Raw genomic sequence first — 260,052 nt, 5'->3', positions numbered from 1 at the left:
GACACCATCTTCGGAGAAGACTCAGAGAAGACAGATTTGGATAGCTGGGTACCCCCCCCCCACGGCCTAGATACAACAACATGACAGCGAAAAAAGCTTTAAACTGTGAGTAACCAGTTCATTAAAAGGCTATAAAAAGAACTTCAATCAAGAGGTTGGAAGGAGGGAAAGATAGCTTTAAGATTATTTACGTTGGCTGGTAGCCACCCGGAGGGGAAAAGAGCCAACCTGGATTTAAAGAAACCCTTGCTGGAGTATTTTTTCTTTTTTGTAATAATGGTGACTGGAAGAAAAGGTGAGAGATAAGACAAGATAAATAAGGGAAGATTAAAGTTCATCCTGCTGAAATGGTATGCATGGTAAAGAAATACATAACTAACCTTTAATGGCTGAAATAACTTTTATTTTCGCTTTCCTAGCAAAAAGGCTCGATTCAGGCCTGATCATTTAAAGGCATAATAACTTAATTTGACAGTGTTATTGACCTGGATTACTGATCCACCCCTTTTGGATATTAAAAATTAAGGATTACCTTGGACAAGAAGGGATGCAAGATAATAAGACTTGGATGACTCTTTAATTGTTTGACTGATGTGACATTGTTATTGACTGGAAGTGATACCCCTTACCCCTTTGAGATATAAAAACTGGAAATTAGCCTTACAAGAAGGTGAAATAAGATAATGAGAGTTGGTTGATTTTTTTTAATTGTTTGACCATTTTATCTCTGTTTTTTTACAGCCAGAGGTATATTGGCTTGATGTGATATTGATAAGAATGGCATTCAAAAATTTAAAGGATGTTAGTAAAAGCCAGTGCTTATTAATGGATTTGTTGTGGGATTTCAGAAGTGAAATGAAGCAACAGGTCAGAAAATTATCTGAACAAATGAAGCAAATAAACTCCTCCCTGACAAGCATGCAGGAACAGATTACAAATAACAGACAAGAAAAAAGAATGGATCAAATGTCGGATGAAACTAAAGAAGTGGAGATTTTTGAAATGAGACAGGAGATGGAAAAAGCAACCGTTATTATCAGAATTAAGAATTTTAAGGAAGAAAAAAGAGGGAACTTTCAGAGAGCACATCGTTTCAAGAAGAAGAATTTTTGGATTAAATCCAAAAAGAACAGAATGAAGAAAAAGAAAAAAAGAGAGGGATCAAGAATATAAAAGAGTTAAGAAGAAAAAGGAGTGGAAGGAGCAGTGGGAGGAGCAAGAAGGAAAACACCAACAAGACAGAGAACAAAGAAAGTACTAAGACAAAAAGTGAAAATGGCTGAACAACAAGTAGAATTTTTTTTTTGTAGATATTAATGGACCGAATTCTCTTTAGAAGTGATGAGTATTCCATTAATTATATCAAATCAAAGCAGATGCAAATGAAAACAAATTTGGAACACAAATATTGCAATAATTAAAGTGATATTAAGATAAGGGTTATTTTTTAAAAGAGAAATTATATAAAATGTTTTATAGATGGTATTTAATTCCAGAGAAAATAGTAAAAATGTACCCTGGGTCATCAAACAAATGTTGGATAAGTAAAGAATTGAGGGAGCTTTATATTATATGTGGTGGATATAGGAAAAAGCAATGAAATGTTGGAAAATGATATATACTTTTACAAGAGATATTGAAGTGTGTATTACCATTCAAACTGGAAACATTCCTCTTAAATGCGACATCAGAAATTAAGAATCAGATAAATATTTTATTCTAAATATTAGTTTAGTGGCAAGAATAGTGTATAAGTAAAATTTGAGGCTAATACAGCAAAAGAAATGATAACAATCCTAACTGAAACCTATTCAAAAACAGGAATGAAAGATCAGTTCAGTTTGATTAATGATTTATGTTGCCTCAGATTGTAAGTACTGTAGCAAGATGATCCAGCTTTTCCATGATCTTGCACTCACCAGCATGATGCTTTCATAGGATCTACGTGTGGCATATCTTATTGGATGCCTCCGTTTTGGGGAATTTTAAGTGGAAGAGAGAAGGATGTATAACGACATATTAGCAGAGCTGAGGACAGAATGCAAGCCCTATAGGCAAGAAGACCTTGCTGAGAGTGGATCAAAATACAGGGGGAGAGAGCAAGCTAAACAAAGAACCTCTGAGATGCTTCCAATGTGGAAAACAAGGCCATTTAGCTTGCTATTGTTATTCAAAACATTCAGGTGTAAATGAGCACCTAGGCTTAGCCCAAGGCAGAGGAAAGATTCAGAGAGAGAATCAGAAGAAGGGGGTTGGCAAACCCACTCACAGATTCACAAGCAACAGCTCAAACCAAAGACAGAAACATGGTTGTTGCCTGAAGGAGCAAAAATTAGAGAAACAAGCATGGATTGTTGATTCAGGATGCTCCTCCCACACATGTTCAAGCCAGAGTTTTTCCCAAGAATTGGACACCAGCATAGGAGGTCAGATTACTATATTTGATGGAAAGAAAATTAAAATTCATGGAAAAGTAAAAGTAAAGCTGAATTGTGTGGCAGATGATCAGATAAATGAAGTCACAGTACATGAAGTTATATATTCTCCAGATATAAGTGGGAACATGCTTAGTGTGTCAATATTAACCAAACATGGATACACAGTTAACTTCATGCAGGACAGCTATACCATAACAAGCAACAGTGAAAGTTCTTTAATGGCTCAAGGCTTTAAGCAAGATGGACTTTATTTTCTAGATTTGTACCAGAAAAAAGAACAGCTGATGTATGCCAGACAAACTTGTACCAATGATTGTCTGAACTTGTGGCACTGCAGGCTTGGACACAGGGATACAACTGCAGTCCTAGATTTGCAAAACAAGGACCTTGCAAAGGGAATAAAGGTAAAACACTGTGAAAACCATCCAGACAGGTGTGTATGCTGCATCAAAGCCAAGGCAGTCAGTCCATCCTTTCCAAAGAGGACTGAACAGCGCAGCACCAAAGTCTTGGAAACTGTACACAGCGATTTAATTGGCGCAATGCCCAGTCCCTCACTAGGGAACTATAGATATGTACTAACATTTGAGGATGATTTTTTGAAATATACAGTGCTTTATCTACTAAGAGAGAAGAGTGAAGTTCCTGAGATGCTCAGAAGATACCTAGCTATGGTAAAGAACAGATTTGGAAGGAATTTGGAAGGAATTTGGAAGATTTGGAAGGAATCCTGGCACGTTACAGATGGACAATGGTGGTGAGTACACCTCGCAGCACACAAAGTCACTTTTAGAAAGCCAAGGAATCAAACATAAATTGACTGTCCCGTATACTCCGCAACAAAATGCCGTTGCAGAATGCAAAAACAGAAGCCTCTTGGAAATGGTTAGATGCATGCTAACTGATGCAGAGCTACCCACAAATTTTTGGAGTGAAGCAATAGTCATAGCCAACTATTTGCAAAACAGACTACCCACTAAGGGTGTTTTAGACAGCAAAACCCCTTTTGAGCTGTGGCATGGCAGAGCACCAGACATGAAGCATCTTGTCTAGCTGCAAAGCCTATACTTATGTTCCAAAGGAGAAAAGGTCCAAGCTAGACCTCAGAGCTGAAGAAGGTCTCTTCATAGGATATGCTCCAGGCACAAAAAGTTACAAAGTTATGGACATGCACACCGGAAAGGTGACCACTAGGCATGGTCTATACTTTGCTGAGAATGAGAAAGCTGACAAAGGTAAAAGGTTCATTGATGGTCTATCCCAGACAGATGGGGAACTCATGTACGTACCAGTTTACCGTAACAGCATACCAGGACCCTTATCGCCAGACTCTGAGACCAGTGCAGCAGCAGAAGGGGAGACTGATGGGGAAGAGGGGTTGTCTGAGCCAGAAGTTGCCTCAGGAGCAGACCAAGTTCCAGCAGAACCCAGACGTTCATCCCAAGAGAACAAAGGCATACCACCTTCACGATTTGGACTGACCTACTTCGCAAGGTCATCGCCAGAACGCAAACCAGAATCCTGGGAAGAAGTAGAAGTAATGTCTGCAGATGAATCAAGTAAGTGGAAGACAGCTGCACAAGAAGAGATAGATGCACTACACAAAAACAAAACATGGAAATTAACCAAGTTACCACCAAGTAAAGAGGTGATAGAATGCAAATGGGTCTTCAAGGCCAAAACAAATGCACAAGGGCAAATAGAGCACTACAAAGCAAGAATAGTAGCCAAAGGTTACTCCCAGAAATATGGAGAGGATTTTGATGAGGTTTTCGCACCCGTAGTGAAACACACTACTATAAGACTGCTCCTGAGCATAGCTGCTTCAAGGAAAATGTGTGTCCGCCATTTGGATGTTAAAACTGCATTTCTCCATGGAGAAATTAAAGAGGAGCTTTATATGAAACAACCACCAGGTTTCTCAGACAGCAAGAAAGCTCACCGTGTATGCAAGCTTCAGAAGGGGCTGTATGGCTTAAGGCAGGGGTGCACAAACCCCGGCCCTGGGGCCACTTGCGGCCCTCTAGGCCTCTGAATGTGGCCCTCAGGGAGCCCACAGTCTCCAATGAGCCTCTAGCCCTCCAGAGATTTGTTGGAGCCCACACTGGCCCGACACAACTGCTCTCAGCGTGAGTGTGACTGTTTGACCTCTCATGTGAGCTGTGGAATGAGGGCTCCTTCCACTGCTTGCTGTTTCACGTCTGCAATGCAGTAGCGGCAGTAAAGGAAAGGCCAGCCTTGCTTTGTGCAAGGCCTTTTATAGGCCTTGAGCTATTGCAAGACCTTCATGCATTCATATAAGTTCATCTTTAATATATTCATTTATGTAAACTTATGTAAATTTATTCAAATTTTAAATGTAAATCAATTATTTTTTCCCCTGGCCCCCGACACAGTGTCAGAGAGATGATGTGGCCCTCCTGCCAAAAACTTTGGACACTCCTGGCTTAAGGCAATCAGCCAAAACTTGGAATGAGAAACTGGACCAGATGTTAACACAACACTTCACACAAGGTACAGCAGACCAGTGTCTGTACACAAAACAAAAAGATGGAAAATGGACATACCTCTTGGTTTATGTAGATGACTTGTGTTTTTATGAGAGGGAACAAGACTACAGAGACATAGTAAATCACCTGAACAAAGAGGTGGAAATTAAGGAGCTAGATGTCGTCACTTATTACTTGGATATGCAAGTGGACAGAGAGGAAGATGGAAGTTTTCTTCTCAGCCAGAAAACAAAGATTTTGGACTTGTTGGAGTCACTAGGACTCAAAGATGCACACCCAACAGCTACACCAATGGAGACCAACTTTCTTAAACAAAAGGATGAAAATGAACCTGTCCCAAACAATACACAATACAGAGAAGCAATAGGCTAGTTGCTTTACCTGTCCAACACAACCAGGCCAGACATTGCTACTGCTGTAGGAATTTTGAGCAGGAAAACTAATTCTCCCACAAAATGGGACTGGCTTGGAGTTAAAAGGGTTGCAAGATACCTGAAAGGCACCCAAGACTTCAGACTGAAGTTGCCAGCCAGTGAAAAGCCTCAATTAGTAGTCTACACTGACTCAGACTGGGGAGAAGACAGAACTGAACGAAAGTCAACCAGTGGACATTTGGCTCTGTGTGTGGGTGGAGCAATAAGCTGGGCAAGCAGGAAACAAACCTCTGTTGCTCTTTCTTCCACAGAGGCCAAGTACATATCTGCATCAGAAACATGCAGAGAAGTAATGTGGCTTTGTAAATTGTTGAGTGATTTAGGCATAGATGAACAAAAGCCAATCCAAGTGTTTGAAGACAACCAGAGTTGTATCAGATTGGCACAATCAGAAAGCCAAAATGCACGCACAAAGCACATAGATATCAGAAATCACTTTGTGCATGATATGGTCAAGAAAGGACTTGTCAGGATGGACTACTATCCAACCCAAGAAATGACAGCAGACATCCTGACTAAGCCACTAGCAAGAGATAAATTAAATAAATAAAGAGTCTACGAGAAAGTATGAATCTGCTAGACTCGTGCATCCAGAGTTACATAAGAACATAAGAACAGCCCCACTGGATCAGGCCATAGGCCCATCTAGTCCAGCTTCCTGTATCTCACAGCGGCCCACCAAATGCCCCAAGAAGCACACCAGATAACAAGAGACCGGCATCCTGGTGCCCTCCCTTGCATCTGGCATTTTGAAATAACCCATTTCTAAAATCAGGAGGTTGCGCATACACATCATGGCTTGTACCCCGTAATGGATTTTTCCTCCAGAAACTTGTCCAATCCCCTTTTAAAGGCGTCCAGGCCAGTTGCCATCACCACATCCTGTGGCAAAGAGTTCCACAGACCGATCACACGCTGAGTAAATAAATATTTTCTCTTGTCTGTTCTAACTCTCCCAACACTCAATTTTAGTGGATGTCCCCTGGTTCTGGTGTTATATGAGAGTGTAAAGAGCATCTCCCTATCCACTCTGTCCATCCCCTGCATAATTTTGTATGTCTCAATCATGCCCCCCCTCAGGCGCCTCTTTTCTAGGCTGAAGAGGCCCAAACGCCATAGACTTTCCTCATAAGGAAGGTTCCCCAGCCCAGTAATCATCTTAGTCACTCTCTTTTGCACCTTTTCCATTTCCACTATGTCTTTTTTGAGATGCAGCGACCAGAACTGGACACAATACTCCAGGTGTGGCCTTACCATCGATTTGTACAACGGCATTATAATACTAGCCGTTTTGTTCTCAATACCTTTCCTAATGATTCCAAGCATAGAATTGGCCTTCTTCACTGCCACCGCACATTGGGTCGACACTTTCATCTACCTGTCCACCACCACCCCAAGATCTCTCTCCTGATCTGTCACAGACAGCTCAGAACCAATCAGCCTATATCTAAAGTTTTGATTTTTTGCCCCAATGTGCATGACTTTACACTTACTGACATTGAAGTGCATCTGCCATTTTGTTGCCCATTCTGGCAGTCTGGAGAGATCCTTCTGGAGCTCCTCACAATCACTTCTGGTCTTCGCCACTCGGAAAAGTTTGGTGTCGTCTGCAAACTTTGCAACCTCACTGCTCAACCCTGTCTCCAGGTCATTTATGAAGAGGTTGAAAAGCACCGGTCCCAGGACAGATCCTTGGGGCACACCGCTTTTCACTTCTCTCCATTGTGAAAATTGCCCATTGACACCCACTCTCTGCTTCCTGGCCTCCAACCAGTTCTCAATCCATGAGAGGACCTGTCCTCTAATTCCCTGACTGGAGTTTATTCAGTAGCCTTTGGTGAGGGACCGTGTCGAACGCCTTCTGAAAGTCCAGATATATAATATCTATGGGTTCTCCCACATCCACATGCCTGTTGACCTTTTCAAAAAATTCTATAAGGTTCATGAGGCAAGACTTACCCTTACAGAAGCTATGCTGATTCTCCCTCAGCAAGGCCTGTTCATCTATGTGTTTTGAGATCCTATCTTTGATGAGGCATTCCACCATCTTACCCGGTATAGATGTTAGGCTGATTGGCCTATAGTTTCCCGGGTCCCCCCTCTTTCCCTTTTTAAAGATAGGCGTGACATTTGCTATCCTCCAATCTTCTGGCACCATGGCCATTTTGAGGGACAAGTTGCATATCTTAGTCAAGAGATCAGCAACTTCATTCTTCAATTCCTTAATAACTCTAGGGTTGATGCCATCAGGGCCCAGTGACTGATCTTTAATTTATCAATGAGGTCTGAAACATCTTCTCTTTTAACTTCTATCTGACTTAACTCCTCGGTCAGGAGGGGCCGTTCGGGCAGCGGTATCTGCCCGAGGTCTTCTGCCATGAAGACAGATGCAAAGAACTCATTTAATTTCTCTGCCATCTCTAAGTCTCCTTTTATCTCCCCTTTCCCTCCCTCACCATTCAGAGGGCCAACCGCTTCTCTGGCGGGTTTCCTGCTTCTAACATATTTGAAGAAGCTTTTATTATTCCCCTTAATGTTGCTGGCCATGCGTTCCTCATAGTCTCGCTTGGCCTCCCATATCACCTTCTTACATTTCTTTTGCCACAGTTTATGTTCCTTTTTATTCTCCTCATTAGGGCAAGACTTCCATTTACGGAAGGAAGCTTCTGAATAGTGGTTCAGGGACAGAGTGTCCTCTCCAGTGTGCGAAGCCTGGGTAAAGTAGATATGGAGGATAGACTGTTACCCATGCAGCAAATCCCCCCCTCTCCACATCACTGAAATGGTCCAACGGAAAGGCAGAAGCCAATACGGTTGGTTCCAGTGGCGTCACAAGAGTTGCCAGAACGTGACTGTGTTCAACCATGAACTGCCTCAGGGACTCCAGCTCCGGATTTTGCCTCGAGGTTGACTCCTGAAGCCTTTTCCATAACTGGATGAAGTCACAAGGCAGTGGAGGTTTGGGATCAGAGTTTTCCCTTTTTGTTCCGATATTACCTGGTCATTGATATTCCCTTTTTGTCACACTAACCACTACACAGCACTGAATATCTTAGAGTTCCTTGCATCACAGAGCCAGGCTAGCCAACTTTCTTTCTAGAAGAGCTTGAGTGGCTTTAACTGAGGGTAGTGTCAGGAGTCAGTCAGATGAGTAACTGGCTAAAGGCAGACCTCCAAGGTCACATTATTTGTTTGTTTGTTTGTTTGTTTGTTTATACCCTGCCTTTCTACCCCACTAAGGGCACTCAAGGCAGCTTACCAATAAAAATATAAAACAATACTAAAAACAATTTGACATATATTTATTCAGGTGAGAGGACCATGCTGTGTCAAAGAATTAGAATCCATGTTGTTAAAAAGTCCAACGTTTTGTTCTGTAACTTTTTCAGAACTTCATCAGGGAAAACGCACCTAGAGAGGACACATTGCTAGAGAGCAAGCCAGAAACAGTAGTTAAAAAACCAGTACCCTCCAGGTGCTTAGAGTTCTATTTTACTGTTGTGTTCTTAAAGCAAACTCAGTCTAATTACAGTATCCCATCTCTGCTAGAAACCTCTTCCTTATAAAGCTCTTTAATGTCTGTTCTTTTTAGGACTGGAAGTCAGGTATTGCTACTATGTAGAGCCTCTTCTGTTGATGTTATGGGGATGTTTAACTATTTGGTAGCTTCTCTGTTAAGCCTTGGGAAATAAAATATATTACTGGAAAATACTATTTTCTATAATAATACTATTTTCTATTACTGGAAAATAATAAATTTTATTATCAGTAGCAGTGGTGGAGAGCCCAACCTGCCCTCTGGGGATGGGTGGGGTGAGGTGCCACTGGAGGCACAGAGCAGGGCTTTGCCCCAGGATCTCCCGCAATCTTATGCCTGTTCTGCCTTTAACACCAGCCCAGCAGACAAAATTTCAACAAAAGTTCTTCAATAACTCAATTTCAGATATGTGGCGTGACAGGTACAGGAGCCCTGTCACTTAAAAAGAAAATGGACAACCTACCTGCCTGGATCTTGTGAGGCTCTTTTGCAGTATATGCAGCATTGTGGCAATGCTGACCAGGCATCCTCTTTTTTAGCCTTGTGTGCTCGAAAAGAACTGAAATATCCTCCATTTCCGTGTGAGCTGGCCCTTGCAAGCAGCACATAACCTTCTTGTAATCAATAAATTATATGTAATAAATTATGGTATATGTAATATACAGGTGTGCATCACTTAACAACAGGGGCATATTTTGCTATCCCTGTTGTTATGTGATTAGGTTTTTAAGCAAACATTCAGCCTAATTTAGTGGCTTTGTTGTGTAAACAGGCACTGCCTGTCAGACACTAGCTGGCTGCACAGGCTACTGCAGACAGATTGCTTCTTTTTTGCCTTAAGAGCCCCTTTGTTGTGTAAACAGACACTCTGCTGCAGGCTATGAGAGTCCTGACTGCCTCCTTAAGAGCCTCTTTGTTGTGCTTTGACAACTGTTGTATATGCAGTCCATCCTTAAGCAAAAGGTTAAGTGACACCTGCTGTAGTTTTAAATTTAACAATAGATAATATAGTGGTTAACCACAGGAAATCAATATACGAGTGTTTTTAGCTTTTATTTTGCCATGACCTACATACATTTTTCTTGGATGTCCTACATTTTGGGGTGCCTTGTCCTCTTTTCTGGATATGACACCTGGTCACCCAGGCATTGCCTCAGCTCCACAGTTTTGCTAGAAAAACCTACAGGTTGTTTTGTTTGTTTTTATTAGCAAGTCTTCCATGGGTTTAATAATTGCATACCAATGACAGAACTTTCAAAAGGTGCAGCATTTCCTAACACAGAGATGCAGTGATGTGAACCTGTGGAATTTCTGCCTGCTGTGTAGGCCTTATAGGCACAGGGGCTCTAGCAAAAAAAGTGACAACCCAACTGAGACCCCAAATCTATGCATGTCTACTCAGAAGTAAGTTCCATTACAGTCAATGGGGCTTACTCCCAGGAAAGTGTGGATAGGATTGCAGTGTAAGACCCTATCTTGGGCATGTCTACTCAAAAGTAAGTCCCATTATAGTCAGTGGGGCTACTCTCAGGAAAGTGTGGCTAGGATGGCAGCCTAAGAGCCCAAGCCTATGAATGTCTACTCAGAAGTAAGTCCCATTTTAGTCAATTGGGCTTACTCCCAGGAAAATATGGATAGGATTGCAACCTGAGAGCCCATCCTATGCATGTCTACTCAGAAGTAAGCCCCATTATAGTTAATGGGGCTTACTCCCAGGTAAGTGTTGATGGGATTGTAGCCTGGGAGTCCCTGCAAGCGCTTGCCTCAACAGCTGATCTCCTGGCAACAACTGTGATGAGCAGCCTCCTCCCACCTCACCTGAAAGTTAGAGGTTCGTGACAAAACTACAACTCCCAGGATGGCTTGCGGCGGCAACACAACGTGAGCCGCCGTCACTGCACGCACGAAATTATGACCACCTCCTGGCCCGAGCGCCTCTGAGAGAAGGGAGGGGGAGCCGTGTGCGCAGGCGCAGAAGGGCGAGAGGCGAGCGAGCCAATCAGGAGCTAGGAAACAAAACTGCCGGCTTTCAAATCCTCCGCCTCCACTAGCGCCATCATCCTCGCGGGCTGTGGAGGCTGCAACGTGACAGGCTCGAAGTGGGCGCCGGCCGGCCAGGCAGCAGGTAAGCCGCTCGTCAGGGCTTCGCTGCCGGGGCTGTCCGCGCCACCCCTGCCACACGCCTCGTGAGGAGGGGCCTCGTGCGTCAGCCGTTGGGGGGGGGGGAAGACGCGTGTCGCTGCCCTCTCCGCTCTGACACGTGTCTCAGGCTGCCAAGCCCGTGCTGGGGGAGGGCTCAGGCCAGGCTCTCCCGCTGCTTCCTTGTATGACGTCAGACCTCCCTCCGCCCGGCAGCACCTTTGGGTCCCCAGCAGGAGGCCTCGTGGCCGGCCGCCTCCTACCCTTCTGCCTCGGGGGCAGGGCAGCACTCCAGCCACACTGACCTCGGAGTGGGCCCCGTTGACAGCAATGGGGCTTACTTCTGAGTAGACATGCATAAGATGGGGCTCTGAGGCTGCCATGCTGTCCACACTTTCCTAGGAGTAGGCCCTATTTACTATAATGGGGCTTACTTCTAAGTAGATATGCCTAGAATTGGGCTCTAAGGCTGCCATCCTGTCTAGTTTTCTGAGCGTAAGCCCCATTGGTTATAATAGGACTTACTTTGAAGTAGACGTGCATAGGATTGGCTCAGGGTGACCAGGTGTCAACCCCCAAAGAGGACCAGGCACCCCAAAAAGGGCATCCAAGAAAAATGTGGGACATGATCAAATAAAAGCTAAAAACATTCTTGTATGTGGATTTCATGTGGTTAATTTAAACACTATATTACTTTATTATTAGACTAAAAACTATATTACATATAATTTCCTCATTCTAAGGAAGCCATGTACTGCCCCCTCACAGGGAAAAGGAGGACATCTTAAGTTCTTTTTCAGGGACACAAGGCTAAAAATGAGGACTACCCCTGGAGAAAGGGGACATTGGTCACCCTGCTTGGGGATGTTTTGGTGCTCGCATCGCCTAGCTGGGTCTAGCATCGCATTGCCATTTCACCTAAAGCTTTTCTATTTGTTTTCTTAAAGACTGAGCTGTAGTGTGAAGGGTTGCTTGTGGAAGGGATCAGAGGTGGAACTAGCTGAATAAAGAGCAAAATTTGTATCTAGATCAACAGTTTCAGTCTTTTTCATCTCATAGCACACTGATAAGGTGCTAAAATTTTCAGGGCACACCATCAGTCTTTTGGCAATTGATAAGGCACACCATGCTGCTGGTGGGCGGGGGGGGGGAGAGGCTCACATCTCCCAATGGACTTACTAATATATGAGCTTCCCCCAAACTCCTGCAACATACCTGTGGACCATTCACAGCACACCAATGTGCCATGACACACTGGTTGAAAATCGCTGATCTAGATCATTGTTTCTCAAGCAGTGGTACGAGTACCACCGGTGGTACCTGAGGTGGTGTCTGATTGTGCACATAGGACTCCTGAACACTTACCACCCAACAGCAAGACTGGTGATGCAATACAACAAACATCAGTAGGGGATTTGACTCAGCAGGTAGAGCCTCAAAACATGTTTTCACATACTCAAAAAAAGCCCTTCCCTCTACCTTGAGCCTCTTACTGTTGTTTTGTCACATAGCATCTGGCCTCCCAATCCAGAAGAAACAGACAATGGCATGCAGTAGTCACAAGTTAGTTCCTAAGGGACTTCTAATAGGTGGATCATGACGAGCACTGAGAAACAATGGTTTTGATTGACTGAGTGGTGCCTGATGAACAGAATATGATATAAATATGAGTTGCAGTAAGAGAACCAAATCTTAAGTGGGGAAACTGAACAATAAAAATTAACTAGCTGGGGGGGGGGGTGGCCTACCTTTCATTGTTAGGGCTCCTGGACCTTTGTGTAGAGAAGGGACTTTCAGCAGGTGCAGCTTTTCTTCTGTGAGATGACAAGTTCTACCTGCTGAAATTTTCTCTTCTACACAATTATTAAAGGTCCAGTAATCCTAAAGTTGAAAGGTTGCCCACCCCTGAACTGGCATTTTGGCTTTTTGAAAATTCACTCTGAGAATGAAAAGGATGACAGTCTTTTGAAATTCTGTTGACCTGTATGACAAACTATTAGTAAATAATATTGTCACTGTTTCCAAACTGATGCGATGTTTTACATGTTGTGCTTTCACTGATGTTTGGAACAGATAAAAGTGATTATGTATCTCTACTTAAAACAGGAGCCCATGTATTCTCCTCTTTTATTTATTTACTATACTTGTATCTCACTTTTCTCCCTGAGGGGCACCCAAAGCAGCTTACAAACAAAAACCTCATTTAAAACAATGTTATATATGAACATTAAAGTAGACTTAAGCAATAGATCAACCTTAAAATCATAATAAAACACAAAACCAGCAGCATTAAGAACAGGTAGAGCCCATAAAATCTAAAATGGCAGAGAAACAAAAGACGCGGTTTTAAAAAAACAAACCATTAACTCAGAAGACTAATCTAAAAAGAAATGTTGCTAGGTTCTGCCAGAAAGCCTCTAAGGTGGGAGCAGCTTGTAAACAGCGAGGGAGTTCCATAAGGTCGCTACTGAGATGGCAGTATTTCTTGCTGTCACTCCTGCACCTCTGTAGGCGATGGTATCCATAAAATGGCCTTCTCCAAAGACTAGAGAGGATAAGCCACATTGTAGAAGAAGGCAGTTCCTCAGATACTCTGGCCCCAAGCAGTATAGTGCTTTAAAGATCAAACCCAGCACCTTGAATTGGGCCCTGAAGTGAATTGGCAGCCAGTGCAGCTGTTGGAGCAGTGTCCTGACAGAGCCAAATTGCCTACCTTCAGCAATTGCACATGTTGCTGCATTCTGCAGTAATTGTGGTTTCCAAACTGTCTTAAAAGGAAGCCCCACATATAGCTTGTTACAGTCTAATTTTGATATCACCATGGAATGGATCAGCATGACCAGGTCTGCACAATCCAGATATGGTTGTAGATGGCACACCAGCTGAAGGTGGGCAAACCACAGCCACCATCTGGGAATCTAGGAGCAGCTGCAAGTCCAGGCAAACCCCCAAGCTGTGATCCTGCTCTTTCAGAGGGAGTGCAATCCCACTCAGAGCAGGATGAGTCTAGCACCTGCATCTTGGATTTCCAAACCAGGAGGACATCTGTCTTGTCTGGATTTAATCTCTGCTTATTAGCCCTCATCAAGGTCCCAGCTGCCTCCAGGCAGCACTCCTGGGCCTCAACAGCCACCCTGGAATCTGGTGGGATGTCAAGGTAGAGCTGGGTTTCATCAGCATGGTGATGGCACTCAACTTCAAACCCTTGATGACCCCTCCCAACAATTTCATATAGGTATTAAATAGCATAGGGGACAGGATTGAACCCTAAATAGTATGGGGGTCAGCATCACCATCTGGGACCTATCTGCCAAAAAGGAGTGGAACCACTGCAGAATATAGGCTAATGGGTTCTGAGCTGTCTGAGACAGATCAGGAGAGAGACCTTGGGGTTCTTGTGGACAACCTGATGAAAGTGTCGACCCAATGTGTGGTGGAAGTGAAGAGGGCTTATTCTATGCTTGGGATCATTAGGAAAGGCATTGAGAATAAGAGAGCTAATATTGTAATGCTGCTGTACAAATCGATGGTTAGGCCACACCTGGAGTATTGTGTCCGGTTCTGGTTGCCACATCAAAAAGGATATAGTGGAGATGGAAAAGGTGCAAAAGTGAGCAACCCAAATGATTATTGGACTGGAGCATCTTCCCTATGAAGAAAGGCTACAGAGTATGGGCCTTTTCAGTCTAGAAAAGAGATGCCTGAGGGGGGACATGATTGAGACATAACAAAATCATGCAGGGGATGAACAGAGTGGATAGAGAGATGCTCTTTTCCCTCTCACATAACACCAGAACCCGGGGACATCTACGAAGCTGAGTGTTGGGAGAGTTAGGACAGACAGAAGAAAATATTTCTTTACCCAGCATGTAATTAGTTTGTGGAACTCTTTACCACAGTAGGCATCTTGCCTAGATGCCTTCAAGAGGAGATTGGACAAATTTCTGGAGAAGTTCATTATGGGTTACAAGTCATAGTAGGTATGTGCAAGCTCTTGGTTTTAGAGGCAGGCTGCCTCTGATTGCCAGATGCAGGGGAGGGCACTGGGACCCAGGTTGAGTCTGTTGTCTTGTGTGCTCCATGGGGCATTTGGTGGGCCACTGAGATACAGGAAACTGGACTAGATGGGCCTTTGGCCTTATCCAGCAGAATGCTTATGTTCTTATTTTCTTATGATGCCCCTAACCCCCAGCTCGGCCAATTGGGCCAGAAGGACACCATGATTTATGGTGTTGCGAGCCACTGAGATGTGCAGCAGGACTAACAGGGACTGTGTGCTGGCTAATACAGGGTCAGGAAATGCTTTGGGAATGGCAACAGTGGGCAAGGCAATCTACCCTAGATGTTTAACAAGAAGCCTGTAGTTCCAAGAATGAGTCATAACCTGGTTCATCCTCCTGGGAGTAGTTCCGCCTATCTTCTACTTCTGCCAGTGACAACAGCAGTGGTCAATTACATAGCAGGCTCTAGCTGAGGGGTGCCCAAACATTTTGGCAGGAGGGCTATTATCTCTGACACTGTGTTGGGGGACCAGGAAAATTGAATTAATTTATATTCAAAATTTGAATAAATTTATATAAATTTACATAAATGAATATATTAGAGATGGAACTAATATGAATGTTGTTCATAAAAGGCCTTGCACAAAGCAATGCTGGCCTTTCCTTCCCTGTTGCTGCTGCTTCACAGATGTGAAACAGCAAGCAGTGGAGGGACCCCTCAGCCCACAGCTCATGTGAGAGTTTGAACAGTCGGCTCTCTTGCTGACAGCAGTTGCGTCGGGCCAACATGGGCTCCACCAAGTGACTGGTGAACCACAGGCTCATTGGAGACTGGGATTTCCTTGTGGGTTGCAGTGAGGGTCCCTGAGGGCCACAAATGGCCCCTGGACCAGGGTTTGGGCACCCCTACTCTAGCCTAATGTACTGGTCAGTGGGGTACTGTGAGCCCACCTACATTAGAACATTGTTATGATTACCTCCCATAGCACTAACAACACTCTGTTTTCTACAAACATACTTGTAGCATTGCAAGACATATTGCTGTATCCTGGTGCTACTGACTTCTGAGATAGGCCTGATGTAAATAACATCCAGGGACCCCAAGGGAAAATGACTTGGGTGCAGATCTTGTTTCTAGCATTGTATCCACCAGTGGAAAAGGTGTGTGGGCTGACTGTCGCTTCTCCCCAGCCTTCAGTAACATTGAAGGAACCTGCTTCCCTTAGACTGCAATCCTATATGGTAATAAATCCCATTTAATTCAGTAGGGATTACTTCTGACTACACATGCACAGACTTGCGTTTTTCATCTCGTATATAAAGGAAGCTACAGGTAATTAAGTAGGAGATGAGAAATTGATTTGTAAACTGTATATTGATTTGAATTGGATATTGCTTATCTTTATCTACTGACTGAGGTAATGTAAGATTCTCTTGAGTTGAAAGTATATGCTGAAGTAATGGCTGAGTAAGGATTCGGGTTGAAACCAGGTGACTTAAAAAATGAATAGAATACAAGTGCTTGAAAATATAATTGGGCCTGTTGGGAATGCGGCACCTCCAGTCTGAAAATAGCAGTAATGATGTTTCTTCTGAAAGACAGTAAGCAACAGCAGTGCTGTACACATACATTCTGGTGCAGGTATTAAAAAAGAAATAAGTGATGTGCTTTGTTAGGTAAAATGACATTTCTGGACAAAAATCTGAAATTTTACATAAGAAGACTGAATTCTTCTTTAGTCCATCTTTGGTAGAGAAATATTATTCAGCTTATGAGGAAAACTGTAACGATGGCTATCTGATTTCGTTTACAGCACAAGAAATACATAAATACTGTATGCTATAGAACTATACTGTATCGGTTTGAAACTGATGGCAGCCTGTTTAATTTTGAAAAATGCCTGCAGAGTTGTGCATATTCTATGCATTTAGAAATCCCTCAAGTTTCCATTCAGAGAAGCGGAGTCTGCAGAATCTATAAATTCTGCAAATTTACCATGCAACCCTACTTAGATTTACTTGCAAGTTAAGTTCCAGTGGGGTTTACTCCTTAGGATTGTCATACAGTGCAATTGTATACATGCTTTTCTGGAATAATATCTACAATGGTCCTTATTTCCTTGTAAGTGTTTGGAATTGCAGCCTTAGTGACTGCTAGTCATAAGGAGACACCAGAAAGCAGCATCTGAAATCTCACCCCAACTGGGGGTGTTCTACAGCTTTCATCTGCTAAAGCTTTATGTGCAGTCCAGAATGTACTGGGGAAGAATTATCAAAGGGAAAAGGACAAACATAAACATAAAATCTTATTTTGTATAGCGCTCTGGCAAAATCTAATGACCTGGAGTAACTTACCATGATGATGAAACCTGATGAATCTGACCGTAAGATGAAAAGGCTTAGATGAAATGTACTACTATTAAGGATAATAAAGTAGAATGTGTTAATACTGGTCATTTCCTCATCCTTAAGGAAATGCCAAACAAAAACTCCAATGCAGGCTTATCTGTTCCTTTTGTCATCTTCCAACTGTAGCTTAAGTGTGGGGTCTTTTTCCTGTTGTCTTGTACAATCCGCTAGACATGATATGAATACTGCTTAGGATAATGTTTTCTGCAGCATACCTTCAGAACCCTTATGCTTCTGAGGTTCTGCAAGGTGGTGAATTTGACCCTCCATGTATTTGATGCACTTTCCCTGGTTCATCCTTAGTCTCCTGACACAAGTTCTTTCCTGAAATGTGCTGAAGCTGTGAGTGCTAAAGCTGCATTATTTATGTGGAACTTTACCAGTGCCTACAACAATGGTTCTGTTAACTGTGGCTTTTATTGCCTCTTCAATAGCTATCCATCTAATCCACTGCCTTTGGAACCAGCATGTGGTGATGTGCATTCTTTTTGTTTTGTTCTCTTCTCCCCCAATAACATCTGACATGGCCTGTTTGCTTTGACTCATTTAGGTAGATATGGGGCAGATTTTACCTTAGTGGTAGTCTGTTCTGAGCCTTCCTGTTCTCTTCTAGTGGCAGACTATAATGTAAGTAGCCAAAGGCTGTCATTGTTCTTGACTCTGTTGATTTATAGATAATTGATTTTAATCTCATTTTTCCCATCTCTCTATTTATTAAGAGTCTGTTGCCTGGAGATTGGAACGCTGCTTTCATCTTGTCTTTTTTGCTTTTGCATTGATACTGAACAATTTTTTTGTTTCAGCACCTTTCTCAACTGGTAACAGTTTGGCATAACCCAGAAAATGGCTTCAGAAGACATCACTAAACTAGCAGAGTCGCTGGCTAAGACCCAGGTGGGCGGAGGGCAGCTGAGCTTCAAAGGCAAGAGTCTTAAGCTCAATACTGCAGAAGATGGTAAGATTAATAGACTAATGTAGGTGTTATACCTTCAGGGGTTCAAAATAATTTATAAGCAGTAAATGAGAATTCTTAATAAGGTAGTGGGGTCCTGGAGAAGCCCAGTCAAAGATATAATAATAATAATTATAATAATAATAAAAAAACTTTATTTCTATCCCGCTCTTCTCCCCAAAGGGACCCAGGGCGGCTAACAACATGTAAAACAGATTAAAACATAATTTCACAAACAGATAAAAACACATTAAAAAACACATTAGCAGAACCCATAAAAACAGTAGTCAGATAAAAGTCAGAATAAAAGAGCATAAAACAGCAGTACTTAGAGGAATCAAGCCTGTAAAAAGCAACTAAAAGATGTATAAAAGATGTTAAAAAGGCCACAAAGTCAGAAGGCTTGATTAAACAACAAGGTCTTCAGGCCTCGCCGAAAAGTCTCCAGAGAGGGAGCCATTCTCAAGTCAAGGGGAAGGGAGTTCCACAACGTTGGTGCCACTACTGAGAAGGCCCTATTTCTTGCCGCCGCCCCACGTACCTCCTTAGGCAGCGGCACTTGTAAAAAGGCCTTCTCTGATGACCTGAGAGGACGAGCCGGATTGTACGGGAGTAGGCGATCTCTAAAATTGCCTGGCCCAGAGCAGTATAGGGCTTTAAAGGTCAAAACCAGCCTCTTGAATTGGGCCCGGAAACGAATGGGCAGCCAATGTAGCCCCCGGAGAAGAGGGCTGACAGAGTCAAACCGCCTATCTCCAGTGACCACACGGGCCGCCGTATTCTGCACTAATTGCAGTTTCCGAACCGTCTTCAGGGGCAGCCCCACATAAAGTGCGTTACAATAATCTAACCTCGATGTCACCGTAGCATGGATCACCGTGGCCAGGTCTGCACGATCCAAGTACGGACGCAGCTGGCGCACCAGCCGAAGTTGAGCGAAGGCCCCCCTATCCACAGCTGCCACCTGGGAATCCAGGAGCAGCTACGAGTCCAGGTGGACCCCCAAGCTGTGGACCTGCTCCTTCAGAGGGAGTGCAACCCCATTCAGAGCAAGCCGATAATCCAGCACCTGCATCGAGGATTTCCGAACCAGGAGAGCCTCTGTCTTGTCCGGATTTAAATTCAGCTTGTTAGCTCCCATCCAGATCCTCACTGCTTCCAGACAGCGCTCCAGGCCCTCAACCGCCACCCTGGAGTCTGGAGGAAAGGAGAGATAAAGCTGGGTGTCATCAGCGTATTGATGACGCCCCACTCCAAACCCCCGGATGACCTCTCCCAGCGGTTTCATGTAGCTATTAAATAGCATGGGGGACAGAATTGAACCCTGCGGCACCCCGCACTTCAAGGGCCAGGGTGTCGAACAGGCATCCCCCAGCACCACCATCTGGGACCAACCTTCCAAGTAGGAGTGGAACCACCGCAAAACAGTGCCTCCAACTCCCAGCTCGGCCAATCGGCCCAGAAGGATACCATGGTCGATGGTATCGAAAGCCGCCGAGAGGTCCAGCAGGACCAACAGGGACGCACTCCCCCTGTCCAGTCCCCGGCGTAGGTCATCCACCAAGGCGACCAAGGCAGTTTCCGTCCCAAAGCCCGGCCTGAAACCAGATTGAAAAGGATCCAGATAATCCGCTTCATCCAAGAGCCTCTGGAGTTGGGCCGCCACCACCCGCTCAATTACCTTGCCCAGAAACGGGATGTTGGAGACTGGCCGATAGTTGTTCAACACAGTGGAATCCAGGGAGGGCTCCTTCAGGAGGGGGCGAACCACCGCCCGCTTCAAAGCAGGTGGCAACGTCCCCTCCCCCAAAGAAGAGTTGACCACCCTCCCCGTCCACTCAGCCAGTCCACCCCGGGCAGCTCTTAACAACCAAGCTGGGCAAGGGTCAAACAGGCAGGCAGACGGCCTCACACTCCAAAGGAGTCTGTCCACATCCTCAGGCTGCACAAGCTGAAAAGAATCCCACAACACTGGACAAGCAGTTGCCAGGGGGACATCATCAGACATTGTCAATGTGGCATCCAAGTCGTAACGAATGCGATCGATTTTATCTGCAAAATGTTGCGCAAACACGTCACAGCGGCTGACCGTGTATTCCTCCTGGTCCACTGGCGGGGTCTGATGGAGGAGGCCCCGCACCACATGGAACAGCTCTGCCGGATGGCTATCAGTAGACGCAATGGTAGCAGAGAAGAATGATTTCTTTGCTGCTACCACCGCCACGGAGTAGGCTCTATAATGAGCTCTACTCCGTGTCCGATCGGATTCATCACGAGTTTTCTGCCACCGTCGCTCTAGATGCCTGCCCTGCCGCTTTTCATCATTTGCAGCTCCTCAGTAAACCAAGGAGCCGCTCCGAGTCTGCGACGTGGCAGAGGTCGCTCCGGAGCAATCTCATCCACTGCCCTGGACATTTCCCCGTTCCAGAGGTCAACCAGGGCCTCAGATGAGGTGCCAGTCTCGGCAGTGGGAAAATCCCCCAGAGCCCTCAGGAAACCTTCAGGATCCATTGGCCTCCGGGGGCGGACCATAGAAAACGGTCCCCCGCCTCTGCGGAGGTAGGAAGTCACAACCAGCCTAAACCTTACCAGGAAGTGATCTGTCCATGACAATGGAGTGATCTTGATCTCCTCTACATCCAGATCACTGCCCCCGTGCCCAGCTGTAAACACCAGGTCCAACACGTATATTTGGGTATATACTATAGTGATCTTTATAGTAAAGTATATTTCAAGGAGAAGTGTAGTCAAAATGCAGTCTCCAAGCACTCCATGTCCTATTGAGGACAGTGAGGTTGGAAGTAGAAGGAACATGGATTTGCATAGTCAGTAGCCGGTGCTTATTTATCAGTTTTGTACCACTAACTATACATACTGGTTACAGTCATTTAATTTTATGATAGACATCTAATCCATGTTAAACAGTGGAAACTCTGGTCAAGTACAATTTATGTTTTCACACCTTGCCACTGAACATCCTGTTCAGCATATGTAGATGTTACCACCATGTTTTCAGTTAGCAGCTAGTTGGCTGACTAACCAAGACCAACTAAAGGTGGTCTTTATTTGAGAATTAAGTGGTAACAGACACAAAACTTGAAGCACAAGGCACCTTTTAAGTTGTTGTCGTATATTTGTTGGGGGAACAACAACTTCTTCCATCTGTCCCAGTGCAGAATCATTTCTGTGGCTGTTTGCTGGTTTCTCCTCCATTTGTCTTTTTTTAAATTTGTAAGCTCATTTGGGACAGGAAATCATATTTTTTCTTTCACCTCTGTTATGTAAATTGCTTTATGAACTTTTTTGTTGAAAAATGATGTGCAAATGTGGTATATGGCATAATGCCATATAGATAGATCTCACTGCACCAGTCTCTCTTTGAAAACAAACTTTTTGAAAAAATATAAAATCTGTCATTTACCTACCTGCCCTTTGGTTCTACTTCATGAACTTGACTGCATGTGAAACATCCTGAGGGTGGGGAGGTATTGCTCTGCCTGTGGTGGTTGTATAACCGACCTTGTGCACCAAGCAGCAGTGCAGAATGGAGTGCCTGGAAGAATCCCTTTTTTATCAAACATGGGATGGCAGGGCAGTGGCCTCCACCAAGCTAGTGGGAGAATCTAGCTCTTGCTAACTCTCACAGTTCCCAGGAGAGATGCTCTCTGTCTAACTGTTTGCAGATGTACCTGTAATCTGTTAGATTGCAGGTTCACATCAAAATAACACAACCCAAGAGTGACCAGGAAATTCATTTATTACATACAGTTACAGAAGGATAAAACACATAGGCACAGCCTCTCTTAAATACCCCAAATACTGCACCCCATTACCCTCTAATTCTTCACACCTGTCCCAGATCATTCCAACTACATTCAACTATTCTGTAGACTCACCCCAGATAATTAACCCTTCATACACAACAAATCTCCAGCCCTGTATCTCTTGGAACAGGCAAGCCAGGAGCCTTACACTGTCTGCTATTTATACAATTTTTTTTCTCCTGACTGTGTACAGGGCAGGCTGTGTAAAGTTTTAGAGCTGGTTCAAATGCTCAGGTGAGGTTGGAGGAACTAGACACACGAGTAGTGTAACGTCTTCAGATCTCTCCTCTGATGGAAATCTCTGCATCCCAAATTACTTTTGAAGATTTTTGATCTCACCATGGGTGATATGTACCACCTTTCAGAAATTTAAACATTGTGGTTTGAAGACAACTTTAAATTCTGGTTCACTATGGAGTGTGCATGTTTCACAAACACTTTGTCACATGATGAATTTGAAGTGCAATAGTTTCTGTCCACTGAAGAAATGAGATGAATTGGCCATTGGGCTTGGGAATGCTATTTAAGTTGTGCTTGCTGACCTGGGCTTCTGGCCTACAAATAGCAGTATCGGTTCAAGGCTAATGGACAAGTTCTCTGGAGGCCTGATCAGGCCCCCAGACATCTCCAGTACATTGTTATTGCCGATGCCACACTCCACACGACACAATCTTTTTTTGTTTTCAGGTCCAGTAAGTCAAAGTCTTCAGTGTTTCACTTAATTGTTACACCAATAACAAACTTGGATTATTGACTTTATCATTTTGTATGTGAAATGGAGCCATGTCAAAATGAGCCCTTGGTACACAAAAAATAAATGTTTGTAAATTTAAAAGAGATGGAAAAGGACCACTCACACACAAGCCTTCTGTGAATGGAGGATGCTCTGTGGCTCCCATGAGCCATGGAATATATTGCTGTCTCAGGGGGGTGGGGACCAGCAGAATTCTGTAGAACTTTGGGTGCCCTTTGGGGAGAAAAGTGGGGGAAAATTGGGGAACTTGTACAGTTTGAAAAAAGCTTTCTTGCTTCAAGTGTTTTGGTAAAAATCTTGTTGGTAGGTAGTGAGAAAGGAAAGATTGGCAGAGGGCAGCAATGGCATGGAATCAGTGTGAGCAAGGAAGACAGGGATATGCAGAGAAGGTGCAGATACTCAGCACTGGATTCTTTAGCTGTCTTTTCTTTCTTTTCCATGGGGTGTCTCTTCATCCATGAGAGCAGGAAACTATTCTTAAAAATGACTGATTGCCGTAAAACCTAATCCATATCTGAATCTGGGCTACAGGATCCACTATGGATTCTGAACAGTAGGATGCATGTGTAGCTGTTATTCCTAAGAAAATACTTCCTGTTTGGTCCCCCAAGGGAGAACCCATAAGGCTTATGAAAAGCTTATGAGAATAATTTTGGAAGAGATTCTCCACCTTTCCTCAGTACATAGCCTAGACTGTATACAATTGTGCCTTCAAAACTTTGAAGAAAATTCATGTTTCACTGCTCTTTGAGATCCAGGATAGTGTAGTGGTTTGGAAATTGGACTTAGACCTGGAAAATCAGGTTCAAATACCCACTTGGCCATAAAGCTGGGTGAAATGGGCTATGTCAGAATGCCAGATGCAAGGGAGGGTACTAGGATGCAGGTCTCTTGTTACCTGGTGTGCCCCCTGGGGCATTTGGCACAGCTCCCTGGGGCTGTGAGATACAGGAAGCTGGACTAGATGGGCCTATGGCCTGATCCATTGGGGCTGTTCTTATGACCTTGGCCCAGTCTCTATCTCTCAGCCTTACCTACCTCTCAGGATTCTTGTGAGAACAAAAGAAGGAAAGGAACCCTGAGAAGGGCAGTATAAAATTGTGAAAAACAAATAATGATGCCTAAATTAGAGAAGAAATAAAACTCTGCTTATTGTGCACAGCTGAAGAGGTGATTAAGGAGATTGAGGAGTTTGATGGCCTGGAAGCATTGCGTCTGGAAGGCAACACTGTAGGAGTGGAGGCAGCAAAGGTCATTGCCAAAGCTTTGGAGAAGAAATCTCAACTGAAGGTGAGACTCTCAATGGAAGATGAAGGGTAGAGTAGAAAACTTTGACCTGCACAATATTATGAAAATGTACCTCAAACACATTGACTTGACTAGCAGGTAAAGCACGCTGAGGAATCTGGTTGATCCAAATGAATGGCAAGCATAAAAAAAACCTTTGACATTGTCTTAACAGTTTTGTAAGTTATAAATGGCAGTTATGGTAGTGCTTCCTCCAATTATATTGGAGAATGAATATTGGTAACAAACTGAACATAAATATAGCCTTGTTATCAAGGTGGGAGCCCAGAGTTCTTCTATGAAGCAAAAGATCCTAGCAGAAGCTAATCTTAATATGTAAATTGATCCTGCAGAGTTTTTTTGGTTTTTATTTTTTTAAAAATTGTATGGTATGCTTATGGTCTTGGGTTAGGCCTGGAGATGATGTGTGTGCCAACAGCCTACCCTAGTCCTATGCCTTTCTTTTCCTGAAAATGAGGTATCAAAGTAACAATTGTAAAACAATTGGTTTTATTGATGCAGTACAATTGGTGCAGTACAACACTATCTTGCACTGGAGCAGGCAAGCCAGGAGCCTTGCACTGTATCCAGCACAAGATAGGGCTGCAAACTGGCTCAGCCAAAGGTAAGGGCAAACTCTTCCCCTTACCCCCAGGTAAACCACTTCAGCCCTTATGGGTCTCCTTGGACTTGCGCCACCCCGAACCTTGCATCGGCTGAGCTTGGCTGACGCAAGGCTCGTGTCTCCGTGGGCTGGCGTGCCTCTGCAGGCCTACCTAACTCATGAGGAGGTACAAATGTGCCTTACGTTTCTGATCCTGAGGACCTCAGAATTGTGCCCACAATGAGTTAAGCTGGGGGGGGTGCAGTTTCATATGGAGGTTTTTGTACTATCTGGATAATTTCCCCATCTTCAAAGAGTAATTCCCCTGGAATTATTTTGGTGCCTTGGTCTTGCAAACCAAAGTTCTCATGGATGCAAACACATGTGGTGACAACAATTCCAAAAGCCATTCTGCATGTCCCTTTGAAGTTTGGTGATCTTCATGGACCTCTTAATTCTTTTGTATTATTGCTGTGCACTATTAAATAGCTCTTACATTGCACCTTGGAAATTATTGTTTCTTTATCAGCAAAACAAACTACGTATAGTTTGTCTAGTTCTGCATTTTGTTCACTAGTTATCTCACAAATGTAAATTTCTTGTAGTATATGATGAATGTACCATTCAATGTATTTTTTAGTTTTAAGCATATATCTCTTCTTCTAGAGGTGTCATTGGAGTGATATGTTCACTGGGAGACTGAGGACTGAGATTCCTCCTGCTCTGGTAAGTGCAACACTTGGCTATTAATGAAACTGATGAGGCTGTATTATGCATTAATAATGCTCTTAGCTGGGATCTTTCTGAAGTTAAAGGGCAGGAATGATTTCTGAGCACAGTGATTAACAATGGAAGGAATATATTGCTGCTTTTACAGATACTCTGCTTGTAGAAATCCCCAGTTCAGCCCTGGGCGTTATCAGTCAAAGATCTTGGATAGGAGAGCTGCAAAGATGTCTGCCTGAGAGTCTTTGCTAATCATCAGAGTAGACAGAATGTGAATAGAAGTACAATGGTCTAACTTGATATGCAGCCTCCTGAGTTCATTAGACTTGAACAGTAATTCTTAGAGGATCATTGTCCTATTTCTTTGAGCAGACAAAGCAGAGAAAGGAGGATTCTAGAATGAGTATAGATCTAGTAGTAACAAAGTCTTTGAGGACTTGCTCCTCAAAGCAATATGTCATTTGTCTAACCCTCTGGTTATCTTGCAGATTTCTCTTGGAGAGGCTCTTATTACTGCTGGCTGCCAGCTTGTAGAGCTGGATTTGAGTGACAATGCCTTTGGGCCTGATGGGGTGCGTGGGTTTGAGGTGTTGCTGAAGAGTCCTGCCTGTTTCACTCTGCAAGAACTCAAGCTAAACAACTGTGGCATGGGCATTGGTGGTGGCAAGGTAAAGGGCATTTCCTGGATCTGCGTTAAACCTTGTTGGTGGTTTTTAGTTGTCTTACGTTTTCACAAGGTGATTGGGGGCTAGATCTGTTTTTCTAATAGAAAAATCTGTCTTGTAGCAGACACTCAAAAGCAGTATCGGAGGCATCCTCCTCTAGCTATAGAGCAGTGTTTCTCAGTCAGCCTGAATGTACTGCTGGTGGTACATGAGGTGGTGTCTGTTAGTACATGCAGGACCTCCTGACAGTGAGACCAGCACTGCAATGTGACAAGCAACAGTAGGAGGCTCAGTTCAATGGGCAGAGTTCCAGTGCATGCTTTTTGCATACTCGAAAAAGCCCTCTGTGAGCCTCCTACCGATGTTTGTTACATTGCATCTGGCCTCCCAATCCGGAATAATTGGCAATGATGTCATCACCAGTTATTTCCAGTGGTACTTGGATAGGTGAACCATGTGCAGTGGTACAGCGGGGTATAAACATTGATAAAAATGATAGTGGATGCTTGGGAGTATAAAATCAAAGCCCTGATCTGTGGGGGTTGGGAAGAGCTTTATTGCAAGTGCAGGGACAGTTGCAGACAGACAATACAGTGGGTCCTTGTTGTCTGTAGGGGTTTCATTCTGGAAACATCTGCAGACATCAGATTCCATGAATGCTGGCATCCCAGTGGTGGCAGGGCCCAGGAACCACAATCACTCACCTTGATGCCACGCCGGACCCTCTGGAGGTCACATTGGCCTGCGGCCCCCTCCATGGGCCTCCCTGCCTCCTCAGGAGGCCTCCTGGATGCGATTGGAAGTTGCAGACATGGACTGGTAGTGGCTTCCAGTCACGTCCTGGAGGCTTAAGGCACAAGGGAAGTGTCTGTAGATGGTGCAATCTGCTGATGCTGAGCCCATAGATTTGGAGTGCCCACTGTACAACCACTGCATGTTACTGACCAAAATTCTCCTTGTGATGTCACAGCTGGCAATACCTTTAGTGGTGTAAGGTTTTCCTAGCGAAGAATTAGCTCTGTGTTGTGTGTGGGAAGTAGCAGCTTAAATAGCCTTGTGGAGCTGGATCTTTCAGGTTTGAATGACATTATACCAATGTAAGTACTGCTTATGTCCATTGTTTGTGCATCATTCTTATTTTAGATCTTGGCAGGAGCTCTGAAAGAATGTCACAGGAAGTCAAGTGCTCAGGCCAAACCTTTGTCTTTGAAAGTATTTGTGGCTGGCAGGAATCGCCTTGAAAATGATGGTGCAACTGCTCTTGCTGAGGCATTTAGAGTAAGTGCTAAAAACATACCTTGTGACAAAGCAATTAAGGCTGCAATCCTATACCTGGGAGTAAGTCCCATTGTCTGACTATGCGTACTTCTAGTATGCATAGGATTTTACAAAGTGATATAACGGATCTGAAATCTGTTATATGAGAGAGGAGTCTTAATTGATATAAAATTTATAAAGTACATAACAAAACCTAGATTATGCTGCTTGTCATCCATACATGTGCGTAATGCTCCTTTTCATACAACCTTGGGCTGTCTCATAGTGAACAGTTTCAGAAATGAACAAGTGGCTGCGGCATCAAACAGAACTATCTGATGCTCCTTTGGTCACAGCTGTGAATGCTGCTATTGGAGTTCTCCTTAGTATCATACATGACTCTTGCTGGAGTGTATTTTCTGTTCGCTTGCTTGTCTTCCCCATTTTCCTTCTTGAATACATAGTGGTGGCTTACCTGGAGTTTACCCAATAGCTCTCTGGTGTGTTTGGTATATTCTTATGAATCAAACTTTTTTGTAAAAAACTGTTTTCCTGATACAATGTTTCTCAAGCTGTGGGTCAGGACTCACTAGGTGGGTTGCAAGCCAATTTCAGGTGGGTCCCCATTCATTTCAATATTTCTAATAGAAGCTACTATGGTATTTGGGGAAATAGTACACATCTGTCCTAACAGGCTACTATGTATATGCTTTTAACAATGATAGTAAATTGGACTTACTCCTGGGAACTGTGGGTAGAATTGCAGCCTAGGATAGTTAAAAATTTTCCTGCTTGATGTCGCTTTCGGTCATGACATCACTTCCGATGAGTCCTGACAGATTCTCATTCTAAAAAGTGGGTTCCAGTGCTAAAGGTTTGCGCACCACTGTCCTGATAGATATGAGGAAAGAGCTTAAGCCCCTTACAGCATCTCCCAGTTTCTCCATGTCATCCTTTCAGTTGTGGAAAATATTTATTATTTATTCAACTTTATTTATATATTGCTTTTCAACAAAAAGCTCATAAAGCAGGTTATGTAGCTAAATTGAATGAAGGCCCTATCCCAAAAGGGCTTGCGTTCTAATGTAGATATAGAAAAAAATATAATCAAATAGCCACTGGAAAAAATTCTCTGCTGGGGTGAATGGGGACAATTGCTCTTCCCTTGTTAAGAGAGGAGTATTACCCCTTTAAAACTCTTATGTCCAGTTAGCAGGGATTCCTGCTGCATGTGTTAGGCATTGTCTTCTCACTGCAAGAAAGAGGAGACAAAGCATGTTGTGGCAAAATGTCTAAAACGATATGCTTTTAAAGATATTTAAACATAAAAACATTTTTATTTTGCATTGCATTCTCATTTGAGTCTTGTGCAATGAGGTCTAGAAATTAGATTTTCTGTAGGGTTGTGGCTTTTTTTTTTTTTTTAAAGGCTCTTTACACAAGGCACCCTATACATGAATCCCAACACTTGTTCACTCTGGAATATGGGGTATATGAGGGGTGGTTTGAAATGCTGAAAATCCTGTTTTCTTGAAAGACTGGTATTCAATAGGATCATGCAGGATATTCAGTGACCATAGTAGCTGATAGGAAGAATAGTATTATATCATTAACATGAGCTGCTTGTGTAATTTACTTATGGGGGGGGGGGGTTCTCCCATCTTTCACTGGGTGCCCAAGACAGCTTACAATCAGAATAAAAATACAATTAAATAATAAGTGCTCCAACTGCCATTTTAAAGAATGGACATGGGGAAATAAGTCTCTTCTCACTCACTCCCTTACCTTGTTACCAGACAGGGCAATACCAGATGTTTTTCTCTGTGGGTAGAGTGCCTTCTCCTAGCATGGGATAGTCTGTGACTCCTAGGATAATCTGTGGTTCCTGGTTTTTCCTACCAGCAATGACAACGGATGAGTTCTCTGCATGGGAAGACTGTGCTGCAAGATGTCTGCTCTACAGTCCTTAAAGCAATATAATGGCTTTCCTTGCTATGTGCTCTTTAGGTCATTGGGACTTTGGAAGAAGTCCATATGCCACAGAATGGAATCAACCATCCTGGAATCACAGCCTTGGCTCAGGCTTTTGCTGTCAATCCCTTGCTGAGGGTGATCAACTTGAATGATAATACTTTCACAGGGAAGGGGGCAGTGGCCATGGCAGAGGTGAGTTCTTAATTCTGACACCTTTTTCTGTCCATAGTTACTTGCATTAGAGGTGTGAGATGTTGTAGAAGAGGAAGCAGTTTTCTCAGAATTAAGTTGGCCTTGCATGTTCTGAGTGATTTCATGTGTTCCATTCAGGCCCTGAAGAAGCTTCGACAAGTGGAAGTCATAAACTTTGGTGACTGCCTGGTACGTTCAAAGGGTGCCGTTGCCATTGCTGATGCTGTTAAAGAAGGGCTTCATAAACTAAAGGTATTGACTACAGCATAGTATTCCCAGATATTTAGTATAGCTATTGAGAGAACTCTGATAAAATAAGAACTGCTTATTCCCCTATATTCTGAAATCCTAAATTGGGGATGGGCAGAGCACATGACCATATTGCTTTGTGCCTTTGGCAGCAGTTCATCTTGAAACCAAAAGTCCTGTCATCAAACTGTTGATGTCCTCAGCCTTATAAATAAACTTTGATAAGATGAGATATAAACGCTTAAAATAAAATCATGAACTGAAACAACAGGAAAACCACAGTGCATTAATTAATGCTGCAGCTTTGCCAAGTCACTTGACATTTATGTGTGTAAAGGTTGTGTATTCTGTCTGGTGAGAAAGTAATGTTTTGTGTCTAATTTGAAGAAAATCTAGTTTAAGGACAACATATTGAATATAAAACCACAATAAGTCAACATGAAACCTCACTAGGATTAGTTCTTGTGGGTCTGGAAACTAAAGAGTATTTACAATTTGAACAAACTCTAGTTGACTTAGGGCGCAATCCTAACCCCTTATGTCAGTGCTTTCCAGCAATGGCATAGTGGTGCCAATGGGACATATGCTGCATCCTGCAGTTGGGTGTCACTCACGGAGGCCTCCTCAAAGTAAGGGAATGTTTGTTCCCTTACCTCAGAGCTGCATTGTCCTTATGTCAGTGCTGGATTCTGGGAAGGGGTTTCCCAGTGCCCGCGGGGGAATCAGTCCCCCCGAAGGACCCTCCTCCACCGGTGGCTCCACCCTGCCAGGCCCCCCATCCCACCCCTTTGGGTATCCAGGGACCACGGCGAGCTTCGTCGCCCACTGACGTCATTAGGCAGGGATGCCTAAGTTTACCAGTCCGGCCGGCTGTCCTTTGCAGCCGGCCGCCTTATTGTCACTGTGGAGATGCGCCACTGGCGTGGTTGGTTTGGGAGGGGTGGCGGCCCGCCGGCCCGAGCAGAGGGTCGCCTGTATCCTGTCTGCCGGGCAAGCCAGGCGCAGGCTTGCCCCGTCCTACCTCTTCCTGGGTGGAGGGGCCAGCACTACAGCAGGCGGGACGGAATCTCCACCTGTCCCGGAAGGAAAGGGGGATCTGTGACCAGGGGCCGCTCCCCTCTAGAGGTAAGTCAGGGGCCCCAGGGAGGTCATCCCCTGACACCCCCTTGCCCTGGATGTTTTACTAGCTTTGTTGCATTCCTATCTTAGTACTGTGCCATGTAAATTGTAAGTTCACCTGACCTGCTGTTTAAACTGAGCTGATTAAACTTTTCTCTCCAGTAATCATAGGAAACCATACCTTCTGTCTCTTAGGAACTCAACTTGTCTTTCTGTGAAATCAAGCGAGATGCTGCTTTTATTATTGCTGAGGCTGTTGAAGACAAAAGAGATCTAGAGAAGCTGGATCTAAATGGTATGGAGAGTATGGTGTTGAGGTTGGTTGACAGCGCCATATTAGTAACTAGAAGCCTGCAGCCAAGTCATTGACTGGTTTACCTGTAAAACTTGCCCTAGTTCCCTCTTCTTTCATTTCTCTTTCTGTATATCTGTAGTAGTTCTCAGTCTGTTACCTACTCGGTATCCTTCATTCTGCCCCTCTAATCTGGGCGTCCCAAACTTCTAGGATCTCATCCCAGTTCTCAACTTGACTGAACAAAGCTATTTTAGTCCCTAGCACTTGTGTGAAGTTTTAATTCTAGCACAGCTGACTTTGACATTGGATCGCAAAGTGGCAGCTTTATTGCATGACACATAGATATACTGTACATGTGTGCATGGTGATAGTTGCATACCAGGTGAGTACTATGATCCCCATGTCGTCTTGCTTAGAGTGATGGAAAGGAAGCATCAGGTCTCGCAGGCCTTTACGGAAAAGACTAATCTTTGGTTTATCAGAGCAACAGTAATCTCCCCCCCCCCGGTCATTCACTGGCTTAGGAGAAATTCAAACCTGTAAACGAGGCCTTATCCTAGTCGCCTCAGACTACAAGTGATCACATTGGTGAGTGCAAAAGAAATGCCTTCAACCTTGACTTCCCTCACCAACTTCATTGCAAATACAATCATGAGTTTTATTTTAATTGAAGCACAGGTCACCAGAGCAATTAAGCCCTGCTGCACCCTCCTAAGGGTACAAAACAGAGAGCACCCTTCTCCAACCGGGGATGACCCATAAGTGAACAGTTCTTGATGAGCTTACCCTATAATAGCTTCTGCCTTGCTGTGTGGATATTTTGGCTGTTAAGCTGGGTCACAGGCCCCTCATGTAACCATCTGCACCTTCCCCTTTGCTCCCTGGGCCTTGTGCTGCCACCACTTGTGGACAGTTTGGGTCCTCATTGCTGCAGATACCCTGTTCCTTCCATTACCCCAAAAAATGCTGTGCCATCTGGCACCCAATATAGGTATTGGGCTTCTTTTCTCTTTCTATTCTTTCTTCCTTGTTCCATGCACCCTTCCTCAGAGCCAGATGACAGACTACAGCTCACGCATCCTCTGAGCCACCCTATAAGAAATCTTCACTTGAGTGGTTTTGTGCCATCCAAGTGAATATTGGGTTTCTTGCCTTTTTTCTTTCCCTGAAACTAGCTACGATTGCAGTCCTGTGCAGAATTAATCAAAGTTCATTTATCTGGGAAACTAATTTGGCAGTTTGAGGACAACCTACCTGTTCAGAACCAGGGAAGGGAGCTTTTGGGTATCTCCCACAAATATTCCAAGGAAAGAAAGTGTTGCAAAAACTGCATATTCCACATGCACCAGTTTCCTATTTTCTTTGAGCATAGGAAAAACATACCCATTACCACCCAGAGCACATCTGTTCTGCGTATTGGGGGTGCATATGATGGCTTGCCCCTCTCAGGACAGTGTGCCCCCCCAGGTCTGTCTCCTTTCCAAAACCTCGGGTAGTGAGTGGGTCCAGTGTTAGAATCTTTTTACTCCCTTCTCTTCACCACTGAAGTCTTTTGTACCCTGTTGATAAGTTCTGTTCTTTACTAGGGGATTCCCTCTATTTCGTGGGGCACCTTCAGGTCTGTAAAATCTGCAGTAAAAACATGGAGATGAGCTTAATGGAGGGTGGATGAAGATGTGCTTAATGGAGCGTAATAAACCCAACACATTGGCCACGCACATGAAGCCATGGCAAACTGAGCAGAGAAAGAGAACCATCCTCAAAACCTTGGGTTGGGTGGTGGGGTGAAATGGCACCCAAGAGCAACATGCCTCAACTTGTTGACTCTTAAAAATCAAACTTTCTCATGAAAACCTATGTCTGATTAGATCATCTCGGGACACTCACGTAATACCCCAACCTTCTTCCGCCTCCAGATCTGCACCTTCCCCTTCTAACATTTTCCTCTCTAGTCAGCCCAAGCATTTACATAAACCTCCAAAGATTAAGTGTGTGTGAATATTCCTTGCCATTACATCAGCCTAGCCAACATGTGGCAATGAATGACTTCTCCACAAGCAAAATATTTAAAGCTTATTGTGTGGTGTCATCAACTTGTCAAACTAGCTGCAGTTGCCCTTGTTCAGACGGGAAGACCCATGCTCAAATATTTGATTGGTAAAATCTTTCATATAAAAAGTCTTCTGAAATGATGCTTGCTTATCTCAAAGCATTGATTATATTCAACAATGTTGAGGAATTTCTAGACAAATTTCCTTCTATAAGCTGTGGAGTTTTGCCAACGCATGTTTTCCATTTTTTCCCCAGGTAATTGCTTTGGGGAAGAAGGCTGTGAACAACTCCAGGAGATTCTTGAAGGCTTGAACATGGCAGAGGTGCTTGCATCTTTGAGGTAAGATGAGGTTGAAATGATCTGCTGCTACAGTTGCTGGATTATCTTGTGAAACTACCTGCAAAAGATGCTATTTGTTCAACACCATTAAATTGAAGTATATAAGACATGGTTTGCACAAAGTTAATGCAAAATCTGATGGTCCAGTTAATACTGTCTTGCTGCAGCTTTCTGTCCCACTTGTAGTTTCTGAAGACTTTTCAAAAGCAGTTGCATTTAAAGCATGGTACAGAATCAGAGATCTTTGTCCAGGACAGTATGCAGTTGGCGTACCAGTTTAAACTGATAAGGGGTACCTGGCCATGCAACAGTACCCCAAACTGCAAACATGACCTTTTAAGGGTGTTGCAATTCTAGATAGAACAGTTCTACACCTATTCCTAAACCAGTTGACTCTTACCCTTACAGTACCTCTGGCTTGTTGAGATCAGGTTTCAGTTTGTTTACCCTCACCCAGTCCATCCTGACTACTTCCCCCAAACTCAATGGAAAAAGAGAACTAGAACTTGCATAATGTTATGCTGATGACACTGTATCCCAAATCCCTACACAACTTGACTGAGAAGCAGGATGTTGAGTAGCATGAATGTAGATAGACTCTTGTGGCTCCTCACTGGCTGGTCTCCCAAGATGCTTTCTGAAACTGAATCTTCATGAAGGAGTGGAAGTACTTCAAAACAGTGCCCCCCCCATCCTAATGTGGCAATGCAGCTGAGAAGGGCATAAGACTGCTGTTATTGAACATTGCTGACAGATCTAGGAAAATCAAATGGGTCACACTCCTTTGTCCATCTCCCAGTTCCAAAATCAAGTCAGAAAATAGACCAAGGAGGGTCTAGGTATCATCCAGGAAATTTTGGTTGTTGTGTTTATAGCTAAAACAAACTACATCATTCTGTTCCCAGTCAGTTGAATTCCTTCTCTATCAAATGTTTCTACTTAGTGATGATGAAAGAGAAAATGATGAAGATGATATTGATGAGGATGATGAAGATGATGGCGACGAGGAGGAAGAGGAAGATGATGATGACGACGACGACGAGGAGGAGGAAGAGGAAGAAGAAGAGCTACCTCGCATGCAGGAGAGGGGCCAGGGAGAACAAGAATCATTGACTCCTAAAAAGATTATAGACACTCATGTAAGTATGGCCAGGTTTCATTACTTTCAGATGATGAAGACAAGAAACTTCTGTAGATGGAGGTATTGACAATATAGTTGTTAGGCTGGCTGTTGAATCTGAAGAACAGTACAGGTGGTGTCTGATCATCCGCTGACCTGCACTGCAAGGTCCCCTGACCTGCACTGAGCCCCAACCAGGCCAGCCCTGAATTCTCCAAACGCAACTAGAGTAGAACTCCCGTTGCATCTGGAGGATGTTTTGAGGGCCAAACATTGTCACTTCCAGTATGTAGCAGCAAAATGGAAGTGACAATTCTTGACTCTCAGAGCACTTTCTAGATGTGACCAGAGTACAGCTTGGTTGGGTGCCAAGACCCATGGATTTGATTATCTGCAGGCGTTCTGGGAACCCGCATGGATGCCAAAGCACGGCTATATGTGTATCTCATAACTTTTGTTGATGTCCATAAGCCTGACAGGTTTAACTAGACTGATCAACATTAGCTTTGGGTATGAACCTTGTACCCCTCTTCTATTGTGGTGCTTCCACTTTCTCCACTTCTCATCTGCAACACTGTGGTTTTGTGTGTGTAGACAAAGAATGCATTCACTGAGGGCACTAGTATGATGTTGTAATTTTAAGGTCTATCTGTTTCCAGGCTTCGACGCCAGTGTCTTTTCCAAATCTTCCTCCTGTGGATGTTGGCATGTTTCTTGCTTTCCCATCCCCAGAGAAGCTATTGCGACTGGGTCCCAAGTGTCCAACCTTGATAGCTGAACAGGTAAGCCACTCTTGGGCTGTGTGTGTTGTAAGCAGATGCTGTAAGTACTGGGGTTGGCTGGTGCCACTGATTACTTTATCTGGTCCCTCTGCCATTCTTAAACTGTAAGCACATTTTGCATAATAAATATATAAATTAAACTTTCTTCTCTGACTATACTCTTCAGTAGAACTGCTAGCTATTCTTCTAGAAGTCAGAAAGAAAGTGTATCCACTGCAAACCAATGGAATCTACATTATATTTCAGCATCTATATTTTGCTTTAAAAATTATTGGATGGGTCCCGATCCTTAAGGGCTCATAGTCTGGAAAGGTCAGTGTGCAAATGCTGAAATAGCACTGGGAAAGTTACAAAAGGGCCAGCTAAAGTTGACTAGTTGCCAACTGTAACCCCATGCTCCATATTTTGGGTTAATCTACTTGCGCAGGGGTCTGTTTACCACATGGTTTGTAAATCAACAAGCCTGGGTAACATGGCCCAATCATTCTTTCTAGCAACAAGATATCTTGCCATAGACTTGGCATTCTTAAATTCTGAACTTGTATTTTTTCTAGACAGATACATCTGACACTGAGAAAGTTGTTACAGTTGTTCTGAAGATCTCTTCTGTGTTTAAAGATGAGATGACGGTGAAAACAGCAGTGCATGAAACAATAGGTAAGCTTGTCTTTTGGTCCCAAGATCTGGGAACCTCAATGATGGTGTAAATAAACAAAGCTATCGCACTCTGACTTAGGGCATATGCAGGCATCAGTCATGGACTGTGGCTTACCAGATTCTTAATAAGCCCTTCTGTTTGGCAGCCTGCCTTGGGACACAAACAGAGGCTTATTCAGCAGTTCTTGTGCCAAGTATATGGGTAATGTGCAGTGGACAAACTGCATCTACCCTCCCCAGCAGAAAGGGCACTTTTAAATCTGAGCAGGAATCACTCTGAGGCAGCAAATAACAATAACAGGACAAACTTTATTGAATACTGCTCTAAGCAAAGAAATTCATAAAATATTCATCAAAGCAAGAAAAAACAACTGGCCAAGATCATTATTAAAGTCCAGTTAGTGATGGCCATTTGTTATTTACAGCAAGAGGTAGCTGAGTTTCTTGGTTCATTTCCTTCTTGCAGTCACATGCCTCTTAGCCCTGGTCAGAAAATTACAGTTGAACATTGAGATGATTGTGCAACATAAGTTGGGAAAACAACAGAATGGAAACATGTTCCTTCATGTATTCAGGTTGGCCCTTGTTATCTGTGGATTTGTTACCTGCGGATTTCATAATCTGTGGGTTCCAAACCTGTGGAGAGGGCTCACCTGGAACCTCTGAAGTTAACCAGAGCTGCAGTCAGTGGCTTCCCTCGTTCTTAGAATGCCTTCCAAAGGCATATAAACATCACTTCTGGTTTTCACGAGAAACCTTTTTTTGCCTGAAATGGGCATTCTTAGGTCCGCAGAGGCCACGGGAGGCCTCTGCAAATCTCAGAACAACTTCTGGAGATGGCCGGAGCACGCACACTTGGAGGTTTTCAGGGGCCCAAAATCCACGGATTCAGTTATCCTCAGATTTCAGCATCTGCAGAAGTTCCAGGAACTGAACCCTGAAGATACTAAGGGCTGACCTGTATTTACTGAAGCTGGTTTATTGTTGCGCAAGTGGTCGAACTGCTGTCCTGGGGCAGGGGTGAACCAGCAGCTTGGCATCTCCAACAGCTTCCTTTAGTGCCTTGTCTTTTAAACTTTGGGTGGTGCCTTCCACTGTAACCGTCTCTCATCGGCTTCTCCTCTAGCATGTTCACACTGGTCTGCTGGGGAGGGGATTTGTGGATTGGTCTAAACTGTATTTCTTCTACGTTATTGCCAAGAGAAGTTATGGCTTTGTGTCTGCTAGACTTCCGAGGAGTTTTGCAACATTAGTATCTTAAAATCTGCCAATTTCCTTTTATCACTTCCCCTTTGGCTCCCCCTGTAGTCTAGAATTATCTATCTGGTGTAAGCTAATATGTGCATACCCCTGCCAACACACAGGCATCTTGCAGCACTACTCTTCTGCAAAAGTACCAAAGGCTACTTAACAGAGAAATCAACAAAAGGTTTGTTTAACTTGGAGAGTTCAGGGTTCACAAAGATGGCAGTACTTCAGTTATGAATGTCATAACACTAAATCTATAATCAATATGCACTAACGGCACAGTAGAAGCATATGCATCATTGTAAGTCATAAGCTATCAGGCACTGAACTGCAGTTCAGAAAGGAGTGTAAGGCTGACTTCTAGAAAATGGTGACATTTTGATTCTGATTGTGTGTAGCTCAAAGTTGGGAGCACAAGGCTTAACAGTTGATTGGAAGGGCAGCTTGGAAACGTTTAAAAAATGTTTTAGTATGGTAGCCATTATCATGTGGCAGAATGTGTGCGTTAGCTCACCACATGAGCCATACACATTTCACAGATGTCTTAAAATACCAGTAATTGCTATAGGCAAAGGTTCATCCTATAGCAGCCATTGTATAGAACAATCTTAGCAAGGCCAAGCACTCAAACCAGCCTTATGTGAAAAATACGTACACTAGAGTAAGAGTGGGCAATTTCCCTGTCTATGTTCCTTTTATTTTGCCCTATTTAACTAAGCACCTTAAACTGGAACCTTGCTTGCTTTCATGGCTGCAGGTTATAGTTCTTTGGCTATTGGTGTTATTTCTTGCATGTTATGAAGGGATGCATAGCAGGTGCTAGTTGCAGCTAGGCCTTTCCTTGGTGTTCCATGATATCGTCTTCACAGCATTCAAAGTGGTTGTGAACTGCTGCCTAAACCGGGCAGGATTTCATCCTAATGATGGTGAGCAAGCTATCAGCCCTGTGGTTTTAGGAGATGCTTGAAGGCACCTGCAAGGTCAAATGAATCGTCTAGCGCCATCCAAGAGTCTTGTGCTCTAAAACTGACTTTCATTTTTCTGTCTTTTTGTAGATGCATTGATGAGAGAAGCCTTTTCTTCAGCTACCTTCAATTCTGATGCTTTTATTACCAGCCTCTTGATTCACTTGGGGCTACTCAAGGTGAGAGAAAAGGCAGGAGGTTCTGTGAGGTGATGTGCATAAACAAGGTGTATCCTTCGGGTTTTTTTGTTTTAGAAACGAGATGGTTTAACAGACCAAAATCTGGGATTGTGGATGATAATATTTTCTCCACAACAACTTTAAGGCTACTATGGAAGCGTAGTAATTGGTGACAATAGAAACTTGCTGAAATGGAGGTAGTGCTCCAAATCTATTTCTGTTAGTGGAACATTTTCTAGTATAGACGCTGTTGGCTTCTACTTTTCTAACTTTAAGCGGTATTGATGAAATTGTAGGCTTATCTTCTGTCTGCATAGTATCTCTGAGGCCCTCTCTCCAATTTCTTTTCTTTTTTAAGATGTTGGGAATGATTACATTCTTATTTTGTGTTTTTTTTTCAATGTGGTAACCTTGAAGTACTGTAGATTGGGGTCTTTGCAGTTGGTCAGAACCACAGGGTGTAGTCCTGTTCTGAATATTTTTCTATATTGGCAAAACTCTTAATGTAAATGCACTCTGAATATACCTGCATAAGGTATATGAGCACATCTATTATTGAGATAGATGTGGTGGGATGAAATTGTCTAAAATCTGATTCTGAAGAGTGGCTTGTGTTATACAAGTTTAAAAAATAGAAACAGCTTCTGAGCTGTATGATGAATTACTTCCTAATATGGAAAATTAAAACTAAACTTGTTGGGTTATGGTAATGGTGGTGCTACTGTTTTGAATACTTTGTAAATTATAAAAAAATTTGCAAAATCCGGTAATTTTTGCTACTGTACAGTAGCAGCAGCAGCAGCATATACGTCTGTAAATAAAGTGGAAAGGAAGACATCCTATGGATCATTCTGGAGCTTTCTAGAATCCATGTGTGGAAGAGAGGAATTTTATTTCATTGGGAGGAATTTGAGCCTGCCCTTCACTGGTATTTGCCTTGTAGTGCTTCTTTAGCATCTAAAGGCTGAGGAGGGGAGGGAGGCAGTCCCTTGATCCCAGTGAGACAATTGCTCCCTCCTTCCTTCTATGCCTCAGTCAGGTATGGGAAAAGGGGGGGGGTCACCATACCCACTTCTTCCTCTGAAGAGATGGCTTCCTGGAGCCTCTGCCTCTTTCTCCAGAGGCTTCTGGAGAACCGTATGTTCTTCTTGGCATCATAGGCACATACTGCCTTTAAATTTCTCCTAGTTGCCATCACATGTACTTTGGACCACTCCCTCCCCCCTTCTCTGTCAATTTTCTCCAAAGATTGGTCTGTATTTACCTGCAAAAGTAATCTCCCTCTAGAACTGTTTCTTGCTTTCTTGGAGTTTGGCAACAGCTCTTGACTTCTTTAATATGAGACCTTCTGAAAAAACTTCTGAAAAAGCTTTAAATGATGGTGGTTGCTGAGTCAAGGAAAGACATTCCTGTGTAAATGTCCTATGGGTGCTCATGGAGATTCCTGTATAACTTTTTTTTCTCTAAGTCATTCATGGGCATGAATGCAACTTGCACACTTTCATTATGAATTGCACAGTATTTGTGCCCAAGCAGAAAATGAATGGAAAACTGTACAGTTGGACTGTTTCTGGAACCCCCAGAGATACTGAAACCCATGAACAATGAATTTTGTGGGTGGGGTCTAATAGGACCTCCAGAAGCACCTTCCGGTTGCATCCAGGATGTCAGGTGAAGCCTGCAGTGCAGGTTCAGAACCTACATGGAGTCAAATCTGCAGGTTCTGAATCCATGGATAAAGAGGGCCCACCTGTATCTTTCTATTTCTTCTCTCTCCCACTTTCAGGTTGCATCTTCTCCATGGCTGTTTGCCAATATGGAAGTTGTACTGCAACTGTATACTGTCTGTTTGGCTCTTTGAAGGCAGGGGAATATTGAGCAAAAACATACAGTTCTGTGCTTTCCTTCCTCTGGTAAAGAAGAGAAGAAAAACACAGCTATTCCCTTAACTTTCAAAGGGTAGAGAAGACAGCCAGGCTGGCTACAGCAATGTAAGGAAATAAATGTGGGGGAAGTGGGCATGATCAATTAAGAGGGGGGAGAAGGGTGGATATGTTGCTGCCAGGTACTCGAGTATTTGCGAAGCTGAACCACACCACCTGGGCAAATGTCTCTGGACAATATTGGGTATAGTTGCTTATTTGTACTTCACTCCTGTCTGCTTCCACCTTCCTAGAGTGAAGAGAAGATCAAAACAGTTCCAAGCCTTTATGGTCCTTTGATGACACTGAACCACATGGTCCAACAGGATTATTTCCCCAAGTCCATGGTCCCAATTCTCTTGGCCTTCGTCACTAAGTGAGTATTATGTAGAGAAGACAACTTGCCTATATTAGTAAAAACATTAATCCTGCTACCCTTACATCATATACTCCTAGCATAGCCCCTATGCATCCTGTCTCTTAAGCAAAGATAATATAGGTAACTTGACATCCCTACATCTGGTGTTTGTTTGTTGTTGTTTTTAAAGTAAAAACAACTTGTCACTTTAGAAATAGATTTGTATAAACTAGCTTTGGTATATGTAGCTGCCTTAGTGAAAGACAAAGAACTTCATCCTTAATGAAGCAAGAATCTGAAGTTGGGGAGAAGTTCAATTCTTTGAAACTGCTATGCAAAATCCTGTTCAGCTTGTTTAGTGCATAGTAAAAGAGAAATCGATACTGCAGACATTCAGGATATTGGAAGTATGATATCCAGCAAAGAAAACATTTTGAGAGTACCTGCCTTGATTGATATGCAGAATATTTGCACTCCTACAGTTCACTCTCTCAACTCCCAAAAAGTTGGAAAGAACGAGGATCATTACTGTACATGATTTAGGGGAGGGGAATAACAGTTGGAACAATCCAGTAGGCTGCACTTCCTTTAAAATAAGTTGTAGTATGTCTTCAGTTCCCAATGGAAAAAATTAACAGTATTACTTTTTTGTTCTGATGGCAAACCTTTATTTTTTGGGTGAGGTTTCCTGATGAGGCTGGTAGAATTCAAGTTGATGCAGAGAATTAAATGGCTTACTAATTTTATCTAGCTCTTTGCACAGCCTTGAGTCCTATAGTACATGCAGTGCTGCTTACTAATAGGAGGGCTTCTTACCCACCAAAGATTCTGTCCAAATTACTGTTGAACATGCAGTTCAACATACTGTTTAACAAGAGTCACCCTGTATCCATGGGGGATACGTATCCCCCCACAGATACCAAAACTGCAGATAAAAGGGGACTCTATACCTACTGTGGCACCAAACACTCATCTCCCTTCCTTTGCAGCTTTGTAGAACAGTAGAGAGGAACGCAAGACGCAGTCAGCCAGAATGCTAGAGAAGGGAGACAGCTAGAATACTAACAGGAAGCAGACTGCTTTCTGTTGGTGTTCTAGCTGTGTTCCTTGCATTCCTTTCTAGTGTTCTGTACAGCTGCAAAGGAAGAGAGATGACTGCTTGGCACCACAGTAAAGGAAGACAAGTAATTGGTGCATTGGGGGAGAACTGTGAATATAGGATCTGCAGATATGGGACGGGGATGGGGGGAATAACACCTGTATAGCTATTTAAAATATGCACTGGGCAGCCTTCCCCAGTGCAAGCCTTATTAGTGCCTTATTGGGAAAGCCATTTTCCTCCTACAGCCATAATCCTACTTCTCCCACCACTGCAGTTTTGTAATTACTATATAGTTAAACAGAGTAACTGTTACAGGCCATGGCAGCTTTTTACATACAAGAGATAAAATTGTAAATGTATAAAATGTGCCTGGATGTTGCATTGTGGGAAATGTTCAGTGTTTCTTAAGCATCTGGTCATTGCAGTTGCTTATGAGGTTCTGAGCTAGATAAACGAACTCTTCTAATTCATTGGTCTTGTTCCTTTTTGAGAATGTCCATTTAGTACAAGTTTGGAGACCATCAGGTCTTAACATTTATCCCTTCTCCATTTCATCTCTGTAGACCCAACCGCGCTTTGGATTCCTGTTCCAGTGCCCGTCACTTGCTATTGCAGACACTGCATCAGCTGTAATCTGCAAACACTTGTGCTCCTCCCCATCACAGACTGTCAACAGAGTGCTTTGTGAGGGAGAGTTGGAAAAGGCATTGGAGCTTATGGATGAAACATTCTGCCTGTCTTGTCTTCAGACTGTCTAGCTGCCTTCTGCTTTAACAAACTTCGAGGAACTCTGCCATGTGTGTGGTTTTGTTTTAATTGTTTTTTTGTGTGTATTTGTGGTTTTATTTTTTAATCTTCCTATTTCCAAAGTGAACTCGGCCTTCCCCTGTGTGTGTGTTTGTGTGTTTCTCTTGGGTCATTTCTTCTGCGTTTTGCTTTGTTTCTGAATCCAACTGTTCGGACTTGGAGCTCACTGGATATCTTGGAATTATACTGTTTTGTCAGAGGACCTTCTCTTTTGAGGTGGCAACATTATGAAGCTAACTTTATTGCTGCATTGTACTATGGGTGCAGGGCTGGGCCAGCACTGGATATAAGGCAATCTTTTTTTGTTTGCTGTTTCTTGAGTTTTGGACTGTGGACATGGCATCTCTTCCTAACTGAGGATACTTCATTACCTGGTTGGTTTTCACGAGTGATCCTGCACCACTGTTCATTGCATTTTCCCATGTACTGACTCAGGTGGCATCTGTAAGATAGCCAGTAGTAATGCTTCACACGCATACATGTGTGCCCAATTAAAATAGGTTCTGTTCAGAATAAGCATAATCAACTGTGACACTTCTTGGAATCTGTTACTCTGATTTTTTTTTTCACGAGTGGAAAATGGGCTCCTCATGCAGAACTGAAAACTAGCAGAGTCGTTCATCCAAGTACTATTGACTGTTTCTCTGTCCTTGAGAGCCCCCGTCTATCATCCTCAACTACTACTTTTCTGTTTACAATGTTAGTATTTCTGCACATGTGTTGGCTGTCTTCTGATTTTGAAGTTGCCTAAGAGATGAGAATGAATTTCTTTTTTCCACCTGCTGTAGTACTCAAAACAATGGATTGCTCTTATTCAGTTGGAAAGAGAAATAGTTAGGGATGTCTCCTGTCCAAAGGAATACATTTAGGCAACTGCCATTCATTTCAGTGGAACAGCAGCCATTCCTGTAAGTGGTTTTGAATAACCACTTGAACACGGGGACTTGGATGCAAGGAAAGGGCACTGCTTTGTAAAACTGAAGGTGGCCCAGTATTGCTGGGATAATTTGTGAGTATTGCACAAGCCAGCTCTTAAACCTTTTTGTTATTTTCATGCTTCTAATTGCTTTCATTGGAGAAATGGTTTGGATGTTGTCTTTTTAAAACATTTCTGAATGAAAATTTTCAATTGCATTCTTTTATTACTAACTGAATTATTCAATTGCTTAACTTCAATTCACTTTTTATTGAAGTAATGCATCTGATTGTTTCCCTTCCCCCTCTTCAAGAAAGTGTGGCAGTATACAGCCAATGACTGATAAAAAAAAATATGTGACAGCTTGGTCATTCCCAAACAAGTTATCTTTGAAGTTATCTATAATCATTGGCTCTAAACAGTCCCATTTTCTATCTTGTGTCAAATATACTGTGGAGAAAGAATTATGATTGAAATAGACCATACTCGTGCCACTTTTATCTCTGATCCTGCCACTTTTATCTCTTTTGTAGTCTTTGAGCCTGAACATAGTAGGATAAAAGAAATAAGTGTGTGTACAATAGGCAGTGAGGCCTTTATGGTTTCACCTTCAACTTCCCCCAAAATGTTTGCTCATCTACAACTTTAGACAAAGAACCAAACTCTGTTGGTTACCCGAAAGGGGGTGTGGGTGGATGTCAGTGTGTGTGTGTTTACAAAAACATCAACAGGCTGCAAATTTAATTGCAGTAGTGATGCTTACTCTTGTCCCTGTGGGTCCTTCCTGCAATCTGTTTCCTATACACAGGGGAGAAAATATTGTGTATTCATCTCACTTTTGGGGGTGGGGGAGGGAAAAGGTGGTAAGCAGCAGAGGGGCAGTTTTAGTCACAAAATTTGAGCCAGGAAGAAAGAGGTCAGATCTCATACCCCAGCACCACTACTTTGATTAAAAACTGCAGCCTTCTCAGGATGCATTTCACTTTTTTAAAAAGAGGTGACTGACCGTGGCTCTCTTCCATAATTTGGCCCTGCACCTGAAATGATGTTCCATCATTGTTGTGATTTGGCAGTTTGCCTTGTGGGCCTGATGCCTAACGTGTATAACAGCTATCATCAATGTTCTTTCTCAATAGAACATTGTAATTTTAGACTGAATGCAAACTTTCTGCATTCCTTCAGAAATACTGTTTGCTGGAAAATACATGGTCGGCTAGTTCTTAACATGGTGGTTTGAGAGGAGTAAATCCCATATGATTTGGTTGCAGCTTTGGCCTCTGCTTGCACAAAAAAACCACCTTGGTCGCAAAAGTGGGGTGGATCCACCCCCAGGATCAACAAATGCAGTCTCTATTTGATGCTACCTTGAGAAAGTTCTTCTGTTATAAAACTAAACAGTAGACTTTAAGTATAATTTCATTCAGAAGTGGACAGGCTTGAGAAAAGGCTTCCATCTGTTTTAGCTTTCCATTATAGCCCATTTTATTTATTTAAAATATTTATATGCTGCTTTTTGGTACCTTGACAGGGAGCAAAAGCAAATGAAAAATTCATAGAATAGTATAGATCAACTATCAAAAATTGTGAACTAAGGCACAAAATGCTAAACCAGTGACGATAATTCAACCAAAGTCCTGATAAAGCAGGAATGCTTTATATTGATCATTTTAAAAAAATGGGTGCTGGGGTCAGCTAGGCCTCCTGGGGGTAGGGAATTCCACAACAAGGCGGCTGCTGCTGCAAAGACCATATTCTGTGCCCCCGTCAACTGAACCTCAGTCTATAGATGAGTAACTTTCGAAGGATTTGATGATGATCATAATGCCCAACATTTGCTGTTTGGGGTTTCTTGTTTGCGTTTAGATATCAGAGAGTCACATAGGTTGGTGTGGGTGAAAATGCGGATTGGGCAATGGGAGTGTAGTCTATCTCTGCTTCCAGCCACTGGTTGGCAGTTGTCATGTAAGCATGCTGGTCATTCTCTTCAAGACTCTCATAGACTGATTCTGTGGTCCACTTGGACTGAGCAATGACTTGGGGCTGAGAAGATCGGCTGTCTTCATCATGGTAGTGCTGAAATTGGATTGGTCGGGTCCGCCACCTATAAAAACCAAAGGAGGCCAGGCCTATCAAAGCTAGAAGTGTGATGCTGATGCCAATTCCTAGGTCTGAGTTTCTGTGCTGAGGTACCGTATGAGTTTCAGTATGTCCTAAAGTGCATTGCTGGGCTTTAGGGGCCACACACTCAAAAAGGTTTTTGTTCTGGGGAATAATACAAACATGGTAATCAGTCCCTGGCTGGAGATTGTGAAGTTCAATTTCTGTTAGTTCTCCAAATACTCGGAGTATGTGCTGATCCTTGGAAGACTTGCAGCGCACTTCAAATTGGTCATGCTCCCCAGAGAAAGACCATGTAACCAACAGGACAGCTGCCCTTTGTCCTGGTGCTGATTGTCCTAATGTGGTCAGAGAGGCAAGGATCATATTCCTCCAGTATATGATGATGATTGTGACTATTTGGTCCTATGGAGGATGTGGTCCTGCTGGTACTAAAAGTAGTGAAAACTGTGGAAGCAGCCTGTGGTGGAGGCTCTTCACTGAGTCGAGTAGCTATCCTGATTATGGATTCTGCAGAGGAGCCGATGGTGGAGGCATCAGTTTGAAAAGGTGGGCAAGTAAGTTTCTGCAACTGGGAAAAAGAAAGACGCATTAGAAAATTAAACCTCTTCATGTGTGTACCATTTTGATGTAGGTGGTTTCACTTAACCTAGCTTAATTTTTACAAGAAAGTCATGTACTGGAACAAGATATTAACATATCTTCATGGGAAAACCTCAGGATTTCAGTTTCTTTGTTGCTACTTCACTAATTGTTTTCAAGCACCCTAGCTTGAAAGTAAAGCTCATAGTTCTCAAGATTTGAACATGGTGTGAGGGATATCACTGCCTATGTGAATCACTGCTGTGAATCCTACTGCCGCTTCTCCCTGGCTAGCCTTGCAATGTGTATGCTGCCTTATACTGTACTGTCATTTCTGGTAAGCAGGTTATTTGTGCCTATAATAAAGGAGTCAGCTGATTGTTTCACTACTGGGAAAACTGGAATGTTGGCTAATATTATAAAAAATCAACCTATACAGTAAGCAAGTAGCAATCTGAGAGGCAAAGTGTACATTTTAGACAAACCTGGCCAACTGAATGAGTAAAAGGGATGAACTGAAATTCAGTTCTCTGACCCCCCCCTGCCCCATCTTTCAGAGCATGAGGCTTTGGCACAGGTTTGGGGGCAACGTTGGTTTTTCCTGCATACTGAATTTATAGGATCAGCAAAGTGACACCTGATACAGGGCTCAATTTGTATCAGGGCTGGGGCCCAAAATCTGTTCTAAGTAATGGGACATAGCCCTGGTATTATAAAGAATGCTTCTAAATATGAACAGAATGATCTCCAACAATGGCAACAACCAGTCCCTGTGCTTTGGAAAGTAACAGGAAAAGACCAAACAGAGTGTTCTCTGTACTAAGGAACATCCCATCAAAAGAGGCCTTAAGACTAGTCCTGCTGTGCTGACTTTTTAAGAAGAGGATGCAAGATGGCTCTTTGGGGATGGGGGAAGGCTGCTGCAGTTTAAAATAATGTGATCATAATGGCAGGTTAACTGTCAAGTTTTTATCCTGGCTTTGAAATGTTTGGCTTCGGATATATTTTAATTTTGCCTTTTATTATTTTAAACCCCTTGGAGCAAGTGTTTAATAAAGTGGTATTTCAGTAAATAAAACTCAACCACCCCTTAAAGAGTTAGCCCCAACTGTTTGGCTACATGCAATGACTTTATTAATATGCTTTTGAGAACTGTTGTGGGCTCCTGTCCCTGTCACTTACCTGATGCTGACAAAATGAGAGCAAGGAAAAGAAGGGCCAGACATAACTGGAAAGGGAGCAGATATGCTACAGAAACCAAGGCAGGATGATTGACTGGGTTTTCTGCTAGCACTAGCTCTGAGCGTACAGAATAAGGTGCAATAATAAAACATACGTACCCCCCCCCCACACTAACCTTGGGAACTTTGTTTTAGAATGGTGTCTCCTCTGTGATTCCCATCTTGCAAAAATCAGACTGTCAACTCAGCTGCATACAGGGGAGGTTTGATATCCTCACCACAGGAACTGCAAGGTTCCTGAAGTTTAAGAGGCATTGCACCTTTGCTTCCAGACTTTCAAAAAGACCCTTATACTGAGGGTTTTATAATAGTGTAAAAAATAAAACCAGACCACTAACCAACTAGTTAAAAAACCGATAGTACTCTTTGTAAGGTGTTTTTGGGCCCTGTCAGCATGATCCAGACAGGTTGTTACCTCAGTATTCACCAAGAGTTGACCTTGAAGGGCCTCGGGAAAGCTGCACTCCACGGGGCTACGATCCTTCCGGTTCACTCTCTTCTGCCAGGTACAAAGCCAGATCAAGTTGCAGTCACAGCACCACTTGTTCCCTGTCAGATACAGAGTGGAGAGATATTTCAGTGAGGTTAGAGAGGAGAGTGACTCCAAACTTGTTCCTCAGGCTTAAGAGCTCAAGTCTGCGTAGCCGTTTGAAGGCTGAGCCAGTGATGTTCTCCAGAGGCAAGTTATCCAAGAAGAGTTGTCTCAGGGAGCTGAGTTTCTTCCCAAAAGAGAGCTGTGAGCTCCCCAATCGGGTTGCCGCTAAGATGTAGGTTGGAGAGTGCCACAGAGGTGCGGATGGCCGCGGGCACAGTTTTTAGCTGGTTCTGATCCAGGTAGAGGGTGCACAAACTGCTTGGGAGAGCTCTGGCTGACAGGTTGGCAATAAGGTTAGCACTGAGGTAAAGGTGGCGTAGCTGCTGGAAACCTCTGAAGGTCTGGTCTGAAAGTTCAGTCAGCAGGTTGTAGCTCAAGTCCAGGACGCTCAGTTGCTCCAAAGAGGCAAATGCACCTAAAAAAGAAAGCGAGTGACAGCTGGGCCTCCTACTTATTTTCATGGGTATAAGTATTTAATAAATCTGGTTTGCTTCTGGACCTTGTAGTAGGCTACCTCAGAATGCCAGATGCAGGGGACTGGCAACAGGATGCAGGTATCGTCTTGTGCGCTCCCTGAAGCATCTGGTGGGCCACTGTGAAATACAGAAAGCTGGACTAGATGGGCCTTTGGCCTGATTCAGCAGGGCTCCTCCTGGAGCAAATTTCTCCATCTTTTAACTATTGGTTTTCCTTCAGCATTGTGACAGCATTTCCTGTCTTAGTAGGCTACTCCTAGTAACTTAGTATTCTTTTAGATTTGTGTTTTTAGCTTCTGGAAAAATGCATAACTTTCCACCTGCAATTTAGCAACACTGTTTCTACAAGTGGGCTGCTGTGTTACTATATAATGCTATAGACTTGCTAAAGCAGTGGTTCCCAACCTTTAGGAGCTCAGGGACCACTAAGGCAAAATTTTGAGACAGTGGGGACCACATGCAACCCCCCCCTCGCACACAAAAAACAATTAAATTTGTAATAAGAGGATTATTTAATAATGTGATGGTTGTGCTTGCATGTGCTTCACTAGCTGTGAAAGTCTTGTATTTACACGGAATACATGGAATACATAATAATTCCCCCCCAACTCAGAGGTTTTCACACCCACCCAATTCAATCCAGTCTCTTTTCCCCCACACCAGACCACATTATGCACAGCCCTTGTCTCTTTTAAGTGTGGAAAAATACCTAAAAAAGGGAGAAGGTAAGCACAAGGGGATTATAGACAAGTCATGCAAGGTAGTTAAATGAGCCAACAAAAAGCACACACATCCCTCCACAGTTCCTTTTGTTACACAGCCCTGGCCCTGCTCTTCCCCCCCCCCCCTTGTGAGGTCAGAGTCCTTAGGAAAGTGTTCAACACAATTTAGGCAGGTGCGTCCTGAAGGAGAAGAGACATGTGAAGGAAGCACCAGCTCAGAGAGACATCTCACAATGGCTGCTGCATGTCTCAGGAAGAAAAGTCCTTTTGATGTGCACTGCAAGGCCTTTAGGGGGGAAAAAGCCTCTCTTCACTTCCTGTTCTAATTACTGTCATGCTCTAGCTGTGGACTACTTTGGTTGGAGCTAAGTGTGTGAGCAAGCCTATAGGTAGGCTGCAGCCACAAAACAACAGCTGCCTACTCTGCCATTAGTCTGTGGAACTCCTTGCCCCAGGATGTGATGATGGTGTCGAGACTAGATGCCTTTAAAAAGGGATTGGAGAAATTTCTGGAGACGTACATCACAGCCACAGTGTGACTAAGAGCCCCATTCTAGGCATGTCTACTCAGAAGTAAGTCCCATTATAGTAACAGGGACTTACTCCAAGGTAAGCATGCATAGGATTGAAGTCTGAGGAGATGGGGGAACTGGCCAAGTGTGGGGTGGGGGAGGGCTCCCCATGGACAAAGCTGCTGCTGCTCTCTGAGGAGGAAGAAGAGTCAGGGGTTACACCTGCTGTACTTGGCTACAGTGGTGCCTGTTCTGCAACTTCTGGGATTGCTTCTCCCCAGGTGGGCAATTTGCAATAAGGCAGCAGAGATGCTGCCTGTTTCCCTCTCCAAAAGGGGTGCCAAAACCTGGTTGCCTGGATCCATTGCTCCACCCCTGGGTGTTAGAAGAGCACATCCAGGGGGCCCAATCCTGCCAACTGGGGAGAGGGTACCAGGGCTGGGGGTTGAGCATACTGTTTCTCCCCACTCCTGCTGCCACACTGCCTCCAACTCCCTTCCTCTGTGTTCCCTGGCCAGCTGGAGTCCGGACTACCAGGGAAATCGCATCCAGAGAAACCCACTCCCATGGAAACCCCGCCAGCCAGCGATACCTTTGGGAGCCTGTTCCTCCTCCTTATTACTCCCATTCCTCCCCTCCTGAGGCCCCCTCCTCCTCTTCAGGTGGCGGCCTGCCTGCCCACCTGCCCAAGAGACTTCCCAGGCTGGCTGCAGTCCTAATTTGACTGCTGAAAAACCAGGCTGCGAGGGCTCACCTCAAGGCACAGGGTCAAGGAATGGAGGCAGCAGGCTGGAGGCAGCAGTGGCAGGGCACCTCTCCTCTGCATGCAGCTGAGCCAGGAGGCTGCACAAACGTGCGCACCTTACAAGGCGCCTGCGCTTCACTTTTTCTCGTGTCTGGGCACTCACAGACAAGGAGGGAAGGGAGGTGGAGGGGGAGGCAGGAGACGGAGAAAGGCTATGCTCTGATTGGCTCTGAGCTGCTCTGATTGGATGCTGGTGCTGCAGAGGCTTTTTTCTTCCTGGAAGGGCATTTTTTTCTTTTTTCACCAGAGAGGTCACGGACCACCTGGGAGGGCACTGCGGACCACCAGTGGTCTGCGGACCACGGGTTGGGAACCCTAGTGCTAAAGGAACCTCAGCTGTTCTTGTCCCAGAAGCCTAGAGGAAAGTAGAAAATCACACGGATAACTGTACTATACTTCCTTTAGTGTCAAAGAGAATGCAAGAAGCAATGAGAGGCACAATAAGGGAGAGCACAAGAAAAGGCAATTCCACCATTTATTTATACACTGTGTTTTGCTCAAACTGCTCTATGGGGGCTTACAATAACAGAAAACAACCCAGGAGTCACTGAGCCCTCTGGCCATGACTTCACTCGCTTCTCTAGTCCCCATGGCAGCTGCCGCAGATTCCTTTTCAGGCAGGGAGAAAGAGGCAAACTCCCTATAGCTGCTCCATTTTGTGGTCACTGGTCCTGGCTAGACTGATCTCCCCCCCCCCTTCCCATGGTGTCCTTTGGGGGGGGGGAGATTACAACTTCCCAGGGGCCCTTAATCTAACCTATTAAGTTAATCATAGCAAAAAATTCACAAATGGGAATATCATGGCTATCACCATACTTAACTGCTGTCAAGAGGAAATTTCCTTCCAGTGAAACACTTTGAGCCATTCTCATGTAAGCTCATAGTGGGTCTGAACTAGATAGTTCCTGTGTATTAACAGTTGGTACTTTTCTGAGTCTTATGTGTCCTGCTGCTCTATCCTTTTCCCCATGTCCCTTGCTAAATGCATCCTCCTCCTAAGACTTCAGGGACATTTCTTTTTCTGACACAGCCTTGTTTTGGTGTTCCCCCAGTTAAGGAATACCTGGAGAAAGGTAAGCAATCCGGTTGTGCTCTAGATGGAGGAAGGCTAGATTGGTCAGGTTTCCAAATACCCCTTCTGAGATCCCTGTGAGGAGACAGCTGTCCAGATGGAGGTGGTACAAATTCTTCACACCCTGGAAGGCTCCTGGCGCAATCTGATGTATGCAGCTCTTTCCCAGGTACAGAGTGCTGAGCTCAGGCAACTCTGGGGAAAAAGGCTGGTAGGAGCCTATCAAACTGATTGAACTGCAGGTTGAGTTCCACAGTGGCTGGAGGGATGCCAGGGGGAAGAGAAGAGAGGCTGGTATTGAGGCAGTGGACAAACCTTTCAGAGAAAGAGCAGGTGCAGTTGAGGGGGCACTGGGAGCCCTGCAGGAGTTCAAGAGTAGCAAAGAGCGGAGTCAGCAGCAGCAACAGTAGAGTGTAGACCATGGTCTCGTGTTGCCCCAGAAGGCCCTGCTCAGCAATTGAAAGCAGAAAGATTAATACATGATGAAATTTACCGGAAAGGGAACTTTTCAGCAGCACTGGTCTGCGTGATTTTCTGGTCAGGGGCACAAGACCATCATGCACATGCAACACTTGTCACCTCTCATCTAAAGTGCTTTGACAAAGACATATGGTAGTACCTGAAGAACTATCTGAGGACTAAATATTCATTGCAGAGAGCCACTCATTGCATGTCCACTCAATAGGCCTTCAAAAGGTGTTAAACCCGTTCAAGCTTTTTATTCACTTGTGCTCTAGCTATTATCTCTGTTGCGCTACACTGCCAGTTCTTCCCTGTTCCTGTTATCCAGTCTTGAAAAGGGCTGCACTGAGCCTGAGTTCGGTGTTTACCAGTCTCCAAGCCTTGGAGTTTTTGGAAGTTCAGCCACACAGTGCTTAATTGATACATCTGGAAGTTTTGCAGAAGGTGAAGCTCTACTTACTTTACTGGCTGTTAATAGATGCCTTTGCATACCGATGCCCATGTGATATGTGCATATCTTAGCCCATGTGATATGACCTCTGTGACTGGATAGACATCAGCTAAGACTTCAACCTACAAGCGCTTGATTTTTTTCAGTAGTATGATTGCAGCACTGCCATAGACTGTTCTCATCCCTCTCCTTTCCTGTGTAACCAAAATCTCTAATTTTCCTCTTGCCATCATCATCCCACCCGTTTTCTCTTCTATGCTGGTTTGCTTTCTTCCATGAAGTCTATCCTGAGGTTCTGTTTAGTTTTGAGCAGAGTGAACACACATAGTTGGGAGGGGGTTGAGGGGGGGAGCTCAGGGCTTCCTCCTTTTGTTCTGTCTTTGGCAAATGGTTCAGCAATCTGGACAGCCGGAACAACTGGCATGGGACCTTCTTGCCCTTGGTTTATTTGTGTCTGATGGGGTCTGAACAGGCTCTGTTTTAAAATTAGCTTTGCTAGACTATGACAGCCTGAGAATAGCCCTCTATTCTCTGTGTATACATAAGCTGAGGTCCAAAGTCTTTATGAATATGAAAGACAGGAAACTGTGAAAAGGTCCTCTTTATTTTCTTTGTCCTTCCTGAGTGAGTGTAGTCATTTAGTTTAAACCATTTCTGCTCAACGCTGCAAATATGCAACAGGGACCAAATGTGTACACCTGTGGGCCGGGCAAAAATTTAAGAGAGCCATACAGTTGGTATTTGGTCCTGACCTGGCCTGCTGTTGAGCCAGTTCGGGGCCTGACTCCCTTCACTCCTGAGCAACAGCAGAGACCATCCACCTGCCTGCCTGATGCCTGACCAACATGGCTTATCAAGCTTCGAGGGACAAAGGCTGGCAGAGTGGACAGGGAGGGTTGTTAATATATCTGATGGAGGGGGTGTGGCCTGGCTTTAAAACAGGCTGTGATACTGAAGAAAACCCTTCCTGGATTCCACTGTGTAGTTCACCAAGTGATACAAAGTAAATCAATATGTCTCTGTGGTGTAGCAGTGTCAATTGTATTCCCATGTAATTAGTAGCCCCTCCCCCCCTTCAGTACTACTATGCAGGAGTCAGGAAAGCATTGTATTCAACTCATGATCTTTTCAAAGGGGGAGGAAAAGGTGGCTTTCTCTCTTGCTCAGTGGTAAGGCACTTCACCAGATGAAGTTCTTCCTCTTGTGTCAGGCTGGTTTTGATTTTCTTTTAGGAAGACAGCAAAGGCTATTTCATCCTCCTGAACAAACTACAAGTGGCAAATTGACAAATACAGTAGTCATGCACTGGTGATGAATGGAAGTTGGCTTGGGGGCTGCTGCACACAGGCTGTTTTATATGGTGTTGAGGCTTTCTTTCAGAGGGTTGTTTCTGTAATGTTAGCTTGTTTTAGTGTTAGTGCTTGTATGATTTGAGATTGTAATTAAAGCTCTTTGGAACTGCAGGGTGGGGTAGGGGACTCTAAAATAAACTTCAGCACAAGTATTTCCTTAGAGTTCTGAGCCTTTATACAAAAACAACAAACAGTACATATAAGGTCCTAAAATAGCTAAGTGTGTGAATAGGACAGTTGTAGCATGTCGTTGGCAATATAATGTGCATTAATAGATGCCAGTGCTAATTGCACAACCCCAGAACACATGTTTGCAAGGATGGTCCTTGCACACAGTCTAAGCATTAGATGATTTAAATGAAATAAAATGCCATGCACTTGCTGGGAAAAAAGTTGCCTAGTAGTTTCTCTGTGATGCCACATTCTTTCAGGTTAAAGATTTTAGGTTGCAATCCTATCCATGCTTACCTGGGAGTAAGCCCCCTTGACTATAATGGGACTTACTTCTCAGTAAACATGCATAGGATGGGGCTGTGGGGGAGAAAGAAAGGCACACACAGAGTCTGGAAGAGCCCTTGCATTGTATATCTACTTGCACATATATTAGTCCCATTAATAAGTATCCCCCCAGCCACTGGCGTAGCAATAAATTTTGAAGTATGTGTCATGGCCATCCCCCAGCCACACCCCATTAAGATTTTAACAAAAAAAAAACTTTAATGAAAAAATGTAAAGTGTTTTTCTTCTGGTAGGACTTATTTCTACTTTGAAACTTACTGCATTTCATTTAAAGTTCTAACTCATTTTATCTTCAACACTTGGAGTGGTTGCAACAGTTTTGAAACAATATCTAAAAAAAATTTTTTTAATGGGATTACAAAAATATCCCAAATCAGTATAAAAGGCATTACAATGTGTGGCATGAATTATGCGTGTTTACTCAAAAACAAGCCACACTGTGTTCAACAGGATTTAATCACAAGTAAATTGGCATAGGATTGTAGCTTTGATATCACTACATATTGCTTCTCAGGTAGTCCTTGGAAAAGACAGTGACCTAGGGCACCAATAATCTATATCCCCAGGTACATTTCTCAGTTTGCCTCCTGAACCTGAAGTGTCTTCCAAGGTCCTTTTGAAAAAAAGTTTTAAAGGCAACACCTGAATGCTCCTGCTGAAGACATCACTACTCTCACTGTAGGAAAATCCTAAAATTGTCGTGCTCCATTGCTCTCAGCATATCCACTGCCATTTGTTTGCCAAGCAGTCATGAAGGCTCTGAACTGCTTGGATGATCCAGTCTGTGCTTTAAGAAATCCTGTGCTAAATTACACACAGAAAAGACACATGCACCCCACATCACTTCAGCCTCAGTGCTATTTTTTACTCTCTAAGGTGCCCCTCTCTTGCATCTTTTGCTGGTTTTGCAAATCTGTTATGGTCATTTATTTTGACTAGTGAATCTCCCTTACCTGGTGTGTTGCTTCTTGTTAACCCTGGGCTGGAGCCTGCCTCACTGTGCAGCACTGATTCAACCACTCCCTCCACTCTCTCCTATGTTCCCTTGAGCCCCACCTGCTGAAGGAAACTGCATAGAGGCACAAGTGTTTCCTTCTATTGTTTTTGGTGAAGATGGTGACAGAATTGACCTGGGGGAAAGCAGGAGCCAATGCAAATAAGTGGGGCCCAGCATTTTAAAGCATCTAGTGCTATTTTTGGCAAATACTGTCAGCAACATGCATAGGTTGTATTTTAAACAAGCAAAGGATGCTTATATGAGTATTTCTCCTTTTCTTTTCTGAAAGCATTGGTAAATTTATTTATATTCTGCATTTCCACCCAGCTTAGGGGCCCTCAAGGCAGCTTACAAAATATTTCAATATAATAGATAAAACAATGCTAAAACATTAATAAAAACAATTAAGACCATAAAACAGTAAGACACAGTTGGATCATTAAAAGATGTTTCATAAAAAGCACCAGCTTTTTATCAGTGTCAGTGTTTAAAAGCTTCCTTAAATAAAAAAGTCTTGAGACCCCCCTGAAAGAGGGGTCTCTAAAGAGGAAGCTGTTCTCAATTCCAAGGGGAGAGAATTCCATAAATGGGGCACCACCCCTGAGAAGGGCCTGTTTCTTGCAGCCATTCCTTCACCTCTACTGCTGGCAGCACAGTTGGAAGTGACCCCTCTGAAGATCTGAGAGTAGGATTATATGGAAGGAGGCAGTCCCTCAAATACCCTGGGCCCAAGCCCTGAAAGGCTGCTAATATTTTATACTTGTGTTACCTTTAGAATGTAAACCTTTGTAGATTGAAATATCTCTTAGTGTTTGCCAACTATAATAAAAAAAACCCTTGGCAGAAAAAGTAGGAGACTAACAGCCCAATCCTATCCAATTTTCCAGTGCTGGTGCTGCTGTGCCTATGGGATATGCACTGCTTCCTGTGTTGGGGGTGCAGTCACAGAGGCCTCCTTAAGGTTTGGGAACATTTGTTCCCTTACCCGGGCACTGCATTGTGGTTGTATTGGTGTTGGAAAGTGGATAGGATTGGGCTGTTAGGTTGCAATCCTAACCACACTTTCCTGAGAGTAAGCCCCATTGAACAAAATAGGACTTACTTCTGAGTACACCTCGTTAGGATTGTGCCCTAATTAATGCTAGGCTGTACATGTGCTACAAAATAGAATGGCGACTGTTTGCTATTCTGCAATTCAGAACCCACACCAATTATAATTAATCATGGTCAATTTCCTATTCTGTTCACTATGTCCAAACAATTCCACATAAATTCCCATTAAATTCAGTTTCACATCTTACCGTAAATATCATTATGATTCAAATTTATACCCCACAAAAATCTGGGCCCAAAGCAACTTACACAAATGCAATTAAACAAAACAATTTTGGGGGTGGGGTGGGGTTGGCCCACTCACTGATTCTTTTCTCATGATGGGCTGTGGGAGGGCAGCAGCGGGCAGTGCTTTCTGTCAGTGATCCCACCAGGTGGAACAATGGGCGGCGGGGGGGGGGGGGGGGGAGGACAAGGGGATGGCTTTGGCTAGGTGCCCACCAAACCCTTTCTCTGACACAATCCTGTAAATCAGGCCAGCATATGGCAAATTAAAGGAGCCTAAGAGATGGTGGGTTGTTTAAGTTCATCTAGTAAGTTTGTGGCTATGGTGAGATCTCTGGCGCTCAGCTGCCTCTCCCAACTTTTTCACTGGATTTGTTCACCTGTCTGTAACAGTAACATAACAGCAGAAGGTTTTTCCAGTGAGTTTTTTCTCCATTCCAGGATGAGTTTCACCTGTTAATATGTGGTGGGTGGGTCGGTGCCAAAAGCACAGATGAAGGGCTGAAGAGAGAGGAGACTTGCTCTTAACCTCTTTGCAACATCAGCTTTCATGACAAATATAATTTGTTAGTAGGTTCCAGACAGCACAGTTAATGCATCGCATTAAACACATTGCTTTTATTAATAAAAATATTTATAATTTGGTGCTCTTCTCACACAGCAGCTATAAGGCCATGGTATGGCTATTTACACACTCCGCACTCAAAAGCAACGTGATGTACGCTTTTCAGCCGCACTAGACGCTGTTCCAGAAGCTTTCAGAGCGCGATACCATAGCCTTTCGGGACTGAAGGTTGCCAACAACACAAACCCATTTACACCCCTTTTATGAGACGTAACAAGAGAGTAGCAGGTCAGAAATACGGGTGAAACAACAAAGCTGCAGGCAATCACTTTCATTCTATTCTTAAACTTCATAAGGTAGCTCTGCCGAAGCAGAGCCTCAAAAAATTAGTTACAAACTCATAAATGTTCCTCTCCACGGAAATCTTTAGTAAAAGGCGAAAGATTTATACGATCTGAAGAGAAACCAGAGTATAACCTATAGACCACGAGCGCCGCTATCAGGATCGCAGCGACAGCCTTGCAGGTAAGGGTGACCAAACAACTGCCCGCTACTTCCCACATTTCCTCGATGGTATGGCAGGGTTCTAAGTCTCAGGTCAAATTTCAGCCTCAAAATCAGAACTCCACGTTTTTAAAACGCTTCAGACTCCTCCAAGGAACCACTTTTTCGCGCAAGACATGATGGGCATGCAAATGAGAAATCACGCCCCTTTTTATGCTGCGTTGACTTCGTTGCTGCTCGGCTTCTCTCGCGAAGGTTGTCGGGCGACGAGAGTCATTGCGCATGCGCAGAGCTGCGGCTGAGAGGAAGGTGGAACTACGATGGGTTTCAGTACAGTGGAGTTGATTGATGGAAGCGCAGGCCCTCAAACACCCTTCCCTCCTGGAACTGCAGAAAAGGCTGTGCATTGCCTGGAACAGAGAGTTGTTTGTAACTAACACTGGCATTAAATTTGCATATGTTCGTTGCTCTACTAACTGCAACTAGCATTTGATGCACCAGTGAAAGTGCTATTTGTGGAAGGGGGGCATGAATCTCATTCTCCAAACTGTTTGCCTTACAAGATGCCCCTTGTAAACTGTTGTTAAATGAACGCCTTCAAGCCATGAAAGGGCTGTCTGGCAGGGTGGCTGTAAAGTCCCACAGTGTTCAGCAGGCTTACTCCCAGGAAGACAATTGCAAATTTATATTGAGTAGATCAGTGGTTCCCAAACTGTGGGGCGGGACCCACTGGTGCATCACAACCTGATTTTGGGTAGGTGATGGAAAGATCAGATAACTAATTGCCCCAAGCCCTAAGGGGGCTCAAAAATCAGATACTGTAGCTGCTAATCACCCTGCAAAGAGCTGAACTCCTGCAGTTTGCAAGATAGTTGCCAACTGCCCTGCAAGGAGCTATGCTCCTGCAGTCTGTAAGCATGTGGAGTCTGTATACACTGGGAGCAAGTATAGTGTGTCCCTGGTCTGTCTCCCTGGCTATGGGCCGTCCTTCTTTGCCTCTTTGCCTCAGTCTGTTGGCAAAGTGTCTCTTCAAACCGGGAAAGGCCATGCTGCACAGCCTGCCTCCAAGCAGAACGCTCAGAGGCCAAGGTTTCCCATCTGTTGAGGTTCTTTCCTAAGGCTTTCAGATCCCTCTTGCAGATATCCTTGTAGCGCAGCTGTGGTCTACCTGTAGGGTGCTTTCCCTGCACTAGTTCTCCATAGAGGAGATCCTTTGGGATCCGACCATCGCCCATTCTCACGACATGACCAAGTCAACGCAGGTGTCTCTGTTTCAGCAGTGTATATACACTGGGGATTCCAGCTTGTTCCAGGACTGTGTTGTTTGGAACTTTGTCCAGCCAGGTGATACCGAGGATGCGTCGGAGGCAACGCATGTGGAAAGTGTTCAGCTTCTTCTCCTGTTGTGAGCGAAAAGTTCATGACTCACTGCAGTACAGAAGTGTACTCAAGACGCAAGCTCTGTAGACCTGGATCTTGGTATGTTCCATCAGCTTCTTGTTGGACTAGACTCTCTTTGTGAGTCTGGAAAATGTGGTAGCTGCTTTACCAAAGCATTTGTTTGGCTCGGTATCCAGAGAAAGAGTGTTGGAGATCGTTGAGCCAAGGTACACAAAGTCATGGATAACCTCCAGCTCATGCGCAGAGCTTGCAATGCAGGGAGGTGAGTCCACATCCTGAACCTGTGTTTTCTTCAGGCTGATTGTCAGTCCAAAGTCTTGGCAGGCCTTGCTAAAACAGTTCATGAGCTGCTGGAGGTCTTTGGCAGAGTGGGTGGTGACAGCTGCATCGTCGGCAAAGAGGAAGTCACGCAGACATTTCAGCTGGACTTTGGACTTTGCTCTCAGTCTGGAGAGGTTGAAGAGCTTTCCGTCGGATCTGGTCCAGAGATAGATGCCTTCTGTTGCAGTTCCAAAGGCCTGCTTCCCAAACAAGGTTGGCGCGAGCCCTGTTTCACTCCGCTTTGGATGTCAAAGGGGTCTGATGTGGAGCCATCAAAGACTACAGTGCCCTTCATGTCCTTGTGGAGAGACCTGATGATGCTGAGGAGCCTGGGTGGACATCCGATCTTGGGGAGAATCTTGAAGAGGCCATCCCTGCTGATCAGGTCGAAAGCCTTTGTGAGATCTATGAAGGCTACAAGGAGTGGCGGTTGTTATCTGCATTTCTCCTGCAGCTGTCTAAGGGAGAATACCATATTGGTGGTGGACCTGTTGGCTCGGAATCCGCACTGCGATTCTGGATAGACACTCTCTGCAAGTACCAGGAGCCTCTTCAGTGCAACTCTGGCAAACAGCTGTCCTACAACGCTAAGGAGAGAGATGCCACGGTAGTTATTGCAGTCACCGCTGTTGCCTTTGTTCTTGTACAGCATGAAGATGTTTGCATCCCTCATGTCCTGTGGCACTCCACCTTCTCTCCAGCAGAGGCAGAGGATTTCATGCAGCTCAGTGGTGATGATCTCTTTACAGCACTTTAGGACTTCAGCAGGGATGCTGTCTTTCCCAGGTGCCTTGCCAGAGTCGAGGGAGTCCAGGGCCACGTGAAGTTCTGCTAGGGTTGGTTCACTGTCAAGCTCCTCCAACACAGGCAGGCACTTGATGTTGTTCAGTGCTTCCTCGGTTATTGCATTTTCTCAGGAATATAGCTCAGAGTAGTGCTGCACCCAGCGTCCTATCTGCTGTGCCCGGTCCTGGATGACCTCGCCTGTGGCAGACTTCAGAGGGGCAGTTTTCTTCTGTGTTGGAGCTAGGGCCAGCTTGATACCGTCATACATCCCCTTGATGTTGCCCGTGTCAGCTGCTATCTGTATCTGGGAACAGAGTTGGAGCCAGTAGTCATTAGCACATCTCCTGGCAGTCTACTGGACTTTGCTGCGAGCAGCTCGGTAGACCTGCAGGTTGCGCTCACTGGGACAGGCTTTGTATGCTGCTAGAGCTCTCCTCTTTTCCTCAATGACCGGTGTCAACTCCTCAGGGTGGGCTTCAAACCAGTCTGCCATCTTGTTGATCTTCTTGCTGAATATGGACAAGGTGGTGTTGTAAATGGCGTTTTTGAAATGTTCCCATCTGTTGGATGCATCTGCATTGGCCGGGCCTGGAAGAGATTCCTCAAGCACTCATGCAAATTCCTCCATTTTTCCCTGGTCCCGGGTCTTGCTGGTGTCAAAGCGAGGTCTTCTTTCCTTTTTTGTGTGATACAGTTGCTTAGTTAGCAGTTTCACTCTGCTCACACCAAGGAGTGGTCAGTGTCGCAGGCAGCACCCTGATAACTGCTTGTGATCTTGATGCTGGGAAGGCTGGACTGTCTGGTGAGAATCAGGTCGAGCTTTGATCTTGGGTGTCTCCAAAAGACTCTATGTTGGGGCTTCATGTTGAAGAAGGTGTTGCTGATGCAGAGACCGTGATGACAGCAAAGCTCTAGCAGGCATTGGCCATTTTCTTTCATCCTCCCAGTGCTGAACTGGCCTAAGCAAGTGGGCCACGAACTGTGTTCAGCACCAACTCTAGCATTGAAATCGCCAAGGATTTCAACCTGTAGCAACCATCAATACAGTGTAACGGAGACAAGGAAAGCATGAACTTAGGGGAAAACTCTGTTAAATTAACAGCTCTGCTAAATTATCAGCTCAGCTAAAATGTCAAGGTAGTCCTATTAGTTGGCAATGTTTCTTGGCAGACTAACAAAGCATCTAGCTAGCTAACCACAGACACCTGCAAGAGATGAACTTTAGAAGACAGCACACATTTTAATTAGAAAAGCAAGCATCCTTGAACAAGTCAAAATGAGACAAGGCTACTCCCTCTTTGAAAGTAAGGAGGGGACGAGAAGATGAGAGGGACGGTGGAAAGTACCAGGGAAACTTCTGCCTTTGAAGGCTCTTTGTTTGAATTGCAACTGAAGTTGAAAAAGGGTACATATAGACAAAAGCTAAGACAAGATAGTCTTGCCCCAAATTGTAACCCACATTGGAGATATAGTAATTAGAAGCAGGCCATAAGGAACTATAAGGAACCAAAGTTGCTTGATTTTAGAAAAGTCTTAATAAAAGACAGGAAGCCTTAGTCTTGCAGAGAAGCTCACAGGTGTTCAAGTGTTTGGATTAACACAAGGGAAAGGTATGCAGAGATAAGATAACGGTACCAGGCCATCCTAATGAGGGATGAGTAAGTTCTGCCAAGAAAATATCTTATGAAGTCGGCCTTCACACCTGTCTTTGTGTTATACTGCTCTCTTTTAATGAGGTTAGTAAGATGACATGTCAAATTGCTCTTAATTGGAATGATGGATATGAATAAGGCTCAACACTGGGTAAAAGGAATTGTAGCACCCCCTACTGGTTTTTGAAAACTTTGTAATTCTGATTAGGGTGACCAGATCCAATGGAGGACAGAGTGTCTATATACCTTTAACCACTGTTTAGAAGAGGGCATTTTGGCAGGTGTAGCTCAACATGGAAAGGTTTAAAAAGCTACACTTGCCAAAATCCCCTCCTTTGTACACCAGTTAAAAGTATGAGCACTCTGTCCTCCATTGTATCTGATCTCCCTGATCTTGATAGAGTGTTATTTTAAAAAGTGGGTCCTGGTGCTCCAACGTTTGGGAACCATTAGAGTAGATAGTATGTTGCACTATGTAAGTAATTAAATCAGTGTGAATGTATGAATATTTCTATATTCATATACATGTGTACTGGACTGTCAAGGAAATATAAGTCTAAAGCAGCAATTTTCAACCAGTGTTTCATGACATGTTGGTGTGCTGTGATTGGTCCACAAGTGAGCTGCAGGAGTTTGGGGGAATGTCATTTATTAACAGGAGTATTGTGGGATGTGATTTCCTCCCCCCCTGCCCCCGCCAGCAGCATGGTTGTAAAAAAAAAACTTAATGGTGGGCCTTTATAATTTTAGCAGCTTGTCAGTATGCTGTGAGATGAAGAAGGTTGGCAGTCACTAGAAGTCTAAAGTCCGGTCTACCTCCTGCATCTCTCAACAAGTAATCTTGTCCCCTGCATCCTAGGAATATTTATCATTGAGTAGTCTTACTGCATTCAGCATTGGGTCATAGTCTTCAAAGTGGTGAGGCAGTTGTACACTAATCTTCTGGACTGTAGTTTATCTTTTCTACTTATGGTGATAGTGTTTCCCTATCAGTCTAGACTGGATATAATCTTGTGCCAATAAATCTCAAGTTCTCTTTATTTTATTTTCTAATTTGTTTTACTGGCGTTTGTACATAAACCCCAGAGAAAAAGAACATGTATGTTATGTACCACAAAGTAATTTACAAACAAAAAAACATAAAAAAAGAAACTGCCCAAATCCTAGGAAGTCCCATTATGGCTTCATACCTCTGTTCATGATTTACATACATGTACCCAATTTATAAATTATCTCATTATCTCCCCCTAAACACCCAGAAAAAAAATTACCTAAGGTTTTTACTAAGCATTTAATATTTTAAGTGACACCTAAAGCATGGAACAATTGCTCTGATTTTGACTGGGCTTGTGATAAAACTTCCCAGAAAGCAGACCAGTTAATCCAGGTTAACATTTTCCCAAACTAATTCATCCAGAATAGGCTGACTTTGTAGGGACTTTGTGGCCCTAGCTATTGAATTACATATACAGCTTTATCTGCATAGGGCCCAGAAACACTTTTTGTGATGTGTGGAGTGCAAATATATATCTCAGCCAATTCAGGTTCTTACATTCATGTTGAGAGTTGATTTAAGTCTCATGATGTCTATAGAGGAGCCATCAAGTGTTGCTATTAGCTTTTACTGAAATGTGCTCATGAAATTTGGAGTATCTAGTGGCAAAGCCAACCAGTAAATGAAAATCTGACACTTCATACCATTGTTTTTCAGGAATGTGCTGGAAGTGATCCCTGCACAGCAGGGATGATGACTAATGACAATTTAAAAAAAAAAACAATTCTTAAGATTCAACAAGTTTTGCATTGCAGTTGAGAAGGCGAAATGCACTTGAACAGGAAGTGGGGAAAATTATCCAGCTCTAGAAGAATCTTTTGAGACTCAAATTTTTATTTTCTTTAGTGTGTGTTTTTGCAAATAAATTACTTGCAAGCAAGAACTCCTGTGTCTTCATAAATGAAAGACTGTGTATGTTTGGTGAGTTTGACAGCTCGAAAGGAGGATTCTAGTATATGAGCTTCCTGGTTGTTTCTTTCCATTGGAAAGCAGGAATTTGCTCAGGCCCACAAACTATTACAAAGAATCCTGTGTGAGAATGAGCAGTTCTTGCCATCGGCTGCAATGACAGGCAGCAGGAGGGATTTGGAAAAGTAATGACTTGTGTGTGAGAACCCTCTCTCCTCCAGTTTTTGACTGCAATTTCAAACACAAAGGATATTTTGGTGCTGTGGTTTGTGTTGCATGGAGTGCTCTAGAGACAGTTCTGAAAAAAGGGACATCCATTATTATTATTATTATTATTATTATTATTATTATTATTATTATATTATAATAATTATTATATTATATTTATATATATATTTATAATATATATATATATTTATATATATATTTATTTATATATATTATATATATATAATTTATATTATATTATATAATATAATATTATAATTATATTATAATTATATTATAATATAATAATAATAATAATAATAATAATAATAATAATAATAATAATAATAAAAAAATTAATTAAAGCAACGCTTTAATTAGAGGCAGAATCATTGTTTCTGTGTGCCCTAGAGGAACATGTTCAAGTCCACCTTGTGTTCTGTGTCTTCCATCCCAAAAACAGTATCGGTCCCTGACTCCCCATGAAACATGAGCTCAATAAAATATACTGCTCCTAGGTTTGCAGTTTGCGCTTGCCTGCTGTAGGGATTCCTGCAGGTTAGACCTGGGCTCCCATTCTGTCTCTTCCACATGAGTAGACCTAGGCTCCCAGTTGTGCTTGGCCTGCTCCCCATCCCAGTGGGTGCCCTTCCCCACTGGAATGACAGTTTGGGTGGGCCACACACCCATGGGCCCCCATGGATTTGCCCCTGCACCCATCATACTATTAAAAACATGGGAAAGTACCAAGTCCTGGTAGATTTTCTACAGACTGGCTAAAGAGTGTAGGCAAATGCTTATTCTATACCTTCGCTCAACATGGGCCTAACCCCTACAGTGTCAGCTTTTAGTGTTTCACTGATTCATTTCACTGATTCTCAAACTGGGAAAACTCTTGAGCAATGGTGCTAGTTACATGCCAATTTCTCTTATTAACACTGATTTGAAAATCGTGACTGCATTTTGGTGGAATTTTGGTGGAAAAGATGGAAAAAGTCACACTGATCCATAAGGACCAAATGGGTTTCATAGGTTATAAGCACAGATCTAATAATATCAGGCTACTGACTGATCTCAACTTCCTGGCATAACCTAACCTAAAGTGGGCCCTTGGTATCCACTGATTTGACTCACCGCTGATACCAGGGTCCACATTTAAATGCCTTGTAACAAGGAAGAAAAGCAACAAAATCCAATTTCCTACCTTTGTGCTGTTAAGTAATTATTTCATTCAATTAGATTCCTTATTCATCCCATCTAGTGGCTAAATGTGGTATAGCATCTATACAAATGACAAAAGTGGAGCAAGAAACCTTGAAGTGGGTCTTTAAAGCTATTTTTCCACTGATTTGGAATCCACTTTTTTTTTTTTTAATCCAATGGGGGTTCTGAAATGGAACCCCAGTGGATAACGAGGCACGACCTATAGTTACAGCCTTAGAAGCTGAGAAGGATCACTCCATTTCCTGAAGTTTGGTAGTGAGTCAAGGGAGGGCACCATAAGTACAGAACTCCCTCCTCTTTGAGTTGAGACTGGCCCCTACATCTGGATTCCAGTGGGAGACTCTTGTTTCATTTTGCCTTTTCTGTTTTGTTGCAGTACTTATGCTGGATGTGTCTTGCTCCCTTTCCACTGCAGTTGATCTAGTTTGGAGTTTTGATTATTTTCTATAGTTATATTGGTTATTGTATTTTAAACATATTTTTAAATATTGTAAACTACCTTGGGCTCTTGTTTTTTAGAGGGGAAAGATGGGGTAGAAATATTTGAAAACAGAAATACATAAAATGTGGATGTCCTTTGAAATAGCCCTACTTACTTATTTTCAATATCCTCGCTGTGTCCAAAACGTTGGTATGTGTTCACGTCAATTTTTCTGTTAGCACTGAGTTTCTAAGCAGCAGCTGAGAGATTGTCATCACAAGCCTATACATGCCTACTCAGAAGCAAGTCCCACTGTACTCACTGAGACTTACTTCCAAGAAAGTATGTATAGGATTGCAGCCTAAAGTTACTTTCAGTGCTTCCCTTTTGCAGCTATTTTCCCTGCTCCTTCCTGTCTGTCTGGGTCTCTCAGTGTGTATGTGAGAGTGAACGCTGCTGGGAAGTCAAAACAACAGTTCATTCAGCTCTCTTCGCATACCAGGAAAACTCACAAGCTTCTTCTAGTTCTTAGGTGAAAGCTTTTCAGGCCAGTTTTTTTCTTTGCTGTTTTCAGTTTTACTTCACTTTCTTTAACCTTATCCTACCGGGAGAAACGAAGCAGGCAAGTTGTTGGATACCTTGGGAAAGGGTAAGTCCTACAGACTGGTTCAGCAGAGGATTCCTATAAAGCTTTTGTGTTGCTTAGGGGCAGTCTGAATGCCTCACTCAGAGCAGGGAGTGGGTCCACATTACAGAAGCAGAAATTAGGGAGCTGTAGGCCTTAAATTGCGAAATCAGTTTCCAAGCCTCTGGCCAACCTGGAGGACTTAATCAGCATCTTGCTGGTGGCTTTATTCTTGGCCGCTGTCGGCTTTGATGCAGATTTGGAAAGCTCAAGGATCTCTTGGTGTCCAGGCAGCTGCGCTGCAGACAGACAGACAAACCAGGCGCAGCAAACATGCAACTCTGGAGATGCTGGTGCTGAGACTTTTTGCCAGCTTCTCAGGCTTGAGAATAATAAATTCCAGCTCAAATTACACCCTTAAGGCTTGGGATGGGGGGTGGAGGGTGATGCTCCTACCACTGTGCTTAGAAAGCAACCGAATCCTTTGTGAATAGTGAATTCCAGTAGCAGGAGAGTCAGGTGGGAGCCAGGAGGGAGCCAGGTGGGTTGCCTGGAACTGGAACAGGCCAAAACTGGAGCTTGCAATATTTGTACTTTGTTTGAGAAAACAAAAGCAACCTCACCTGCTTCCCAAAGCCCTTTAGAGGAGGCCATGTGTCAGAGGCATGTGGGGAGAGCCAGTGAAGGGCCAAAGACTGCAATAAGGTAGTTCCACTCTTTTGTCAGTGCATCTCCTGCTCCTGCATACTGCCTGAGGAGGTGCTATGGCAGTATGTTCCTGCCATACTGCTGGAAAGCCCCATACATGGTTTGCAATAATGGACTACCCTGACCTGCCCAAGGGATGGGGAAGCAACAAGTGCTGGATTAGGAGGCAAGACCTCAGCATCCCTCCAGGTCTTTCCATGGGTGTCCATCTCTCAGACAGGGAAGAGTCTCTTGGGTTGTAGCCGCCACTCCAAGCCCAGGACCTCAATTCTCCCTCAGCCATTTTCTGCTGCCGGGATTTAACATTATGGGGTTTAAAGGTCCCACCCTAAATGGCCCCTTCTACAGAACAGTCATAACCTCCAGGCTTAGCGGAAAGCTTATACAATACTGAAATACATTTGTTAATTTTAAGGTGCTATAAGAATCTTTGTCGCTTTCCATATAGGATGTACACTGAAACCACACACACACACACCTTTATAACACCACTCCCTCCCTGTTACACATTATCACTTTCGTACAGACTCTTGTCTCAAAAATGGGTGTCATTCATATCATAATACTCATCAGGATACATTTTAATAGCAATAATGTGTTTTATATGCAAGGAGAGTATTTTTATTGGCATAGTGTGAAATATTTTTACATTGAGCAAGTTGTCTTAAAAAACCAAAGTATGATTGCTTTATTTTAGGTGTGATACCCTATTTTTAATTTTAATAAACAATCCCCAAGGCAACCATTATTCATTATTCTCAGTGTGACCATTGTGGTATTGTGAGGAAGTTGTTAAGTTCTGTATGAATAAATGTTATTACATTATACAGAGACAGAGAAGCTCCAGGGTGAGGTAAAACACATGGTGCCTCGGGCCCCAGCTATGGGATCAAGGTTATTTTTGGATTCCAAAGAAGAAAATATGTTCAGTCCTTTAAAAAAAATTGTTTGTCTTTAAAGCTAAAAGTGAAGCGTACAGAGCAAAACTTACAAGGTATTATCAGGCAGGCTAGCAGACCAGCATGTACACAGCCAGATCTGGACAACGAGCTCGGTTAATTACGTGATTGTATAGGCCAGTGGTTCCCAAGCTGTGAGCCTTGGCTCCCCAGAAAACTGCAGAAACCAGCCAGGGGAGCTGTAGCATCCTTGCGAAAATCCCACTGCCCTATACAATGTATAAGATAGTAATCCTAATGGGGAGCCATGACTAATGGCCCAGTAGATTATGGGAGTCACCAGTTTAAAAACTTTGGGAACCACTGATATAGGCTAATTCAGTGGTTCCCAAACATTTTAGAGGCTCTAGAGCAGGGCTGTCAAACTCATTTTATACAGAGGGCTGAATAGCATTCATGATGCCTGCTGAGGACTGAAAATGATGTAATTAAACAGATCATAGCCAAAAATAAACACTATTTCTCCCTTAGGAACTCATTAGCTGCAAATGACAGAAGAGAAAATACACAAATCTTTATCATATTTCAAGATATGGGAGAGCCCAATTTTCACGTGGGCTGCCTTTTCAGCAGTAACACCTCAGCACTGCTCAGCAGCTGAAAGCCTGAGGGCTGGATGAAAAACCGCTGCAAGCCACATTTGGCCCCTTATGTTTGACACCTTATGTTGACACCCTTGCCCTAGAGGCTGCTGCCTGATTTATATATGCCATTGGGTATGGCTATAATGGTGATTGGACAGGAGAGCTTCCCCCCCCCCCCAAAGTAGCAGCTTGTTTAACCCTTGATGCATATAGCCTAATCTGCCCTGTCAGTTTGTGATGCAACCCACAGGTGGGTCCCGGACCCAGAGTTTAAGAACTGCTGGGTAATTGTTTATTTCTTTGGAGAATCATCAAAATTAACTAGAACAGGCTAGTTGACAGCAAAGTTATATATGTTCCTGAAAATAGAAACCATGCATAATTACTTTCCAGGTTCTCATCACTTGGGAACATCTTATCAAACAGGTGCAACCAAGTATTTGCTGAGGCTGGGAAAAGCAAAAGATAACTACAAACCTTAAATTTCTGGAGAAAGTGCTATGTCATGTGCCTTGGAATGGCCAACTGCAGTTGAGGTCATTGTTTTTGGGACCCAACTTCTCACAGGAATATTCAGTGAGGAAACAGAAAGCTTAGAGAAAATGGAAGGCGCACAGAAAAGATGGTTGACAGGCCATACATGTGGGAACTGCAGAATGGGGGGAGATGAGTAGAACAGGACTCACGGGGGGGGGGGAGCCCAGTGGGAAAAAGGACAAGTGAAGGGAAAGCAAGAAAATGAACCTCTTAACTTAAAGTTATGGCACACTAAAAAAAGATGCTTCATTATTTTAATGTCTTATGTACCAATTACGTTTGATGTTCTTATGTACAATGCCTTGAACACCAATTGAGGGGGAAGAGGGTAGATGGAGGGGATGCTGTATATACTTTATATTGCTCTACAGATGCTACTCTCTTTTCTCCTGTTCCTGATGTCTTCAGCGATGTTTTCCTCCATTTTTATTTTCTGTAAATTCTGTCCCCCACCATCTCTCTCTCTCTCTCTCTCTCTCTCTCTCTCTCTCTCTAACAAGGCTCTGCTGCTGTTCTTGCTTTGGTCACTGAGAGCCAGTCTGAGGTATGCCAGAGTCCCTTCCAAGAACCAGAGCCCTGAAATCTTTCTTAACAAAATAAAAGTTATTTTAAAATACACCAAAAAAGTGCAGAAAAGTAAGTTATAAGCAGGAAGAGCAACTCTAAAAGCAGCATAACAGCTTAAAGTTGCATTCTTTACAATCTGATGATTTCAGTCCAGGCTTCATTCATTAAAAGGAAGACTAACTTCCATGGGCACACTCATGCTGTGACTTTTGTGCGTGTGGGGAGGGAGGGAGGTTTCGGTGGGGAGATTTAGGGTAACATTCAAAGGTTTGCTGTTGGATACATTCCAGTATATATTGCGACAACAGAAACCGTGTATTTGACGTTTGTGGTTAAGCCTCCTTTTTATACCTCATAATTGCAATAACAAGCTCATCCATGATTGTTTTTTCCCCAAGCAAAGTTGTTTTTGTGCCTTCAACATGTGCGCAAGTCCCTTTGTTTAACGGCTGCTAAATAGGTACAGTGGGCTGTTCCGTGTGTGTGTGTGTGTGTGTGTGTGTGTGTGTGTGTGTTTTGTAACACAAATACTTAATTGCCTGACTTATTCACTGCTGTCTCACCCAGGGTGCATTCATGATGACTCACATGAACAAAGAAGATTGGATCTTGCAGGCATTATTATCACTTAGTCATAAACCACCTACATTGTTTCACAAGACCTTCTTGGGTCTCTTTTGTGCTGTTCTGGAGCTACATGTTACCCTGGCAAGCATGCGTTCCTAAGCCTGTGTTTGCTGAGGTAACATGTGGTGGGGGTGGTTGTAGAGCAGTAGGGGATACTCAGCAGGCCAAAAGGTTGCTGAATGCTGCCCTCCCCCACTTATTTTCCTTCTCCCTCCTTCCAAAAGGCCCTTCTCTTCTGCTAACCTCATAAGTGTTAGGTCCTGACTAAGGGAAAAACCGGGGGAAATGGCTGGAGCAAAGAATGGGCAGGTTAGGAGAAAATTAAGCATCACTGATTGGCTCTTACAGGTGTCTTCCCTTCGTGATGGAAAATACAAGTTTAGGGAAGGCGTTTTATCCTAATAGCTCAGGGCATGGTCTGTGAGCACTTCATGCTGTTAAAACTAAGGAGATCTAGACTCCTTGAGCTACATGAATGTTGCCTTGAGGTACATGGGGGAAGAAAGTAGAAATATTAAAAAAAATAATAATACATTTCAATATATACCTGGCTGCAAGGATAGAATCGAAGAGAGACTTGTGCCTCCATAAAGATGGCCACCACACTCTTGGGGTGTCTGTTTAAATAATAAAAATTGTATATTTATAATTTATATATCATGGGCTCCATCAGCACTTTTGTAGCAAGGATGCAATTAAGATGACATGCATAGCAATCCTCTGCAGGACTACTAAGCCTGCAGTCCGATGCTACTTACCTGGGAGTAAGCCCCACTGAGCTCAGCTGAGAATTATTTCTGAGTTATTTGACGTATTATTGTCCTGCTAAATTACCTGTGGCAAATACCTGTGGCATTAATCTTTTCAAAACATCTGCTTCTTCATTGATTCCTGTTGTTTGAGGTGGTAAATGTTGCAGTGCTTGTCTGAGCTACATTTTGTACATGACACAATAGCTTACAGTTAAATCAGAATACTAACAAACTGCTTCTTTCCACACTGGCCCTTTGGTTTATGACTCTGTCTCCTAAAATAATCATGAAATAAAGTCATAACATAATTGCATAGATCAGTGCATAGATCAACCAGTGATACCCATATGTCTGGTGGTGCTTGAGGTGGCCCCTGGTGGTACTTGCACCTGGAAGTGAGATCAGCAACACAATGCAACAAGCTGGTAAGAGGCTTGGCTTGGTAGGCAGAGCTCAAGGTTGCGGTTTTTTGTGTGCTCAAAAAGCCCTCCCATCCATTCTGAGCTTTTTGGTGGTGCATTGTGTTGTGCCTCCAAAACTGGAAGTAACCGGTGATGACATCCAATGGTACTTCCAGTAGGTGGACCATGCAAAGTGGTATATTGGGGACAGATGTTGAGAAACGCTGGCATAGATCTCTCCAGTATTGTTCTGTGTCCAGTTCAAATCACACAGCCCTTGGAGTATGGATCAAAACTTTATGTATTCTGAAGTGTTCCTGGTTTGTTTTTATTATAAGATTAAATCAGTGGTTCTCATACATTTAGCCCTGGGACCCACTTTTTAGAATGCAAATCTGTCAGGACCCACTGGAAGTGATGTCGTGACTGGAAGTGACATCATTAAGTAGGAAAATTTTTAACAATCCTAGGCTGTAATCCTACCCACACTTACCCAGGAATAAATCCCATTTACTATGGTTAAAAGAATATACATAGTAGCTTGATAAAAGTACAGGTCTGTAACATTTCCCCCAATGCAGTCACATACCATGGTAGCATCAAGTTTAATATAGTCAAAATAAAATATTGAAATGGATGTGGAAGAACCTGAAATTGCCTCATGACCCACCTAGTGGGTCCAGACCCAAAATTTGAGAAACACTGATTTATCTGATAAATCATTCAATGCAATCATTCCAGTGTACCTTTTCTGAGATAAGTGGTTGAGCCCTACATCACAGAGGTGCAAAACTTTTATTTTCTCCTAGGCTTGCCCTTCTTAGTTACTGTTTGGTTTTTGTGCTTGTTGTTTTAGGGAATGTACTGATCTTTTTGCTGCTGCAGCAATGTTTGATAATTATTTGATAAATATCCTGTAATTGTTTTTGTTTCTTATAACACTTTAAAAAAATTATTGTACTTTATAGTCTGTTTTCTAACATATTTTACTATATTTTTGCTGTGTGGTATGCTGCCCTGAGTGCTCCAGTTATTCAGAAGGAAAGACAGGACATAAATCACTTGAATAAATAACATAAAATTGATCTTATGCTGTTTTTCCTCAGCTGTGAGGTGCTTTGCAGTGGAGAGCATTGGTAAGAGACTTTGATAGTCCTGGGGGAGGGGGGCTTTCTGAAGGAGGCTGACCTCATTCAGTGTCTTCTGTTCCAGGCAGATAGAGTACAGTCCACAGCCACCCTTTGACATAATTTTTTTGCTTACAATGCTTATTGTAATGTAATGCCATCTATAGCATTTTGTGGATTTTATACAGTGAATTTTAGTTATTCTTGTTATTTTAAAATGCTCTGAGTTTACCATTGGCCTGACCTATGTGGTCACCTCTTGGTTGAATTACTGTAACACACTCTACAAGGCAGTGCCCATGAAAAGCATTTGGAAACTTCAGTTGGTACAAAGTGCAGCAGCCAGGTTGTTACCCAGGACTGCTCACTGGGATCACATCACCCCAATTATTTGTGAATTGCATTTGTTGCCAATTTATTTCCAGGTTCTTCAAAGTGCAGTGCTGTTATGATATTTAAAGCCCTAAAGTTACCATTTGAGACCTAAATACCTTAAGGATCATGTGCTGCCATATTGTCTGATTGTCAACTCAGGCCTTGTCCTCAGAGGCGTAACAAGAGCAGGGACTTTTTGGTGGGGGCACTGATCCTGTGGAATGACCTCCCCACTGAGGTTTGGTTGGCTACAATGTTACACTCCTTAGGAAATTGATTTGCTCTGTTCTGTTCTGTTCTGATTTGTTTGCCTTTGCTCTGTTTTTTGTGGAAGATGAGGGTTGAGGGGGTGGTTGGGTTGCTGAGATGGTCTTCAAAATGGATTTCCTTTTTTCAGTGAAATAAGATCATCTTCTTTATAAGCCATGGTGGGATTCCCTGTAGCATGAAAAATTGGCTTAAAATGTTTCAAAATTAAGACATTAAAGAGGTGTGTGCTTAACAATAATGTACTGGGGACAGAGGGGGTGGGAGAACCCTTCATAGTGGCCTTCAAAGTCCCAGTTGATTTTCTGGGAGCTATACCATTTTGCAATCTGTTGGCCTTTAATTCTCCTTGTTGCTTTCATTTGTGTTCTTCTTGCTGTAAGATCAAAAACAATGGGAACTGGAGGTATAAATCATTCTCAATTAATTTTAGTCAGTGCTTTTTTGTATAAAAAAAGGTGCAGGAACTCACAACTTGTTAATCTTTTATTTATTTATTTATTTATTTATTTATAAACCATTTTTTATTGGAGAAATAAAATATTTTTTATGTGCTTCCCCCCTAAAGATGAACTTACTTCTGAGTAGACATGCATAGCATTGGGCTGTCAATCTCCACATCCCCTGCCCCCTAGCTACTTTTTCTACACATGGGGAAAAATACTGTACAGGTGCACTTGTAGCGGGTAGTATGTAGTGTGGCACTACTTCGAGGAGAGGAAGCAGTGAATGGATTCCAAAAAATGGCTTACATGAGTTCCATGTAGTAAAATTACTCTAAGCAACTGTGGGAGTAAGAACAAAAAAGGAATTCTTACATGAGAGGGGTCCTTAGGTGCACATAGAAACAGCTACATTTGCAAACAAGCGATTGAATATGGTTTAATTCAGGTATCAGAATATTCTGTGTCTTTGGGAAGGCACTTGGCATGCAATTGTATGTTCTCTGCTGCCCTGAGCAGCTGCTGTGCATTACTGGAGAGGAGCTGCAAACGCTGGCTGGCAGAGGGCATGCTTGTGAGGGAAGGATGAGGAAGATCTCTGGCAAGGCTGGACAGCATGTTGTACACACGCAGAATCCCTTTTCACCTGCCCTTAGCATGTGAAAACGGGTGCAGATATATATCTCTGCCAGGATTAAGAGCCCAATCCTTGGTATGTCTACTCTGAAGTAAGTCTCGTTCTAGTCAATGGAGCTTACTCCCAGGAAGGTGCCTAGGATTGCAGCCTAAGAGCCCAATCCTATTCATGTCTACTCAGAAGTCCACTTTAGTGAATGGGGCTTACTGTGGATAGGATGGCAGCCTCAGAGCCCCTCCTCTGCCTGTCTCCTCAGAAGTCAGTCCCAGTAGAGGCAGTGAGTCTTCCTCCCAGGAATGTGTGGAGAGGACTGCAGCCTCAGAGCCCTTCCTCGGCCTGTCTACTCAGGCTGCAAGGCTAGGACCCTTTCCCAGGAGCAAGTCCCATTGAGCACAATGAGACTTACTTCTGAGTAGACATGCCTAGGCTTGTGCTGCAGATTGGCATGGGGGCTGCACCAGCCAGCTTCCTTCCGCTCCTCCTCCGCCAAGCCAGTACCTGGGCGTTCCATGGGTGCCGCAGCCCGTCTCCCTGGCTGACTGGCTGTCCATCCTCCTCCTCGGCGTCGCGTGTGTCCCCTGCGACCTCCACCGGCTTGGAAGCTGCACGGGGAAGCAGAGCGCAGGGGGAGGGGAGGCAGGCTGGGCTCAGGTGAGAGCTTGGAGATGGGGCAGGAGGGGGTCGTTGTGCGGTCAGGCAGGGGCCAGGCACCCGCCCACCCTGCACCCCCCAGCACCCACCCAGCGAATACCTCTGTTTTGCTCCCCCCCTCCTGGAATACCTCCGAAGGGGGGAGCCCTGCAAAAATGTGCCGGAACTCCGTCCCCCCACGTTCCATTAGAAAAAAAGCCCTGATTTTAGTAGCTGAGGCTGTGACTGTGTGAGGAGTCTCAATAAAATGGCTAAAGCAGGTGGCCTCTGGTGGCCTGGACAGTTGCCGCTCAGAGCCATGCTTGTTACCTAATCTCTGCCTCCTACACTTTCCCTTTTCACATTGAATCCTAAATTGCTGCTCAGTATTGTTGAGAACATTTAAAAAGCTACGGTGATGAAAACCTGCTGTGTTCCTTCCCTGCTTGCCCCCCCACAAGGAACAGTAGCAATATGAACGATGTCTCATGATCTGCTTGCTTTACCTTTCATTTCCCCCACTCAGCTGCTTCACAAGATGTGGGTCTCTGCAAGACTTCTCCTGATATTAGCACTGTTGTTCACGGGGAGGCTGGATGCCGAACGCTGTCCACGGATCTGCATCTGCGATAGCATCAAGTATCAAGTGATGTGCTTGAGCAAGAACCTCACTGAGGTGCCCTCAAATCATATCCCTCAGGTCAGTCCATGGGAAGCAAAGAAGCAAGTGCAACATAAGGGTAGCAGGTGTCATGTTTTAGGATGCGAAGGGACTTCCTCTCTTTCCAATTTGAAACACTTCTGCAGAGTTGGTTGTTCTGGGCTGTCGCCAAGGTGGGCCCATTGCCTCACTGAAAGCACTGCTATGCCCTACCTACAATTTTTGGGGAAAGCTGTCTTTTTAATTTGTCTATTACAGCCTCTATTTAAAGAACATCACGAACTGTTGTAGCTAAAAAAAATCTGTGGCAGCTACTGCTTCACCCTGAAGTGCCTTAATGATCCCAGCTTCAAGCACCTGACTTGCACCCCTCTTCTCATTCCAGAGGCTGCATTTTTCACCCTGGTACTTACTAAAATTATCTTGGAAAAACAAGAGCATGCTGTGTTAGTCATTACAATAGTGAGTTGAGCAGTGTGCTTTCAAGGGTAAAAGGTCACTGACCATGCTTGTGAAAAATATCTGTTACCCATTGTTGAAGAAAACAAACTATGCTGTACTTGGAGTTATGGTAGTTAAAAGTTTGTTTTTGCAGGAGCACCCAAGGATGAGAATACCTAGGTACATGTGAGGGACAGCCCCCAAATATACACATAAGCAATACATGCCCACACAGCAATTAATAATAATAAATAATTGCTCTGCCCTGCATAAATATAGACACCTTCTCTAACATAAGCATACATACTCATAGTGCCAGATAGACCTCCCCTGCCCCAAATGATCACCCATTGTAGGCAAATATAGCTGGTGACAGCAGCTCCGTCCCAGAACACCAGGAAAGAAACAGCAACATTAGGTGTACTCCCATCAGCCGGGCACCCAGAGTTCATTCAGTTCAGAAGCCTGGAGCTGCACACTCAACTTGTACGTAGCCTGCTCATGTTGGTTCTGAGGAAGTCTCTGATTTTCAGAGATCAACTAATGACTAATGAATGTGGTGAAGTGGCTGCCTCAGTTGGCCAAGGTTATGGATTGGAAGGACAGTACTCTGCCTCCACCCTCCTCAGTCTGCCACCTCACTACACCTCTGTCTCAATGCACCTCCCCTTGTGGCACACCTGCTGCTGCTGCTCTCAGTCTCTGAGTTTTCAGAAGGGCAGAGAAGAACTGTCAGAGTGGATGGAAGCATGGAATGGAGCTGAACAGTAGGCTATAGCAGGGAGAGTACAGTGGAGCAGTGAGCTGTGATAGTGAGCAGCTGAAGAAGGTGGCAACTTCTAGACAGGCACAAGCCCAACTTGTGGGCTTGAGGGCGACTGGCTGACCTCTTGCATGAGCTGTGGGATGAGGGGCTCCCTCCACTGCTTGCTGTTTCACATCTGTGATGCAATAGCGGCAGCAAAAGGAAGACCAGCCTTGCTTTGTGCAAGGCCTTTTATAGGCCTTGAGCTATTTCAAGACCTTCATTCATTATAAGTTTATCTTTAATATATTCATTTATGTAAACTTATGTAAATTTATTCAAATTTTAAATGTAAATTAATTATTTTTTTCCCCGGCCCCCGACACAGTGTCAGAGAGACGATGTGGCCCTCCTGCCAAAAACTTTGGACACCCCTGGTATAGAGAATAAAACCCTGTGGAGAAGGGAACTTTGTTGCCTCCTTGGTTGGATGGGATTTGGAGTAGTAGTAGCTGGGGACTGTGAGTTAAACTATTTTTGACTGCATTAGGTTTTTAATCTTTTTCTTTGCAGCTTTTCTTGGCAAGTTCATAAAAGGGTTTTGCCTGAGAGGGAGTCCTGCAGGTTCAGGAGCCTCCTTTATTTTGTAGTGCTTTTGTTATCTGGATATTGAATGTATATTAACGTTTTAAATTGTTAATTGGATCCTAATAAATCCTGTGTTTCATGTTCCCTTTTGTTTGGATGTTAATGAGAACCTTGAGAGTATATTACTCCCCTTCCTTTAGAGCAGGGGTGTCCAAACATTTTGGCAGGAGGGCCACATCATCTCTCTGACACTGTGTCAGGGGCCGGGAAAGAAAGAATTAATTTACAATTTAATATTTGAATAAATTTACATAAATGAATATATTAGAGATGGCACTTATATGAATGAATAAATGTCTTGGCATAGCTCAGGGCCTATAAAAGGTCTTGCACAAAGCAAGGCCAGCCTTTCCTTCACTACCACTGCTGCATCACAGATATGAATCAGCAAGTAGTGGAGGGAGCCCTTGTCCGACAGCTCAGGTGAGAGGTTGAACAGTTGTCCTCATGCTGAGAGCAGTTGCTTTGGGCCAGCATGGGCTCCAGCAAGTCTCTGGAGGGCCAGAGGCTCATTGGAGACTGGGGGGTCCCTGAGGGCCTGATTGAAGGCCTCTGAGGGCCGCAAGTGGCCCCTGGGCCGGGGTTTGGGCACCCCTGCTTTAGAGGAACCAATGTGAACCCTGACACTTCTTCTGGACCACAATGACATTTCTTTCCATGAATCCTCCTCCAGTATCTGAATTTACACCTGGGCTTTTTATGGAGGTCATCAAATATTTCTGACCACATTTCCTGAAAGTCTTGTCAAATCAAGGGTTTGAGTTAAGTGGGTGACAACACATTTCCTCTCCAGCTTGTTGACTGGAGTTGTTATTCTAACAACTAAAGTGACTTCATGTTCATTGATAAGCGGAAGTCATGATATCTCTGCCTTTCATCATACTTTTCAGCAAAGCCAAAGTTAGAATTGCGAAACATTGCTATTTGGAGACCTCTAAAATGATTGAAATATATCCCAGAAGCAACAAATATACCAGATATTAACGTCTATTTACTCTCACCTATATAACAGCATTGCTTTCTGTCACTGCGGAGTACACAATGTTATGTCCTCATAATTGATTTTTTCTTTTAAGTTATTTATATGAATACATCTCTTGACTAAAGTACTGGCATATATTCTGACACCTCAGTCATCTTCAGTTACTCATTAAAATAACAATCTAGCAATTTCAGTGGGTCTCACATATTGTTGTACCTGGGTACGCACTTATCATTAGTGTCTATTATGTATTCATATATAAAATCTACATGTTCTGCAATCCTCATCTTCTGGAATTGAAGAAATGTTACAGACTTGTACTTTTAACAAGCTACTATGTATATTCTTTTACAGTGATAGTAAATGGGACTTACTCCTGGGTAAGTATGGGTAGGATTGCAGCCTAGGATTGTTAAAAATTTTCCTGCTTGATGATGTCACTTCCAGTCATGACATCACTTCCAGTGGGTCCTGACAGATTCTCATTCTAAAAAGTGGATCCCAGTGCTAAATATGTGAGAACCACTGCCCTAGAGAATACTTTAGCCAAAAGTGTTTCAACACTGTTTCAATGAAGAGTGAGCTGTGTAATTCATTGGGGATAAAATTAATGTGTGTGTGTGTGTGTGTAATTTACAGGCTACCCAGAAACTGGACCTCCGAGGCAATGAAATAAAAGTCATCCCCCTGGGAACATTCCTCCCAATTCCCTACCTCACCCATTTGAACCTTCAGAAGTGCAAAGTGGAAAGCCTTGAGGAAGGGGCTTTCAGGGGATTAGGACGGCTGGTTTACCTCAACCTGGCTCACAACAACATAGCCTTCCTCTATCAAGAATCCCTGGATGGTTTGTCCTCTCTCCAGCAACTGATCCTAGAAAATAATCGCATTGAAGAAATAAAGCCAGGAGCTTTTGGACAACTGGGCTTCCTCCGCTTTCTTAACCTGGCCAAGAACTCTTTGGTTTATCTGCCGGATATGGTTTTCCAGGGACTGCAGTTGATCAAGTGGATAAATATGTCCCATAATTCACTACACGTGATGTCCAGTGAGGCCTTTGGTGGGTTACCATCTCTCAGGAGGCTGAGCTTAGACCACAATGAACTTCAGTTCCTTCCCACTGAGGCACTGTCCAGATTGTCAGGCACAAACCGCCTGGATGTGGGACACAATCCCATGACCTATATTGGTGAGGAGGCCATTGAGATGTCTTCTCTGAAGCAGCTCTTCTTGGACAACATGGCCCTCCAGGAGGTCTCCCACAGAGCTTTTGTCAAGAGCCCTCTCCTCAGTATGGTTGATCTCCACAACAACCAGCTTTATGTGCTTCAGCCCCTGACAGAAATGGGCCACCTCAAAAAAATCAACCTTACTGGCAATCCTGTGCTTTGCACTTGTTCCATGCGGCCTTTCAAAGAGTGGGCTACTAAAGCAAGGATTCACCTTGACGTGACGTGTGCTGGCCCTGCAGCCTTCAAGGGAGAGCAGTTGGAATCCCTGCGGGCTATAGATATGAAGTGTGGAGGCTATGCCTCAGAAGAAAAGTTGCTCCCCAGCTTAGCCACATTCACCAAGGATCCAGAAGAAGATGCTGTAACTTGCCCCAAAGGATGCAGCTGCTCAACTGATTTTCAGCATGGAAACTGTGAGAACAAAGGCCTCCAAACTATTCCCAAAGGCTTTCCTTGCCACACCCAACTCCTGGACCTGCGCCACAATGAGTTCCGCTCCATCCCAAAAGGCTCCTTTCCTGGCTTGAAAAACCTGACATCTCTCCACCTTCAGAACTGCAAGATTGCTTCATTGCATCCTGGTGCTTTCCAGAACCTTAAAAGCCTAGTATATCTCTACCTGTCTAATAATGACATCTCTTCCATAGATGCTGATGTTTTTGAAGGAACCCCCCAACTTGCTTATCTTTACCTGGACCATAATGCATTCATCCAAATCCCCAAGGGCGCCTTCAACCTGTTGCCCAACCTCTTTTCCCTCCACCTGCAACACAACTCCATCAGTCAGCTGTTAGATCATGATTTGGTTGGCATGAGAAAGCTACGTTGGCTCTACCTAACAGGAAACCACATCAGTCATGTGTCCCCCAAGGCTCTGAGTCATGCCAAGATGCTGGAGAAGCTGCACCTAGATGAGAACTCTTTGCAGGAAGTGCCCACCAAGTCCCTCCGAGGGTTGCCCAGCCTTAGTGAACTGAAGTTGTCCAAGAACCCCATAAAGTACATTGGGAACCGAACCTTCCTTCCAGTGGCAAGATCTCTGCAGCATCTCTACCTAGACAACATGGGGTTAGAACAGGTTTGTTGGGGATGGGGTGGGGGGAAGCGTCCTTCCTTCTCCTGCTCTATTCTATTCAAGAAGTAAAATCCTGTATATCCTGGGATGCATATATCTGATACTTATACACAAATCCTGATGATGTATCCCAAACAAATTATTCAAATTACAGATATTTGTTTAATTAGGTTCATTTTCCTCCCCCCCCCCCCCCAAATAATTTGGTTTCCTTCCAAGATTCAGGTTTGCAGTCAGTGTGGAATTGCTTGGCAAAGGACGCAGTGGCACCAAGCAAGGAATTAGAAAAGGGGAAGGAAATCCATGTTCAGCAGGGCAAGAGGCAGGTCATTGTCACACCTGGCTGTGAAAAATCAAGCATTGGTTTCTAAAATGAAACAAGCTGAACACCCAAACAAAATTAAGTGCAGGAATTGGGATTGGGAATTTTTAAAAAAAACCCTCCTGTTGCCATCATGTTCCAAGAAGGTATCTTGGAAATGACTTGCTTAACACAATAGGAATTCTCAGGCAACCTACAGGGATTACACAAATGTTCTATGGGTCCCTCAATTCCTATTTTACCATGTTCCCCCAACAAGACTTGCAGCCAGTGTAAAACTACAGGGGCTGTATTTACTCAAAGCCAGGTTCCCTGGCCCTCTGGTTTGATAACTGGTCCTGTACCTTTAAAACCTATGCAACAGGAGATGCTTGGCAGGTGTGGTCTTTCCAAACACATTGCTGAAGGGGAAAACTTTCTTTACTAAAACCCTTTCTGCTGTGTTTCATTCTAATACAGCAGATGTGCATGGATTGTGGCTTTAAATTGGATGTGGCTTGTTGCTTCTGTTGGGGTCGGATTGGTTTAATGTGTCTTTTGTGAACTGCTTTAGGGCTCAAGAAGTCCTTTAAACATTAAATAAAGTCACTGATGTTACCATTCAGCTCAGCACGGCCATGAGGCCAAGTGAGGACATCACTGCAGGCAGGACGTACTGACCTCCCTCTGCCCACTTGCCTTTACTGCTCCTTCCCTTCTTTATGGCCCCTGGAGTGGAAACCATGCAGAAAAGGGAGTGTAGAAGACAGTGGTAGGCTAGCACATAGGAAATGCCCCTTATTCTCCTCTCCCTCTGCCACTCAGACCACCCCTCCTCCTTTTCCATTCGAGGGAGTGGGAGAAGCCAGGCTGGCTCATCCCCAACTAAATCGGGGGTACCTTTGACATGGCACCTGATGATTCAGGTGCCAGGAGGTCTTGGCTGGCCCTGTTTCAGCTCCACCCCACCCAACTTTTTTTGTTTTGTTTTGTTGCAGATTTCCTCAGGTGCCTTCACCAGCTTGGGTCCAAAGATCAAAAGTCTGTACCTTGAGAAAAACAAAATGCAGCATTTGCCTGACTTGCGCAACTTCACAGCTCTGCAGGTCATCAACCTGAGTGATATTCCTTTCTACTGCGATTGTCAGCTTCTCCCACTACGCAAGTGAGCCCCGATTTCCAACATATCAGGCACAGCATTGTAGAGTAGCAGTGTGTGGAACACTATCCTGTTCAGCTTTGGCAGAAGCTAGAACATCTTGTAATGTTTGCTCCCTGGCACCCTTACCACCCAGCAAAGGGAGAAGCATTCAGGCAACTGTCGCCTAGAGCCACTGCACAATTATCCAGCTTAGTAGCAAGCTTCTTTTTAGATGGCACTATCAACATTCAAGGCATTTTACAGCACAAGCACCAAAGACAGATTCCTGTTCTGAGGAACTTGCAGTCTTAGTTTTATGCTTATAGCTTCCTGTGATCTGAGAGCTGTGCTCCAGCATCTTTACAGGCATTGGACAGGATGCTGAACTCTAAGCTGACATGCAGTGGGACATTGATTTAGGCAAGAACGCTGTTAGAGGTGAGGGGGGCAGAATAAGCTACCCCACAGACTTCAGTGGATGGCTAAAAAGCGTAGCTAAATTCACACAAGCATCCTGCCGAGACAGATTTCCTACTTCTGTTTCACACAGTGGCGTCACTAGGATTCCCATCACCTGGTGCAGGAGGCCTGCACGTCACCCCATGCAGTGGGCGGGGCAACGCACCAGGTGGTGGTTTTTTGGCTGTACCTTTTGTTAGAACAGATATTTCAATGTGGTTTGTTTCATTGCATTCTGTATGAAATTACACATTGATTGATATATAATATGATGGGATTATTCCTCCAAATTCTGATTTTAGTGATTTTGAAAACTTGTAGAGTCACACAAACACACCCGTGTCCACTTACTAACACCTTATTGTAGCAGTTCTCAAACTTTTAGCACTAGGACCCACTTTTTAGAATGACAATCTGTCCAGGACCCATTGGAAGTGATGTCATAGCCAGAAGTGACATCATCAAGCAAATTAAAATAATTATAAATAAATTAAAATAAAAGAAATAATTAAATAAGGGGGAGCCAGTCCTGTTCCACCAACTGAATCTACTCTGAAGTAAGTCCCATAGTGGTCAATGGGGCTTTTTCTCAGGAAAGTGTGGGTAGGATTGCAGCCTGTGAGCCCAAGCTTATGCATGTCTACTCTGAAGTAAGTCCCATAGTGGTCAATGGAGCTTACTCTGTAGTCTGCCTGCAATAACAGCCCCCTAAAAAGAATCAGTGATTTTTCCAGCCCTCCCCAGTGCCCAGTTTAAAGTTCTTCTATTTCAAGCAGATCAGGATAAAGCCCCTCCAGGCTTTGCAAGTACAAAATAGAAAACTACCCCTGACCAGTTGAAGCCTCTTTTTGGTCCTTTTTAAGGGGGGGGAAGGCTGCCTACTGGAACATATGTTGAGCTTCAGTTCCATCGGATCGGGACCATTCTGGTGTCCTCACATTCCCCTTTGTCACATCTGGGAGGGATACAGGGACCTCCTCGTGTTTTTGGGGGCTGCATTCATTGGAGCAGGACCATTCAGGTGTCCTTGGATTCCTCTCAGTCTGCCCTTTCCAATGGACTATGGCAAGTGCACCTACTCACGAGTAAACATGCGATACGGCTCACTTTCCATAGGGATCCATTCATTTTTTCTTTCTGGTTTTTTGGCCATAACTTTTGAAGGAAAGGAGCTATTTCAGTTCGGTTTTCTCCACTGCACTCCACTGGACATTCCGCATCCAAAGGTGTATGGCATGACGGGGTAGCTCCTAAAGCCGCAATGTTAGAGCATCACCCCCCCACATGTCAGCCAGTGCGGCCAGCAACCTCCGAGCGACGCCACTGGTTTCACACCAACCAAGGATACTCAGGTGCAAAATGTGAGAACTTGAATGAAAATGTACTTTTGCTGGGTGACTATATATGGCTGCAAGTTCAGTAGTCAGATGGCTAATAATTACTCTGTTTTTTAGGTGGCTTGACAAACTGAACCTGAAAGTAGGTGCTACCTGTGGCTCCCCAGCAGATGTACGGGGCCAGAAGGTGAAGCTCACAGCCACATTCCAAAGCTGCCCAGGCTGGAGCACCAAAAAGGCCAAAAGAACCAGCTCAGCTAAGGCTGCGGCTGGAAGGAGCTCCATGAAGAGACAGAGGACGGGAAACAGACAAGTCAGAGGAAACAAGAAAAGCAAAGCATGAAAAAGGAGGAAGGCAGGCAGGTTGTTGCTGGAAATTGGCATAAATCTTCTTAGCTATTAGAAAAATGGGTGTGAGTGTGTAGGGGGTGGTGGCTATAAGCCACACTACTACAATCGATGCAAGGGAGAAAACCTGTAGGTGTTTGGGACTTGGATGGAGGTAGACAAAGCAGTGAGCAGGAGTGAGTGAGAGTAACTGAGAATAGCTGAAATCTGAGAGATGTGCTAATTAGCAAATGAGCACATATATACTTTGTGCACAATTTTTTTCTGCTAGTTAAGGGGCAGGGGAGTGAATGACAAAGAACTGACCCCCCTATTAGATTTTGACCCCATTAGATTAGATGTTTAGATTTTGACAAGTATTTCCCACACACTTTCAAGGTGGGCTTTGTATGCATCAGGGCATTTAGATAAAAGAAATTACCAGTAAATTTTGCTTTAAAAATAATAATAAAAAACAGTCATTTTCAAGTTGTTGGATTTAGTGGTTTTTCCCCACACTTTTGCTGAATTGTAGAATGTAGCCTTGACACTTACAGAAGGAATTTTTCTGTGAGAGAATAGTGCCATTCTGTGTGGCACTAACTCAGCGATTTTCAACCTTTTTCATCTCAAGGCACACCAAACAAGTGCTAAAATTGTCAAGGCACACCATCGGTTTTTTGACAATTGATAAGGCACTCCGCACTGCTAGCTGGGGGCTCACATTTTCCAGTGGCCCTACTAATATGTGACCATCCCCTAAACCTGCGTGGCACACCTGCAGACCATTTGTTAGAACAGCTTCCAGGTGGCTTAGGAGACTTATCCGTAGTAGGGAACATATCTTCCTACACCCCCCCCCCAAAGATGGTTAAACTCAAGCTATACCTCAAGATGGTTAAACTCAAGCTATAGAAGTTCCTTCAGACAAGCAGGTCCCCATGCAATGTAGCATCTGCAGAGCTTTTATTCTTGAGCAAAAGCACAGTGACACCGTAACAGATCTTAAAGTGCCACCTCTGCATCTGCTTATCATATAGAGCTGATGAAAAATAAAGTATAGGAACTCAGCCACAGTGAAATCAAAGCAGCAGATGGTTTCAGTCCATTTTGTTTACAGCTCAGAGTGCCTGTGATGGTGTAAAAATTTTACTCTTTTGTCTAGTTAAAAAAAAGTCTCACTTTTTATAAAAGTGTCAAACAAGAATTGCACATGCAGCTATAACAAATGCTGATTTACTTCATTCACATATACTTGGTTGGGAAATTAACTATGGAATATTTAAAAAAAAATTGCCAAGGGAGGCAGGGGAAACCAGATGCTGAGATTGTACAAAAACACGAATTCAGGTTCAGCTTCTCCCTGTGCCACTGTAAACATTTGTTCCTGGGCAAGATGAACAACAGCAGCCATAAGATCAGTTCCAGGCCCAAACAGCTGTATACGTGGGCAGAGATAGTGTACAGTTTGGGGCTGTTGCAAAATTCTTACTTTAGAATGTGCAAAAGAAATCCATTTCAAAGAATGAGTACACACGTGTATGTTGGGCACCTAGGAAAGGCCACTATCAATCTTCTCTCTTTATCAAAAGCTGCTGTAATCAGTTCAGAGAAAGAACATGAAACAAATATGCACATTAATTCAAATTTCAGTCTCCTTCTTCCCAACTATTTCCAGTCAGAGGCCATCATCCACTCTTTCAGGGGAGGCAAATGCTCCAAGTGTACATAGGTACTGTCCATCACATGTGGTGAAGGCTTTCTTCTCAGAAGAGAATGGGAACGTGGGGGGTGGGGTGGCGGTGCTCACATGCCACTTGATTCCCTTCAAGATGCAAGGAACAAGAGGCAACACAGCAGAGAGGAAGACAAAAAATCAGAGGCGAGGAGGTTGGGATAGTGTAGAAGGGTTACTTGCTCAACACAGTACACACAGCAGCCGCAGCTCTGCAGTTATGGTTCTTCGCCACATACAGGCTCAATGGTTACAAGGCAGAGGCACAGAAGTTCATTCTCAACTCTTACAGTGTGGCTTCGAAAGGTACCTTTGGGGTTTTCTTTCTACGGCGGATGGAATCTCTTTTCCCCCAGTTGCGTGTCTGGGGGGAAGGCAAACCATTTGAAGCTATACTTCTATAACATTTGACCCACACCGCTGCCCCCCCCCCCCAACAAGACAAGCAAATCTCTCCTGGTTTCCTCCAGGACTGCTGCGCAGGTCCACTCAGTCTCTGCTTCTTGAAGGTTTAGTCTACATCCTCATCCTTTAAGCAGCTGAGCAGCACAGGGCTTGAGGGAGCATCAGGCTCCACATCCTCATCCTTGAAGCAGCTGAGCAGCACAGAGCCTGCTGGGGCTTCTGCTTCCATGCCTTTGTCCTTAAAGCAGCCGACTGGCACAGGACCTGTTGGAGATTCCAGTTCTACATCCTCATCCTTTAAGCCACTAATTGATACTGGAAGCTGTGGGGATGGGAGGACTTCAGATTCCATCACTGGGTCATCCAGGATTTCTTCTTTCACCTGCACAGCAACAACTACTAGAAAACAGAGAAGAATTCCTAGCAAAGGACACAGACATGGACACAAATTGGTGGGAAGACACACTAGTAATATGCCACTGACAAACCACATCCACATATGGTTTCCAAGGTGAAGGCACTGAGGAACTATATGGCTGGTTGGCAATCTTCAGTCTCAAAAAACTATGGTATAAGCCTACAGCACCCGGTATTCCCAAGTGGTCTCCCATCCAAGTACTAACCAGGCCCAACCCTGCTTAGCTTCTCAGATGAGACAAGATTGGGCATGCGCAGGGTAACAGTTGCTGCAGGGTAACTATATGGCTACTGCTCATATAAACTGCAATGTTTGGCAGTTATGCATCTGATGTGGAACTATCCTTCACATTATGCATGGTACCTCCACTATTTGAGGATCAGTGGTGGCAGTAGTTCACCCTACCATGCATAATTCCTCTATTTGAAAGAGGTACATGAACTGCACTGTAGTTCTTCCTGCAGCAGCACTGACAGTGTCCTGGGTGAAAGTACAATGCAGGTGAGGGTCACAGGCCCTTCTGCTTTACCTTCCAATATTCAGAGCTCCAGCCAGTCAAAGCAAGTTTGAAGGGCTTGGGGCAGGTATGATCTGGAGGCTGAGCTGTTGCCTTGCCTGAAAAAGCTAAGCAGGATCAGTAGCCTTAGATGGAAGAACAACAGGAGACCCAGAGCCAAAGACAGAACATGCTAACAAATTTCTTTGCAGAGGAGTGTGAAGGAATGTGGTGGAGTCAGCTGGCAAGACCTGAGGTCTAATTTGCAGCTGCCTACAAAAGCCAGAATGACAAGTACACTATGAAGGGAAACATCTAGAAAATAAAGGGTTCTATCAGTCTCTCCCATGGAACTTGTAAAAACCCCACTGAAAAATGAGGTTTATGATTAGCCTGCCTATGTAAACCACCTTGAATCGATAAGAAAGGCAGTATATAAATACTGGGGTAATAAATAAATTACCCCCAAAAGCCTGTATCATCCAAAACATGCCAAACCACCTCCAAGCACAGGCTGGACAACCAAACCACAGTATGCGGCTCAATTTATAGGTCAGCGTGATGGCAGAATTCATTAGTAGGATTTACTGAAAGTTTGTACAAAAATGGATAATAAAATGCTAGAGTTGTGTGAGCATCTTTGTGGGGGCTCAGGAGCAAAGAAGAAAGGATGCTTCATTCACCAGTTCCTCTTCTCTGCAGGACCTGAGATTTGGGGGAACAGAGTCCCTTATTTCTAGCACATTCAAGTTTGGGCCAAATAACAGAAAACCCCCATCACCCTTAGAACTATTTGCGCATCATTTTCCCAGCCTTTATGAAACGTCTGGGGGGGAACCACTGGCTCTTTTCCTGGTAACATCCACTCTGCGGGGGGTGGGGGTGGGTGGGGAAGAGACTCTCGTATCAGCCCTTACTTTCATCAGGAGCCCGTTTCAGCGAGGCTTCCTTTGTAGCTCTTTTTGGCTCCTTGGTTTTAGGGGTAGTCGGTTTCTTGGTTGCTTGCTTGAGGGAACGGGCTTTTGCAGTCAGCTTTTTTCCTTTGTGAAAAAGGGAAAAGTGTCATAAGTCAATCCTCCTTTCTAACTTCAATGCTTACACTTTCTTTTCACAGCCTGCTCATCCTCTGAGAAGCTTAGACTGCCAACAGTGGCCTAGATCTCACCAAGGTAGTACACTCGTGTCTGGGCTTGTACCACATCAGTGGCAAGGAGGCTCACATGACTGAATGCACCTCCATACATGGTCCTAGGGAGAAGGACTCCATGTGTTCGATTTGTATTGCATGGGCTCTGAATGGCTTACAGCAGTGCTTTCCAAACTCCTACAAGGATGTTGGAAATACTGTAAGCTGTAGCAGGGAAGGCAGCAATGTGATCCTCAGGATCGCGCTGCTGCCAGGAACAGGAGGGGATTTTCTATTTACTTGCAGCCAGCACTGCAGTCCTGGATGGTCTGAGGGCCCTCTGCAGGGCCCCCCTGCCTGGTTTTAGCAAAGAAACCAGAAGTGCCGATTTTTTAAAAAACAGTTTTGCAGGCATGGGGAGCCCTCCACATCCAACTCCACTGCAGTTCTGGCTGCAAGCAAGTAGAAAACCCCCCTTCCGTTCCTGGCAGCAGCGCAATCCTGGGGATCATGTTGTTACCTTGCCCCCTCCCTGCCCTTTAAAGGAGCACTGGCCAGTGCTTCCCAGGCTGGTGGGTTGCAACTCATCAGTTTGGGAACCACTGGCATACAGCATTTTTTCTATAGGTTAATAGCCCTGTCACCAAAAGGGCTCACAACCTAGCCCAGCCTCTTTCCTGACCTACTTATATTCTGCGTGTTGGGAACTTTTTATATGGCAAACCTGCAACAGTAGCTGAAGTGGTACAGCACACACAGAGGAGGATTACCTCACAGAAAACTAGACACCATGAGGTAAATTATGCTTTGCATGTTGCTAACCCAGACCCAGTTGGATCCCCTGAACCAAACTTTAGCTTCTTGCAAAGTGTCATGGAAGGTATGGTCTGTGTTAGCAAAAAAGTACACCATTCTCTGCACTTCAAAAGCCAAGGGAGTTGAGTGTCCTTGTGAAAACTGGCCCTATGCGCTCTGGGAACGTCACTCCCACTGCCCTTCAGCAGCTATACCTCCTTCAGCCAAAAACAACCAGGTGTCAATTATGAGTTCTGTCTCACCTAACCTTGTTATGATTAGATAGCTGGGCCAGCTGGAGTATAATTGAGCATTTCCACCCCATGTCAGAGGGAGATCATCCCTTGAAGTTTCAGAACAGTTAGAAATATTTGAGGTGCCACTCTCTTTCAAGTGACAGTTCCCTTCCCCAAGTATGTTCTATGCTGCACTCCTGATGTTCCTTGGATTAGAGATAGTGGTAAGTCAAAGAACAGTTTTTTCCCCCTCACTTGTGAAATGCTAGAAGGGATGACCCAGAATAATCTCACATCCTCCCACCTGGTGAATCCAGCTGCAGCTGATTCCCAATTAACTAAGCACACACTCTGGCCTTGAAAGGCCAAACAACCATGATAACTCAGGTGTTTCTCATGAGAACGATTCCAATTAATAGCCTTCTTTCCCAGCACTGGAAAACACAGGCCTCTCACATGGTGGAATAGAACATCTAGGTTCTTCATATCCTTGGATGTGCATGTTTTGGAACACATGTACATGGGTTTCCAGAGCATGCTTGTTAACATCACAGAAAAATGACTTCTGGACAGACAGTACTGGTTGGAAGGACCATATGCTGAGCCTAAAGCCAACTTCATAGGTTCCAGGGTCCCTTTCCCCAGCACACTGGTACCACTGTACTCTCACAGGGGAGAGAATGGGCATGCCTAAACCAGAAAACAAAAATGACCCAAGCCAAGTGAATGACTGTGTTTAAATTTAAACACAACTGAGATCCTCCATCTGCGTGGACAAACTAGGGGTAACTCATTTCTGCCCGGCCCATAGGTGTACACATTTGGTTCCTGCTACATATATGCAGCACTGGGCAGAAATGGGATACATGGCCCTGTGCAGATATAAAGATATAATGCTGTTAGGTGATCAGGAGGACCCTAACAGTGTCTGGTGCACTTTAAACTGTCTCTTTGTGCATGCATTACATCCCCTCTCCGCTCCTTGCTGCTAACTATGGTCTCACATCAGCATCAACATTTTTGTGAGCCAACATTGCTGTCGAAAGGTCTGAAGTCATGGGTTGGACAATGGCTTTCAAACTGATTTGGGCAACCTAGGGTCAGTTATAGAAAACACCAGGCAATGGTGTAATGCTAATCATAGTTTGCATTCAGACCATAAGGAAAGGGAGAGAGGCACAGGGAGGAGCTTAAGCAGCGTGCAAGCCTGTGGAGCACTCCCAGTCATTTACATTTGGCAACTGGGCAGTATTACATCTGCCCTGAGCCTCTCTTTGAATGCGATAAGACTTCTTCAAATGTTGCCATGCTGCTAAGAAAGGGAGGCATAAAAGGAGAAAAAAGTTGGTCACGTTGTCACTTACTTTTCTTTCCATACGGCTTTCGCTTTTTCTTTGGCACATCCTTGGCTAACACAGGCGATGAGGGCTCTGCGATCAAGAAAAGAGGACATCCATAATCAGAAGATTATGATTAATAATCTTTGATTATTGAATCATTGATGATTGAATAATGATTATGATTAATCAGAAAATATCAGAAGATTATGGATTACCAGACCCAGAGTCACAAAGGGGCCATTGAGTAGGTAGACTTTGCTAGGGCCACCCATCCAGGAAAATGGAGTTCCCAACTAGACAGGCTTAGAACAGCTCATGTTGGAATGTTCATTATTTCTATCTCCCCCTCCCTGCCCCATAAACCCACAGTTTATTTTGTACACTGTCTTCTGTGACCTCATATAGCTGGTGCAGTTTCCAAAGAAAAGAGAGTACATAGGGAGAGGAACACAACCAAAGACCACCATTGTCTGAACTTAGGGAACTGGGTCAAAGTGCAGAGCTGATGAGGGAAGGGTCTTTGCCGGCAACAACCAATTCAACAAACATGATCATTTTGGCTCACTGTAGTTCCTATCAGGAAGCAGAAGCTCCATTTCCAACCATAGGAGCTGGGTGGTGGTGGTTTAGTGGTAAAAGCCATCTGCATTTTTCAAATGGCTATTTTCACAAGTGTGATAGCTAACATATTTTTACAATTAAGAAGCCCGAGGCACCTAAGACATCCAGGAAACCAACTGCTGCACCAGCAACCAGATTTCATGCAACAGGTCACTGTGGACCATGAATAGTCTTGGGAAGGCACTGTCCAGGCAGAAAGCTTACAAAGTCAAAAAGGAAATCAAAATCCAGCAGCACTGAGTCCTGTGGATTGGAGGGGAGAGTAACATCTGAAGTGATGCTGTAATTTATCTTCTTTCAAATGATGAAGGATGTAATGGGGAAGACTGGTAAACACAGGCTAAATTTGTATCTATTGGAGAGAACCCATAAGGAACTCATGTTGCATCACATTTCGACTGCCACTACTTCACAGGTACTACATTATCCCCTCCTCTGGTTCCTAGCCTTCTATTGCATAGAAAACACTGTCAAGTTAAGATGAAGTGGGTGGGTGGGATGAGGACTTTCTTTTCTTGTGAGAAAGAGTAGAGCTACAGGTCAGCCTGCCATCTAAATACACCTTGAATTAAAATGGTGGTGCTGGGGCAAAACTGCATTTGCTTACCTGGAACCACTGGTGGTTGCAGCTGGTAGCCTATCAGTTCACACCAACCCACAGGATAGATATCTGGGGATTCGCAGTCCACCCACTGGTCATATTCACTGTCCCAGCCATCAAAGTGGATTCGGAGGAGCCGGTGGACTACCCGCTTCACTGTGGCCACACAGATCAGTCTGGGCTCCATCAAGTCTACTGCTTCTAGCTTAGCGCTCACCTTAAAGCCATGGTTTGGGCAATCCTGGAAAGAAGAGAAACATACCAACCCAACCTCAAGCTGCAATACGCATCTATGAGGGCTAGAAACGTGCTTGTTCTAACAGCTTATAGTAAGTTTCCCAAAGGTGGGTGGGACGCATACCATGTAGTAAAACAAACCTTCTCCCCCCACCCCACCCCCTGCACTCTGCAGGGGTACTTCAGGAGATAAGAAAGGAGAAACTTTCCCACTCCTAGGAACTAATCACTACTATACAGCAATAACTAGGGGATGGCCTCAAGGGAACAGAAAAAAAAGTGTCTTTCTTGCAGAGAGCACTACAAGGCTCCTGTCTGAGACTGACTGGAGCCCTGAGCAGAAACACTCCTCTTAGGGGCTGAGGTCTCACTTATAATTTTATAATCTTCATTATGTTCTCCCCCCCCCCCGAAAAAGTTGTGATTTTCTCCTAAATTAAGTGTCTCAAACACATAAGATTTTGCGCTTAGAGAAGGTGCTCCAGTTTATTTATCCTATTTGTGGCTGTTTTCCTTCACCTTCTTCCAGTCTGCAATTAGGAGGAACAAACTGGTCATGCTACTCTAACAAATATAAGAGTGCCTGCACAATTGTTTAAGTCATTTCTGCCCAATGTTGCATATACACAACAGGGATCAAATGTGTACACCTGTGGGCCAGGCAGAAATGGGTTAATATCACTGTATTGCCCACAGGGCTACCTGCCTTTCAGCAATACCCAATCCTAACCAGCTTTCCAGCATTGATGCAACTGCAATGTAGCCCCAAGGTAAGGGAACAAATGTTCCCTTGCTTTGAGAAGGCACCTATGACTGCCCCCACCACCACAGGATGCAGCGCACACCCCATTTGTATTGCTGCTTCAGTGCTAAAAAGCTGGATAGGACTGAGCCCATAATCACTGGTTTGGGGTCAAGATGATGCCTTTATGATCTTCATACCCTCCACATGGCACTCACCAAATTGAAAAGACGTGCTGGCGCAGCCTTGGACTTGGTTTTTTCAAGGTAAGTTGCCCAGCTGAAGCTCTTGGCATCATAACCTGAAGGAAGGGAGTTGGGGCATTATTGGCATGAGACAGCAGGGATACACATACTAAAATGAAGGGCTGCAGGAAGAACAGTGGCAACATGCCAGACTGAAGGGCTTTCTCCCTGAACATGTCTGTTCAAAAAGAAGCACTTATGGTGCACAGCACAGCAAAATGGCTTCCTTTCTGGAGGGGAGAGCAGACAGAACACTGTGCAATAGTACTATGAGATATCAAATAACTGTTCTGGAAAACCAAGCAAATTCAAACATCCAGGGAGGTGAAAAGGCAGAAAGGAACAAGAGTATAACACACTTTTGTCTACTCTCAAATGCTAAGAGCCATGATGTAAGCAGCATAAAAATATTCAGGATCAGACGTGTCCTTTTCAGTATAAACGCAGCTAGAAGCAAGAGACAAAACAGATTCTAATCCTATTTCATCTTTATTTCCAGACAGAACTCTTTCACGTTCTTTCTCATTGCGAGGTCAGAACTAAGGGACTGTATCTTGCCCTTTAATAACTGACAGAAAACAGGAAAAATAAGTTTGCGTTTTTCACAACAGCATTGTTAACACAAGCAGCAGTGCCCTCATGCACTGTCTTCACAGAAGAGAGCATAGTCTGCTTGCTTTTAACGCAAAGTGGGAAACGAGAAGGACAATTCTGGGCAGGGGGAGACAAAAGATGGTCTCACCTTTTGGAGGGGTCAGCTCAATGCTGTTGTTCTTGCAGAAAGAGGCAGGGAAAATGGAGTGCAAGGAAGCATGGTAACAGAACCAGTTGGATCCATCCTCTGAAGCTGTACCATCAATGCCAATCATGAGATAGCCATCCAGAAGGACCTGAAGGCAGGTCAAGGTTGAGAAGAGAAGAGAAAGAGGACAAAGCTGAGACCGCTCAACAACCTCCAGCCTTGCCCAGCCAGATCTTGGTAATACAAGCCAGACTGGCCTGCTCATCCAAGATCAAGTTCTGAAATGCAAGATTTTATTATTGATCCATCTGGTATTCAGCATCAACACCTTCAACCCACAGTGGCTATCATCAGACCTACCAAGGATCCTTTGGCTGGGAAAAGGATTAGAAGGAGGGCTAGCCGCTACTTTGCGAACCCTATTTCCCCATAATGGCTCATATAGTAGAGGGGTGAAGGTATTGCTTCACTTGTGATGACCTCCTCCCCATCCCTCCTACTTGGCCTTGAGAAAGACAGACCTTTCCCTAACGCCAAACACGGCTTAGTCCCTTGCTGCCCCCCCTGTCGTATACTTGGTCTCACTCCCAGGGTTTTGGGGTGCTCAGAGTTGTTGGTTCTGAACCCTAGAGCTCTCAAAGATCCCTGTTCGGTAGTACTGCCACCACCCTGTAAGAGCCAGTGCCTCAGTCCAGGGAACCGAGACCCTCTAGGCTTAACTATATCCAGTGCTTTTTTTGTGAAAAAAAAGGTGCAGGAACTCACAACTTGTTAATCTTTTATTTATTTATTTATTTATAAACCATTTTTATTGGAGAAATAAAATATGTTTATGTGCTTCTCCCTTAAAGATCAACTTACTTCTGAGTAGACATGCATAGGATTGGGCTGTCAATCTCCACATCCCCTTCCCCCTAGCTACTTTTTCTACACATGGGGAAAAATACTGTACAGGTGCACTTGTAGCAGGTAGTATGTAGTGTGGCACTACTTCGAGGAGAGGAAGCAGTGAATGGATTCCAAAAAATGGCTTACATGAGCTCCATGTAGTAAAATTACTCTAAGCAACTGTGGGAGTAAGAACAAAAAAGGAATTCTTACATGAGAGGGATCCTTAGGTGCACACAGAAACAGCTACTTTTGCAAACAAGCGATTAAATATGGTTTAATTCAGGTATCAGAATATTCTGTGTCTTTGGGAAGGCGCTTGGCATGCAATTGTATGTTCTCTGCTGCCCTGAGCAGCTGCTGTGCATTGCTGGAGAGGAGCTGCAAACGCTGGCTGGCAGAGGGCATGCTTGTGAGGGAAGGATGAGGAAGATCTCTGGCAAGGCTGGACAGCATGTTGTACACATGCAGAATCCCTTTTCACCTGCCCTTAGCATGTGAAAACGGGTGCAGATATATATATCTGCCAGGATTAAGAGCCCAATCCTTGGTATGTCTACTCTGAAGTAAGTCTCGTTCTAGTCAATGGAGCTTACTCCCAGGAAAGTGCCTAGGATTGCAGCCTAAGAGCCCAATCCTATGCATGTCTACTCAGAAGTCCACTTTAGTGAATGGGGCTTACTGTGGATAGGATGGCAGCCTTAGAGTCCAATCCTGTGCCTGTCTATTCTGCCTCTGTTTTGCTCCCCGCCCTCCTGAAATGCCTCCGAAGGGGAGGGGCCCCTGCAAAAAGGTGCCGGAACTCCGTCCCCCCACGTTCCATTAGAAAAAAAGCCCTGACTATATCCCTTGTAGGCACTGAGCACTTTCTTTACTTAAAGTCTCAGTCCTCAAGTTTCTAGTCCACAATGAGGATTTTTGGTAGCTTGCTGAACGGCTAGGCAGGATTCTGAACCTTTGTCCGCAACAGACAATGAACCAACATGGTAAAAAGATTTTTACTTTATTAAGTACATAGGGTTACAAAAAGTTACAAAAGGCAGCACATGCTAGAGGCATAAAAACTTCTAGGAAACATATCAGCATAAAATAATAAAGCTAACTGGCTATCTCTATTATTCCCTAACGCTCACCTGGGTCAGCCTCTTTTGTAAATCCTCAGCTCCCAGTTTACCTGTGAGGCCACATGGTCCTGGCCGGGGCAGGATGTGCACCCTCGCCAAAAGACAAAGACCAAGACGAAGACAAAGGGCAAAGGCACCCCTTTGGGCTTTGTTCTTATACTTCTCATGCCAAGAGGATTGTGTGACTCTCTACTCATTTCAAACTGCCCAATCAGAACTCTTGGGGACAGAATCTTCTCGAAGTGGGGCTGGATGCTAGTCCTCCTAGTTCTCCCCCTCCCCACTGGAGACTCATGGCGCCTCTCTGTCTGCTGAGGTGCTACACCATCACCTTCCATGGAGTCGTAAATTCCTTTCAGCTAGGATTGCAAGCCCCTTGCAAGCCCCTTCTGTGTTACTGGGTTACTTTGGTTCAGGCTTTGCAATGCTACTAGGCCTGAACTGCACATATTCATGACATCCCCCAACTTGTTTTTGTTAATATTTATAAAGCAGGGGCAGATGATATTTTCATAGGTGCTTTGTTTCCACTTATGTTTTTACTATTGTTTTTAGTGAAACTGAATTTGTATTGTTTTAAACTGAAATGCTGTTTTTTTGGTAAGCCAGCTTGAACACTTCCATGTTTGAACGGTGGAACAAAAATGCCTTTAAAAAACAAACACACCTTTCACAAGCAAAATCAAGGCAGTTAACAAAAGTCACACACATCCCACCAATTTAAATATTCCATGGAAGTATGATAAAATACAAAATCTGAAATGTCTATCAAAGCAAAAACCTGTTCACACTCCCAAAACATCGCAGCATGAAGCTCTGGCTTGCCTCTATAGTGCTGAAGCTGAACAACCTCAGTGCTCTGCCCTGTGCCATAAAACTCCCATGATTCCTCACGTCAGTGAATGGAATCTGAACCAGACAATGCTCTCTAAGTGACACCACTTCTTCCATTGCACTTTTTGCTATACAGGTCATGCCTCAATATCCACTCATTTGGCATCCACTGATCTGACTCACCCCTGATATCAGGGACCACCTTTAAATGCCTTGTAACAAGGAAAAAAGTGCCAAAATCCCATTTCCTACCTTCATGCTGTTAAACTGCACTGGTTGCAAGCTTCTCGGGGTTAAAGGTAACTTTGAAGACCCACTACTGGGTTTCTTGCTCTTCAATCGCATCAGTATAGAGCAAGAAACCTGGAAGTGGGTCTTTAAAGACATTTTTCCACGTATTTGGTATCCACTTGTTTTTTTAATCCGCTGAGGTTTCTGGAACGGAACCCCAGTGGATAATGAGGCACAACCTGTACGCCCTTCAAAGGCAAATGCACACAAGATGAGACAGTCTTTGTACTGTAGTGCCTGGCCACACACCACTCCCTCTTTTTGGGCCAACATACCTTGCGGATGGTAGCCACACAAATGTTGCCCAGATTCAAAGGATCAATGGCTTCCAGTTTCATGCCCTCTTCAAACCAGCCACCCTCTGGGTAGACAGCACGCACCTAGAATGACCCAGGTCAGAAAACAAATATGTGGTTACTGTCAGGAAGAAGTTGGGATAACTGGACAAACTGATGTTTGCACTACGTCCCTAGGATTAAAATTCTTTCCTGCCATGGGTTTGTTGAGTGTTCTTGAATAGCTAACAAACTGAGAGGGAAGAAGATGGTGCCCTCCCCCATAGCAAGGGCAATCAAGATTCAACTGGTAGGTAGTGCTTAGTTATTTCTATAAAAAATTGTAAATGTTAAATCATTATTATGCACAGAGCTGCATCTTAAGAAGTTAGTTATTACTAGCAAGTCCTACTGAAATGGGTTAACAGGATTTAGGTTAGTCATAGCTTGCTTCTCTGATCAATTTCAATGGTGCTGTCAGGGGTTCAGCCCTTGGCTGAGCCCCGCTTTACCTGGCTGTGGGCCAGGGACAGAACCACCTTGTCACAGAGCCATCACCACCTTGCCAGCTGACCAGGCGAGAGGCAGGGCAGCTGGGTAGGAGAGACAGTCCCCCCAGAGCTCACTTGACCAGAGCAGTAGGCAGAGCAGGATCCCCATCAACCACAAGAGAGGAGGGAAGCAGGCTAGGCCCCTTTAAGCCTAGAGAGGGATGAAGAGGAGGAGCAGAGGGTGTGGCTGGGGAGGATAAAAGCAGGGAAGCCTGTGATGACAAGCAGTTCTGGAGAGGGAAGGCAGGAGCTGGAGCCCCTGCCTAAAGAACAAGGGCCTCAGGTCCTGCCTCCAGGGAGGAGGACAAGGGTGTTGTGAACCCCCTCCCCCTGACTTGGTCGGAGGCTCCCCTGCAGGGAACCCCAGGGAGGTGGACACACCCATCAAGGGGTTCCCAAGAGACCACCCAGTTGACCCTCAGCACCCCAAGGGGTGACCCCCAGAGACACCCTTCACGGCACACCCCTCACAGGTGCTTAAACATGACTAACTTTCTTCAGATACAACCCATAAAGCCAACTTTCAATTTCAATCCCACATGAGTGTTTTTCACTTGCCTGACCTGGATGGAAGTGTCTGTCTCTGTGCAGCTTTGCTACAGTAAGGAGACATCACCCATCACTTAAGTTCCTTCTAAGGTTCAACATAATTATAAGTAGAGGTATTTGAAAACTGTTATTTTACTCAGAAGTAATAGCCCATTGTGTAGGTTGCAATTCTATCTTATTCACTGGAAACAAACACCTCTAATTATAAGAGAGAAAATATTGGACTTATGATGAGTTCATTTTCTTCTGCTCATGAAAAGTCCAGCTACAGGGTATAATGTAGCTTAGATGAAAATATATTTTAGGCTGATGCATTTTCTCAAAGTTCTGTTATGTTTTGAAACTAGGAATTGTTTGCTGCCATAGGAGGATGTAGACAAGTCTGTTCTGCACGCCCCTGCTAATTGCAGCATGTGGGACGTACAATCCACGCAAGAATACCTTCCTCCATTGTAGGAAGAGGATCTTCTCTTCAACTACAAATGGCCTTTCCCAAGTTTTTTGAGAAAGTTCTTGCTCTATTTTTTTTTGCCATCCCTGTCTGCTTTTGACTCGCCTGGATCTTTCACCCCCATCTCCAGATCAGCCCAAAATTTTTGGAAATGCTACCCCCTTGTAGGGGAGGAGAAAAAGAGTTCAAGTGGCAGCTCCATACAGGACAATCCCAGAAAGGGTAGATATTTTCCAGCTCCTAGCAACTGCAATCTCACTGAGCAGCAGAGGAAACAAGAAACAGAGCAGATGCTCGCCTACCTTTTTGAAGAGATAGGGAACAGCATCACAGTAGATCTTCCGGAAGGTAGGGTGGTTAGCCATATCACTACACTTTTCTTCCAGCAAAGACAAACAAGAATACCAATGGGGAAGAGAGAAATGAGGCCCTTAGAACGGTCGGACCTGGCCAGCTATCAGTCAGTTTTAAATAAGGAAAGTTAAGTGCTAATATTTCACGTTAAGCCTCAGCCTCAGTTTTATGCCTTCCTTCACCACCGGTACAATCAGCCATCACAGGACAAGCCAAATGTGATTCTGCTATCAGCATGCAGAGATATTGGGGTAGCTGTCACTTCCAAGAGGATGATTGATGCATAAGCCAACTTGCTGGTTCTGGATGTAAGTTGATCTCACGTACTATTAAGGCTGGCAGCTGTCCCCTCCTACAGAGTTCTCTTTTACGGCCAATATACCAAAGTCTTGCCAATCCAGAAGCATTAGCCAAATACACACTCTTCTTGATTTATTACAGAAGAAGCTAAAGGAACTTATGATAGAGAAAACTAAATGGACTTCAGAGAAAGCCTACGAAATTCAATAAGATAGGCGTGCACAGACCTACTGGCATTTAATACTACTTAGCATTGTCTAGCACAGGGGTGTCAAACTCATTTCAAACCAAGGGCCAAATAGCATTTATGATGCCTGCTGAGGGCTGGAAGTGATGTAATTAGACAGGAAATGATGTAATTAAACAGGTCATAACAAAAAATAAGCACTTTTTCTCATTTAGGACCTCATTAGCTGCAAATGACAGATGAGAAAAAATACAAATCTTGATCAAACTTTAAGATATGGGAGAGCCCAATTTTCATGTGGGCTGCCTTTCCAGAAGTAATACCTCAGCACTCCTTAGCAGATAAAGCCTGAGGGTCAGATAAAAAGCTTCCGCGGGCTGCATCCGGCCCCCGGGCCTTATGTTTGACACCCCTGGTCTAGCACTTTCAAGTGTTCAAAGACAATCATATAACATCTTGCTATCATTGTTACAAACCTGAAAGGTACGTGTTATCCCCATATTGCTAGAGGATCTGGACTTGCCTAAGGCCACTGAGCATCTTGCCTAAGGTGAGATTCACAGCTCATTGTCTTAGCCATCACCCCCCGCCCCCGCAATCATCAGTTTTATTCCTAACTGCTCTGAGCTCAGAGAACATATCTCCCTGTAACACAAAACATGGAGGTAGCAGGCACCCAAGTTAGGCATCAGCAAGAAAACAGACTAGCCTGGTCTCTCAAAAGTCACTCTAAAGCGGTTTTGAGAATGACCGATGTTAGGTCAGGTGCGAAGGCTCAACTGGACACATTTGTTCATTTACTTTGTCTCTTTATTAGAGATGAAAGTAATTTGAACATAAACCCACCAATGCCCAAGTGCAGCTTTAGCAGTATCAATAGGAATATGACTTGTAAACAGCTGTCTGGCTGCTAGAGACAAGTTGACCTTCAAATGCTAGGCAAGCAACTGGAACCATACAGGACGACTTACCTGCTTTCTTTATGCTATGGCCAACCCTTCGGGACCAGCCCACAGGATGGATGAGGGGACTCCACATGTGACACCAGAAGTCATCACTGCTGTCTCCGTCCTCATAAAGAAGCCTCAGCCGGCCACCAATCACCGTATCCACCACAGCCATACGTGTCCTCGAAACGCAGATCTTGTCTATCACCTCCACTCTCATGCCTTGGCGGAATGGGTACTTCATGCTCTCAGTCATCTGAGTCAGTAAGATGGACACGCCAATCATGCTTTCCACGTAACACAGCATCTGTTACATTGTTATCCCACATTTCCTCCAAGCAACTCAGGATTGATACTACTTCTCCCCTCCCCCCTTTTATTTATTCAACAATCCTATATGGTCGGTTAGGCTGAGAGTTAGATTACCATTCCAAGGTCACCCAGCGAGCTCCATGGCTAAGAGGGAATTTGAACCTAGGTCTTCCTGTTTCTAGTTCACCTCTCTAACCACTACATTACCCACTGTTGTTGGCAACCTTCAGTCTTGAAAGACTATGGTATCGCGCTCTGAAAGGTGGTTCTGGAACAGCGTCTAGTGTGGCTGAAAAGGCCAATTCGGGAGTGACAATCCCTTCCACACTGGGAGCAAGTGTAGTCTGTCCCTGGTCTGTCTCCCTGGCTATGGGCCTTCCTTCTTTGCCTCTTAGCCTCAGACTGTTGGCCAAGTGTCTCTTCAAACTGGGAAAGGCCATGCTGCACAGCCTGCCTCCAAGCGGGCCGCTCAGAGGCCAGGGTTTCCCACTTGTTGAGGTCCACTCCTAAGGCCTTCAGATCCCTCTTGCAGATATCCTTGTATCACAGCTGTGGTCTACCTGTAGGGTGCTTTCCTTGCACAAGTTCTCCATAGAGGAGATCCTTTGGGATCCGGCCATCATCCATTCTCACGACATGACCGAGCCAACGCAGGCATCTCTGTTTCAGCAGTGCATACAGTATCATAATGCATAATGCATTATTATGCATTATGCATAATAATACAGTGCATAATGTAGTGTACTACATTACACTAATCAACTTTTTTCCTTTTTTTATTGCCGCTGACTTTTGTTTACTGCCTGGTCTTTTATATGTTTCTGGAGTGCAACCTTGCAATTCTTCTGGAATTAATTCAACATTAATTCAATATACCCTTTGTCAAGATAAAATAGTCTGCCATTTATTCTGACTTGCTTGTTCTAACATTTTTGTTGTCCCTAGCCTGAAGGATTCAGTACTGTCACATTCAGGAGAGCAATATGTCCAGTCAAAGTTCTAAAATTAATATTATAGTTATCTGGTATGCCAGAGGAAGGCTCATTTGTATGTATTTTTTCCTCTCACTAATAAAGGGTGAGAAAAAATAAAAACAAAAGGGTGAAAAAAATTAAAAGGCTCATTCACACATTTCTGCAAAAGCTAGTGTAGAATAGTCATCAAGGGCCCAATCCTAACCAACATTCCAGCACCAATGCAGCCTTGCCAACAGGGCATGCAGTGCACCCTGTGGTGGGGGGTAGTCACAGAGGTATCCTCAAGGTAAGGGAATATTTGTTTCCTTACCTTGCGGCTGCACTGGCACTGGAAAATTGACTGGGATTGGGCCCTAAGCCATTCAAGTTGCAGACTAGCCAATCTCTGACACATGAATTCACTAGGTACATACATAGGTAATCTCTCTCAGCCTGCAAATCTGCAATATGGGATCATGGCCTAACTGGTTGAATTGTTTCACAAATGTATGTGAAATGCTTTGAATACTCACAAGGGCACCATAGAAATATAAGGCATTACAGTAAAAGGAGGAATCCAATTCTATGCATGTTTACTTAGAAATCAGCCCACCTTGTTTAAATTGAATTTACTCCAAAGTGTACGTGTGCACAGAATTGGAGCCTTTACGGTACAGCTCAAGCTTAGCTGAATTGGGTAATTGGGCCTGAAGTAAAATGCAGACACTGAGCCTTCCCCCACCAACATAAAGTTTTCTCGGCTGCCACTGTCCAAAATCCCCTCTTTAGTCAAGATACTCTGATAAAATGAAAAGAGGAGGGAAGGCACAATGAAACAGGCACAATCATCAACCCCTCCCCCTCAGCGAACTGTAGGGCTAAACTGATCAATGCTGGCAGTGACTCAGAACCCATTGTGCTGGTTAGGAGACGTTTAACGTAGAAGCTGAAACCCTGGAAGCTCTTCTTTAATCCGCCATCTCACTGTTCAGTGGCACAGATTATGAAAAATCCCTTCGCGTTGCTTTCTAAAACAGGCCAGCAGGGGGAGCCTCTCTTCCCTCTCCAGCAGCCTTGGTTTGAAAGTACAAAACTGCTGATGGAGTTTTAGGCAAGCCAGTAAAGGAAGACTAATCAGCAGGCCCTTAATTACTCTTTATTAAAAGTTATTTAGGCCAGAGGACATTGTGCCACAAATTTGAAGAATTATAGCAAATGCATTCCATTTTATCCACTTTACACATGCTGTATTGATTCATACCCTGCCCTGTATTTGAATGGGGGGGGGGGGAGAAGGAGCAAAAGCAGAGCTGATCTTTCACAGGCAGAAGGCAGCAGTGCCTGTAACATGTAGTTCTAAGGATTTCAGATGAGGTCTCTCCTAGCCCTATCTGGAGATGTGAGGAATTGAAACTAGAAGATTCTGTATGCATAGCTGCAGCCTCTCGAAGTGGGAAGCTGGGCTACAGCAAGTTCCCCTTTCCCCTTACCTTTATATGGAAGTCCACTGGGATGGTCCTGGCTCCCACAAGCTTTTTCATTAGATACCCTCTCCAGTTTGTGTACTTGGACTGGATGGCTGCACAGAAAGTTGTAGGAAGAGTCTGAGAGAGCAATCCAGACTTGCCTTTAGGCCTTCAGGTGTCATGAATGTACCATAAAGCACATTTGCCCCACCCCAGGAGTCAGGGAGGCCAGCACAAGGATGTGTGCTGGCCTCCCCATGGCGAATCCAGTCCTGGCTGAGGTGACTTACTACTGGCTGAGGGCAGATGGTGTAGGGGGTTGGGGACAGTAGGACAGGGGTGCTTCTGGGCAGGAGAGGGCAGACTGCGCCTGGGAGGGAGTTGGGACTGGCCTCTGGAATTTAGGCAGGATCCTAATCACCCTCCCGAGCAGCCTGATGTTATATCAGACTGCTCGGATTTGCACCAGTGATTTTGTTGGCACCGATCCGAGTAACCCTACTGAGGTGGCTGCCATGCAACACAGGATAAGGGGAAATAAATCTCCTTACTCCAAGTTGTGAGAGATCCACCTCAAACCCAGTGCTGGATACAGCGCAGGTCAGCCTGCCTGCCTGCCTGCTCCAGCGCAGATTAGGATCGGGCTGTGAGGCGCTCAAATAATGTGCTTTCTGCATCAGCAGGCCTGCAAACACAGGAACAGCCCGCTTTTTCATGCCTCCAGTTAAACCCTCCTTTCTAGCTCATCCTCACCCTGATGGTCCCCTTTAGCAACAAGCTGCAGTCCTTTGGAAACACTGCAGGCTCTCTCAACATAAGCACAGCAGCAAGGAAGCCCCAGCACATACTGCTGTCTTAGACAAATGCCTCAGCTTTCCCCAATTTGGGGCTCTGAATAGAGGTTTTGTGAGGAAAGACTCCCACAAAGATTCTCACATTTTGCATGCAGACGGGCAAATTCTGAAAAGGGAACTGACTTAGGCCAATCTTTTCTTATTTTGTCTAATTTTACTTTAATTGTGTCAGCCATGGGGAGGGGCACTGAAGCCCACTGAAAATTCTGGTCACCCACTTCCAAGCTTCAGAGGCTGCACACAAAGAAAGAGGAAGGGTCAAGGTAACGATACAGGAACAACACCAGCAGAGCTCATATAGAAGTGACCTGCCTAATATCGGTCCCACAATGGAGGGAGACTCAGATACTTACTTTGAGGTGGCACCAGGATTTTGCTGTTAATGGCACACCACCCGATAGGGTGGATGTCCACTGTGCCCAAGTTGACCCAAAAATCATGACTGGAGTCATTTTCAAAGCCTTCATAACGCAGTAGTGCCTTGTATCCTACCAAGATTGATGTTTGGAGACAGAAACCAAGTTATTTAACCTTGAGTATTTGCAGTAAGGCAGCAGGATGATCTCATAAGAAAAGTTCTGCTGGACCAGAACCCACTTCTCACAGACAACTCCAGGAAGCCCATTAGCGGGACATGAAAGAAAGACCTCACCTCCAGTACTGCCTCTTAACAACTGGTATTCAATGCTATACCGCAAAGGTCTCCAAACATTTTGGCCAGAGGGCTACATCAAATATCTGACGTGATGTGGAGGGCCGGAAAAAAATTTAAATATAAAATTTAAATAAATAAATTAGAGATGGAACTTAGATGAGTGAATAAATAAATGAATGGGCTCATTCATTCAACCTCTTTGGCCCTCAGAACACCCTCCAGACACCATCAGAGCACAGTTCCGGTCATGTTCAGTTGAGTGGGCCAGAGGCTTTCAGGGGACAAGAGGTTGGCCGCGGGCCGGAAAGAGGCTTGCTGTGGGCCGCATCTGGACCCCAGGCTGGGGTTTGGAGACCCCTGCTATACTGCCACTAAACATGGCAGTTCCACTTATCCATCAGTCAGAGACCCACTCTTCACAAAGTTCACCAATTCTTCTCCCTTTTCAGCTGCTGAAACTAGTGGCCAACATCGTATTTTGTGGCAATAAATCCCACACATTATTTACCAATTGCATTTAGTTCTCTCCCGTGCCTTGCCAGAATAGAATGCCCATCAATTTCACTGAATGAAAACCAGTTCTAATAATATGAGAGGAGAAAAACCTCTTCTTATCTGCTATCTCAACACTATGCTTAATTGTACAGGTCTCTACAAGTGTCTAGTTGCCTTATTTCTAAGTTAAAAAGCCACAAATGCTTCAGCCCTTTCTTGTAGGGAAGAGTCTCCAATACTAGATCAGTGGTTCTCAAACATTAGAGGCTGCTACCCAAATTATAAATGTCAAGGGGTGTGGGCATAATGGTGATAGGGCAGCAATGTGTCCCCCCCCAGTAGCAGCTTGTTTAACCCTTAATGTACATAGCCTAATCTGTCCTGTCAGTTTTGCAATCCAAAGGGCTTGTTAGGACCTTAAGAGCCCTATACGGTTTGGATTTTTAGTACCTAAGGCAATATCTCCTCCAGTATGAACCTCCCCCAGCATTTAAAAACAAGTAGTGAATCCCTGCTACAGACTCCATTCTTTAGGGAGAGGATGCTAGCATCACCAGAGTCTGAAACCACCTCCTCTGTCACAGCCCAAATTCTTGGAACACCTTCCCAGAAGAGGCACATACTGTATGGGCCCCTACCCCACAAACCTTTCCAAGCTACATTAAGACTGCTCTTTATGAAAAAGCCTCCAATTGCCAAGATGCTGTTCTTAAATCTGATGTTGATATTATTAGTATTGTGCTCTATTTTAAATGTTTGTATTGTACATCACTTAGAAAGTTGTCAGCTGGACCTCCCTCAATTGACATCACACTCATCATATCTGCAACCCATCTCCTTTTGACTTCCAGTACCTCTTCCCTTGGAATGGCCTGATCCCACCCACTTATGTAGTCTGTGTTTATGCAGATATTGAAAAATTCAATTAAAAAAAAAAGGTGCTTGGATAGCAGTACATAATGTTTTAAAAATGTAATGGCGTAATCTTTACTCTTTTAAATCTGCTTTCGCTCACCACTAGCCTCCAGGTAGCAGCAGAACACATTCAAAATCTAAAAATGGAACCGGTAATGATCCCCAATCTTTAATGTTACCCACTCCCACAAGAGACCCACCTATTTTAACCCACCTGCTATTTTAACAACAGAGGCAATCCAATACACACGACTGGGAAGTACAGCGTCACTATTCAACACTTCTACTTTCATCCCTTTTAACACATCCTCCCATTGGTCATAAAGAGGCACCTAAAGATTAGCCAGGAAGATAAATGGGAATTATATTGGTGGGGGGAAAAAACAGGAAGAGGAAAGGCATAGAAAGAACTGTATAGAGGCAGAATTAGATTCCCCCCCCCCCCCAGGATGGTAAGCAAGATGCACCTCAGAATTAACAAACCAAAAATTAAGGCCTTGGACTTGTTTCAATTTCTAAAATAGGAGCAGTTGTATAGTCCTCATGATTTTAGACAAAAGTCTATTTCACACACACAGCTAAATAGGTCCTTCATGCTAGAGACTAGGAAACCAGAGGGAGACTGGAACAAGCAGTTTTCACAAATGGAGGACACACCCAGGAGTGGGTATAGTTTCCTGTCCAGGCACTAATTTGCTCCACACTAACTCAGGTTCAACACAGCTAAAGCACCAGGTTGTCTCAGACCATTCACTAGAGTTATTCACTGAAAAGAAGCATTACATGATCAACACACATTAGGATAATATTTATCTGGACAACAAATGTATTTACATAAGAGCATTAAGAACAGCCCACTGGATCAGGCCATAGGCCCATCTAGTCCAGCTTCCTGTATCTCACAGCGGCCCACCAAATGCCCCAGGGAGCACACCAGATAAACTAATTTACACTAATTTAATTTACACTAATTACACATTATTTACACTAATGGCACTGCATTTTCTCATAGTGGAATCGCTCTCTTGCTTGTAATGATTTTCAGAATCACCTTAGAATGGCACCTCCAAGTTGCTCCACAACTCATGAGGCACTTCAGAGATGGTTTCTCTTTTCAGTTGAATTAAACTGGTCCTATTCCCCCTCAAGCTATGAGGACCACATGAGTGCCAAGGGCCTGCTGCAATGCAACATGTTTAGACAGAAGAGCCACAGAAGAGAGGGAGCACTCACATGTTTGAAACTGCTGACAGGCACAGCCTTGCACCCGTGGTCCTGTAGGTAGGCTCCCCAGTCAAAGCCTACGACAAGAGCTAAAAAGAGGGCACAAGAAGAGGTCATCAGAATCATTTCACCACACAAGAATCAAGGTTGGTCACAAACAGTTGTACACATGACAGACAGGACAAGGGTGGAATATCTTCTAGTGGAGCAGTATCATATGGGCACAGAAGATCAAAACTTTTAACCTGCACAGAAATGCAGTGGGGGGAAGGAAAGGTCTTTAACAGTGCAAGCCCTTGCATGCCTACTCAGAAATCAGCCTCAATAGGTCAATGGGATTTGCTCTCAGGTAAACCTTTGTAGGACCAGAATCTTAATCTCAGGCATTACAAGAGCAAAACAGGTGAGAAATATTTGTTTTTAGGCACTTCCAAAAGCAGCACATCCATGAAGGTTTAAACAAACAGGCAGGAACCTAGTTTCCTCAAAGAAAAGAGTCTGGTTAAGCATTACATAGGCAATGACATTTAATCATGGTTACAGCTAAATCAGTTTCTTATGACTAAGTTTGCTAACCAACTTCAAACTCCTGTTAAGAGATATCTGGTTTGTCTTAATTATGATCAATGTCAATGCAATACCTGACTGCAAATAAAAGGGAGTAGAGGTTCATTCTGTCTGCACAGGACCCTGAGTGATCATATATACAGTGATGCCTCGCAAGACGAATGCCTCGCGTAACGAAAAACTCGCAAGACGAAAGTGTTTTGTGAATTTTTTGGTGACTCGCAAGACAAATTTTTCTTTGGCTGTGCTTCGCAAGACAATTTTTTTTGCATTTTTTTTTGTTTTGGTTTGTTTTAAATTGCGCTTCGCAAGACAAAAATTTCGCAATACGAAATGACTCGCGGAATGAATTAATTTCGTCTTGCGAGGCACCACTGTATAGCTGAGCACCAAGGTATTAAAGACTTAAATAATAGCTTTGTCTTTGCAAACCAGAACTGTCCCAAGTGATAATGCAATCAATATGTGGTTGCACACACTCACATACAAGAGGTATCCCTTTCCCCATAATTACGAGGGTCGCCCAGAAAGTAATGCACCACATTTTTTTTCTCAGCCTACAGTAATGGTACGAATGCAAAACTTTAGATATACATTTGAAATTTCAGGAGTGCGCACACAAATTTTTGGTGTCTTCAGAAAGATAGCGTAGCTGCAGCAGTGTTTCGAAATGGCGTCTGTAAGTGATGTACACTACAAGCAGCGTGTCGTCATTGAATTTCTCACTGTGGAGAAAGAAACTGTTGGGAACTTTCACAAATGTTTGTGTACAGTTTATGGAGAATCTGCAGTCGACAGAAGTATGGTTAGTCGCTGGGCACAGAGGGTGAGGCCATTAGAAGGCGGTTCGGCAGAGCTCCAAGATTTGCAGCGTTCGGGGCGGCCATCCACGGCTGTCACACCTGACAAGACGCAGCTTGCTGATGTGCTCATTCGCGAGGACCGACGCATAATGACTAGGCAGTTGGCGCTGAAGCTGTCAATCAGCAAAGGAAGTGTGGATGCAATCATCCGTGCTCTTGATTACTCAAAAGTGTGTGCACAATGGGTTCCGTGCTGTCTTACGGTGGACCACAAATCTCTCAGAAAAAACATTTCTTCTGAGTTGCTGAAACGTTTTGAAGATGAGGGGGAAGCGTTCTTGTCCAGGATTGTGACAGGTGATGAAACCTGGGTTCACCATTTTGAGCCCGAAACAAAATGACAGTCGATGGAATGGCGTCATCCTCAATCTCCACAGAAGAAAAAATTCAAAGCAACTGCTTCCGCCGGTAAGGTCATGATCACTGTGTTTTGGGACTGTGAGGACGTCATACTCATTGATGTGATGCCAAGAGGCAGCACCATTAATTCTGAAGCTTATGAGAAGACATTAACCAAACTCAAGAAGCGCTTCCAGCGACTTCGGCGCCATAACCCAGGTGAATGTTTGATTCAACATGATAACGCTCGGCCTCACACAAGTTTGAGGACTTCGGAACACATCACTAAACAGGGTCGGACTGTGTTACCCCATCCACCCTACAGCCCTGACCTAGCTCCCTCAGACTTCCACTTGTTTGGTCCATTAAAGGATGCCATTCACGGAAGACATTTTGAGGATGACGAAGAGGTGATTTGCACAGTGCAGAAATGGCTTCGTGACCAGAACAAGGAGTGGTACCGACAGGGCATACATGCCCTTGTGTCTCGCTGGAGGAAGGCCATAGAACTGGACGGAGATTATGTGGAAAAATAGGGAGTGTAGAAGAAACATCATTCTTTCTTATGTGTAAGTTTCATTGTGTTCAATAAATAATTGTTGAAGAAAAAAAATGTGGTGCATTACTTTCTGGGCAACCCTCGTAGTCTTCTCTTTTGGGTGTCTAGAAAAGGTACAGAAAGTATAGTAACCCTTACAATGACGTTCAAGCTTAGAATCACAAAAAGAAGTTAGTAAGTGCTTTTAAGTAAGGTGGACCTACCAATAGCATTTGCTATCATTCAAATAGAATTAAAAGGTATCCCCCCAAAAGTTATGCAGTCTAACTTTCTGCCCCGAATGGCAGGACCTTCAACTCAACAAGACCTCCATTCACTCACAGAACAACCTGTTCAATCAAGACCACTATGTATCACAAGAAGAGATACTACAGAAAGGGACCTACAAAGCAAGGAAGACTCAAGCAACTGAATTAGACTGTTCAATTCCAAGGAAGATTTCTCCTCTCTAAATATTGCCGTGATCTACAACTGCTGAACTTCCACCCTGCAGGGCATGTGTTTAAAGATACTTTAAGCACTGGCAACTGCAACAGGTGTCTCCAATTTATCAGAAGCCTGAAGTTGTTCCAGTTAACACTATATAGCTCAAAACAAACCAGCTTAAGGGACATCTAGTAACCCTGGTCCTTCCACATAAGCATTGCTTCCCTTTGTAACTGTGCCTATAATGGTTACTCATCCACTCCTTTCACCTAGTTGGCAAATACTTATTCTTCCCAGAAGACTTCCATACACAATTCCTTCTAACTCCCCACTTGCCATGCTGTTTGAAGTTAGGCCACATCCTCATTTCTTCAAACTGCTGCTCATACTTACCATCCTGGCCTGTTGGTGTTCCATCTGCCAGCTGTCCTGTTCCCTGTGTATGGAGGAATGCCCCAATTTTTGCAGACCAGGCTGCCTTATGCAAGACTTTGGCTTTCTTTGTAGGTGGCTTGCCCTGCAGAAATGTTAACAAAAGATGTCAGGATTCAGGAGCATACCAGCAAAACAAAGAGGGGCAGATAAAACTTGCCACTGTCAACAGAAAGGACTTACAGATAAAAATTAAAACTATCAAACCAAAAGGAATCTATTATGGGAAGAGCAGCCGTGTTAATCTGTTTACGGTAAAAGCAAGAACATTTTGTGGCATCCTAACAACTCTACAACCATCTTGCAGCAAGCTTTTCTAGGCTAGAATCTACTTTGACAGACGGATCAGACTGGGGCAGCACAAGTTTTGACAGGTCAAAATTTAGGACTGCCAGGAGCCTACCCCTCACCTGCCCCTTCAGTGCCTACCTTCAGTGCCTGCCCCTCACCTTCAGAGGATTGCTCTTTCCTTGTCATTCTTATTATGAGTTCAGCATGGAAGACACAATTTTATAGTTAGCAAAAGAAAAGAGACATAGTGAACTCTAGCCCTGGAGCACTGATAAGCCAGTGTCCTACAGAATAGAGACTACACATGATCTTAGCCATAAGGCTGAGAAGTGATACACTATATGAGTCTTTAGATTATATCTTACCATCAACATAATCATAACCACCCTCAATATCCTTTCTTCACAACTAAAGAGCCTATCCTTTTCCTCCCCTCAGAAGTTATCTCATATTCATAGGCAAAAGGGGCACCTTTTAAAGCGGTGTCCTCTTATATGTAGCAGGGGGAGAGTAACTGCCCCTCTTCACCCCACCATGAAATCTTTTCTAGAGGCTGTTGTCTCTTCCGTATTTTTTTTAGATTGAGAGTCTTTTCAGGACCATTTATTTTACTATATAAACTGCTTTAGGAGCTACTCTTGTTGAAAAGCAGTATATGTTCTTAATATTATTAAGATGATGATGATGATGATGATGATGATGATGATAATAATAATAATAATAATAATAATAATAATAAATGTACATATGAAAGATCACAACCCTTTCTGGTTCCATACCAGCAGCCTCTGATAAAAATTATTACTCCAAAAACAGCTGCTCATACAGGAACTTTGCCTTTTACTGTGCAGTTATTCCAATCTGACCCAACTACTGTCACCCAGGGTTTCCTAACTACAATTGCTGGCAAGGCTTTAAAAAAAAACACAACCACCACAATACTCCACCTTAGCATGCATTGAAACTGCAAAGAAAAAGGCACCTATTTACTACCCTTCAGGCAATCTAATCCATGTCCACTCACCCTTAGCATCCTAAGGGGGGGGGGAGCTTGAAGATTCCCTTACCCTCTGCTACAAATGCAACTTCTAAAGTAATTAGAGCTGTTGAGGGCTGCCTGTTGCCCACAGGCATTCCCATATGGGGGAGGGGCAAAGGGCATCCAGCCTGACAAGTAGCCCAACACCCCCCCCCCCATTCCATGGATGGACCCCTGAGGTGATTCAAATGAAAGGGACTTTTTCCTGTATTCAGAGAGCTTTTCTTTATTGTTACCAATCTATCTATAGCAATTCTCCAGGGGTTCACTTCTACAGGCAGAACTGGAATGGGGAAGAGAGTGCTCAGCTCTGCCAAAAGTTACAGGATTTACTTCAGGGAGAATATATTGAAGATAGAAGTGTTCACATGAAATATACTATTTCTGTTATGGTCATTCAGTACTCCTTTTTTCAGAAGTTTGAGATGCAAGACAGAGCCCCCCGCCACTTTATTTCCAGCATTTTAAGCTCAGTTCAGCAAATGATGGTGACATTTCCCAGCAGCCTCCTCTTACTTGGATTCTGGACTCTGTTAAGTAAGCATTGCTCACCTGAAGCCTTGCCAGGATGCTAGCCTTTTTGGAATTTGAAGAGTAGCTTCTGGAGCAGGAGACACTGCAGAAACGTTTGGTCTTGGAGAAGAAGCCATCTTTCGTGCCCACAATCCCACACATCTCACAGACAGCTAAGGAAGCATGAATACAATAAAGCCTCAACAGTGAGAAGTCTTGGAGTTCCACCAGCAAGCACAGGGCTAGGTCAATGGTTTTCACATATGAACACAGGAGGCGCCTTCTACCAAAACAAGGCATTGGTCTCCTTGCTCAATACTGCCTACTACGAGTATTTTGACTGGCAGTGGGTTTCCAGGGGTCTGTTTTCTAATTACACCTGGAGATGGTAGGGATTGAACATGGGATTTTCTGTATACAAAGCATGTGGTTTACCAATGAGCAACAATGACATCTCCCTGTTGAAGCCTGGTGACTGGGGCCTCCTTCTCAAAGGAAGGTTGGTCTACTTCTGCCTCTATTGCAAATGTGACTAGTGCAAGACCCCAATGGCAGGAAATAAACTAGGCAGTGGGGGCAGATACCAGCACAGGGGGAAAAGGTTTTCATCCCTGCTGGCTGACAACAATAGCTCTTGTCCAGATAATTGAACTAGCAGACTGAAAGGAGAAACCAGAACCCACTGTGTGCTTTAAAAATCAGATTCCCCCCCCCCCAATGAAGTTATTACTTTGGCTACAAGGACTGCTCATCAAACATGACAGAAATGTACAGCACTGGCTTGACTGGAAAGCAGTCAGTTCAACACATACATCTAGACCAGAATCAAGAAGAGCCCTCCCTGCCTAGACATACAAAAGCTGCCCCAAAGCATTTCTGCATAATGGTGCTCCAAGCAGAAATTATAAGGCCTGAACTCTTGCCATAAACAGAAAAGATCCTGATTGCATGGAGTTAAGCAGAATTTAGTTTGCAACAAGTATCAGTATTCAGTATTGGCAACCTTCAGTCTCGAAAGACTATGGTATCGCGCTCTGAAAGGTGGTTCTGGCACAGCATCTAGTGTGGCTGAAAAAGCCAATCCGGGAGTGACAATCCCTTCCACACTGGGAGCAAGTGCAGTCTGTCCCTGATCTGTCTCCGTGGCTATGGAGACAAGAAAGATGCAGATATGTTAATTTTAGTCCACACCCCCAATTTGCAACCCATCTGTGTCTGGAAAAGTCTTTCCCCTCTCCCCTGGTTTGGGCATGACAGGCTGCTGTATCTTGACCTATTGCATTCCAGCATCATCAACCCTCAGTTTTTGAAAAGTAGGTCAGCCGTGGGGAATGGATGAAGTTGACACCGTCCAACACACTGCACTGTGTGTGCTTATAACATCAGTAGGGCTTCGGAAGGCAAAGCTACTATAGGCCCTGTACGTCCCCATTACATAGCATTTCCCTAACCCACACAAATCTGGCCTTCAGTTAATCCATCTAACCACAATTTACTAAGAAAGGAAAACTTCTTGCCTGGTTTAGGACTGAATAGGAAAACTGACTAAGATTGTACAAACCATCTATGTTTGAATACATTTTGTTTGCGCAGTTTAATTTGAGTACAGATAGCTTGGTTTTCTGGGCATAACTTAGGTCGACAACAAATGCAGAAGAATCAAAGTTTGAATAACTGAATTTGTTTTTGTAAGACATTGGCTCAAAGCATTTTGAGTCCAACTTCTTCAACAGTAGTTTTATAATACACTTCAATATACAAACTCCCATGCGTAAGCATGCATGCATGTGGGACACATCAGGAAATCTTCTAGGGAGTAACATGATATTAATTAAAAATGAATTCTTTCACACTGTTTTTTCATAGCTGTTTTTTCATGCAATATCATATGGCTCGGCAGTCACTGTCTCACCCTCTTTTTTCACACAAAATGCATCTCCTGATCAAGAAGGATATTTTATTTTTGGCTCAGGTTTTCCAAATGTATTCGATCGCATCAGTTAGCTCCTATCCTGCTCTAGACAGAGCAAAACTGCCTCTTCTTCTGTCACCTACGCACTTCCTTTACAAGAGAAGAGAACACACTAGTACCTGGCTCAGATCCATTCTCATCTGGCAAACGGCCAGTAGGTGTTTGGGTCTGCAAAGGAGATGTCGCCACCTCGCCAGCTTCTCGGTTGGTTCGATCTTCATTCTCACTAGAGTCTTCCAAGCAGGAGGTGCTGCCACTGTCCGAGCTGCTGCTGCTGTAATGTCGGACGCTATCATAACCCCCAAAGAGATCAAAGTCATCCTCCTCTTCTTCCTCATCCATCTGCTCCAAGGATGAAGACTTGCCGTTGGCAGCAGCCTCCAACTAGCAGCAAAACAGACCCGAGAATATTTGAAAACATCCACTGGCAGCAATACAGCAGGGCAGGTGGGAAAAGCGTGTTCAGTTCAAAGCATCAGGGGTAGAGACATCTCAGGAAACCATTTCTGAAGGGCTGGCAATAGCAGTGACAGTTCCCCACATCCCTTTCATATACGTTCCTAAAAAATGTATTTGTTTACGTTCATTTCTACATCAGCCAAAACAGAAATGGAAAATGCAGTACATAAAATAATTGTATGCTTAACATTATGTGGATCAGTTAGGTCAACCAGTTGATTTTCATTACCGTACTCATGTTCACACACAACAGAAACCATTATCAAAATCTCACGTTATTTTTATTATTGCTAAAATAAAAACTGTTGACGAGTACTGCACTGCTTTTTGACATCTTAGCCAACAAAAAGTTCATCTTTTGAAGATCTGACCAATTTTCTTGATCTGACAGCTGGTAGAGAAGAAATATACTGCTAACCAAACCGTGGATGGGGTATTTCAAAAAGGCAACACATGAAATCTGCCTTTTATTTAAGCCTGGGAGGATGAAAGCATCTTTTAACATCAGGCAAAGGGCAACAAAGTCAACCAAATATCCCTAGGAATAGCATTTTACAGCTAGAACCCCACTGCTTAAAAGGTACTATCTCTGGCTGCCACCCCTGAAAGTAGCAGCATCCAGAGTAAGGCCTCTGATGTCAATCTTAAACAAACAGTTCAAATGGGAGGTTCAAAATGCTAAGACTGGATACAGTATATGAAGAAGAAAGGCAAACTAGAAGTCTGGTCTCATATGGAAGTATAGAAGATTATAAGCACTGCGTGGAGCAAGGACATGCAGTGTGGGGGTAGCAGGTGAAGCAAAACTGTCCTACCTGCCATGGTCCACATGCAATAGTCACAGCCTCCTCTGTGCATGCCGAGTCAGAAAGTGGCTGGAGAACAACAATACTAAACTCCAAGTCAGGGGTGCCCAAACCCCGGCCCTGGGGCCACTTGTGGCCCTTGAGGACTCCCAATCTGGACCTCAGGGAGCCCCCAGTTTCCAATGAGCCTCTGGCCCTCCGGAGACTTGCTGGAGCCCGTGCCTGCCCGAAACAACTGCTCTCAGCATGAGGGCGACTGTTCAACCTCTCGCCTGAGCTGTGGGTCGAGGCCTCCCTCCACTGCTTGCTATTTCACATCTGTGATGCAGCAGCGGCAGCAAAGCGAAGGCTGACCTTGCCTTGTGCAAGGCCTTTTATAGGACTTGAGTTATTGCAAGACCTTCATTCATTCATATAAGTTCCATCTTTAATATATTCATTTATGTAAATTTATTCAAATTTGAAATGTAAATTAATTATTTTTTCCCAGCCCTCAACACAGTGTCAGAGAGATGATGTGGCCCTCCTGCCAAAAAGTTTGGAACCCCTGGACTCCAAATGGTCACAAATAATATTCAACTCATTGTCAGCCCTGCCTAGATTTCAGCTGCAGGATGGATGTAATCAATAAACTATGGCTAATCGCATGAGGATCTCCTTATACAACACACACAGAAAAGCAGGCGAAACTGAACTTGTTTGATCATCCTAGACCGTAACGTGAACATCAGTAGCGGTAAAACCAGCAGAAGCACCGTGAGAGTCTATTTCTACGGCATTACATCAAGTATTAAGAAAACCTTACCCTGACACATGAACTCCCCTTGCCTCTATATTGATGGGGAACCACATCCCAAGCTCCTGCATAGCAACCAGTACCAGGCACCAACAAGTTGCTTTGGTCTGTGTTAACATACATACAAAGGTCATGAAATAACTTTTCAAACACCTTCTTCTATGGATCTCATTTTCATGGATGGCAAACATTGTCTCTTACAAGTCAGGTGAAACATGCATGGAGATAGCAGTCCAGGCACTTTGTACAACACCAAGCAGCAGCTAACAGTGGCCCATTAAGATATGGGAATGATATTTTACTGGCCCACCTGGTCAGTAACATATCATCATACAGCATTCAGCAAAAATTTATCCAGCTTTTAACTTGAGCACCATGATTTGCAGTTCTCATGAATACCAAAGGGGCAATGGTATATTTATTAAATAAGATAAGAAAGTTCCCATTCCAATTCTTGCACCTGCAAGTGTTTCTCAAAGCGATGCAACCTTGACACATCACTTCATGGGAGTTAGTTATACCTTAACCACGCTGACTTATTTAGGCCCAAATCCTAACCAAGTTTCCAGCACTGACACAGCTATGCCAGTGGGGTGCCTGCTGCATCCTGCAGTTGGGTGAGAGTCACAGAGTCACAAACCTCAAGGTAAGGGTTTGTTCCCTTACCTTGGTGCCAGAAAGTTGGTTAGGACTGCACCCTTACTTTCTTCAAAGATTTGTATCCTGTCTTTCCTCAGCCAAAACAAATATCCAACTTTTTTTAAGGGCAATACTGCGGTGTTTCTCAACATTCGTCCTCTGTTGCACCACTTCACATAGTCTTCCCATCTGTACCATCAGAAGTAACTTTCAATGACATCATTGCCTGTCACTTCTGGTGGGAGGCCAGATGTGATGCAGAAACTACCAGTGAGAGGCTCAGAGTGTACAAGAAGGCATCTGGCTTGAATGCCTTTAAAAGGGGATTGGACACGTTTCTGGATGAAAAATCCATTATGGGTTACAAGCCAGGATGTGTATGTGCAACCTCCTGATTTTAGAAATGGGCTATGTCAGAATGCCAATGCAAGGGAGGGGACCAGGATGAGGTCTCTTGTTATCTGGTGTGCTCCCTGGAGCACTTGGTGGGCTGCTGTGAGATACAGGAAGCTGGACTAGATGGGCCTATGTCCTGACCCAGTGGGGCTGTTCTTATTTTCTTAAGGCATTTTCAAGCATGGAAAGCATGCTTTGGAGCCTCCTACCACTGCTTGTTGCACTGCATTCCTGCTGGGCGGCAGGGGTCCAGGGGTTCACCTCAAGTACCATTGGTGGTGCCCATACCACTGGTTGAGAAGCACTGCAATACAGCTCAGTTGGGGGCAACTCCTTGGACCAAAGCACTGCTGCAGTCACAGGAGGCAGTCACCACAGACACGCAAGGTGAAGCAGAAAGGTTCTGAGCCCTTGCCAAAGTCATCAGGCTTTGTTTCAATTCACAAAGCAGAGCAATTCAAGGACTGTTAATTAAAAAAAAAAAAGTCCGTCCGTCCCCGACTTTCAGAACAGGTGTGGGGGAAGAGCCAGTCCAGGCGCATTCACTTGCTACTCTGTCGCCAGCAGCTGTTAGCAACTCTGTTGCTACTCCGGCCAGCGGAAGCAGCAAGTGTAGCTCACTGAGCAGAGCCAGTCACTGGTGCGCCGAACGCGACCTCTCCCAGCGCCAGGAGAGACTGACGCGGGCGCACAGCAGGGGCGCCCACTGTGCAGAGCACCTGCCCTGCGCACGCCTACTGGCGCGAGGACACGCCGTGCTCCTCCGCAGCCCCGCACGGGAAAGGGGCGTCGGCATCGCAGCCGAGCAGGCACCGCTCTCACCTCCTCCGCTGGACGCTCCATGGCTCGCCCGCAAGCGCTGCCTGGCGCGCGCCCCCCGCCGCCTCCAGCGCCGCGCGCGCCGCCAATAGTCATCTTAGCGCCACCGTCCTCCACGTCTCTCGAGCGCTCGCAGGTCCGCACGCGCTCTCGCCGCCGCCAATAGGAGAAGGGCACAGGCGGCTGCGCAAGAACTCTCTGTGCGGGCTCCTCGCAGTCCCGCAAGGGGCTTCGGGAACTGGAGTCCTTCTGGCCTGCAGGGAGCCTGGCAGTCCCAGTGCTGCTTCCGGGGGCTCCTCCTCCTCTTCGGCTTTGCAAAGGGGCCTTTCTGCCTCGCATCATCGCCCTTGGAACCGTGCACTCAAAATGCACTCATGGCACTAGTAATTAAATCCCATTAAATACAATATTCCTTTATCCCTATTTTATTATTAATGAACTTTTTAATTCACAGGCTCTGCGATTTTTTGAATTCTTATTAATTAATCATTACGTTTGATTAATTAATTATAATTTCACTTAATATCAATTTAATCAACGAATTATTAACTAATTCTATTAATAATGATTACTCACTAATAATTTTAATTAATTACTGATGCTGGTCAGCCTTAAGTTTACCAGCAGCGAAACAGAGGCACCAAGACAGCCAACAAGCATTACTGAAGCGATGATAAGAGGGTATTGCCTATAGGCCAGCATTGCCTATTATCCTGACCGCCACTGCCACTCCAGAATTTCAAACAAGGATCTTCCTCAGCCCGACAAGGAACTTTGAGGAACTGAACCTGGACCCTCCTGTGGACACAGCAGGGACTCCACTATCCTATAGCCCTGATTGGGAGTTAATGTTACTTTGCCACTTTCAGTTTTTGCGTTAATATTTTGGGTTAATATTTGAGGTTTACGAGAATTAATAATAAAACGGAACAGTATACCAAAAATGCATGCAAAACTCTACAGTCTAAGGCTGCAATCCTACCCACATTTAGCTGGGAGTAAGCCTAGTAAGACTAGAATGGAACTTATTACTGAGTTGACATACATAGAACTGAGCTCTAAATGAGACAGATGATAACAGGAAAGGGACGATAATACAGAAAAACTTCATGTGTACTCAGAATTGGGGGGGGGGCTTACTCCCAAATAAGTGGGTGTAGGAGTTCCCCCTAAACTTTTTCCATTTATTTGGAGAGCAAACATGGGAAAACAGATGTATCTTCAGCTCTTTCTTAAAGAGTGGGAGAGATTGGATCATAAGGACATAACAGGAGCCCTGCTGGATCAGGCCAAAGTCCCATCTAATCCAGCTTCCTGTATCTCACTGTGGCCCACATTGCTGCTGGAAGCACACAAAACAAGAGACCTGTGTCCCGGTGCCCAAGCTTGCACCTGGCATTGTGAGGTAGCCTACTTCTAAAATCAGGAGGTTGTAACCTATGATTGACTTTTTCTCCAGAAATCTATTCAATCCTCTTTTAAAGGCATCCAGGACAGATGCCATCACCACATTCTGTAGCAAGGAGTTCCACAGACTAATTACATGCTAGGTAAAGAAATATTTTCTTTTGTCTGTTCTAATTCTCTTGACACTCAATTTTAGTGGATTTCCCCTAGTTCTGGTGCTGTGTGAGAGGGAAAAGAATGTCCCTCTATCCATCCCCTGCATAATTTTGTATGTTTCAATCATGTCCCCCTCAGGTGCTTTTTTCTACACTGAAGAGACCCAAATGCTGCAGCCTTTTCTCATAAGGGAAGTGCATCATAACAACATAAGAAAATACAAAAATGTGGAGGCAAAAATTTAGGATTGGATGTCAACATGGAAAATAAAGTCATAGGAAAACAGGCACAATCAATGGACTATTCCAAAGATATGTATTACAGCACAAACCTAGGCAGGTCTACTCCAAAGTAAGTCCCATTGTGTTAAGTTGGGTTTACTCCCAGGAAGTGCATAGAATTGCAGCCTGAGAGGAATACATGATTCCAGATGGAGTAGAAAGGAAAGGAAAGCAAGAGCAAGTTACACATTTAAAAGTAAGACATTAAAATTAACTCAAGAAGGAATGGGAAACCTCTGCAAAGCCAAAGTGATATGCCAAGGACAGGGTCCCAGAAACCAAGATGAAGATGAACAATAGTATCAAAAGCACAAGGAAAAAGCAGCCACAGAAGAACTGAAAACTTTATTTGGATGAAAGAAGAAATTGGGTATTAGAAGTTAAAGGTGTCTGCAGCAGAATGAAAAGAACGAAAGCCAAAGTGATAAGACTCAAAAACAAATTAGAAAAAAAACATTCTAAGCATTGGGTAAGCACATCCCTTCAGGAGTTTAGACACAACAGCAACAGGAGACTGAGGGTGAGACTGGAAAGGGAAGTCTTGAGCAAGAACGTTTTCCAATCTAAGAGCAACCACGGCTGACAAAGAAGAGCAACCTTTTTCTTCAACCTTTTTCATGCTGTGACCCCAATAAATATGAAACTGGGGGCCTAGTGTTAGTCCCACCCCTCTTGAGACCCTATCTGCCCATTCCCTGCTCCCCTTGACCTCCCAGTACTGTTCACTGAACCAAATATTTTTATTAGAGAGAGCAGAAAAAGTTACCCTGAAGCCTGGCACTAGTGAAAGCTATTTTAGCACAATTCCTAAGAATCTGAGCAGGACTGGGATACAATCTCCTGGCACCTGAAGGGGTACTTCAAATACCTCCTGCTTTACCTGGTGGTGCTCTAGTCCAGTGGTCTTCAACCTCTTTCATTCCTGTAAGTTGCTGCGACCCCACAACATAAGTTTCACAACCCCATTGGGGGCCCAATCCCAAGGATGAAGACAAAACTGATAAAGAAAGGCTAAAGATATGAAGAAGGGATGAAAGGAAGAAAGGAAGGTACCTGAAGAACAGGTGGTAAATTGGGAAAAACAGGTTAGGAAGATTATAGGTCAGAAAAAGAGAGCAAAGCAAAAGATGCTAAACACTTTGAAAACGAGAAGGGAAAGATAAAAAATGTTTTTTGTCTTGTTTTTATCTTGCTTTTAATTGTGTTTTAATCATTGTTGTAAGCCACCTTGGGTCCCTTCGGGGAGAAAGGCAGGATATGTATAAATAAATAAATAAATAAATAAAATATAGTCTGATACTAACAATTTTATCAGAGACAACTGGACAAAAAGCCCAGGAGTTTGAAAAAGGGGTGTGTGTGTGTGTGTGAGAGAGAGAGAGAGAGAGAGAGAGAGAAAGAGAGAGAGGCAGCATAGGTGAGGGAGATGTATTGGGGAGCATTTCTGGATGAGTGTGGGGGAAGTTGATGGAGATGCGCACAGCCACTGACAAATTAAGAGGACACCCACCCACCTCCCAGAAATTCACAAAACAGTTCAGGCATAGGTCTGAGGAAGGGGAAGTAGTTGTGTTGCTTAGGATTGCTTATGAACATTACATAATATTACAATACTTGCACAACATTCTACACAGCTAGTATAATAACTGGTGCTATCTTGGGGTGCAGGGATGACTACTATTTCCAAGGTACTAAATACAACTGAAGCCTACAACTTCCCCTAACCCCCAAGAACTGCCCCAGATTTATTGAGCCTACCCGCTTTTCTGGAGGGATAATAACTCAACCTGTCACTTCACTGTTTTTCCACCTGGACCTCATGGAGCCAATAGTGAGGAAGATCTTCAGGGCTTTTTAAAAAAAAATCCTTCCTGTTGCTGTGTGTCTAATAGTGGCATTACCTGGCAAGCAAAGATTTTCTTGGTGTGAAGATCAAGTGATGATGGAAGTGTTTCACATGCATAATGTCTTTGGGACAAATAGGTCTTCAAGGCACATGAGCAGGGCCAGTTCCTCTTACTACACACCAGCCATCAGCAGCAGTTCTTGACTTTGGAAAACACTTGTAGCCAGTGGCATGTATGCAGTCCACTTTTGAGTGCATGAGGTTCTCTAGACAGGGTCACCTAATCCACCACTGATATTAGATGAGGATCAGAACAGGGCTTCTAGGGTTTCATCCTAAAGCTAGGTAGGGAACAATGTAGGAGAACAAACTGCTGAGACATGTCTGTAGGTGCCCTGCAGAGCATAGTAGTTCTGGTGGCTGCTGCCATGTTATGCTGCCAACTCTTACGCACTGGCAGGAACAGGAAAAACTAGATTTGAAACTGCCTTTGATTTAGAGTACTAATCCATTTAGATCAGTAACATTTGTGCTGACTGGCAGCAGCTCTTCAGTGTTTCTGACAGTCTTCCTAGCTGGAAGTGTCAGGGCGTTAACCTGGGACCCTCGGTATGCAAACCCTTTGCTTTATTACAACTCTTCCCCCAAGGTTCTCTACCTAGTACAGGACCCTTTTCCTTCATACAGCTTTGTAAACGCCCACTCTCCAGAGGCCTTAGATGTTCATCCCAGGGGTAGGTAGGACTACCTTACATGTAATCACTGATTTAGGGCACAGTCCTAACCAACTTTCTGGCACTGACCTAGCTGCAATGCAGTCCCAAGGCAAGGTACCAAACATACCCTTACCTTGAGGAGGTCCTCTTGACTGCCTCCCTACTGCAGGACATAGTGTACCCGACATTGGCACAGCTATGTCAGTACTGGAAAGTTGCTTAGGATTGCGCCCTTAATGGAGTATCTTCCTCTAGCCCAGCCTTTGATTGTGGAGACCTAAATCCATCAGTCTGTAATTGTAGATCTTTCATTGTTTAGTCTGTCTCCAAAATTCACATATTTTTTTAAAGAGTAATTTTTTTTTGCAAGGGATAGTAAGGAAAGGTCAAAAAATTAAAATGAAATGGCTAGAAGAGTAAACTACCAACACTATGCAAAATTTGAGAGTAAGCTTTCCAGAACACAGACTTATTTCTGAGTAAGCAGTATATGATCAGGTTATACTGCTTCAAAATTAAGCCACAGTAAATGCAATGGAACCAACTCCCAAGTAAGTTTGTATAGGAACCAGGAAGTCAGCCTCACTGAATTCACAGAATATGCACAGAACCAGGCTGTTGGGACAGGGAGAAGTGATTAAAAGTGTGATGCAGGTCACTGCTGTCCACTTACTGCCCAACAGACACCTCTCCCCTACCCTTTCTACTTTTTGAGCTTTCACTACACACACACTCCTTATTCCCAAGGTTTTGTTTTTTTTGCCAAAATTGTGACTAGGAACACTTTTTTGAAAGTAAAGGTGAGACTGCAAAGATATCAGATTCACGATTTCTTTGTACACAATTTCATCAAGTGAGAAAAAAATATACCTTTAAATATACCTTTAAGATTTAAACATATTCATATGTGGAGAGAGGAACTGGGTGGATTAAGAAACAGAGTCACCTTGATCAAGCAGTGTTTGAATTACAATGGGATCCATTCCTCTTGGCTACTGTTTCTGCACAGTTAAATTGGGGGAATAACAGGGTTGTGAGTTTCATTAAGGACCACCCTAACTATCTTCTCATAATTTAAACAGTGTCCCAGGAGCATGTGTGCATATGAACAGGGGCTGCACCACTTGTTCCCAGGTTGAGAAGTATGACCCAGCCAGTCCTGGTCAAATTGTTACCAATAGCTAGAGGTGTTTGTTTCTGGTAAGATAGGATTACAACCTAAGTCTTACTGAACACAATGGGTTTACTTCTGAGTAAAATAAACACCATTTTCAGACACCTCTACCAATAGAATTGAGAATCCACTTGGAAAGCAGGATGCAGAAGTTAGAATTCAGTTCTTCTCATATTCCCTGAACAGACAGGTCAGTACTACTGATGACAACATGACTTGGGGCTGCATTTGCACACCCCAGCAACTCAATAGGTTTTTCAGGTGGAGTATGTACATCTTCATGCCCATTGTCCTTTAGGAGCAAGGTGAGAATCTCTCATATTCCAAAAATCAAATAACCAAATGATGGCCATGCTAGTCCCCGTGCCAACCAGAGCTTCCACAGAAGAATAAAGAATATTTTCTGATTTCTCTAGAAGCCAGTGCTTTCTCTTTAACTACCTTCTTTTTTCATGACTATCCATGAGGGGCATTACTATAGGAACATATTCCTGTAGCAAATTACAGTAGTTATTTAATTGTCCATTGAGAAACTGAACTTTTCTTATGAAAGAACATCAGCAGGCTGTTATTGAGTTCTATAGCAGTGGCCTCTCAAGGCTCAACAGCTATTTCTGTGGACTAATCAAGAAAGAGATTTAAAGTCCAAGCCTTAGTATGCTCATTCAGATGTAAGCCATGCTGCTTTCAAGGGACCCAAGAGTGTAGCATTAGATATAAAAACAGCTGCACACTCCTATCTGCATACTAAACCAGGTGTTTTCAGCAGCTGGAGTTGGGTTGTTTCTCCATGCCCAGCTTTCTCTCCCTTTACCCCATCCCCAATTTTGTTTTGTTTTGTTAATATCAAGCCTGAAGAATAATCGTGGGGCATGCAGCCATTGCTGTTGATCCTAGTAATACTGTGATTTTTGCAAGCATGTACTTTGTTGTAATCATGACAGCAAAGTTTGTTTCACGACAGATTCATGAATTGGAGCCCACAACAGAGGTTCTAATGAACATCCTTACAGAAGTCTGTAGGCAAGTTGGGAATAGAGATTGCTCTCTCCTCTGCCCCCATGCATGATGAACAGATATGGAATGACAAAAAAGGAATGGTCTCCTATTGGACAGTGGACCTTGGCATCAAGAGAGTGTGTGGAAGATGATGCAGGAGCTAGAAAAAAGTCATAATTTCCATCCAGATTGATAGAATCAATCATCTACCTTTTTAGTGTGTGTGTGTGTGGGGGGGGGATACACTATATTCTCCCCAGAGTAAAAACAAAAAGCATTTCTTTTAAATGCCTAAGGCTTTTTCCTGTTGCACTCAACTCCCCATTCTTGTTGCTACCTTATACCTTATTTATAGCCAGTCAATCTCAACAGTTTAAGGATCACTTATCTCCAGCAAGTAGTGCAGTGCTCGGGTAGGAAATTAATCACTCTTATTTGTTGAATTTTGTTAAGCCTATTAGACCACAAAACATGCAGCAATACCTTCAATACCATCTAGAATTACTTGCACCAAACATTATTAGTGATCCTTAGTGAACCTAAAAGTTTTGAAAAATATGACTTATGATCAGTAAATTAACCACTTGTCAAAGATCAAGTCACAATTACTGTACCACAAAATATACAAAAAAGATTTGAATTACATTTCAGGCACAATGGTCAAAAACACATTGTAAAACTTGCTAAGATTAACAAATGGCACAATACTTGGTAAAACTTTCAGTCTCTCCATGAAAACAGAAAATACATATTGGCTTGGCTTTCTGGCATCTTGAAGCATCATGTCTTTTCTTCGTCCTCCAAGCATGACAGACGTGCAGGCTGTCTTGAGTGGGAACCTGCACATTTCTGCATGGGATATGGGGTGGGGGAGAAAGTTGTTAAGGCAGTAAGGAAAAAAACTGGGAGCACTGACTACCAGCTTCTGCATAGTTCTATAAGAACCAAAGCAACCCAAAAGTTTATCCTTGGCACTAGGAAGTAAATATCTGGCACTGCTATCTATGTATGGCATGTATAAAAGAGAACTTCAGTGCTATTCAGAGGCACATCAGAAGCCAGTTAACACCTTCCTAGCTCTGTTTTCCTGCCTGAAAAAAGGATCACAACCTCATCCTGTCTGAACAATGAGATACCACATGTTTTCTTCTGTTCTAGTGTTTCTCATTGATGGACTACAAACAAGACTAGGCAAGTTGCATGCTGTGAAAGCTAGACCCATCTGTAAGTCAGATATAAACAATTTAGGATTTAATAAAGGTGTCCTGGACAGTATCTTTAATTTCATTATACCCATACTAGTTAGCAAAGTTGCAGTTATCCATAAAAGGATGTGTTCATTGTAGAAAAATGCACTGAATTATCATCCAACACAGGTTAACACTTCTCTCTCTCTCTCTCTCTCATTAAAAGGTACAATCAGGCAGGTCAAATCTACAGAAACATGAAGCAACTACTGCCCTAAAATGAAGCAACTTCAATGAAGGGATATGCAACTGGGGACCTGAAAGGGAGCAACTTGCTCCATGCCATCTGCTGAATTCCTGGCCAAAACAAAACTTGAACTGGGAAAGTTCTGAAATGCAGCTCAGTTGAAAAGTGGTATATAAATACTGGTGGTTGTGGTGGTTGTGGTGGTAATAATAATAATAATAATAATAATAATAATAATAATAATAATAATAATAATAAGTGTCTTGCAGACTACACTACTCCAGCTCTCAAATTGTAGATAGTCTTGTCAGGAACTCCGATCTAAAGTGAATTTTGTAGCTGCAATCTACTAGCAGCCCATGAATCAGTAACTTAGGACTTTTCATTACGCTTAGATGGAACTACAGTATATAAAATTAGATTCACAGTAGGCTATAGATATAAAGTTCATTTTGTACAGAAGTACTGCCCAAAAACGCTACACCTTACTGCATTTTCTATGCAGCACAATTATCTGCATTACATTTGTACATTATAGAATATAATTTTTCCCCTTTCTTTTGGGGTTATCTTATGTAAATACTTTTGTTTTATGTTCACCTCACTTCTTTAGTAAAAAATATCTAACCCTCCCTGTTTGTTGTTCAAAAGGAAGTTGGGTAGTAGTGGGGCTAGAAACAGAGACACAGAGCTGCCTTTGAGACTAAGACAATCAGAAGGGAATAGAAGAGCTTGAGAGTCATTCAGAATACCAAAAACCTTTACTAACCCTTTAGAATCCAACACTGATGACATCCTCAGATTTTGAGGAACACACATCCACATCTGCAAAACACAAGTAATATGCCTCTGCAGATCCCTGATGTAGTTTTTATTAACTATATTAAACTATATAGTAATTACACTAGTCCATCCAAGTTATTGGGCATGAAGATCTTAAAGCTTCAAATGCAGCTATTGCTTGGCTAGCAACTTAATTCATATATGAAGTTCAGTGTTCAAACCCAGTCCCTAATGAAAATCAAAGCTATTTTTGTTCCTGGAATGGTGTTGGTCTCTTCTTCCAAACCAAGAAATGCTGGCTGATGTCTGAGTTAGTCTTAACCCCTTATTTTGATCCAACATTCACACATTTAACCATATTCTGAAAGTTCTTTTGAGAATGACGGGCTATCAGATATGCAAATAGGACCCCACCTGAATAATTAAAGCAAAATATTTGTAGTATACATAGTGCAAACAGTAGGAAATACAAAGTCACAGCAATATGGACATGGGTAGTTTTCATTAAAGCCCAACGATACCCAATGCAAAAAAACACCACACACATAATGTAACCATACACTAGGTATGTCTTTAAACTGTAACTGCCAAATATTAATTTTGCAAAAGCAAGCCATCTTTTCCCCCCCTTTAAAATAAAGCACCAATAGTTGGAAAAAGGAGAATAGAAGCATTAAAAAATTCAGTCTGTCTCACACAGTTTATTTAACAATAGGTAATAAGAAATCAATTTTAACAGTCTATACAGTGATCGAAAGTTCATATTTATAAGTAATCAACTTTAATTGCATGATTTACAACATTTGAGGGTTTTTTGCTTTCTATTTTCAAGTTTTACAGAAAATGGAAGGAAGAGGAAAAGGGAAGGGTGGGAAAGAGAAAGCAAGCATAAAGAAGAAACCCCAGGGATTCTCTCTCAGGTTAAAATTATACCCTTGGAATAGTTTCTTACCCTCTTTATTTTCTCCTTTGTTAGATGTAAAAATAACAAAAAAAATTCTTTCAAGAAAACAAACCACAATATATATACTACATCCATTTGGCAGCTGCCCCTGTGTGTTTGCAAAAAAGTTGTCTTCTCTCTACATGTACAAATTTTAATACTTGAAGTTTAAGCTCAGACTCTGATATAGAAAATTCTTGGAGGACAAAAGTAGATTTCAGGAGGGAGGCTGGGTTACTTAATTTTTACATTTTTTTTAAAGAATTGACATCTTTCCAACCAAAGAGGAAAAATTGGTATTTATCTTTAATATATATTTATATATATATTTATATATATGCACTGTATTTTTAAAGCAACATTCACCCTTTTTGTCCTCCAGTTTTAGGAAATGTTCTCCTGTTTCTTTTTTTTTCTTTTTTTGCAGTAGACATGAGGAAAAACCAGAATAGGGAAAATGTTAACCATCTGCCTCAGTAAATTATAACTATCAATATTACATATTTTCATTAATTTAAAAAAAATAAAACCTATTGGAGGCTAGAGAAGGAAGCCATTTGGTCAGCAGCCAAATAACTATCCCCTCCCAAGCACCTCCCCAACGCACGCGAAGGGAAAACAAAAACAAGAAAAAGGACTGGTTATGATCCCAGCCATAACAAAAATATATTTTCTTTGTATTCTATTGTCCCTCAGGTTCATTTTGTTGGTTTCTTCTTTTAAAAACCACAAACTACTGCTGCAGAATTCAGATGTATTCCAGGGAAAAATGTTGTTTCTGCTAAGAAAGATTCAAAAAAATTGTCTTCAGTACAAAAAGTCTTGAGAAAATAAGGTTTTTTGCTCCCAAAATGCTACAACGCGTCTTAGTGTATGTCTAGTGTACTCTGTGAAAGGTTTGAATTCAAGTCTGAATTATCTGAGCCGAGTCCCAGTTCTGTGGCACTTGCACCATGAAGGCCTGCCATGCCGGGATTGCTAGCAAGCTGAGAAAGCATTGCACTCTGGTCCGGGCTAGCAAAGTGCCCTTGATCCATGGGGTTAGCCTGGGCAGCTACCAGTCCTGGATGTGGGGAGCTGGTTTGTGGGGAGACGTGATGTGGAGAAGGTTGAGGCTGCATCCTAGGGGAAGGGCTGGAGTGGGGGGGTTGAGACTGGGGCCGTGGCGAGGGGACAGGCTGTGGAGAACGCACTTGATTGGTGAGCGACGATGGAATCTGCTGGCCTTGTAAGTGTGGGGACTGGGCCTGACTAGGGAGCATGTGCTGTTGGGGGCTCATAGGATTGGGCTGAGCTGGTGATCCCATCTGCTGCTGGAGTAGCCTCTGCTGGAAAGCCTGCTGCAAACTTGCTCCTGTGTCTGCACTCATTGCTTGTGGAAGCTGGCTCATTTGTCCCATATTTCCTTGCTGCATCTGCTGCATGTGATGCTGCATCCGCTGCTGCTGCTGCTGCTGCTGCTGCTGCTGCTGCGAGTATCCAACTCCCTGGGGCTGCTGAAACTGGTTGTGGTTGGCCATGCCTGGTCCCAACCCTGGTCCTGCTCCCTGTTGCTGCTGCTGCTGCTGCATCATTTGATGTCTTCTCATTAGGAGATCCCGAAACTGGGGAGACATCGCCGAGTGATTCATATTGATTGGTTGATTCTGAGGATTCATCCCACCCATGGTCTGCTGAGGCGGAGGCTGCTGGGGTGGTGACTGCTGGGGCATGTTGGGCCTCTGGACACCTGGTTGCATTGGATTCATGTTTTGCATGGCTGGGTTTGGGTGCACACCTTGTTGCCCTGCCATGGCCTGCTGCTGCTGAAGCCCTGGTTGCCCCTGAGGCATTCCAGGCTGCCCTGGCATGCCCTGTGGATTCTGGTTCCCAGCATACTTGGCAGCCCGCTGCTTGATGAAAGCAGCCAATAGCTGAGGGTTTGAGTGCAGGATGTTAAGCACCTGTTGCTGCTGCATGGGAGAGCTGGGAGACCTGAGAGTTCGCAGCAGGTTTTGTAAGGCTGCCTGGGGCAGAGAATTTTGTTTTGGCTGAGCTGCACCAGGTACTTGTCCCATTCCTGGTTGTGGTGACATATTCATAGGCTGCCCAGGCTGGGCCACTGATATCATGGATGGTCTCTGCATTCCTGGTTGTAGCTGCTGAGGTTGGGGCAACCCACCAGGGGGCCAAGCTGGCTGCTGCTGAATTCCTGTTGGTCCGATCCCTTGATCTATGTGGCCACCCGGACCTCGCGCCATCTGTGGTGGTGTCACACCCATGGGTTGTATTGGATTCATCTGGGGCATGGGATGTTGAATTGGCCTCTGGAAAATTGGAACATGAGCCATCTGCCGCTGGTGATCTGCCACTCGCTGGATCTGCATGGCTATTTCCACTGCAGCTGCTGGGGGACCCTGGATAGGTGGCTGGGCAGTCTGAGGAGTTGTTGGAGGAGTCACTTGACCACCAGCCTTGCCCTGGGACACAGCACCAGGAGGTTGAGTTCTTGACATGCTATATGGTGGCATGTTATTAGGAGGTGCAGGTTGTGGCTGCGAGGCAGCCTGGGGTGGAGGCTGTGGCTGGGGAGTCTGAGGAGTGGGTGGCTGCTGGCCTGTTGGAGTTGTCGGTGTGGCAGGTGTTGGTGAGGGCAATCCTTGCTGCTGGCCTACTATGCCGGTCCTCTGCATGCTTGCCATCCTTCTCCGGAGCATCTGGGCCTGCTGCAGGCGGTGCTGAAGCTGCTGCTGGCGAAGCTTGTGTTTGATGTTGAGGCAAAAGGGTACTGGGCACTTGTTCTCCTGGCAGTGCTTTGCATGATAGCAGCAAAGAGCAATAAGCTGCTTGCAGATTGGGCAACCTCCATTGGTTTTGCGCTTACAGCCTTTGGTGTGCTGGACAACTCTCTTCATCTTCTGACAGGACGGCAGTGAACAATTGGCATTGCGACACTGGCAAGCATGGACCAGAGACTGGATGCAGCGCTGGATACTCAGGCGGCGGGAGTCACCAGGGCTTTGAGTGGTGGCTGTCTGCTGGTTGTTGCTCTCATCATCAATACCAAGGCCCAGCTTCTCCATCTTGTGCTCATGGTTTTTAGTGTTGTAGCAGGTGATGCACAGGTCATAATCCTGAAAACAGAAAAAATTCATCATGTTGACTCATAGAAACACAGATTTACTGAGACTGAAAATTCAGGAACACTCCAGTGGCAAAGCAAAGCAATTAATGCAATCCTGAATTTCAAGCAATCTTCAGAAAAATAGAGATTTCTACAAAAAGAATCTTGGACAGGAATTCTTAACAGGGGGTATCCTTACCCACCCCCTCATGGGGGTATGGGACTCGATCTCTGAACAATTAAAAAAATTTTGTTGTTAGATTATTAACTATCACTATTATCAATGTGGATTGTGATGTTCTGTTCCTAGCTATCCAAATGTTAAGTAAAAACAAGCTACTGATATCTTTTGAAGTCATACTGGCACTGTACTTAGGATTGGAGATGATGATTTTGACTGTCTGGCAAACGGAGTATGGGGTCATATTGGGCAATCCAGTGGGAATCTGTAATAATAAAAAGATTAAGAGCTCCTGGTCTTGGGGATACATTTCTATTACATACCTGGTTGCAATAACCTAAGAAAGCTTTATCCTGAAGTAGACAAGAGCTGTATCGGAACAGAAAGTCTAATAATGCACAATCTGCCTCAAGAGGAATAGCAAAGGGTGGAGCAGTGGGACATTCTTTACAAATGGGCCAAGATAAAGCCTAAGAGCATGGCAGCCCATAGTAGAAGGACAAAATCTAAAAAACCTTCACCCACCCTTTTCCTCACTTAAAAAAAAAATCAACTGTATGAGTCATCTGACTTGGTTTTTCAGAGCTTTAAAACTCCCTGAAAGCCATCTCCTGAATGCTGATCAATCACAATTTAAAAGGAAAAATCTCCAAGTCATACCTCACAGACGGTGCAATGCCATCTAGTCTCCACATGGTGCTTGCACTCATTGCAGGTGTAAACAAAACGGTCTTGGCTTTGAGTGTGCAACTCTACCAGCATGCACATAGTTGACCACATTGCCCTTCGTAGTGAGGAAAACTCAAGATGTTTATCTCTAGCAAGAGTGAGGAAGGCATCACGCCCATCCATCAAGTCGCATGGAATGAGAGGGTCAGGTTCAATGATGGGAGGCAGGGAGTTGGCTGAAGGACCAGCGATAAGACGAATCACAAAGAATACCTGGAAAATACAGAGAATGGCTAATTTCACACTGCATCCCAAGAGCTTTTAGGCATCACCTTTACAGATACAATATTTATTGCCGCTTTCAAACTCCATGCAAAATGCTTCAAAAGTTAACGGGCTACAAATGATCAGGAACAGGCAAAACTGTTGCTATAAAACACTAAAACACTGATGGAGCAAAGCTGGGAGCAAATCCCTGCTTTCTCATATACAACCAATTTATTTCTCCTTGTGATCCATTCTTACCATTGTGACCGCCTGCCTTACCCTACAAACTGCCTGAAGTGTTATATCTAGTAACTAGTTATCATTCTTTATATTGGGAAAGGAACTGTACATACATACATTGGAAGGAAGGGCTTTCCATATTCCAAATTGCACCATGATATTCTACCTTATGGGCAAGTGTTTAACTTAATTTATCAGATCAAAACCCACCCAGATTTGGCCAAGACAATTCCAAACAATCACATTGTATGGGACCCTAATTTAAGAGTGCATTTCCCTGTGCTGTCTTCCTTCCTGCCTTGTGTGCATTTGTGTAGCTGGTAAACCTGCAGCCAAAAGTTTTTTGTTTTTCAAAAGTGCTTCAATAAACACACACTAAACACACAATGCAAGGACTTGCAAAATGTTCTGTTTTAATACAATACAGTCCTTAAAATAAAAGCAGCTTTACTTAGTAAAATAAATAAAATACTTTTTCAATACTTTCCTTAAAATCTCAGGGATATCTTATTTTTTTAGCACTTATTTAACAAACAGAAAAATGTGAGCTCCTCATTTCCACAAGGCATGCACATGTGTGCTGTCTGCTTCTCATTTGAGAGTAGCACATTCCTCAGACCACTGGATTAAATTAAAGTTCAATTTGTGTGGCAAATTAGACAAAGTTTTTTTTATTTGACCACAAAAGAATTGACAATATAGCAGAAATACTCCTCTGCTCTTTCTATCTAGACTCCAAAGAGTAAGTTGTCATTGACAAATAAGAATTATTTGCCCAGCTTCAACAGTTGAGCAAGTAGTTATATATTTCAGAATTTGTAATCTGCCTTTTGGTCGTCATTCAAATAACTTTACAGTCAATCTTACCTCTTTGTGCTTCTCCATAGTGGCGTATAGTTTTTGGGAAAGATCATTAGAGACATTGGGCATTCCAGGTTTCTTTTTATTACCACGACTCAAACTACTTTTATTTTTACTCGTCTTCTTATTGTTCTTCTTTTTGGCATTTTTGCTATCTCCTTTGCTAACCTGGAAAGTGAAGTCAGAACTTTAATCAAGTTTACAAGTGATAGGATACAACCAGCCTAGGAATTCACACTTCCCAATTCAACTCACATGCCATTAATACTCAAGCTGCTGCTGCCGCTGAGGTAGATACCAGGCAGAGACAAACCAGGCTTCTAAGTAGCATACAAGACTTTCTCTCATTCCCACTAAGACTAAGGATTATGACAGACAGGATGGGTTTAAAGCCATGTTAGCAAATCATTCCATAATGAAAACAAATGACTTCGACTAGTTCTTATCCGCTTATTCCTCTAACAATTAACCTATTAGCAGTTGTCAAATTTAATGGTGTCAATTCAGCCAGTAAGAAAGTTAGTAAGAGTAAAAAATGACCATTATTGTTCAAGTAAGTTACTTCCTTACATCTGTGCTCTCATTGCTAGTGTTTTCTTCTCTCTTTCGCTCCTCTTCTTCCTGCTCTAGCTCCTTAATGCTCTCCTCTAGAACATTGGGCCAAAAGTCTCCTTCAAAATAAGGCAATTCTTTTGCACTTGTTAGGCGGTCTTCTGTTGCTTGCTTAAAAATATCCTGCAACACAAAAATGTTTTCAGTTAGCACAGCTGCCTGCTCCTCAAGATACAACAGAACACACTCAATGCAGGAAAAAAACCTCTAGTAGACTTGTCCAAAAAAGAAGCTACTCCCTTTTCAACTTCACCAAATTGTTCTTGAAAGCTGTTTTGGTTTTATAGTTACCAGATTTTTCTTATAGCAAAGCAGAAGCACATAGTACTGGATGGTACAAGAAAGATGTAATGTTTTTTCTATACCTACCGTTCTTAAAAAGCCTCACAGCACAATCCTATGAGTATCTACCCAGAAGTAAGTCCCATTGTGTCCAGTGGGGCTACTCCCTAGAAAATGTGCTTAGGATTGCAGCCAAATTGTCCAAATGCTTTTCAACATCATACTTCAAGTGCTACTAGCTGTCAAGTACTTTTTAAAATACTTTTACAGTGTCTAGAGAACAAGCACCTATTCCAGGATAAGCAGTGATACAATAACCAAAACAGGTACCGCATCTAACTGGCAACCAACCTTGTAATCATGGACTATGCGCTCTGATACAGATTTATCCAGCATCTTTTTGTACCATTCCTGTAGTCGTTTGGGCTTAGGTATCTTCTGATCAGGAGGATGGCAATGGAAAATATAATCATCTCCTTCACTAGGTGGGCAGGCCCAGATATGTCCAGTTGTATACCTAATATTTTAAAAATCCAAGAAAATTATCTTAATTATCCACCATCAACACTTCAACATTACCCATCCTATCCATTTATCCTTTAAAAAGAACAATTTTTTTTCCTTTTACAAGGAGCAAGCAGAGACATCATCAAACAACTTTTGATATACACACAGAATCAAAGATTGGGAGAGGGCTTTGTGAACCATCTAGCTGAAATCTCTGCTTGATGCAGGACACTCAGAGACAGACCATCCACAACAGATGGTTGTCCAGCCAGAGGCTTCCAGTAAGTAAGAATCCACAAGTTAGGAGGAGGATATGTAATTGCAGGTGACTTTCCAGCCAGGTGGGACCCAGGTATGCTTTGCTTTGGAGCTGAAACTACTTCAGATACCATGGAAATCTTTCTGAGAAGCCTGGTGAAAGGGCCAGCAGGAAGAACATGTGGACAGAGCCAATGGCTCAACATCTGCCAAAACCTCTCTATATAAATAGAGAATCTTAGCCAATACTTGATTACTATCAGTAAATAGGCATAATCTCAGTTTTTACAAGTTTCATATAAAATTATGACATCTCCTGGGAGTGGAACCTTCTACCTTGACACTCGGGTCAGAACTGGCAGTCTGAAACTAACTACATAACTAATAGCCCCCACCACTTCATGAAAGGATTCTTAAAACAAATGCTATAGTTGCTACGAACCACCTAGGTGCATATTCTCTTTCCACTGATGGAGAGGAACAACACAAGACAAGAGTACTAGATAAGCCCTGAAAATACAGTCTTCTATACATTTGGATACCATGGAACTTGTTCTAGAACAGAAAGCTTACCCCAGTTTCTTGACGTACTCTAGGTATCCTATTAGTATTTCATGATAAACAGCAGTCCTCAAGCATTTAGGGCGGAAGAAATGAACACTGTCGAGGTAAGATATGTATACTCGCCTAGACAAGGAATAGAGCATATTCATAAACCCAGGCAATAACTAGAAGCATTTTGCAATACATACACATTCCATCTGTCAAGACTCTAAGCAAAAAAAGTGTCATTTACAATGGTACAGTCAAATTCTGAGGATTCCACTTTCCAATTCAACTTCTTCCTTCCTATCTCAATTTCTCTGCCATTTCCCTATTCAACCTCTCTGGCTACTTTCCAAATAATGTTTAACCTGTATCAGCACAAGTCCACCTGGTCTTGAGGTTGGATGAAGTGGCTGCTATGAGCAGGAGGCCAGGTGGTGAGGTGAACCAGCAGCAGACATGTCCTGCATTTGCTAAATACCTCCCTAACTGGTCTGCCCAGCCACTGCACCATTCTCTTCACATTTGCTCTCTTAGAGACCAATCAAGAAGAGGGTGGGAGTTGGGATTTACCTCCTCCCTCCAGTGCTGCTGCCAAAGATCACAGCAGTGAGCTGAAAGAAAAGGTAACAGCCATTATGATTCAATTTCCAACTGCTCTTCTGGAAAGAGAGTGGGCACAAAGAGGATCAGGGTAATTCTCCGCCTCTCCCCCATCACCACAACCACCAGAAAACTTCTGCTTCCAGGATCCTCCTGCCATGTATATTTTGAAGGTGAGGCAGACAACTAAAGAGACAGAAGTGATGGGGGGACTGTGCACACCTGACTCCCTCCCCCCAGGAGTGATGATGGAATTAGAGGCTGTTTCATCTTCAAACAAGCTTGGGCCTTTCCACGCAGCACTCTCACCTCTGTAAGAACATAATACAGGGCTGGTTCATGGCATGGAATCATGAACTAACGTTCTCCTTCTTTTCTAAGTTGAAGGACTATATTTCACTTGAACCAAGAAATTACAGTTTACGCACCTGCCTACAAATTAATTCTGATTTGCTGTTTTCAATCCTGGTTTGCAAGATAAATGCAAACCATAGTTTGCAGGTTTACATGAGATGGGAGAAAACTTAGTAGCTCTTGCAAAAACTGAGCCATCTCACAAACGGATGACCAATGTGATTTACAAAGTTCATTAATCTGCTCTTATCAGAAACAGTACCTAAGGTAAAGACCCCTTTTATAGCCTATGCTCACAGTGAAGATATTCTTTGCACCTTTTTTTGCAGAGTGGGGGGGGGGGGATGCTTGAATTAGTGCTTTATTAGATGCAGCTCTCAAACCACATAACTAGTATCAGATAGAAAGTAAACACAATTAGATTATACACTTCACCAAATTAGATGAAGGGGATTTTCCTCTGATAATGCATCTGACAGCCTACTTCTATTAAGTAAACAGTTACTCCTAATTTGATGCAAGCCACTTGCAAAAAGCAAGAGAAGTTATTCCTATCTAAGGTAAACCAGTTCCATTTGTGCAAAATAGGCATAGGAGAAGTGGGATAGGGAAGAGTGACTTAAACTATATATAACTAGCCTTAAGGCAGTTATGTGCTTCTGGGCAGTTTTAGCTTATGTCAGAAGTCTGAAATCTTACGGCTAGCAATCTAGTCACAACTACAACCAAAAGAACCAACTTGAAGATTTCATTGCAGATCCTTACCTCTGGTTGGGTTGTGGACAATCTGACCCATACTCCTGAACATGCATACCAAAAAAGCACAAATCCACACCATCAATCTCCTCAAAAGCAAAGAGAGCTTTTGTTCGGTATGGGAACTGTTCAGCCATCTCTCCACTATCTACAAACCTACAAAATGTAAAGACGTGTTTAAAATGCATTCCCTGCAGACAGAGATGAAACAGCAAAATAACAACACACACCTTGTTTAATCCAGTCATGTGTGTTACATGACAAAAATATGGATATTTCCACACAAGATTGTCTAGAGCAGCCATTTTCAACCTTTTTCAGCTAAGGGCACACTGACAAGGCACTAAAATTGTCAAGGCACACTACCAGTTTTTTACTTACATTAAATTACTACATTAACTACATTATAGTTGATCTTGAATTAATAAAATTAATACAATTAAATCATTACATGACAAAAAAATTGACAAGAAGCATGGAGAGGGAAGTATATGTGGTTTCTGAAAAGGAGGAAAAATCCAATGTTCAAATTCTTATCAAAAGTGCCAGAAAGTGTTGGCAAAGACAGGGAAGAGGTTGATCACATAGTGGGTGAGGGGCAGTGAGGACACATGATTGAAACAAGTGCAGGATTAAACTGGGGGTGGGGGGGAGAGAGAGAATGTGAGGCAGTGATTCTGTATCTTTGGAAGGTGTGGACAAATGAGGGAAGGGACAGTAAGAGAGTTGCTAACTGTGATTGTGAGATTTGGGGGGGAATACGTCTGGGGAGGGGGGTGGGGGAGAAGAGGAGAGAGAAGTGCCAATTGCCTGCTTGTGTATTTGAGAAAAAAGAGTGCAACCAAAAGCCCAATCCTTAGCATGCCTGCTCAAAAGTAAGCCCTATTATAGTCAAAGGGGCTTACTCCCAGGAAAGTGTGGATGGGATAGCACCCCCAGAGCCCAGTCCAATGCATACCTGCTCAGAAGAAAGCCCCATTATAGTCAATGGGTTTATTCCCAGGAAAGTGTGGATAGGATTGTGGCCCAGCGCCCTTCCTCTAAAAGCCCCAAAGTGCGGGGAGGGTCACTTTGGGGAGTTGCAGGCAAACTGGCAAGGAAAAGGGACTTTCAGGGACCCTTTTCAGCCAGCCAGTCCTTAGGCTGGGGGCCTCAGCAGACTTGCTCGCTGTGTACCTGCTTGCCCACTTCTGGCTCCCTCTTCTCACTCACTCTGCAGCTCCCACCTCCTGGCTCCTCCAGGCTTCTCTGGTTGGGCAATCAGCACATAGGCAGGCAACAACTGCCTTCATGCCCAACCCTATGCATGTCTACTCAGAAGTAAGCCCCATAGTAGCCAATGGGGCTTACTCCCAGGAAAATGATGATCAGGTTGCAGCCTGAGTCGTGCTCAGTAGCAGGAGCAAGCTCCAAGCGGACTCTTCAGCTGCTGCGTGGGATGCAAAGCAGCCGCAACCAGCCCTTTCCCTGGCTGCTTCCTTGCTTGTTCTCCCTGCCGCGGGAGGCTCATAGCAGCCGCTTCTTCTGCATGCAGATGCGCAGCTGCTGCCTGCCTGCTCTGATCTCGTGGCACACCTGAGCGATTGAAAACTGCTGGTCTAGAGAAAGGATTATAACAAAACTTTCCAAGACACATTTAAGGGTATCTGATCAACTTCCTTAATTTGCTTACATTTCTCTCAGCCCCTGCTAATCAAGATAATACTCTGAGAGCCCGATCCTGAGCTCTGCGCTCTGGTTTTCTGCCGTAAGGCATGTTGGCGAGGTTTATCGCTGGGCCAGCACCTGTGCTAGCTGAGCACTGGCTGGCACCCGTCCTCGGCTACTTGGTGGTTGCATGGACCACTGAGCCGTAGCACGGTAAGTGGAGGTGGGGAGGTGGCATTCCAGGTAGGGGGGAGACAGGCAGAGAGAGGGCGGGGAGGAGGTGTGACAGGGAGGTGGGAGGCGGGGAGAGGGCAGACGGGAGGCGTGCTGGGGGGGAGGGAGGGAAGTGGGTCCAGTGGAGCTTCTCTCCACTGAATCCAAGGTGTTCATATGGGGCTTGGCGCCCTACACAAACACCTTTACCTTACCGCCGACCTTATGGTCGGCAAGGAGTAGCCCCATTGTGGTCCTGTTTCCCTTACCCGGGAGAAGGGGATGAAAGTCCCGAGGTGCCGCCCGCGGTAGACAGGGGCGCACAGGATGCGGCAGCAGCCATTTTCGGTGCCACCGAAGCTGGGCACCCCAAGCAGCTCAGGACTGGGCTGTGAGATAGCTGAAAAGCATCTTCAAACTTTTTGTCCTGGCTTAAAGGTAGAAGTGGGTGAAAACAGTTTTATTTGTTTGTGGATTTCAGTGTTTTCCAAAGTTGGAAGTGCAGAAAGCCAAGCTATGTGTTTTTATTTCATTATCACTAAAAAACCCACCTCCACGTAAAGAGTATATTAGCGTTAGAAATAAAGAATACATATTCTTTACCTAAATCTACCAATAATTTCAAAATTTACCCTTCATCAATTCCCTCCCCCTCAAAAAAAGAAGCAATGCAATCCTTAGCTTCTTTTCCAGTGAACTTTGCTCACCTTTTCTGGGAAGTCTTAAGCTTAACTACAATAGTGAACGGACACTAAAGTACCTACAATTGAAAGAACTGCACTCCCCTGTTTACCCCTGTCTCCATGCCCCTTAGTGCCAAGTCTCTGCCATGTCTATCACCTCATTCTTATACAGCATTGTATGAAAACCCCCAAAAAGGAAAATGAAAATATTAGTGAGTGAGACAAATTATATAATAGAGCATTCCAAATATTAATATACAGTATCACACTACTCAGTGTAAACTGAGAGTTGTGCTATGGAAAGTAGTGGACAGAGAAGAATTATCTTTGTGTTAGAACAAATGTACTCAGCTGGCATGTGAAATAATTCAGTAGTTCAGAGCGTCTACACCCATGCTGAAAATTTGTTCACTTTCTCATTCCTTTGAAAATGTTAGCATCTTTTGCTTCATTTAAAAAAAAATCAGTGCTCTATTTAATCATCTTACATAAACATAAGAACGCAGTTTATTTAAGCTATTTCTGCCCAATACTGCATATATGCAACAGAGACCAAAGGTGCACACCTGTGGATCGGGCAAAAATGGGTTATAAACACACACACACACACACACACACACACACACACCCCATGGGAAACAGAAGTACTTTAAATATCTCATTATTCAGAGGAGAAAGTCTAAGCATATTACTCATATGCATGATATGCAAGTTGTGGCATAGTTTTTTGGCCATCAAAAGAACTTATTTTGCATTGCTTAAAACACTTACAGGAATATAAAAACAGAACAGAACAAACCATTTTAATGTTGAAAATGTCATACCTTGCTTTCATTCCTGGTTTAACTTCTACCGTTTTCTCTGAAGTATGAACCACCCTAACAATGACTTCCCCTGACTCAAGGTGATTTTGTCTTCTCAGGAAGTCATTCACTCTGTTCTCTAAGAAAGTGCCAAGTCTTGTGGTTGGCAACCCTATATAAACAAATAAAGAACTCTAAATACATGATTACAGTAGCATGTAGGAACCAAAGAAAGAAGTGTGAACTCTCAGTCCCAAGGGATTAAAATTTGCACCAATGAAAGTTTGCCCTTGATCATCAACTAAAGTTTCAAATGATGAATCTACTTGAGCTCTAAGAATGATCAGTTACTTCAACACTCATTAACAATCTGTCACATCAATGAGCTTCAACATAAGGAGGAGGCTAGTGACAAAAAAAAATGAAACAGTCAATTTAAATAAACTAACTTATAAGCAAATGGTAAGAACAACTGTGCTGGATCAGAACTCAAGTCCATTCTGGGAGAGTCACGTATCTGCTGAAAACTCACAAAGAGGCCTTGAAGGCAACAACTCTCATGATCTTATCTCCAGAATATGGCACTCAGAAGCATCCTCCTTCCAAACATAGAAGCTCCAATAGCTATAATGGCTAATAGCTATTGACCAATAGCCAATTCTTTTAAAACTGATATAAATTAGGTCCTTTTCATCATGACTTGTGGTAGCTAGTTCCTTAAGGTCATAAAGTGTGAAACTTCCTTTTGTTCCTACTTCCAATCCATTTGGTTGGTTGATCAAACTGCATGTTTTTTATATTTATACCCCACTTTTCAATCATGTCCCCAAAGTGGCTTACAACACCACCACCCCAACACACAGCAGTAAACATATAGCACTAAACAAGCAACAACTAAAATAGTTTCTGCTCCCAGTGGCCTAAAGATTAAAGCCTGACAAAATCAAAATTCTTATAGAAAAGTAGTAATGGAAATGATGTGGCATGTGCTTTTCAGAAGAACATTCTGAGGGTGACTAATAAGAATTCAGTATTATAGGGTAAAGAAAATTTTTTCTTATTTTCACATCATTCACAATTTTATGATATATAAACATCCTTTAGTCTTTTGTTTTTTAAACCTCAAATGTTAACATGTTCTTGAATGACACTCCAACTTCTTAACTGTTAGTTGCCTTTTTTTCTACCTATTTCTCTACGCCTATTTTTAAAAAGGGAAAGAGGGGGGACCCGGGAAACTATAGGCTGGTCAGCCTAACATCCATACCGGGGAAGATGGTGGAATGCCTCATCAAAGATAGGATCTCAAAACATAGATGAACAGGCCTTGCTGAGGGAGAGTCAGCATGGCTTCTGTAAGGGTAAGTCTTGCCTCACGAACCTTATAGAATTCTTTGAAAAGGTCAACAGGCATGTGGATGTGGGAGAACCCGTGGACATTATATATCTGGACTTTCAGAAGGCGTTTGACACAGTCCCTCACCAAAGGCTACTGAAAAAACTCCACAGTCAGGGAATTAGAGGACAGGTCCTCTCATGGATTGAGAACTGGTTGGAGACCAGGAAGCAGAGAGTGGGTGTCAATGGGCAATTTTCACAATGGAGAGAGGTGAAAAGCGGTGTGCCCCAAAGATCTGTCCTGGGACCGTTACTTTTCAACCTCTTCATAAACGACCTGGAGACAGGGTTGAGCAGTGAAGTGGCTAAGTTTGCAGACGACACCAAACTTTTCCAAGTGGTAAAGACCAGAAGTGATTGTGAGGAGCTCCAGAAGGATCTCTCCAGACTGGCAGAATGGGTAGCAAAATGGCAGATGCGCTTCAATGTCAGTAAGTGTAAAGTCATGCACATTGGGGCAAAAAATCAAAACTTTAGATATAGGCTGATGGGTTCTGAGCTGTCTGTGACAGATCAGGAGAGAGATCTTGGGGTGGTGGTGGACAGGTCGATGAAAGTGTCGACCCAATGTGCGGCGGCAGTGAAGAAGGCCAATTCTATGCTTGGGATCATTAGGAAGGGTATTGAGAACAAAATGACTAGTATTATAATGCCGTTGTACAAATCTATGGTAAGGCCACACCTGGAGTATTGTGTCCAGTTCTGGTCGCCGCATCTCAAAAAAGACATAGTGGAAATGGAAAAGGTGCAAAAGAGAGTGACTAAGATGATTACGGGGCTGGGGCACCTTCCTTATGAGGAAAGTCTATGGCGTTTGGGTCTCTTCAGCCTAGAAAAGAGATGCCTGAGGGGGGACATGATTGAGACATACAAAATTATGCAGGGGATGGACAGAGTGGATAGGGAGATGCTCTTTACACTCTCACATAATACCAGAACCAGGGGACATCCACTAAAATTGAGTGTTGGGCGGGTTAGGACAGACAAAAGAAAATATTTCTTTACTCAGCGTGTGGTTGGTCTGTGGAACTCCTTGCCACAGGATGTGGTGCTGGCGTCTACCCTAGACGCCTTTAAAAGGGGATTGGACAAGTTTCTGGAGGAAAAATCCATTACGGGGTACAAGCCATGATGTGTATGCGCAACCTCCTGATTTTAGAAATTGGTTATGTCAGAATGCCAGATGCAAGGGAGGGCACCAGGATGAGGTCTCTTGTTATCTGGTGTGCTCCCTGGGGCATTTGGTGGGCCGCTGTGAGATACAGGAAGCTGGATTAGATGGGCCTATGGCCTGATCCAGTGGGGTTGTTCTTATCTCTTCCAGTTCTAAGGTATTTATTCTGTCTCAAACATCAGAACTGTTATGCAATACAGGTAATCCCCTACTTAAGTATAGATTAGGTTCCAATACAGGTAAGTACAGGTTAGGTACAGGTCTTAAGTTGAAACATACTTCAATTGAAGCATTATTTATTTATGCAATGTAAACAAAATTGTGAACAACTTACTGTAGTGGTTGAAAAACAGTATAAAAATATTTCTATAAACAAGTTACTATCTATAAAATAGAGAATTCACTCCTTACGGCACTGCAGTAACCCTGCTTTTTTTTGTTGCGTAATGTACAAAATGGGTCTTACAGTAGCTCAGATTGGGAGGGGCTGCATCTGAATTACTTGTATTTTACAACAAGTTACAATTTGCATCAGTTGGAGAGAAACATGAATACAGTTTTATTAGGTGCCATACTGGGTCTCCTTTATCTCCCTTTTCTGCATCTCTTCCTCACAAACTATACCTGCGCAAAAATAATCAGAAAAGACATATTGTGCCTATGTGAAGTACAACGCAGTTGTCATTAAGTAAGGAGATCTGTAAGCTGGATGTCCTTAAGTAGGGGGCCCACTTGTACTCCAAATGCAGCAGCACCACAATTTACATAATAGCATTATAACATTTGTTCTTTTACTTTCAAGCTCTCTCACATTACTGTAACTTAGTATAGCAGTCATCTACTATAGCCCTAAGATCTTTCCCAAACCGACCAAAGATGCTGGTGGATAACTCACTGAAAACCATGTGCAGAGTAGGTGAAATGAATGAGGTGCATTCAATATCATAAGTTAGAAGGAAATGAACTGAAAATCAACTAGCACATATAATAATGCAGCTTCCCTACCCCCACTCTAGATCTCAAGCAATGAGCCCAATAAATCTAGGAAACTTTAATTATGGAGAAAAAGCAAACAGATGTTGAGACATGAAGTATCAGTCTCATATGGCAATTTGGATTCCATTTTAGGAGAATGAAGCTGAAGAAAGACTCTTGAATAGTTACGTAGCAAGTTAATGTCTTCCATATTTTAAGAATGTGTAGAGAACAGGGCTTCTTAATTGCACCGTGTCAATGTAAAGTTACCAGGCAATCACCCACTGTCCAGAATTTATGTTTGTTTGCCTTAAGATTTTTTTAAATATAAACATGATCAAAGATGCATAACTCCAATTTATTGAAAGCAGATTAGCATGGGGATCATGTTCCTGACAGGCCAATACTGCTGGAGGTAGTGTTAGTTATTTAAATGAAACTCATCTGGCTACCAGAATATCTTTCAACTCCAACTATAAAGAAAGCTTAGGGCCAAATTAAATTACACATTAAACTTATCATTGACACATTTAAAGAAGGAAGTGGAACAGAAGTGGTCCTTTAAAACACCCAAATAGCCATACAAGAGATATTCAGTGCAGGAAAGTGACACGCCCTATCTTAGGGCTTGGATTAATTGATAGATAAGTATCGACCTTAATCTGAGGCCCAGGAGTCTAGTCCCTTTCCAAGCCATTCCGCTACTGCCTTGTAGGTACTGGCAGCGGTTTGCTGCTTTTGGGGAGGGGCTATAAATCCATGGTAGAGCTCCAGCTTAGCTTTGCATACAGAAGCTCCCAAGTTCAATCCCTAGGACCTCCATATATGAAAGAGAAATATTCCTGTCAGAAACCCTAGAGATCTGCTGACAATGTCAACACTACCGAGCTAAATGGACCGTTTGACTTGGAATAAGGCAGCTTCCTATGCAGTGGGTGGGCAGCTGTGTCTTTTCCCTTACTCTTTTCCCTTGTCTGTTTTGTTTTGTTTTTACAAACTGCTGCTTGGGGGAGGATTTTAAGCAAAAGTACTACCACTTCCTGCTTTAAACAGCCTATTACAGAGGAGTTCAAAATAATGTCTAACCCTTAGGAAAAAAGTAGTAAGTTGCTAACGTTATCAAACTTTGATAAAGATGCACTCTTCAACTCAAAATGGGAAATAACACCCACTGAAATCAATGGGACCTGCTTCCAAATAATTAAGCATAACATTAAGGGGTACATCTGAACACCATCCTTTCACTTACTTCTAGCAGAGAATTTATTCTCTCTTCTGGTTCGTCCTGTTTTCTTTAAACATCCATCACAGACGAAACTGAAACAGAAGTGAAAAAATGAGTGAATTTATTGAAAACATATTCCAAATACAAGCATGAATTACCCCAACAAAATATTCTCTTGGTGTTTTCTAACATCCTGACACCAATAAGCACTGATTCCAAAGACCCCTCTAAGGAGGGGTAATGCATTGTGCTCAATAGGGGTTTAAGAATCCATCCACTATAGATCAGCAGTCACCAAAAGCTCATGAAAGTACTCAGTGTACAAATAAGTATCTCACCATTTTATTTCAGATTACAGAGCACGGTTTGTTAAACTGAACTATCTCTATTCACTGCCTAAAGTGCTGCAAGAGGTAGTAAAGAAAAGCAAGAATCTCAACAAGGTCAATATTGCCAGAACCACAGAAAGGAAAGATGTACAGTATTGATTGTGTTGGCTTCATGGCCAAGAGTGATGGTGCACAGTAGTGTAATTCTGAGATTTAGAGCAGATAAGTGTTTGCTTCTACTCAACTGTGTAAGCTTCCTGACAATAAAGAATGTATTGGAACTAGAAAGCAAGTGTCGGGATCTGGGTTATGAAAAGACCCTCAGGGGCCTCCATTTATTATTTATTAATTGATTTAGAAGATTTTAAACTGTAAACTCCTCTTAGCAACGTGAAAGCAGTGGACCTGTCTTATATGCTGACTTGGCATCCGCAGATTTGAGCAACTGCAGATGCTTCCCTGTGCCTCAGAAGGCCTCTATGACATGACCGGAAGTTACTTCCTGTTCAGGTTCGCAATTTTTGGTTGTGTCCAGGAAGTGTTCTGAGGTGCTTGGAGGCCTGTGGTCCATTCCGCTGACCTTCCTGTGCCTCAGAATGCCTCCAGGAGCCATTCCTGGTTGCGTCCTGGAGGCCTTCTGAGGTGGCGGAGAGGCCAATGGGCTGCGGGCCCGACACAACCTCTGGAGGGTCCAGCATGACTTCCAAGTAGGTCACTGCGGTGCCGCGACCTTGTCCCCATCTAAGGTCTCCAGAAACAGGGGATTTTTGTATTCATGGGAGAGTCTTGGAATCAATCACCCACAAATACTGAGGGCCCACTATATTTAAGAAACAGTTAAAATTAGAATGATATAGTTTCAAATTATGGCACAGCCAATACTCTTAACATGAAAGGAAGAGAAAAAAAGCAGCAAGCAACTCACCCGGAGGGCCAAATTATCTCATGGTGAAGTACACAAATCTGGTGCATTTTTCTTCCACATTCTATACATTCAACAAATCTGAAAAAGAAAGCAAGCATTAGCAACACAGGGGTTGTTAAAGGCACAATTAGGGTAATATAGAACAGCATTTCAGTGTTGATGTGATTCACAAGTTATAACTTCTGATCTTCGGTTGTATATATTACTTCAAATTTGCTGTATCCTTCTCTCCTGACTTAGAAATGGATAAAGGTGCTATCCTTTAAATATTGTCCAAACTCAAATGCACAATGATTTCAGGAGAGTAAGTTCTATAGCTTTGCTTCTCCTATAGACCACTATTAAAAATAATTCAGAGCAATTCAACCAATTCCAGTATATATGTAACTGTTAAAGTACAATCAAGTATACAACAGAACAAAGTTATGACTAGCAGTGCTTCTGAAAAAGAAAGTCAAAGGAACTTTTAAGAAAGTCAAAGGTTCCCTCTGCCTGAGCTCAGAATCTGCACTGCAGGGCCTAGAAAAAGACTGGCTTCAAAAAAGAAGTTGGAGGTGTTCGTACCCATCCCTGGCCATATAAGTAGAGCCTGTTCCCTAGTGGACAGATCAGAGAGTACCCCAGACCTAGACCACTGAAGGGCAACAAGTTGGGAGAACAGTCAAGATACATGTGCTACAAATGTCATAGTTTTGTCTGTTTTTCTTGGAATGGGCTTTTAAAAAATACAATATCAAAACAATACTGAAGCCAATACACTAAGGGAATAAAGCCAAAACTTTTGAAGTAGCACCTGAAGTGACACATGGAAGAAAAGGACCCTCTCTTAAAAAATTTTATCATCACCATCACCATCATCAAGTACAATTTGAGCTGTGGAAGTATTACTTACTGTTCAGGGTCCAGTGTATCATTTTTTCTCTTTGAAAACTGATCTTTATTTATTGTGCTGAGGAGACAAATTGACATTCTTAGTTGTGACAAGAACATGTTAATGGCTCACAGAAAAATGTCTGCAACAAACCCTGCCGCACAGGAGTTTGTTAAGCATACAGGTGGGGCCTCTTTATCCGCGGATTTAGGACCCACTGTTTTATCTTACCATGGGTCCCGAACCCATGGATCTCCCCACCTGTTGTCCTCCGAACATGACCGGAGCTGTTTGGAGGCTTTTCTCAGGGCCACGAGGCGTGCACGGCCTCCCCAACTTTCAGGAGGTCCTCTAAAGCCTCTGAAAAGCCAAAAATTGGTACTTATTTTTTTTGAACAAAAATCCAAAGTGCAATATTTCCGGAGGCTTGAGGGCCTCCTGAAGGTTGGGGAGGCTATGCAGGGCCACCCCAGCCCTCAGAAAGGCCTCCAAACTCAACCGGAGCAAAGCTCCAATCATGTTTGGAGAACAGCAGGGGGGGAGGTTGGTGGATTTGATTATCTGCAGATTTTGGTATCAGTGGGAGGTCTGGGAATGGATCCCCTGCGAAAATGAGGCCCCACCTATACTGCTTCTTAAGGACTGTTTGTAGAAGTGAGTGGGACCAGGAGAAAGTGTATCATAGCCCAGAATAAAACACACATTCATTTCTAACTTACCTATGAAGTAAAGATGACTTTCATAAAATATTGCATGTGGATTCAAACAACTAGGAGCATGGCTGTGACTGTTTACAAGCATATAGCACAACACAGGAGCCATCAATAGACCATGACCAGGCAGTTAAATATTTCTACCCATTGACATATGTTTGAAATTAAACGGGTGATAATGTCCCAACAGAGTTATCAGAGGCTACAGAATTTTCTCTCTCATAAAGAAGCCACAGCAGTGCTGTTTTTAATCCAAACCCACCCTTTGTGAGAGGGGAGCATATGAAAACAGAAACTACTGCATGGGATTTTACTTGTTTACAATTATTATAGAGCTTGAATGAAAGTGTATAATTTGTGATGCTAAAAGAAGTCCCATTTTATGTATTTCTTCAAAAGGTCAACATATTTAACAGAACACAATTAACAAGAATTTTTTTTAAGAACTGGGTTACTCTATCTTTTTTATCTGATTTTTGCTACAATTCTTCATTGACCACAGTTATCCATGCCAACCATCCAGATTAGACTACTGTAAAGTGTTATATGTTGGACTACCTTTGAAGAGTTGGGAAAATTTACCTGGTTCAGAACACAGCACAGACTGTGAACTGGTATGGGACTCTGCTATAAATGTCTATCTGATCTCCGAGATCTGCTTCTGAGGCCCTTCTTTGAGTGCCCCCACTTTTGAAGATCAGAGCGGAGGTGACCAGAGAAAGGAACTTTCCAGCAAAGGCATCATGCCTTGGAACAACATTCCTAGACAAATTCTGGAAGCACCTACTTGATTTAGGCAGCAGGTAAAGATTGTTCTTTTTTACCAACAATGTTTTGGAAGTGTTGCTGTCTTTCATCTATGGTTTTGATGACTGTTCTATTAATTTTGTCTGTGACTTGAAGCTAACTTTGTTTTCAGGTTTTCTCCTACTGTACATTACTATGGAGAAGTCTTGAAAAGTGACTTCTCTCTCAGTGATACCAAATAAGCCATCTGAAAATGCACAAGAGGCAAATGTGATTTCATGGTTGGCAACCTTCAGTCTCGAAAGACTATGGTATAAGCCTACAGCATCCGGTATTCCCAGGTGGTCTCCCATCCAAGTACTAACCAGGCCTGACCCTGCTTAGCTTCTGAGATCAGACGAGATCAGGCATGTGCAGGGTAACAGTAAGCTTTAGAAAAGACTACTGCAACATGCTCTATAGAGCTGGCTTTGAAGACTGATCAGAAGCTATACTTTGCTCAGAATGCAACAGTTAGACAACTGATTGGGCCTGTCAAAGTAATCATGTTATATATGTAGTTTCCAAGCACTATTCAAAAAGATGGCTTTAAAGTCCTAAACCACCTGGGTCTCAATTACTTGAAGCAATACCATATGTTCCCTACCATGATGCATGAAGATCTGCAAAGGAAGTCCTGTCTATGATGAAGGTCAGCAATACCCAAACTGTGGGTCTGTGGCCCACCAGACGGCACAACCCGATTTTTGGTTGGTCGTGAAACTGGCAAGGCAGATGGGGCTATGTGCATCAAGGGTTAAACAATCTGCTACTTCGAGGGAGCACTGCTGCCCAATCACCATTTTATCCACAGAAGCTTGAGTGGTTGGTAACGCGAAACAACTGGCGTCTCCCAGTGTGATAATAGGGTTCTTCCATATCTTGAAAATATGAATAAGATATGCATGTTTTCTGTCATTTGCAGCTAATGAGTTCTATGTGAGAACGAAGTGCTTATTTCTGGCCATCTTCTGCTTAATGATGTCACTTTGGGCCCTCAACAGCCACCATGAATGCTAATTTCAACCCTCTGTATTAAATGAGTGACATCCCTGATCTAGGCTAAGATTTCGCTTAGTGGAGACAACCTAGGTATGAATTGCTTGTCTGATTATCTCTCTTCTTAAGATTGTTAAAAACTGTCCTTTTCTGGAGTGAATTTACATTATCAGAATCCAACTCAAACTTATGTCCGTGCCTAAATATCAGATGCAAGTGACTATTCACTGCAGAAGCTGGAAGATTACCGGATAGCAATAAGAATAAAGAACAGCATCTTAAATAGTGGTAAGTGTTTAGGAATGGTGTTTCATCCTCTTGAGTGAAGGATGTGTGTGCGATCTTTATCCAGTTTTGTAGGAGACACAAAACTACAAGTTGGAAACTGAAAATTTTGATTTACTTCAATTATTGACAATATGCACTGTCCCATTCATTAAGCTTTACGTTAGGAGGGCGGTTATGCAGTTTTTATTTTAAGCTTATCTACTACTTAATATTGTGCCCAAGCCAGGGAATAATGATTAATATCATGATGATCACAATATATTTTATAAAGAGCAGGAGGTCTGGTCTAGAGGGTAGAGCCTCCGTCTGCCTGAAGATAACATCCACAAGGTCGCCAGTTCGAGGCCACCGGCACCGTGCGACTTTGGAGCAGCTGACAAGCTGAAGCCGAGCAATTCCATCTGCTCTGAGCGTGGGAGGATGGAGGCCAGAATGTGAAGCCAGATCGGAATGAAACACCTTGAATGTAGTCGTTCTTGAAAGAAAGAACCTTCTTTGAAATTGTAAAAATCCCTATTTAAATAGGGATTTAGATAAAGCCTGCCTATGTAAACCGCCTTGAATAAAGTCTTGAATAAAGACCAAGAAAGGCGGTATATAAATACCTGTTGTTGTTGTTGTTGTTGTTAAAGAGTACCACTATTTATGCCCTTGAAAAGCAATACCGATCATCTTTCTATGGCTGTAAATTAGTAAGGAATCTCAAACAAATGATAATTTTTCTTAAATCTGCCTTCTTGTACTTCCATATGAACTCCGAACACAGCAAAACCTTAAGCCTCCACCATAACAAAAAAAGGTATCTGCATCTCTGAAATTTGCATATCCTAAAACTATCCAAATATTTATTTATTTCTAACTGTGTTTCTATCCCACCTTTCTCCCCGAAGGGACCCAAGGCAGTGGACAACAATAACTAGACATATGAAAACAAAAAATCAAAATTAAAAACAAAAATGAAAACATTAAAACCCATCACAATAAATAAGATCTTATGAATTAAGTTACAGATATTTAAACAATAAAGCCTTACAAATATATTCATTAAGAGGCATACAATTGACTGATCTGATCCATTTATCAGAACTATGTGCCTTCATCCATTACCCAACTTTAAATAAAAATCAAGTCATCTGTTTCAAAATTAAGCCAGTCAGGTGTTTGGTTGCTGCCCCAAGTGAGCAGATTCCCAAATCTCCTTCTCAAAACTAGAAGGGTGTGCCTGGTGGTGGGGAAGAGGAGAAGATTAGAATATTTTTTTTTGCAGGTTACTTTTTTTTTGCTCTTTTACACAGACAAAGATAGTTAACTATCTTTTCACTACCTATATCATTGAGTTTCATTGATAAGAGTCTGCTCTAATTTGTCACCAAGTTTCTTATAACTGTAGAGGTTTTCAAAACCTATTATGAATTCTAAAAATTATTTAAGACAGGTACTCACGTTTGAGGTTGTGATGGGTCATCCCCCAAAGAAACGCTCTCTCCTTGGATTTCGTTGAAGCACTTCTCACAGAAATGATACCTGTCGGCAAGAAGGCCATATTTGGGTGAACTGTTCCGTCCACACAACACAGCCCAAGCCAAGCAACGAAGCCACCAATCACAGCAGGCCAAGGAGGGGGGCGGGAGCAGGTCATCAACGACGACAGGGACATTCAATGATGAAGATTTATGGGACCCAGAGTTTGTGTTTGGTTGGTTTGTTTTTTTGGATTTTTTTTGCAATCAAAGCCAAGTGCAGACAACGACAAGCATGAAGGAGAAATAAAAAACACACACAAACAAAGAAATGGGGGTTTGCAGGACGAAAAACAAAAAAACACAGAAGCAAGACAGGACAACACAAAGCAGAAAGCCAAGGCAAAGCACAGATTAGCATTAAATTTCTCAAATGGGATCACAAGCAGCAAATTATAGCAAATAAAAAGAGTACTCCATTTTAGTACGCCCATGCCCTCCTCATTTCAATAATCAATGCCACATAAAAGCAAAGAATCAAAATGAAGAAGAAAGAGGGTAAGAGCAATTGCTGCTCTGACATCTGTATCAGGGTAGCAATTCTTTTCAAAAGAACATCTGCTAGGAGAGAGCTGAAAAGGGGAGAAAACAATTCATCTTGAGAACGCTCAAATGTTGATAGACCAGTCTCCCTCCTGAAGTGTTTGCTTTCAACATCTCTTTAAAGCTGCAGTATCTATCCTCAGAACTAGTTCCATGTAATTGTTTGCAATTTGCCAAAAAAGTCAGGAATTTTAATGACAGCCAGTCACATATGTAATGCTCTTAATTTCTGAAATACTATTGTGCATCAATTGGGAGACCTATAAGAATAGAAATATGAAAAAATTGTGTATTCATCTGCATTAAACTTGAGCGTTTTACTCAAAATGCTTTCTACCCTCAAGAATGTATGGAAACTGCAGCTTCTCAATTGCTAAGCAAGTTAATCTTAATACACAAATATCTAAAACAAGAGGAACAAAAAAAAGTGACAGTATCATAAAGCGAAACAAAAACACTATGGGATCAGTAATTTCTGACGGCACAGATCCCCCACTCCACATTTTTCAAGGTGTAATAATAGCCAGTTATATGTTTTGTATAGGATCTGTATTGCTGAGGAAATGGATCACCCCACCCTGCTTTTTTCAAGACACAATAGTAGTGCATATGTTTACATGGTTAGAATGACAGAAACATCAATCGGATATTCAAAGCATAGCCATGAAATCCATACAAGCAGTTTCAAACACCCAAAAGGGGGGTTTGGGCTTGTGTGTCTTGCACAGCAACTATCCCTACAACGTAGAATACCACTTTTGAAACAAAATGAGATTGCAAAGCAGTTTGTAATATGGCAAGAAAGTCTGCTCACTAAAGGAAAAAAGGTCATAAGTATCACTAGGCACGCCCAAACCTTTGGGCACACCTAAAGCAGCTTTTTGGATCCCAACAGACATTTAATTGCAAGATTCCTTTAATCAAGTTGGCATCTGTGAGATTATTCATTTTATGGCTTCAAACTGTTTAGCTACAAAACTGAGAAGGAAGGTTTTACATTTGTTAAGGGGAACTGCACATTTCTTCAGCTTCCCACCAAAAAGCATGCATCTCAGGAAGCTTTTTGCCCTCAAAATAGTAAAAATCCAAACAAAACAAAGCACTGTATGTCTTTAACTCTGGAGCTCAGTTGTGCTTCCTTTCCCATAAGGAGTTCTAAACACCATTTTTCAAAAGTTTTACTGACCATTCTGTGGAAGACAGCAAGGCACCACCCCCACCATCAAGTAAGCAGGACTCTTAAAAATTATAATGTGCTTATTTAATGGTTCAATTCACTAAGATTTCACTTGTGTATAATAAGTCAACTTTTATTCTAGAATAGAGTAACCTAGCAAAAGTGGGCAGACTATGGGTTCACTAGTGGACCACTCAGCACCTGCTAGTTGCTGAAATTCTTGTAAAGGATGCTGGACTAAGTGGATCTTGACTTAATACAATGATGTATATTCTTCAGCAAAAATGTATACTCTGGTTAACTTAACAGTTAAGGTATAACTAAACTGAGTTAAGAGATTTCAGGCACAGACACACAACAGTAAATCACAAGTTCTAGTAAAACAAAGAGACCATGCAATACTGAAGTCAGTCCACCTCAATCTAGCAAATACCCAACTTTTAATTTAACACTTAAAATGAAAAACAGTTTAATCATTAAGCTGTGAGTATGACAATTATTGTGGATTTAGACAGAAAAGCAGATTGCTCAGGAGGAAATTGAAGATCAAAATGTCAGTGAACTCAAGATTCAGACACAAATGCTTAAAGAACGTAATGCTACAATCACTGTCTGACAGACTACTGTGCATTGTCTGGTAGGGAGGAAAAGATAACAATACATTTACTGAAGCAACTTTGAAATCTATAGCATACATAGATTTTACATTAATGTTCTCATTTCCTGAAACTGAGGTGTGGGGGGATGCCACAGGGGATGTCACCTGGTGCAACAGGGTAGTTGGCTAGCAGGGCAAGTAATCTGCTCAGGCTGCCCAAGGTATAAGAACACACCTGACTCTGCCAAACTAATTTTTTCACAGCAGGCAGCGTTGCACCAAAAGGCTCTTACCTGTTTTGGTAACTGTAATACGTAGCATCTCGTGGAATTGTGCATAATTGTTTGCCATAGCAACATAAAGTCTGTGGTGAAAACTCCAACTGCAAAGAGGAAAAGCAAATTTTATAAGTGTTTGTGCCATACTGACTAGCTGTTCACCTGAGGAGAATATTACCTAGTGCAAAGACAACAGATTTAATTTTGGCAATTCAAAATCAAAGTTACCTACACACTGATAAAAGAGTCCTAAAGAAGAATGTAATGTACAAGATCAGTTGTGCATAGGAAGATACATTTACACATTTCATTCATGAGTCCCATGACAGTTAAAAAAAACCTTTTTCTATAAAAGCATAACTAATACCTGTGTATTAAGTAAGCATGCATAGGATGGCTGTCTGAGAGCAAATCCTGTGGGGCTCACTTCATCCAAATATTGTGAATGTTTTACACAGAACTGTGAGCAGACTTAAGATTAAGCACAAAGAGGCCCAGAAACACAGGCAGGTTCACAGTAGTCATAAAACTGTGGACTGCAAGTTGGCCATCTCTGATGTCTATATCTATGCTTACGAAAGACAAAGGAGGTTTAAAATTAGGCACACTGACAATAATTACAATTTTCTTGGTTTCAACTTTCTCACCTTCCTTCCACAGCAATAGCCAAGGCTCTGCATAACTGGATCTATTTCCTGCTCAAACACCTCTGCCAACTTGGAACAGTATTTATACACTCTGGATGTTTTGCGGTTGTAAAGCCAGGCATTGTTGAACATGAGCCAAATATCATCCACATATTGCCAGGGCTCCTGGTACTGCCCTGTGTCAAGCTTCCTCTTGATAGTAGAAAGATCCATGGGGTTCTTCACTATATCAAAGTAATCCTGCAAGAAAAAACCAGAATTAGAATACTGAAAGACTTAAAAGAATTCCAAACCCCTGAGTGTGATCTGGGTCCTCATTTTCTTCTAACTGAACAAAAATTATGCTAACTGCTACTCTTATTTCATTAATCAAATTTGCTATATTGAACTCCACAAATGTGGATTATTAGAACAACACACTATGATCAGCCCTCTATGAGAAAGCACTTGGGGGAAACAGGGCATAAACTGGTTCAAAATCCTGCTTGCCTTATCATTTTTCTGGCAACTCTATAGGATTCCACTGAAGGTCAACTCTGCTTGCCTAGCAGACACAAACTGAAACCTCAAGGAAGAGAGGAAGAGTCTATCTGAGAAATTTGCTTCTAACCTGTCAGTCAAAAAAAGTCGGGTTTTGACCTGAACTCTTTTCCAAACAAAGGAGAGAACCTTGCTCTGAATGAGAACTCCTGGCTTTCCACCCTAAACTAAAAAAAGTTACAGCTATGGGACACTTCAGGTACATATAAAAGCCCTGATCAAATTCTGATGCATTAAGACATTGCTTTTAAAATACACTTACCGGAATTCCAAGTAGTTGGGGATCCACAGGCTGTCGGAAGGGAAGGGACTCTGGATCCTGACGATAAAGTGCCTCCAAAGTTGGCATAAGTGCCTGCCTCAATTCTTCTGGCTTAAAAACTTTAAGGAAAGTGTGCAATATTATATTAATATATTGCATTATTATACAATATTTATATACCAAATCTCTCACTGACTCTCACAATGAGTGAGAATCTTACAGACTCAAGGCAGTTCACATAGGTAGGCTATCACTCATCCATATTTTTTTTTACAAATGGAGTTTTTACAATTATTGTACTACGAGAAACTCACAGAACCCTTCATTTCACATACTGGAAATCTGCTATAACATCCAGACCATCTATCACCTCAAATTTCTCCACCCAACAGTCAATGCTCTAGTGTTAAACAAAGCCTGCAGTTTTTTTTAAATTATCAAGAACAGGGCTTTGATATAGCAGCAATGAAAATTTAAAAACACCACCACAATTACTGAACGCAAAATGCCTACACTAAGAGTAAAGTTTAGATTGTATTAAACTGACAGTCAAATATTACTAATGCTAATCATCCAAGTCTCAAACTAAAGGAACATGCTACTCAGTCTTCCCATGTAGCAGACAAAGAGCCCAATCCTATGCCTGTCTACTCAGAAGTAAGTTCCATTACGGTCAATGCACCTTACTCCTAGGAAAGTGTGGATAGGATTGCAGCCAAAGATGTTTAACCTACTTTTTCTCTTAGTCTGTCCTGAAGCTGGTGAAGACTGAGTACCCGGAGTACTGGGTCTTTCCTCTTCTTCCTTCACTTCTTGCTTCACTTCTGATTTTTTGTCATCCTGCTCCACAGGTTCAGATTTACATTCCTCTGCCATGGATTCTACCTTAACCTAGGAAGCAGATAAACTGTATATGAAGAGGCACGATATACATTAAGCTCACTTCTTAGTATTCTTATGTAGAAAGACACATGAAAACCTTGCACAGTTATAGTTAGTTGTTAGCTATGTGTGACAAATTAAAACAAAAAAACTTTTCCTATGTACACAGAGGTTAGAAGGCCATAGAAATTGCAGGCTCCCATCACTAATATATGAAACAGTATAGGCAGCTCATACGTGTCTTTCACGTTTTACTATTGTGTAGGAAACCTGTCAAGCCCTGCTCAGTCAATGGTACCTACAGGCTGATCTTTGGTCAGTTACTATCTCTCAACCCAACAATACTGTGAGGATAAGAAGGGGAAAACCCCATGCATGCCACTATGAAATTCTTAGAGGAAGAGCTAGATCTCAGTGCAATAAAAACACCATTATAGTGTATATGCCACATACTCACCTCTGGCTTCTCTTCCATTTGAACTTCTGCTTGTTCTGACTCCTCTTCTTCCATTTTAACCTCCATTTTCATTTCAGGCAAAGGTTGTTGTTGTTGCTGCTGCTGCTGCTCAGGAGCAGTCTGTTGTAAACTCACATCTGTACTGCTGGTAGATGGTGGGTTTGATACCTGCCCATCAACATTTACACCTGGCTGTGAAAGCTAAAGAACAAAGTCACAAAACCAATAAATCTAGAACTCAAGAGATGTTGTTGAGAATTCATTCTTTGCTTCATTTTGTGCTTCTGAATTAAGACAGTTTTCAGGCAACATATTCTGTCTGTCTCCACATGAAAATATGCAATACAACATATTTAAGTACTGCCAATATTTATCTACTAGAGGTGCGTGCTTTGTTACACCACTCCTGCTTTGCTTGCCACCACCCACCCACCCAGAGAAAGAGAAGGGAGAGAACGTCTGAAATTGAACTGCATCTTTTGAAGCAAAAGTGTCTCTGAACAATCTGCCGTGTGGAAAACAGTACAAACTAATGCATACAAGTTCCATTCCTCTAAATGCAATGCATGCCATTAAAATAACCAAAGTCATTTAGTCACAGGTAAGTATAATTAAAGAAGTTCCTTACAGGTGTTGTAGGATGCTGAGGCTGCAGTGGTGCGGTTGGGGTGGGCACAGATGCAGTTGTGCTCTGTTGTGAAAGAGGCTGCTGGGGAAGCTGCTGCTCTGCTGAAGGAGTAACAGAAACTGGAGGTTGCACTTGGGGGGTCAACTGAGCCTGTGGTGGTGTTGGCGTCTGCCTCTGAGGGGGATGCATAGTTTGTGACTGTGGCCCAGGTGGCATTGCTTGGGCAGCAGAGGCAGGAGCACAGGAAATTGTTGCCTGCTGTGGTACTGGTGCCTGTTGCTGTTGGGGTACCAAACCTGGGGGCGTATGGTGAGGCGTTGGAGTACGACTTGGTACTGGAGAAGGAGAGTTTCGATGCAAGGTAGGCTGTGGCATAGGGGGACAGTGAATATGACTCCCTTGAGAACCTGGAGTCACTGCTGGAGAATTCACAGGACAGGAAGAACTGGTCATTTGTGCCTGTGGAAGAACAGTTAGAACTATCAGTACCTGAACACACTACAATGTGCATCAACAACTGGAGGACTAGAGCCAAATCTGGCTCCAAAGTACCATTTATTACACACACACCCCAGGAGGAAGGTGGAAGGAGAGGTAGCAATGGGACTTGCTGACAAGTATGGCCCTAGTCCACCAGCCACTTCTCAAAACAGACCTAATGTAAAAATCTATTCCAAGCACTTACATGGCATGAAAATACAAATAAAAGAAGATATTATCCCACCCAGGGGGAGGGAGGGAAGAAGGAAAGAATAAGAAGAAATATCCTTGGCATGAGAGAGGATTGGACCTTTTCAACAGTCAGTAGCACCACTTGCTGATTTGCACAGCCAGTGTTTGAAGTATTTATCTACATTTATCATACAAATAACACAGCCATATTCAAAAAGGGTGCCAATAGAGTTTTTCATAAAAATAAAAACACATACTTGAGAAGTTGGTGTCTGATTGCCAGACTGAGTCATAGGCGTGCTTGTAGCATTCATTCCAGGAGACAATGCAGGAAATTGATTCTGTTGCAGGAACTGGCTTTGATTGGAAGGCTGTCCAACCCCTGGTTGTTGCATACGTGAGGGAAATCCCATCTATGAAAAGAAAGCATTTACAATGGATATATAAAATATTGCACAACACATTATCATGTAAATCATATTCTAGTTACTGCTATTTCTAGGTATTCATAGTATAGTATGTTGGTTGAAACCCATTCTCTTCAAAGTTGCAAAAAAATCTTCTTAGGCTATGTGATAATTACACTTCCCTTCCTCACTTCTTTTCTCCCACATGCAACCCTTAAGCAAAGCTTCAGTGTGTTCAATAGGAAAGAGGCTACCTAAGACATTTGTAAAACAACACCATTGTTCTGTCTAGCTTTGTTCTGATAATGCCAACAGAGTCTACCAACTTTGGCCATGGCAGAGGAGAAGATGAGAGGAATGTAATGAGATATTCATACCAGCGTTCTCCTCCTCTCTCCCATTACCACAGGATGAGATTCTTAAATGACTGAATTCTGAGCCCCAATAAACTCAATCTTCCAAAGGATGCTATGGTGTTAACTTTAAGTAATCCAAGAAACAGCTGTCTATAGGATAGGAAGGGTCCCATACTTCGAAATAAAGATGAGAGTGTAGACTATAAAATCAACCCACATTTTGAACACTGCAGCCAACCATGGACAGAACATTACCAACTGACCTGGTTCATGGTCCCCGTCTGGTTTAGCTGTCCAGGGTGCTGAAGGGGAGGAGTTTGCCGAGGTCCAACTGACTGCATCTGCATGCTCATCGGGCCAAACTGATTCATTCCTGTGATTCCATATTTAAAGTAAAAGGCTATGTTTACTGCAAACTTTACATCATGCCACACAAACACCATGTATAAGAAATCAAGGAGGAGGATTTTTGTTTTTGAATGGACCAGACAGGCAGAGTGATACATCAGTGACAAACAAGTTATCAGGAGGCACTAAAAGTATAAATATGTGACCAGGGTGGTTAAGGAAATGTTTCATTGTAGCAGAAAGCAAAACAATAAGAATTGGAGGAAGTAAAGGTATGATAAATGGAAATACAGTTTTCTGCATAAGGATAGAAAGTTTTAAATCTAAGACCGAGAAGCTTGAAGCTGACGCGAACAAATCAAAGAACAAACATACAGACATGAGGTGCTGCAAGTAGGATGAAATGTCCCAGAAAGATGAGGGGGATAGCACCTCTCTGTCAGGGAAGCTCGCAATGAGTGGAAAAATAAGATCTGTCTTTAAAATGAAGTGAATATGAGTCATTGAAACAGTGCAGCGAAATTCATGCAAGCAGGAAAAACCATCTGGAGAAATTATGTAGAGGAAATAAGCAGGGAACCAAGAACTCAGCTCTGTAGGATCAATACAGAAGCAAAGGAGATCGGTCAGATGAGACAGGAAGGAAACCAGGAGGCAAAAGCAAGATCGAAGTCAAAGGAACTGAAAGTTAAAGAGAAGATGAAGGCAAGAGAGAGATAAAACAGAATGAAGTCTGAAGAGGGATTTAGTAGAATGCCATTGAAAGCCTTGTTGGGGAGAGTTTCATAGAAGATAATGTGGAAAAAGCTTGTTCAGAGACAGGAATAAAGGTGGTTGGCAAAAAAAAAAAAAGATTAAGAAAGAAGGAAAAAAGGTGAAAATGCAGAATCTCTTCCTCATGTGTACAACAGTAGGTGAGACACTGAGGGGTTTGCAGAACAAAACGAAAAAAAGATGAAAAGCCAATCAAAGAAGCAGTAAGAAGGATGAACACAACAGACTACAAGAGTATCTAGAAACAAGGCAAGCTGACTTTTGGAAAGACAAGCAAGGCCACAATGGAAGGAGTAGGGGAAGGTAAGCAGAAGACAGTCAAACTTACTGGAAGTCATGCAATGGTCAAGTAAGTGGCATATGAGACATTAATTCCAACCAAAACCCACTGGGGAAGGGGTGAACATCATGCAGGTGGTGTTTGCCCTGGGGCATTTGGTGGGCCGCTGTGAGATACAGGAAGCTGGACTAGATGGGCCTATGGCCTGATCCAGTGGGACTGTTCTTATGTTCTTATATTAGGTATGAATGCAAGCAGGTTTCTTTCCTCTAGCTCCATTTTCAGACTGTTCTATTTTTCCATTATTTCCATTTTCCCTTTTTGTTCTAAATTACAATCTACAACTGACTATATGCTAATAATGCAGATGAATAAGCAATTCCCCTGTATGTATATTCCAGGGGTGGCCAAACCTGCTAAATGTAAGAGCCGCACACAATAAACTTCAGATGTTTGAGAGCTGCAATATTAAATAAGCATTTAATTTCTTAAATATATTTACTCAATATGAACATGAGATGTACATTTTAATCCAGTGGACTCTCAGTTTATACCTGGTACATTATGAAGCTGGAAAATTGTTTATTTCCCTTTCATATTCAATGTGCTGGAAAGGAAAGCCCACTCAAAATATTTCCATGAGGCACACATTTTATGCGAAAGAGCTGCATGTGACTTGCAAACCATGGTTTGGCCACCCCTGTTGGTAAACACTTGGGACCATTTTTCCTAAAAGGTTTCCATACTGGCACCATGGTACCTCTTCTCCAAATACAGTAGTGACTCACGAATTGGTCTGAATTTAGTTGCTTTGAAAATGGTAACCATTTATTTCACAAGTAAATATGACTAGAAAAACAATGGAGGTCAATTATTGCTATGGAACTCAATTGCACAACATGAAAGCAATTTTTAAATGGTTGCATGACAAAAAGGACAAACTTCATATCCAAAAGGAGTTCCTTATTGGCAGAGGATGGGGAAAGATGGAAATTCAAATTATCTTTTCAAGTGGCTCAAGCTTCCTTTCTTAGAACTCTCACCTGGTGGTGTCTGCATGCGATTCACCAACTGATTTGGCACATTGGCACGAATCATATTTGGGTCAGGAAGAGGACCATCTGTAACATGGAGAAAAACTTCAGGTTAAACCATTCAGACTTTTACAAAGGTTAGATTTCTTAAGCTTTACTGAGAAACACATTGATTTGACACCCCCAAACCTTAAAGTTTATCAGTAGATGGTAGAGTCTTAGGAAAATGTTTTCAATAGCTACTTATCTACTACTGTTTAAGGTAACTGAATTTTTACACCATGGCCCAATTTTCAACCCTTCAAAGTGCTACTCCGAAGACACAGGAAGTTTCATTTACACTTAAGTAGCATTCCAGTAATTTGCAAGGGTTTAAAGAACATAACAAAGCATCAGACTGGAAGCCACAGGCTTTCTACATAAGTAGAAGCTTAGGTAGCTGCCTCTAAGCCTATAAACTTAGGTAGTAGCTGCCTCTTATAGGTAGTAGGTTAAGGAAATGGAATGTAAATGCCAACATCTAGGGCACAAGACACAAAGCAAAAACTCTATTCCAGTAAAATTCAACAACTAAATGCATCCTTGGAAGAGTCTATCAGGAGAAAGGCTGACAAGGGGCATTACTTTAAGAGGGACTTTAATGACAGAAATATAAGAAAAACCCTACTGAATCCAGCTTAAAGGTCCATCTAGTTCAGCCTCCTGTTTCATACAGAGATCCACTAGTTTACTTAGGGAAGCTCACAAGCAGGAGACAAAAACGTACTTCTCTCCCCTCACTGCACCTCTGCATCTTGGTATTCAGTCACTTAATTTGGGAGGCAACACATAACCATTATGAACAGTGGCCACTGACAGATATGTTTTCTACAAATTTGTCTCATCTTTTAAAGCAGTGTTTCTCAAACTGTGGGTCAGGACCCACTAGGTGGGTCGCAAGCCAATTTCAGGCGGGTCCCCATTCATTTCAATATTTTATTTTTAATATATTAGACTTGATGCTGCCATGGTATGTGACTGCATTTGGGGAAATGTTACAGAACTATACTTTTAACAAGCTACTATGTATATTCTTTTAACAATTATTGTAAATGGTACTGACTCCTGGGTAAGTGTGGATAGGATTGCAGCCTAGGATCGCGAAAATCTTCCTGTTTGATGATGTCACTTCCAGTCATGACATCACTTCTGGTGGGTGGGTCCTGACAGATTCTCATTCTAAAAAAGTGGGTCCTGGTGCTAAATGTGTGAGAAACACTGTTTTAAAGCCATCACCACATCTTGCGGCAATGAATTTCACTGACTCATTGCACAGGCCAACACACATTTTGCTTCCTTAAACGTTACACCAATCCCTGGGTATATTTGGGGTGTTGATTCCAAAAATGGCATCTGTTTTGCCCTATCAAGCCTAGTTTTGGAGATTCAGCATAGTTTCATTAGTGAATGGTTCATGAGGAAGCTGCTTGAACCATTCACTAATCAAACTATGCCATATCTCCAAAACTAGACGTGATAGGGCAAAACAGATGCCATTTTTGGAATCAGCACTCCAAATTTATATCAAACCACCATAAATTTTGGGAAAAACTTTTCTGACCTTCAATTTTGTAGGCCTGTGTTCTCTACTGTGGGATATACCACCTCAATTGTCTGTCCTAAATTTTCTGTTATTCAGTTTCATTATATGACCCTGGTCCTACAATAGTGAGAAAGAGAGAACCCAACCACGAATACTTTGTCTCTCTTCCTGCAAGTGCAACAGCCCCAAACTTGGTGGCCTTTTCTTGTAAGGAACATGTTCCAGCTCTCTTGATCATTTTGATTGCCCTCTTACACCTATTCCAGTTCTACTACGGAAAGCAAAAGAAAAACAGTTTCACTCAATACAGTGTATTTTCTGTATTTATACATGGCTCTATTTATGACTAGCTTTATTCTGCATTAGTAGTAGTAGTAACTTTATTGTCATTGTGCTACAGCACAACGAAATTTATGCACCTTTGAGATACAAACATAAATATATACAATTCCAACAATCACACTCTACACACTCACCCACACATTCTATACAACATGCATCATAATATAAAAACAGTATAACAACTATAATGCCCAGGAGCATGGTAACAACTATATCACCTTATTCAACGTGATTATGGCTGTGCGATAAAAATGTGATACTTCTATTGACAGCTCCAAGGAAGATGTTTATAAAACAGCACATTTAACTATCAAATGATTACAGATAGGGAGAAACATAGATCAGAAAACTATGGCCGATCCACAGAGAAAGCAAGATTGACCATAAATTAGTGATTCTTATATGTACAGCTTCAATTACTACAGCAATCATGCTACCTTTCACACATAGCCATACCTGCATGAGTAACACTTCCCATATTCACATACCTTTGGGGCTGTGTGCAAGTTACACACTCTGTGAGCAGGGGGCTAGATCACACAAGTCTTCCTCACATAATTGGCACCCAGCTAAGAGGAAGGATGCAGATTGTGTAGGGAAGTCAAAGGGTCTACAAATATAGTCACCAGAGATGAGCATACCACAAGGAAGTGCCTCTAGTGCATCACTGCAAATGTTTTTTAAAAGGTGCTGCTTATACATCACAGCACAGACGTCCTCTTTCAAAAGTAGTACCAGCCACAGCTTGCATCATGGCTTGGAGATGGGGGTTGCTATCAATACACACATACTGTCACTACTACTCCAACCTCACAGAAAGTCATAATACAAAAAGGATGTGCTCATTTTGGCTTTGAGGAAGAGAATTGAGTTGAGCCTCTCTGGCTACCAGAACAATGGTTAACTACCAAGACCAGTCAAAATATATGGAACTCTTGGGAAAGACCTACACAGTCACCACTGCCCATGGAGTTCTATCACTCACGTGTAGGCCTCAATCACATGAGTTTATAACTATGAAGTGCTTCCATATGAAAAAGGTTGTGGATAAGGACACCCATATCGAGTGCCATTCCTAGAGAATACCGCCAAGTTTTTCTTGGGAAAGTTTAAAAGGTTGCTTTTTACTAGGAACTCTGAAAATTAACATAGGAACAATAAAACATTATCAATAAAATTACTTAATATTAGCCAACCTAAACTTCAGATTTATTGCTTAACAAGGATTTCCACAGGGAATACTGGCATTATAGCATTACAGTGGGTATTAGTGGTACTGAATTTGCTAAAGACTAGATGTCCCAAAGAAAGCAAACATCCAATAAGATGGTGCCTGGAAGTAAGTTAGAGTCCAACCCTGAGCTCTGCATGCCAGCTTACCACCAGCGCACACTGTTGCAAATGTGCTGTAAGGCATATTTGTGAGGCTTAGTACCAACCCAGCACCACAGCTAGCCAAGCGCCAGTCAGCTCCACTGGATCCTGAGCTCCATGTTGGGCAGTGAGACCCAATACAAAACTCTGATTCTGCGGTAGCTCTAGAGTTCTGCAGAATTGAGTAGCCCCATTCTGGGGCTATTTCCTTGACTGGGGGAAGGAGATGAAAATCATCTTCTCCCAAGGAGGCGGCAGCTGCCGTCTGGGGTGTGCTGGATGCTGTGGTAGCCATTTTTGGCACTGCAGCAGTCCCGTGCTACAGGCAGCTCAGAATTGGGCTACAATGGGACACACCCTCCCAACTATAAAAAAAAGCACACATTTTCAGTGCACTGGTAGACACCATGATAAAACACAAGAGAGATCTGTTTAGGATCTCAAGAAGTTGGATATTTATGACAAGTTTGTCCACCTATCTGTCATTTAGATGCTTGAGACTGGGTAACAAAACTTTCAGTATCAATTATGGCAAACTATGTAATTGTGTAGCACTTACTTGCTGTCATTCCAGGTTGTGGTTGCCCCATAGGCCCTTGATTCATAGGAGCTGGTGGCATGCCTGGTGCATTTGGTATCATGTTCTGCCTCTGTAATCTGGTCCTTCTCTTTTCCTCCAGTTCCTTCTGTATTTTATAAATCTTCTCTGCTAATAAGTGATAGTACTCTGCCTATAATGGGAAAAGAATAGGATATGTATACAGTAATGCTAACAACAAGTATTTCCAATCAAACAGGATACTGAATAAATCTTCTAGTCATAATAAGTTGGAACTTTTCCTACAGGGAGTAATAGCAATATTCTAGTTAGAATTTGATTTTTATTCAATACTAGTAAAACATGATCATTGTGATGGGTTGTATAAGCAGACGAAGGGTCTTTATACTGCAGGGATCTAGACCAGGAGTGGAGGAAAGAATGGAAATATATTCTCTGTCAGTAAAGGCCAGACCACTGTAAGGTGTCAAGGGGGGTAGTCTCAAAACAGGGCTCGAACAACCAGGCTTTAATGTCTTACCCTCCTGTGTCACCAGTGCTATTTCTACTGCAAATCTGCCAGACTATGCCATGGTGCTTTAAGGGTGTCATCTAGACTGCAAGACCCAATAGAGCAGACTGAATGCTCAGGCAACAGCCAATCCCCAACCACCAAACACAGATCTCAAAGACTGCACCTCAGACCATGTAACTCTTCCCAGTTGAAAAGATACTGCATAAACTCCTGCTCTCTTGGACCTTTACCCTTGTCTGACTGTGACTATAAGCCTATGGGAAATATGATCTTACTTGCCTCAGTCTTTACATGTAGGAAGCTCTTCTTAGTAGCAAGGCTGGGCCACATAATCTGAAGACCACTAAGGGGAGGGGCTTTTCCTGATCCCCAGACTGAAAAAGAGTATCTGGAGCCCCTTCCAGGAGTGTCAGGAACAAACAACATAATCAGGAATTCAATGTATACCTACAAGGTCAGTTCACCAGGCTCTTATTATGTAAGGCCACAGCCAAAGTAGTGGGCTCTCCCAATTCCAATTCCTCCAAAGTTGGGCACTCTTGATTCAACAAGAATGGGTCAGCTGAGCCAATCTGGAACCATTAAGAAGAACTGGCAGGCAAGATCAAATGTCCTCATTCTCCAGTGGTTCCAGTGTAGCTCAATTTTATCATGTGGGATATATCCAATAGTATCCCCCTAAGAGTGAGAATTACACTGCAGATTCCTGCACCACCTGTCTGTCAAAGGTGGCATTGGCTGAAGAGAAAGGGTCAATCCTATAGGTAGGGATTAGTAACAGTTCATTAAACTCTAGGCACAACATTCCATGGGGAGGAAGAATCTGTGGATCCTTGTGCCCAGGATGATTCGATGCTCTATTCCTATGGTTAGATATTAAGATGCTCTTTGTGAGGCTGACTAGGAAGCTACACCCCTAAAGGCAAGCCACAGTCTACTCCACATCCTGAATCCCTTGCTGAAGACAAGATGATGTACTCTGGGAGGCCAATGACAAGCCAAATGGCAGTTCTTAATACTGAGAGTGGCATCTTGAGCAGACATCTTTGGTGGAAAGGTCTGATAAGGATATGAAAGTAGGCTTTGGAAGACTTATCAATGCCAGGAAGTCATCCCTGCCCAAGTGCTGGGAGAATTTACTGCCAGGTCTCCATTTTGAGGCTATGTTTTGTTTTAACAGATGATAAAACTGATGTTTTAGCAGATAAATATTGCTGATGTTTCTGTTCTTCATCAGGATGATGAAGAACACAGAAGGAGTAAACCATGTAAGTCAAGTCTGAATGTGAAGGATGGGTATGATGGCTTCAATCTGCAGGTGATGGTCAATAGCATCCAAAGACTGCTCATGGAGTTCACCAGAAGTTCCAGTGCATATTCCTCTCTTATTGTCTCAAAGACGTGCCAGTCGAATGTTGATCTCTCCCCAGCAGTTGAAAGGTTTCAGGTGACCACCTATGCACACGGGCAGCAACTCTATGGCATCATACTGACTGTCATCATTTACCTCTTCTGGAGTTGACCAGGGAAGTATGCCAAGACTGTTCATCCTGCTTCCTTTTACGGAGTGTCATCACCTTCTCTATGGTTTCCAACAGGATAGGCTCCAAGGAGTAACCACCCAGTATTAGCTAGCCACTCTAGGAAACTGGGGCCTATGACCCAGTCAGTGCCTTAGGCATATGTTCTGTGGCATCACCACATCAGAGGTTACTGCTCTGGCTGAGAACAGTCTGCAGGAATGTGGTGGACAACGCAATATTTTGGAATTCTTCTCTTTGTAGGATACCAGACAAGCTGATCCCCTTAACAAATGGGTTGGGAAAAGGAACTACAGTGGGCTTTCCAAAGTTCATAGGAAGTCTGCCTTGGAGTCCTTGGAATTTCACTTCCTCCATCACCAGGTTCCTGGGACATTTCCAAGAATCTGATGACCTTGGAAGAAGCTTGGGGGGAAAAAATTCAATAGGGCTGGATAGATCTCCCAAAAATGTGAAGGTAGATCTCCTTCCCCTGACCTAGCCTGTTAATCCTGATACAGGAGGCGAGTCATCTCTGTGTGCTTTGCCATGTTTGCTCTGCTCTAGGCAATGGACAAGGCTTGGAGCTGGCTCCAAAGACAGCCTCAGCATACTAGTGACTAATGAGCTGTGAACCAAAAATCCATATTGGTTTGATTACTAAAGGCTGGGGACCCAACAACATTCTCTCAAGGAGCAACCAGATGTGTTCTAAGTGGCTAGAGTGACTGAGGTCCCTTGGAGGGTAAGAGGATAGGCATTGCTCTGTTCTACCTCCAGATCATTAGCCCCCGGAGGGTAAGAACAACTCTTGGTATGCCATGACTTCCCCTCTTTGTCCTTTCCATTCCCTGGAAAAACACAACAGGGATTTTTTTCTCATTTATTAAAATTAGGGAGGACACTCACTACCTTGGGCAACACGGGAATCCTACCCAACTCCGGCCCAGGCATAAAAGAGGCAGAGCTGGAAAGCTGTAGAAGATTCTTAAGGCAGCCTCATTTGCAGAAAGAAAATGGCACTGATTATGTGGGTGCCAAAAGAGACATGAGGCTGGAGCTGAACCACAATCTTCTGGAGCTGCTGGTCAATGACCCAGCCACTCCAGCTGTGAATATGACATCCTCAGTCTTTCCTGCTGCTGATGGGGGGCATCAGCCAACATGTAGGCTTGAGTGCTTTATCTGCTCCATGCAGCAAAAAAACAGACTTGTTTGTTACAAGAAAGAGGTGAAAAGCGATTGAATCAAAGTGGGCTGAAACCTAGCATCATATTTCTCTTCGTCATTTCCTGGGTCTTGCTTACGGGAAAGGCATAGGACCTGCTACAGGCTGTTTTGGGAGGGAAAACCCAATAAGAAAACATTAATAAAAGGAATATTGCTTGCTGCAGCAAATCTGAAGCTTGGTTGGAACGAAACAAAGTCCCCGTCACCTGCTAACCAGGGTAGGATAGTCCGGGGTGGCCTCTGCCCTTCCTGTCCTTTGGAACATGTGCTTCTTACCAAAAAGAGGAGCACCCCACTTGCAAAGACTGAGCCACCCTGGAACCACTGGACTATTTTCTGATCAACAGATATACATAACTGACACCACATCTAAGGGGTTTAGAGATACACAGTGAAAGGAAAAGCAGGGCCAAGAAAAATGATAAATACCAACACACTCACCCTACTGTTTGCCGATTCATACATATCTCCTTCTACTTTCCGAGCATAGGAAACAAGATTTGCCATGCGCCTATCTTTTAGAGCTGCAGGATCAGGAGTTGGGAATATGGCTTGCACTCTGCAGAAACAGAAAAAAAATAATGTCCTTTGATTACTATTTTGTACATAATAATAATAATTTTTTTCTACTACCAGAATTCGAATTACTCAAAAAATACATTGCTTTAAATGCAGTATGTTATCCAAATTTCCTTTAAGAAAACCGAACAGTTGAACTGATAAACTCACTCCCAAAAAAGGGTTAGCAACCACAAAAAGCATGGGAGGAGGGCACTGCCTTTCACTCACATGCAATTTGAATGCTATGTGAAAATAAGAACCACATAAGATACAAATGCTTGCCATTTTTAAACCTCTAAATGTAGTGATAAAGTTTGCCTTGGCCAGGTCAATGAACCCAACCAAGACATACTCACTTGCCCCTTTAAGAAAAATCCAATCACAAAGTGCCCCTAATCATTACATTAGCAATTTTCAACACTTTTCATCTCATAGCACACTAAGAAAGCACTAAAATTGTTAAGGCACACCGCACTACAAGCTGGAGACTCACCTCCCCCGAATGGTCCTACAAAAATATGATTCTCCTGCAAACTCCTATGGCACACCTGCAGACCATCTGTGGCAAACCATTGTGCCACGGCACAGTGGTTGAAAATTGCAGCATTACATGAAGGTCTGCTGAGAAATATATTTCCCTACAGTATCTGAGAGAGCCTTTTCATGCAGGCACACACGACCTGGGGCCTCCCTATTCTATTAAACTACTGTGCCCCCAATGGCAAGAAGCAGCAGCATTATGGATTACACAGAAACAGACTTTATCCAAACCTAACACTAACAAGTCCTCTTTCCTTTTCAAAATCTTGATAATAAACTGCATCTCTCTGAAATACTAATGCAGAACTGCTGAAAATATCAACATTTTATTGTTTTAGTTTGAGACTAGATAAAAATCAAGAAATGAGAAGGTTAACCAGAACCAAGCCTGGTCAGGAGCAGAAGCCACTAAGTCAGCTCTCTGTGTCAATTATCCTTTCTGGCCTTTGTCAGTATTTGCTAGAAGAGGACAAGTCAAATTTGCTGCTGCAGCCAACAGCTACTAGAGAAAAATCTTTGGAGAAGTTGGAACATACTTTTTAGGATAATTTCAAAGCTAACAGGACACACTATTGACAGCAACATGAAAGCTTATGTCACAATGTGGGGAGATGATACACATCACAACCTGCTCCGTCATGACTTGACTGATATATACAGCTAGATACTGCTTAATAGTGAATCGCGTTGTTGTTGGAATTGTTGGACTTAAACAGGTTCAAATCTCTTGTCAACAACTAAATTTATACCATGACCTTGGGCCAGTTATGCATCAGTGTAACCTGCTACACAGGATTGTCACCAAGGGTAAGGGTCAAGTTAGGAAGAACCACATCTGCTATCTTGACCTTTTTGAAGGAAGAGTGTAATAGGCAAGTTGCTTACCTGTAACTACAGTTCAACTGGTCATCTGTGCAGACACAGAAGAGCTGACTTTAGAAGTTCCCAGAGCCTGTTCAGCATTCTGCCACTGCTCTCAAGCGTGGAATGTCATGCACCACTTTGTGTGTAAAGCATAGGTAGAATGCCCCACTTCCCTGGTTTAAGAACATTCCTAGAGTACACGTTTTCACATTAGAACAAAGCTCTGACTACTGGAGCCAGACTTCAGAGAAGACTGTTGGAATGTTTGTGTGTCTGAACACATGACAACATAGTTACAGATAAATATGATGGGTGCATGATCTGGAATACACCCAAGAGTGGAACTCGATGAAATAGCCAATCCATTCTATCGAGCAGTGAATTTTGAGTACGGCAATCACCCACTGGTTGAAGGCAGTGATTCAACCACTGTGCAGCAGCCAAGCAGACCAATCCAAAACCCAACCGGTTTGTGGCTTTTTGGAAGAAGTTAATTACATAGGGAGATGGGATAATTTAATTCTACAAAGTTTGTCACTGCTGAGTAAAAACATTGAAAAGTATTTTCAACATTGACGAGGATTTCCCTTCATTTGATTTGCCTTTGACTGGGTGAAAGATCCGTTTGTGTTAAGTGTGTGCGAGTCAGCAGAATTAACTGTTGCAGAAGATGAGCTGACAGAAATCAGGACTAGAGGGCTAAACACACATCAACACAATGATTAAAGCTTTAGTTAATGAACTTTAAACACAATCTTAGTAGCTTGTTTTTTAAATAAAATACATCCTAAAAATATTGATGGTGTGCCTTGACAATTTTAGCATCCTGTCAGTGTGAGATGAAAGAGGTTCAAAATTGCTGGTATAAGGTGATGAAATCTCAAGCATGTACAAAGGGTTTTCACACTTGTCAAATTGTGGAGGAACTATACGGATGTCAATGATAATCTATAATGTTATAACTGTTCCGATGTAAATGTTGTGGACAATGACGTATGGTATCAGTAGGTTAATGCCAACATTGTGGCTATTGAACACATTGCTGATGAAAAATAGCTAATAGTATTGTAGACATTTTGGGGGGGATCTTGGGAAGAGTTTCCATTAAAGGCTCCATTTGTTAGTCACTGCAACTTTCTGGGTTTGTTTTCCTTTGGAAGTGGGTTTTCGTTGATCCTTCTCATCTGCCAATGCGAGCTGCCATTGACATACTATTTAAGGATATGGTTTGCATTGCTGGAACTGAGAATATGGACCCTGACTTGATCTTGGTTTCGTAAAGGAGGCCAGGTTAGACCAATTGTTTTTGCTGTTAACTTGGTCTTCTTTAAATGTTCCAGTAAATTACCATTGATGGAGCAGAACAGACCCTTCCCTTATTGAAATGCAGATTCTAAGGACTTAGTGTCCAGGACAATAGGCAACAAGTGTAGCTACTTGTGTCTTTAACTTCTATCAATCTTACTATGAATTATGAAGAGCATTTCATAAGATGTTTAATAGTATTTGTTGTTTAGCAATCTTAGAGGCTTCAAATTGAAAAAAAACCACTAACTTCCCATTCATCTTCTGAAAGTTTACTCCAGAATGACACTGCTTTTTCCCAAAGCAGCAATGGTGTAAGATTTCCTTGTCATCATGTTCAAGGATATGACCTTTAGGATATGACCAAGTTAGTTTGCTTTCTGGTAGCAGATGAGCATTCTACTATGAGAGCCTTCAATTAACAATAACTGATTAAGCATCAACATCTCTTTTCCTGAACGTTGTACACCTGCTCCAGTCTCCATGAAGTGGATGGCATAGATGAAGGTTTCTTCCAAGCTTCTTTTGCTGACTTTAGGGAGAAAGGAAAGCACTGACTGACAAAGCCACTAGTGCGTAAAGAGTTGGCCTGCACAAAACTGCAGGCTGAATCAATCAATCCATTCCAACTGGCACTGATATTTCATGCAAAAAGCAGGTAATGATGTTCTCAGTGTATAATTTCATGCCCTCTGTGGGAGAAATAAAATTTCTGGTCTCCATCTGATAACCTGGGGAATGATTAAGGTGGACATCTTCCAACTGGGTTCTGCTGCCAACTGACAAAAGGGGAGCTGTTGATATTGACAAGAGAATAGGTAAAAGCTGACATCAGTGATCACTGCTATTGACACTAATGTTGTCATTTACAAAGGTACAAGTTGTGAAACTGTAACCAGTACAATCACTGAGGTAGCAATGTGACTCTTTGTCAAGGTGCAAGTCTTGTGGAATTGGACTGAGTTGTTTCCACCAGTGGAACAGACACTGCAGCCAAAGATAGCTTTTTTGGCCCATGAGTTGCTGGACAAGATCAACAACTGGTGCTCATATAGTAGGAAAGATCCTGTCCCCATACTGAGCAAGGCTGGCTTATAGTGAGTATCCATGGTGGCAATACAAATATGATAAAGCAACTCTACTGTTACCCTGCACATACCTAATCTCCTCTGATCTTGGAAGCTAAGCAGGGTCAGGCCTGGTTAGTACTTAGATGGGAGACCACCTGGGAATACCGGGTGCTGTAGGCTTATACCATAGTCTTTCAAGACTGAAGGTTGCCAACCAAAGCAACTCTATCTAGAACTCTCTTCTCAGAGAGGTGTGAGGCTCTTGGGTACAACCATTGATGCAGAGGTGGAACATGCCTGATGGTGGTGCACTGGACTCCAATCTCAAGAAATTTCATGTTTTCAGCTTAGTGTCCAGAATTTTTGGCCAGAAAGGAAAGATGAACAACTAAATGGTTTCTAGGATCTCTCTCTCTCTCTCTCCAGTATTGGGCAGATGGTAAGAATGACTTATCTGGGAAGGATACCATCAACAATGCCTTAAGAACTGATCTCACAATATTTGCAGCCTCTAAGCACAACGGATCATATTTGGAACTACAGCAGTATCATCAAGGTCAACCATATTGATACTGGGGGCCCCCCAAACATGTTGTTGTTGATATGACCTCCAGCAGACGTTTTGCCTTCTTTTTACAGGAATCCCCAGTATTGGCCACCTACTTAGAGTAGGACTTGCAGAGCTTGTCATTCCCCTTGTGGCCACCATCGTGGTTCTGATAACTCTCTGGAGGATTTACGCACCTCTTCTCCCTTTTATTAAAGAAAGCCACTGGTGGTGGAGGTGGCAAGTTGCTTAAAAGTTGGTGCTGAAATGACCATCAAGAGAATGATGGCTGCTCCCCAGAATGAAGTCTTAAGGAGAAGTTCTCCATTTCTAATTATCTGGATAACTGTTTACAATGGACATAAATGTATATAATGTGACTCTCTCGTAGGCAGAGAAGAAAAATGTGCCCAATTTGGGAGAATTTTGCCCAACAGTGACAACACTTCTTACAAGAGAGCCTCACCATACAATGAGGCAGAACTAACCAATCTAGCTACTATTTACAGGTGCAATAAAGACAATTTAAGAATAGTATTTACAAAAAAACTAAAATAAAAGAATTCATTATTTTCACTCTGAGCAACAAAAAAGTGTTCTGTTTTGCTTCTGCTTCTGTTTCAGTCAAAAAAAGAATTGGGGAATAGAATGATCTACCTGTGCTTGAGCCATATGGCTGCACAGGGGTTTCCCCACTCAAATGCAGGGGCAGAATGCTTGATAAAATTTTGGAAGCTTCTCATCTAGACTGCCAGTGACCAGAACTCCACTGAGTATGACTGCAGAGGGGCCACAAAAAGAACAAATATTATAAATAAGCTTTCCAAAGAAGTCTCTCAAAGAAACAAATCTCTATCCTAACTCAATGGGACCTTAATACTTACTTCCTCAAGAAATCATCAAGGGAAAGTGAGTTTGACTACGGTTATAATCTAGACTCTATTTAGTCAAAAGGAAGTTAGCCCATTTCCCAACTGGGGTCCTGGAGAACATTTTGTGACAGCTTCCTCTTCTTTGCCCTTATATCTACCCAAATATGGACTGGTAATCTTTGCAGGACTACAGTACACATTGTGTTGGTATGCTCATATTGGACAAGGACTTCCCTTTCAGACTCGGGGGGGGGGGTTCATTTTTGCTGCTTTAGAACCTGAGTGCAATCCAAAGAAATTCACTTCTAAGGATCATAGAAAGTGATGGTTCAAGGCAATATTGGTGCCATGTTCAATCCGTTCTGGGCCATATTATTTTGTCTCCTTGGCTATCCCTCTGAATGCCAATAACAGCAGTTTTTTATAATTTGGTTTGTGCCCATTGGGTGAAATCAATTAAACTGGCTGAAAATCTGATGTACTTCTTATAACCTTTGGGTATACAGTTGATTTGCTCCTTCCATTAGGAACACTGCTCCTGTCCAATCTCTCATTACTCCCCCACAGAAGATATCCATTTGAGAAATACATTGTGATAAGATTGAAGAAAATCCATGCATTGGCAGGAATGCAGCAAAGATTGTGGTGTGGAAGCTCACAAAAACTATCTACTTTCACTGCTAATTTTCCCTAAAAGACTTGGTGATCAGTACTTACAGTTTATGAACAAGGTGATTTCTGAGGTCCTGAGTAATATCTTCATGCCACTGTTTTCTAATTCCAATGCCAGATGGATGTGTTGCTGCAGGCATCGTTCCTAGACTGGTAACAGTGGCATTTTCATTCATCATAGGACTGCAAAAATAGAGTGGGAGTTTGTCAGAAACACAAATTGTCACTCATCTACAGATAGCACAGTGTATTTAGTAGAGCCCTGTTCAGCCATAAAACCCATTAAGGCACTTTGGGCCAATATAGCTTCTTTGAGTCTAATGTACATTCATGGAGTTGAGAAGATGAAACTGTGGAGAAACTTGGGCTTATCTGTGCATTTGCTTTTCAGTGGTTCTAGGGCAGTGGTTCCCAAACAGTGGGTCACAACCCAATTTTGGTTGGTCACAAAACTGACAAGAAAATGTACTGAACCCAAGGGAAAGCAAAACTGAGCCACACATGGGCATTACTCACTAGTAGGCAGCTGTGCCTACTTGATAGGAAATGGCCCTGCAGTTGAAAATGGCAGTGTGCACCTATTAGAGCTCTTCCTTTGGACATCAAGACATGCTGTCTCTTGCTGTGAAAGGGAGCAGACAACAAGCAAGCTAGAGTGCTGCCAACTCCAAGGGCCACTTTGCAGCACTATGGCCTTCCAAATGCAGGGGAAATGGCTATCCTGAGGTCCCTTGTCACTTTTGTCCTTCCCCCAAATTTCATGAGAAGGCAATGAGGGGGCCCAGACAGCTTCAGTGGGCAGTTAAAGATCTTCACTCTGTCACACTGCGGGGGGGGGGGGGGGGAGCACTAAGATTGTAAGACTTTAGCCTATGATTGCTGCCTGAACTTTGTAGCTCAGCAGAGCAGAGCAGAACACAAACCCTGCATACTGTACATGAGGCAAGGTCAGCCTGAGAAACCTTAGAGAGCTCCTCCTCCTTGAAATAACTCCTCCTTGAACGGTCAGATGCTCCATCTGACCCTGCTTACATGAGAAGGAGGGGCTTCTCTGACATTCAAGACTGAGCCACTCTGGAACCACTGGAGAATATTGTTTTAGCGTCACTTATCATGAAACAGATTTAGGTTTGGGTGCTATAGACCAGTATTATTTGAACTATTAAACACTTATCTCAACTATTAGAGCAAGGGTTCACATTTTGCTTTCCTTGGCACAAAATCAAATTTTTAGCACAGCATACTGACATGCATTCACACTGTATTACATAGTTGAAATCCTAAGCTATACAGCAGTGGTTCCCAACCTTTAGGAACTCATGAACCACTGAGGCAAAAATTGAAATCGACATGAACCATATGCAACCAGGGCCTCCAAGAGGAATTTTTCAAGGGGTGCAAAGTTTCTTTGGGGCCCCTCCCCAAAGGGGGAGGGGGGTGAAACAGAGTAGGGGAGGGTAGTCACAGGGGTGGACAGAACAGGGGTGAGGAGGGGGCAAAACAGAACCAGGGGAGGGTGGCAACAGCAGGAAGAGTCTTTGGAGCCCAGGTGTACCCTGCTTCCCAGTTTGGAGACCAGGTCCACCTGCCCACACAGCATTGGCAGCTAGATACGGTAATACAGAAAACCAGAAACACTCCTAAGTCTCTGGTTAATTTAAAAGATTTTAAATATAGAAAATTGCAGAAAATTAGTAACATCATATTAAAGCTCACACTAGAATGGAAAGTGTTCTGTGTGCACCAAAACTTTCTTCTGTGGCCACTGTAATCCTCTAGCTCTGTTCCTGAGCTCCTATGCACTCCTTCATGGTCAACAGATCCACAATCCAAAGAGCTACTGTAGCAGGCCAGTTTCCTCCCAAATGTGACACTGTGTTAAGGAGTGTCATGCATGCATGCCTCGCTTTAGCATATATGGCTTGTGGCAGTCACAGCTACTGTGTACCTAGCACCCCACACGGGCAGAGAGACCAGGTGAGAGGAAAATAAGAGACCCCAGGAAATTTCTCCTTTGGCTCCTGTGCCCCCTTTTTGATCCTGGGCCCTGGTACAAATAACCTCGTGTACGCCTTCTCATGGGTCCTGCATGCAATCCTCACCCCTTCATACAAAATACACAATTAAATTTGTAATAATTAGAGAAGATTTATTAGAGTTTTATAAAGATTTGTGGGTTATTGTTTTTGTTGCTGGCTGCAGCTGTGTTTGGCCTGTTCTCTGCCCTCCATAGCCCATGGGGGAGAATGCTGAAAGTGATCAACGGCAATCTTTTTTTCCTGAGACTTCGCAGACCACTTCTCAGGAACTTGCGGACAACCTGTGGTCTCCAGACCACAGGATGAGAACCAGTGCTATATAGTATGTGTGCCACTATACAGACTAAAGTCTTCCAAAATTATGAATGAAATCACTTAATCTATTTTTAAATTAAAAACCTTCACTTTTTAACCAACAGAACTGACTGATCAGGGGCACACACTATAAAATTAGAACAAATGCGCAAGAAGAATACCTAGAGCAAAAAGGAAGCAATTATTTTAAAAGGAATTGGGCTCCAAGGATACATTTATTTATAACTTTTTCCAAAAAGTACTTTTAGGTACATGTCGTGAACCACAGAAGAGAGAAAATTTATTTGCTATATTATGTCCAATAACCTGAATACAGAATGCCCCAATCCAACAATTTTGGTTGCAATCTTACACACATTTACCTGGCAGTAAGTCCCACTGAAGTCATTGGAGCTTATTTCTGAGTAGACATGCATAGGATTTGTTAAGTAATTGTCTTGTATATTAAATATGTGGATGTCATTTGAATAGGTGAGGTAATAAAAACTACAAAAAACTGTATTAGCAAGAAGCACAGGAACGAAGTCTTAAAAGTATCTTTCTTACCTAAAGAAACCTCATGCCCAAAGCTTTTTTCCTCCATGGTGTATGCTATTTGTTAATTCTTTGTTCAATATAATTTTTAAAAAGCATATTCTAAAAGCAAACACAACTTACTTTTGAGAATTCATAGCTGAATGCAACATAGAGTCAGGCAACAAATTCTGGGCTTGGACCCCTATGCCTCCATTTACTCCCATTGGATTAGCATCTAGATAGGGGAAAATTAGAAGAGTCAATGAAATAGGCTTCATAAAGATCCTTTGTTCTAGTTTCCCAAGAGCCCCAGTGCAGCCACAGCACTCCTTTAATACTCCAGGAGTGGGCTCTCTCACTCTCTCATTATTACTTCATTCCACCACTTCCATGACATAATCATCTCCTCTAAGAAATGAGACGTCTCCACATACCTCACAAGATTACAGTGGTTCTCCTCTTTAGTCACTATTTATTGTATAAACTCCTCAACATTCTTAACCCCATTATTCTTAAGTGATTTTATTTAAGCAAGGATCACTAGCATAACTGGAGAAGAATCATGGTTAAATGTTTCAATGGCTACATGCTATCTCCAGGTTCAGGTGTCTGAACAGCAGTTGCAAGGAAATAGTCAGAGAGGGGTATGTCTTCATTTCCTGTGCCTGAGCTTCAGAGAAGCATCTGGTTGACCAGTGTGAAACAGAACTGTGGACTAAATAGACCTTGGATCTGTTCCAGCCAGGGCTCTTTTTATGCTTATAGCAATGGGCAAGGGATAGAATCTTCAGTAATAAGGTAACTTCAGAATGCTGCAAGAGTACATGACTCTAACTTTCATGAACTTACTTGTGGGATTCATGGGTCGAAGTCCCTGTGGTGACTGTCCTTGTTGCTGGCTCTTCACTTGAGCCTGTGGCTGCGTCTGCATCTGGTTCCCTTGATACGTTAGTCCGAGTGCTGCATACGCCCTCTCAATAGAGCTGGGATCAATCTGGCTAGTAGTGTTTATGTTAGGTGTTGTCTGCTGTCCCACTCCTACAGAGCCAGAATTTCCAAGTCCTACCGCAGTACTACCTAGTAACGCTAAAAAAAAAAAATTATTACAAATATGAGAAGCAAAAAAAAAAGGAAGGAAGGGCAATGTAAAGCAGAAGGGCGGACAGGTCTGTCTTTCCTCCCCCGATCTCTCTTCCTGTGCACAGTACAGATCTTCCCACCTTGCTGCTCTTGCAGCCACCAAGACAGTAGTTATCCTACTTCTATGGTATGACCCAAATGAGCCTGATGGATTAACACTTCCTGATAAAGAAAAGCCAACTGAACAAGAAGAAACAGCAACGTTCCCATCCAAGGAAAGACCAACTGAACTGTACCCCTCTGTAGCCTACCAAGAGCCTCATGATGCTGTTTGAATCAATGCAGATGTCTTGCTTGAGTGTAGGCATCTAGACAGCATTGCTGCATTCCACACTATGTGCAGAACAGACTGCCATTACAAGGTTGGGGGTGTAGTGCGGAAAGTTCATACACATCTAGAGACTCTGTCAGAGGCACTTGGTACTGATTGTCCTACAGAGGCCTTGCGATCCATAGGTTCCAATCAATGCAACAGTTTGTATATTAGTGAACACAAAATAATAAGAAATGAAGTAGTGAGATACTAAACCGCAATATCCTGATGTCTTAGTTCGACAACTTATGATATTTTTAATGACAGATAATAATAATAATAATAATAATAATAATAATAATAATAATAATAATAATAATAACGACTTACATTGTTGATTTCTTTTGTCCCCAGCATTCTTGAGGGGGAGACATACAGGACAGTCATGCCTTGTACAGTTCTTCCAGTGTGATATGATTTGTCGTGAAGATGCACAGTGAGCCACTAAAAAGGATAGTAAAACAGTGTTTTGTAATACTTTCCAGGTTGTCTGGGTTTTGAAGCTATTGCATATAATGTACAAGTCAATCTCATGGATAAGCCGAGGAGAGGTTTTAGCCAAAAATCACGGCATTAGCTACAAACTGTGGATCAGTTGAGGGTGTATAACTTAGGGGTGTACGAAAGTCTGAATTAGATAATTTTGTCTGATCTTACCAAAGCCAGAACCTGAAAAACAACTTACCAGTAATTGTTCTGAAGCCGCACAGAATCAAAAGATATTCTCCAAACAGGAAGAAAGGTAAAGGAGGTTATGGAAGTTGTAGGCTTTATAAGGAGCACAGTACTTCCACAGCAGCAGCCCTCAAAGACTACAACTCCCATAAGCTCCTTCACCTTTCTTCCTGTTTGGAGAAGAGATCTGTTTCTGTGCTGCTTCAGAACAAAGTAAAATATTTCCATTTTTTTTTCTGCTTGGGCTACCCACCCCTGCTTGTTCCACTTCTCAGCCCAATCTTCCTCCCACCTCACCAAGGAGCTATTCTTAGAAACAAAGGAGGCCCCGCTGAATTAACCCATGTATAAGTCTACCCAGGTTTTCAGGATCAATTTAAAGGCTTACTTTTTGGCTTATACACAAGTATATAAGTACTTATAAACATTTTAAAAATATCTTAAATCTTTTAAAGCGTGTACAAGACCTGTTTAATAGGACAAAATTGTTATTAAGTTCACAGATAAAAACGTCCCAGATTCTTTGCTACCAAACAATGTTGTTGGTGGTACCCAAAGACAACACACAATAACTTGAGGTTCAATGCAAGTAATTCCTGAGTGCATAGGACAGCAATTTCCCAACTTGCATGCCAAAACCCATGGATAATTAAAACCAGGGGTCGGCCCTCCCTGTACCTCCCTGGAAGAGTCTTCTGGTCGTATTGAGGCGGCCTTCAGAGGCCTAGGATGGTTGTAAAAGGCCTGCTTGGGCCTCAAAGGCCTGCCAGAGGCCCTGTGAGGCACAGGAGTGCCTTGGGCAGCCACCTCAGGCCTCAGAAGTCCTCCTTCCTGGACATGACCAGAAGGCTCGTCTAGTAGCTTCTGGGAGGTACAGGGAGACCCCCCCCCCCCCGACAAGCATTGGGTCAAATCTACGGGTCCCAAACCTGTGGGTCAGGGGGGCCTTCCTGTACAGTTATGAGATTCCATTACTGGATAACTCATTCCTAATGCAAAGTTGAGGCACAGGTTAGTAAATAAAATGTTGGTGTCCCATTATTTTTCATCCTGACAATTGCTCAGGGAGCAGAAGTTAACACAACTCATGGTTTCAAACAGTCTTAGGCTGTAATCCTAACCACACTTTCCTGAGAGTAAGCCCCATTGAACAAAATAGGACCTGAGTAGACCTGGTTAAGATTATGCCCTTAGTGTCCCATTTTTAAAAGTTAGAAGGCTTCTGGGGGCAGGGGGTCTTGGCTTGTGGTCTTCAACAAAAACAGAACCATGAACAACTAGGACAATGGTTCTCAAACATATTAGCAGTGAGACCCACTTTTTAAAATGACTCTCAGTCAGGACCCACCTAGCTTTACGAGACTTTTAAAAAAGGTGATATAGAAATAATTTATTCACAAGTAATATTTTATTTATTCCCCCCCCAAAAAAAACCCCAAAACACCCTGCATCCATTTCTCATAATGAGGTGGCCCTAATGAACAGCCTCAAAGTTTGGAGGGCTTAGTTATGTGACTCAGCCTTCACCTGCCTCCACTACCTGTCATCGACGGACTTGGGGAAAAAAACACACCAGAAGAAAGACTATCAAACATTTATCTCCCTATATTTACACAAGCTTGCAAACTGTGGGAGCTTAGCTTCTTGCAAATTGCAGGAATTCAGCTTTTTGCAGGGTAACCAGCAGCTACCTTGCAAACTTCAGGAGCTCAGCTCTTTGTAGGACAGTTAGCAGATCAGGGCTTGAGATAATTATCTGATCTTTCCATCACCTTATTTTCATTAGAGGCTCTCTGTGACTCACCAGAAATCAGGTCATGACCTAACAAGTGGGCCCCAACCCAAAGTCTGAGAAATGCTGGTCTAGAAGCGTTTTACTTACCCTGGCAGGATTTTCCAGCCTGGCAATGTGTCATGTGATTGAGGACATTCTTCATGGTACGACAATGAGGAAGGTTACACTGTCGCACCTCACCATTTGCTTGTTCCCGTCGCTGACATTTGTGAGCATGTAAGAGGAGAACAAGCTGCTGCTGAATGAGCTTGCGTTTTTCTGGATCTGCTGTAGGTGCTCCTGATCCCATGCCCTGAGGGGCAGTTGACACCATTCCAGCCTGCTGAACTGGAGGGGTCTGCTGTGGACCCTTCAGAGTGCAACAGAGAAGAAAACAAAAGGATTACATTTCAGTTTTTCTTTTTTAAGCCAGCAAAAAGCAGAAAAAGTGATGCCTAACATTAGCCACTAAACTAGCAACAATAGCCCAATTCAGATGTTAAAAAAAAGAGTTTGTTACGAACACCAGTTTAGGGCTTCTGAGTCTCCCCCTCACTCTTACTATAGATTGCAATTTCTTATTTTGAACTCTGTTCAAATCACAGTTTACAGAATTTGGATGAAACCCAAAACTATTATTTCTTACAGACTCAACAGGAAGCTTTCAATCTTTGAATTCCCCTTGACCACAAAGAGGAAGAGGGTTTTGTGAGATCTAGCTCATAGCAAACCATGGTATGCTGTTATGGCTGAACTGGGCCAATAATAAGTACTGTAAGACACCCTAATAATCCTTATGGCAGGCATAGGTTTAGCTGGCAGGCTTATGCACCTGTTCAGAAAAGTCATACAGTAAAGATCTAAGAAGCTTCTTAGCTATTCCAATACAACCTAGATATACAATCTAGATCTATAATCTACAACATAGCTCACAGTACCCACTGACAGCAGCCTCATGGTCTAACAGTCTCTGAGGCAAACCCAATAATATAATGAACGTGCGGAATAGCTTTATCACTGGCCTCTAGGAGGCCAAGCCTCTCGCACCACATCGCTATATATGTAGCACCATGAAAGGAAAGATCAAGCAACTAAATCCAACATTATGTTTAGCAGGCAGATTGCAGACATTATCAATGCAACATTGTGAGCTATAACATGGCTGGGCATGATGGCTGGAACAAGATGAAGCTGATCGGCTTAGCAATTCCCTTCCGCAATGCTGCTTATAACAGGCTGGCTTTTGGGGGGGCGTGGCAGATTTGTGACCAGTTTTACCATATACACACGTGTATAAGTTGGCCCAGGTTTTAGGATAAATTTTAGGCTCAATTTTAAGACCTACATTTCTTGACTTACACAAGGTACATAGTACTCTCATCAAGAGAAACTTCTTTTTCCAGTCATCAGCTTTAAAGCATGCTCAGTGATCGGGGGAAACCTTTACTATTTTCATTTCCAGCATATTTTTAAGAATTCTGCATCTTCACAGTTTCCAGATACAACCAGTAACCAAAATCATAGTCTTGCTCAGTGCTACTCAAGTGTTCTCAGGTCTTCAGTTATGCTAATAAAGAAATGGTCTTCTAGATTCCCCACACAGACCATGTTTCCATTTATGCAGCTTTTGCTGTGTTTTTTTCAAATTTGTATTTTATACATTGCTTATTATACTTTGTTTTTATATATGTATGCATGCTGCCACAAACAGGACAAAAATTAAAATTTTTCTCCAAACTGACTACCAAGCCTTCTGCAATACTTGGTGCTCTCATCTGGTCTTTGGCCCACTCCATTGCCCTATCCTGTTGCAAACTGGCAACCTCCGAAGTTTTTAACTCATAACATTTAAGCTATTTATGTAGAAGTTTCACTAAACTCAAGGTAGCTTATTTATGAGTAACTTGATAAAAAGATGTCTTCGCAAATAATTTGATTCTGGGCTGTCTGAAATACAGCCACTGCCTATGATTTTCAACATTTTACCCTGGAAACCAAGAGCAAGCATGCTCAACATACACAGCTCACAGAGGATGCTTGCACCTGACTTCCAGATATTCCCCCAAAGCCCCCTGTGCTGCATTCCACATCTTTCCTGAGGGTTCCCAAATCTCAAGAGAAGCTGTGGGGTGGGGGGCTGAGTGGGGAGAAGGAGGTAAGGAATATCCACTGCACAAGCGTGACTCTGAATCCTACTCAATGACTGTTAACTTTTTCAAAAATTAAATTAAAAATTAAATATTGGACACTTCAATATCCAAAAAGGGACCTTAATTTGAAGTTCTGATAATGTGCACATTTAGCACATATAGATTCATCAGTTAATCTGTTAAAGCAACTGAAAAATCAATTAAAAATCTTTAGACTATTGATAGCCCTAAGAATTAGCACAAGTCAATATAACTACTAATAGTTTCATCACTCCCCTTTTAACATTTAATTTACTCAATACAAATTGAATTTCAACCACAATGGATAACTTACACTTTAATAGAACAATATTACTTCATCACAACATGCCTAATTACTATAATTCATATACAGCAAGGCTTTTTAAACATTCTTCACCACTGCTACGTAAAATGCAAGATAACACTACTGGAGCTACACCAATTGAACAGGTCTGTTGTTTATTGATACCTGATGTTATATGACATACAGGGTGACCCAAAAGTAGGTGGACAGTAAATGATAACATTTATTCCACCTACTGTCCACCTAGTTTTGGGTCACCCTGTATATTGAGCTTAACTAACTATACAAGTTAGTTACAAGTTGAGTAACTTCTTAACAGCATCAGTATAACCACAGGCAGTCAACTGGAGCAAGTTCACATGCAGCTTACAAGGCTTTGACTGGAACCATTTTAGAGAGCATATCACTCCACTCACCTTCACTGGCTGCTCTTTGTTTTAGGGTGCCATTTAAGGTGCTGGGTATCACCTTTAAAGTATTTAACTATCTCTGGTCAGGTTACCCTTATTTAAAATATTTGCATCTCATCTTTCACCTCTTTCAAGGGACAAAACAGAATAAAGTACAATAAAAATAAACACAATATTAGTTAAAAAAAGAAAACTCAACAACAACAACAACAACAACAACAACAGTATTTATATACCGCTTTTCAACAAAAAGTTCACAAAGCGGTTTACAGAGAAAACCAAATAACTAATGGCTCCCTGTCCCAAAAGGGCTCACAATCTAAAAAGATGCAACACCAGCAGACAGCCACTAGAAAAGACACTGCTGGGGTGAGGTGGGCCAGTTACTCTCCCCTTGCTAAATAAAAGAGGAGCACCCACTTGAAAAAGCACCTCTTAACCAGTTAGCAGGGGTTGTACAGTACATAGAAATCAGAAGAGGAGGACCAGATCAACATACACTTTGGTCCCAAAGCCGAACAGAATACAACCATTTTTAGTCACAATCCAAACAACAGAAGTCATGGAGCCAGCGTTACACCCAGGGCAAGGAGTTACATAATTTAGGTGCCAATGCAGAGAAGATTCTCTCATATATCACCAAATGCACCTCTATCAGTGGTGACACATACAACACAACCCTCTCATTTGATCTATGGGGGTGGGCAGTTTTATTTGGGGAAAGGTAGTCCTTCAAGTATTCTGGTCCCAAGCTGTTCAGGACTTCCAAGGTCAAAACCAGCACCTTCAACTGCATTCAGAAACAGACCAGCACCAACTGGGATCATCTATGCATGATCCTGCCTGCCAGCTAGGGAATCACCAGAGGACAAAACGATGATAACGGACAAAATGGTCAAAATAAAAAATTATTCAAAGGGAACCGTAGGTACATTGAGTGAGCTATTTTTAAGGAATTCAAAGTAAAAATTATGAAGCAGAGATGAAGATGGGGCCCTAACCAGGTAGTCCTCCTTCCAAGGTGTCTCTGTTACAGTTCACAGAGATAGGCAGTTACTCAAAAGCACATTATACAAGCCATAGACAGGAGTATTGGAATATCCTGGAAGTATAGGAGTTTAATACACAAATGCTAAAACCTACCATGTTAGGCATTACTGGACCAGGCACTGGCTTCTTCTCCATTGGAAACTGGGGTAAACTGTTGGGCAGTACAGGCTTATTCTGCATCTGGGGACCAAGTCCACTGGTTCCAATTGGTTGTCCAGTGTTCTGGCTGTATGGCGGAACATAAGGACTGGGATTGTTCATCATTCCCATCTAGAAATTAAGAAGGAATAAAGTTTAAGAATATTTTTGTTTTGCTTATTTCATGGAACTCAGCACAGGAAATTATGGTTTGGTACAAGAAGCAGAGAATTAACATACTGCTGGTAAAATGTTAACAAATCCTCATCTGCATAGTCTAATGTTCTTCACACAGTCTGGTCTCCACCTCTTCCCCAATCCCAATTGCATACCAATCAAATTGATAAAGAAATATTTACTACCTTTCAGTGCTATCAATCAGAGTAACATGGTTCAAATTGTTCCATTTTAAGCATGAATTTCTTCAGAAGTGTTCTTTTACCTAAGTATCTTTTCCCATGATGTTTATACCTGTAGCATCTAAGGACTTCACAAGAAAACTTATTCTTGAATGCATGTGAAACAAAGGTGCATTATTATACAAGTCAGGTATACCAGTTCAATTATAAAGAAAGTTGATGATTCAGCTTTTAGAAGGCAGCAACAGTTAAGCCATAATATGCCAAACAATGAAGTACAGCCAGGCACTTAGATCAGAGTCTGGTAACTCACTTGATTAATATTTACTCCATAATTGACTTTTGTTGCTATCTACAGCATATTAATACAGCAGCTAAAGGTATTTATGGATCTGTGCATACAGGTGAACTGATCTGAACCACAAAGATAAAGATTTAAATTTATTTTAATTCTCTATGTTGCCTATCCATCCTTTAGGAAATATCTAAACAACATATTAACTAGTCATACAATGATTAAAACAATGCTGATTTACAACTAAAATACAACCAAGCAATGAAACTACCTTTGAAACTAATATTAACACAACTTAGGCATTCACAGGGCACAATACTTAAAAGATACATTCATAACTCACAAATATTTCATGCTAGAGATGCACAAATGGTAGTGTAATATCAGAACAATGATTTCTCTCCATAAACTGTATAGGGAAGAACACTGACTAAGACTATTTATGTGAAAGAGGAGTGCTTGAATGATTTTTATACGAGTACAGTGGTCCAGAGACTGCTGGGCAGCCTGTGTGGTTTGCAGCACTAAGGTAAGGAAAGCTTTTTAAAACACTTTAGAAACACTTTTAAAAATGTTTTTAATGCAAATCTTGGTATCCACAGAGGGTCCAGAAACTAATCCCCCATAGATACTGAGGGACTACTGTACTGATTAATTTCTGGGCAGAATTATATTTTCCCATGAGATGGAAAGTAACTGTATGCTATTTGGTTGTTGATTGAAGTCATACCCATTCACAATGTGAGAACTGACATGCTGCAAAACAGTACTTCAAGGATACACAAACATTAGAATATAAAATAATGTAAGGCGATCGACCGGTCGATCACGAGGCAAAATGAGTCGATCGCGGAGCCCTGTCTCTCTAGTCTATAGACTGAGGATGCTGCCTTGCCTGCGGGCGTCCACACAGCAGTGGCACTGCTCCACGCACACCATGTTTCCGCCGCAGGGCAAGCCTCTCCCTGCCTGCCTGCCAGTTCAGTGCCCGCCCGCCCGCCTCTTGCCCACTAACTTTATTTATAGCGCGCTTGCAGCACCACACTTCAAAGGCACAGGCAGGCGCTCATCACTGGCTGAGCGGGGAGAAGCCCCTCCCTTCCCCTCCCGAGAAAGAGGGCTGCCTCTCAGCTCAACTCTCCAGGCTGGTCTCTCCCCTTCTCTGCCTGCTGCCCTTTCAGCAAGCAGCAAGGCGAACAGACTGCTGCCTTTCTCTCCTGCAGGGGGAGAGCCAGTGCTGCTTTCTCCAAAGCTCAAGGCTTGTACATCAAAGTTGTGCAGAGGCTCTGATCCAGACAGCCACTTGCTGGAGGGGCTTTGGATTGCTGTGTGACTTCTGGAAAAGGCGGCTTGCAAACCTAACAAGGTAGTTTTTTTTTTAACATTTAAAAAATATTTCAATTGGCAGCCTAATCCTAAGCATGCCTACTCAGAAGTAAGTCCCATTAGAGTCAGTGGGACTTACTCCCAGGAAAATGTGGATAGGATTGGGCACCCAGTTTCCTCCTCATACATGCCTGTGCACATACAGAACTAAAGAGTAATGTTCTTTTCCCCACCCCTTAACAAATATTTTCCCTGGAGATCCAAAAGCAAAGCCCCCATTCTTTCAATTTGCTCACTTGTTTTCCTACAGGATTGGGGGGGGGGGGAGAGAAACTGATTTCCCCTAGGATAATTCTGTTATGGCAAATGCTATTATGTTGAAATGCCAGCAAATATACTACTATGAAGCAAAAGAATTCACTGGAGGCACTGTGTATTGCTTAGCCCTGAACCAGGGAAACTGCCAATGCCCAATTTTTTATCTTTATTGATTTATTTCACTATGTAAACTGCCAACATACATTGTACACATAAATGTTATATGTTATGATGGCACGAACATTGTAAAAAAACTCTGGTAGATCTCTGGGCCTTGCTGGGTTTCAAAGTAGCTCTCGAGCCAAAAAAGTGTGAGCACCCCTGATGGAAGGTATCCAGTTATCCCAGTGAGAGATGCAATGTATCCCCAGGGCCAGGGACTAGATGACAACCTGCCAGCTCCTGGACCACCCCAATTACAAATCCTGGTATTAAGCTCATACATATACATAATTCCTTGTGCCGTATTTATAATATATAACCTCACAAAAGCAAGTCCCATGGCAATTTCTTTACATAGGAAAAGCAGATATTGGATACAAGGCCATGGTTTTTATTTTTAAGATACTTCAAAAAATAAGCTTGACTTTACCATGTTTTTGTGATTAATACATGGTGTGTAAGGCAAGGCCATTTTGAAAAGGAATGTCATATTAACAAATCCAGATGTTTAAAAATTAGACCTTACTCTTTGTAACACTATTTAGACAGTAAAGTTGTCAAATAGCAGAAAACTCACACTAAGCACTGTGAGAAAAGAACATAGCAACAAAAATTTTACACAGAATGTTTTTCCCATGATGCTTTTGGCACTACATCCCAGACCCCATTTTCTACTGTATTCAAGTTTACATACATATAACAAACAATCACAGATACTCCCCCCTGCTTACCCTGGCCTCCATCTCTCATCTTGGTCCCTGTTGTCTCCTGATAATCTAGACAGCAGGTCCCTTGGGTACAGATCTGTCTGAAGTACCATATACACCAATGGTCCAATTAAATTATCATAAATGAGTTAAAGAAACAACTTTAACTTGTAGTGTCAGCAGAGAAAGCAAATATACATTACAGATTTGCCACATCAGTATAACTAGTAACCAATATCAGTGACCAGATAAACCTCAATGGTTAAGGTGACTGAACACATAACACTCTCTATTGTAACTGACTGAAGTTCACTTTCTATGCACACAGCCCAATATCCTGTTCTTCACTAGTCAACTATGTGGCACCAACATGAAATGGGCAAAAAAGTCACACGCAGCTAAAAGACAACCAAAACTGTTCTGCATAATTACATGGGAGAGCATCAGGGGACTTGTGGGGGAAGAGATGTTGAGCTTACCTGAATAAGGGCAAAATAACTCAGCATTCTTTTGCTTACTTCTCAGAGAGTGGAATCTCACCGCTATTCTCTCAAAGAATAAAGTTGATGGCTTATCTCTAGCTATGTTATCTGGTTAGCTCAGATCTACTTCCAGCTACGCTTTGCTTCCTCACAGCTTCAGTTTATAGCTTCAAACACATCATACAGATGACTCTGACAACTACAGGTGGCAGAAACGCATCCATGCTGTACTCCCCAGCTCTGGAGAAAACACTCATGCATACTATTGCATTAACACAATTTCATGAGAAATTTCATGAAATTCTCATGAGAATTTCATGAGAAATTCTGCAAGCCATATGACAACTGCAAAAGCACAAAAAATACATCTGTCTTTAGCCAAGTTTTAAACAATATTTGTGGACTCTGTCACAACTTCCTTCTCCACCTTCGAGTACTTTACACCTTTAAAAACTGTGTCAAAACTATTTCACAAAGCTTAAGATATTCAATGTAATATACAGCATGAAATAGCATGTGATCTACACAGTTAAATTCCATCTTGACCAAATAAGGTAGCTTTTTCATTGCAACAGCTCACTCAGGTGTTTCCTATTCTCAGCTTGATGCATATTATATATTGAAAGAGTAAGAAAATGGGATTGAAGAAATAAAATGAAGAAATTTAGTTATACCTGTGAATTTCCCTTTTCAGTAGTTCCAAGGTGGCTCAGACTTAAGTACCTAGGAAGCTTCTCCTCTTGGTAGCAGGCAGGGTCAGTGATCTGAAGAACACTAAGGAGAGGGGCTCTCCTTCGAACCCCCCAGTATCTAGAGCTCCTCCACACAGCTACAGAACAGGCTTCTTACAGCCAAGCCTATGGCTATGACAGTGGGCTCTCCCAAATTCCAACTGTGCACTCTTATTCAACCAGGGTGGGTAGGATGAGACATCCTAAAAAATGGTTGGCAACCTTCAGTCTCGAAAGACTATGGTATAAGCCTACAGCACCCAGTATTCCCAGGCGGTCTCCCATCCAAATACTAACCAGGCCTGACCCTGCTTAGCTTCCAAGATCAGACGAGATTGGGCATGTGCAGGGTAAAACCACTGAGAAACAAAATTCACAGGTACAACCAAATTTCCCCATTCTCCACTTGTTCCAGGGTCACAGTCTTCACAAGTTTTTTTTGTTGGCATCCTTCAGTCTCGGAAGACTATGGTATCGTGCTCTGAATAGTGTAGAATTGTGGAGTATATCCTTCACAAGTAGGATATAGACAAGAGATACTTCAATAAAGTCAGGAATTATACCACAGATACCTACACCACATTCTGTAGCACTCAACAGCTGATGGCAGTGTCAGCTAAGGAGTAAATGTCAATCTGCAGTGCTTCATAGAAGTGTGAACTGAACTCTAACCTGCTGCCCAACAAACAGATTGGGCCCTTTAGTATCTGTTCTTAGTTGCCTTGCAAATTCAATGGATTTTAAAAAACAGTGGATACCAAATCAGTGGAAAAATAGCTTTAAAGACCCATTTCCAGGTTTCTTGTTCCTCCATTGTCGCCCCAGAATGGTCTATATAGACCACTGGTCTCCAAACCCCGGCCCAGGGGCCAGAAGCAGCCCGCAGCAAGCCTCTGGATCCCTGCAAGTGTCTGGCCCACTCAACCAAACTCTTACTAATTGCATAAGAGGCACTTTTTCAAGTGGGTGCTCCTCTTTTATTTAGCAGGGGGAGAGTAACTGGCCCTCCTCACCCCAGCAGTGTCTTTTCTAGTGGCTGTCTGCTCGTGTTTTGCCTCATTTACATTGTGAGCCCTTTTGGGACAGGGAGCCATTCTGTATTTGATTTTTCTCTGTAAACCGCTTTGTGGACTTTTGTTGAAAAGCAGTATATAAATACTGTCAATAATAATAATAATAACCGAATGTGACCAGAGCTGTGCTCCAGTTGCATCTGGAGGGTGTTCTGAGGGCCAGGGAGGCCATGTGCCTCCCCTCAGAATGCTTTCTAAAGGCCTAAAAACGACACTTCCTGGTTTTCCTAAAAACCAGAAGTGATGTTTTTGGGCTGCCTGAAGGTCTTAGGCTTTATTTATTTAAATTTTATATTTAAAATTTTATTTTTTCCAGCCCTCAACACCATGCTGGATATTTGATGTGGCCCTCTGGCCTAAAAGTTTAGAGACCCCTGGTATAGACACTATTCAGTCACTAGATGGAGTGAATAATGGAATCTTAGTGGAATGAAATTATGATTATTTAACAGCATGAAGGTGAGAAATTGGATTGTGATGCTTTTTTCCTTGTTTCAAGGCATTTAAAGGTGGACCTCCATATCAGTGGCTAGTCAAATTCATGGATACCAAGGTTCAACCTATAACTTTTAAGTCAAACATTCATTCGTCTTTTATAAAGCACAGATATGCGAGAAGCAAAGATTCCCTGCCTAGCAAAGTTGTCTCATCCAGCTGTAATGCAAATTCTGTTGTTCTTAGTATACCGCACAATGTATCTTCCACATTGTCAGCCATTTCAACTATACGTCTCTGTGGTGAATTGTTACCAACAGGAATTGTCTCAACTATATCATGTGGTGATTTATGCAAAACTGTACTCAGAACATCACTAACCACTGGTAGGATGAACTCTTCTCCAATTGTGTAGCTTTCCAGACTTAGCAATCAACAAAGAAATGCTGTATGATGCACACAAACTGCCAGTGTTTGTCATGAAGCACTGTAAAACAAGCTTGACAGTGTTGCCAGGTTTTGAAATCTGTCACAGCGATTAAAAAAAATGTTAAGTTCTTTTCTACTTTGTCAGGATGTGCCTTCTTCATATGCCTCAACAGAAAAGAGTTCTTCACATATTAGGCATACCAGCAGCTACTAGTGTGTTGGCGCTGGTAAGAAGCCATACTTCATGTATTCCGAACTATATTGTCTACATTTTATCTTTGATTTTTCTGCTTCTGCCATTTCTGTACACTGACAGAGACAAATGTGGCGAACACAGTTTCTCACAATGCAGTATACCGGTCTGACTAGAGCTCCGGTGGTGTATTTACTAAAAATTATGATAGTTTCCAGAAGATTTCAGCACAATGCATAAACAGAAACTTGGCATCACACTGGCCAGTGTGACGCCATAATCCTACCATCTTCAGCCCCCCTGTCAACCCTTGCTTCTTAGTGCCTCTCCCATAACCAGCTCCTTTGGGAACCAATGAATTAGGCAATACAAGTGAATAGTGGCTGTTACTATATTGTTCATGATGCCTCACCCCACATACCTGGCAACAAACTGATAGTTTAAATACTTAGATTTAGAAAAATCTCCGTAGGCGTTATAAAACAGATGGCACTGGAATTTCCTACTACAAGAAGAGAATTTATACCTTTTCTTCTTCAGACTGCAACAGCTACATTAAAACACAGTCTGCTTTCCAATCTCAGTACCTGCAAGCTACTCTCAACATGCTGACTACTGAGCTGTAGTATCCACTAAAATTGAGTGTTGGGCGGGTTAGGACAGACAAAAGAAAATATTTCTTTACTCAGCGCGTGGTCGGTCTGTGGAACTCCTTGCCACAGGATGTGGTGATGGCGTCTAGCCTAGACGCCTTTAAAAGGGGATTGGACGAGTTTCCGGTGGAAAAATCCATTATGGGGTACAAGCCATGATGTGTATGCGCAACCTCCTGATTTTAGGAATGGGTTAAGTCAGAATGCCAGATGTAGGGGAGGGCACCAGGATGAGGTCTCTTGTTATCTGGTGTGCTCCCTGGGGCATTTGGTGGGCCGCTGTGAGATACAGGAAGCTGGACTAGATGGGCCTATGGCCTGATCCAGTGGGGCTGTTCTTATGTTCTTATGGTGTTACTGCTAAAAGAGCAGCCCCAGTGATAACTGGGCTCTTATCTTGAAAATCTTATCAAGATTTGCGCATTTTCTCTGTCATTAGCAGCTAAGGAGTTTCTGAGAAAAAGTGCCTGTTTCTGGTCATCTGCTTAATGGCATCACTTCCTGTTTAATATCATCTCCAGCCTTCAGCAGATGCCATGAATGTTATTTGGCCCATTGTATGAAATGGGGTTGACATCCCTATACTAGAGCAACGAGAATCTTGGAGCACCCCCTTCGGGCTGAAGGAAGACATAATAGCAGAGCCTAGGGCCAGCCCTAGTAGGGTAAGCGGAACCAGAGGAAACTCCAGTAAGTCAGCCTGATCGGAATGTGGAGACAGGTTTCCTTTGTAAGTCTGCGGAGATTAGGAATACTGACTGCCATCAGTATGGATTGGTGTATCCAATAAGTGCCATTTCTTCATCCGCCTGGTCAGGCATTTGAGATTGAGGATCGCCCTGATGTCTCCTGACTTCTTGGGGATGATAAAATGGGAGTAGACCCCAGAACCACTCTGGTCTGGGGGAGGGGGAAGGACTAGGTTCAATGGGCTCTGATCTTTATGAGATTATCAACTGCTCTCAGATCAGCCTACATCTTTCCTCGCAGATGGGCCTACACAATGCATGAACCTTTCCCTCGGAGCTGCTAGCAGATCTAGTGCAAAGTCCCTCTTTCTGTTTTGAGGACCCAGGGGTCTGAGGTTGAATGTGCCTACTGGATTACGAAGGCCTGGAGGTGGCTGCCCACTAGGCAGGTAAGAAGGTGAGGAGCACTGGGTGTGGGTCATGTAGTTGGGCCTGGAGGGCTGCTACCTGGGCTTGAACTTTCTGTGGCTGAGAAAGAAGTTCCTTCTCTGGAGGCCTGAAAGGAATAGTGTGGCTTGTGGTGCTGGTTCCTCTTGTTCCTTGTAGGCAGGACCGTCATCCTCCTGCTCATCATCTGAATAGGGTCTCCACAATCTCTGAAGAGTTTTCCCCCCATAAAGGAACCCGTGTCTGTACCCTGTGTGGTTTGGGTCTAGTCATAGGTTTGAAATCCATTGCACCACTTGGGGGGAAGCTTGGGCCTGAGTCCACCCACTCACTGTCCACCAGAGTGGCCAGGAAAACTCAGGGTGTGTAGCACACACTGCAGCGTTGGATAAATGCCTTCTCTCTAGCCCAGGCAGCAGACGTCAGAGAGCCAGTTGGGCAGTTTGCTGGTGTGGCTTCTGGGTTCCCGGAAGCACCTTGCTCTGTGCACCGTGGAAGACTTTGGATCATTTGATCTTGCCTGCAACCAAGAGGCTAAACTTTTAATTACAGGCAAACATCCAGCAATACCCTCTAAGCTTTCTAGCTAAGAATCTATTTGTCCCCCAACACACACACACTCCAGACAGTCCCTAAAGCTTAGCTTTGTAATTTTTCCACTTTCGAAATGGGAGGTGAGCATTTTCTAGCAACATCAAGGTGAAACAGAGAGGAGGAACACTGATCATTAAACTTACACATCCTAGAAGTAGCTTTCCTACTGATTTGTCAATCTGATGCTGGCTAAAGCAGCACATGTGGGACTGAGAGTGAGAATGAGAACAAACTGAGGTGATACATGCAGAACTATATGTCTTAGAGTTCTAATCACACAGGGACTGATGAAAAGACAAAACAGCCTATGCGAGCACACACAGAACAAAAATGTTCCATTGGACTGAGGGAGAAAGGTCCCTTCCTCCTATCTCCCCTACAAGCTGTCTGTGAAGTAAAGGAAAGATAGTTTCTTTTTCCCTATAGCTAGGCTTTTACAGAAGAATACATACTCCTTTAAAAAAAGAAAAAAAATCTACTACCACCCCAATTCCCATCCAGCAGCCATAATTGTTCACTCACCAAAAAGAGGATTTTAGGTGCCCAAATCGGTTGATCATCACCCGCAGATTTCAGTATCCATGGAGGTTCTGGGAACAGAACTCCTACAGATACTGATGGCCCACCTGTACTAGTAACTAACAGATTTGTCCTCCACAAATTTCTAAAATCCCCCTTTAAAACTATCCAAGTTAATCCCACCACTGCATTTTGTTGCAAAGAATCCGGACTAATTATGTGCTGAATAAAGTACCATCTTGGGGAATGTAGCTTCACTATGAAAGTGGGGAAATTTGGTCTTACCCATTCAAGTGAACATGCAATTTTAGTTAAAGACTCCATCTCCTCCAGGTAAAGAATATTTACAACCCCTTGAAAAAAATCAAACACAGGGATGGCATAAATGCTTGCTCTAGTGCATCTTAACAATGCACACAATAGCCATACAGCAATCATATCATGAATTTCTTTGTTAGTCCAAAAGAAAAAAATATTTCACTCAACACTATGAGCAAGCTGAACTGCATCTTGATCAGGGGTCTTCAAGCTTTTCGGCCAGAGGGCCAAATCAAATGACATGGCGTCGTAGGCCAGAAAAATAAATACACTTTAAATATAAAATTTGAATAAATACATTAGAGACAGAACTTAGGTGAATGAGCTGACTCATTCATTTATTCAAAGTTCTAGGGTTACTCCAAGCACCAACACACATCACAGAAATAAAGCACACACTCAAATGGACTCCCATTTCCCCACCTACCAAGCAGCTTATATGTACAGGTGTAAATAAGTCAGAACCAGCACATCCCAGGAAATACGAAGAGCATGTTCTGAAGGCTGTGGAGGCCTCCCCAGCCCTCAAAAAGCCTAAGGCCTTCAGGGGGCCCAAAAAGGCAAAAAGTATGGGTCACCTCGGAACTGCATCCTCAACACAGAATGCAGTGCATGTCCCACTGGTGCTGGAAAATTGAATAGGATTGGGCCCTAAGCCATTAAGGGCACAATCCTAACTTGTGCTGGAACAGGCAAGTCAGGAGGCTTGTGCTGTATCTAGCACAGGACTGTGGCCAGTAGTGGCTTAGCTAGAGGCAAGGAGAAATTTTTCCCCTTACCCCTGGGGTAAGGGCTGCTAGCCACAGTGGGTCTCCTCAGACTTGTGCCACCTTAGAGCCGAGCAGCTTGAAGTTGCTCCATCCTGCCGGGGAACGGGAGTTGGGATCTGGCAGTTATGCCGGATCCTAACTCCCGTTCTCCGGCAGGACGGAGCGACTTCAAGCTGCTCCGATCCCATAACTGCCAGATCTTAGCCCTACCTCCCTCTCTCCACCCACCCGCCCCCTGGGGCCGCCCATTGCCCTCCCTCTCCTCACCCAGGAACGCCTCCCTCCCTCCTCCTCCCTGCCCCCCCACACCTACCTTTTCCATTTGTGTCAGTGCAGGTGGGTCGACACAAGTGGCTAAGGGTAAGCCAGTACGGAGGCGTCCATCAGTCTCTGCAGGCTGGTGCTTCTCGGAGTGCCGGCCTGGCTTCCCCTCAAGGAGGCGCAAACGTGCTTTACGGCACGTTTGCGATCCTCCCAGGCCGGCCCATCTAAAGGTTTGGAATGCGCCCCAAGAAACTCAAAGTCTATACAGAATGTTGGAAATTTTGACAATTTCCAAACCTTAAGATGATCTCAGAGGCACTGAAAGACAATGACCTTACCGTTTGTGAAAAATCTCAAGCAGATACACAAGGGTTATGCAAGTAAATTTAAACAGATTAAAACTTGGTATCCTGGATTGAATTCTGAATCTATTTGAAGACCAACCCATCAAGTTGAGGTGGGTTTGATTCAAGACAGTGTGACCGATCTTCAGAGTGATATACGTAGCTGAACATTGTCAGTTTAGTCAGTTTCAAAAAAGATTTTTGGATAAAGAGTGATGCGCCGAATATATTTCCAACAGTGTGGGAAAAATCCCCAATTTTTTAATTGCTTTTTCCTCAACATATTTGGTTGAGTGTTATTCAGCAAGGTAGTTCCTTTGACAAAATCCAAAAACAGAACTGATATTGTAACAAGAGGTAACCTCCAACTGTCATTGTCTATTTTGGAGCCTGACATTATGAAACTTACAGAAAAGTACCAAGCTCAAGGATGACATTAGACCTCATAGATGTTTAATACAGTCTTAAGTTTTGACCAGTACATCAAAGTTTTCTTGGTGTTCAGTAAGAAATTATTTTATGTTTATCTATTCATGCTGTAACCTTGTTTGATGGGGGGGGGGGGCTAGAACCTGAGAAGAGCTCCTGTGGAACTACAGCCAAAAAAAAAGATAGAGAATGGCTGCACTACTCTACTGAAATTCAATACATATGTTTTCTGCACCAAAAATCTCCAATTTCTTGAAAAAGAATGCAATGCTGTGGCGAGTTCAATTTATATGCTTTATTAGGGAAATTTCTTAAGTCTGCTGCTCAGTTGTAGCTCTGTCAATGCAGCTAAACAAAATTTAAAGGTGATGAAATAAAAACAGCACAACAGAAACATGACTAAGCAGTCGGAGCATATCAGTTTCAGATCAGGTTAAAACAGCAGATCAAAAAGAAAAGATTTGATAAAGTTCTGGACAAAGAAAAATGGTCTTCACCTGTTACCAAAAAGACAAAACTAGGTACTGATGAGCCTCCCTAGAGTTCTACAAGGGGGTGCCCCAACTGAAAAGGTGCTATGTTAGGGTTACCAATCACTTCCCCTAAAGAACTCTGAAGATAACTTTAACAGTTGAGCAGGTCCATGTCATGATCTTTCCCTGGACATTAACAGGTTATATAAATGACTTTCCAGCTACAGAATATGAGGTTTCTTGGATTTATAGTAGTTCTCAGCAAGGCTCTATCCAGGCTTAAAAGTTCTTGGGTTAGATCCGATATACCTACAGTCTTTTCTTCTGGACTGTAGCAGCATTGATCAATTCAGGAATGCTAAACTACAGCTCAAAATGGAGAAATATACTCCCATTTACCTGTGAATTCCCTTCTCCCATGCCTCTATTAGCTAAACCTGTAAGCTCAATTGCTGCAAATAGTGCAGCTCAGGAGTTGAACAAAGACCCTTTTGCCAGACACTGCTTAGCCAAACACAGTCAATCTGGAAAATCAAGCAGAACCCCTTCCCTTAGTGTTTTTCAGATCATGTGGCCCTGCCTGAGGAAGAGCTTCCCCATGAGACACCCTAGAAACATAACATACTATTCCATTAGAGTCATATTAACCTTAACAAAAGCTAGAAATTTATGTTGAAAGTTACATGTAGCTCTTAAGTTCAAGGTAGGAAATTCCACAGTAACATGCTCAACCCTAACTGTTCTTGAAATTACATTCAATTTTACAAAATGTTCGCATCAGTCTATTTCAGAAGTGCATTGCTCCCCCCCCCCTTTGGAGCAGTAGAGAGGTGTTGGTCACTACTCTCTTTTGAACAGCTGATGTTTGACAAACTCATCTTTAACTTTAGGGATTATCTAGGCGTGAGATATCTACTCTCCCAAGAACAGTTCATCATTTAATAGAACTGTAACCAGACACAATGAAATCAAATTATACAGCTGTAAGGTACAGTAGTACTTCCCATAACACATTCCTACAAAGCTGAGTACTGTGTGAATTAGCACTATAAGAGACATTAAGGATAAGATAGGAAACTGGTGCCGATTGGATTGCACTAATCAGAATACATTAGTCCCATTGACTGCAATAGCTGCCAATCACACCCAGGACAAAAAGCACTAAAGGACACAGCATTTTGGTAGGTATTATTATAAGTATAAATGTGAAGCAATTGTAAGTGGATTTCCCCTGGGGGCTGGGGATAAGAATAGGCCCTCAGTTTGGCTGTACTTGTCTTAAGAGGCGACTAAACAGCCACCGGGTAGATGGGACTCTTCATCCTGGGAAGGCAGCTCCTCTGAGAGAAGGAAAACTCTGATCCCAAACCTCCACTGCCTTGTGGCTACATCCAGTTATGGAAAAGGCTTCAGGAGTCAACCTCGAGGCAAAATCCGAAGCCGGAGTCCCTGAGGCAGTTCATGGCTGAACACAGTCACGTTCTGGCAACTCCTGCGACACTGCTGGAACCAACCGTATTGGCTTCTGCCTTTCCATTGGACCATTTCAGCGACATGGAGAGGGGGGATTTGCTGCATGGGTGACAGTCTATCCTTCATATCTACTTTACCCAGGCTTCGCGCACTGGAGAGGACACTCTGTTCCAGAACACTATTCAGAGCGCGATACCATAGTCTTCCGAGACTGAAGGATGCCAACCACTGTAAGTGGATGGAAGTATCAGTTCTTAGTCATCTTGAAAGTGAACAAATGGTCCAGTTATATGTGTTTATATGCACATGTATGTATGTGTATATAAACATATACACAAACAGCAAAATGTTTTTGTCTTTTAAAAAAAGGCAAAAGCCATTTTCAATATAGGTATGATTATTATAATACCGGATAGGGAATACCTGCACATAAATTAAGGTCCAGCAGCTCTGGACATCATGATGCAATTAAACCATCAGGCCACTACTGGCATAAGAGCATCTTGTGCTACAATCCTATACACACTTACCCGCAAGTCCATTCTATTAAACTTAAAGGGGCTTACTTCTGAATAGACATGCATAGGATTCCACTATTAACCTCGTGCAATAGCTGAGCCATCAAACAGCAGAGGATCAACTGACCAGAGTACTGACTCACAAATAGTAATATGTGCTACCTGATGCTTCCCTGAAGAGTTTCCTCATTTTATTTTCTAAGATTCTCTCTAAACACCTATGTTTCCTCATGACACTGAGATCTACATAATAGTTTAAAAAATAAAATGATTTATAGGAAAAGGAAATACATGAGTCCTGCCTATTTTCTAATCACGCTGCACCAAAATCAGTTTCAGCCCTTTCCAACAGCAATGGGAAAACTTGACAAAAAGTGTGAGAGGGAGAAAATGTCTTTTTATTCAATAACATGACAGTTTCTTAAGGTATCATTCAATTGCTAGAAAGACTAGCCTTTCTGAAATCTGCAAGTACTCAAATGAAACTGGAAAGCAAATTACTACAGTCTATCATTGTATTCCAAGCTTTCCATTTCCAGACTAAAATGGATGTAAGATGAGGGAAGTTCCAATTTTTGCCAACAAGATAATGAAATCACAAACATATGGTTTACGATAGCATAACGCTATATTTATTTATCCTTATTTATCCCCAACACTACTGTGATTCAGCTCAAAGGGATTTTGTACCCCATCAATTTTTAAAAATGTATCTGCCCTGGGTGCCCTCCAGGGAGAAAGCAGGAAAAGAATCCAATAAAAAATAGCATGTGAAGCAGGGGGCAACAACTGTCCTCTTCACCCTGTATGGCATCTTTTTCAGTGGCTGTTGCTGGTGTCTCTTCTGCTCTGTACTGTTTCTTTTCCATCGGCTATTGCTGATGTCTCCTCTGCTCTGTATTGTGTTCTGTTTCAACACAACACTCTGTACTCTGGTTTATAATTTCAACGAAGGTACCAAAGCATGGTGCAGATGAAAGTGTTTTACCAAAGATGTAGAATTCAAGATGATAAAGATTCAAAGATGTAGAATTCAAAAGATAAAGATTTAAAGGTTCATAAAGATAATATATTCCATGTCAAATCACACTGTTTCCAAATGACCTCATATTTTATGAAATTTGGGGTGCTTATTTACCCTACGGTATAATGCAAAAGTCAGTTTTTAGCAGCCTATGTTCACTATATGAAATTTTATAGCTATGTAAATTTACAAAATTTTATCAAAAAATGGCCTGCTAGTGATACTTTAACTAGCTGTAACTCAGACACCAGTTGAGATACAGAGCTGGGAGTGTCCATTTTAAAGCTCTTTTAATGGGCCTTCATATGATATACAACACAATGTGTTTAATGACTTTTTGCTGTATCCTATGGGCACCAAATCAGCCGCCAGAATCTCCCTGAGGTAAGGGAATGTTTGCCTAGTTCCACCACCCCAAAAACTTGCTCCGCCGTCTGGCAGTAATTCTTACTGCTGACCACTCAACACCATCATTCTCCTGGTGCCGAGATCCTGTGTCAACTGGCACTGGCCCCAGCACCGGCGCTCCTTGCTCCCTGGGTGTCGCAAATATGCTTTACAGCACATTCATGACACCCAGGGCTGATGGTACATGCATAGCACCAACAGTAAGGCCCATGGGATTGGGTCCTAAGTGCCTTCCTCCACAGTAGGCAACTAAGGGCCAAATCCTATCCAACTTTCCAGCACTGATGTAGGCATGTCAATAGGGCACGTGCTGCATCTTAGAGTGGAGGGGCACTCGCGGAGGCTTCCTCAAGATAGGGGAATGTTTGTTCTCTTACATCAGGAATCCATTGTGCCTGCATTTAGTGTTGGAAAGTTGGATAGAATTGGGCCCTAAAAGTGGTTACAGACAAGAACATTTGGGAGCTTTAGCAAAGCAGAACACCACAAATGGCATGATTATTAATGGTTTTTATTTATTTTTTCTTAGCTAGCACAAACTAAGGTATTTTGAGTGCTCTAGATCCACTTCAAATGCTAAGACTATGTATAATTTTGTAATTTAAAAGTTGATCATGTAAAAGTTTCATCTATATATTCAACTAGTATATAAAACATTGTGTTTTTCCAGTGACAAAGTTTAGGTTTGTTAAGTATTTTGGATCTCTCTCCTCTTTAAGTACCCCAAAATCAAGAAACATATTGACACTTCTATTGACACCTAGATACCTGAAAATTTACATTTCTCTCTCTCTCTCTCTCTCTCTCTCTCTCTCTCTCTGTGTGTACCTTTGTAGATTTCAATGCTGGGGTGATCTTTAGTGATATGAGGTTGGATCTCAACTAATGCTTCTATGAATAGACGAAGTTCCGTAAGTGGGTGGAAAGGGTACAATTTATAAATTTATGAGCTCTTTGGAGGAAGGGTGGTATTAAAAAGTGAATAAAAAATAAATAATACTTTTGGCTCTCTCTGTTGATGCTGCACCCCAAAACTCTGCTAAGGATCCCTTCTTAGGTCTTATTTCAGGAGTTGGGGGGGTTGGCAAAAAAAATCAACCCCTCCTCTCTTGAGCAAATGGAACTTCTTCTATTCGTGCAAGTAGTATCAGGCTCCAATAAATCAGACTTTATTGACCCCATGCCTTTTGGATTAACATTTTGTGGTACAGGAGTTCTATATTAGTACTAAAGACTCGACTCTCTAGAACCTGATTCCCTCAAACAATTTGGGGGAGAATTTTAGCTGGGAACTTCATGATAATCAAGCCAACAGCATCAATCAAGTATTTTTGGATCCTCCCATGTAAAGGGAACAATCCTTTAGGATTATCCTACTGCCGCAAACAGAATAATTTGTACAACCATTGATCTTTGGTCATGTCAGCTATGGGGGGATGGGGTTGCATTTGCACACGAACATCAAACAATTCTCTCAGTTTCAGTACACCTTCCCTTTCTAATCCCTGTGCAACTTGCTGCCCAAGGCTCTTGTGTTAAGTGGCTGTTCAAGATAATTCATTGCCTTTTAAAAAATGTTGTCCTCTACAAACAAATCACATCCCTGAAATTCAAAATGTGTCTGAATATCTTTTGGATAACACAACAGTGATCTAAGACTTCAAAATCATGAAATGCTGTTGAAGACACTAGGCACTTCATATTGCTCCATGCCCTCACCATGAAGTCACGACACTGATTCCAAGTCACCTAATCCCTTCTAATCACCTAGTATGTTTTCCTATAGGAAAATGCATCTTCACAGTATTAGTAATATAATTAATGGACACTATCAGACAAAACCTGCCTGTTACAGCTACTATAAGTAAACCCAAGTATAGGTAACTAAAATTAGGTATTTTCTTTTCCTCACCCACCTCTGCCATTTCCCTTTTACCTGACTGTAAGCTCCCTAGAACAGGGCCTCTCAAGTGTCACATACACTAACACACCATAAATAACATCAAAAATAAGAACTGCTTCAAAGATCTTTTTTCAGGTGACTATCCCTGAGATCCCTCACACACAGCCCTCTAGATGTGCTAAAATGGTCAGATTTCCAGTGCTTCATCTTCCATCTTTAATTTGAAGCAACGTAAGCAGGTATATGCTATTGAGTTATCATGTCTTACAACGCCTTTAGAAATAGTCTAATAATTTATTAACATAAAATCAAAGCTTTATTTGGAAGCTAACATTTAAATCACACAGTGCATGTTACTGATTTCTCCATATTTCAGTTACTTTTGGTTGTAGAAAAAACAGCTATTTATACCACATAAGACTAACATAAGTATTTTTATTTACTACAAATTCAAACTTGCTAATTCAGATACCAACCTATTTGAAATACCAGAACATTTCTGGTATATCCCCATCACTAGCTCCAATGCCTATCAAGCTTTCCTGAACAGTTACCCAGGTTTTAGGCTAAAAAGCCTCACCTGACATTGGGAGACACACCTCGTTGGGAGATAACTTTATTTTCCAATTCTGACTCTGGTTGTCCTGCAAATCTCTTCTAAAACTTGAACACAGTGGAGGTAAGAGTGTCACCTCTGTGGTTTACCCCAACAATTAATTTTCTATTCAGCCCACTATATGAAACAAGCTTGACATCTCTGAGGAAGACTGTAGCCCATGAAAATCCATGCTGAAACCAAATGATTAGCTTTTAAGACCTACAATACTTTTTGTGGTCTTAGGACATGAAAATGCTAAGCTAGAAGCCCTCTTCAATGTCATCAAACTAAACTATTCCTGCTTCAAGAATCAACTTGATAAACTTGTAAAGATAGTGATTCATCTTTGCGTTTCAGGGGATAACTTTTCCACAGGTCTCCTCTTTGATGTAGATTCCCACCATTCCTCAGATTCATTAAGTTCACATCACTCTTGTAGAGCTGGGACACTAGTCCAGGTCACAACAGTTCAAGTTGCCAGGTTGCCAGAGCAATTCAAAATCTGTTCCTGGTACCTAGGGAATGGCTGTAAGGCTGCAGTTGAGGGACAGTTATTCTATACCAGCCTGAAAAGTAAGGGGGGGGGGAGGAGACAGAACTTGTATTATAGTATGTCTACTCAGAAATAAGCCAGAGATCCATAGGACCTACTCTTTGGTCTGGTTAAGACTATAGCTTTAGTGTCATAAGAACAGCCCCACTGAATCAGGCCATAGGCCCATCTAGTCCAGCTTCCTGTATCTCACAGCGGCCCACCAAATGCCCCAGGGAGCACACCAGATAACAAGAGACCTCATTCTGGTGCCCTCCCTTGCATTGGCATTCTGACATAGCCCATTTCTAAAATCAGGAGGTTGCACATGCACATCATGGCTTGTAACCCGTAATGGATTTTTCCTCCAGAAACTTGTCCAATCCCCTTTTAAAGGCGTCCAGGCCAGACACCATCACCACATCCTGTGGCAAGGAGTTTGACAGACCAATCACTCACTGAGTAAAGAAATATTTTCTTTTATCTGTCCTAATTCTCCCAACACTCAATTTTAGTGGATGTCCACTGGTTCTGGTGTTATGTGAGAGTGTAAAGAGCATCTCTCTATCCACTCTGTCCATCCCCTGCATAATTTTGTATGTCTCAATCATGTCCCCCCTCAGGCGCCTCTTTTCTAGGCTGAAGAGGCCCAAACGCCATAGACTTTCCTCATAAGGAAGGTGCCCCAGCCTAGTAATCATCTTACTCACTCTCTTTTGCACCTTTTCCATTTTCACTATGTCTTTTTTGAGATGTGGCGACCAGAACTGGACACAATAATCCAGGTGTGGCCTTACCATCGATTTGTACAATGGCATTATAATATTAGCCGTTTTGTTCTCAATACCTTTTCTAATGATCCCAAGCATGGAATTGGCCTTCTTCACTGCCGCCGCACATTGGGTCGACACTTTCATCGACCTGTCCACCACCACCCCAAGATCTCTCTCCTGATCTGTCACAGACAGCTCAGAACCCATCAGCCTATATCTAAAGTTTTGATTTTTTGCCCCAATGTGCATGACTTTACACTTACTGACATTGAAGCGCATCTGCCATTTTGCTACCCATTCTGCCAGTCTGGAGAGATCCTTCTGAAGCTCCTCACAATCACTTCTGGTCGTCACCACTCGGAAAATTTTGGTGTCATCTGCAAACTTTGCCACCTCACTGCTCAACCCTGTCTCCAGGTCATTTATGAAGAGGTTGAAAAGCACTGGTCCCAGGACAGATCCTTGGGGCACACCGCTTTTCACCTCTCTCCATTGTGAAAATTGCCCATTGACACCCATTCTGTTTCCTGGTCTTCAACCAGTTCTCAATTCATGAGAGGACCTGCCCTCTAATTCCCTGACTGTGGAGATTTTTCAGTAGCCTTTGGTGAAGGACCGTGTCGAACGCCTTCTGAAAGTACAGATATATAATGTCTACAGGTTCTCCCGCATCCACATGCCTGTTGACCTTTTCAAAGAATTCTAAAAGGTTTGTGAGGCAATACTTACCCTTACAGAAGCCATGCTGATTCTCCCTCAGCAAGTCCTGTTGGTCTATGTGTTTTGAGATTCTATCTTTGATGAGGCATTCCACCATCTTACCCAGTATAGATGTTAGGCTGACCGGCCTATAGTTTCCCGGGTCCCCCCTCTTTCCCTTTATAAAGATAGGCGTGACATTTGCTATGTCATGAATTTTAACAGAACAGTTCTTGATGCAACTACTTTACTTTTGGAACATAGCATTTAGATCTTTTTGCCATCACACTAATATATGTCTCCTACCACCACAGGGTTTGGATGCATTTTCTAATGCTTGCTTATATGCAAAATCTAATTTATATCGTTACCTGGTGGCACAGGATTTTTTGGTTGACATTAAGACATCAAACCCTGAAAGGTAAACTTTGTTCTAAATTTCTGGGCTAGATTCACAGCCAATTTGTTGAGCCCTGCACTAGTAAACTGACAAGTCAGATGTTGTCAAAGATTAAAGGAAACCAAGAACACCTTTGTGAAAGTGACAGCCTTATTACATCATGGGATCACCTGGAAAGGGTTGCCATGCTTCCCAAACCCGCAGGAGTTAGAATGTATGCCCTTCACAGTCTGCTCTGACTTCTCACTCTTGATTAAGTCACATGGGCAGGTTTCTCCTGTTGGCCATATGTGGTAACTGCAAGCATCTCCGAATGTGAACAGAAGAAAGTTGAGGCCAACTCGTTACTGTGACCAACTGCACACAGGTCAAGTTTTCAGAAGTTGCAACCAAGTCCATTACATTTGAAATGGGAAGGACCTCCATCGATTCTGATGAATTCTTTTGTACAGCACTTAGGAAGGACTGCAGAAGACCATGTTGCCATCTATCATTACAATTAATTTTTTACCACCTGTCAAATGCAAAATTTTAGAGTCTGATTCGCATTTCAACTAGCACTACTGCCAGCAGAAACTTCCTTTAACCGCAGGGAGAGCTTCCACTCAAGAGAGAAAGTGCTAGTTGGGATGCAGTCTTATTTGCAAAATGAAAACCTTCTCTTATATTTCTCTGGGTTCAACCCCTTCTTGTATGACTTTAAGGAGAGAATGCTACATCCCCTTCATATTTCAACAGCATTTCCTCTGGATACATTTCCAGCACCTCTAACACAGGAGCAGTGATGCCCATTCAGCTCCTTGCAGTACACCAGACCACAGAGATGCTTCTTCCTAGTGAGAATACAAAAACGTGATCAAAGGTAAAAGATCTAAGAATGAATTTTCCTACAAATGGCTGACAGTTCCAGCATGTTTCTTTGACAGAACACAGCAGCAGTCAAGGATACAAGTCAGTCAGCGCAATCAAAGAGCCTGACTTAAGACTTGGGGTGTTAATTTCATCACACACACACACACACACACACACACACACACACACACACACACACACACACACACAAAAAGTTACATTGCATTACTGCAGTGTTTCTCAAAGTGTGGGTTCCAATTCACCTGGTGGGTTTTGAGCCAAACATAGGTGGGTCGCGTAGTACGTAGTACAACCACGCTTCCAGTCCTTCTCTTCTGCACCTGGCTCACTGCTACACCATTCACTGCTGAGAATGCTGGTCTCATGCACCAGCACTCAAGACCAGTGAGTGTGCGCAAAGGAGCAGCGTTCAAGGAGCACTGGATTACCTGGACGTTCTTAGAATTGAGTCAGCCATTATGGGAGTCCAACTTTCCGCTTTGCTACTGGAGTCTGCCTCAGACAGTGATCAGGAAGGAGGAGCAAGGTCCCATTCCAGACTGTCAGTCCTTTGCCCAGTTTCCAGAATTGTTCTGTGACTTGGAACGTTATTGATCTTCCACCTCCCCCATCCTCACTTCAAAAAAACAGTCCTTATGTCTGATGTATGCAGCAATTCATAGGGGTGGCAGGGTGAGCTGCCATCATCCTTCCCCCCAGGCTCCCACAGTGGGGAGGGTGTGAAAGCAACCAAAGTTTTCTCCTCCCTTGTGGCAGTGACAAGAGAAAGGGGGAGAGGAGTGCAAACATACATACTCTCTCACAGGAGCAGCTCCTCTGGGTTCAAGTTTCCTCCAACTGTGTATGGGGAAAATAAAATTCCCTTTGTGTTTGGGTGGGTTTTTTTATACTGCTGGGCTCAGGCACCCCTGTGTTCAGCTGCGTCAGGCAGTGGGCTGATTCATGTAAGACAGTGGTTCTCACACATTTAGCACCGGGACACACTTTTTAAAATGAGAATCTGTCAGGATCCACCAGAAGTGATGTCATGACCAGAAGAGACTTCAAGCAGGAAAATTTCTTCACAATCCTAGGCTGCAATCTACCCAGGAGTAAATCCCATTTACTATCATTGTTAAAAGAATATACATAGTAGCTTGTTAAAAGTACAGGTCTGTAACATTTCCCCAAATGCAGTCACGTACAATGGTAGCATCAGGTATAATATATTAAAAATAAAATATTGAAATGAATGGGGATCCACCTGAAATTGGCTCGCAACCCACCTAGTGAGTCCTGACCCACAGTTTGAGAAACACTGATGTAAGAGCATGCAAAAGGCTCTTCCTACTTAAAGAAACAAAACATGAACAAAGTATCTTATAAGGAGCTCCTCATTTCTATTCCTATGAAAATGCAGTCTGATTAGCATCCCAATCTTGTGTCTGCCTGCTCAAAAGCAAGCCCCACTGGGTTAAATGCAGTTTGTTCCCAGCTATTGCTTTTTGGGTGGTATTGGTAGGAGTGCAGCCTCTGGCATTCAGGCGGCAATCCTGTGGCCAGTAACCTGGGAGTAAGCCCAGTGGATCTCATTTCTGAGCAAATCATGCCAAGGATTTACACAGTAAATTGGTGCAATCTGGGAAGTACAAAGTAAAATTTGTGGGTACATCTTTTCAACCAGGTTAAGTTTCACATTGCGATCAGTTTTGCCTGGGACAGACAAAGGAGAGGTATCATGGGACTGCTTTTTGAGAAAGGGGGATTATTTGATCTCTTACAATTATTTCCTCTGCCACATCCATGAGTATATCTTCTCCCCATTCCCCCTGCTTTCTCACATTGCCCTGCAAAGAGTTCATCTGTGAATCTTAGCATTTCTAGGTTAACCCTGGGGTAATAAGGAACTGAAGACGGTTTCTGTTTTACATTGGGATGGTACTGAATGTTGGAGTTCTAAATTAATTGCAGTGTATGTATGAGTTGCTGTGTTGTGGAGGGAGGACGAAATCCTGTAGGACAGTGGTTCTCAAACTGGTGGGTCATGACCCACCAGTTTGTGTAAAGGTTCCCTAGTCCCTTTAAGGGGTGGGGGAAGGGAGAGGCAGGGAAGTGATTCCCAGAATTGCACCCATATGGGGTGGCACTTGTGACTTACTATGAAGTCAGGGCTGCAGCAGGCTGCAGGAGGTGCCGGGAGCCATGCACAGTCCTTTGCAGTGCTCCGCAAGCCTTGGAACATTCGGGGAAAGCAGGCACAAAGTACCTCCTGCAAAATGTAAGTGCTTTGCACCCGCTTTTTCTGAATGTTCCAAGCCTTAGGGAGCACTGCAGAGGGCTGCGCAAGACTCCCTGCACTTCCTGCAGCCTGCTGCAGCCCTGACTTCATAAACTATGTCACAAGCGCCCCCCCTTAGCGGCGCAATCCTGGGGATCACGTCACTGCCCTAGCCCCTCCCCCGCAAGAACTTACTGAGGGAATAAAGCTCCCTCAAAGTTTGAGAACCACTGCTGTAGGAATTGAAACAGATATGGGTACATGGCTTGTTAGTGTAGCTGTGTCTTGGATGTTTTCTTGCTTCAGTAAAAGTGTCAGCTGTTTAAATCTGCTTTGAAGGACGAGGGCTTTGAACATCAGCACTGCCACCCTGGGGTGTACATACACTGAAGTCATTTCCTGCTTGATGATGGCATTTCCAGCCATAACATCACTTCCGATGGGACCAGGACAGACAGTCATTCTAAAAAGTGAATACCAGTGTAAAACATTTGAGAATCCTGCCTCCCAGGAGGAAGAGCATCCAAGCAGTAGGAATGCCAGTCCTTCCTTCCCAGAGAACATTTGAGAATCACTGCATATGCTACCATTCTTAAAAAGTTAATTCTTTTACCAGTCACCTATGAAAAATAATTATTTCTTCCAGATCAGGCTATCTTTAACATTTAAGCACACATGCACACACTACCCTGCTTACCACTACTGTCTCATTCTCTTCCGTCATCCCAGTCAATTCACTGGAACAGGCAGGTGCAGAGGCATGCTGGGAGCAGCATTCTATTCCCCATTTCCTCCCACCTGGACTTGTTTAAAGCAGCAGCCAGGCAGCGGCAAAAGCACATGGAAATGATCCTGTTCCAATCGCTCTAGAAGAGCAAGCTGAGCAGGATCACTGCAGTGTCCTACCAACTTTTTCAGCACTGCCACTGCAACTGTACCAGCAGCACTGAAGGAGTTGGCAGGGAGCAACTGCAACCCTAAGTGGGGCTTCCCAAGAATAGGGCTAAGAGCAGTTGCCCCAATTTAGCTCTGCCTACAGACACCCAAGTTCACCATTTTTCCTCTGTTCTGACCCTGGTCAGACCACAAATAACTAAGCAACTGGGTTACCATTTTCTTTGGCAATTTCTTTTGTAGATTTAGAAAAGTCAGGTTTGATTTTGTAGCAAGTGCTGCTCTGCAGCGTACAATCATACTATTTTATTAATTCTGAAATACCACATTGAAGTCAGCATGCATCCTGCCATTTTCCAATAGCATGAAAACTCCTCTTGCCCCCACGAATGTCTAGGAACAGGCGGCATCTGTACTAATGATACTTTCCATACCTGTCTAATGGCTGCTTGGAAGATAATCAGAAATCTGTTGATTTCTATGCTGCCCTTTTACAAGGATTTGGGATAGGTAACAGTTACAAAAGCTATGCTCTGATCACTCACAGATTCAAATACTATAAAGCATTCTACACAGGGTTGCCCTTGAAAAAATCTTAAAATTTCAACTGCAGCCAATACATTTGCAGCAACTCCTCAGTCACAGCATACTACTTCAATTTTGCATGAATTACACTGGCTCTGTACACTATTCAAGGGTACCAGTTCTTACCAAGAAAGCCCTTAACAATTGGGGAACAGTATGCTTCAAGCACCACCTTCTCCCTGTTGTGTATCTTGCTGTATTCTCTTGCCATCGAAGGTCCTGCTAGGAGGGCTTTTACTTTCTCAAGTACAACAGATACTGACATGAAGCAAGCTCTTTTCAGTACTAGCATGCAACATATTCTTTCCAGAGAAAAGTATCTGCGATTTTATATTTCACTTTGGGAAGGTGTTGACACTGTATTGGGTTGAGGAATTTTAGGCTGCTAGTTTTGGGGTTTTTTAAGTCTTTTTTCATTTTGTCACATTGTACTGTATTTAATATTATACTTTGTGTACAACCACTATTACTATATGGGTGAATTTCAATATATTACTAGCTAAAAGCCACATTGGTTTGCACTAGGAAAAGAGACAGGCCATCAATGTCAGGCCACACACAGCTATCTGGCCCTAACTCCAGGGAACTCTGGACAGCAAAGATGATCTTTTAAAATGCAAGGCAACAGAACATTCACAAATCAACCCTGCTCTGTTCTACTACAGACTGCTTCAACAATTCTACTTCATGTCTGAGGTAGGACTGAAACCCAGATTTCATTTACTGAAGCCCAATACCACACCACAGTTCCTCAGTTCATGTTCATTTGTAAAGCAAAACTACAAAAATATAACCCAGCTTACTTCAAATGCTAAGTTCTTAATTCTGTTAACACAACAAGAAACAGTCTAATAAGACCAATACTGAGTAGCTACGTGTCTACCCAATAAGCAAATTGCTTTCTTATGCTCTCCCTTCCTATATCAATCATGCAGCTTTTTGAAGAGTCTCCAGTCCTCACACAGCAGCATCTGACATTCAACATTGAAAAGTTATAACATTCCTCTTGAATAGTGCTCATGACTGATTTCAGTATAGGCATGTCTAACAGATCACCACTTATATCATGTTTTGTTACTGGGCAAATCAAACCTACACGCCATCTTCACTGAGCAGCAAGTGGGAGTGGAGGCAGGGAGGTCCAATCTGATGCACATGCCACAAAAACTATGCCATTGCTATGGTTTTAAGATGTTGTTTTGGATTTGTTGTAATATTTTAAATGATTACTTTTCTATTTTTAATATACAGGGTGAACCAAAAGTAGGTGGACAGTAGGTAGAATAGGGTTTGTGGTAGGGTTATACTATAACAATAGTGTTCATTATAACTATGGCGTTTGTGTTATATTATATTAAATTTTATAACTAAATTTATTTAAATTTAATATTTTTCTCTTTTCAGATACTTCAGATAACCCATAATGGAAATAATTTAAATACTGATGCAAGAAAATGTTATCATTTACTGTCCACCTACTTTTGGTTCACCTGTATATAAGCAATCTTGGAGGCATTACCAGTGGACAGAAATATAGGGTGCAAATTGCTAGCTAGATAGCCCGTTAAGATAAAAAAGGTTTCCCCTGCACAATCGTGTCCGGCTCTAGGGAGCAGTGCTCACCTCAGTTTTCAAGCCAAGGCAGCCAGCATTGTCCAAAGACATCTTCTGCAGCCATGTGGCTGGCATGATTAAATGCCAAAGTGCACGGAACACTGTTACCCTTCCTACCAAAGTGGTTCCTATTTATCTACTTGCATTTACATGCTTTCAAACTGCTAGGTTGGCAGGAGCTGAGGCAAGAAACAGGAGTTCACCCTGTTCTGCAGCACCAGGGTTTCAAACTCCTGGGCTGCCAACCTCCCAGCCAACAGTCCAGTGTCTTTAACCACTCAGCCACCACGCCTCCATTGAGATAAAAGGAGCCTTTAAGAGTCTGCCCAAGTGAAAGCCAGTAATGTCAGTAACCCATTTAAGCAACTGCACTGCTCAAACCAGGCCTACCTCATAACTTCACATGTTGCTCTACTCTGGTTACTGCACAGACTTTCCCTGACTACCATAAGGACTGATAGAAGACCCAGCCAGATACCAACAATCACCTTTATCACTCACTACAACACCAGCCTCAGTTTTACTACCAGCAGAGAGGGCAATTGCCCAGTGATGTACCTGAGGAGGAGCAAGGGGTGCAAATGCCCAGGTGCCAGGTTTGGAGGCTCACCAAGCCGCCATTCACTCTGCTCAGCAGCGCCCTCCCCAAGGCACTCAGTCAGCATGCCAATCTGAATGCCAACCCCCCCAAGGCATTCTGAGGGCTGGGGAAGCCGTGTGCAATCTCCCCGGCCCTCAGAAGGCCTTGTGGAGCCCCAAAAAAGACACTTTTGGTTTACAGCTGAAAACCAAAAGTGTCTATTTTCGGCCTCCACAAAGCCTTCTGAGGACTGGGGAGGCTGCAGGTATGGGGGGCACCTCCAAGTGGGAGGCGGCACCCCTGGGGGTGTGCCCCAGAAGGGGCAGTGGCCAGGAACACCACCACTAGTGTCAGAACGCAGTCAAAGAAGCCACAGTAGCCTTTGGGGTTGTTTTGTTTTATAGGCCATGGTTAATCTTTAGTTGGTCTTCTGGCAATCCTAGCTACCATTCAATGGTAGCAGCCTAATGAAGTATAATGCCCACTCAGGACACAACTCTATTTAGGCAGGAATCCTTCACTGACAGTTAAGTGATTAAGGCTGCAATTCTGTCCATACTTACCTTGAGTAAGCTCCAGTGACTATAATGGAACTTACTTCTATGTAGCCATGCACAGGATTTAGCTCTAACTTCACCAATGTAAGAGCTAAATGTATTTTGCACCATATTTTGCAAAATAATTTAAGCTCTTCCTCATTCATTTGAAAGTAGTTTCTTAATCTTGCATGTGTGTCACCAATGTATTTCTTTTGTTTAAGACTACTTGCTAAGTTTTACAAAAGCAGCATATCATCCTAACTGTGAAGGTTTCAAGCTTTAACTATTTCTCTCCTTCCACCACTAATATGCACTACCTACTTTTCTGAAAAAGAATGTAAAAGCAGCTTCACTGGATAATGCAAGACCACACTAATTCAGCAATCCATTTCTAACAATGTCTGGTCAGATGCTTCAAGAATGCAAGTAGGATTGGATAGAGACTGTCGTCCTTCATCTGGAACTCAGAGGTATACAGTCACCCCTTGTCATATGTGCAATTGACTTACACAAATTCAACTTTGCATAGCTGGCAAACAAAAACAGCAGTTTAATAGTGCCAGCAATTCCCCACTGTTCTGCTTACTAAATATATGCCTGAAAATGAGCATAAGATTCAGGTATGAAGCTGCTGTTGCCTCAGTGGGTTTCAGTTCCCACCCATCTCTCTTAATTTTTGAAGAGATAATATGCATTTTCCAGTTTTAAGGGGTTTCCAACGCAATTTTGAGTATATGCAACTTTAGCTTTATGTGCTGACTCTGGAAAGTAACCCTCATGAAAGATGAGGGGTAACTATACTGCCTCTGAATATGGAGGTTCCCATGAGTTATCATGGCTCATAGTCACAAGAAAACACTTAGTTTTCCTTAACCAATTGCTACTTTGCAAATCAAGGAAAATATGCAAGGCAAGAGTGCCACACAGGCCAGCTAATATAATCCCTTCTAAATACAGTATGAGCAACATCATTTCAAAATGGCGATACTGGCCATCAGATATTTATATATAAAGTAACCAGACAAGTTATAATCTTTTACCACATCACTTTGAAGGTGATTAGCTAAGCTACCAGTCATATGTGCTCCTGAAAACAGAAGGTTTAAAGATGCATTCTGGATGGTGACTCTGGACACAAATATAAGTCTTTAAAGAACACAGTAACTTTCACATCCAGCTACACACTTCATTAACAAGTTCTCTCTCACATATACATAATCTTGACAACTAAATTCTTCTGATAATACTTATATGCAACTGTTGTAAAAAGAAAAATACTTTAAAAAATATCGCTTTCATGCCTCTTAAAGTAATACAATAACAATAAAACTTTTGTCTTACCTTGTTCATTGCTCCAGGTTGTGTGCCCCTCAAGCCTGCTTGTCCTCCCATCTGAGGAGAACCTTGCTGCAGTGTCTCAGCCAGCAAGTTACCAGTATTACCCATGCCTGGATTGGGATATGGCATATTGGAACGCCCTCGGCCTGCTCCAATCGAACCATTCAGAACTTGCCCCTGCATCATTCCTTGTCCATTACCTGCAGCCAACAAACCAGGACTCATGCCAGCATTTATTCCTGTATTCATTCCCATTCCAGGTTGATTTACTGGACTGTTTACTGCTGGCATCATTCCTGCAGTGGATTGAGCAGATGGACCTTGGTTTGGCCCACTTGCACCCATCCCCAAATTTGGAGATGCCAATGCAGTCTGCGCCATAGGGCTTTTGACCATACTGTTTAAGATTCCCATTCCAGGATTGTTCTGCGGGGGCTGACTGGTCATACCCTGGCCCGGTCCACCAACTCCCATATTCAAGTTTGGCGAGCTACCAGCCCGTAACAGTTCAGACAGCTGTTTGTGTTTAGAAGCAGCATCTTGTGCCATGCCAAGGCTAGTCTGCAGTTGATTAATGTCACCGCCATTGGTAAGTCCCAGTTCTGTGTTACTGATCAGTTCATCTGGCAAGTCATGTTCCAAATCAAAGAGGGATCCAAAATCTGAAAAAAAATTTAGAAAAAGATTTAGAAAGTTCCAGATGAACAAAGTAAACTTTTCAGTGCTGATACACCATTACATATTCAATTTGCTTTGCAGCAATCGCAAAGCAATTCTGAAAAAAAGAAAGAGCTTATTTAAAAAAAACAACCATGCAATTCAGATTTCTTATCACATTTACACCCAATGTTTCCTCGGGGGACTAAGTAGCAGAATATCAAGGAAATTCTCATTTTCTCCTCACAGTAATTGTCTGAGCTAGGTTAGGCTAAGAAATAAATGATGGACTGGGGAGACCTAGATTCAGGTTCCTAGTCAAACCTGATACTAATCTACTGGCTTCAATGCTAAGGCTTAGTTTCTTTTCCGCAAAATTGTTATCACACTTACAAATGCTTTAGTTATAAAAAGAACAGTGTCACTTGGCACACTTCAGAGAGTTCAAAGCACCTATGTTCTCAGTAAGCCTTACAACAGCCCTGTAAAGGAGGCCAGTATAAAGCCCAATATTGAAGTAAGGACTGAAAGCAAAAGAAAAACCTGCTTTAAGGACACTTATTTACAGCTGAAGTGTACTAAGCCTTGTATTTCACAGTTCAACCTCAGCTGTTATGTTAGGCAAATTTCTTCATAAGTTAGTATTAAGGTTAGTTTCTTGTTGTCCTGTAGCAATTCAAATATTGCTCTCTGGTCTAAAGGTCTCATATCTGGCATCAGAATACTATCATCCACACAAAAATGTTTTATTTGATTCAGTTTACAATCTTTTCACCCTTAAACAGTTCAAGTGCAGCTCCATATATCTTGCCCTACTATGAACTTCTCCTTTGGATTCTGCTCAATTTACCCAGCATCTATAAACACAGTGAGCAATAACAAAACTCCTCCTAAAGTGTACATGTACAACATCAGAAATCCCAAATTCAAAAGACTGAAGATCATAAGCCTTCAAGCAATTCAGAGTTTAGCTGACCAACAGTGATACAACAGCAAATAAGTGTATGTGTCTATCCACTACCATTTTGACTATACAATGTAAGAAGTGATACAGTACCTACAGTTCATTGATTTCACTAATACTTTACTTGCTTTGGATTTTAAGTGCCTTAGGCTGCAATCCTATACCTTCTTATCTAGGAGTAAGTTCCAATGAACTCTACTTCCAAGTAGACATCAGTAGTATTGTGGTGCTGCATATTTGCCATCTTCCTACCTCTAGACATAGAGAGTTTTAAGTTGTCAAAGGTTATCTAATTCAAACTGAACATAAATTTACTCCAGTTTCTGTGAAGGTTACATTCATTTTAACTTATGACGTACTAGGTCCTTAAACTATTTAACATCCCTATAAAACATAATCCTTTCATATTTCTGGACAAATGTCACTAGCCAGTTGATACTACGATCCTATTTGCTACACCATTTCTACTTGCCGATTGCAATTTAGATCTTATCACTCAACTAGGACTCAGCTAGTACAGTGAGTCTTTTCTCTGCTCACCCTTTTCCACTGCAGCCACCCCAAGTATTGTTCTTGAATCCTGGGGGGTGTAGTGTGAGGGAGTATAGCTGGGGAGAATCAGCAGAAGGGTAGTAGCATTGCTCTTTTCATGCTTCAGGAGAGAGAATAGATTATACCCTGAATCAGATTAGATGTTAGGCAAAATCAGGATTGAATCCACTTTTTGCAAGTGCTTTTCTAAGCCAGGCTTGAAACCAAGCCAATATACCACCAAATATGAGAATATATATACTACACAGTTACAAATTTGTATCACACAGCCTTCATTCCAGAAATATAGACTAAGTAAAGCTAACAGACTGTTTATCCAGAGGCATAACACTGTGCCAGTTCAGGGAGGTTTTCCAAGTGTTTACCATTCATCACTTCATTACTTACTAAACTTCCAGAACTTAAGAGCGTTTGGCACAAGAGATGTTGAAAAGGAAAAACACAGAAAAGCTACCAGTACTTGTGTGCTACCATTTGTAGTTATGATCCTTACTAAACTTCACATACTGGACACAATAATGTGAAACTGACGTTCCCATGCACTTTAAAGATTTACTGTTTAGGCAAAGCAATGGGAACCACCATGCAACTATGGATATTTTGATTACAACCATTTTTTAAAGGAGCATGTAGCCTGTGTTTACTGCAATAACATGTTGTCAAACAATCCCATTTTGGTGCCTAACATGGCATCATAGGTGAAAAACATCAGCCATAGATGTTACTCTTATTTCAGAAGCTTTAAATCAACTAGTTGTGTTCTATGAGACACACTGGCCTGGTTCAGACATCATGCAAAGCCTGGATCCACAGCATACGTCCGACATGGACAAAACAGGGAAGATGGTAGGCGTATGCCTGAACAATACAGGATTGAAAAGCTAACAAATCACCTACCAAATTTTAATATTTAAATTTTGTAATTCATACAGGCTTTTATCTTTTTCTGCCGTGATTTTACTGGCAGCTGCAATTTCAGTACCAATAGAAAAACACCACTGGGAACACTTTCTTTACAACTTTGTTGTCATACCTCCACAGGAAGCAACTACTTCAGAAACGCTTGATGTGCTGAGAATTTTCCCAGCAGTTGGTTCTTACTAGCCACCTTTTTATTTTTTTAGAATACTCAAATAAGGTGACCCTATGGCACAAGTTCATGCCACTGTGGGTGGTGGTGGTCCTACACTAAGCTTGTGTATGTTCCTCAGTCCTTCCCAGCATCTTCCTTGTTTTAGAAATATTTATTGGGCTAGTCTCCAGAGGTCAGAACACGTAAGCAGACTCTGAGTACAGAAAAGTCTGAAACTCCACTCTCAGAAAGCAATACAAGATTCAGGTACTCTCTCTCTCTCTCTCTCACACACACACACACACACACACACACACACACACACACACACACACACACACAATCTGCCTTGCACCTGCCTCATCTCCCTCCAAGATATAAGCCAGTAAACAAACAAGGCAGAGGGCTGCTTTTGATATGCTTATGATCTTATGCAGTGTTCTTCAACCTTGAGGTTGTGACCCCTATGGGGTCGCAAAGCCACATTTGTGGGGTCACAGCAAGTTAGGGGAACCAAAAGACCATCAATCATGCCAAGCTATACTTGGGATGGCATGATGCAATATGGGCAGCAAAGGGTTGCATAAGGGTCAGCATTCCACACGTGAAAGTATTTAAACATTGCCTGTATGCACGGATTGTCACTGAGCTTTGCTCTGCTGTTAGACTTTGCTGTCTGCTGCACACCTTCCTACTTTACTCTGCAGCAGCCTGTCCAGCACCAATATAAAAGTCAATGAGATGTATTATCTAGACAAGCAAAAATTGTTGTTCTAAGTTCAAAAAGAATCTTCCTCACAGCAGCCTGCAGGACCAGGGAATGAGTGGAACAGGAACAAAGGTGGATAGATTGGGTCCTGAGAGGGGGGTGGGATTAATGATGGGTCCCTAGCTTCATACATTGCATCATGGCACAAAAAAGGTTAAAGACCACTAGTTTATGGAACCTTATCTCCTCCTAATGATTTGCCACTGGCTATTATCCTCCTTGTGAACACAATTCATAGTCAGTCAAGCAAGATGATCTGCTCTGCTGCAATATGCTTGATAGGAATTACCCAACAGGAAGAAGAAGACTCCATGAAAGAGCACTCTATGGACTCAAGCAGCACTAGTTTCTAATCCTTGGGGTCCATATGCATGCAAAAAAATCTCCCTGAGGGGCATGGGGTTGTGAATGATACCAAGAACCTCCAGCAAACAAGGAAGTAATAATACAGCAAAGAACAAGTGATTTTATTTATTTAAAAGATGTATGTGTCACTTTTTCTAATACTCTCACTAATACTAATACTATCACTAATAAGTGATAGCTTCAGGACTACTTCATCCAGAGAAACTGGAACACAAAAGGCTTAGTTTTTTTCTCTTTTGGGGCAGCATTACAAAATACTTTTCCTGGTCAAAAGTAACTCCAAGTCAGCTTCTTGTGGTATAACAGCTACTTCTCCCAAAATAAACAAAAATGTGGTTTTAATTTAACTCAATGCAAAGAGAAAACTTCTCTTTGAAATCTTCAGCAAACTGGCATGAAAGCTGCCTGTCCATTGACAGTTTGAGTGATGGTAAGAAAGAAGCTATATAGCTTTAAGTGTTTTTAAACTAAAAAAACCTTCTTAGCATATATTTGAGATAAATACAAACTTTTACTACTACTGTAAAAGGTTACTACTATAACCTTTTGCAACATCAGAAGAGAAAACTAACAGCTTCATTAGTATAAAATTACCCAGGGAAACTGGGATGTTGAAAAAAGTGTTCATTTTAAAAATCCTTTTAGAGGATGTTCCTTTACTGAATTTGTATCTGCAATTGGTGGTTTAGGTAAAATTGGTGGTTTAGGTAAACTTGCTTTGGTTTATTCCTTCTACAAATTATTTTTTAAAAAAAAGGTTGAACCCTAACATAAGGTTTTTTTAAATGTAAATATGCACTCTATGGATAGAAGTAAAAATTTACCTTCCTGTCAGGCAAAATGAATACTGCATGATATGACAATCAGAACAACATAAGATTGTCATTATTTGTGAATAGCTCTTTTGAGACTATTGCTTCCTAGTGAACAGGCATGTTGTTTCTTTTAGAGACAAGGCAGAACTAAGCAAGAAACAGTGGGATTTTTTCCTTACATGCTTGAGAAATTTTAATAATGCAAGGCACCACCTTTCCTTCCTAATGACATGTGCTGCTCTTTGCCATGCAATGCATAGCTTTTAACTGCTCTTAAAAAACCTAACTAAAATGCACTGAGAATCTTACATTAGCAAAAACAAAAATCTGTAAATGACTGAATGCTATGGTCAATATAACATTATTTTGATGTAGCACAACTATTTTCTATATGTAGAATTTTCACCACACAAAGAATATTTCCATGTTCACGCTATTGTTCAAACATAAAATGGTGAAACACACTGACTCAGATTATCTTTGACAGTAATGACCACCCTATACAGCAACTACAACCCTGTTTCCATACATCAGTTAAATATGAGATTGTCCTTAACAGCTAGCTCTAAAATGTTGCTATTTAATACAAATTAAATGGTACTTCCTGTGAACATTCAGCTCAGAATCCAGGCTGCTGGATAACCTTTGAATATAGAAACTGAAATTTCAAGGGTTTTTAGCCTATCATTCAGCTTTGGACAGAATACTGTAATTTACAGAACTAAGAAGCTGATCCAAACATTTACTTGCTAATCCCATCGTGCAACACGACAGTACTCATTTTCAGTATACAGCCTTTTAAAATTTCAATATTACTTCACCCAGTTAATGTACATTTTTAAAAAATAAAATTAGAATCAGTTTCATCATCATGAGATTGTACTAGAAAATATTCTACATTTTAGTATGGTCTCATTTCAAATCTCTCTACTTTCCTGTCACAGTATATAACAAAGGGGTCAACCAAGATCTTCACATTTCTCCTCAAACGCAGTAGTTTGCCATTCTCCTAGAATGTCTAAAAACTGCTTACACAATTACACAAAACAAGTGAAGTCACAGAAGTCAGAGGACTCTCAGGAAAAGTTCCCAATCTCACTACCTATCCAGCTACCTAATAGCACAAGATTCTCTACAAAAGAAAACAAGGTAGGGCAACACAAAGCTTTTAATAGTTCAAAATGTGGGCCAAAAATAACCAGTCAACTGGTTTTTAGTCATCTTGGTTTTATTAAATATTGAGGTGTAATATATATTCAGTACAAAAGTAAAGTGATGGAACCTACAAGACAACTGGATTTAAGAAGAAACAAGATAATGGAGTTATTGATATTATAGCAACACACACACACACACACACACACACACACACACACACACACACACACACATAGAGGGAACAATTGGAACGCCGCCTTCATCTGATACACCAAGTGTTATCCTCAGCTGGTACTATGCACATATACATACAGAGGAAAAACTAAACAGTGGGTCCAAATGGTCACAAAACACAAGTGGCAGGCATGGGTGATATTTCTCTGTAGACCCCAAGTACATAGTAGCGAAGAACAACTCAGTCCTGTTTTCACACAGGCTTGTCAGCAACATTTCACCTGTCACCACTGGGGACTAGAAACTGCCATCAAGAAAGATAATCTATTCCACGGTTCAAGAAGTCCTGATCTACAAAGTATTTTCCAGCAGGAACATATTCTTTCAAACTTAAATAAAATTCAGTAGATTCACTGCTGACTGAGCTCAATTACAGTATCAATTTAGTACTTTTACAGATCTCCTGCTTCATTTTGCAGAGGATTCTGCTGTTCTGTAGCCCTCTTTGCACAGATTAAGATACAGTACAGAAAACAACTCAGTTTCATTTTTGTCAACTGAAAGAGACAACAGCGCCTTCCAAATACCTTTTCCTTGACCTAATGGTGAGCCACAGGGAAAGGTGAGACACAAACCCTAAATAGCAGTTTGCATTTGTTGCAGAAACTTCAGCAACTTAGGAGAAAACAGCAAGAAACTGCTTTTGCATGGAGTTTATGTGGAAGCTATTGCAAGACTGTTTACATTTATTTGGTGGTTTAAAATCAGTACTCAGACCACCCATTGCACACATTCTTGACAAGGTTTGGCAGTAAGGAGATCTTGCCTGCATTCTGGCAAATAGTGTCTCAAATTTTAAAGGGGGGGAGGGTAAGTATATACAGTATGTTCATCTGCAAAGCTCTGTATACAGTCTGCTATAAATGAATATCAGTTTCGGCAAAAATAATTTGTGTTTCATCACTTGATTTGTGAAACGAAACTAACACTTAAAAAGCAACTGCAGCCATGATTTCAGAAAGAACAGTCCTGCTGGATCAGGTAAAGGTCCATCTAGTCCAGGTTCCTATATCTCACAGTGGCCCATCAAATGCCTATGGGAGCACACAAGACAATGAAAGACCTGCATCCTGGCGCCCTCCCTTGCATCTGGCATTCTGAGGTATCCCACTTCTAAAATCAAGAAGTTGCACATATCCATCATAGCTTGTAACCTCCAGAAATTTGTCCAAACCCCTTTTAAAGGCATGTAGGCCAGATGCCATCACTGCATCCTGTGGCAAGGAGTTCCACAGACTAATTACATGCTGGGCATAGAAATATTTTCTTTTGTCTGTCCTATCTCTCCTGACACTCAATTTTAGTGGATGTCCCCTCGTTCTGGTGTTGTGTGAGAGGGAAAAGAGCATCTCTCTATCCCCTCTACCCTGCATAACTTTGTATGCCTTAATCATGCCCCACTCAGGTGCCTTCTTCTAGACTGAAGAGCCCCAAACTCTGTAGTCTTTACTTATAAGGGAGGTGCCTCAGTAGAGTAATCAATTTTGGTTGCTCTCTTCTGCACCTTTTCAATTTCCACTATAGGTATATCCTTTTTGAAATGTGGCAACTAGAACTGGACACAATACTCCAGGTGAGATCTTAAGTGATCTTACCAATATAATCACTTGCCCACTTTTGAACTTATCTAACCTAATACTGATTTTGTTCCTTTCACTTTCATTTCTTTTGAAGTTGAAATCGCACAAAAGTTAGATTTTTAAACATGTTTTCCAAAATCTATACCTACGGAATTTTTTTCTTTCATTAAAGTCTTTCCATTCATGTATATGTCAGTGACTACTATAATTTCTGTAGGTTAGTAACTTGTGAATTCATTTGCAAAGCTCTCCTTCACATTTCAACTCAGCATGGAAGTGTCACAACCCTAATGCAAAAATCTTATATTCATGGCCTTGCTACAAGGCTTTGATAGTCTGTTGCAGCAAAAGTAACATGGCTACAAATTGTCCTTCTGAACTACTAAGGTAGACTTCAAATACAGTAAGAATTTACCAACTACAGTTGTGGTGGATACAAGTGTCTGAATGCAACTTGCACTGCAATTTCTGCAGGTACTTCTCTGATTTCAAATGACAGATAAGACTCAACACTCCTAGATTTTTTTTACTGGAGCAGAAGTATTCTATAAAAAATTACATTTCTGCATAATTGCTGAACCAAGATAAATGCACCTGTTATAGGAATGATTCTGCTGAACACATTTTTCTAGTATTCAACTTTTCTTTTCATCAGCTTTCGTCCCGATGCTAAAATCGGGGCCCTCCTAAAAACGTTTCACTTTACCAGCCACTCAAGCTTCTGTGGCTATAATGGTGATTGGGTAGCAGCCCCCCCCCCCCGTAGCAGGTTGTTGAACCCTTGATACACATAGCCTAATCTACCCTGCCAGTTTCAAGAGCCACCAAAAATTCAGTTTTGACCCACTTAGGAACCGATAATCTATATGAAAGGTGTATAGTATTTGTTCTGATTCTGCGGTTGTGTTAACCACCTAACCCCCAAGAGAAAGCTTTATTACTGAGAATACTATTGTATTGTTGCTTTTTAACCACTGCTTTCCTTCTGTAATAGAATGGTTATATTGTTATAATAAAATTATATAGGGCCCAAACCTATCCAACTTGCCAGCGGCAATGCAGCTCTCTTACCTTGAAGTGACCTCCATGACTGCCGCCCCCCCACAGGATGCAGTGCCCACCCCATTGGCATAACTGCATCGGTGCTGGAAAGTTAGATAGGACTGGACCCTTAATTACATTACATGATGAATTGTTACAAAAATGTTTAAGAAATTGTTATAATTTGCAATGAGCAGAGTTACCATGCAACTGGTTTTTGAATTTTATGTTTAGTAACACAAAATATATGTCTTGCTATATTTATTTAAAAGATTTTTACCCCACCTTTCCTCTGCCAAAGCAGACGCCCAAGACGGCTTACAATTTCCAACTAAAATATACAATATAAAATCAATAAAATCACAAAAAATAAATAAAACCACATAGAGAAGGGCAAACTGCTTACAACCAAGGTACTGCTATTAAGGCACAGGAGGCAGATAACCCATCACCCTAACGCCAAACAGGAAAAAAAATGAGCCCTCACCAAGACGTCATGAGGGAGGGGGTTGATCTTAATTCCCCCGGTAGGTCCATAATTGTGGTACCACTACCGAAAAGGCTCACCCCCATGCCACCATCCCCCTATCTTGGGAGTAAGGCAGTACTTGCAGGAAAGCCCTCTCAGATAACCTAAGAGGGCAGGCTGGAATATATGAGAGAAGGCAGTCTCTCAAAAGACCTTTAAAGTCCTTCACAGTTTGGGACCAGGTTAACACCAGCATCTTGAACTGGGCCTGGAAACAAATGGGCAGCCAGTGCAGTTGCCAAAGCAGTGGTCTGACAGAATCAAACCACCAAGCTCCAGTAACCACCCTGGCTGCCTCACTCTGCACTCAAGGCAGCTTCTGAACCATCCTCAAGGGCAGTCCCACTGTAGTAGCATATTAGTACTATTATTTTGGTATAATCTTTTAGGAACCAATACTTACTCATTGTAGCATATATTTATCTAATTAAATGTTATTTTGTCATTTTCTTTACTGTAAACTGCTTTGAGTGCACCTGTGTACAGAAAAGCAGTAAACGAATAAAGTTGACATAAGAGGTTGGTATACATTGCTATTGCATTGATTGGACAACAGATACCTGCGACTGCTTTGACTTAGTATTTAATACAATGCCACTCTCTCCCCCATTTACACAACTTAATAAGCATTTGAGTACTTGCATGCTGCTGGACAACTGCATTACAATGGGTTGGATCCAGGTTCATGTTTGTGCAATGGCATGAGCACAATTAACCTACCCTGCACCTGTCTCCCACTTCAGCCACCTGAGGCCCATAAAACACACTCCTAACAGGATGATAAAATGCAATCAAAGTGTAGGGAATGAGGGGAGTCCCCAGAAACAGGGCACAGACACCTTACATTTTCTCCATTTTCCAATGGTACCAGCATCTTTTCACCTACATATAGCTTTAAAAAGCTGTTGCACTAACTAATACTGCTTTTTAAACTTCATTTGGAGATTTGATTTGAAGACAAGAGCTACAGATGGAAGAAAAAGGTTGAGTATACAGACCATATACACAATTCTCTTTTGAATTACAGCCAAGGGGTGTGTAGTTTTTTGTTTTTTTTAATCTTGAGAAGATCCAAGTAGTATCCCTTTTAGTTTCTTAAGCAGTAAAAATTCCAAATACATCTTCGAAGGTAAACCAAAATAAATTGCTTTAATATGCTTTTCGGTTAGCAAATAAGTAGTTGCTGTATAAAAATAGTGTTATCTATGTAACCACATGATTACCTATAGGCAACCATGTCACTTGTTACTCACCTGGGGTGAGTAACCATTGCTTATGGTACCTGAACTAGTCAGAACACTCAAACACCTTTAAACTAAGAGAAAAGATGCTACAATATGAAGCACTGCTATATTCTTAGTTTTACTTTACAGGCTGCTGGTCCTCTAAAATAGCAAAGACAATCACATGAATAACTTGACAGAAGCAGAAAGGTTTTTCCACAGTTTCTTCCCAGGGATGAAACATTGAAGAATTTGTCCATATGCTCAACCACTTGCTGTAGAGAAGGGCAAAGACAAAAAACTCTCCACTACCACTCCTAGAGTTCCTAGACTAGGGGTGCCCAAACCCCGGCCCTGGGGTCACTTGCAGCCCTTGAGGACTCCCAATCCAGCCCATGGGGAGCTCCTAGTCTCCAATAAGCCTCTGGCCCTCCGGAGACTTGCTGGAGCCCATGCTGGCCTGACACAATTGCTCTCAGCCAACAGTTGTGACAGCCAACAGTTTGACCTCTCATGTGAGCTGTGGGACGAGGGCTCCTCCATTGCTTGCTGTTTCACTTCTGTGATACAGCAGTAGCAACAAAGGAAAGGCCGGCCTTGCTTATTGTAAGGCCTTCTACTGCTTACAGTAGACCTTCATTGCAAGACCTTCATTCTGCAACACTGAAGACCTTCTTCTGCAAGACCTTCATTCATTCATAAGTACCATCTCTAATATAGTTATGTAAATTTATTCAAATTTGAAATGTAAATTAGTTCTTTCCCCCCCCCCGGCACCCCACTTAGTGTCAGAGAGATGTGGCCCTCCTGTCAAAAAGTTGGACACCCCCCTGTCCTAGTCCAAAGGACATTGACAGGACAATGTTCTTGCTCTGCAGAGTTGAGGCAGAAGGAACTAAGATGAACAGAGGGGATTGGTTACCTCCACTGCTACGTCTCCCACAGCTGTGGCTCTAAGGAAGCTATGAGCATGGGCAAGAAGGGGGGGAGCAAGGAAGGAGGCAGATAACCACTCCCACAGCAATTATCTGCAAGATTGTTGTATAGTCCATTATTCTGGTAAATCAATACTGTACTAGAACACTGGAATATACGTAAGCTTTTACACAAAATACTATACTATCTCAAAATAAATATACCCCAGATTCTCAGCAGCATAAACCCAGAAAGGTCAGTTGGAAAAAGCTTAAGGTACAAAACAGAAAATTCAGACAACTATTAAAAAAAGGCGTTGGGAATGCCTTTAGGAGAAAGACTAACAACTTGGTTTGTGGTAACCTCAGAAACAGAGTTAATAGCAAGGTTCAACTGAGATGATGTGTTCCAATAGAAGAAAGACTATCAGTCGTACACAAAACCAAATGAAGCATTACAGCATGTTTGAAGTATATTTTGCTGTTAAAAGAAAAACTTGATTTTGAAAACTTAAAATTTACAGAGATAAGAGACAAACTGAAATCAGCACAATTATTCAAACTAGGCCTTTAAGATGCCAGAAAACAAATGTGCAAATGAAAGCACAAAGGACAGGACTGAAAACTAAGGTTCATCAAGTCTATGATGGAAGTTTGAGAACTATTCTGTGTCTGTAAGGGGTTTGGGTACAGTGATTTTGAAATAGCAGACATCTGCTAAACCAGATCTGAAATAGACTTCCAAGGGCACTATGAGGAAGAAAAATGTCTCAATGGGCAAACAGCATGCCTAATACAGGTCTTCATACCCTGGTCTATAAATTCTAAATTGTTGTTGTGTACCTGTCAGACTACTTATATATACACTTGACCTTAGCCACAATTTATAGTTCTGTAACGTTTAAGGTGATAGAACCTCTAACTACAATAGAAAAATTGTTTCGGTAAAAGCAGCTTGTAAGCCTTCCAGCTTCTACATTCCTGCTAGCAAAAATCTGTTTCACCTGCAAATATCCCTCACCTATGGTATTTCTCTTTGTCCAATACACATCAACATTTTTACTTATCTGGCAAGATTCTAGTTTTTACTTCATGCAAATTAATTTTTGGAAAAAGAAAATCAGTGGCTGACACGCAAGCTCATGTGTTCATCCCCACATAGACCCTAATGCAGAGGTTCTCAAACTTTGAGGGAGCTTTACTCCTTCAGTAAGTTCTTGGGAGGGGGGGGGCTAGGGCAGCAATGTATCGTTAAGGAGGGACGAGAGGGTGCTTTGCACTCACGTTATGTAGGCAGGGCTGCAGCAGGTGTGGGGAGCCCTGTGCAGCCCTGCACAGTGCTCCCAGAGACTTGGAAGGTTCGCTAAAGCAGGAGCAAAGCACCTCCTGCAAAACTGAAGTGCTTTACGCCCGCTTTTAGTGAACATTTCAAGCCTTGGGGAGCGCTGCGCAGGGCTCCCCACACCTCCTGCAGCCTTTTGCAGCCCTGCATTCTTGAAGTGCAAAGTACCCCCCCTTGCCCCCCTTAGTGATCCTGGGGATCACGTCGCTGCCTCCCTCCCCTTCCCCCGTCCCTTTAAGGGATGGGGAAGTGTTACATGAACTGGGGGGTCATGACCCAACAGTTTGAGAACCACTGCTCTAATGTATTTCATTCAACCAGTCGACATGGCTGTATAAAAACAGTTACAATAAAAGGTGCTGTGAATGTTCCTCTGGATAAGGTGTAGATGCACTTCTTTTCCATTCACCACACAGTAATGTTCTAATTTTGTTTCCTGCAGAGTTCATACAGGAGCAGACTTTACAGTTTGGCTACAATCAAGTAATTGAATGTGTTACCTCTATCCGAAGTCTGTTCAATACACAAGACAGTTCTAACTGTCTCTCCCACACACACACACACACACACTCTATCTCTCTCTCTAACTTACTTGTTTGAGGAAGAGAGTGTTGTTCCAAAACTGTGGTATAAGTTAACATGCTTGAAATGTGAAATCACAATCCTTATCAACACAAAAGTTGTAGCCACCATCAAGCTTATTACTGATACCGATACTGATAGATATTGGACACCTAACATTTCAGTTTGCCAATCATCCTGCATCTCTGACTTATCCCATAATCCATCCCTTCCCCAAAAAATGAATTTAGAAGTCACATGGAATGTTCTCAGATTTTGTTCAACATGTTCTAAGGAATGAGAGCAAACCAAGCGTCAGAAAAGAAGTGAAGCAGCTATGATTTCCAATAGCTAGAAAAGATGCAGAACTGTGACACAGCATTATGGGAAACAGGCTTATCGTTTGTTTTAGATATGAGGTTTACTATTATACCACATGATTGTCATCTTTTAATTTCTTTATGTAGCGCTAAACAAAATAAAAGATCTTTCTGCAAGACTCAAAACAAAGTTGCGTATCTGTACAGCCTAATCTCTAATATAATGTACAACTGGATGCTCAATGTAATTCAGTATAGCATAGTCAGGACTAGATGACCTGCTCTCATTATAGCTAAATGTGAAGAACTGAACTTAAACATCTCTACTAGTGTCTCAATGAATCAAATTAAGTCCAAACTACCACTAAAGTGGGCATAATAGGATACTGATATTACGAACAATGAGACTGACTTCAGAAGTATGAGGCAACAATCATCTCTGAAGAGCAGGTAACCAAACCAAGTGATCAGTACTATCAACTCCGTTTACTGTACTTTTCAGGTAAAAACAGAAAACAGGAAGAAAAGAATACAATTGAAATAAGCTTCTTGAAGACAGGATCTAACTGGGCAAGATAAGATGCTCATGGGAAAAGGAATCACAATACAACATACAGACTTTATACATTACTATGATTAAAATCTTTACTAATTTCTCCTGTTATCTGTATGAACAGCTTACACTAACCAGACATCTGCATAATCTGCTAGCATTTAAAAGGGTGCTGTGATTTAGTGGTTGAATGGATGAATTGTTACCAATAGTTCTCTAGCTTTTGATTATGGCGCATTTTCTATCTTAAGTGTCACTTAATAGACTAACTTACATCTTTTCATTGTGTCTGCACTAGAAGAGAAAGTAACACATCAACCTATTCTGCAGCATTATTTTAATCCAGTATATACTTTGCTTTTAAGTACTTGTGTTTACTAAATATTCAGAAACTCACTCCTTTGCACAAGAGGAAGATAGAAGAGTTGGAAACTAGAAGTAACTGAACCTGTTGATTTTCAGGTAAGTATACTATCACCAATATATAGTGTAGTCAATCCTGCTTGTTTTGAAATATGTAGGTTCCTAAACTTGCTGAAGGAATCTTCAGAAGAGTCTGCCCTTTCAAATGAAAAAACTGCCCCACACTGAAGATACAAACACAAGAAACATTCCAAATCATGCTAGTCAAACTAGAATACTGATTCTAAAAAAGAAGCATATCTTGCTTTATATCAAACAAGACCAGCCATTTTTACTCCCTGCTTTCATATTCCAGCAACACAAACCAGTTCAATTAACAAGATGGGCAGCCATCATAATGCTGAGATTTGTAGCTGAAAAAGGAACCCAGATCTTCTCTTAAAGTGAGTTGCAGAACTATTGTCTAAAAGTGGATCAAAGACACACCCCTCAAGAAAGCAATACCAAAATGTTCCTCTGAATTGCCAGTTTCATTCAACAGCAAGATAGTGCACCCGAACTACAAGACAACCAGTTAAAATTTCATACCAAATGGAACACCTGTAACTTGCATCTCAAATCTAGATTTGCTTTCAAACTGGTTTCCCACAAAGAAACCCATCAGACAAGGCAAAACAGCTTGTATGTATCCTTATAAGCCAAGTAAGACTATATGGTGATTTCAGGCACTTCTGTCTCAGAACAATGAAGATGCAACAATAAAGATGCAAAAAGAAAAAAATTAAATGCCATATTATGTGAAAAACCCTGACAAGTGTCAGTGTGAACCTTATACAGCACTCCAACAGCAATGTGCATCTCAAACATACATATCAGCAGTTATGAATACTTTTTGGAAATTAAGTAGTAAGGGAGATAGAAATAGTCATCTCAATCTTGATACAATGAAAATAAAGGCCTAAAGAAGGGAAAATGACACGTTTATAAAGCAACATTTAGCAAATTAAGACTTGTTACAGTCACACAAAAGAAATTTGTGCAATGGCTTGCACTTATAACAGGAAGATAAAAACAAAAACTCCAGACAGCTTTATGGTCAAAGATTTGAAGTTCTGCAAAAGATCAAATGGGTAAGTAAACTAAAGATTTGCATTCAGCCCCTTCAAAAGATAAGTAAATAGGAAACAACAATTAAACATCCAGTGGGATTAATGCAGCAAAGTATGGGGAGGAGGAAAGGTACACGGAAAGGTAGGAGCCTGCAAAAAGGACAGCGAGAAAGGAGCAGCCAAAGGGGAAACAGGCAAGGCTCATAGGCAGTGGGGTAAACCAAGGGGATATATGCCTGAGACTGACCTGTGCCATCGCTTGCAGAGACAGAGAGCGCCGGTGAGGAGAGCTTAGGCCTCTTGGCTGAAGGCGGGCCCGACTCCACCACATTCTCGGCCATTTTTAATTCTTTTTTAGACAAACAGAGCCCAAATGGAAGATGGGGATCCCCAAAACCGTCACCTTCTCCTTGGATCCGAAGTCAGCTGAACAAACAGTGAAGACAAGAAGGACCTGAAGAAGAAAGGGACAAAGTTCCTCTTTTTTCTGGCCCTGGGGATTGGTCTCCACTGGGTAGCAGCGATTGTAAGGGGGAACAGAGATGAGAAGCAGGGTGTGGAAGCAGTCTTTTCTCCAGGCCACTGGGGGGGGAGGAAAACACAAGGATACAACGAACAGATCAACTCCTTCCCCTCACCAAAAAAACACACACACACAATTAAGAGATCTTGATGGGTTTCTAAGTCAAATTAAATCCGGTTTCCTGGTCGCAGCCACTGCCAACACCACCATCTTCATCCTCCTGGGGGTCGTCTTCTTCTCCTCCTCCTGCTGCCTCTTCGCCGCCGCCATCAACCTCTTCCTCCTCGGCGTCGTCCTCCTCCTCCTCATCGCCACAAGGAGGCGGGCGAAGGAGGAGAAAAAAGGGGGGGGAGAGAAAGAATCGCTCTCCTCCTTGCAATGCCTTCCCAGCCTGCAAAAGGGGATTTGGTGGTGGTGGGGAGAAGGTTTGGAAGGGGGTGTAATAAAAACGCCCGCTGCTAATGCAAAAGGGGGTCGAGGAAGGAGATCACCGAGGGTCCCCAAGGCCCCCCCCCTTCCAGCACCGCCGTCCTCTTGCCAATGGCTGCAGAAAGGAGAGCAGTGAGGATGAGGAGGAGGAGGATGAAGCTCAGCTAGTCAGTCAGTCAGTCCCAGGAGTCTCCGCTTCACATCTTGTTGTGCAGGAACAAGGAGGAGAAGGAGGAGGAAGAGGAGGAGGAGGGGCTGTTGTCCCGATGGAGGCAGCACCGATCCTGGGATGATGGGGGGGCTGGAGCTGGGGGGGGCGTCTGGACTCCGGGCGCCCCCCTGCCGACCAGCGTCTCTTCCTTTCTTCCTCTGGCTGGAGCAGGGGCCCCCCTTGCGGGCAGGAGGGGGGCTCGATCCCAGAGCAGCGGCGGCGGCGGCGGGGGGAGGAGGAGGAGGAAGGAGCAGCAGCGGCCCCTCCCCCCTTCTCTCTGTCTCTTCCCCCTCCCCGGAGAAGGATGGTTGCGAGCGGGGAGGGAGGGGAAGGCTCCGCGGTGCCTCAGGCGCTTCTGGAGCGGCTCCGTCTCATGTCCGCCCTGGGGAAGGCGGCGGCGGCGGCGGCGGCGGGCGGGCGAGGCGAGCGGGGCTCCGAGGCGGCCTCCGGGGCGGGCGCCAGGAGGGGCCGAGGGCGGGGTCCGTGCGGCGTCCCGAGTCTCTGGCCGGAGCCGGGAGCGCGTCCAGGGCTCCCTCACGGGCTGCGAGGCGGGGGGCGGCCGGCGGGGGCCACCGCGGAGGCTTTCGGGCTGGCCGGCCGGCCCTGGGGTGTCTCCCTCAGCGCTGCTCCACCGCCTCCCGCCCGGCTCGGTCCCTCTCGCTCGGCTCCCTCCCTCTCCGTCGCCCTCACACACACAAACAAAATGGCGGCTGTTGTTTCTTCACTCTCCCGATTCCTCAGAGGGAAACGAGCGGCGGCGGCCGGAAATGAGCCAAGAGAGAGAGCGAGAGAGAAAAGGGGCGTGGCCTGACAGGGGGAGGCGGGGACTCACGCAGCTCTCGCGCGCCCGCGCGCGCTCACACACGCACACACACAATGGAACGCGGAGGACGAGCGGAGCGGGGGCGGAGCCGGGCGTGGTCACGAGACCCGCTCAGCCACTCGGCGCGCTCTCCTCCGGCTCTCCCCTTCCGCAAACTCGCTCTTAAAGGCAAAGGCGGAACTCGCCCCCGCCCTGAGCGTTCGTTTTCTGTCGGCCAAACTGTGCCACTGGATGGCTGCTTGGGTCATGCCTATTGTAATCCTATGGAGGAAGGTGGGGGGAGGCTGGGGCACCCTGGAACTGGCAGAGCCGGTGCTGTGCGCGCCTATATGGGAAGACAGGCCCCCCTTCTTCCTCCCTCGTTTGCCACTGCAGACACCAGCCCGGAAGTGCGAGCCAAGGGGTTTAGAGCCCAATCCTAACCGTGTCTACTCAGAAGTAAGTCCCATTGTAGTCGATGGGGCTTACTCCCGGGTAAATGTGGCTGGGATGGCCGCCTCAGAGTCCCATTCCATGCGCGCCTACTCAGAATTAAGTCGCATTATAGTCAGTGGAGCTTACTCCCAGGTAAGTGGATAGGATTGCAGCCTTAGAGCCCAAGCCTAGCCACCTCTACTCAGGAGTAAGTCCCCTTGCAGTCAATGGGGCTTACTCCCAGGTAAGTGTGGATAGGGTTGCAGTCTCAAATGGGGGGAGAGAGGTTTGGCAGGCTGCAACCCTATCCACTCCTACCTGGGAGCAAGCCCCATTGACTTCAATGGGACTTACTTCTGAGTAGACAGGCATAGGGTCGGGCTCCAAGTCCGTGTACATTAACCCTTGTCTGTGGGTCTGACTGGAGCAGAAAGTATCGCCAGGGTGGGTCGGTGGGTGGCCAAAGGTCTTTCCCAGTCCCCTTGCACAACTCCTGCGTTTCCTTCCTGCCAGGATCCATTTCTCCTCCTCTACCCAAAGCAGGGAGACTCAGCACCGAAGCGGGCCGGGGGGGGAAGGAAGGCGCTTTATTACGTGGAAAGGCGTCAGGCAGTATTGTGCTGGAAAGCCAGCGTCTTCCCTGCGACGCCTCCAGCCAGCTGTGCCCCCTTTCCTGTGCTGCTGCCGCCTGCCTTGATTTACAGCCGCCTCCGTTCTGATCCAGAACCCACACCACACTCTGAGACTCCAGAGGCGTCAAGAGAACACTTGGTGCCATCCTAGCCACACTTTCCTAGGAGTAAGCCTCATTGAGCACAATAGGACTTACTTCTGAGTAGACATGCTTAGGATTGCCCTCTCACATACAGCCCTCTGCCCTCCAGTATGTTCTGTGGAAACAGGATCCTGCCAACTGCAGGCATCTCGGGAGAAACAGCAGCCCCGCTTTCCACTCCTGTATGTACCTTTGTGCGGTAAATAGAAAGAAGTTCCTTTACTGCCTCCCTTTCACAGACATCGTGCATTTATTATTTTATGGCCTGCAGTTCTTTCCTGCCTTTCTCCCCCCAAGGGGGACCCAAAGCAGACATGATGGGCCAGTTCACAGAACCAGGGGGCTTTTCTTTTATTCCTCCATGTAAACCACTTACAGCTGGTCTTGGACTCGTCACCTGAACCATTCATAACTACACAGGGTCATCTGGCACACCAATGCTCAATTCACTTTCAGAAACATTTCTGAAGTGCTTGCACAAAAGGTACGTTTGCCATAATCATAGTTCTATTTCAAATAAAGGTACCTGTGTATGTGTGTGCATGTGCTACCCCTATTATTGCTAAGCACACTTTTATTCATTAGAATATAGCCATCTTCAAGGCATCCTGTACCTAATGGCACCCAACAATGGCTGTTGTAGTTGACTGATGGCCTCTGGGTTTCTGAAGAGAAAGAGAAGGGATGCAGGATAACCCATGCTGGCGCTGTAGCAATGGCACAGGGGAACTTAGGTAACATTGGGCTGTTGGTTACTGTGGACAAAGTGAAGGGTCTGACCCTGAAATATGCCATGTGACCAGAGTGATTTCTAAGTTTGAGAAGGCCCTTGGCAAGGTGACCTCTGATAGGCACCCTATGACTAGCATGACTACCATAGTAGCAGATGCTGGTTCCTTATATTCTTGGTGGACTACCAACAACCACACAGTGCTCAAAAAGTTGCCTATTACCTGCCATGTTTTCCTCCCAAAATGTCCCACATAGTGCTGACAGGGATCAGTGGATGGAGAAAAATTATGGTGGGTAATCATTGCCAGCTAGAGCACTTGTAGCTACTGCTAGCCTGCTAAGAGTGAGAACAAACCATGTTACTACCATGAGAAGGGGAGGCCTGGCCAGGTGGACCTTTGATAGATATCTGGCTCAGGAAGAGCTCCAACTGACCGGACTCGACTCCTGCCATGTAAGCTTGATGTAAGGCTCTGTTATTATTCATCATTGTTACGACTGATATACTTAGAGAAAAGAAAATGGGGAACGTTCCCATACAATATTAATTGTCCTAAAGGATTAATTGTCCTAAAGAGCGAAGGATGGGGCCAGGATCTGGCACTTAGGCCAGATCCTGACCCCACTCCTGGGCAACCCAATGCAGTTTCAGACTGCTCAGATCTGCACCACTCCTTTTACATGGCAGATGGATAATGTCTGGAGCAAGCCAGGTCAGGCTCTGTGTGTACGTGCGCGTATGAGACGGTAGTAGTTGTAAACTTGAAGAGAATGTTCCATAAAACACTCTACCAGCTTCCCTGCTTGGTCACTGGGAAGTCATCCATACTTGCCCCAGGCTCAAGTGTCCTCTTATGAGTCTATTAAGGATTGTGCAGGCTGGTTATGAAGCCATGTACGGTGGTAACCAACAGTGATACAAAAGTGCCAGCATAGACATCTTTTATGTGGATCCTAGATCTTCTCAGCTACACTGGATCCCAGCAAATTCTTGAAGCTCTGAACTGTTAAATACACTATTAAGTAGTGAATGGAATATATTTTACCCCATTGCTGTGCATTTTAAAAAATCCATGCAACTGGGAGTATTATTTTGCATGTATATTCCTGAAAAATGAAAGATTACAAAAGAAACCCTGTGGATGAATGAAAACATTAGATTGCATTGGCCCAAAGTTTCCCTTTTCACACCATTGGCATATGGTGCAGATCCACAACTATTTTGCTCAGTGTCTAGGGTTTAGTAGTTGACCAGAATATTGCTCCCCATCCCCTGCTTGGAAAACATACTTTTGTTTAAAATAAATTATCAAAGAGCACAATTCTAACTCAGGGTGACCAGATACAATGGAGGACAGAGTGCCTGTACCTTTAACCATTGTATAGAAGAGGGAATTTTGGCAGGTGCAGCTCAACATGGAAGGGTTCTGTCCTCCATTGTGTCTGGTCAACCTGTCCTAATTGGGTACTTGGCTGGTGCAAGTTCCTTGTGTCGGCCTGGGAGGGTCGCAAACGTGCTGTAAAGCATGTTGTGCCTCCTTGAGTGTCGGCTGGGCCAGTGCAGGAACGCATGCCAGGCCGCGAAGGCTGCAACCAGACTCCATGCCAAGGGAGAAAGGTAGGTCCGCACCAACCAAGCTTGGTTGACCCAGAGGTCTGGGGGGCTGTGGGAGGGAGGCAGGGAGGAGGTGTTCTAGGGGGAGGGTGGGCAGCAGGCGGGCAAAGGGAGAGTGAGGATGGGGCCGCTTGTGCCAGATCCTGACCCTGTTCCCAGGCAGCGTGGTGCATTTCTGGGCTTCTCAGATCTGTGCCACCTCTTGAGGTGGCGCAAATTCAAGTGGACCCATTGAGGCTGCAGCGGCTCTTCCTGGGGTAAAGGGAAGCATTTGTCCTGAACCACTTGTAGCCCAAAACTAACGCTGGATACAGGGCAGGCCTATGCAAGTTAGAATTGCACTGAAAAACACATTATTGGCAAGGATCAAGTGACAATGAAATTTGTAGCAGACTATCTGCTCAATATGTAGTGAAAAAGGAATAGATTGCTTTTCCAAGCTGATATATGCATTACCAGATATGGCGAGGTTGCTCCTTTCTTGAATGTATTCCCACACAGCTTAATGATACACACATGGGAAAGATGGGTCATGAGGCCACACCAGCTCTACAAAGCCCCATCTCTGAGAAGTTCTGGTTACATCCTATATAATCCACCTGTTCTACATAAGTATTGAATTTAGTTATTACTGGAGAGGAATGAAAAGAAGCCACAGTGGAGTGACAAATTCCTTATAATTCAGCTATTAGCAGGGATGTACTAAAGTCACAGTGCCAAGTCATGTGTCAAGTTCCAAGTCAGTAAGCCCGCAACTTAAGTTGAGTCACAGCGCACCCCATCGTGACTCAACTCATGGAAAATTTCAAGTCATTTTGACTTGAGTCCAAAATCATTTTGACAAACAAGTTCTTGAGCAAAAAAAAACAACAACCCTTAAGCCTTCCTCTTCCCATCAAACCCCCAGCCCTGACTCCTGAAACCACCTACCCTCCTCCCACCATGCCTGCTGCTGCTGTTGGTCTGAAAGACTGTTTCTGGATAACCCACAAGGTCTTTTGGGATGATGCGGAAGTGGCTGAAAAAACAAAAAAGGAGGCAAGCAAGCACACACCACTAAAGAGAGTCAGAACTCGAGTCAAGTTTGAGTCATGACTCTTTTAGGGTAAAAACTCCAAAGTGCAAGTCAGTGCCCAAATCAGTGAAGTGCATGACTTGAGTCTCCACAAGCCACAAAAAACATGATTTCGGAACTTGAATTAAGTCTGTGAGTCTTGAGTTCCCATCGTTGGCTATTAAGTTCAGTTGACAAGCTGAAATATCCTATCCTCGAAATATAACAGTGTATCTCATACACTGCACGACAACAGCCCTGCCAATGCAGAAACCTTCCCACTGACAAGCATACCAAAGATGCTGACACAACTGTGGAAGAACACCACACCAAACATAGCTCGGACATCACTCAGATACCAGCACAATTTCAGTAGCAGAGAAGCCAAAATAGGGATGTAGGAGGGATGTGGGAGGGACAAGGAGGAGTCGACATACACCATATTCTAACCCTTCTTCAGACACACCCCTAATACTTGAAAAATGGTACACTACTGGTCCATAAGGAACAATGGGGAAGAGGAAAAGAGCAGAAAATCTCACCTCCTGCCATCCTCCTGCCCCACTCTCTTTCCTACAATGGAGCATAGGATACAGACAACATGTAGCAACCAATCACAGCACACCAAACCCAGTATAAAGCCCCTGCCAGGGAGACTGCCGTTCAGATTATCATATTTGTAGCATCGGGCTATATTTCTCTGGTCTCTTAAAGGAGAACTTTGCTGATGGTAACCCTAGTGAAAGAGCACTTGGAGTGCAGAGGGAGCACATTGCACCAACAATCTCTTGTCCCTCACAGCATGTATGGCATGATAGTTTGTTAACACTAGTCTCCTCAGAATTCTAATTGTAGGGACTCTGCCCCAGGAGGACTCCACAGACAGACACCGAGCTGGAACCTCTACCTCACTATCCCAACTGGGAAAGGACAATGCACCCCACACAGGTAAGCAAGGGAGAGAGGGAATTCCATGCTGCCATACATTGATATTGCACCTCTGTCTCATGTCTGTACCCATCTCCTAACCCCTCAGGATTATCAGCCTCTGCTTTCAACTGTGTTCCCTAACCATCCCTTCATTTGCAACAGCTAGGAGCAGGGAGTGCCTCCTCCATTTGGCAAATGCCAGGGACTCCAGTCAAACACTGGCTACTGCTGGTCAAACATTCATCAGAATCCCTGCCCTGACCAAAGGACTCCTTCTAGTTGGCAGGTGCCTCCACAGGCACTCAAACCCTTGCCATGTTGGGATTTGTGTGTGTTTTTTAAATGGCTCCCCTCTTCCAAGAGAGCTATCTTTCTACTTGTGCTCTGCTGAAAATGTATTCCTTGGATGTATGTTTTTATATGGATGGGACGAGGGGACTTGAACTTTGGTAGGTGTGTCCCTAGCAGTTCTTTGCTTTTACCCCTTAGCTGCTGATGTCACTGTAGCTTCTGTGGGGCAGAAGAGGTGCTATGGTATTCTTGTTTTATACTGTGTGTGGTATCCTTGGGGCATCTCCCCTTGGCTGAAGTGGTACCTGTGGAATGAATGTTATTCATTCCTTGTGGCTGGAGGAGGGTACCTGTTGAAGTACGCAGCCGACACCGCAGCTCCAGAGTCTCAAGGTCAGGCAGATACTCCCGGTAAATAACGAGGCACAGACATGGCAGTGCTCCACCACCAAATGTCCTTTCCTTGAAGTTATATACAATATTTACAGTGCAAAGCAGCACAGCAAGCAAACAGCAAGATAGCACTTTTCTCAACTCCAATCATCAACTCCACCGACATAGCTTCCTGCAGACACTCCACATAACATCTCCCACACAGCAGCTTGCATACGCTGCAGTATATATTGGCACTGGCCAATGAGAGGCGGGCTACGATCTGGTGACTGCATGACTCATTGTCTGGTGACATGGTATTGCAGGGTATTGCATCATCCCTGCTATGCCCTGTTGCATCAGCCAATCCCATGATGCACCTGGGCTACACTACATGTATGCAGGCCAAGACATCAGGGCCTAGCCTTGCCCTATCCAGCCTGCAAATTCCCTGTAGGCCTGGGGCATATATCATAACAGCATTGGCTCCCCAGCATTGGCCAGTCATTGGCCCTACATATACCCCTGCTTCTGCTTCTCAGGTCACCCTTGCTGCCATCATTGGGGCTGACTGGATGCAATGTTTGGCTTCTTGGATATCCCACTGATAGCACACAGTCATGATAATTATGCGCTGACTTAATGGTGATGACACATGGATGTCACACAGATGCCATGCTGATGTCACAGTAACGACACGCTGCAGTCATGATGCTGCTCTGTGGGTAATGGGCTGGGTTGGATAGTACTGGGGTGCTACTGGGATAGGCCAAGACAGGCTTGCTACTTGGGCACCGTTGTGCTGGTATCAGTGTGTCATTGTTGTAGCATTGCAGGTCAGGATATGACAGACACTGCACCACCATCCACACCACATTGGCACAACATCTGAATAGCATTGGACCTTGAGGATCTAGCAGCCTCCTCTTTCACTCTCTGTGAACAGGCTTCCTCAGAAGAGAGAAGGCAGTGAACGTACCACTTGTGATGGTGCTTCAGAGCTCATATTGCTAGGATTCTGGGGAATCCTCAATCAATGCCCAACTTGACCGACCTCTGAGATTGGCTGTGGAAGGTCAGTGATATTTTACTATCCTTCTGATAAACTTTCAATTAAAAGTTTAAGAAATACAATTAGCAGTAATCATTTGCCCATACATCATAGAATACTGGCTTCCCCCTCCTCACACTAAAGATCAGGAGGGAATTAATGTTATTTATACACTATGTAGCTGTCTTGATGTCTGTTATTAATGTGTTTTCCTGAACAACATAGTGAATTGCCACTCTAGTATGTAGGGCAACAAACACATTAACCGATGCAATGATGTCATGTGGCAGACCATAATCCTTTCCAAGTGGAAGGGCATTTTGTACAGGCTGTAGCATCATTTTGATTTACCAGTTGTCCACCATTGATATTGCTTTTCTCAGAGTTCTGCTCCATTAGAAAGAGAAGAGCATGCCTTCATGACTGTCCAGCATCTGCCCAGAGAGAGAGAGAGAGAGAGAGAGAGAGAGAGAGTAATTAGCCTATTGCACAATTGTTCTTGCACAGTGTAAAATAATAGGCTTCATAATCAATTTCCCCAATTCTTCATTTATTTTTTTCTGTTGGTCTTTATTCTCCTTCTCATGCAGCTTCTCTTGCTCAGCCATTGTTACAACTGCTAATGATTTTTTTCCAGCTCATTTCCTCACCCCGTGCTTATATTGAAGCACTTCTGCCATTCACTTGCAGCTTTGGGGGAGGTAAGCACAGGCAATGAGTTCTTACTGATGAACAAAGATTGCAAGGTCTGAACCACAAAAAAGTGAACAGTGCAACATTATGATGAAGCCCCCATTTCAACAGCAGAAGAGAGCCATCTACCTTCCTGGAGAATTTTTCCCCCCTGCTTGCCTTGATTTACTGTTCACTAGATGACAGTCAGAAAAGCAGAGGGTACCTGAGCAATACCAGCTCAACCAGACTGATTTGTAACATGATTTCAAGTGGCTTGAATTTTTTCTAGTTTCTTTGGGCTAACTCTCTCTAGGCAATTACAGTATGTTTGTTGAAGAGCATGTATACATTGGCAGTATAAAAACTGGGAAAGGAATTCCCAATTCTACCTTATTTTCAACTCCCATCACAGGAAATATATATTGTCAAAATCCCATGGACTTCTTAGCTTCCCAAAAATGACAGCATAGGGGAATACGCATTGGTGATAGTGAAAGATGTCACTTGATATACAGAGGTCGTTTTTGCTAGAAGAGAGCACTGCAAGCCATCATAAACATTTTCACTATGAAAGCAGTCCTTGAGGAACTATTAACAGGTCAGATGATCTCTCCTGTCTTCCAAACCTTCCACAGCAAGTCTACCAGATGTTTCTACTTAAATCCAGATTAAATACTCTCAAAATAATTGATGGGATCCAGACACACACACGCGCACACGCATGCACACAGCACACTAATGTGCATGCATGAAGAGTGGTGAATTTTTAGTTGCCTTCATGTTCTTCAAGCCCCATGTGGTGCTGCCCTGGCAGGTCTCTGGGAGGGAGCTTTTCAGGGGATGTAGGAAGCTACTGAGGAAAAAGCTAAAAAGACCTTGTATAAGTGTGGAACATGGCAGGTTTCCACAGCTTCCTAAGAAATGGCCATAGGGCACTTTCTCAGACTAGCAAGTTTGCATACTTGATTCCCCCAGCCTACATGTTCCCATCTATGAAAATTTCTAAGGAAGCTGTGAAAACCTGAACACTGGATTCTCACCAAAAATGTTAATAATCTTTGTGAAGTTTAAGTGGTTGGAAAAAAAAAAGGTCATCCAATAGAGCACACAATTGCCCAATATATTACAAGAACTAGTTGTAGTATATGTAAATTACAGGGGAAACTATCTGGATAATTTTCTCTGCTGATCTAGCCTACATCTCTCACCTGTGGCCATTTTCAAAACAGTTGTGCAAACATGCACTGAAAGAGATCAAAGAGACAGGTTACATAGGGTAAGTCAGATTCCAGGGTCTTGCCAACCAAGACACAGCTGAACTGGTGCAACAACTTTCATTTGACTGTAAATACAGCTATTAAGCCCAGTCCTATCCCCACCATTTTCCACCATCCAACCATGCCAACAGGGCATGTGTTGCATACAGTGGTGGGAGAAGGCAATCAGCCAACAGGTGATAAATAAAAATAACTTTTACTTACCACTTGTTGTATTGGCAAGCTTCAGTCTCGAAAGACTATGGTATCGCGCTCTGAAAGGTGGTTCTGGCACAGCGTCTAGTGTGGCTGAAAAGGCCAATCCGGGAGTGACAATCCCTTCCACACCGGGAGCAAGTGCAGTCTGTCCCTGGTCTGTCTCCCTGGCTATGGGCCTTCCTTCTTTGCCTCTTAGCCTCAGACTGTTGGCCAAGTGTCTCTTCAAACTGGGAAAGGCCATGCTGCACAGCCTGCCTCCAAGCGGGCTGCTCAGAGGCCAGGGTTTCCCACTTGTTGAGGTCCATCCCTAAGGCCTTCAGATCCCTCTTGCAGATGTCCTTGTATCGCAGCTGTGGTCTACTTGTAGGGCGCTTTCCTTGCACGAGTTCTCCATAGAGGAGATCCTTTGGGATCCGGCCATCATCCATTCTCACGACATGACTGAGCCAACGCAGGCGTCTCTGTTTCAGCAGTGAATACATGCTAGGGATTCCAGCACGTTCCAGGACTGTGTTGTTTGGAACTTTGTCCTGCCAGGTGATGCCGAAGATGCGTCGGAGGCAGCGCATGTGGAAAGCGCTCAGTTTCCTCTCCTGTTGTGAGCGAAGAGTCCATGACTCGCTGCAGTACACAAGTGTACTCAGGACGCAAGCTCTGTAGACCTGGATCTTGGTATGTTCCGTCAGCTTCTTGTTGGACCAGACTCTCTTTGTGAGTCTGGAAAACGTGGTAGCTGCTTTACCGATGCGCTTGTTTAGCTCGGTATCGAGAGAAAGAGTGTCGGAGATCGTTGAGCCAAGGTACACAAAGTCATGGACAACCTCCAGTTCATGCTCAGAGATTGTAATGCAGGGAGGTGAGTCCACATCCTGAACCATGATCTGTGTTTTCTTCAGGCTGATTGTCAGTCCAAAATCTTGGCAGGCCTTGCTAAAACGATCCATGAGCTGCTGGAGATCTTTGGCAGAGTGGGTAGTGACAGCTGCATCGTCGGCAAAGAGGAAGTCACGCAGACATTTCAGCTGGACTTTGGATTTTGCTCTCAGTCTGGAGAGGTTGAAGAGCTTTCCGTCTGATCTGGTCCGGAAATAGATGCCTTCTGTTGCAGTTCCAAAGGCCTGCTTCAGCAGGACAGCGAAGAAAATCCCAAACAAGGTTGGTGCAAGAACACAGCCCTGCTTCACTCCGCTTCGGATGTCAAAAGGGTCTGATGTGGAGCCATCGAAGACAACAGTGCCCTTCATGTCCTTGTGGAAAGATCTGATGATGCTGAGGAGCCTGGGTGGACATCCGATCTTGGGGAGAATCTTGAAGAGGCCGTCTCTGCTGACCAGGTCAAAAGCCTTTGTGAGATCTATGAAGGCTATAAAGAGTGGCTGTCGTTGTTCCCTGCATTTCTCCTGCAGTTGTCTAAGGGAGAATACCATATCAGATGGGTAGATGGGTACCATATCACCGGGTAGATGGGTACCATATCACCGGGTAGATGGCACTCGTCAGCCTAGGAAGGCAGCTCATCTAAGAGAAGGAAACTCTGACCTCAAACCTCCACTGCCTTGTGGCTACATCCAGTTGTGGAAAAGGCTTCAGGCGTCAACCTCGAGGCAAAATCAGGAGCCGGAGTCCCTTAGGCAGTTCATGGCTGAACAGTCACGTTCTGGCAACTCCTGCGACGCCGCTGGAACCAACCGTATTGGCTTCTGCCTTTCCATTGGACCATTCCAGCGACGTGGAGAGGGGGGATTTGCTGCATGGGTAACAGCCTATCCTCCATACCTTCTTTACCCAGGCTTCGCGCACTGGAGAGGACACTCCAACTTCGCCATACGGCGTCGGCACAACACGGGAAGCAGCAGTTTACCGGTTATAAGTCTTTGCTCGATTGGCGTAGAGCATGACGCCAGGGGCTGCTTCCGACGGTGGGAGAGATCATTGCATCTCATTGGGCAGCTACCGCCCGCCTTAAGCTGGGCAGTCCCCAGCCAGTAAGGTGTTGCCTCGCCACGGTCCGTTAACCTCATGGGGTGCGTGGGGTTTAGGGTGAAAACCGACAAGTGGATCGACAACTCTGCACCATGCAACAGAAAACAGAAAACTACTGCCCTAAAGCTGGGCACCTGGAATGTTAGGACAATGACACCTGGCTTCTCTGATGACCTGCAAGAAATAGACGACACACGCAAAACAGCTGTCATCGACATGGAGCTGAGCAGACTGCAGATGGACATCGTCGCCCTTCAAGAGACTAGGCTGCCAGATTCCGGATCTGTCAAGGAGAGAAATTTCTCATTTTTCTGGCAGGGAAAACCACCAAACGAAACCAGGGAACATGGCGTTGGCTTTGCGGTCAGAAATACCCTGCTGAAATCCATCATTCCACCTACTGTGGGAAGTGAAAGAATTTTGTCCCTGCAGCTCCAGTCATCAGCAGGACCTGTCACTCTCATCAGTGCTTATGCACCGACTCTGTCGTCTCCAGCAGAAGCCAAAGACAAATTCTATGATGACCTGGCCACCACTGTCAAGAAAATCCCTGTAAAAGAGCCATTACCACTTGTTAGGTCTCCAATTATTAAGGGACCCATGCGAATTTGCTTGTGTATTGTAAATCCAAGGAAAGGAAGGCAGGGTTGGAGGCCAGGAAAAGGGGATAGGATCCAGCATGCATGACTGCTGCCAAGATCTTCCCTTTCCAACTCCAGACCATCCCCTGCCCTTTTCCTTCCTGCCTCGAATCTCCCCTGTACCGTCCATGACCCATTCTTGTCACCATCCTATCTGCTCTGGCACAGGCTGGATCCATTGCTGGTGCGCATGTGGTGCTGCCAGCCATTTGCACCAGTGGTTCCAACATGCTTGGTAGTGGCATTTCATCTCAAGATCCACTGTTGTAATGGCTCCCATAGGATTGAACCGTAAATCAGGCACATTAAGCATCTAGACACCTGTACTAGATCAACACTTCTTTCTTTTATTCCCAACGTTGTTTGAATAATAGTTTGCAAAGAGTTTGTTTAAAACTGGTGTCTGAAGAATTTCTAGAAGATTCCTTACAGATATATGATTTATGAACCTTCCTCCTTTTGTTTCTCTGTCTTTTTGTTCAAACTCTATAAAGAATCCTATACATTTTAGAAAGAAATAGGGAAATTGTAAGTGAATGGGCAATGAGTACTGTAGCTGTTACTGTCAAGAAAGGAGAAGAGGCTTTGTTGTGAGCAGAGGTGATCTGAGGTTGCCACTGTCATCACCACTATATTCATCATAACCCGGAAGCAGATATATTACCTGGGTAATTACTTGGATAAGAACTATGAGTATTGGCTTGTGATGTTGCAAAGGTAGCTTACAAAGCAAGTACTGTACTAAAAATTCATCTAATGTTTGAAGAAGAACAAAGAAGGCTGCATTCCTAACCACACTTTCCTGAGAGTAAACTCCATTGAACAAAATAGGACTTCTGAGTAGACCTAGTTAGGATTGTGCCTGAAGACTCTTATAGCTGTGGACCGCTCTATGATTTCTGAACCAGAAATGCAAACTCTCCTTTTTAGAAGACCACTTCCAAAAAGCCAGCAGAAATAACTTTTTTATAATCTTCTGGATTTTGGTGAATAAAAATGTATATAATGGTTGTATTCAGCTAATACTTTAAAATCTGCACAAAATTACATTACATGCGCATAAGCAGTACGATTCACAGTAACAAAACTATATAAATGTAGGCTACTAACAGACTTGAGAAAACTCTTCTTGTCTACTACAAAGTCTGTAGCACCTTAAAGACTAACAAATCTCTTCTAGTAGAGACAACAGTCTACTTTGTTACACGCATCTTGAACTGTAGTCCAAAAAACCTATCCTAAAATTATTGGTTAGTCCAGGGGCTCTCAAAGTGTGGGACATGATTTCCAGGGGTTGCATGCTGTTTGGAAGGATGTTGCAAAGTTTTGAAGAACTAGTTTCCACTCCTGGAATCTCCAGACTGGGCTGGGGACGATCCTTGTCAGAGACCCCAGAAAGTTGCTGCCAGTAAGTGTAAACACTGAGTTGATTGATCAATTATCTTTATTACAGGAGTCTTCAAATTTATATATTTTGCAGGATTGCAGTAACATAAAGTTTGAGAACTCCTGGGTTAGTTTTTAAGCTGCTGTAAAACTCTTAGGGCACAATCCTATCCCCTTATGTCAGTGCTTTCCAGCACTGGCATAGCAGTGCTAATGGGACACGTGCAACTTCCTGCAGGTGGGTGATACTCACGGGGAGGCCTCTTCAAAGTAAGGGAATGTTTCTTCCCTTACCTCGGAGCTGCATTGCCCTTAAGTCAGTGCTGGAAAGCACTGACATAAGGGATTAGGATTGCGCCCTTACACTGTAATCCTATGCAGATCTACTCAGAAGCAAGCTCCACTGAGTTTAATGGCACTTGCTCCCAGCTGAATGTGAACAGGATTCCAGCCTTGGTTGTTTCTGCTGCAACAATCTAACATAGTTATCCTCTCTGGAAGTTGCTCTGATTGACTCTGTTAATTTTGGTCACTGATGTTTAAAAGTAAAAAGGTTCTTCTGAACGAAATAACAATTTAACAAACTTCCAGATTTGGTCACTACTTTAAATATACTAACATTTTGTTGACTTTCTTAAACTGAATGTCTGATTTGTGAAAATTTTTAAGCAGGTACATCATTATCAAATGTTTGCCTTGTGTCACTAATTGCCCAATCCTAACGTGCGCTGGAACAGGCAGGCCAACTGGCTTGCACTGTATCCAATGCAGGGTTGGAGGTGGCTGTGGTGCAACTTGTTGCAATATTTTTCCCAGCCACTGCACTGCCCCTGCCACTACAATGGGGCTACTCGGATCTACACAGTTAAATTGCTGGCGTAGATTCGAGCAGCCTGGAGTTAGGCTGGGCTGCTTGGAAGGGGGTTTAGGATCCAACTTAAGTGCCATAGGCCAGTCCACCCCCCCTTCTGGGACTGGCCCACCCACCGTCCATCCATTGCCCACCCTCCCCCTGCCCCAGAGCACCTCTGAAACGCCCTCCCCAAATCATATGTGGCTTCTTTGGGCCTCAGAAAGGCTCCAAATGTGACTGGAAAAAGGGTTTGGTCACATTTGGAGTCCCCGTAAGTTGGAACAAGCAAATTTCTTTATCTGTGAGTTTTGGTATCTGCGGTGGGTCCAGGAATGTGGCTACCAAGACTCCACCTGTACTTTTAAAAATGCTTCATTGCCCAGGTACAAAGCACCTCAAGTGTATTATCTTGATGCTCTTACAATAATGGTGCATGGTAAGTATTTGTATTCCCATATAGCTGCGGTTTTCAAACTCCCAGGGAGTTTGAAAGCGGCAGTAAATTCTTGCAGGGGGGTGGTGGAGGCAGCGGGGGCAGGGGGAAGACAGTAGTGGTCACTCGGGGGGCTGCAAGGGCGTGGATACACTTACCAGAGCCTCCTGCAGCCTCCCGGGGGTGCGGGGAGCCCTATGCGGCTGTCCGCTGGGCTCCCCGATGCTTCAAAAGTGAAAGTGGAGTGATTGCACTTTCACTTGTGAAGCTTTGGGGAGCCCTGCAGACAGCCGCGCAGGGTTCCCCACACCCCTGGGAGGCTGCAGGAGGCTCAGGTTCATGCAGCCAAGCCCCTGCAGCCCTCCCCCGAGCAGTGAGATCCTGGGGATTGCGCCACTGCCTCCTCCCTGCCTCCTGGCTGCCCCCGCCCCTTAAGGGAAAACGGGCCAGGGCCCACAGGCTGGGGTGTCGTGATGCCCCAGTATGAAAAGCCCTGAAATATAGCAACTGAAAGTGAAAGGCTTGCCTAAGGCCACCTAATGAGTTCATGGCAGAGGTGAGACTAGAAGCTGGTAAGTTCTGATTTGCAGCTCTTCAGGCCCAATCCTGTCCTTCCCCAGTGCCCAGAAAGACAGTGGCGCCGAAATAGCTGCCACTGTATCCTGTGGGGTCAGGGAAGCTCACAGAGTTCTCCTCAGGGTAAGGGAACAGTGGTTCCCTTACCCTGTGACAAGCTTAGATGGCATTGATGGATCTACTTGGATCTACACCCGCCATTGAGCAGGCACAGAACTGAGGACACCCATGTTGGTCTCCATGGCTTGGGGTGGTTTAGGATTCGGTGGCAGCCTCTGCCTCCACCCCCTCCTGGGCCTGATCCTCCTTCCTGCCCGCCTCCTCCCGCCCAGTTCCGTCCTCCACTGCCTTCCCCCCACCCTGAAAAGCCTTGCTGCTGACTGGTAGTGATACTCACCATCCAGCACATCCCCAACATTTCTCAGCACCGAAGCCCAGTGCCAATTGGCGCTGGCCTCAATACGGGCACTGCGGCCTTACCACCTGCGCTGGAGTGTCTTACAACACTTTTTATGAGACCTGATAAGGTTAGATCATGGGCAGTAAGCCCTATAGGATCAGGCTGTTAGTCACTACACAACATCAGCAATCATGAGACATTTTAAACCAAAATCAAAAGTTCCTTGTTGTCCTGCAGCTGCAATCCAGCATTAAATATAACAGAAGTCCATGGAGACATAATGAAAAACTGGGCAGGAAAGGCGGTGAGGAGGCTGCAGGAGGGGGTGGATCCATTGGTGATGGTACACACAATATCCTATCCCCACTTTTGCAAGTCTCCCTGCCCCCTTTGTCTCCTCAGACTAGCTCCAGTTACAGAGCTGGCGTAAGTCCAAGGAGACCCATTGTAAAGCAAGAGGCTTACAGAAGGGCAAGGGAAAATAATTCCCCTTTCCCTTTGGAAGCCTCCTGATCCACCTCCCTGCTGGATACAGCATGCCCCTTTTCAGTATAGCTGCACCAAGAGGGGGGAGGGAGAGAAGATGGGATTGGGCTCTTAGTTATGACTACCTAAATTTAGGATTAAACCCTTTATAACTAACCTTCTTCTCAGCTGACATTTTTCTAAACTTTTTGTGGGTATCTATACACAATATCTAGAGGCTCAGAATGCCACCTGGAGTCTTTTTGGCAAAAACCAGAAGTCATGTTAAAATGGCTCTGGATGGTATTTTGAGGCTGCCTGGAGCCTTTGGAGTGTGACTTCCGGTTTTTGCCAAAAACCATAAGTTGCGTTTTAAAGGCTCCCGGCAGCATTCTGAGCCTCAGTGAGGCCACATATGGTGGCGTGCAGCTTCTCCAAGGCTCGGAAAATCTCCCAGATGTTGCCAGAACGAGGTTCCAGCTGCATCTGGGAGATCTGCATGGGTGGCCCTCCTTTAGTCTTCACAACAGCTTTGAGGTATGTGAGGCTGAGAGCTCGAAGTCACCCAAGAAGCGATAGATAGATAGATAGATAGATAGATAGATAGATAGATAGATAGATAGATAGATAGATAGATAGATAGATAGATAGATAGATAATTAACTACTATGTATGTAGGCTTATTTGTAAGGATATCAAGGTACTGGTACTTTTCTAACCATTGATAAATTGCAGTCAACACAGCTACATGATTCCCATTTGCAATGTCAGGTGTTGCCAATTCCCCAAACAATGATTCCTGTTATATCACATTCCTATTTAGCCCAGGCTGTGGGTGGGGGGAGTGGCTTCCTTATAATTCCAGATAAATTTATTAATACAATGTTTATATGACCATATATGATTTAAATTCTTTTGTAGACCTAAGAGAATTAACAATTTAAAAATGTGCAGTTACTATACTTCCACAGCAGAAATTCTCCCCGTCCACATAGCTTGCCATTACCCCATCTCCTCAAATCTCTTTTTTTAAAATTGCATATCACAGAAAAAAATAAGCTCCCATTGACTGTCAAATGGGCCTTAGAAAACAGTCAGTATTGAGACCTGGTAATCTCCACTAGGCTTGTGTTAATTAACCATATCCATTGTTTATAATTTTGTTCAGCAAAGGAGGAGGATGACTCTTCCAAAGATGGAGGAGGCAACTTTTCTTCTGCCCCTTCTCTGTGGTGTTCATTATCAAGCAGACTACCTTCGCTTATAAAAGACAAATATAATAAATCCAGAGTGGTGAACTGGGGGTAATAATAGCATCACTATGAGCCTTATTACATTGAGTGTAAAAGGAGCTGAAAGCGTCAATCAGCTGCCCAAAAACAGAAGGGGGAGATGTTGAAGAATCATCATGGACCATTGTTTGTTTCCCTCTGAAACTTTAAACCAATCCAGAGGAGTTGTCCTAAATCTACTGCCAATCAATTTCACTGGACAGGCATCATTTTGATCAAACCTTCATCATGTCTCACAAGTTGCCTCCCCCCTTCCAATCTTAAGGGCCCAGTTACACATTACTCCAGTGGTTCACAATCAGCGTGTCTCAACACCCTGGGGCATATCCTGCATCCAAATGGTACATGGCTTTAAAGATGATAACCAGCACTTTACATTATGCCTGGAAAATTTCCCAGTTCCACCCTAGATCCTCCTTTATAAACCTTGATTATTCTGACTTCATTCCAATGCTGTAGTAGGGTGGCTGCTTTTAATAACAAGCTTCAAGATCAGCAATTTCACACAAGTTTTCAAAGATGTGCCATCTGGACCCAAAGACTTGTCAATGTTTAATGTGTCAGTGTTTAACATTCATGTTTAATATGGAATTTTTAATATGTCCATTTAGTCCTATAACTTTTTCTCTTCTCTTATCAGCCCCACTGGATTTAATTCTTCAGATAGGCTCCCCAAAGAAGGCAATTCAGACATGGGTATCTATCCAACATCTTCCATTGTGAAGACTGTCCCATAGATTTATATATCGGGATAATGATCCAGAACATTTCATTTCTAGTCCCTATCTGTTTTTTGTTGTTTTTTTAGCAAAATTTTTAAGAAGTTACAGAATAACAACAAAAAAAGTAAAAATCAGGAGACAAGAGTACTGAGCAGTTAATGTTCAGAAATGATGGAATACAGTTCCAAGCATTCATGGGAGTATCTAGTTTATGCAACTTACTACTATCATTAAGAACATTTATATGTCACTTTTCTACAAAAAGTTCAACAATAGTTTCCACAGCAAAAGGAATAAGATTCAAGGGAAGCACTCCAAAATTATCAGGGTCACAAAGGTGCCAGCTGAACAGTCATGTGGTATTTTTTTCACATCTGAAAGAAAGAGACCCCAAATGGTAACAAATGTCTCAGGCTTTCCTTGTCCTCTGGATACATGCATTTCATATGTGAGCTTCTCAGCAAGGTCCACATGCCAAACCTATTGTCAACCTTATGTTATGCTCCCACTGAACAAACGGAAGCAGAAAGGCATGGCAGAGAACTGGACACAGTGGCACTCAGCAGGGATATCAATGCCAAGTGCCAGCCACCCAGAGAGTGGGAAAGGGACTAATACAACAGGCAAGGCATCAACTGCCAGCACTTGGGTTGACAAGAATAGGTACTGTCACGGGGTTTGTTACAGGTACCAGCCCATGAAACAAGCACAGTGAAAAGGGGTGAGGTGGGCAAAAAGAGACACACTGAGCAATAGAGAAAGAGACAGTGCAAAAGTGGACTGAGAGTGAAGGGAAAGTGGAGAAAAGTGAAGAGGAAACAAGGCAAGCTGCAGACAAAGGAGGAGAGATGGGGAAGGAGAAAGAGTGGCCAGGGAGACAAATGACAGGTGGGGTGCCTGTGAGCTGGCCATAGATATAGAAAGAAAACCCCTGCTGATAGGGAGGTTGTCCAGAACAAGGAAGGTTAGCTGAGCAAGGGGAAGGAGTCCCACAGGCCATATCCACAGAGGGAGAGCTCAGTTCTTCTTGAATTGTGCATGGGTACATTCACAGTGAGCTGACTGTCTACATGCAGGACAAGTACAACCCCATAGATCTACCTTCAAGTCATCACATCATGAACAAATGTGTTTATATTCAAGAGGAGCTTGGATCTGGTGACATCAACAGAACACCAGAAAGACCAGCTTCTTGGATTTATCCCAGGTCTCTTTGAAGACAAAGGTGGCCAGGAGATGGTGCTGACATCTGAAGAGAATATCCGTGACATTGTGAACAATGTGAAAATTGCCACATTCACATGTGAAAATTGAATCTTGATGTGTTCCATTGAGCCCATGCAACACAGGCTGCAATCCTATATATTCTCATCTAGGTTCCATTAAACTCATGGGGCTTTCTTCTGGGTAGACAGGCATAGGATTGCACTGATAATTTTTGGAAACGCACTTATGAATATTCTCATTGATCTTAGTAAGATTTATCTGCTCCATTTTGGTTGTGTTAGAGCAGTGTTCTTCAACCTTGGGATTGGACCCCAATGGGGTCACTAAGCCACAGTTGTGGAGTTGCAGCGACTTACAGGAATGAAAAAAATTGATTCATTCATTCATTCCACCTTTATTGGCATAAACAATCCAACAAGAAAACAAAATTAAAACATTCAGGGTAGCCGCCAATCATTGATCAGGCAAAGAACTACAGAGGAATTTATGCCTTGATAGTGCCTTAAATATATATTTTGCTACATTTGATGAGCGGCACTCATTTCTCCCATCTAACAAGTACCGGACCAAGTCTGTATCTGAACCATGAAAGCTTTCCAGGAATGGATATAGAAATCGATGGCGTAAATCAATATAGTGGGTACAATACAATGAAAAAAGTTGAAGACCACTGGACTAGAGCACAACCAGGAAAAGGGGAAGACATCTGATTTACTCCCTTTAGGTACCAGGAGATTGTATCCCAGTCCTGCTTAAGTCCTTAGCAATTGTGCTAAAATACGTAGCTTTCACTAGTGCCAGGCTTCCTGATAACTTTTTCAGTTCTTTCTAATAAGAGTGATGGAAGGTGGCAGGCAGGATGACCAGTGTGACATAGCATTTGAGTAAAAGCAAAAGCCACATGCAAAAGTATAGAAAAACACAGAATAGAAGAATCTGTCTGACTTCATTTAAAGGCAAAATTGTATTCTCACAGAGCTGCTTAGGCATAAACACCTTGGAATGCAATTAGATAAGATTGCTAGGAAACAAGCAGATAGGCCCCAACTTGGTACAAGTATACCCATCTTAGCAAGGACAGTCTGCCTGTGTTCGTTTATAGTTTTAAACTGTTATTCTTCCATGCTTTCAAAGGAAAAGACACATATAGGCACATATAGGTAAAATAGTCTTTGCCCTAAAGTGTAACCAACGTATATGGGGACATAGTAGTCATTAGAAGTAAGTCTTAAGCAACCTTTGCTGCTTGATTTTAGAAAAGTCTTAAGACAAAAAGCTTTAACATTGCAGGAAGGCTTTACAGGTGTTTCTGTGTTGACATTAGCATAGGAGAAAGGCATGCAGAGAGAGATAACTGTACCAGTCACAGTACATTGTGTCATCTCTATAATGAGGCTGGTACGGAGACCTATCAAGGAAGCCCCTAATTGGATTGATGGATGCAAGTAAGGGTCAGTACTGGATAAATGATATAGCACTCCCTGCTGGCTCTTTGTAATTCAATATGTTTAATTGTTTAATTTTACCTTTTATGGGAACTGTAACCTGAAACAAGCCTATCAGGTGTCTCTAAAGTTATCTATAGCCTATTAAGAGTTAGCCCTAGGGCTTTTTTCTAATGGAACGCGGGGGGGAGGGGGACGGGATGGAGTTCCGGCACCTTTTTGCAGGGGCCCCTCCCCTTCAGAGGCATTGGGGGGGGAAACAGAGGCATTCGCTGGGTAGGTGCTGGCACTGCCTCTACTGGGACTGACTTATGAGGAGACAGCCATAGGCTTTGGCTCTGAGGCTGCAGTCCTCTCCACACTTTCCTGGGAGGAAGCCCCATTGACTTTAATGGGACTGACTTCTGAGGAGACAGGCACAGGATTGGGCCCTGAGGCTGCCATCCTATCCACAGTAAGCCCCATTCATTAAAGTGGACTTCTGAGTAGACATGCATAGGATTGGGCTCTTAGGCTGCAATCCTAGGCACTTTCCTGGGGGTAAGCTCCATTGACTAGAACGAGACTTACTTCAGAGTAGACATACCTAGGATTGGGCTCTTAATCCTGGCAGAGATATATATCTGCACCCGTTTTCACATGCTAAGGGCAGGTGAAAAGGGATTCTACGTGTGTACAACCTGCTGTCCAGCCTTGCCAGAGATCCTCCTCATCCTTCCCCCACGCCCTCCGCCAGCCAGCGTTTGCAGCTCCTCTCCAGCAATGCACAGCAGCTGCTCAGGGCAGCAGAGAACATACAATTGCATGCCAAGCGCCTTCCCAAAGACACAGAGTATTTGGATACCTGAATTAAACCATATTTAATAGCTTGTTTGCTAAAAGTAGCTGTTTCTATGTGCACCTAAGGACCCCTCTCGTGTAAGAATTCCTTTTTTGTTCTTACTCCCACAGTTGCTTAGAGTAATTTTACTACATGGAACTCATGTAAGCCATTTTTCAGAATCTATTCACTGCTTCCTCTCCTCGAAGTAGTGCCGCACTACATACTACACGCTACAAGTGCACCTGTACAGTATTTTTCCCCAGGTGTAGAAAAAGTAGCTAGGGGGAAGGGGATGTGGAGATTGACAGCCCAATCCTATGCATGTCTACTCAGAACTAAGTTCATCTTTAGGGGGGAAGCACATAAAAAAGATTTTATTTCTCCAATAAAAAATGGTTTTAAAATAAATAAATAAATAAATAAATAAATAAATAAATAAATAAATAAATAAATAAAAGATTAACAAGTTGTGAGTTCCTGCACCTTTTCTTTTACAAAAAAAGCACTGGTTAGCCCCATCTATGATGTCAAACTTCAGCCAAAGGGAAGTTCAGATTTTCAAACAAAGGACCCAGAATGGTATAAAGGGTCCAGTTAACATTGGGAAATTGCTCTCAATGCTTTGGACATGAGTCCCTTGAGATGCCCATCGCTTGCAATGAAATAAAGCCTGCAAACCTTCACTCCTGAGTACCGATATTTCTTGAGTTGCCTTCTTTCTACCCTGCAACAAGAGTATTTGGTTACAGTGAACAGTGCTGGGAGGGCATTATGGGGATGGGGACTGAATGGCAACAAGGGTGGGGTGGGTAGATATGGCCCTTGGTGGGGGGACAGGATTGACAGTGGGGGTCCCTCTGCTGCAAAGGTCCTGCATTATTCCACTTAGGAATCTGAAATATACAGAGTCAGATCACTGGTCCAGGTCTGATCCTGGCATATGAAGTCCCCTAAGGGCCAATCCACATGCAACATGTTTTTCTTTAATTAAAAGCAACTGTAGGGGAGTTTGGCATTTGAATCAGGGCCATGATGCTGGGGAGGGTGTCAATCTTTCCTCCAACAGCTTGGTCCTGATTCAAATCACATATACTCTGAAGCTGCTATCAGTCACAGAAGGGAAAAAAGACAGGTCCCTTTACTCTCATCTCCCCCCCTCCCCCCCCCTTACAGCAGCTTCAGGGAAACAGCATGGGGAGGTGGAGAGAGGAAATCTTAACACCCTCTCCACAAGTGCTACGGCTCCAATCCAAAACTGCCTCTCCCCCTCCTCCATGGTTCCTTTTAATGACATTGGGATATCTGATCACAGTAAAATCTCCTGCATCTCATGTAGTTTGGCCCTAAGACACAGATGATTTTGCTGCTAAAACTCAAAACAGCCATAGCAGTGTGAAAGAGTTTGGAGTGGGGAGTTACATTTGCTGAGTGTCTTCCTTCAGAATCCAAGTGGGCGTTCCTAGTTCCTCCCTTGAATACATAACAGGCACTTCCACAACAAAATTAGAGGGCCTTTTCCCCTATGGTGGATTAAAAAGGCATAATCTTTCTCTGTCACAAAATAGTACTTCAAGAAATAACTCATTATCCAGTGTATAAAGTTTATATACAAATCACATAAAAGCCCACACAACACACTTTTCAAACATATTCATTTATTTTTTAAAACACACCACTATTTTTAGCTTTGTTTATTAATTTTTTAAGCAGATGTCAGTATCCTCAGGGGAAAACATTTCAAAACAATTGTATAGATTTTGTGAAGTTTGTTGCTCTTGTTAAAAAAGACATTTAGAGTTCAGATTTTTATGTAATATATAATTACACGGTGGAACCCCAGGCTACAAGAAATGGTTAAAGCTAAGCATTCAGCAACATTGGGGGGGGGAGGGGAGGGGAAGAGACACGTCTCCCTCTGAATGTCAAGCATGTAAAAATCAATGTTTGACAGCAGGTTTGGGAGGGAGTACATCAAATTGCTTCTGTTCTGAATTACAGCTGAAATCAATCTTTAAAATAAAAAATTTGCATTCAAAACTGTATGGTCTGATGGGTGTAGGTCCTTGGCCAGTGCCTGGCCTGGTCAACCCCTACACCACCCCTGCTCCCAGGTCCTATGGAAGTGACTTATTCATTGGCTTGTGCCTCACTACCAAGCCATACACCCTTTGGCAACAAAGTGAAATGACCACATTTTTTTCCCCTTTTGTCATATAGAGGATGTGAAATTTGCACGTAGCAAGGAACCTTGCACAACGTCCAGTTCATGTCTTGTTCACCTTGCAGCACAGACAGTATAATTGACTGCTTCAAAGAGATTCATTTGTTGATCGGTCCAATCTCCTCTACCTTATATTGGGACTGGCTAGCTCTTTAGTTTCCTGCTACGGGTGGTCAGGGTCTTACAAGTTGCAAAGCCAGAACGCAGTTTGTTTCCTGCAGCTGGGAGACCTCCCTACTATGCTGGCTTGCTTTTGCCTCCGACTTCTCTCATGTACACTTAGCTCTACTCTTTGATGCCATTTCTTCATTGCATCACTTTGGAAGTCTGGTTGCTATGGCAACTGAGCACAATCTGTTTGTGGTCCACCTATTTAAAGTAGACATTATTCTGGATTCTTCATATTTCAATTGTTGCTATTCTGTTCAGCATGCAGCACAAGAAAGAGAAACAAAAACACTGCTTATTTGGTGTCTGTTCATCACCTAGGTGTTAAGGAATACTGACTTGTAATGGTAGCCCGACAAAAATGTCTCTATTAAATACTGAACTGCTGGAGGTTCAAATCATATTTAAAAAAGAATAGAACCTATGAAGGGCATGGGCATTTACTTTACATTTTGAGGAAATTTGGAGAGTTTTGGACATTTCAGAGTTGTCTCAGACTTGTGTTTAAATTTAGTGTTGCCGAGACCTCGAAGGTGTTGAGTACATCAAATAATGTCATTTGGGATTCAGAGAAAGGGAGGCCGAATCCAAAGTGGGCTGGAAAGCCAGCATGGGGATGTTAGTGGGGATAGAGCAGGGCTGGGGAGGCCTGGGTCCAATCCATCCTTGACACATCCTGAATAATGTAATGCCAGTCACTATCCCTACAGAGGACAAAATGAATCCATACTGAAGAACTGTAAGGTACAGCTCAAATAAAAAGACCAGCAACTAAAAGCATGCATTGAAAGTTGACCTTTCCTTAGCCACCCTACAGAGGTTAAAGGGTATAAATAAGAAACTAAAGTTCCAATCCTATCCAACTTTCCAGTGCTGATGCAGCTACAGTGCAGCCTGCAGGTAAGGTCCCTTATCTTGAGGAGGCCTCTGTGACTCCCCCTCCACCACAGGATGAAGCACACACCCCTTTGGCATGGCTTCATTACTACTGGAAAGATGGATAGGATTGAGCCCTCAGAGCCCTATACTTATCACACAATGTCAGTCCAGGTCCTCTGCTGGAGCTGACTGCCATAAAGCAGTCAGTGTCAGTCATAAGAGGCGTTCTGACAGCACGCTAACTAGCGTGCTGCTGGGAGAACTGACAGGAAGGCCTGTGCCTTCCTGTCCTCACCCTTGCTTCTCCTGCTTCTTGCTGGAGCAGGTAAGTCAGTGGGAAATGCAGGAGGGAGTAGGTGAGGGCGGAATGTGAACAGAGATGGGTGGATTGGGTCTGGTAAAGGGATGGGTTCAGTGACAATGGCTGAATCTTATCTCCCTTCCTAGACCGCATCTCACAGTATGGGTCCAGAGGACCTGTGCCAGCTATTTCGCTAGCGCATCTGAGTAACCCCCACACACACCGCATACAATAACCCAGAGGAGATCTACACAACTGTCCCCCAATAGGATGCAGTGGCTGCCACTTTGGCACCACTGCATCAAGGGAAGGGAAGGATAGAATTAGGCCGTAATTTGCATTGAACATGTTGCAAAAGGGTAGACTTTGGGAATACTGTGGGTTTTTTGTTTTGTTCTGTTTTTGAAAAAACAAGTTAAACATGGTGTAGGAAAAGTGGATAGAAGTTCTTCTCCTTTCATAACACTAGAACCAGCAACCAGGACTCATCCAATGCAGCTAAAACCTGGTCCTAACAATACCACTCTATAATTTTACCACAGAAATGAATCATGGGGAATCTGAAGTGGTTTAATAGTTGGAATGGGGAGAAAATTTCATGCACGGCCAACCCAGGCATGATGTGAAGTTAGGTGGACTGCTTCAGGTGGCAGATGGGTGCAAATGGCACCCTGAGACCATCAGCCACTTCTATGGCTGCCTCACCTAGCCCTGATTTGTCCTCTTCCTCTTCACTTTGCTGTCTACGCTTTGAAATAGAAGAGCAGAGTAGAATGGAACAAGGATGGTGAGGAAGGACTGCCCCATTGCCATTTCCCAAGGAACCCTTATTTTAACCTGGTCTGCCATGCTGTTTCTGGGGCAGAAAAGGGAGAAGGAAACAGGAAACAGGCAGAGGGAAGGTGGGTAGTGGGAGCAGAGAACCTGATTGGGAAGAGAACTGCCACT

General features: G+C 43.2%; 4 protein-coding genes, 1 non-coding gene and 4 pseudogenes across 10 annotated transcripts; 4 read left to right on the top strand and 5 right to left on the bottom strand.

Moving 5' to 3' along the window:
* The first annotated feature begins 10,973 nt into the window (after nt 1–10,973).
* On the top strand, nt 10,974–64,179 carry RANGAP1 (Ran GTPase activating protein 1). Of its 2 annotated transcripts, none has more exons than XM_066633697.1 (16): nt 10,974–11,045; nt 18,273–18,424; nt 24,162–24,289; nt 25,557–25,616; nt 26,105–26,284; nt 27,425–27,559; nt 29,546–29,704; nt 29,843–29,956; nt 31,268–31,367; nt 33,675–33,759; nt 34,703–34,898; nt 35,539–35,661; nt 36,216–36,318; nt 38,622–38,710; nt 40,887–41,008; nt 63,998–64,179. In XM_066633697.1, exons 2-16 carry the CDS (start codon nt 18,313–18,315, stop codon nt 64,032–64,034), a joined length of 1,743 nt encoding a protein of 580 aa, XP_066489794.1. In that variant the 5' UTR covers nt 10,974–11,045; nt 18,273–18,312; the 3' UTR covers nt 64,035–64,179. The 2 variants fall into 2 exon arrangements, with proteins under 2 accessions (XP_066489794.1, XP_066489792.1); XM_066633695.1 differs by lacking the exon at nt 63,998–64,179 and adding an exon at nt 42,656–43,421.
* On the bottom strand, nt 57,981–58,096 carry LOC136657962 (U5 spliceosomal RNA). The gene has a single exon (XR_010794771.1). It is a non-coding gene; the product is annotated as a U5 spliceosomal RNA (small nuclear RNA).
* Nucleotides 64,180–75,878: 11,699 nt separating the features above from the next.
* CHADL (chondroadherin like) lies at nt 75,879–84,890 on the top strand. Its single transcript, XM_066634341.1, has 4 exons — nt 75,879–76,040; nt 79,457–81,127; nt 82,424–82,590; nt 84,480–84,890. Exons 1-4 carry the CDS (start codon nt 75,879–75,881, stop codon nt 84,703–84,705), a joined length of 2,226 nt encoding a protein of 741 aa, XP_066490438.1. The 3' UTR covers nt 84,706–84,890.
* A 954-nt stretch (nt 84,891–85,844) lies between these two features.
* On the bottom strand, nt 85,845–119,101 carry L3MBTL2 (L3MBTL histone methyl-lysine binding protein 2). 5 transcript variants are annotated; one of them, XM_066634042.1, is made up of 17 exons: nt 118,976–119,101; nt 115,177–115,441; nt 113,125–113,258; nt 111,204–111,327; nt 108,066–108,145; nt 107,047–107,164; nt 105,121–105,255; nt 103,938–104,026; nt 101,204–101,435; nt 99,694–99,770; nt 97,841–97,945; nt 94,429–94,576; nt 93,660–93,742; nt 92,469–92,703; nt 91,265–91,330; nt 88,661–88,783; nt 85,845–87,228 (listed from the first exon to the last, which is right to left on the bottom strand). In XM_066634042.1, exons 1-17 carry the CDS (start codon nt 119,066–119,068, stop codon nt 86,936–86,938), a joined length of 2,400 nt encoding a protein of 799 aa, XP_066490139.1. In that variant the 5' UTR covers nt 119,069–119,101; the 3' UTR covers nt 85,845–86,935. The 5 variants fall into 5 exon arrangements, with proteins under 5 accessions (XP_066490139.1, XP_066490140.1, XP_066490141.1 ...); XM_066634043.1 differs by having other exon boundaries at nt 85,845–87,225; XM_066634044.1 differs by having other exon boundaries at nt 115,177–115,617; nt 118,976–119,031.
* Nucleotides 119,102–128,449: 9,348 nt separating this feature from the next.
* EP300 (E1A binding protein p300) lies at nt 128,450–233,755 on the bottom strand. Its single transcript, XM_066633382.1, has 31 exons — nt 232,167–233,755; nt 215,801–216,459; nt 186,735–186,911; nt 182,815–183,076; nt 180,588–180,701; nt 179,654–179,890; nt 178,946–179,039; nt 175,980–176,117; nt 169,945–170,062; nt 166,240–166,411; nt 162,392–162,469; nt 160,210–160,319; nt 159,441–159,596; nt 158,512–158,970; nt 157,884–158,084; nt 157,279–157,435; nt 156,545–156,663; nt 155,743–155,982; nt 155,111–155,199; nt 152,423–152,503; nt 148,215–148,271; nt 147,323–147,400; nt 146,093–146,160; nt 141,318–141,468; nt 137,960–138,106; nt 136,265–136,378; nt 135,278–135,443; nt 134,603–134,767; nt 134,039–134,200; nt 132,656–132,937; nt 128,450–131,824 (listed from the first exon to the last, which is right to left on the bottom strand). Exons 1-31 carry the CDS (start codon nt 232,258–232,260, stop codon nt 129,578–129,580), a joined length of 7,392 nt encoding a protein of 2,463 aa, XP_066489479.1. The 5' UTR covers nt 232,261–233,755; the 3' UTR covers nt 128,450–129,577.
* On the bottom strand, nt 149,970–150,083 carry LOC136657851 (5S ribosomal RNA; annotated as a pseudogene).
* On the top strand, nt 173,910–174,023 carry LOC136658179 (5S ribosomal RNA; annotated as a pseudogene).
* LOC136658048 (5S ribosomal RNA) lies at nt 191,408–191,526 on the bottom strand (annotated as a pseudogene).
* A 639-nt stretch (nt 233,756–234,394) lies between the features above and the next one.
* LOC136657556 (cyclin-dependent kinases regulatory subunit 2 pseudogene) lies at nt 234,395–246,874 on the top strand (annotated as a pseudogene).
* The last annotated feature ends 13,178 nt before the right edge of the window (nt 246,875–260,052 follow it).

Source organism: Tiliqua scincoides, chromosome 7 (assembly GCF_035046505.1).
Source record: "Tiliqua scincoides isolate rTilSci1 chromosome 7, rTilSci1.hap2, whole genome shotgun sequence".
In the NCBI taxonomy this organism is placed as follows: domain Eukaryota; kingdom Metazoa; phylum Chordata; class Lepidosauria; order Squamata; family Scincidae; genus Tiliqua; species Tiliqua scincoides.
Note: the sequence above shows the minus strand (reverse complement) of the source record. Positions and strands in the feature narration are given on the sequence as shown.

What these genes read in the sequence shown, in the direction of transcription:
- CHADL (XM_066634341.1), top strand. Translation starts at nt 75,879, where the DNA reads ATGTGGGTCTCTGCAAGACTTCTCCTGATATTAGCACTGTTGTTCACG. An exon ending in CCTCAAATCATATCCCTCAG is followed by an intron (nt 76,041 to 79,456) that starts GTCAGTCCATGG and finishes TGTAATTTACAG; the next exon opens with GCTACCCAGAAACTGGACCT. An exon ending in CAGCTTCTCCCACTACGCAA is followed by an intron (nt 82,591 to 84,479) that starts GTGAGCCCCGAT and finishes TCTGTTTTTTAG; the next exon opens with GTGGCTTGACAAACTGAACC.
- EP300 (XM_066633382.1), bottom strand. Translation starts at nt 232,260, where the DNA reads ATGGCCGAGAATGTGGTGGAGTCGGGCCCGCCTTCAGCCAAGAGGCCT. An exon ending in TCGCATGCAGACACCACCAG is followed by an intron (nt 160,320 to 162,391) that starts GTGAGAGTTCTA and finishes ATGGAATCACAG; the next exon opens with GAATGAATCAGTTTGGCCCG. An exon ending in TATTACAGTTACCAAAACAG is followed by an intron (nt 152,504 to 155,110) that starts GTAAGAGCCTTT and finishes TCTTGCCGACAG; the next exon opens with GTATCATTTCTGTGAGAAGT.
- L3MBTL2 (XM_066634042.1), bottom strand. Translation starts at nt 119,068, where the DNA reads ATGACTATTGGCGGCGCGCGCGGCGCTGGAGGCGGCGGGGGGCGCGCG. An exon ending in TTCCCTATCTCTTCAAAAAG is followed by an intron (nt 97,946 to 99,693) that starts GTAGGCGAGCAT and finishes GGGTCATTCTAG; the next exon opens with GTGCGTGCTGTCTACCCAGA. An exon ending in GCAACCACCAGTGGTTCCAG is followed by an intron (nt 91,331 to 92,468) that starts GTAAGCAAATGC and finishes TCTTGATCGCAG; the next exon opens with AGCCCTCATCGCCTGTGTTA.
- RANGAP1 (XM_066633695.1), top strand. Translation starts at nt 18,313, where the DNA reads ATGGCTTCAGAAGACATCACTAAACTAGCAGAGTCGCTGGCTAAGACC. An exon ending in AGAAGAAATCTCAACTGAAG is followed by an intron (nt 24,290 to 25,556) that starts GTGAGACTCTCA and finishes CTCTTCTTCTAG; the next exon opens with AGGTGTCATTGGAGTGATAT. An exon ending in GAGGTGCTTGCATCTTTGAG is followed by an intron (nt 33,760 to 34,702) that starts GTAAGATGAGGT and finishes GTTTCTACTTAG; the next exon opens with TGATGATGAAAGAGAAAATG.